Source organism: Corythoichthys intestinalis, chromosome 13 (genome assembly GCF_030265065.1).
Source record: "Corythoichthys intestinalis isolate RoL2023-P3 chromosome 13, ASM3026506v1, whole genome shotgun sequence".
In the NCBI taxonomy this organism is placed as follows: Eukaryota; Metazoa; Chordata; class Actinopteri; order Syngnathiformes; family Syngnathidae; genus Corythoichthys; species Corythoichthys intestinalis.
In genome coordinates this window covers 17,863,415-18,065,662 of record NC_080407.1, presented here as the reverse complement: position 1 = coordinate 18,065,662, position 202,248 = coordinate 17,863,415, and the positions used below count along the sequence as shown (strand labels likewise).

General features: G+C 39.3%; 7 protein-coding genes across 14 annotated transcripts; 4 read left to right on the top strand and 3 right to left on the bottom strand.

Annotated features, from left to right (window-relative positions):
- The first annotated feature begins 1,695 nt into the window (after nt 1–1,695).
- wnt7ba (wingless-type MMTV integration site family, member 7Ba) lies at nt 1,696–58,570 on the top strand. Of its 3 annotated transcripts, XM_057855490.1 has the most exons (5): nt 1,696–2,140; nt 17,745–17,828; nt 34,080–34,306; nt 51,713–51,984; nt 52,098–58,570. In XM_057855490.1, exons 1-5 carry the CDS (start codon nt 1,827–1,829, stop codon nt 52,575–52,577), a joined length of 1,377 nt encoding a protein of 458 aa, XP_057711473.1. In that variant the 5' UTR covers nt 1,696–1,826; the 3' UTR covers nt 52,578–58,570. The 3 variants fall into 3 exon arrangements, with proteins under 3 accessions (XP_057711473.1, XP_057711474.1, XP_057711475.1); XM_057855491.1 differs by lacking the exon at nt 17,745–17,828; XM_057855492.1 differs by lacking the exons at nt 1,696–2,140; nt 17,745–17,828 and adding an exon at nt 26,913–27,446.
- A 6,664-nt stretch (nt 58,571–65,234) lies between these two features.
- Nucleotides 65,235–82,010, bottom strand: atxn10 (ataxin 10). Of its 2 annotated transcripts, none has more exons than XM_057853909.1 (11): nt 81,449–82,010; nt 80,920–81,105; nt 80,765–80,862; nt 75,575–75,671; nt 75,337–75,501; nt 72,992–73,072; nt 72,769–72,925; nt 72,582–72,699; nt 72,284–72,462; nt 65,872–65,935; nt 65,235–65,792 (listed from the first exon to the last, which is right to left on the bottom strand). In XM_057853909.1, exons 1-11 carry the CDS (start codon nt 81,574–81,576, stop codon nt 65,608–65,610), a joined length of 1,458 nt encoding a protein of 485 aa, XP_057709892.1. In that variant the 5' UTR covers nt 81,577–82,010; the 3' UTR covers nt 65,235–65,607. The 2 variants fall into 2 exon arrangements, with proteins under 2 accessions (XP_057709892.1, XP_057709893.1); XM_057853910.1 differs by having other exon boundaries at nt 65,236–65,792; nt 80,780–80,862; nt 81,449–82,006.
- A 355-nt stretch (nt 82,011–82,365) lies between these two features.
- Nucleotides 82,366–106,483, bottom strand: LOC130927834 (fibulin-1-like). Its single transcript, XM_057853908.1, has 17 exons — nt 105,285–106,483; nt 105,099–105,210; nt 103,292–103,427; nt 103,061–103,214; nt 100,258–100,356; nt 100,098–100,187; nt 99,887–100,024; nt 99,690–99,827; nt 96,701–96,844; nt 96,505–96,627; nt 94,465–94,590; nt 94,270–94,389; nt 94,077–94,208; nt 93,879–94,002; nt 86,574–86,716; nt 86,326–86,460; nt 82,366–84,304 (listed from the first exon to the last, which is right to left on the bottom strand). The coding sequence occupies exons 1-17, from the start codon at nt 105,328–105,330 to the stop codon at nt 84,165–84,167; spliced, it is 2,100 nt and encodes a 699-aa protein (XP_057709891.1). The 5' UTR covers nt 105,331–106,483; the 3' UTR covers nt 82,366–84,164.
- Nucleotides 106,484–106,670: 187 nt separating this feature from the next.
- On the bottom strand, nt 106,671–132,323 carry trim24 (tripartite motif containing 24). 4 transcript variants are annotated; one of them, XM_057853907.1, is made up of 20 exons: nt 132,112–132,314; nt 131,514–131,844; nt 125,934–126,052; nt 125,716–125,863; nt 125,511–125,643; nt 124,306–124,422; nt 124,131–124,245; nt 123,915–124,061; nt 123,724–123,838; nt 116,971–117,107; nt 116,617–116,865; nt 116,480–116,542; nt 116,287–116,401; nt 116,156–116,213; nt 114,480–114,606; nt 114,135–114,403; nt 111,645–111,756; nt 111,510–111,575; nt 111,277–111,438; nt 106,681–107,903 (listed from the first exon to the last, which is right to left on the bottom strand). In XM_057853907.1, exons 2-20 carry the CDS (start codon nt 131,797–131,799, stop codon nt 107,370–107,372), a joined length of 3,072 nt encoding a protein of 1,023 aa, XP_057709890.1. In that variant the 5' UTR covers nt 131,800–131,844; nt 132,112–132,314; the 3' UTR covers nt 106,681–107,369. The 4 variants fall into 4 exon arrangements, with proteins under 4 accessions (XP_057709888.1, XP_057709887.1, XP_057709889.1 ...); XM_057853905.1 differs by having other exon boundaries at nt 106,671–107,903; nt 116,617–116,847; nt 125,511–125,863; nt 132,112–132,323; XM_057853904.1 differs by having other exon boundaries at nt 106,673–107,903; nt 125,511–125,863; nt 132,112–132,322.
- Nucleotides 131,476–141,694, top strand: LOC130927836 (aldo-keto reductase family 1 member D1-like). Its single transcript, XM_057853911.1, has 9 exons — nt 131,476–132,549; nt 132,633–132,800; nt 132,879–132,995; nt 138,158–138,235; nt 138,337–138,459; nt 140,054–140,163; nt 140,263–140,428; nt 140,492–140,574; nt 140,634–141,694. The coding sequence occupies exons 1-9, from the start codon at nt 132,454–132,456 to the stop codon at nt 140,674–140,676; spliced, it is 984 nt and encodes a 327-aa protein (XP_057709894.1). The 5' UTR covers nt 131,476–132,453; the 3' UTR covers nt 140,677–141,694.
- Nucleotides 141,695–142,820: 1,126 nt separating this feature from the next.
- kdm5a (lysine demethylase 5A) lies at nt 142,821–173,891 on the top strand. 2 transcript variants are annotated; one of them, XM_057853903.1, is made up of 29 exons: nt 142,821–144,238; nt 144,850–144,927; nt 148,233–148,355; nt 148,429–148,599; nt 148,692–148,862; nt 148,938–149,016; nt 149,081–149,172; nt 151,900–152,058; nt 152,129–152,248; nt 152,312–152,470; nt 152,533–152,714; nt 152,785–152,947; nt 153,024–153,143; nt 153,205–153,399; nt 154,596–154,774; nt 154,836–154,960; nt 155,028–155,178; nt 155,244–155,364; nt 158,203–158,379; nt 158,454–158,632; nt 158,702–158,840; nt 158,909–159,088; nt 161,894–162,454; nt 162,518–162,676; nt 162,748–162,876; nt 165,008–165,155; nt 165,220–165,440; nt 167,989–168,462; nt 173,391–173,891. In XM_057853903.1, exons 1-29 carry the CDS (start codon nt 144,092–144,094, stop codon nt 173,652–173,654), a joined length of 5,166 nt encoding a protein of 1,721 aa, XP_057709886.1. In that variant the 5' UTR covers nt 142,821–144,091; the 3' UTR covers nt 173,655–173,891. The 2 variants fall into 2 exon arrangements, with proteins under 2 accessions (XP_057709886.1, XP_057709883.1); XM_057853900.1 differs by having other exon boundaries at nt 142,826–144,238; nt 148,683–148,862.
- A 5,880-nt stretch (nt 173,892–179,771) lies between these two features.
- On the top strand, nt 179,772–196,176 carry LOC130929067 (sodium- and chloride-dependent GABA transporter 2-like). The gene is made up of 15 exons (XM_057855980.1): nt 179,772–179,800; nt 179,876–180,052; nt 180,341–180,475; nt 185,191–185,331; nt 185,400–185,487; nt 185,552–185,684; nt 185,766–185,900; nt 192,156–192,259; nt 192,349–192,473; nt 192,530–192,642; nt 192,732–192,869; nt 195,216–195,318; nt 195,386–195,486; nt 195,547–195,717; nt 195,792–196,176. The coding sequence occupies exons 1-15, from the start codon at nt 179,794–179,796 to the stop codon at nt 195,939–195,941; spliced, it is 1,821 nt and encodes a 606-aa protein (XP_057711963.1). The 5' UTR covers nt 179,772–179,793; the 3' UTR covers nt 195,942–196,176.
- Nucleotides 196,177–202,248: the final 6,072 nt, after the last annotated feature.

Below are 202,248 nucleotides of genomic sequence, written 5' to 3'. Positions count from 1 at the left end.
GGCAGGTGAGCTTGACTGTCTCCCCAAGGGAGCAGTGACGGCCAAATGAAGCTTCTTGAAGCAGTGAAGCTTCGCAGACAATTGGTTCAAAGCTTCATGGTGGTTCATTTGGTCTTATGACAGTCTTATGATGCCGCTGTCAAATAAAGTGTTACCATATACCATAACTAGCAATTAATGAAACAACTGGAACATAAACTGATGAAATAATTAGCAAGGAACATAAATTGATTGGCCATCACTACTCCCTTGGAGAAGACAGTCAACCTCTGCTGCCACTTGCTGTCAACACTGTTGTTGTCCAATATGCTTCCTAGCATGCATTGAAGCAGTACAGATGTAAATAACAATCAAAGTTCATGATCTGTGCTAATTATTTCTTCGGTTACTGTTCCAGTTGTTTCATTCATTGCTAGTTATGGTATTTGGTAACACTTCATCTGACAGCGGCATTATAAGACTGTCATAAGACCAAATGAGCCACCATGAAGCTTCATTGCTTCAAGAAGCTTCATTTGGCCATCATTGCTGCCTTGGGGGAGACGACAACCTCTGATGCCACTTGCTGTCAACACTGTTGATGTCCAACATGCCTCCTAGCATGCATTGCAGCGCTACAGATGTAAACAACAATCAAAATTCATGTTCTGTGCTAATTATTTCTTCAGTTACTGTTCAAGTTGTTTCATTAATTGCTACTTTTGGGATTTGGTAAGACTTTATTTGACAGTGGCGACATTAGACTATCATTAGACAATCATTATTATGACATGACACTGTAATGGGCATGAATGAATGCTTATTAAATGTCATTTAGTGTTATCCGGAAAGTTATCTCACTTTTGAATGGATGTAAAAGATCGGAGCTGGATATAAATGGAGTTAGTGACATAACTTGCCAGATGACACTTAATGACATCTGTCAAAAGCATTCAGTAATGCCCATGATCGTGCTGCTGTCAAATAAAGTGTTACCTACTGATCCAAATAAGCAACAAATAAACCGCACTGGATTACAAGCCACAGGATTTCAAATTAAGAAAAAAGTAGCAGCTTCTAGTCCGAAAATTACGCTATTTTGAAGTAACGCGACTTTTACTTGAGTCAAATTTTTGGCTGCTCTACCCATCTCTGGTGGTGTGTTCCCCACTTCCACAACATTGACGTCTTTTTACAGCCAATTGATCGGCACATTGAGCAAGTAAAAAGAGGTATAATGGTGCGGACAAATATACAACGCAAATAAACTTGCTTAAAAGTTGGTCGGGACAATTTGAGCATCCTGAAAAGTTGCTAGTGTTTTATCCTTACCGTCCCTATGCAAACCTACTCCCTTGTTAATTTTACATGTCTGTTTTAACCTTGAAAATCAGTCCAACTCCGTCTCACTCATCACCAAGTTGAATATGAATATTTTCTTTGGATTTTGTATTATCTTGGGAAGGAATGAAAGCACTATAGCCCACGCAGGCCTTATAACCATTCAAAAAAAAATCCCATCCAGCAACAGCTGTGCAAGCCCCGCTCACGTTTCATTGAATTAATTTTCATCAAAAACGTCTCACAACGGGAAACCACAGTGACACATCGGGGAGAAACCGCACTTTCTCCACCATATGTGAAACACAGGTCAAGTTTTTCCTCGATTTAAGCACTGTTTTTTACATGGGAGTCGCATCTTTTCGCCGAGTCGCCTGACTCGCTGCACCCGCGCGGAGGTGCTTGTGAGCGGCTACCCCAGCCAGCTCGCGTCGGTGCGGATAACAAAGGGTAGAATTCGACGAGGGCGACTCGTAACTCGGGATCAAGGTCGATTTACAATTAAAATGCAGTCATACTACTATTACATTGAACAACAGATGATCTGCTTTGATAATGTCCAGCCACCTGCGGTTATTTACGAGAAAACTACCAAAAATAAACAACCAGGACGAGTAAATATCGCAAAGTACATACCTGAAGGTGTCACGTTCAAGTCCAATGTTGTCGAATTGTCGTCTGGCAGCTCACAAATAGACCGAGACGACGAAAAGGGGGGGGAATGTGACGCGGCTCTCCGCTCCCTCCTCCCCGGGACACAGCTCGGTTCAGCGGGGACACGGAGCGTCCTCTCCCCGCAGATGCGTCAAGTTCAGCTGAGGTGAGAGCAGCCAGTTACACAAGTAGCCCCCGCTCTTACATCGAAGCAAGCTTGTTTTAATGCGTGTTAAAGTAAGGGGGGAGGGGGGGGGGGGTAAAAGAAAAAAAAAAACGGAGAGAGAAAAGACACTTCACGTCCGAAAAGCAGCAAAAAGTAGACTGCGTTGATATGATTATTGAGAGCTGCCTCACCCTCCCCTTCTTGCCCTTTCCACGAATAGGAAAAAACACTATTTGACATTACTTAATGCCATTTATGCGCAAAAAAATGATTTAAAAAAATAATAAAAAATAAAATCTGACTCTGAAAGAAAATTCAACTATTACGTGAGCTACATAAACACAACACGCGTATTATAAACGAAGTCAATTCTCATGTCATTTTGATAAACTGCATGAAAAACAGCTTGTTTAAAGAAGTAAACCCTTCTTATAATTTCACTTATGAAGTCAATCAACACGTAAAAGCGCGTGTTTATAACCAGCTAACGCCTAACAAACGCATTTAATATAAATAGTATTTTTAGCAATTTAGCTAAAGTCTGCTTGTTAGCTTATTAGCTACACGTCCTTATTACTTTCTTTGATAAATATTTAATTATAAATTCTAAGTTTCCATTGAAAATATAGTTCAAAAACTAAAAATATGATAATTAAAGCCGGTCAGAAACTCGTCTTTTATACTAACTTATAACAACTTGTGAATCCTAACCGAAGCAGTGATAATACTGACCTGATAATTTTGTTTCCAAAAGTGCACATGACTTGATTAATTTGATTAATTTTTGAATTCTGTTACTGTTTAAATTTTATTCAATAGACTAAAAATAGTAAAAATAAATAAATAAATCAATAGTAGGTTCATTTTTCTTCAACTAAAACAGCAATAAATAGCAGGCATTTTATCGGACATCAAAATGGAAATAGCAAACATTTCTAAGGACCCCTAACCATCACTTATTTATAAACAAACGAATTTATTTTTTTATAATTACATACAATTCTCATCCAATTTTAAAATAAATATAATTACTTGAGTGTTGTAAAATCCCAAATAAAACATAACTAACCAAAAATTCGACTTTTTAAACTACATTTCTGTATTTAGTTTGCTATTTTTCCCCATCACTAAAACCTTAAGATACGATGTTTAATATTTCACATAGTGGTTTCAAATGATAAATATCTTTAATATGACTAGAAAATTATGATTTGTGAATTTATGGATGAATTATCTTTTTTGAAAACACACTTAAATAAAATAGCAAATTCCTTTAAATCAGTATAATGGTAGCAATTTACTTATGTTGTGTGTACAATAATCCTATACACAGTTGCCCTATAGGATTAAGTGTGTGTGAGAGTGTGTGTGTTGTGGCTATAAAAAGCACTTTAAAGCAATTAAAACTTTATAGAATTAATACAGAAGAAGCCCTCGAGTGCTTAAAGACAAATGAAATGTTCTTTTGTTGTTTTAAAAATAACTCGAAGTGTGTGTGTGTGGACGAACAACAAGTGTGTGTTGTTGGTTCAGTGTAAAAACTAGAGAAAAGATGAAAATCTGGTTCGGTATGACTTATTGTTAGAGTGTGTAATAATGTTTAATCATGTATTTGCATGAAATTGCAGTTCATTTATAATACGAGTTAACTATACATATGTATAATAAATTTATATATTTTATACTATTTGTAGATTTTACACAATACCTTAAACAAGTGTGTGTTGATGTAAAACTTAACAAAAAAGTGTTTTTCATGTTGTTAATGTCATAATTATGGGTTTTGCTCCGTACATGTGTGTAGTGCTGCAACGATTAATTGATTAACTCAAGTAATTCGATTTGAAAAAAGCTTTGAGTTAAAGTGACGTGTTAATGGTTTGTTTTGAAAGTGTTTGCATTTACTTTCATTGATTTGGGTGGATACACAGCCCACTATTGGCAAAAGTGAATATGATATAACTCATTTCACATGGCGAAATCCAGCTGCACCCTGTTAAGACCAACCGAAGGTAAGATTTTTTTTTTTTTTAGCTTATGTTTTCAAAATTTAGTTTCAAGGTATATTTAGCAGTTCTTAGCGGGAATATGTGTTTGAACCATTGTGTAAAAAAATGTTAGCATTTTATAGCATTTAAGCTAGCGGACTTTTGCTATGCAAGTTAGCCAATTGTTCTTTTTTTGTACTAAGATCGATTTTTGGTATGCCGTTTGAAGCTAAACTCAGGTATGACTTGATTATTCAAACTAACTAGTTGATAGCTTAATCGACGACTAAACGACAGCGATATGACACATTTCACATGGCTGCATGGAGCTGCTCCCTGTTAAGACCAACTTCAGCTAAATTTTTGTTTGAGCTAATGGTTTTTTTGTCATGCATTCGTAATTTAGTTTATTGGTATATTTAGCAGTTTTTAGCGGGAATACGTGTTGGAACCGTTGTTAAGAGCATTGTTAAAAAAAAAATGTTAGCATTTTGTAGATTTAAGCTAGCGGACTTTTGCTATGCAAGTTAGCAAATTGTTTTTTTTGTTGTACTTAGATCCTCATTTATTTATTTATTTTGTATGTAATTGCGCAACCATTTGTCAGCAGTGATTGTTGCCAATTCATCAAGGAATTACAATTAAACGCTACAATTATGAAAAAAAATAGCTTGCCTGCAACAAACATACATATCTAAAAATGTCATACATCCACTTTCTCCACATCTGCAACATGTTTATGAATGCTCCCTGTTAAGACCAACATTAAGCAAGATTTTATTTGAGCTAATGTTTTTTAAGCATATGTAATTCAGTTTATAGGTATGTTTAAAGTTTTTTTGTGGGAATATGTTTTTGAACCATTGTTCGAGCATTGTAAAAAATAAAAAAATGTTAGCATTTTATAGCATTTAAGTTAGCGCACTTTTGCTATGTAAGTTAGCCAATTGTTCTTTTGTTGTACTTAGATCTTCATTTATTTTTTTATACAATTTGAGGCTCAGTTCAGGTAATTTTTTTATGCTCCTTATCCGATTACTCGATTATTCGAACTAACTAGTTAATCGATTAATAGACTGCGAAAATAATTGATAGCTGCAGAACGATATGTGTGTGTATTTTTCATGAATTATAATTAAAACTGAGATATTGTAGGATTAAAAGTTGTTGTCTTTTACTAAGATGTTAGCACTCTGATGTATAATTATTTTAACAAAAATTGCATTGAAAAAAATTGGGAAAAGTTACTAGGGTGAAAAATTGCTTATTAGTTGTTGATCAATATTTCATTTTATTGACTTTACACACTTGTACTATCAATTTAAAAAGTACTAGATTTTAGTTTGACTCATAGTATAATTGGCTTATAAGAAAAAAAGCTGTCTAAACATTGAGCGGTCACCAAGGCTGCATACTCCACTGTCGAGGGCCCCATTGAGTTGCACTTCCACGGAGGAGCACGGCGTGAAAACGGCCGTGGAGTGAGGAGGTGTGGAAAAGCGAGAAGTGGGAGGCGGCTTTCGTAAAGGCCCAAATTGCAGCTCCTTACAATATTTTACCCTTGCATGCACCCCTCCAAAAAAGTGCTGCAGTGCGGTGGAGGGCCCCACCTTGCACCACTAAAAGATCGATTTGCGCTCACCACTGAAATCTGATTCTTGAGTTTGTGAAGTCCAATAAAACTTGATGAGTATATCCGCGGGCAATCATACTAAAGTGATGGCCGTGAAGGGCCTTCTCTGCTGGACTGACCTACATTTACAAAGTAATTGATGTTAGCTTTGCATGTATCGTAATTTTCGGACTGTTACCAAATACCATAACTAGAAATTAATGAAACAACTTGAAAAGTAACTGAATAAATAATTAGCAAAGAACATGAATTTTAATTGTCATTTACGTCTGTAGCGCTGCCATGCATGCTAGGAGGAATGTGTATGACAACAACAGTGTTAACGGCAGGTGGCAGCAGAGGTTGACCGTCTCCCCCAACAGAGCAGTGATAGCCAAATTGAAGCTTCTTGAAGCAATGGAGTTTCATTGTGATTCATTTGCTCTTACGACAGTCTTATTATGCCACTGTCAAATAAAGTGTTATCAAATACCATAACTAGCAATTAATGAAACAACTGGAACAGTAACTGATGAAATAATTAGTAAGGAACATGAATTTTGAGTGTTATTTACATCTGTATTGCTGCAATGCATGCTAGGAGGCATGTTGGATAACAATTGTTGACAGCAGGTGGCAGCAGAGGCTGACTGTCTCCCCCAACCGAGCAGTGCTAGCCAAATGAAGCTTCTTGAAGCAATGAAGCTTCATGGTGGTTCATTTGGTCTTATGGCAGTCTTATAATGCCGCTGTCAGATTAAGTGTTACCAAATACCACAACTAGCAATTAATGAAACAACTGGAACAGTAACTGAAGAAATAATTAGCAAGGAACATGAATTTTGAGTGTTATTTATATCTGCAGCGCTGCAATGCATGCTAGGAGGCATGTTGGACAACAAGTGTTGACAGCAGGTGGCAGCAGAGGTTGACTGTCTCCTCCAACGGAGCAGTGATAGCCAAATGAAGCTTCTTGAAGCAATGAAGCTTCATTGTGATTCATTTGGTCTTATGAGTCTTATTACGCCGCTGTCGAATAAAGTGTTATCAAATACCATAACTAGCAATTAATGAAACAACTGGAACAGTAACTGAAGAAAAAATTAGCATAGAACATGAATTTTGGTTGTTGTTTATATATGTAGCGCTGCAATGCATGCTAGGAGGCATGTTGGATGACAACAGTGTTGACAGCAGGTGGCAGCAGTGGTTAACCATCTCCTCCAAGGGAGCAGTGATGGCCAAATGAAGCTTCTTGAAGCAATGAAGCTCTGCAGCCAATTGGTTGAAAGCTTCATGGTGGTTCATTTGATCTTATGACAGTCTTATAATGCCGCTGTCAAATAAAGTGTTACCAAATACCATAACTAGCAATTAATGAAACAACTGAAACATGTCCAAGGGAGCAGTGATGGCCAAATGAAGCTTCTTGAAGCAATGAAGCTTCATCGTGATTCATTTGGTCTTTCGACAGTCTTATAATGCTGCTGTCGAATAAAGTGTTATCAAATACCATAACTAGCAATTAATGAAACAACTAGAACAGTAATTGAAGAAATAATTAAATTGTTAATTAAAGTGTTACCGGTTCATATCTTTTGGTGTAAATATCTCATAATACAGTAAGGAGAGCTGCAGCTTATCTATGAACAAATGTCGTTTTCATGTCAAATTTGGTGGGTGACGGCTTATAGTCAGGCGTGCCTTATCGTCAAAAAATTACGGTATTTGTTGGCAGTGATTGATTATCTGCCAATGTCACTTAAAAAAAAGATTCGTCCCTCGTCTCTGACCTCCGCTTGAGGACAATCCAGGCCTCGTTAGGTAATCATTGACCAGTTACCCGCGGCAACCAAGCCACAACATACTATACAACCACTGGGCCGCTGATAATAAAATGATCATACCTTCACAGGTGAATGCAGTCACTCGCAGTGCTCAACTCTGTTTTTTTTTGGTGCTATGCAAAATTAGCGCAAAACAGGATTATCAAGAGAGTCGCTAAATTGTTAGCGCTTAAAAAAAGTAAAACTATGGAACAAAATAACACCTGTTTTGGCACGTTTTAGGCAACATAAAATAAACTGCTGTATTTTAAGCCAAAAGAAATGTCGTGTTTGATAGAACAATTATGCACCTGGACTATTTTTAATTGTCTGTTTTACCCTGATGACCCCCGTTTACAGTCACTTCGTATTGATTTGGGGTCACTTTCTGTTGATTTTGGGACATTTCCGGGTCACTTCCTGCCTGTAGGGTCACTTCCTGTTGATTTTGGGGTATTTGCAAGTCACTTCCTTTTAGGGCTGCAACTATTGATTATTCTAGTAGTCGATTCATCGATGAACTAGTCCGTTCGAATAATCTAGTAATCGGATAAGGAACAAAAAAAATTAGAATACCTTAGCTGAGCCTCAAACGGTATTAAAAAAATTAATAAATATGGATCTAAGAACGACAAAAGAACAAATGCTAACTTACATAGCAAACGTCCGCTAGCTTAAATGCTATAAAATGCTAACTTTTTTTTTTTTTTACAATGTTCTTAACAAATGGTTCAGGCAATATGCCTATAAACTAAATTACGAATGCATTAAAAAACATTAGCTCAAACAAAAACTTAGCTAACGTTGGTCTTAACAGGAAGCAGCTGGATTCAGCCATGTGAAATGAGGCAGACCAGAGGGCAGTGTATCCACCCTAATCAATAAAACGAAATGCAAACACTTTCAAAATAAACCATTACAATGCCACTTTAATTAAACGAATACTCGAGGCAACAAAATTTAATTCGAATATTTTTTTCTAATCGAATACTCAAGTTAATCGATTAATCGTTGCAGCACTACTTCCTTTTAATTGTGGGTCACTTTATGTTGATTTTGGGGTATTTGCAAGTCACTTCCTGTTGATTTCAGGTCACTTCCGGTTCATTTCGGGGAATTTCCGGGTCATTTCCTGTTCATCAGTCACTTCCTGTTGATTGTGGGGTATTTAAAAGACACTTCCTATCGATTTCGGGTCGCTTTCTGTTGATTTTAGGGCATTTCCGGGTAACTTCCTATTGTTTTCGGGTCACTTCCTATTAATTTCAGGGTATTACCGGGAAATTTCCCGTTCATCGGTCAGTTCCTGTTGATTTTGGGGGTATTTACAAGTCACTTCCTATTGATTTTGGGTCACTTTTTATTGATTTTGGGCATTTGCGGGGTCACTTCAGATTCATCGGTCGCTTCCTGTTGATTTCGGGGCATTTCCGGGTCACTTCCTGTTGATTTTGGGGTATTAAGGAGTCACTTCCTATTGATTTCGGGTCTGTTGATTTTGGGACAAGTCCAGTTAACTTCCTGTTGATTTCCGTAGCATTTCTGGGTCACTTCCTGTTCATCGTTACTTCCTGTTTATTTTGGGGCATATCCGGGTCACTTCCTGTTGATTTTGGGGAATTTAGGAGTCATTTCCTATTGATTACGGTTCACTTCCTGTTGATTTTCGGGAATTTCCGAGTAAGTCCCTATTGATTTTGGGGCATTTCCGGGTCACTTCCTGTTCAGCTGTCATTTCATGTTGATTTTGGGGTATTTAGAAGTCATTTCCTGTTGATTTAGGGTCAGTTCCTGTTGACTCCGGGGCATTTCCGGGTCACTTCCTGTTCATCGGTCACTTCCTGTTGATTTTGGGGTATTTACGGGTAACTTCCTATTGATTTCGGGTTCCTGTTGGTTTTGGGACATTTGCAGGTCACTTCCGGTTTATCGGTCACTTCCTATTGATTTCGGGTCACTTTCTGTTTATTTTAGGGAATTTCCGGGTAACTTCCTATTTATTTCGGGTCACTTTCTGTTGATTTTGGGGCATTTCTGGGCCACTTCCTGTTCATCGGTCACTTCCTGTTAATTTTGGGGCATTTCCGGGTCACTTCCTGTTGATTATGGGTCACTTTCTGTTGGTTTTGGGGCATTTGCGGGTCACTTCAGGTTCATTGGTCACTTCCTGTTGATTTTAGGGCATTTCCGAGTAACTTCCTCTGAATTTCGGGTCACTTCCCGTTGCTTTCTTGGGGCATTTGCGGGTCACTTCTGGTTCATCGGTCGCTTCCTGTCGATTGTGGAAGGTATTTACTGGTCACTTCCTGTTGATTTCAGGCCATTGCTGGATCACATCCTGTTGAATTTGGGTTACTGAAAGAAAAGTGGCTCAAGAATGACTCCAAATGAATAGGTAGTGACTCAAAATCAACAGAAAGTAACCTGTAAATGCCCTAAAAATAACAGGAAGCGACCTGTAAATGCTTCAGTGCCATTGACAGCACTAGACGTCCAATCCTGTGGAAATGACGTAGTCACTATTCTAATGGAAGATATTTTCGTAGCAACCTGTTGGTCCCCCTTTTGTATAAAAGCAGTCCCGAACATAAATTACTTGGACGTCCTTGCTCTCTTTTCTCCCCCCCTGGACACCACAAACAGTCATTGTCACTCCAGACCACGAGAACAATTGGGTTCTTATGCAGCGGCCCATCCCGGCATGGGAGGGTAAACTTCAGCAATGACTGCGCTAAGTAAATTATAGCTCCAACCGCCTGCGCGACAAAAAAACACGCTAAAACCTTATGTTTCGGAATCCATCTTAAGGTACGTCGGAAGCTACCTATCTCATTCTTATCCGTCCGGGCTCCCGTGCGTTACTAGCTCCGCCTTCCAGCGCTATCCTCTTTCAACATGACATCACCGTACATCTGTCATCCCAACAAGGCACAAAATTAGAGAGTCTTGCAAGGGTTTTTCGTCGTCTATCCACTCAAATAACATGACAACGATCATTAAAGTAAATGCATATATGTTAGTTGAATTATGCTGAATTTGAGCCATTTACAACGCTAGAGCCACAGGCTGAACTATTAAGTTATGATATTTAATTGTCATAATATGTGAATATGTCAAATCTATGCCAAAGGAACGAAAATAACGTTACTTTTGCTGTGTGTGAATGAAGCTAAGGTACATTTTTGATTGCTGCACTGCTTGAAACGTGAGGCTGAAGAGCCCCCTTGAGGATTTCTGAGTGACTTACATCCCTGGAGTTATGTTGCATGGTGCAGGAATTCAGATTGGATCGTTTTCTAACGCTGAAATGAGAGGAACATCAATTTTTTTTTCAGCAGGGACGAAAACGATTGCCATGTGGCAAAATTGATTTTTTCATGTGGCATTTTTTTGCAATGTGGCAAAATTTTGCCAAGTGGCAAAACTGATTTTGCCATGTGGCATTTTTTTTTTGCCGTGTGGCAAAATAGATTTTGCAATGTGGCATTTTTTTGCCATGTGGCAAAATAGATTTTGCCATGTGGCATTTTTTTCATGTTGCAAAATTGATTTTGCCATGTCGCATTTTTTTGCCATGTGGCAAAATTGATTTTGCCATGTAGCAAAATTGATTCGGCATGTGGCATTTTTTTGCCATGTAGCAAAATGGATTTTACCATGTGGCATTTTTTTTCATGTAGCAAAATTGATTTTGCCATGTGGCAAAATTGATTTTGCCATGTAGCAAAATTGATTTGGCATGTGACATTTTTTGCCATGTGGCAAAATTGATTTTACCATGTGGTATTTCTTTGCCGTGTGGCAAAATGGATTTTGCGATGTGGTATTTTTTTTTGCCATGTGAAAAAAAATTGATTTTACAATGTGGCATTGCTTTTGCCATGTGGGAAAATAGATTTTGACATGTGGTATTTTTTTCCCATGTAGCATTTTTTTTTTTTTTTTGCCATGTGGCAAAATTGATTTCGCCATGTGTTTTTTTGCCATGTGGCAAAATGTATTTTGACATGTGGCATTTTTTTGGTATGTGGCAAAATTGATTTTGTCGTGTGGCATTTTTTGCCATGTGGCAAAATTTATTTTACCATGTGGCATTTTTTTGCCATGTGGCAAAATGGATTTTGCAATGTAGCAAAATTGATTTTGCCATGTGCCATTTTTTTGCCATGTGGCAAAATTGATTTTACAATGTGGCATTGTTTTTGCCATGTGGCGTAATAGATTTTGACATGTAGTATTTTTTTTTGCCATGTGGTAAAATGGAATTTGTCATGTGGCAATTTTTGCCATGTGGCATTTTTTTTCATGTGGCAAAATTGATTTTGCCATTGGGTATTGTTTTAATTGCCATGTGGCAAAATTGATTTTGCATGTGTTTTTTTGTTTTGTTTTGTTTTTTGCCATGTGGCAAAATTGATTTTGACATGTGGCTTTTTTTGCCATGTAGCAAAATTGATTTTACCATGTGGTATTTTTTTTTTTTTTTTTTTTGCCATGTGGCAAAATGGATTTTGCCTGCCATGTCGCAAAATTGATTTTGCCTGCCATTTAGCAAAATTGATTTTGCCTGCCATGTAGCAAAATTGATTTTGCCTGCCATGTAGCAAAATTGATTTTGCCTGCCATGTAGCAAAATTGATTTTGTCATGTGGCATTTTTTGCCATGTGACAAAATTGATTTTACAATGTGGCATGTTTTTTGCCATGTGGCAAAATTGATTTTGCCATGTGTTTTTTTGGTTTTTTTTTTTTGCCATGTGGCAAAATGGATTTTGACATGTGGCATTTTTTGGGTATTTGGCAAAATGGATTTTGATTGTGGCATTTTCTTTTGTATGTGGCATTTTTTGGGGTATATGCCATTATTGCAGGCCATGCACGTCCATGCCATTGACGACTATGCACCTTCAAATTTTCCATTCATAGCCGTCAATGGCTTAGCCTTACTTGGTTGCCGGTTGAACGTCAATGCGCTGTTATGTAAGTGTATGGTCAAAAATCACAGCCACACATGTTTTTCTGCCATTAAAGAAGAATGGAAAATTTGGACGTGCATAGCCATTAATGGCATGGACATGCCCGGCTTGCAAAAATGCCATCTACCAAAAAAAAAACAAAAAAACAAAAAAAAAAAAGAAGCATTGCAAAAAAAAGCCACATGACAAAATCCATTTTGCCACATGGCAAAAAAAAAAAAGCCACATGACAAAATCAATTTTGCCACATGGCAAATACTACTTTTGGTTCTCGCTGTCTCTCAATTTTTTTGTTTCAATGTTTAAGCAGGATATGAAGTCGAACAATCAACTTGAACTTGACGGATTAATGATAACTCAAGACTGAATGAAGGAATTGTTAGAATATTTGATGGTTGATGTTTGGTGAGGAAATTCGGGGGCAATTAGGTCAAAAGTCACAGACCCCTACTCTCTTGTATAATATAAAATAGAAAATGACACTTATTACAAAACTATTGTAAGCATAAATGTTTAGATACAACTGGCAAAGGTACTACAATTAAACATAAATCATTTTTTAAATCAAATTATTACATAGACAAAGTCAAAACAACATTGGATAATACTTCATCATGGATTTCACTATTCAAATGACTACTGTACATATGAACTCATTCAATGTAAAAACAAAAATACTAAAAAAAATACCGTAATTTTCGCACTATAAGTCAACCTTTGCTGCTACCTGCTGTCAACACTTGTTGTCCAACATGCTTCCTAGCTTGCATTGCAGTGCTACATATGTAAATAACAGTCAAAATTTATAATCTGTGCTAATAATATCTTCAGTTACTGTTCTGGTTGTTTCATTAATTGCTAGTTATGGTATTTGGTAACACTTTATTTGACAGTGGCGCCATAGGACTATCATAAGACAACCATAATTATGACATGACACTGTCATGAGCATTAATGAATGCTAATAACTTTGGCTGCAGCTATCGATTATTTTAGCAGTGGATTAATCGATGAACTAGTTAGTTCGAATAATCGAATAAGGAACATAAATAATTAAAATACCTGAGCTGAGCCTCAAACGGTATAACGAATAAATAAATGAGGATCTAAGTACAACCAAAGAACAATTGGCTAACTTACATAGCAAAGGTCCGCTAGCTTAAATGCTATAAAATGTTTTTTTTTCCCCACACTGCTCTTAACAATGGTTCAAACACCTAGTCCCACAAAAAATGGCTAAATATACCTATTAACTAAATTGCAAATGCATAAAAAACATTAGCTCAAACAAAAACTTGCCTAATGTTGGTCTTAACAGGGAGCATTCATTTTTTATGTTGTCTGTGGATGTGGGGTTGTCAACATGTTGCAGTTTAATCACATATTCCTACAAAAAGCTACTGAATAAACTAAATTACAGATGCATAAACAAACATTTTAGCTAAAAAAAAACCGACTTTTGCCACAAGAGGGCAGTGCACAAGAGCAATAAACACATTTAAAAAGATGAATTAAAATACTTGAGCTTAGCCTCGAATGGTATAAAAAAAAGAAATAAATGAGGATCAAGGCACAACAAAAGCACAATTGGTTAACTTGCATAGCAAAAGCCGCGAGCTTAAAATGCTAACTTTTTTTACAATGCTCTTAATAAATGGTTCAAACACATTTTCCCACATAAAACAGCTAAATATAAATTAAATTACGAATGCATAAAAAAAAAAAAAAAAAAAAAAAAAAACAAGCTCAAACAAAAACTTAGCTTATGTTGGTCTTAACAGGGAGCAGTTGGATTCAGCCATGTGAAATGAGTAATTTCATATTTAATGTTGCCACTAGAGGGCAGTGTATCAACTCACTTCAATAGAACTAAATGCAAACACTTCCAAAACAAACCATTGCAACGCCACTTTATTGAAACAAACACTCAAAGCAACATAATTTAATTCGAAGCTTTTTTCGAATCGAATTACTCGAGTAAATTGATTAATCGTTACAGCTTTAGTTTTTTTTTAATCAAATTACTAACGAAATGAAGTACAAAAAACATTGGATAATACTTCATAAATGGTTCCACTATTCAACTGACTATATATGGACATTTGTCTCAGGACGTTACTCAAGTAAATGTAACGGAGTAAATGTAACGTGTTACATTTAGTTTTATTGATTTTGGGTGGATAAACTGCCCTCTAGTGGCAACAGTGAATATGACATCACTCATTTCACATGGCTGAATCCAGATGCTCCCTGTTTAAGACTCACATAAGCTAAGTTTTTGTTTGAGCTAATGTTTTCGTAATTTAGTTCCTAGGTATATTTAACCATTTTTTTGTAGGAATATCGTTTTGAACGATTTGTTAAGAGCATTGTAAAACAACGCTAGAATTTAATAGCATTTAAGCTAACGGACTTTTGTTATGCTAGTTAGCCAATTGTTCTTTTGTTGGACTTTTGCTATAAGTGAGCCAGTTGTTCTTTTGTTGTACTTACATCATTTGCATTTAGTTTTATTGATTGGGGTGGATACACAGCCCTCTAGTTGCAACAGTGAATATGACATAACTCATTTCACATGGCTGAATCCAGCTGCTCCCTGCTAAGACCCACATAAGATAAGTTTTTGTTTGACCTAATGTTTTCAGAATTTAGTTTCTCGGTATATTTAGACGTTTTTTTGTGGTAATATGTGTTTGAACGATTTGTTTATCGCATTGTAAAGCGACGATAGGATTAGATAGCATTTAAGCGAGCGGACTTTTGTTATGCTAGTTAGCCAATTGTTCTTTTGTTGTACTTACATCATTTGCATTTAGTTTTATTGATTGGGGTGGATACACTGCCCTCTAGTTGCAACAGTGAATATGACATAACTCATTTCACATGGCTGAATCCAGCTGCTCCCTGTTAAGACCAACATAAGCTAAGTTTTTGTTTGAGCTAATGTTTTCTTAATTTAGTTTCTACGTCTAGTTAGCCATTTTTTGTGGAAATATGAGTTTGAACCATTTGTCAAGAGCATAATAAAAACGTTAGCATTTGATCGCATTTAAGCTAGCGAACTTTTGCTATGGTAGTTAGCCAATTGTTATTTTGTTGTACTTACATCATTTGCATTTAGTTTTATTGATTGGGGTGGATACATTGCCCTCTAGTTGCAACAGTGAATATGACATAACTCCTTTCACATGGCTGAATCCAGCTGCTCCCTGTTAAGACCAACATAAGCTAAGTTTTTGTTTGAGCTAATGTTTTCGTAATTTAGTTTCTAGGTATATTTAGCCTTTTTTTTGTGGGAATATGTGTTTGAACGATTTGTTAAGAGCATTGTACAACAACGTGAGCATATGATAGCATTTAAGCTAGCAGACTTTTGCTATTCATGTTAGCCAATTGTTCTTTTGTTGTACTTAGATCCTTTGCATTTCGTTTTATTGATTAGGGTGGATACACTGCCCTCTAGTTGCAACAGTGAATATGACATAACTCATTTTACATGGCTGAATCCAGCTGCTCCCTGTTCAGACCAACATAAGCGCATGTTTTTTTATGCATTTGTAATTTAGTTTATAGGTATATTTAGCCGTTTTTTTGTGGGAATATGTGTTTGAACCATTTGTTATGAGCACTGTAAAAAAAGGAGCATTGTTAAGCATTTAAACTTGTGGACTTTTGCTCTGTAAGTTAGCCAATTGGTTCTTTTGTTGTCCTGAGATCCTTTGCATTTAGTTTAGATTTGGGTGGATACACTGTCCTCAAGTGGCAACAGTGAATATGACATAGCTCATTTAACATAGATGAATCCATCTGCTCCCTGTTCAGACCAACATAAGCTAATGTTTTTTTTTTTAGCTAATGTTTTTATAATTTAGTTTATAGGTATATTTAGCTGTTTTTTGTAGCAATATTTGTTTGAACTATTTGTTAAGAGCCTTGTAATTGAAAAAATAAAATAAAATTAGCATTTTATAGCATTTAAGCTAGCAGACTTTTGCTATGTAAGTCAATTGTTCTTTTGTTGGACTTAGATACTTTAGATTTCATTGTATTGATTAGGGTGGATACACTGCTCTCCACTTGCAACAGTGAATATGACATAACTCATTTTACATGGCTGAATCCAGCTGCTCCCTGTTAAGACTAACATAAGTTTTTGTTTTTTAATGCATTCATAATTTAGTTTATAGGTATATTTAGCCGTTTTTTTTTGTTTTTTTTTTTTTGTGGGAATATGTGTTTGAACCATTTGTTCAGGGCATTATTAAAAAAAAAAAAAGTTAGCATTTTATAGTACTTAAGCTAGTGGACTTTTGCTATGTAAGTTAGCCAATTGTTCTATTGTTGTACTTAGATCCTATGCATTTAGTTTTATTGATTTGGGTGGCTACAGTACCTTGTAGTGGCAACAGTGCATATGACATAACTCATTTAACATGGCTAAATATGTGTTTGAACCATTTGTTAAGAGAATTGTAAAATAAAAACGTTAGCATTTTATAGCATTTAAGGTAGCTATTTTTGCTATGTACGTTAGCCAATTGGTCTTTTGTTGTACTTAGAGCCTCCAAATAAAAATTTCCATGGTCCTTCACACCTTGCCTCTAAATATAGCATGAAATTGCACACGCAAAAAAATTGAATTAGGCCGTAATTATCCGTCAAACGTAAACTACAAAAATCCTGTGGAAACATGAGCATGTCGCAAAGTGAAAATGACACGAGGAGCCGCTTAATACACCTCGCAGCTTATTTAGCAGTCAAACCCAGGTAGTAAAAACGCTTGTTCCCATCGATATTGCCAAGGCTGTCTTTTAACACAGCTGTAACCATGACGTGCACAATTATACTTCCCCAAACGGTGCGCCAGGGATGTGTCAGCGTAAAGCGTTTAACCTTATTTCATAGGAAAACCTGCATTAAGATGTCCCGATTGTTTAGGAAACAGTGAACTGTACACCCTTGCGAAAAGAAGTGTCACTCAAAATAACGTCTTTGTCAAGGCAGTTTTTATAACGTACAGTAGGGTGAATGATGGACGTTTGTTGCATAAAACCTTAAGTAATCTTGAGTGAATTGACTCGCCTCAGAGCTTTTATATGAAAGCTAGCAAGCCCAGAAATTGGTTCCAGAAGAACAACATTTGGATGAAAGCACTCAATGCGTAAATGTCACCAGAAATGATATGTTTTTTTATGTTCTCAGTGGATGTGGAGTTCTAAACATGTTGCAGATGTGGAGGAAGTGGATACACAACATTTTTAGATATGTACAGTATGTTTGTTGTAGGTAAGCTGATTTTTTTTCATAATTTAGCATTTAATTGTCACAATCACTGACGACAAATGGTGGCGCAACACGTAGAGACAACAGGGATGTGACAATTCCATACACAAAATAAATAAATGAGGATTTAAGTACAACAAAAAACAATTGAATGACTTATATAGCAAAAGTCCGCTAGCTTAAATGCTATCAAATGCTAAAGTTGTTTTACAATGCTCTTAACAAATCGTTCAAACACATGTTCCCACAAAAAACGGCTATATATACCTAGAAACTAAATTACGAAAACATGAGCTGAAAAAAAACTTAGCTTATGTTGGTCTTAACAGGGAGCAGCTGGATTCAGCCATGTCAAATGAGTTAGGTCATGTTCACTGTCGTGTAGTAGTCAATTAAGCTCTCAACTAGTTAGTTCGAATAATCAAGTCATACCTGAGTTTAGCCTCAAACGGCATCCAAAAATAAATAAATGAGGATCTAGGTCCAACAAAAGAACAATTGGCTAACTTGTATAGCAAAATTCTGCTAGCTTCAATGATATCAAATGCTAACGTTGTTTTACAATGCTCTTAACAAATCGTTCAAACACATATTCCCACAAAAAAAAAAAGGTTAAATATACCTAGAAACTAAATTACGAAAACATTAGCTCAAACAAAAACTTAGCTTATGTTGGTCTTCACAGGGAGCAGCTGGACTCAGCCATGTGAAATGAGTGAGGTCGTATTCACTGTCATGTAGTAGTCGATTAAGTTATCAACTAGTTAGTTCCAAATATATAAATGTGGATCTAAGTACAACAAAAGAACAATTGGCTAACTTGTATAGCAAAAGTCCGCTAGCTTAAATGCTATCAAATGCTAATGTTGGTTTGCAATGCTCTTAACAAATCGTTCAAACACATATTCCCACAAAAAAAAAAAAAAACGGTTCAATATACCTAGAAACTAAATTACGAAAACATTAGCTCAAACAAAAACTTAGCTTATGTTGGTCTTAACCGGGAGCAGCTGGATTCAGCCATGTAATATGAGTTATGTCGTATTCACTGTTACCACTCGAAGACAATGTATTCACCTAAAATCAATCAAACTAAGTGCAAACACTTTCAAAATAAACCATGAAGTGCAGACGCTAACTGATACATGCTAATCGTTTGTGTGGCTTATTATTGCTCTATCAGCAGCTACTTATAAACGCCAATTTGGATTGCTGTTATTGACGATGAAACCGATTTAATTTCATTTGTATTTTAGTGTCATTCTGTTGATGTCACGAGGAGCTGAGTAAAATCAGCAAACCACAGGGACATCACACATCGTCATTTCGGAGCTTACATTGCTGTCTAGCTAAGACTTACAGTGGTCTAAAAAAGTATCTGAACCTTTTGGAATTTCTCATGTTTCTTCATAAAATGACCATCAAATGTGATCAGTTCTTTGTCAAAATCACACAGATGAAAAAAACAGAACAAGTGGATATTGCCATATGGCTTTTTTTGCCATGTGGCAAAATGGATTTTGACATGTGGCCTTTTTTTTTTTGGGTAAGTGGCTAAATGGATTTGGATTTTGGAAAATTCGGACGTGCATAGCCGTCAATGGCATAGCCTGACTTGGTTGCCAGTTGAATGTCAATGCGCTGTAATGCTAAGTGTTTGGTCAAAAATCACAGCCACATGTTTTTATGCGATTTAAAATGAATGGAAAAATTGGACATGCATAGCCGTCAATGGCATGGACGTGCATGGCCTTCAAAACTGCCATATACCCCCAAATAATACCACATAACCCCCCCCCCAAAAAAAATGCGACAAACCAAAATCCATTTTGCCACATACAATAAAAAATGCCACATGTCAACATCCATTTTGCCACATGGCAAAAAAAAAATGGCACATGGCAAAAAAAATGGCACGTGGCAAAATTTGTTTTGCCACATGGCAAATTAATTGCCACATGTTAAAATCGATTTTCCCACATGGCAAAAAAAATGCCACATGGCAAAAAAAATGCCACATGGCAAAAAAAATGCCACATGTCAAAATCCACTTCTGTAACATGGCATAAAAAATGCCACATGGCAAATCAGTTTCACCACATGGCAAATCTATTTTGCCATATAGCAAAAAATGCCACCTGGCAAAGAAAAAATGCCACATGGCAAAATCTATTTGCCACATGGAAAAAAAAAATGCCACATGGCAAAATCAGTTTTGTCACATGGCAAAAAAATGCCACATTGCAAAATCCATTTGGCCACATGGCAAAATCCATTTTGCCACATGGCAAAAAAATGCCACATGGCAAAATCCATTTTGCTAAATGGCAAAAAAAGCCACATGGCAAAAAAATGCCACATGGCAAAATCCATTTTGCCAGATGGCAAAAAAATGGCATATGGGAAAAAAATGCCACATGCAAAATCCATTTTGCCAAATGGCAAAAAAAAAGCCACATGGCAAAAAAAAATGCCACATGGCAAAATCTGTTTTGTCACATGGCAAAAAAAAAGCTACATTGCAAAATCCATTTGGCCTCATGGCAAAAAAATGCCACATGAGCCACATGGCAAAATCCATTTTGCTAAATGGCAAAAAAAAAAAAAAAGCCACATGGAAAAATCCATTTTGTCACATGCCAAATAAAAAGCCACATTGCAAAATTAATTTGGCCACATGGCAAAAAAAATGCCACATGGCAAAATCCATTTTGCCACATGGCAAAAAAAATGCCACATGGCAAAATCCATTTTGCCACATGGCAAAAAAAATGCCACATGGCAAAATCCATTTTGCCACATGGCAAAAAAAATGCCACATGTCAAAATCCACTTTTGCAACATGGCAGAAAAAATGCCACATGGCAAAATCCATTTTGCCACATGGCAAAAAAAAAAAAAAACACGACGTGGCAAAATCCATTTTGTCACCAAAAAAAAAAAAAATGCCACATGGTAAAATCCATTTGGCCACATGGCAAATACCACTTTGGGTTCTCGCTGTCTCTCAGATTTCATGTTCAAATATTTTTTAATACCACTGTAGCTTCAATGCCTTGGCGAAGACAGTACAATGATGCATAGCACAAGTTTTTGGATAGTTATTTTGAGATTTAGAGGGCATTTAGGGGTACTTAAAGGGTTAAATCCTACTCGGGCCCCCGAAACCTCGCTGGAAACGTGAAAAGAACCAGATACGGCGACGCAACTGCCAAGACTTGAACGCCGACTATTAAATTCTATCCTGGCGTTTGGAACATGCGGTTAAGAGAGTCACTGGGAGTGAAAATCACATCGAATTCAGCACATCTGATTGGAGATTTTTCAAAACAGGCATACGAGCCTTTAACTTTTCAAAAGAATAAACTGTAGTTTTATTCTGTTTACATTCTCAATCAATTGGAATTAAAAGGCTCCCTTCCTCCGGGGACGTCTCACATCATATTTGGAATGGGGATTTATTTCAAAATGCGGTTGTAAAGACATGAAAGTCCGGAATTAAAGAGCAGCCACGGATAAAATATGTAGTTTGTCCTCTTGTGAAGCAAACTAATAAAACAGCTCATCCTTTGAAGCTTCTAAGAAACTGAACTCATTATTTACGTAACAGTCCCACAGCTATAACGACATCTTATTTTGTGTTCATAAACACATTTGCTCTGTAATTATAAACAATATTTAGCCCTGATGAGAACTCGCTGGAAATCCATTTACCTTGCGTGAGATGTTTTTCCTTTTTGCTACCACATGAGGGCGCAAAGACGCTGATGAACGGCACATCCGAGTTTGGGACGTCATAAAAAGTGACTTTGTGCGTTTTTTTGCTGGAGATTAAAAGAGAGAAAAGCACGTTACAATGTAGCATGTAACGTAAAATTAATATTAAGAAAACTTGAATATTTCCATTATAGTATTTACATTGAATGATTCAATGCTAATGTCCAAGCTAAGCTATCACTGCTTACAAATGGTTGTGCAACACATGGAGACTAATAATACAACAACTCCAAGTTCAAATTAGACGTCTACCACCGTCATTAGCGCTGAAAAAATATAACAGTAAACACATGATAGTGCAACAAATGTAAACAGACAATATAACAACTCCAAGTTCTAATGAATTCGACGTTTATTTCTGTCAATGGCACTGAAAAATAATTCACTTCCACCCCTCGGAGTTTTATTTTCATGTTTGATCTTGATTTGACATATAAATTAAAATTAAACAAAAAAATAAGATTGAATTTGAAGCAACACTTGGTAACTTTTCAGTTTTGGTTGATTTTAGCGACTCCGGTGGACAAACGCGGTAGTGTTTTGCCTTAAGGAAGACTGAGTTTCCCCGCATAGTGTCGTAAAATCATCAATCAATCGAAGGCTGCGGCTATCAATTATTTTAGTAGTCGATTAATCGATTAATTAGTTCGAATAATCGAGTAATCGAATAAGGAACATAAGAAATTTTAAATACCTGAAGCCTCAAACGCTATAAAAAAATAATAAATGAGGATCTAAGTACAACAAAAGAACAGTTGGCTAGCTTACACAGCAAATGTTCGCTAGCTTAAATGCTATAAAATGCTTTTTTTTATATATATATATATATATATATATAGACAATAGAGGTGTGACAGTTACCGACCAAAAACAAATAAATGAGGATACATGTACAACATTTGGCTAACTTACATCGCAAAAGTCCGCTAGCTTAAATGCTATCAAATGCTAACGTTGTTTAACAATTCTCTTAACAAATGGTCCCACAAAAAACGGCTAAATATACCAACAAACTAAATTATGCATTTACAAAACATTAGCTCAAAAAAGTTTTTTGCTGATGTTGGTTTTAACAGGGAGCAGCTGGATTCAGCCATGTAAAATGAGTTTTGTCATATACACTGTCGTTCAGTTGTCGATTAAGCTATCAACTAGTTAGTTTGAATAATGAAGTCATACCCGAGTTTAGCCTCAAACGGCATACCACAAAAAAATAAATGATGATGTAAGTACAACAAAAAAACAATTGGCTAACTTGCATAGCAAAAGTCTGCTAGCCTAAATGCTATCAAATGCTAGCGGTTGTTTTACAATGCTCTGAACAAATCGTTCAAACACAAATTCCCGCAAAAAATGGCTAAATACACGTAGACACAAAATTACAAAAACATTAGCTAAAAAAAACTTACCTTACGTTGGTCTTAACAGATGGATTCAGTTGCTATGAGTCAGTCTATGAGCTGTGTCATATTCACTGTTGCCACTAGAGGGCAGTTTGTCCACCTAAAATCAATTAAATGCAAACACTTTCAAAACAAACCATGACAACGCCACTCGAATTAAATCCTAAAAGCAACAAAATTTGATACGAAGCTTTTTTCTAATCGAAATAATTGAATTACTCAAATTAATCAATTAATCGTTGCAGCACGACTGGACTTCATGTACTTTTAAGTGCTCAAGAGCAATAAACGCATTTAAAAATTAAAACACCTGAGTTTAGGTTGCCCTTAAACGCCGATTTTTCGCAATTTTTTTTTCTTCTAAAATGTATCTTGTCCTACAACTTTTGACCAAATCACGTAATTTGGAGATCAAAAATTCTCGGACGGTGAGGGGCATAAAAGTTGTATACAGAATCTCGGACGGTGAGGGGCATAAAAGTTGTATACAGAATTTAGAAAAAAAGGTACGGTTCCCCCAAAATTTGCCAAAAACTGTCCCATTCATTTCTAATGGGATGCCATTGACAGCCTTTTAAGTCGAAATTTCCCATTGATTTCCAATGGCATGTAGATTGCATTGACGCCCATGAGTGTCAATTTGATTGATGCCAATGTACTTGGATTCCATTGAGGCATATTTAAGTCGATATTGACGGCTATGTACGTCCAAATTTCCCCATTCATTTTCAATGGCAAAATACCTCTGTCCCATGTATGTCGATTTTATTGATGCCGATGTACTTGGATTCCATTGAAGCATATGTAAGTCGATGCCATTGGCAGCTATGTACGTCCATGTTTAGCATTCATTGGGAACAATTGGATTTTGCCATGTGGCATTTTCTCTATGCCACGTAGCATTTTTTTTTTTGCCAAGTGGCAAAATTGACTTTGCCATGTGGCATTTTTTTTGGTATGTGGCAAAATGGATTTGGATTTTGAAAAATTTGGACATCCATAGCCGTCATTGGCATAGCCAGACTTGGTTGCCAGTTGAATGTCAATGCGCTGTAATGCGAAGTGTATGGTCAAAAATCACAGCCACACGTTTTTTTGCCATTTAAAATGAATGGAAAAATTGGACATGCATAACCGTCAATGGTATGAACGTGCATGGCATTCAAAACTGCCATATACCCTCAAAAATACCACATAACTCCCTCAAAAATGCAACAAACCAAAATTATTTTGCCACATACCAAAAAAATGCCACACGTCAAAATCAATTTTGCCACATGGCAAAAAAAAAAAATTCAGTTTTGGTTGATTTTAGCGGCACCGGTGGACAAAAGTGGTAGTGTTTTGCCTTAAGGAAGACCGGCTTTCCCCACATAGTGTCGTAAAATCATCAACCAATCTAGGGCTGCGGCTATCGATTATTTTAGTAGTCGATTAATTGATGAACTAGTTAGTTCGAATAATTGAGTAATCGCATAAGGAACACTGAACATTAAAATACCTGAGCTTAGCCCATCTAAGTACAACAACTAACATAGCAAAAGTCCGCTAGCTTAAATGCTATAAAATGCTAACTTTTTTTTTAATGCTCTTAACAAATGTTTCAAACACATATTCCCACAAAAAACGGCTAAATATACCAACGAACGAAATTACCAATGCATTAAAAAAACATTAGCTTCAATAAGAATTTAGCTTGGTCTTAACAGGGAGCAGCTGGATTCAGCCATGTGAAATGAGTTATGTCATATACACTTGTTTCTTAGTCGTTGATTAAGCTATAAACTAGTTGGTTGAAATAATCAAGTCATACCTGAGTTTAGCCTCAAACTGCATACCACAAAAAAAATAAATGATGATCTAAGAACAACAAAAGAACAATTGGCTAACTTGCATAGCAAATGTCCGCTAGCTAAAATGCTATCGAATGCTAGTGTTGTTTTACAATGCTCTTAACAAGTCGTCATAACACATATTCCCACAAAAAAACGGCAAAATATACCTAGAAACTAAATTACGAAAACATTAGCTAAAAAAAAAAAAACTTACCTTATGTTGGTCTTAACAGGGAGCAGCTCGATTCAGCCATGTGAAATGAGTTATGTCATATTCACTGTTGCCACCCGAGGGCAGTGTATCGACCCACATTAAACTAAATGGGGGACACGATCGGGGACGCGTCTCGTTGATATCAGGTCACAAAATGTCAATAGGCTATAATGGTAAATGGTCAAAGATCACAAGAACCTATTTTTTCCTGCAATTGAAAATGAATGGGAAATTTGGACCGACATGGCTGTCAATGGTGTCCCTTTGAAATGAATGGGAGTTTTTTGGCAAATTTTGGGGGAACCGTACATTTTTGTCAAATTCTGTATCTAACTTTTATGCCCTTTACCGTCCCGGAATTTTTGACACGTAAATTATGCGATATGGTCAAAAATTGTAGCATTTAGAATTTTTTTTTTTTTTTTAACAAATCACATTTACAGGCGGAAAGAAAATTTTGGTGGGTAGTCATATTTAAGTCGATGCCATTGATGGCTATGTACGTCCCAATTTCCCATTCATTTTCAATGGCAAAAAAACTGTGTCCCATATGTCTATTTTATTAATGCAATGTACTTGGATTCCATTGAGGCATATGTAAGTCGATGCCATTGACAGCTATGTGCGTCCATGTTTCCCATGCATTGGGAACAAATGGATTTTGCCATGTGGCATTTTTTCTTTTCCATGTGGGATTTTCTTTTGCCATGTGCCAAAACTGATTTTGCCATGTGGCATTTTTTTGCCATGTGGCAAAATGGATTTTGACAAGAGGCATTTTTTGGGGGGGTTTGAGGCAAAATGGATTTGGACTTTGGAAAATTTGAACGTGCATAGCCGTCAATGGCATAACCTGACTAAGTGTATGGTCAAAAATCACAGGCACACACGTTTATCTGCCATTTAAAATTAAGGGAAAATTTTTTAGGTGCATTGTCATCAATGGCATGGCCTTTCAAAACCGCCATATTCACCCAAAAAAATAGCCTACCACATAACCCCCTCAAAAAATGTGACAAACAAAAATTCATTTTGGCATGTACCCCCAAAAAATTGCCACATGTCAAAATCTATTTTGCCACATGGCAAAAAAAAATGCCACATAGCAAAAAAATGCCACGTTAAAAATAATGCCACATGTCAAAATCCATTTTGCCACATGACCAAAAATGCCACATTGCAAAATCAATTTTGCCAAATGGCAAAAAAAAAAATGCCACATGTCAAAATCCATTTTGCCACATGGCAAAATCAATTTTGTCACATGTCAAAAAAAATGCCACATGGCAAAAAAATGCCACATGGCAAAATCAATTTTGCCACATGGCAAAAAAAAGCCACATGGCAAAATCAATTTTGCCACGTGGCAAAATAGGTTTTGTCTCATGTCAAAAAAATGCCGCATCGCAAAAAAATGCCACATGGCAAAATCCATTTTGCCACATGCCAAAATAGATTTTGCTACATGGCAAAAAAATGCCACATGGCAAAATCAGTTTTGCCACATGGCAAAATCAATTTTGCCACATGGCAAAAAAAAAAATCCACATGGTAAAATCAATTTTTCCACATAGCAAAAAAATGCCACATGTCAAAATCCATTTTGCCATATGGCAATAAAAATGCTACATGGTAAAAAAAAATGCCACATGGAAAAATCAGTTTTGCCACATGGCAAAATCAATTTTGCCACATGGCAAAAAAATGTCACATGGCAAAAAAAAAAGCCACATGGCAAAATCAATTTTCCATATGGCAAAATCATTTCGCCACATGGCAAATACCACTTTTGGCTCTCGGCCCTGCTGCCAGAAATTGCAGTTTCTAGTTATATTCGTTCTATTCGGCAAAAACACAACTCAATTATCTTCAAGTGCGTGGCCTTACTTGTATTATAGTGCCCCTTTGTGGGCAAATAATGTATTTTCATTAATTGGATTTTTGTTTAAGGAGAATTTCTGTGATATTCGAATTTTGGACGTGAAGCTGCTGCTTTACAAAGAAGTGGGCCGTGTCGTTATTGTGGGTGGGGGATCCAGTTGGACGTGCGCTCACAAAGCACCACAGCGCCACTTTTTGGATGCGCACGAACCGACCCGCACCACGCCCACCCCCGCATTCTCGCAGCCCAGGTGGGAGCGCGCACTTCGGCCTCGGGATGCAGCGGCTCACCCTCGGCGCACCGCCAGTGGAGCTCGCAGCTGGAGCACCGACGGGCAAGCCTTGAACGCAACACTTACCTGGACGTCTATTCTTTTTTTTTTTAACATAACAAGGAGAGAAGATTAAGTTGCGTTCAATGCGCAACCATGCTCATCATCTCGTCTCGCAGCGCGCTGCTGTCCGTCTACTACCCGCAGATTTTCCTCATCCTCACCAGCGGTAGCTACCTGTACGTTCCTAACTCTAAACTTGGATAACATCACTTTAACGCACCGGGGCGCAGGTGCCGGACACGAGGAAGTAACGTGCCTTTGGTTTATTTCTACACTTGTTTGGCTTCCTCTTTGGTGAGACAGTACATTTTTAGAAATAGGAAAAAAATGTGACGTGGATGTCTAGTGCGTCAAATTTCGTGACTTTTATTGAGAAAATAGCCAAACAACTGAATCACTGGTGGGAGTGATAAAGCGATGAGGGGTCATTTTGAAAAACAAAAATGAATTGTTTTTGGTTTGATCTGTTTTTAAATAATTTTTGGGTGCAGAATCCAGAACTGATATCAGTTTTCAGGTTTTTTCATACTTTATATCATTAAGTACAACATGCATCCAACCTGATTTGCGTTATTTAACGACTTCAGTCAACAGCAGCCATGGTAAGAAATGTAAAAAGACGTCAATGTAGTGGAAGTGGGGAACACACCACCAGAGATGGGTAGAGTAGCCAAAAACTTGACTCAAGTATGAGTAGTGCTACTCCAAAATAATATTACTCAAGTAAAAGAGCCACTGTAAGAAATGTAAAAAGACGTCAATGTTGTGGAAGTGGGGAACACACCACCAGAGACGGGTAGAGTAGCCAAAAACTTGACTCGAGTAGCGTTACTTCAGAGTAATATTACTCAAGTAAAAGTAGTCATCCAAAAATTGCATTCAAGTACAAGTAAAAATAAAAAGTAATTGGTGAAAAGAATACTCACGTAACGAGTAACATTGCGAGTGACTGCTTACGATGTTTTTGTTTTTTAACAATGGTATTTTTTTTCTCAGCACAAAGTTATGAACTGTTGTTATAATGATACTGTACACATACATTAGATATGGATTTTAGTAGGGGTTTTTTTTCAGCCAGTAGCAGCCAAAGTAAGAAATGTAAAAAGACGCCAATGTAGTGGGAAACACACCACCAGCTATGGATGGAGTAGCCAAAAACTTTACTCTAGTAAGAGTAGCGTTACTTCAAAATAATATTACTCACAGGATTCCTCCCAAAAATAATGCTCAAGTGCAAGTCAAAAATTATTTGGTTAAAATAATAGTCAAGTAATGAGTAATATTGTGAGTAACTGCTTACGATGTTTGATTAAAAAAAAAAAAAAAAATTAACGATGGTATTTTTTTCCCAGCACAAAGTAATCGATATGAACTGTTGTTATAATGGTACTGTACACATACATTAGATATAATGGATTTTAGTAGTTTTTTTTTTAGTAAGAAATGTAAAAAGAACACCACCAGATATGGATAGAGTAGCCAAAAATTTTACTCAAGAGTAGCATTACTTCAAAATAATATTACTCAAAGTATTCATCCAAAAAATGTACTCAAGTAAAAAAGTATTTTGTGAAAAGAATACCCAAGTAATGAGTAACATTGTGAGTCACTACGTACGATGTTCGATTTTTTTTTTTTTTTAATAATGTTAACAATTTTTTTTGCAGTTATCTATATGAACTGTTGTTATAATGATAGTGTACAATAACCCATTATATAACCACATTAAGCCAAAAATACCAAAAAAAGACTTACTCCTTTCACTTTTTGAAAGTGCCGGTCCATTGGCTGATGACTTGACACCCCTCCCCCCAACACACACACACACACGGACATTAGATATTAAGGATAATAGAAGTTTTTTTCAGCTAGCAGCAGTCACTGTAAGAAATGTAAAAAGACGTCAATGCTGTGGAAGTAGGGAACACACCACCAGAGACTCAAGTAAGAGTAGCGTTACTTCAAAATAATGACTCAAGTAAAAGTAGTCATCCAAAAAATGTACTCAAGTAAAAAAGTATTTGGTGAAAAGAATACTAAAGTAATGAGTAACATTGTGAGTAACTGCTTACGATGTTTGATTATTCTATTTTTTAACAATGGTATTTTTTTCTCATTAGTTATCTATATGAACTGTTGTTATGATGATACTGTCCACATACATTAGATATTATGGATATTAGTTTTTTTTTCAGCCAGTAGCAGCCACTGTACGAAATGTAAAAATACATCAATGTAGTGGAAGTGGGGAACACACCACCAGAGATGGTTAGAGTTGCCAAAAACTTGACTTGATTAGCGTTACTTCAAAATAATATCACTCAAGTAAAAGTAGTCATCTAAAAAATGTACTCAAGTACAAGTAAAAAAAAGTATTTGCTGGTAAGAATACTCAAGTAACGAGTAACGTTATGAGTAACTGCTAACGATGTTTGATATTTTTTTTCCCTGCACCAAGTTATCAATATGAACTGTTGTTAAAATGATACTTTCCAATAAGCCATTACAAAACCACACATTAAGCCTAAAAAATAATCGCTGAATTCAGACTTACATGTACATCTTTTCAGTTGCTGAATGAGCCAGTCCATTTTTTTCTTTCAAAACGCACATCTGATTGGCTGATCACTTGACAAACTCACCCCCCCCACACACACACACACACAGACATTAGATATTACGGATATGAGAAGTGTTTTTTCAGCCAGCAGCAGCCACTGTAAGAAATGTAAAAAGACGTCAATGTTGTGAAAGTGGGGAACACACCACTCATTCTGCATCAGAGTTAGAATAACATTAAACTGTGTGAATTTGCTTACTCATATACAAATATATATATATACTATACATCAAAAACTTCTTTAATTCCGCATCCAAAAATTCGTAAAATTCGGCTGTCAGACCAAATCCAATAAAAATATTGAAAATGCTTAAAACGTGATAAAGTAGGAATTGATACATTAACAAACAAATTTAAAAATATATATATATTTGTATAAAAAAAATAACATATAGATTATATTCGAGTAAAAAAAACTTTGTTCCAATAAAAACCACCATTAGTCGAAAAATCAACTAAAATATTACATAATAATAATAATAATACAATAATACATTGCAAGTAAATTTGCAGACCCCTCACTAATACGAGACTTCTTAAAGCAGTTTCTATTATTTTGGTTAACTTATTTACAGACATATGATTGTCAATCGAAACATTTTGATGACTACCGTAATTTTCGGACTATAAGGCGCACCTGACTACAAGCCGCCACCCACTAAATTTGACACGAAAACGGCATTTGTTCATAGATAAGCCACAACAGACTAGAAGCTGCAGCTTTCCTACCTGTTTTATGGGATATTTACATTAAAAGATACTAACAGGTAATGCTTTATTCGACAGCTGTATCATAAGACCAAATGAACCAACATGAAGCTTTATTGCTTCAAGAAGCTTCATTTGGCCATCACTGCTCCCTTGATGGAGACAGTCAACGTCAGCTGCCACCTGCTTTAAACACGGTTGTCTTCTAACATGCCTCCTAGCATGCATTGCCGTACTACAGGTGTAAATAACAATCAAAATTCATGTCTGTGCTAATCATTTCTTCAGTTTCTGTTGTAGTTGTTTCATTAATTGCAAATTATGGTATTTGGTAACACTTTATTAGACATTGGCGCCAAAAGACTGTCATTAGACAATCATAAGTATGACATGACAACGTCATGAGCATTAATGAATGCTTATAGCAGATGTTATTTTATCCGGCAAATGAGCTCACTTTTCAATGGATGTAAAAGATCCAAGCTGGACATAAATTTAGTTAATGACATAATTTGCCAGATGACACTCTATCTTAAGCATTTAGTAACGCCCATGATCGTGTCATGTCTTAATTATGACTGTTTTATGACAGTCTTATGGCGCCACTGTCTCATAAAGTGTTACCAAATACCATAACTAGCAATTAATGAAACAACTAGAACAGCAACTGAATATATAATTTGTAAAGAACATGAATTTTCATTGTTATTTACATCTGTAGCGCTGCTATGCATTCTAGGAGGCATGTTGGACAACAACAGTGTTGACACCAAGTGGCAGCAGAGGCAGAATGCCTCCCCCATGAGAATCGTTATTAGGATATGACACTGTTATGAGCATTAATGTATCCTTATAACATGTCATTTAATGTCAACCGGCAAATGATGTCACTTGAATGGATCTGAGCTGGACCTAAATAGAGTTAGTGACATAAATTGCCGGATTACACTTAAAAACATCTGTCTTAACACTCAGTAATGCCCACGATAGTGTCATGTTTTAATTATAACGGTCTTATGACAGTCTTATGACACCACTGTCAAATGTTACCTATTAACCCAAATAACTCAACAAAAAAACTGCAATGGACTATAAGCCGCAGCTGTCCTAACTGTATTATGGGATATTTAGGCCAAAAAATATTAACCGGTAACACTTTCTTTGACAGCAGCTTTATTTGATTGTCATAAGACCAAATGAACCACCATGAAGCTTTGAACCAATTAGCTGCAATGCTTCAAAAAGCTTCATTTGGCCATCACTGCTCCCTTGGGGGTGACAGTGAACCTCTGCTGCCACTTTCTGTCAACAATGTTGTCATCCAACATGCCTCTTAGCATGCACTGCAACGCTACAGGTGTAAATAACAATTTGTTCTGTTCTTCAGTTACTGTACTAGTTGTTTCATTAATTGCTAGTAATGGTATTTGGTTACACTTTATTTGACCGCAGCATCATAAGAATGCCGTAAGAACATCATAATTATGACGTGACGCTATCATGGGAATTAATGAATGCTTATGACAGAGATCATTAAGTGTGAATTTTGCCACTAACTCCATTTATGTCCAGCTCGGATGTTTTACATCCATTCAAAAGTGAGATCATTTGCGAGATTATACAAAATGACAGCTGTCAAAAGCATTCATTAGTGCTCATGGCAGTGTCATGTCATACCGTAATTTTCGGACTATAAGCCGCCACCCACGAAATTTCACACGAAAACGGCATTTGTTCAAAGATAAGCATTCAATAATGCCAATGATAGTGTCATGTCAGAGTTATGACAGTCTAATTCCAGTCTTAAGATGCCACTGTCAAAGAAAGTGTTTTCAAATGCTACAACTAGCAATTAATGAAACAACTGGAACTAACTGAAGAAACAATTAGCACTAGGGTTGTTCCGATCATGTTTTTTTGCTCCCGATCCGATCCCGATCGTTTTACTTTGAGTATCTGCCGATCCCGATATTTCCCGATCCGATTGCTTTTTTTTTGCTCCCGATTCAATTCCAATCATTCCCGATAATTTTTCCCGATCATATACATTTTGGCAATGCATTAAGAAAAAAATGAATAAAACTCGGACGAATATATACATTCAACATACAGTACATAAGTACTGTATTTGTTTATTATGACAATAAATCCTCAAGATGGCATTTACATTATTAACATTCTTTCTGTGAGAGGGATCCACGGATAGAAAGACTTGTGACTTTGTATATTGTGACTAAATATTGCCATCTAGTGTATTTGTTGAGCTTTCAGTAAATGATACTGTAGCCATGCCCAAATGCATGATGGGAAGTGGAATCATGACTGTGCGTAGTGCTACCAATTGATGCGTTGGGAAATAACATAAGGTGTTAAGACAAAGATCAATTGCTACCTTGCTTCCCCACATTGCTTCCCATGATATTTCTAATCGTAGGGAGCAGGATTGTAAGGCTTTAGCCAATTAAAAAAAAAGCTCCAAAGGCTGCCAAAATTCACTCTACTCATTTTCACTGCTTTTTAGCTCTATATATAGGTAAATAGGCGCCATTACAGATTGAGCGGGACAATGCGTGAGTGGGTTGTGCAGCGCATTCATTAATTGCGTTAAATATTTTAACGTGATACATTTTTTAAAAAATGAATTACCGCCGTTATCGGGATAAATTTGATAACCCTACCTTAAGCCTAAACTAAAGACTCTGGATAAGTGTCACATATTATGTCTGTAACGTTAAATACAATTAGAAAACGATTTAATTAAAATATATATATATTTAAAAAAGGCATGTCCGATATTTTTTTGCCGATTCCGATACTTTGAAAATGACAATATCGGACATCTTTTGTCATAAGCATTCAATAATGCCAATGATAGTGTCATGTCATAGTTATGACAGTCTTATTACAGTCTTAAGATGCCACTGTCAAAGAAAGTGTTTTCAAATACTACAACTAGCAATTGATGAAACTGAAACAGTAACTGAAAAAAACGGTTAGCACAGAACATGAATTTTGATTGTTTTTTACATCTGTAGCACTGCACTGCATGCTAGGAGGCATGTTAGACAACAAAAGTGTTGACAGCAGGTGGCAGCTGAGGTCGACTGTCTCCCTCAAGGGAGCAGTGCTGGCTAAATGAAGCTTCCTGAAGCAATGATGGTGGTTCATTTGGTCTTATGACAGTCTTATGGCGCCACTCTCAAGTAAAGTGTTACCAAATACCAAAACTAGCAACTAATGAAACAACTGGAACAGTAACTGAAGAAATAATTAACACAGAACATGAATTTGGATTGTTATCGACATCTGTAGTGCTGCTGTGCATGCTAGGAGGCATGTTGCATGACCAAAGTGTTCAAAATTCATGTTCTGACAATTATTTCTTCAGTTACTGTTCAAGTTGTTTCATTAATTGTTAGCTATGGTATAAAACTGTCATAAGACCATCATAATTATAACATGACACTCTCTGTCTCCACAGGACGCTGTCATCCGTGGTAGCACTAGGGGCCAACATCATCTGCAACAAGATACCTGGTCTAGCGCCACGTCAGCGAGCCCTCTGTCAGAGCCGCCCGGACGCCATCATAGTCATCGGGGAAGGCGCCCAGTTGGGCATCAACGAGTGCCAGTACCAGTTCCGCTACGGACGCTGGAACTGTTCAGCCCTGGGCGAGAGGACAGTCTTCGGACAAGAGCTGAGAGTAGGTCAGTCTGTTAGCATAGAGACGCTAAATCTGCTCATTACCAGGCCCTTATATGAAATTGTATTGCCATGTGAAATGTTTTGTTGCGGTCGCGCTGCGGTTTGGATCCGCGTTTAATCTCGCAGCTCTGGGAGCAATCACTTTGTTCCAGGGAGACAGACATCTGGATCCCTTTCCGTCTTTTTGTCAAAAGGAAATGTCTCCTTTCACTCTGTGGTCCACCATATGTTCTCTAAGGAAGAACCACAATTGTCCATTGCGAGATGTCAAAAAACACCATATTTCTTGGAGTATAAGTCCCACCAATGCGCACTGTTCATCAAATACCACAACTGTAACCTGGGAAATGGATTCTACTCTTTCTAGCTTCTCTAGCACTTTTTGTAGCCACCAACATGGCAACAAGGTGCTCAAGCTAATCTCTTTGCTGACTACGAGGCGTGCTTAATCAGCCTTAATTAGCCTGCTAGCTTTCAACTTTTTCCCAACCCGTGCTAGCCAGCTACAGTTCGCGCTCACTATGGAATGAATGGAAAAAAATCTGCGTAACTTTAGCTTGAAATATTTACGTAAAATGAATGTTATCTGCCTGTTTTTCTTCGTTTTTTAACCAAGAATCTTGACTGTTTTACGTTCATATCTATAGGAATTCCCAGATTTACGGATTTATTTACAAGAGTTTTCAACTTAGAAGGTCTCTGAAATTAATGAAAACAATTAGCGTAACTTTAGATTGAAATATTTTCGTAAAATGAATGATAACTGCCCTTTTTGCCTTTAACCAAGAACTGTTTTACGTTCATATCTATAGAAATTCCCAGATTTACGCATTTATTTCCAAGAGTTTTCACCTAAAAAGTTCTTTGAAATAAATGGGAAAAAAATAGCATAACTTTAGCTTGAAATATTTACGTTAAATAAAAGATAACTGCTTGTTTTTTTTTTGCTTTTAACCAAGAATCTAGACTGTTTTATGTTCATATCTATAGAAATTCAGCAATTTAAGCATTTATTTACAAGCGTTTTCAACTTAAAAAGCTATTTAAAAGGAATGGAAAAAATTAGTGTAACTTTAGCTTGGAATATTTATGGAAAATGAACGATAACTGCCCGTTTTTTTTGCTTTTAACTAAGAATCTAGACTGTTTTACGTTCATATCTATAGAAATTCCAGGATTTACGCAATTATTTACGAGAGTGTTCAATTTCAAAAGGTCTTTGAAATGAATAGAAAAAAATTTGCCTAACTTTAGCTTGGAATATTTACATAAAATCAATAATAACTGCCCGTTTTTTGGCTTTTAACCGAGAATCTAGACTGTTTTACATTCATATCTATGGAAATTCCTGGATTTACCCGTTGATTTACAAGAGTTTTCAACTTAAAAAGTGCTTTGGAATGAATGGAAAAAAAGAGCGTAGTTTCATCTTGAAATATTTCAGTAAAATGAATAATAACTGCCCGTTTTTTTGCTTTTAACCAATAAGCTATAGTGTTTTACGTTCATACCTATAGAAATTCCCGGATTTACGAATTTATTTACAAGAGTTTTTAATTTAAAAGGTCTTTGAAATGAATGGAAAAAATTTGCGTAGCTTTAGCTTGAAATATTTATATAAAATGAACGATAACTGCCCGTTTTTTTGCTTTTAACCAAGAATCTAGACTGTTTTATGTTCAAATCTATAGAAATTCCCAGATTTACGCATTTCTTTACAAGACTTTTTAATTTAAAAGGTCTTTGAAATGAATGGAAAAAAATTTGCGTAACTTTAGCTTGAAATATTTACGTAAAATGAATAATAACTGCCCGTTTCTTTGCTTTTAACCAAGAATCTGGACTGTTTTACGTTCATATCTATAGAAATTCCCATATTTACGCATTTATTTACAAGAGGTTTTACCTTAAAAAGTTCTTTGAGATGAATGGAAAAAATTAGCGTGATCTTAGCTTGAAATATTTATGTAAAATGAATGAAAATGTTCACTTTTTTGCTTTTAACCAAGAATCTAGACTGTTTTACGTTCATATCAATAGAAATTCCCCGATTTACGCATTTATTTACAAGCGTTTTCAATTTAAAAAGTTCTTTGAAGTTTGAACTGAATGGAAAAAATTAGCCTAACTTCATCTTGAAATATTTACGTAAAATGAACGATAACTGCCCGTTTTTTTGCTTTAACCCAAGAATTTAGACTGTTTTACGTTCATATCTACAGAAATTCCCGGATTTACGCATTTATTTACAAGAGTTTTTAATTTAAAAAGGTCTTTGAAATGAATGGGAAAAATTAGCGTAACTTTAGCTTAAAATATTTAAGTAAAATGAATCATAACTGCCCATATTTTTGCTTTTAACCAAGAATCTAGACTGTTTTACGTTCATATCTATAGACATAACAATATTTTTGCATTTATTTAAAAGCGTTTTTAATTGAAAAGTTCTTTAAAATGAATGGAAAAAATTAGCATCATTTTAGCTTGAAATATGTTCGTAAAACAAATGATAACTGCCAGTTTTTGTGCTTTTAACCAAGAATCTAGACTGTTTTACGTTCATATCTATAGAAATTCTCATATTTATGCATTTATTTATATGAGTTTTCAACTTAAAAAGTTATTTGAAATGAGTGGAAAAAATAGCGTGACCTTAGCTTGAAATATTTACGTAAAATGAATGAAAGTGTCCACTTTTTTGCTTTTAACCAAGAATCTAGACTGGTTTACGTTCATATCAATAGAAATTCCCCGATTTACGCATTTATTTACAAGCGTTTTCAATTGAAAAAGTTCTTTGAAGTTTGAACAGAATGGAAAAAATAGCCTAACCTCATCTTGAAATATTTACGTAAAATGAACGATAACTGCCCGTTTTTTTGCATTTAATCAAGAATCTTGACTGTTTTACATTCCTATTTATAGCAATTCCCCGACTTACACATTTATTCATAAGAGTTTTCAACGTAAAAGGTCTTTGGAATGAATGGAAAAATTAGCATTTATTTACCTAAAATGAATGATACCTGCCCGTTTTTTTCTTCTTCTTTTAACCAAGAATCTAGATTGTTTTATGTTCATATTGATAGAAATTCCCGGATTTACACATTTATTTAGAATTAAGAGTTTTCAATTTAAAAAGGTCTTTGAAATGAATGGAAAAACAATTGCATAACTTTAGCTTAAAATATACGTAAGATGAATGATAACTGCCCATTTTTTTGCTTTTAACCAAGAATCTAGACTGTTTTACGTTCATATCTATAGAATTCTGCAATTTAAGCATTTATTTACAAGAGTTTTCAACTTAAAAAGCTCTTTGAAATGAAGATTGCTTAACTTTAGCTTGAAATATTTACGTATTTAGTAGTCAATTAACCGATGAACCAGTTAGTTCGAATAATCGAATAATCGGATAAGGAACATAAAAAAATTAAAATACCTGCGCTGAGCCTCAAACAGTATAAAAAAAAATTAATGAGGATCTAAGTACATCAAAAGAACAATTGGCTACTTACATAGCAAAAGTTTGCTAGCTTGAATGCTATAAAATGCTACTTTTTTTTTTTGACAATGCTCATAACAAATCGTTCAAACACATATTCCTACAAAAAGCTGCTAAATAAATTAATAAGAAAATAAGAAAAATTTTAGCTCAAACAAAAACGGTTTGACTATTGCCACTAGAGGGCAGTGCACAACAGCAATAAATGCATTTAAAAAATAAATTAAAAGACGAGCTTAGCCTCAAATGGTATTAAAAAAAATGAGGATCAAAGTACAGCAAAAGAACAATTTGATTAACTTGAGGAGCAAAAGTCCGCTAGCTTAAAACTTTTTTTTTTTTTAACGACGCCTTGAAGAAATTGCTCAAACACATTTCCACAAAAAAACGCCTAAATATACCTATAAACCGCATTAGGAATACAACAAAAAACATTAGCCGAAACAAAAACTTAGCTTATGTTGGTCTTAACAGGGAGCAGCTGGATTCAGCCATGTGAAATGAGTTATGTCGTATTCACTGATGCCACTAGAGGGCAGTGTATCCACCCACTTGAATAAAACTAAATGTAAACACTTTTAAAACAAACCATTACAACGCAAGGGACATAATTAGCCGGATGACAATTCATGACATCTTTAAGCATTCAATAATGTCCATGACAGTGTCATGTCATAATTATAACAGTCTTATGATGCCACTTTCAAATAAAGTGTGACCAAATACCATAACTAGCTATTAATGAAACAACTAGAACAGTAATTGAAGAAATAATTAGCACAGAACATGAATTTTGATTATTATTTTCATCTTTAGCGCTGCAATACATGCTAGGAGGAATGTTGGAAGAAAGTGAACAGAAATGTTTACCTATTAAACCAAATCAACAAATAAGCCGCACTGGACTATAAGCTGCAGCTGTTCTCACTGTATTATGGGATATTTACAGCAAAATATATTAACAAGTAACACTTTATCTGACAGACGTATAATAAGACTGTCATAAAACCAAATAAACCACCATGAAGCTTTGAACAAATTGGCTGCAAAGCTTCATTGCTTCAAGAAGCTTCATTTGGCCATCACTGCTCCCTTGGGGGAGATAGTCAACCTGTGCTGCCACCTGCTGTCAATACGGTCGTCGTCCAACATGCCTCCTAGCATGCATTGCAGCGCTGGATGTAAATGACAATAAAAATTCATGTTCTGTGCGAATTATTTCTTCAGTTACTCTTCCAGTTGTTTCAATAATTGATAGTTACGGTATTTGGTAACACTTTATTTGACACTGGCGTCATAAGAACGTCATAATTATTACATGACACTATCATGGGCATTAATGACATGGTAAAATATGTCACAAACTCACACAAAATGACATCTGTCATAAGCATTCAATCATGCCAATGATAGTGTCATGTCATAATTATGACGTTCTTATAAGTTTTAAGACGCCACTGTCAAATAACGTGTTACCAAATACCGTAACTAGCAATTAATGAAACAACTAGAACAGTAACTGAAGACACAATTAGTACACAAGGTGAATTTTGACTGTTATTTACATCTGTAGCACTACAATGCATGCTAGGAGGCATGTTGGGCAACAACAGTCCAACATGCCTCCTAGCAGGCATTGCCACGACAACAGTCCAACATGTCTCCTAGCATGCACTGCAGCACTAAATATGGAAATATCAAAATTCATGTTCTGTGCTAATTATTTATTCAGTTACTGTTCTAGTTGTTTCATTAATTGCTAGTTATGGTATTTGGTAACACTTTATTTGACAGTGGCATCATAAGAATGTCATAATTATTACATGACACTATCATGGGCATTAATGACATGAAATATGTCACAAACTTTATGTCCAGCTCGGATCTTTACATCCATATTTGACAGATGACACAAAATGATATCTGTCATGAGCATTCAACAATGCCCATGATAGCATCATGACATAATTATAACATTCTTATGACGCCACTGTCAAATAAAGTGTTACCAAATACCATAACTAGCAATTAATGAAACAACTAGAACAGTAACTGAAGAAATAATTAGCACAGAACATGAATTTTGATTATTTACATCTTTACATCTTATTATTATTATTTACATCTTTAGCGCTGCAATGCATGCATCCAACATGCCTCCGAGCAGGCATTGCCACGACAACAGTCCAACATGCCTCCTAGCATGCATTGCTGCTCTAAAGATTTAAATAACAATCAAAATTCTTGCTCTTTGCTTATTATTTCTTCAGTTACTGTTCTAGTTGTTTCCTTAATAGCTAGTTAAGGTATTTGGTAACATTTTATTTGACAGTGGCGTCATAAGAACGTCATAATTATTACATGACACTATCATTGGCATCAATTACATTATGAAATATGTCACGAACTCCATTTATGTCCAGTTCGGTTCTTTACATCTATTCAAAAGTGAGATAATTGACAGATGACACTTCAAGACATCTATCATAAGCATTCAATAATGCCCATGATACTGTCATATCATAATTATGACGGTTTTATAACAGTCTTAAGACACCACTGTCAAATAAAGTGCTGCCAAACACCATAACTAGCAATTAATGAAACAACTAGAACAGTAATTGAAGAAATAAATAGCACACAACATGAATTTGGATTGTTATTTACATCGTTAGCGCTACAATGCATGCTTGGAGGCACGTTGGACGACACCAGTCCAACACGCCTCCGAGCAGGCATTGCCACGACAAGAGTCCAACATGCCTCCTAGCTTGCATTGCAGCGCTAAAGATGTAAATAACAATCAAAATTCATGTTCTGTGCTAATTATTTCTTCAGTTACTGTTCTAGTTGTTTCATTAATTGCTAGTTATGGTGTTTGGTGGCGTCTTAAAACTGTCATAAGACACTATCATGGGCATTACTGAATGCTTATGACAGATGTCATTTTGTGTCATCTGTCAAATTATCTCACTTTTGAATGGATGTAAAGATCCAACCCGGACATAAATGGAGTTTGTGACATATTTCATAATGTCATTAATGCCCGTGATAGTGTCATGTAATAATTATGACGTTCTTATGACAGTTTTAAGAAGTTTTAATGTGTTCCCAAATACCATAACTACAAATTAATGAAACAACTAGAACAGTAACTGAAGAAATAATTAGCACAGAACCTGAATTTTGATTATTATTTACATCTTTAGTGCTGCAATGCATGCTAGGAGGCATGTTCGACGACAACAGTCCAACAGCAGGTGGCAGCACAGGTTGACCTGTCAAATAAGCGTTACCTATCCACCCAAATGGGAAAATGTAGCGGCTTATAGTCCGATACTTTTTCAAATGGATTGTTCAAGCACAAGCTAGCAAACTCCGACTGCACTAATGTGTCCCACTTCATCTACTTGACCGCCGCGCCTTTGAACTCATTAAGCGTTGAGAAAGAGCCGGGTTGAATCACGCTAACCACTAATTGAAGTCAGGCCCGGCAGCTGGATGGCAACAATGCGCTGCTGTACAATCCAAACAAATCTGATGCTAACCAAATGCTACTCGTACAAAATATATGTGGATTGCACAGCTTTAGCCTGATGAGAAAAGACTTAGGAGTTTATTATTAGTTATGGACGATGTGGCGACCACAAACCCGATGGTTTCACTTTGTCAGGTTGGAGCGCAGCCATTAGAATCGCTCCATGCATTAATACCACGGCCTGTTGAGGAGACGCATTACACTGATTGGCGCGGGCGGATATCCTATTACACCAACCGTGGTGCCAGTGAATTAATTCCCCCCTGCCGTCCTCCCCCAACATGCCATAAAACATAAGGGTGTTTATTCTCCAGTCGACATGGTGACACAAAAAAACGCCTGGAAACGGGCACGTGTCATTCCGAGCGTTTCCACGCCGTAGTATCGCTTGCAAAAACAAAGATATTTAAGCTTTGTGAGAAATTCAATTGATGAAATCACTTATCAGAAAAATCTTCCGGTCAGCCAGTAGATGTCACTTGTGTTTTCCTCAAGTTTGGACGATAAGTGAACCATAACTGCTGATGACTTCAACCTGAAGTTGTGAACAATTGACACAGGGAATGATTGCAAGTAGTTCTTAACAGACGATAGTACCGCAATTGCGTCGAAAGGGGCATCCTTGAAAGGCTCAGTGGTTAAATATGCGGGCAGAGGGTCCAATCGTCTAAGAACAACATTTCTCAAGAAATAATTGTCAGGAATTTACGGGGATTCCATCATTGACAAACCATAATATGCATAAAATATCCAGAGAATGCGTCAAAATCACGCAATTTAAAGTTGAACCTTCCCTCACTGGGTTTAAAAACTGACACGAGTCTTGGAAGGACTTTGGACTGAAAGGGGAAGTTCAGAATTTTTGACACCTTGGAGTTAGCGGGGTTTAATTCGTCAACAAATTCGGTGCAGTGAGTTAGTTATTTGGTAGTTTCAGGGCTGCCTGATGAGCAGACAAATAAAAAACAACATCCCGTTGACTAGATGCATTTTGCAATTGGAAAAGTTTTTGGCAACTTTCCGGGGGACCGTAAATTTTTTCCAAAAAATTCTGACTTTTATGCCACTCGCTGTCCCGGAATATTTGATGCCCAAATTGTTTGTTTTGGTCAAAAACTGAAGGACTAGATACTTTTTTAAACCTTTTTTTAGTTTCCCTTTAAAAATGAATGGCCAAGTTTTTGTCAAATTTCCGGGAAACCGTACATTTTTCCCCAAAAACTCTCTTTGTGACTTTTATGCCACTCACCGTCCTGGAATTTTTGATGTCCAAATTGTGTGTTTTGGTCAAAAATTGAAGGACTAGATACATTTAGAAACTTTTCTTTTTTTACCTTTAAAAATGAATGGGCCAGTTTTTGTCAAATTTCCGGGGAACTGTAAATTTTTCAAAATTCTGTATACAACTTTTATGCCCCTCGCCGTCCCGGAATATTTGATGACCAAATTGTGTGTTTTGGTCAAAAACTGAAGACTAGATACATTTTGAAACTTTTTTTTTAGTTTCCCTTTAAAAATGAATGGGCAAGTTTTTGTCAAATTTCCGGGAAACCGTACATTTTTTTTAAAAAATTCTGACTTTATGCCACTCGCCGTCCCGGAATTTTTGATGCCCAAATTGTGGGATTTGGTCAAAAATTGAAGGACTAGATACTTTTTGATACCTTTCTCTATTTCTCATTAAAAATGAATGGGCAAGTTTTTGTCATATTTCCGGGAAACCGTACATTTTTTCCCAAAAATTCTGTGACCTTTATGCCACTCACTGTCCCGGAATTTTTTATGCCCAAATAGTGTGTTTTGGTCAAAAATTGAAGGACTAGATACATTTTGAAACTTTTCTTTTTTTCCCCTTTAAAAATGAATGGGCACGTTTTTGGCAAATTTCCAGGGAACCGCAAATTTTTTTCCAAATTCTGTGTATACCTTTAAGCCCCTCACTGTCCTGGAATTTTTGATGCCCCAATTGTGTGATTGGGTCAAAAATTGTAGGACTAGATACATTTTGAAACTTTTTTTTTCTCATTAAAATCGAATGGGCAAGTTTTATGTCAAATTTCCGGGGAACCGTAAATTTTTTCCAAATTCTGTATACTGTATACAACTTTTATGCCCCTCACCGTCCCGGAATTTTTGATACCTAAATTACGTAATTTGGTCACAAATTGTAGGACAATATACATTTTGAAAATTGATTTTTTTTTCAGAGCCATTTGAAAAATTCCCTGCGTCGTGCAAAAATTCCGGACGTGTCGAATGAATGGTGCCGATCGGTCAAGTGGTTCCGGCTGCGCGGCGCGCCGAAGAAATCCCATTCAAAAAAAAAAAAAACAATAATAGATAATTCATGTTCTGTGCTAACTATTTCCTCAGTTACTGTTCTAGTTGTTTCATTAATTGTTAGTGATGGTATTTGGGAACACTTTATTTGACAGCGGCATCATAAGACTGCCGTAAGATCAAATGAACAACCACGATTGCTTCAAGAAGCTTCATTCAACCTCTTTAACCACCTGCTGTCAATACTGTTGTCGTTCAACATACCTCATAACATGCATTGCAGCGTTACAGATGTAAATAACAATTAAAATTCATGCTCTGTGCTAAATATTTCCAAAACACAATACAAACAGACGCTTAGGACACTGATTAGCATCATCGCTAACTAGCTTAGCGCTCTGTGATAAGTAGTAACGTCTCATCAACAAAGAATACAAACAATGCAATTGGCTTCATTTACTCACCTCTGACGGAGGCACACAGATTATCAAATTCATTGGCAACTAATTTATGAATCGACTTTAATCGATTACCGAAATCTTCGGACTATAAGCCGCCACCCACCAAATTTGACACGAAAATGGCATTTGTTCATAAGCCACACTGGAATAAAGGCCACAACTGTCTTACTCCTCACTGTATTATGGGATATTTACACCAAAAGATATCAACCGAAAAAACTTTATTTGACAATAGCATCATAAGACTAAGATCAAATGAACCACTGAAGCTTTGAAACAAATGGCTGCAAAGCTTCATTTGGCCATCACTGCTCCTTTGGGGGAGACAGTCAACCTCTGCTATGAACACTGTTGTCGTCCAACATGCCTCCTAAGATGCATTGCAGCGTTACAGATGTAAATAACAATCAAAATTCATGTTCTATGCTAATTATTTCTTCAGTTACTGTTCCAGTTGTTTCATTAATTGCTATTTATGGTATTTGGTAACGCTTTATTTGACAGCGGCATTATAAGACTGGCATAAGACCATTGTAATTATGCCACGACACTGCCATGAGCATCAATGAATGCTTATGACAGATGAAATTTTGTGTCATCTGGCAAATTATCTCCCTTTTGAATGGATGTAAAGATCCGAGCTGGACATAAATGGAGTTAGTGACATATTTCATTATGTTATTAATGCCTATGATAGTATCATGTCATAATTATGACGGTCTTATGACACCGCTGTCAAAGAAAGTGTTACCGATTAACCCAAATAAATCAGCAAATAAGCCGCACTGGACTATAAGCCGCACCATTCAAAATGAAGGAAAAAAGTAGAGGCTTATAGTCCAAAAATTACGGTAATTATGATGGTCTTATGAGTCTTATGGCACCACTCTCAAATAAAATGTTACCAAATACCATAACTAGCAATAAATGAAACAACTGGAAAAGTAACTGAAGAAATAATTCACACAGAACATGAATTTTGATTGCTATTTACATCTTTAGCACTGCAATGCATGCTAGGAGGCATGTTAGAAGACAACCGTATAGACAGCAGGTGGCAGCTGAGGTTGATTGTCTCAAGGGAGCAGTGATAGCCAAATGAAGCTTCTTGAAGCAATGATGGGGGTTCATTTGACCTTATGACAGTTTTATGGCGCCACTGTCAAATAAAGTGTTACCAAATACCATAACTAGCAATTGATGAAACAACTGGAACAGTAACTGACGTAATCATTAGCACAGAACATGAATTTTGATTGTTATTTACATCTGTAGCGCTGCAATGCATGCTAGGAGGCATGTTGGATGACCAAATGTTTGACAGCAGGTGGCAGCCGAGTTTGACTGTCTCCCTCAAGGGACCAGTGATGGCAAAATGAAGCTTCTTGAAGCAATGATAGTGGTTCATTTGGTCTTATGACAGTCTTATGGAGCCACTGTCAAAGAAAGTGTTACCAAATACCATAACTAGCAATTAATGAAACAAATGGAACAGGAACTGAAGTAATCATTAGCACAGAACATGAATTTTGATTGTTATTTACATCTATAGTACTGCGATGCATGCTCGGAAGCATGTTAGAAGACAACAATGTTGACAGCAGGTCGCAGCTGAGCTTGACTGTCTCCCTCAAGGGAGCAGTGATAGCCAAATGAAGCTTCTTGAAGCAATGAAGCATTGCTACCAATTGGTTCAAAGCTTCATGGTGGTTCATTTGGTCTTAAGACAGTCTTTTGACGCCACTGTCAAATAACGTGTTCTCGGTTAATATGTTTTGGTGTAAATATGTCATAATACAATGAGGACAGCTGCGGCTTATATTACAGTGTGGCTTATCTTTGAACAAATGGCGTTTTCGTGTCAAATTTGGTGGGTCCAAAAATTACGGTATCCACGCTTCAGAATCACCGATGTTACATGCAATCAACAGTGTTAGCTATGTTTTCAGAATAAAGGTATTAAAACTTACCATTGCGTGTCAATAATTGGAGTATGAACAGCAACATTTGTAATCCAGCAGCTCTGCAGGGAACATGCTGCCTAGGCAACCAGGGCAGAGTGATATCACATCAGTTTTTTTCAGCGCTGATTTTTTTGTTGTGGGAAAAGGACTCCCCAGCAGACTGAGTGGCTGAAGCACTCCTCTCTATTGTGGTCGCATTAGCCATCTAAAAACCGAGTTCAGCAGAATGAATTAAGATTGAACCATTGACTTGCGCTAGCTTAGCCACTCCAGAAACTAACAAATAACTGACAAACTGCACAGAATTTGATTAAGCCTAATGTCGAAAATTCCGAACTTCCCCTTTAAGAGTAAAATGAAAGACTCAACCTTGCACGTATATCAATATCATCCAGAAGCAAGTTCTGGGCTCTGTCTGAGATGACGCAAAGTGGAAAAGTCCGCTGTGGTCAGACGAGTCCGTGTTTTAAAAATTGCTTTTGGAAATCTTGGCTTTTGGTGTCCTCATTGACTAAAGAGGGAAAAGGACCATCCAGAAAGGCAGTAAAGTCAGCATCCGTGATGGTATGACGGTGTCTTGAAGGCCTACGGCATCATTGGCAGATGAAGCCTACTTAGCCGCCAGTGCTACATGCCGAGTCTGGTATAGCAAAGCAGATGACGTCTTCTAATCGAAGCCATATTCTGCATGTGGGACATGAAAGAAAATCACTGTTTCACACTGACAACGTAACACCAGAGGTGGGCTTTTGGGGCCTACAAAGGGCCTCCTCTGCTGGTCCAAACAGTAGCACAGACTGACTCTGTGAAATTGCATTGATTTATTCCAAACAAGCCAAGCATAGTTTTTTTTTTTTTTTTTTTAAGTTTTCAACAGATAATGAATCACTCAATTTAACATCAGAAATATAATACTTGAGGAAAAAATGCAGAATCAATTATAAATAATATGTAAATAGATTATTAATAAATTCTATATCCAATCACAACTTATTAGAGAATAGAATAGCCCTATATTATCATTATACACTATATACTGTTAGCGAATGAGGCTAGCGGCCACCTGACGTAAACAAAGCTTTTCTGGCAAAAATTCTTGTGAATAAATGCTTAAATCCCTGAATTCTTTATATAGATGTAAAACAGTCTAATTTCATGGTCAAAAGCCAAGAAACCGTGCAGTTAGCGTTTATTTTACATAAATATCTCGAAATACAATACTTTGTTAGCGAATGAAGCTAGCAGCCGCCTGGCGTGAACAAGCTTTTCTGGTGAAAATTCTTGTGAATAAAAGCTTAAATCCCATAATTCTTTATAGATATCGACATAAAACAGTCTTGCTTCTTGGTTGAATGCAAAGAAACCATGCAGTTAGTGTTTATTTTACGTAAATATCTCGAAGTACAATGCTACTTTGTTAGCGAATGAGGCTAGCGGCCGCCCGAGGTAAAGAGCTTTTAAGGCGAAAATTCTTGTGAATTAATGCTTAAAACCCTGAATTCTTTATAGATATCGACGTAAAACAGTCTTGATTCTTGGTTAAACGCAAAAAAAAAAAAAAAAAAAAAAACGAAAAAAAAAAAAAAACGTGTAGGTGGTATTTATTTCACAAAACTATCTCGATGTACAATGCTACTTTGTTAGCAAATGAGGCTGGCGGCCGTCTGACGTAAACAGCTTTTCTGGTGAAAATTCTTGTGAATAAATGCTTAAATCCCTGAATTCTTTATAGATATGGACGTAAAACAGTCTTGATTCTTGGTTAAAAAATAAAGAAACCGCGCAGTTAGCATTTATTTTACGTAAATATGTCGAAGTACAATGCTAGTTTGTTTGCGAATAACGCTAACGTCGGCCTGACGTAAACAGAGCTTTCTGCGAAAAATTGTTGTGAATAAATGCTTAAATCCTCGAATTCTTCATAGATATGGACGTAAAACTGTCTCGATTCTTGGTTAAAAGCAAAGAATCCGTGCAGTTAGCGTTTATTTTACGTATATATGTCGAAGTAGAATGCTACTCTATTGGCGAATGAGGCTAGTGGCCACCTGGTTTAAACAGCTTTTCAGGCGAAAATTCTTGTGAATAAATGCTTAAATCCTCGAATTCTTCATAGATATGGACGTAAAACTGTCTCGATTCTTGGTTAAAAGCAAAGAATCCGTGCAGTTAGCGTTTGTTTTACATATATATGTCAAAGTACAATGCTACTTTGTTAGCGAATGAGGCTAGCGGCCGCCTGATGTAAACAGCTTTTCAGGGGAAAATTCTTGTGAATAAATGCTTAAATCCCTGAATTCTTTATAGATATGGACGTAAAACAATCTCATTTCTCGATTAAAAGCAAAGAAACCGTGCAGTTAGCGTTTGTTTTACATATACAGTATATGTCAAAGTACAATGCTACTTTGTTAGTGAATGAGGCTAGCGGCCGCCTGATGTAAACAGAGCGTTTCAGGGGAAAATTCTTGTGAGTAAATGCTTAAATCCCCGAATTCTTCAGATACAGTGGGGCAAATAAGTATTTAGTCAACCACTAATAGTGCAAGTTCTCCCACTTGAAAATATTAGAGAGGCCTGTAATTGTCAACATGGGTAAACCTCAACCATGAGAGACAGAATGTGAAAAAAAAAAAAAAAAAAAACCTGAAAATCACATTGTTTGATTTTTAAAGAATTTATTTGCAAATCATGGTGGAAAATAAGTATTTGGTCAATACCAAAAGTTCATCTCAATACTTTGTTATGTACCCTTTGTTGGCAATAACGGAGGCCAAACATTTTCTGTAACTCTTCACAAGCTTTTCAAACACCGTAGCTGGAATTTTGGCCCATTCCTCCATGCTGATCTCCTCTAGAGCAGTGATGTTTTGGGCCTGTCGTTGGGCAACACGGACTTTCAACTCCCTCCACAGATTTTCTATGGGGTTGAGATCTGGACACTGGTTAGGCCACTCCAGGACCTTGAAATGCTTCTTACGAACCCACTCCTTTGTTGCCCTGGCTGTGTTTGAGATCATTGTCATGCTGAAAGACCCAGCCACGTCTCCTCTTCAATGCCCTTGCTGATGGAAGGAGATTTTCACTCAAAATCTCTCGATACATGGCCCCATTCATTCTTTCTTTTACACACATCAGTCGTCCTGGTCCCTTTGCAGAAAAACAGCCCCAAAGCATGATGTTTCCACCCCCATGCTTCACAGTGGGTATGGTGTTCTTCAGATGCAATTCAGTATTCTTTCTCCTCCAAACAAAAGAACCTGTTTTTCTACTAAAAAGTTCTATTTTGGTTTCATCTGACCATAACACATTCTCCCAGTCCTCTTCTGGATCATCCAAATGCTCTCTAGCAAACCGCAGACGGGCCTGGACGTGTACTGGCTTCAGCAGGGGGACACGTCTGGCAGTGCAGGATTTCAGTCCCTGGCGGCGCATTGTGTTACTGATAGTAGCCTTGGTTACTGTGGTCCCAGCTCTCTGTAGGTCATTCACTAGGTCCCCCCGTGTGGTTCTGGGATTTTTGCCAGCCGATCTTGTTATCATTTTGACGAAACGGGGTGAGATCTTGCGTGGAGCCCCAGATCGAGGGAGATTATCAGTGGTCTTGTATGTCTTCCATTTTCTAATAATTGCTCCCACAGTTGATTTCTTTACACCAAGTGTTTTACCTATTGCAGCTTCCCAGCCTGGTGCAGGTCTACAATTTTGTCTCTGGTGTCCTTCGACAGCTCTTTGGTCTTGGCCATAGTGGAGTTTGGAGTGTGACTGACTGAGGTTGTGGACAGGTGTATTTTATACCGATAATGAGTTAAAACAGGTGCCATTAATACAGGTAAGAAGTGGAGCCTTGTTAGAAGAAGTTAAACCTCTTTGACAGCCAGAAATCTTGCTTGTTTATAGGTGACCAAATACTTATTTTCTACTCTAATTTGCTAATAAATCTTTTAAAAATCAAACAATGTGATTTTCTGTTTTTTTCCCCACATTCTGTCTCTCATGGTTGAGGTTTACCCATGTTGACAATTACAGGCCTCTCTAATCTTTTCAAGTAGGAGAACTTGCACAATTGGTGGTTGACTAATGCTATCTTGTTAGCGAATGAGGCTAGCGGCTGCCTGACATAAACAGAGCTTTTCAGGTGAAAATTCTTGTGAATAAATGCTTGAATCCCTGAATTCTTTATCATTATGGACGTAAAACAGTCTCGATTCTTGGTTAAAAGCAAAGAAACCGTGCAGTTACACATCCATTTTACGTATAAATGTCAAAGTACAGTGCTACTCTTTTAGCGAATGAGGCTTGCGGCCACCTGACGTAAACAGCTTTTCAGCCGAAAATTCATCTGAATAAATGCTTAAATCCCTAAATTCTTCATAGATATGGACGTAAAACAATCTCGCTTCTTGGTTAAAGCAAAGAAACCGTGCAGTTAGCGTTTGTTTTACGTATATATGTCAAAGTACAATGCTACTTTGTTAGCGAATGAGGCTAGCGACCGCCTGACGTAAACAGCGCTTTCTGGCGATATTTCTTGTGAATAAATGCTTAAATCCCTGAATTCTTCATAAATATGGACGTAAACCAGTTTCGAATCTTGGTTAAAAGCAAAGAAACTGTGCAGTTAAGCATTTACGTATATATCTCGAAGTACAATGCTACTTTGTTAGCGAATGAGGCTCGCGGCCGCCTGACATAAACAGAGCTTTTCCGGTGAAAATTCCTGTGAATAAATGCTTAAATCCCTGAATTCTTTATAGATATGGACGTATAACAGTGTCGATTATTGGTTAAAAGCAAAGAAACCGTGCAGTTAAGCGTTTATGTATATATCTCGAAGTACAATGCTACTTTGTTAGCGAATGAGGCTAGCGGCCGCCTGACGTAAACAGCTTTTCCGATGAAAATTCCTGTGAATAAATGCTGAAATCCCTGAAGTCTTTATAGATATGGACGTAAAACAGTCTCTATTCTTGGTCAAAAGCACAACAACAACAAAAAAGTGCAGTTAGCGTTTATTTTACACAAATATGTCCAAGTTCAATGCTATTTTGTTAGCGAATGAGGCTAGCGGCCGCCTGACATAAACAGCTTTTCAGGCGAAAATTTTGAATAAATGCTTAAATCCCTGAATTTGTTATAGATATGAACGTATAACAGTCTCGCTTCTAGGTTGAAAGCAAAAAAAACGTGCAGGTAGCATTTATTTCGCGTAAATATTGCCAACTATTAGGCTAGTCAGTTACGAAAATTATCCGCCTCCATGTGTAAACGAAGAAAATTCCTGCGAATAAATGCTTCAATCACTGAATTCTTTGTTGATATGGACGTAAAACTGTCTCGCTTATTTGTTATAAGAGCAAAAAAAACGGGCAATTAAGCATCTATTTTACGTAAATATGCCGAAGAATGACGCTAATGCCGTAGCGGTTACCATTCTCCCAATGATTTTTTTCCACAATGTTTCAAAATGCATGCATGGTATGAAAAATATAATATTTACCTTGAATCCTGGAACAAATCACTCCTGAGACAATCCTTCCTGTTTGTATGCGGTACAGCTTTCGTAGTAGGTGCAAAGAATGACGAAGTGTCACGTCATAGGTCATGAAGTCTATGTTAAACCAACGCTGAATTCATTCAGATTCTTTCCCTGACCTCAGGTAGCCGCGAGGCGGCCTTCACGTACGCCATCACAGCTGCCGGTGTGGCCCACGCGGTGACCACGGCATGCAGCCAGGGCAACCTGAGCCAGTGCGGATGCGACCGCGAGAAGCACGGTTACCACGACCGCGAGGAAGGCTGGAAGTGGGGCGGCTGCTCAGCCGACGTCAAGTACGGCGTGGAGTTCTCGCGCCGCTTCGTGGATGCGCGCGAGATTAAGAAGAACGCCAGGCGTCTGATGAACCTGCACAACAACGAGGCAGGGCGCAAGGTAAGGACGTGAAAACGGGGGATCAGGAAAGGTAAGGGTATGACTTTAGGAAACACCCCTTCTCAAGTCAACTGAAATCAAACCACAGAAGTAATTCCGCGCTTTCTGAACAGATTCTCGAAGAGAGGATGAAACTGGAGTGCAAGTGCCACGGCGTTTCCGGTTCCTGCACCACCAAGACCTGCTGGATCACCCTCCCGAAGTTCCGAGAGATCGGTTACCTGCTGAAAGAACGCTACGGCGCGGCGGTTCAAGTCGAGCCAGTCCACGCCTCCCGACTCCGCCAGCCTTCCTTTTTACGTCTCAAGGAAGGGCGGAGCTTCCAGAAACCCACCGACACCGATCTGGTGTACCTGGAGCGCTCGCCTAACTACTGCGAGGAGGATAGGGCTACGGGGAGCACGGGGACGCGGGGTAGACTCTGCAACGGGACGTCGGCGCACACGGACGGGTGCAACGTGATGTGTTGCGGGAGGGGGTACAACACGCACCACTACACGAGGGTCTGGCAGTGCAACTGCAAGTTCCACTGGTGCTGCGTCGTCAACTGTAACACTTGCAGTGAAAAATCTGAGGTTTTTACTTGTAAGTAAGGGGGGGTCAAAGTTCAAGGGATTGATTCCAAGTATTTATTCAAACATTTTGCACATTTTGACATCCTTTAGGACAGGAGATGTTAACTTCCCTTACATGCTGGTGTGAAATCCTACGAGAGAAAGGATATGCTCTTAAAAAAAAAAACATTGAAAGCATCCGTACGGAAAAGAATTAACGCATTCTTCGGACTAAAAGTCGCATTTTTGGACAAATACAGTGAGGAAAATAAGTGATTTTGCAAGTTCTCTCACTTACTTGTGATTTGTGGGCAGGTTTGGAATTTTCGTGGTCATCCTTCCCTTAATACAGTGCAGTCCCATGTGCAGAAAACACCCCTAATGCACCAGGCTTCACAGTAGGGATGGTGTTCTTGGGATGGTACTCATTATTCTTCTTCCTCCAAACACTACGAGTGGAATTAAGACCAAAAAAATGACCACATGACTTTCCACCATGACTCCTCTGGATCATCCAAATGATTGGTTGGTTTAGGCAGGGGAACCTTGCATGCCATGCATGATTTTAAACCATGACGTCTAAGGGTATTACCACCAGTAACCTTGGAAATGGTGGTCCCAGCTCCTTTCAGGTCATTGACCAGCTCCTCCTGTGTAGTTCTTGGCTGATTCCTCACCAATCTTAGGATCATTGAGACCCTACGAGGTAGATCTTGCATGGAGGCCCAGTCCGAGGGAGATTGACAGTCTTGCTTAGCTGTGTGTTTTAGCCAGATTGCTGGAATCACGGCAGCCGAGCCGGCCAAAAGGCCAAACCCCGTTCTTTCACCTTAGTCTTAACCCTTTGTACTGACTCAATTTTGAAAGCTGGAAAAAGGCTTCGAAACACAAGTTGACAAGCAATCGTACAGCACAGAGTGACCAAGGCGAGGATCCAAGGTCACCATATCACAAGTCAACAAAAGGTTCCTGAGAGAAAAATGACAATGATTGGTTAAACATTCAGTCTTTTGAAGGCTCTTGCAGGCAGGAAGAAAGGTGTGTTTGGCCATTGATTCGGATTATTGTCTGTTTGTGGATTGGACAGGACGATTCGGGAGTTACTGTTGTCAGGGCAATGAGGGTTGTGGATTTTGCCCCCTTAGCGTCAAAGTGGCTCTTGGAGTCTTGTCAGTCATGTTATCAGTTGGATATCTGTGTTCCGTGTGTTGAGATGGGACGTCCCCCCATTTGTTCTGGACTATCCTGAAGAGTTGATTGCGGGATTTAGTGTTGCAGACGTAGGCTTGTAGATGTCTTGCCCATCACCTGGTTGTCAGTGTCAATCTTGCTCAGTCAGCTGCATGACACATGCGTTAGGCTTCCCTAATAAGGTGGATCCTAATATTACTTCAATCTTCTAATACTGTTGAAGGAATCTGACCTTTTAGCCAGACTGCTGGAATCACGCCAGCCGAACCGCCGGACCCGCGCTGGCACAGATCCAACGACCCAGGCCGGCGAGACCCGACAACCCCGCCAAAAGGCCAAACTCCGCGCATTCCCCTTAGTCTTAACCCTTTTGTACTGACTCCATTTTGAAAGCTGGAAAAAGGCCTCGAAACACATGTTGACAATTTATTCTTAGTCAACAGCAATCATACAGCACAGAGGGACACAAGCGGGTATCCAGGGTCACCATATCAGAAGTCAACAAAAGGTTCCAGAGAGAAAAATGACAATGCTGAGTTAAACATTGTCTTTTGAAGGCTCTCGCAGGGCGGGCCGTGGGAAGGGAGAAGGGTGTGTTTGGGCGTTGTTTATGATTATTGTCTGTTTGTGGATTGAACAGGAGGACTTGGGACTGATGTCAGGGCAACAAGGGTTGTTGATTTTGCCACATTATCGTCAAAGGGGCTCGTCGAATCTTGTTATCAGTTGGATATCGGGTGTTCTCCAGTGTTCCTTGTGTTGGGACAGGTCGTCCCGCCATTTGTTCTGGACTGTCTGGGAGAACTGATTGTGAGAGTTGGTGGTGCAGACATGAGCTTGTCAGCGTCAATCTTGCTCAGTCAGTTGCGTGATAAGAAAGCGTCATGTATCTGTTATGCCCTATATTCTGCTTGTTTTCCTTAAACGATGGTATAAGTGCTATTTATTTTATATTGGGTGTGTTAGAGTAATACAAACAGTCAAACAGTAAATACGAGAATCGATACTATTCCCTGATTGATAATATTAAGTGTGTTAGAATACTGCAAACATTTTGACTTCTCCAGTCTCCTTCAGGAGTTGTTGGCTGATTCCTGACCAATCTTGTGATCACTGATACCCTACGAAGTAGATCTTGCATGGAGCCCCAGTCCGAGGAAGATACACAGTCATGTTTAGCTTCTTCCATTTTCTAATAATTGCTCCAAAGGCGGATGTTATATCACCAAGCTGCTTGGCAATTGTCCCGTAGCTCTTTCCAGCCTTGTAGAGGTCTACAATTCGGTCTCTGGTGTCTTTGGACAGCTCTTTGGTCTTGAACATGTTAGGAATACGAGTCTTCCTGATTGTATGGGGTGGACAGGTTTTTACATGCAGCTAACCGCCTCAAACAGGTCAAAAAGTCGGACTCAAAAAGTCCACCTCCGCTTCTTCGGTGGACTTTTTAAAGGCGACTCATAGATTTTTCAGGCTTATAATCCTAGCTAATAGACAGGTTTTCAAACACTTTTTTGCAGCAGTATAATGCAAATAAATTGTTAAAAAATTATACACTGTCACTTCTGATTTTTTTTTTAGATCGTCTCTCACAGTGGACAAGCACCTCCCATGAAAATTTCAAACACGCCCATCATTTCTCAGTGGGAGAACTTGCAAAATCACAGGATGTTCAAATACATATACAATAAAATGGAGAACATTTACCTTAGCGATGAAAAACTGTGCGACTTATAGTCCAGAAAACACGCCACTATGATGGAACAGTAAGAGGAACATTGGGAACGTTTTTAACTGGAAGAGCTGCAGTCGAAATCGGGCCATAGACTTCATTATTAGTTGACAGGACACGGGGCCGATCTGGAGGGAGCTTATTTAAAAAAAATTTAAATTCAAATATGTTCAAAACCAAAGCTGCTAGCGAGCTAAAACCAAAACAAGCACCTCCCTTAGGCATATATGAGTCTCCATGATCAGCGGCATCAAAAAGTTGTGCCCAATAAAATTTTGAATTTTTTTTATATGACAAAACTTAAAATGGCTATAAAATTCTCAGATTTTACGCTAGATGCACAAAAATCACCAAATGCAGAGATAATCATGTCTATTTTCAGGATCAATAGTTAAGCTTTTTCCGGAAATAGCAACTTAAAGAGCGATACAAAATCCAACATGGCAGCCATCACACAACAAAGTTTTTAAATTGAAAACTCTTGTAAATAAATGCGCAAACCCGGGAATTTCTATAGATATGAACGTAAAACAGTCTAGATCCTTGGTTAAAAGCAAAAAAAAAAAAAAAAAAAAACAGGCAGTTATCGTTCAATTTACGTAAATATTTAAAGCTAGAGTAATGCAAATTTCTTCCATTCATCACAAAAAAATTTTGAGCTGAAAACTGTTGAAAATAAGTGCGTAAATCGGGGGGTTTCTATAGATATGAACGTAAAACAGTCTAGATTCTTGGTTAAACACAAAAAACAGGCAGTTATCGTTCATTGTACGTCAATATTTCAAGCAAAATTTACGCGATTGTGTAATCCAACATGGCGGCCGTCACAAAACAAAGAGCTTTTTAGGTTGAAAATTCTTGCAAATAAATGCGTAAATCGCGTAATTTCTATGGATACGAACGAAAAACAGTCTAACATCTTGGTTAAAAGCAAAAAACGGGCAGTTGTTGTTCATTTTATGTCAATATTTCAAGCTACAGTTACGCTATTGTGTAATCCAACGTGGCGGCCATCAAGAAACAGGGATTTTTAAATTGAAAACTCTTGTAGATGAATGTGTAAATTTGGGAATTTCTATAGATATGAATGTAAAACAATCTCGATTCTTGGTTAAAAGCAATTAAAACGGGCAGTTATCGTTCATTTAACATAAATATTTCAAGCAAAAGTTTTGCTGGAGTGCAGAGATTCAAAATCCAACATGGCGGCCGCCACAAAACAAAGAGCTTACTAAGTTGAAAATTTGTATAAATAAATGCGTAAATCCGGGAATTTCTATAGATATGAACTTAAAACAGTCTAGATTCTTGGTTCAAAGCAAAACATTGGTGGTTATCGTTCATTTTACGTAAATATTTCAAGCTAAAGTTACGCTACTGTCTAATTCAACTAGGCGGCCGTTCAAAACAGAGCTTTTTAAATTGAAAATTCTGGTAAATAAATGCTTAAATTGTGGAATTTTTTTAGATATGAACTTAAAACAGTCTAGATTCTTGGTTAAAAGCAAAAAACGGGCAGTTATCGTTCAGTTTACGTAAATATTTCAAGCCAAAGTTACACAAATTTTATCCATTGATTCGTTTCACAACGTTTCGAAGTGCATGCATGCTGCTATTTAATATAATTACCTTGAATCCTCGACAAAATCACTCTTGAGACACTCCTGCCTGCGTGTATGTAGTAAAACCTTCGTGCTGTTTCCACCTAAATCCAGCGTTAGAATGGACCGTGTTTATCACAGTGAAAGCCAACTCTACGTTCTGCCTGGATCGGTCCACTACGGGAAGGTGTGGCGCAATGTCTGTAGTTGTCGTCTTGTCAACTGATGATGAAGTCTATGGAAGAACATTGGGAATGTGTTTAACTGGAAGTACTGCAGTCGAAATTGGGCGATAACCAATGATTAAAGGCCAGAATTATGACTGGCCGAACTCACACTGTATTCTGTTTGAACACTGAAAAGTAAATAATTTATGTTAGACTTTATTGTGTAGTTTTGGGTGGAAACAAAAACTCACCATTTTTTTTCTTGTGTTGCTTCTCTGTGATCTACTGTTGCAAACTGGACTTCTGCAGCGTCTTCAAAGTTAATGAAATACGCAAAAAAATCTGTCCTTTGCAGACCTGATTAGCAACCTGTCACATTTTAAGCCAGGCTCTATTTTTCAGCAGGGCCGAGAATGAAAAGTGGTATTTGCCATGTGGCAAAATGGATTTTGTCATGTGGCATTTTTGGGTATGTGGCAAAATGGATTTTGGCTTGTGGCATTTTTTTGTTATGTGGCATTTTTGGGGGGTATATGGCATTTTTGCAGGCCCATTTGGATGTGAAAAATGGGATGGGATTTTCCATTTGGATCGAAAATTTGGACGTGCATAGCCTGATGGCATAGCCTGACTTGGTTGCCAGTTGAATGTCAATGCGTTGTAATGTCAAGTGTATGGTCAAAAATCACAGCCACACATGTTTTTCTGCCATTTAATATGAATGGAAAATTTGGACGTGCATTGCCGTCAATGGCATAGCCTGACTTGGGTGCCAGTTGAATGTCAATGCGCTGTAAAGGTAAGTGGATGGTCAAAAATCACAGCAACACATTTTTTTGTGCCATTTAATATGAATGGAAAATTTGGACGGCATAGCCGTCAATGGCATGGACGTGCATGGCCTGAAAAAAATGCCATAAACCCCCCAAAATGGCACATACCAAAAAAACAATGCCACATGGCAAAATCCATTTTGCCACATTGCAAAAAAAATGCCACATGGCCAAAATAAATTTTGCCACATGGCCAAAATAAATTTTGCCACATGGCCAAAATAAATTTTGCCAAATGGCCCAAAAAAATGCCACAGGCAAAACAAAAAATGCCACGTCAAAAAAAAAATTCCCACATGGCAAAAAAAACGCCACATGACCAAAAAAACGAGGCAAAGAAAAAATGCCACGTGGCAAAACATTTTTTGCAACATGTCATAAAAAAATTTGCCACATGGCAAAAAAAAAAAAAAAAAAAAATACATGGCCAAAAAAATGCCACATGGCATAAAACAATTTTGCCACAAGGCAATTAAAAAAGCCACATGTCAACATAAATTTTGCGACATGGCAAAAAAAAAAAAAAAAAAAAAAAAAAAAAAAAAAGCCACATGGCCAAAAAAAAAAAAAAAATGCCACATGGCAAAATAAATTTTGCGACTCGGCAAAAAAAATGCATCACGGCAAAATACATTTTGCCACTTGGCATAAAAATGCCACATGGGAAAATCCATTTTGCCACTTGGCAAAATCCATTTTGCCACTTGGCAAAAAAATGCCACATGGCAAAATCCATTTTGCCACATTGCAAAAAAAAAAAAAAAAAAAATGCCACAAGACAAATTCAATTTTGCCACATGGCAAAAAAAATTGCCACATGGCACAATCAATTTTGCTGCATGGCAAAAAAATGCCACAAGGCAAAGAAAAAATGCCACATGGCAAAATAAATTTTGCGACTTGGCAAAAAAAATGCATAATGGCAAAATCCATTTTGCCACTTGGCATAAAAATGCCACATGGCAAAATCCATTTTGCCACTTGGCAAAAAAATGCCACATGGCAAAATCCATTTTGCCACATTGCAAAAAAAAAAAAAAAAAAACACAAGACAAATTCAATTTTGCCACATGGCAAAAAAAATTGCCACATGGCACAATCAATTTTGCAACATGGCAAAAAAATGCCACAAGGCAAAGAAAAAATGCCACATGGCAAAATCCATTTTTCCACATGGCAAAAAAATGCCACATGGCAAAATCCATTTTGCCACATGGCGGAAAAAAATACATGTCAAAATAAATTTTGCCACATGGCAAAATCAATTTTGCCACACGGCAAAAAAAAATGCCACATGGCAAAATGCATTTTGCCACATGTCAAAATCAATTTTGCCACATGGCAGAAAAATGCCACATGGCAAAATCCCATTTTGCCGCATGGCCAATACCTCTTTTGGTTCTCGCCGTCTCTTCTATTTTTAGCATCCAACCTCATGAGTGTGAACGGCCTTTTCCATCCCGACTATGTTCATTGTTTTGTTTTCGAAGGGGCTAGAAAAGCACGCGAGGCCCGCTGGAACATGGCGTGGCCAAGTCGGGCTACGGCGGACGTTCCCATGAATGGCGGGAGCCAAAATTCCACGCTTCCAGCGCGGTTTAAACCCGCCTGGGTGGATGGCATGTGCCTTAACCATACAGACCAAAAAGGGGGTTAGCCTCGCAGCTATTTTTGGTCCATCACCCATCATGTGTTGAATCATGTTTATTTAGGCTTTATATAACTGAAATAACAATTTGAAGAGTATATTTTTATATGAGGAACATGGCACTTTATGTCATTTATAAATGGAAAGGACATTGGGGGACGTGTTTTCACTATTGTCTTTTTGTTATTAACTCATTAGCCATTGATGGTCATCGACGAACCTGATGTTGTAACGCCTATAAAGTTATTTAATTGATTAACGTCCAATCCATTTTACACAAACGATACAACGATTCTCAGTTTGTCTTTTGCCGTCAATGGCGTTGAATGAGATTTTTACGGTAGTTCCTAAATTGTAAATAGTAACTCGAATTCTCAGTCTGACTTCTCTGATACATTTTGAGCTTCCTCTTCACGCCTATTGTGTTTTTTTGTCGCATCTGGCTTATCTTGGCTTCAATAAAGTCATTAAAAAAATGTTGTTAGAAGCAAAGAAATGTCTTTATTTCGCCTTGTTTGGCTAGAGGTGAGGAGAAAACGCTGATATGGGAAAGCCGAGAAGTTGTGGCCCTGACTAATACGTTAGGAGGTGACCAGACGGCTGTGGCAGTGCTGAATGACTCGCGCAGCCTCTTTCCTGTGGGGCTCAAAAGCATTGCAGCCAACCGGTGGAGCGTAAGTAACCGCTGTTTTGTTAGCTGTCTGAAATCCTTGGGGACCGGAACCGCGTAAGCTCCCCGAACTATGGCGGCGGATTGAGAGGAGAGTCTGGCCGATTGTTTCAGTGCATCTTGTCATTAACAAAATGGCAGACAGAGAAAACAGGGTGGGGCAGAGCCGGTAAAGCGCCACATTGTTGAAGTGTCAGGACTGTTCAGTTTATCGGCGCGGGATTCTGTAAACTAACGCTCGGCCCGTCCGCTCTTCTCATCCAGAGTTAGCGCTAATCGCCGCGACAAAGAGGAAATTACAGGTTCCATTCACAGGAAGCTGGAGGAACGTTCGCTTCGATACAGTTTTAAGTCAAGGAAAGCTAGACTGGGTGTGAAAGGTTGACAAAGACGTCATTCACTAAATTGAATGTCTTGAGCCTTTCCAATGAAGTTACAGTGGGGTAAATAAGTATTTAGTCAACCACCAATTGTGTAAGTTCTCCTACTTGAAAAGATGAGAGGCCTGTAATTGTCAACATGGGTAAACCTCAACCATGAGAGACAGAATGTGGGGGAAAAAAATTACATTGTTTGATTTTTAAAGAATTTATTTCCAAATTAGAGTGGAAAATACGTATTTGCTCACCGACAAACAAGCAAGATTTCTGGGTGTCAAAGAGGTACTATATAAATTCTTCTCACGAGGCTCCACTATTAATGGCACCTGTTTTAACTCATTCGCGGTATAAAAGACATGTCCACAACCTCAGTCAGTCACACTCCAAACTCCACTATGGCCAAGACCAAAGAGCTGTCGAAGGACACCAGAGACAAAATTGTAGACCTGCACCAGGCTGGGAAAACAATCTGCAATAGGTAAAACGCTTGGTGTAAAGAAATCAACTGTGGGAGCAATTATTAGTACTGGTGCACGATAGTTATTGGTCCGATAATAGGAATTATGATGTCATCCCAATTAATCCAATAACATTATTAATAGGACTGTTAATATGTACTGTGCTGGCTGGCCTGGAAATCAGTTGAGAATTTGCGGGGCATTGCTGCCACCTGCTGGTCAGAATAATTCGCTGCATCTATAATTTGTTCCACGAACTCATTCACTTTACACAGTGCTGTGTCTAGTGGTAGCATTGACAATCGTGAATGCTTTCTTTTACCTACGTTTCTGCCTCAGAATTATATGTCTGTAAGTATTTGTTTACTATAACATATATATGTACGTACAATATATGTTTACTTTGGTGGAGAAGGGTCATATTTACAGAACTTCATAAGTTGTTGTGTTATCGAAGCCAGCCAATGCTTAAGGCTAGTAGCTCAAGCTAGTGTGCTATGCATGCATATAATAGTTGTCGTGTAATGTTAGTCCTGTCAGCATGCTTGGTAGGATTTTATACTATGCAGAGAAACCTCATACTTTATTGAATATGGGTTCACTCACTGCCGTTTATATTGATTATTATAAGGCAAGCCATTGATCCATTTTGTTCTACCATATTTTTGTTATGAGGAATGAGTGATAAACCTTACTATATAATGTTTGCATTTTACAGTTTTAGTTATAAGTTAGTAAGTTATTGAGAGGCCTTTTGGTTATTGATAGGCTTGCTGTCCTAACCTGTCTCCCAGGTTAAGAAAGTTGTTTCATGGACCAAGACCACAACAGTCTCCTGTAGCACTAAATATTTTTATCTGATGACAAAGCACAATACCTCTTCGGTTTTAGTTCAGTGCTCATTGTTCAGGAAACACATCTTCAATTATACTGACAAATGGATTGTGATTGACTCAAGTTATATTTATTTGAAAAAATAAATACTGGCACTTTATTTGAAGTCAAGACTGTTCTTGTCTTTGTTTTGATCATTATAATAATGTTCACGTCATTATGAAAATTCTGGTGAGGTCAAAGGCAAATGTATGTTCAATCCACCATTATTATTATTTTTTTAACCTCCAGGTGTTCAAAAACTCGGGTGAATATACATTTTAAAAATTATATATTTATTACCGGTTATCGATATGGGTATCGGCTTTGAGGAGCAGGAAGTTATTGATATCGGTATCAGTTTCAAAAAATGGATATTGTGCACCCCTAATTTTTAAATAAGGGAAGACATACAAGACCACTGATAATCTCCCTCGATCTGGGGCTCCATGCAAGATCTCACCCCGTGGCGTCAAAATGATAACAAGAACGGTGAGCAAAAATCCCAGAACCACACGGGAAGATCTAGTGAATGACCTACAGAGAGCTGGGACCATAGTAACAAACGTTACTATCAATAACACAATGCGCCGCCAGGGACTCAAATCCTGCACTGCCAGACGTGTCCCCCTGCTGAAGAAAGTACATGTCCAGGCCCGTCTGCGGTTCGCTAGAGAGCATTTGGATGATCCAGAAGAGGACTGGGAGAATGGTGTTATGGAGAAAGAATACTGAATTGCATCCGAAGAACACCATACCCACTGTGAAGCATGGGGGTGGAAACATCATGCTTTGGGGCTGTTTTTCTGCAAAGGGAACAGGACGACTGATCTGTGTAAAGAAAAGAATGAATGGGGCCATGTATCGAGAGATTTTGAGTGAAAATCTCCTTCCATCAGCAAGGGCATTGAACATGAGACGTGGCTGGGTCTTTTAGCATGACAATGATCCCAAACACACAGCCAGTGCAACAAATGAGTGGCTTCATAAGAAGCATTTCAAGGTTCTGGAGTGGCCTCGCCAGTCTCCAGATCTCAACCCCATAGAAAATCTGTGGAGCGAGTTGAAAGCCCGTGTTGCCTAACGACAGCCCCAGAACATCACTGCTCTAGAGGAGATCTGCATGGAGGAATGGGCCAAAATTTAAAGATCAAACAATGTAATTTTCTGGGTTTTTTTCCACGTTCTGTCTCTCATGTTTGAGGTTTACCCATGTTGACAACTACAGGCCTCTCTAATAATTTACAAGTGGGAGAGCTTGCACAATTTTGACTAAATACTTATTTGCCCCACTCTAGGTTTGGATTACGTCAACGTTTAGGAATAAAAATCTAGACGGGATCCTGTATTGTGGGATATAGACACCAAAAGATATTAATCGGTAACACTTTACTTGACGGCAGCATCATACAACTGTCATAAGACCAAATGAACCACCGTGAAGCTTTGAACTAATGCTTCATTGCTTCAAGAAGCTTCATTTGACCATCACTGCTCCCTTGAGGGAGACAGTCAACCTCTGCTGCCACCTGCTGTCAACACTGTTGTCGTCCAACATGCCTCCTAACATGCATTACAGCACTACAGATGTAAAAAAAAAAAAAAAAAAATCAAAATTCATGTTTTATGCTAATTATTTCTTCAGTTACTGTACTAGTTGTTTCATTATTTACTAGTTATGGTATTTGGTAACACATTATTTGACAGTGGCGCCATAAGACTGTCAGAAGACCAAGTGAACCACCATGAAGCTTTGAAGCAATTAGCTGCAAAGCTTCATTGCTTCAAGAAGCTTCATTTGACTATCACAGTTCTCTTGGGGGGAGACAGTCAACCTATGCTGCCACCTGCTGTTAACACTTGTCGTCCAACATGCCTCCGAGCATGCATTGCAGCGCCACAGATGTAAATAACATTCATGTTCTGTGCAAATTATTGCTTCGGTTACTGTTGCAGTTGTTTCATGAACTGCTAGTTATGGTATCTGGTAACACTTTATTTGACAGTCGCGCCATAAGACTGTTATTAGACAATCATAATCATGATATGACACTGTCATGAGCATCAATCAATGCTTATAACAGATTTAGTCAGTATTATCCGCACTGGACTATAAGCCGCAGCTGTCCTCACTGTATTATGGGATATTTACACCTAAATATATTAACCGGTAACATTTTACTTGACGGCGGCATCATACGACTGTCATAAGGCCAAATGAACCACCATGAAGCTTTAAACCAATTGGCTGCAAAGCTTCATTGCTTCAAAACACTTCATTTGGCCGTCACTGCTCCCTTTGTCCAATGACACTGTTATTTAATTTGAATTTATTATAATTGATTGATTTTATTAAGTTATTTTTCAGTATCAAATGATCAAACAATGTACCTTTTTTTTGTTTTGTTATATACAAAACAATGCTAATAAAGTTATATTTTATTTCAAGTTGATTTATATTACTTTTTTCCTTTAATATAAAAAAGGACAATGTTCAGCTGACGTGTACTTATAGTAATAATTTTAGAGACAAATGGTACAATTTATAGTGGCGGCAGAGAGTTGTGGGGGGGCTCGAAACGTTTACGTCTTCATGGGGGGCACTACAGAAAATTGAGAAGCGCCGCATTAGACAATCATAATTATGACATGACATTGTCATAAGCATTAATAAATGCTAATAACAGATGTCATGTAGTGTTTTCTGGCAAATTATCTCACTTTTGAATGGATGTAAAAGTTCCGATCTAGACATCAATGGAATTAGTAACATAATTTGCCGAAAGACACTTAATGACATCTGTCATAGCCATTCAGTAATGACCATGACAGTGTCATGTCATAATTATGACGGTCTTATGACAGTCTTATAAAACCACTGCCAAAGAAAGTGCTACCAAATACCATAACTAGCAATTAATGAAACGACTGGAACAATAACTGAAGAAATATTTAGCACAGAACATGAATTTTGATTGTTATTTACATCTGTAGCGCTGCAATGCATGCTAGGAGGCATGTTAGAAGACAACCGTCTTTACAGCAGGTGGCAGCTGAGGTTGACTGTCTCCATCAAGGGAGCAGGGATGGCCATATAAAGCTATGGAAGCAATGACGCTTTGTAGCCAATTGCTTCAAAGCTTCATGGTGGTTCATTTCGTCTGATGACAGTCTTATGATGGCGCGGCCAAATAAAGTGTTCTCGGTTAATATTGTTCATGTAAATATCCCATAATACAGTGAGGACAGCTGCAAGAAATAATTAGCACTGTAGCACTGCAATGCATGGTAGTAGGCATGTGTTACCTATTACCCCAAATAAATCAACAAATAAGCCGCACTGGACTTTTAGCCGCAGGATACAAAATGAAGAGAAAAAGTAGCAGGCTTACCGTCCGAAAATTACGGTATATTAAAATCTTTGGATATTAGCATTAAGAGGCCCTAAAACCTATGACATGATACATCTTGACATGATTTTTAAACCTGTCTTCCACTCGTGGGCCACGCTCAAGAACCTCACATATCCTTCCCGGTGGTTCTAAGCAACAATGTGCCGTCCCGTTCTTCCACGGTGAAGCCCAAGTCCTTGAGAGCAGAATAGTCAGCTTCGCCGCGGCGCTCAAACGTGGCTAGCACCTCCTGGTTCTTCGTGTTGTTTTCAAAGAGATTCCGAATGGCTAAAATAGACCACTGGCTGATGACTGGGAGTTGTAAATAAGGAGAAAAAATTGGATTTTTTTACTTCCAATCTTATAGAATTAGACTGTGTTGCAAGGATACATGGGTTGTTGCTGTCGATTCTGCAGTTGTCCAAAATGAGGGGGATGCCTTCCAGTTCTCTCACCTGAGGAAACATATTCAGGGAAAATTAACTCATTTTGACTTGTTGTATTGTTGGATACTATGCCATCTAGTGGGAACAGTGAATATGCAATAACTCATTTAACATGGCTGAATCCAGATGCTCCCTGTTAAGACCAACTACTGAGCTAATGTTTTTTTATGCATTCGTACTTTAGTTCATATGTATATTTAGCCATTTTATGTGGGAATATGTGTTTGAACAATTTGTTAAGAGTATTTAAAAAAAAAAAAAGTTAGCATTTTATAGCATTTAAGCTAGCGGACTTTTGCTATGTACGTTAGCCAATTGCTCTTTTGTTGTCGCCTACTTAGATCCACATTTATTAATTTTTTTAATACCGTTTGAGGCATAGCTCAGGTAATTTTTTTTTAAATTTTGTATTCACATTTAATGCTCTTTTGAAAGTGCAAACTTTGCAAGCCTATTTTTTAAATCTCTTAAAATGTATTCTGCAACGCATTAAATGTTCCTAATCAGATGACTTGATTATTTGAACTAACTAGTTGATAGATGAATCAAATAGGAAAATATTCGATAGCTGCAACAATACTTAGAACATATTGCTGTCTATCTAACAACTCATAGTATTGTACATATTGAAATGTTGCACTGCTAATGCCACAACATTGTCACATGCATCTCACCAAGTACCCTAATTTTCCGACAATAAACTGCTACTTTTTTCCCCTCATTTGGGTTAATAGAAAACACTTTTTTTGACGGCGTCATAAGACTGCCATGACACATGGCTCATGGCACTGTCATGTCATAGGTATGATGGTCATATGACAGTCTTATGGCGCCACTGTCAGATAAAGTGTTACCAAATACCATAACTAGCAATTAATGAAACAACTGGCACAGTAACTGAAGAAATAATGAGCACAGAACATGAATTTTGATTATTTACATCTGTTGCGCTGCAATGCATGCTAGGAGGCATGTGGAAAGACAACAGTGTTCACAGCAGGGTGGCAGAATTATGAGATGACACTATCATGGGCATTAATTAATGCGTATGAAGATGTCATTAAGTATCATCTGAGAAATAATGTCACCTACTCCATCCAAGTTACCAAGTCCACCAATTCATTAATGCTCATGGCAGTGTAATGTTATAATTATGATGGTCTTATGACAGTTTTATGGCACTACTGTCAAATAAAGTGTTACCAAATACCATAACTAGCAGTTAATGAAATAACTGGAACAGTAACTAAAGAACAGAACTAGGGCTGCGGCTATCGATTATTTTAGTAGTCGATTAATCGATGAACTAGTTAGTTCGATAATCGAGTAATCGGATAAGGAACATCGAAAATTAAAAACCTGAGCCGAGCCTCAAACAGTATAGAAAAATAAATAAAAATGAGGATTTAAGTCCAACAAAAGAACAATTGGCCAACTTACATAGCAAAAGTCTGCTAGCTTAAAAGCTATAAAATGTTAACTTTTTTTTATCTAAACAATCCTCTCAACAAATTGTTCAAACACATATTCCCACAAAAATGGCTAATTATCGCTATAAACTAAATTACGAAGTCATTATAAAACAACAGCTCAAAAAAAAAAAAAAAAAAAACTTAGCTTATGCTTGTCTTAACAGGGCGCAGCTGGATTCAGCCATGCGAAATAAGTTGTCATATTCACTGTCACCACTAGAGGGCAGTGTATCCACCCAAATCAGGAAAACGAAATGCAAACACTTTCATCACAAACCATTACAGCGCCAATTTATAATTCAACCAATACTCGAAGCAGCAAAATTTAATTCAAATCTTTTTTCTAAGTGAATTACTCGAGTTAATCGATTAATCGTTGCAGCTCTAAACAGAACATGAATTTTGATTGTTATTTACACCTGTAGTGCTGCAATGGATGCTAGGAAGCATGTTGGATGTCAACAGTAATGACAGCAGGTGGCAGCAAAGGTTGACTGTCTCCCCCAAGGGAGCAGAGATGGCAAAATGAAGCTTCTTGAAGCATTGAAGCTTTGCGGCCAATTGGTTCAAAGCTTTATTGTGGTCATTTTGGTCCAAAGTGTTGACAGCAGAGGTTGACTGTCTTCCCCAAAGGAGCAGTGATGGCAAATTGAAGCTTCTTGAAGCATTGAAGCTTTGTAGCCAACTAGTTCAAAGCTTCATGGTGGTTCATTTGGTCAACAGGGTTGACAGCAGAAGTTGACTGTCTCCCCTAAGGGTGCAGTGATGGCAAAATGAAGCTTCTTGAAGCATTGAAGCTTTGCAGCTAATTGGCTCAAAGCTTCATGGTGATTCATTTGGTCAACAGTGTTGACAGCAGAGGTCGACTGGCTCCCCCAAGGGAGCAGTGACGGTAAAATGAAGCTTCTTGAAGCATTGAAGCTTTGCAGCCAATTGGTTCAAAGCTTCATGGTGGTTCATTTGGTCAACAGTGTTGACAGCAGGTGGCAACAGAGGCTGACTGTCTCCCCCAAGGGAGCATTGATAGCAAAATGAAGCTTCTTGAAGCTTTGCAGCCAACTGGTTCAAAGCTTCATGGTGGTTCATTTGCCCTTTGTCTTATAATGCCGCCGTCAAATCCGTTTAATTAGGATAATGTAGATGCAATATTTCCACAGTCACATTGTTCTATTCATGTATTCTATTCCACGCGAGGCACAACCATTTGTTGGCAGTAATTGGTTTTTGCTGAATGAGACAAAAAAATTCCACGTGATTATTTGCAGGCAAACGATACCTACAAGGGAATACTGTTAGAATTAAAAAAACATAGTTGTGGCTTTTCCAGAGCCTGTCACAGCAGCATCATCTGCTTCTTATCATTTATTTGCGTCTATATACTCAATTATTGTATTTGCTTGCCGCTGACCTCCACTTGTCACAGCGGTTAGTCTCCAAATAGAGCGCCAGAACTAATAGTTTAAAAAAAAAAAGGCTATTGGTGTTGTCAAAAACAAGAACAAACGTTTTCCACTGCAGCAACCGGCCTTTCGCTTTACGCGCATCCAGTTCGGCACTTGGCGAGGACATCTTATGCTGCGATCTCTCCAGACGGTGAACAGAGTAAAATGTGGTTTACTGGAACTTACGTGGTGAAAACAGATACGGGGTGATTTCTGACCACTGACAGGCCGCAGATCAGCATCCATAAATATTACGGAGAGGCCAACTGAGGGTGTCCATCCCACAAGCATTCCATCAATCGCTTCCTATTAAATGGAACCGGGCCCTATACTGTGGCACGCACGGAGGCCAGCTCCTCCCTAGACCGCTGTAATATTTATCTTGACGTGACGAGTGAGATGTTGACAGCGAGCGATGGAGGCAAACTGATAAAATCGTGGAGAACACGCTTTGTCAAAACGGGAACACGCAGACTCGATCAACTCATTTCCTTTTCGCGGCCGGTCCGGCCGAGTTGGCGAACTATCGCACTGTAAAACAATAACGCGCCGACGAAAAAAATAAGCTGCAGGGTAAAAATCAATCGAGTTCGGGTCTCATATTTGAGGTAGGACGGATAAAACACGTGATCAATGCAAGTCACATGTTTTGTTTTTGCAGAGGATAAAGAATATATAATGCAGTGTTTTTGATTTTAATAGCGAAAATGTCTTGGTCTGTCTTGGTCTTGATCTAAGTACAACAAAACAACTGGCTGACTTGCATAGCGAAAGTCCGCTAGCTTAAATGCTATAAAATGCTAACATTCTTTTTTTTTTTTTTTTTTTTTTTTTTTTTTGACAATGCTTTTAACAAATCGTTCAAACATATATTCCGACAAACTACGGCTAAATATACAGTGGTATGAAAAATCTGAAGCTTTTGGACTTTCTCACATTTCTGCATAAAATCACCATCAAATGTAATCTTTGTCTAAATCGCACAGATGAAAAAACAGTGTCTGCTTTAACTGAAACCACCAAAACATTTATAGGATTTTTATAATTCAATGAGGATAACATGCAAACAATGTCAGAAGGGGGAAAATAAGTGAACCCTCTGCCTAAGGAGACTTAAAGAGCAATTGAAACAAATTTTTACCAAACACTTTAAGTCAGGGTAAGAACTGTCTTGATGAGAAGCAATGTCTGATGTGCATCATGGCTCGGTCAAAAGAGCTGTCTGAAGACCTGCGATCAAGGATTGTTGATTTGTGTAAAACTGGGAAAGGATACAAAACCATCTCTAAAATTCTGGATGTTCACCAATCAACAGTCAGAGAAGTTGTCTACAAATGGAAAAAGTTTGGCACTTGTCAGGGAAATTCAACTTTGAACTCCAAGACAAGTGTTACCTCGATAGCTCGATTAGAGAAATGAATACGACCCCAACCATGGATTGCTTTTCTTCGAAGGCTTTATGAACAAGAGCTCTCGGGTACAAACCGATGCGACACAGCCAGGAGCAGTGATCACCCAGAAAGTAGGAAGAAGTACAACAGAGGGTGGACATTTTTACTGTTGAAAGGGTGGTGCCGAAGCCCACCGTGATACTTACAAAGAAACGAAACTCATCATCTCACAAACCTGGGTATTTTTCCATACAAAAACATCTTTGAGCTGAGACCTTGAACACCGGTCCCGGCTAGAACGATGATAAGAAACCACAGTCCTCCCTTGTATTCATTCAGGGCATATTGAAAAACATAGGAACATAACAGTCCATATTTGGGCATATGGTGATACAGTCTACAATCGTCAAGGCCATGGGAAGGCACACTCAAACAGATTAACAATGACGCTCTATGCTACAATGTTCCCATGCAAGCAAACTAAACATATATATATATATATATATATATATAAAACAAAGGCATACAAAATATGAGAATATAATGGTTGTGTTTTAAGCATGAATAAAATTCTCTCACGGCACTGTTGCTTCTCTCCCGAGGAGTGGCCGTCCACCAAATATGACGCCAACAGTTCAGCGCAGAATACTCAGAGAGGTAAAAAAGAACCCGAGAGTGTCTGCTAAAGACTTACAGAAATCACTGGCACAGTCCACTTTCTCTGTACACACATCAACTATATGTATAACTATGGCCAAGTATGGTGTTCATAGGAGGACTCCACGGAGGAAGCCACTGTTGTCAAAAAAAAAAAAAAATTCATATTTGCTTGTTTAATTTTCGCAAAAAGGCACTTAGACATTGCACAGAAGTTTTGGCAAAATATTTTGTGGCCTGATGAAACCAAAGTTGAGTTGTTTGGGAGTAATACACAACGTTATGTGTGGAGGAAAAATGGAACAGCTCACCAACATAAACACCTCATCCCTACCGTGAAACATGGTGGAGGGAGCATCATGATTTGGGGCTGTTTTGCTGCCTCAGGGCCTGGACAACTTGCAATCATTAATGGAAGAATGAACTCAAAAGTTTATCAAGATGTTTTGCAGGGAAACCTGAGGCCATCTGTCAAACAGTTGAAGCTAAAAATGGCTGTAACAAGACAATGATCCAAAACACAGTAGGCAATCAACTTCAGAATCATTTCAGAAGTACAAAATACGCGTTCTGGAGAGGCCAGGTCAAAGTCCAGACTTGAACCCCATTGAGATGACCTAAAAACAAAGATTCATGCCAGACATCCCAAGAATCTGACTGAACTACAGCAGTTTTGTAGATAAGAATGGCCCAAGATTATTCCTGATCGATGTGCCAGATTGATCTGCAGCAACAGGAAGCGTCTGGTTGAAGTTATTGCTGCCAAAGGGGGGGGGGGCAGAAAATATTAAATGTGATGGTTCACTTACTTATTTTTCCCCTTCTGTCATTGTTTGCATGCTATCCTGATTAAAACATGAAAACCAAATAAATGTTTGGGTGGTTTTAGTTAAAGCAGACACTGTTTTTTCATCTGTGTGATTTTGACAAAGATCAGATCACATTTGATGGGGATTTTATGCAGAAATGTGAGAAATTGCAAAAGGTTCAGACACTTTTTTATACCACTCTATAAACTAAATTACGAAAGCTCAAACAAAATCTTACCCTATGTTGGTTTTAACAGGGAGCAGCTGCATTCAGCCATATTAAATGAGTTATGTCATACTTACTGTGGGTGTACCAATGTAGTTTTGTAGGAAATCTATAGGCGTGAATGGTTATTTTGTGCCATTGAAATGAATGGTGATTATGGCCATTTGAAATGAATGTTTTTTTGGCAAAAACCATCCAACTTTTGTGCCCCTTAGCTTCTTGAATTTATTTTACGTGTAAATGATGTGATTTTATAGCTTTTGCATGACATGCAAAGATTCCATCAATTAAATTCATTTATTTATTTTTTATTTCTATATTCAGTGTGCAACCTAATAAGACCAAGCAGATAAAAACTACCTTGTTCTGGTTATTTGTGTGGCTGTAGCACAAATTTGCGACGAGCCTGATGAGATGAGCTTTGAAGCTGATAACAGGAGACCCGCTGGACGACTGCTTATCCTCGTCGTCAAAATTTTGAGCGGGGCTGAAGATGTTCTTACTGCTCTTCCCGATGATGTGAACCTGCTTCAGGAGCTCTGATGGGAAACAGGAGAGAGACACTTAAAACTCAAAGGAATGCGAGAATCTGCTTTCCGTCATGACACCTTTACGACAGCCGCTCACGGGAGGTTGTTACCGCCGCGGTTTGATTTACCTACAGTGGTCGTCAAAAGGTCCGGATGGTCCTGCAGGAACATGAACTGTCCTTGGCGTGATGTCATTTCACACAGTAAATCGAGTAAACTGATCACTGTCAGTGCCTCCTGCAGGAGCTGCGGAAGATTGCAGTCCGGTATAATCAATAGCTCATGATTATGATTATATGAGAGTTCAAGATGTACCTCATCGTTAGAGGCAGAGCTGGAAGCAAGGCTCAGGACAGCTCCGCATCCTTTCTGAAAGGAGGAAGCGAGCAAGCCAGCCACGCCAGGAGGGATGCCGCAATCGAGTGATTCGTCGCCACATAGCTGGGCAGAAATCAACTCTAACAGGGTAAGTCTGAAAAAGAGAAAAACTCGTACAACCCGCCCACCAGGCTCAAAAAGAGTTGTTCGAATGACGTACCTTTCAGAGGGAGACATTGCAGAGAAGATGTTTTCAACCAACGATAAAGACTTCAAAAAATGTTGAGTCACAATAAGGACCCTGTTGAGTAAAATAGATTAATAGAGGTGCAACAATTACCGTAGTTTTCACACTATAAGGCGCACTTGTCTATAAGCCTCAGCTGTCCTCACTGTGTTATAGGATATGCGAACCATTTCCTCAGTTACTGTTCCAGTTGTTTCATTAATTGCTAGTTATGGTATTTGGTAACACGTTATTGTGGCTCCAAATGACTGTCATCAGGCTATCATAATTATGACATGACACTATCATGAACATTTACAGTGATGATGAAAAAAGTATCTGAACCTCTCACATTTCTGCATAAAATCACATTCAAATGTGATCTGATCTTTGTCAAAATCACACCGATGAAAAAAACAGTGTCTGCTTTAACTAAAACCACCCAAACATTTATAGGTTTGTATATTTTAATGAGGATAGTATGCAAACAATGACAGAAGGGGGAAAAATTAGTAAGTGAACGATCACATTTAATATTTTGTGGCCCCCACTTTGGCAACAATAACTTCAACCAGACTTTTCCTGTAGCTGCATATCAGTCTGGTATATCGATTAGGACTCAACTTGGCCCATTCTTCTCGACAAAACTGCTGTAGTTCAGTCAGATTCCTGGGATGTCTGGCATTAATCACTGTCTTTAGGTCATGCCACAGCATCTGAAGCCTGGACTTTAACTTGGCCACTCCAGAACGTGTATTTTGTTCTTCTGAAACCATTCTGAAGTCGATTTAGTTCTGTGCTTTGGATCATTGTCTTGTTGCAGCATCCATCTTTTTATTGCTTTAACTGTCTGACAGAAGGCCTCAGGTTTTACTGCAAAACATCCTGATAAACCTTTTAATTCATTCTCCCATTAAGGATTGCAAGTTGTCCAGGCCCTGAAGGAGCAAAACAGCCCCAAATCATGATGCTCCCTCCACCATGCTTCATGGTGGGGATGAGGTGTTGATGTTGGCGAGCTGTTCCATTTTTCCTCCACACATGACGTTGTGTGTTACTCCCAAACAATTTAACTTTGGTTTCATTTTTCCACAAAATATTTTGCCAAAACTTATGTGGGAGTCCAAGTGCCTTTTTTGCGAAAATTAAACGACTAACAAGTGTTTTTTTCAGACAGCAGTGGCTTCCTCCATGGAGTCATCCCATGAACACCATTCTTGGCCATAGTTTTACATATAGTTGATGCGTGCACAGACATATTGGACTGTGCCAGGGATTTCTGAAAGTCTTCAGCAGACACTGTATGGTTCTTTTTTTACCTTTCTGAGTATTCTGCGTTGAACTCTTGGCGTCATCTTTGGTGGACGGCCATTCCATGGGAGAGAAGCAACATTGCCAAACGCTATCCATTTGTGGACAACTTCTCTGATTGTCGATTGATGAACATCCAGACTTTTAGAGATGGTTGTGTATCCTTCCACAGCTTTATACAAATCGACAATCCTTGATCGCCAATCCTTCAGACAGCCTTTTTTGACCAAGCCATGATGCACATCAGACAATTTTTCTCATGAAGACATTTCTTACCAGGTGTGTGTTTCATGTTTTATGGTGGGCAGGGCAACTTTAAACCACTCATCAGTGATTGGGCACACAACTGATTTAAAATGTTTGGTAAAAATTTGTTTCAATTGCTCTTTAAGTTTCCTTAGGCAGAGGGTTCACTTACTTACCCCCCCCCCCCCCCCCCCCATCTTTCATTGTTTGCATTCTACCCTCGTTAAAATGTGAAAACCTATAAATGTTTGGGTGGTTTTAGTTAAAGCAGACACTGTATTTTCATCTGTGTGATTCTGACAAAAATCAGATCACATTTGATGGGGATTTTATGCAGAAATGTGAGAAATTCCAAAAGGTTCAGAAATTTTTCCATACCACAGTAGTTAGCGATTATGCTAATCAGTGTCCTAAGCGTCCGTTTGTATTGTGTTTTGGAGAAACATTTTGGCGTTTATTGTTGGATTGTAAAGTTGAAAGTACATTTCTTTTTATAAAGTAACCACACACACAAACCTATTCATAAACTGCCTAGAGTCTCAACACAAACTCCCATTCAAACTGTCATACAAGAGTGCGTGCTTTGAAATTGGATTTTGTCTTCATTGTAACTTACAACATGCCTAAAACAACTTCAAGTTAAACTGTAAAGGTAATTGAAAAGTGACATTGATACAATTACCGATTAGGCGTTTAATTAACTGGCCGATTAATCCATTATAAAAATAATCGTTAGTTGCAGCCGTATTAAAAACAAACTCCGCAATGAAGACTACTCTTACGTCCAATCCAGCTCGGGTTGAGTCCGGCAAAGTTCCACCACCTTTCGTGCTAGTTGGATGTTCTGCACCTCGGACATTTCTTCCACCTTTGAGTCATCCAGGCAGGTGTGGAGCACCATGGAAGCGTAGCTAACAGTCTTCTCGTCGTCAACGTTGAGAAGTTGCCTGTTCAAAATGTGGGGCAACCGTGCTTGTTATCATTTTTATACTTGTGTGTGACGCGATCCGGTCAACTTACAAGAGAAGCCCTGGAAAGCTTAGCCGCCAAATTTCATCTTTACATATTTGGTTCCCTACGGATAAATTCCCAAGAAACTGGATCCCACAACGCAGCGCTGTAATAGAATATGAAAATAATGCGTCATCTCAAGAGTTACGTTCCACACTGTAATATAATGACATTAAAAAGTTCTCAATGGCACCTAAACCAGGGTTTGTACTAGTGCTGCAATGGTTAATCGATTAACTTGAGTAATTCGATTAGAAAAAAAGATTCGAATTGAATTTTGCCGCTTTGAGTATTCGTTGAATTAAAGTGGCGTTGTAATGGTTTGTTTTGAAAGTGTTTGGATTTAGTTTTATTGACTTGTGTGGATACACTGCCCTCTAGTGGCAACAGTGAATATGAAATAACTCATTTCACATGGCTGAATCCAGCTGTACCATGTTAAGATCAACATAAGTTTTTGTTTAAGCTGATGTTTTTTGAATTCATTTGTAATTTTGTTCACATGTAAATTTAACCATTTTTTGTGGGAATATGTGTTTGAACCATTTGTTAAGAGCATTGAAAGAAAAAAATTGTTAGCATTTGATAGCATTTAAGCTAGCGGACTTTTGCTCTGTAAGTAAGCCAATTGTTCTTTTGTTGTACTTAGATCCTAATTTTTTTTTATTTTTTATGCCATTTGAGGCTCAGCTCAGGTATTTCAAAATTTTAAGTTCCTTATCCGATTATTCGATTATTCGAACTATCTAGTTCATCGATTTAATCAACTACTAAAATAAGTTCGTAATTCGGACATTTTCACAGCTGAATTCAAGCAGTTCGACCAGTTCATTCAGTAGGCGAGAAACAATATATCGAAAAAGTGATATATGGTTTTATTCTGTAGCCCAAAAAGTTACTGATATGCTCCCACCAAGAATCGATAAATCGTTTTAAAAAGGTTAAAAAAAAAATAAATAAATAAAAAAAAAAAAAAAGGACCAACATGACTAGGGCTGCAGCTATCGATTATTTTAGTAGTCGATTAAAAAATACATAACTAAATGAGGATCAAAGTACAATAAAAGAACAATTGGCTAACTTCCATAGCAAAATTCCGCGAGCTTGAATGCTATAATAAAATGCTAACTTTTTTTTATCTTACAATGCTCTTCACAAATGGTTTAAACACATATTCCAACAAAAAAACGGCTAAATGTACCTATAAACTAAATTACGAATGCATTAAAAACCATTAGCTCAACAAAAAACTTACCTGATGTTGGTCTTAACAGGGAGCAGCTGGATTCAGCCAAGTTGAATAAGTTATGTCATATTTGCTGTTGCCACTCGAGGGCAGTGTATCCACACAAATAAATAAAACTAAATGCAAACACTTTCCAAACAAACGATTAAAAATAATTGAGGATCTAAGTAGGCGGCAACAAAAAAGCAATTAGCTGACTTGCATAGCAAAAGTCATTTAGCTTAAATGCTATAAAATGCTAACATTTCTTTTAACAATACTCTTAACAAATCGTTCAAACACACATTCCCACAAAAAAGACTCAATATATATTTATAAATGAAATTACAAATGTATATAATAAACATTAGCTCAAACAAAAACTTGGCTTATGTTGGTCTTAACAGGGAGCATATGGATTCAGCCATGTGAAATGAGTTGTTTTTTTTCCACTGTCACCATTAGAGGGCACTGTATCCACTCAAATCAATCACACTAAATGCAAACACTTTCTTACTCGAGTTAATTGATGAATCATTTCACCACTAATTATAATATTGTCGACGTTAGCAACCTGGCTGCCATTGACGGCGCTAAAAATCCAATTCACTTTGACCAGATTAGACGTCTAGCACAGTCAATGGCACTGAAACCAGACCATTCTTTTGTGGGCATTTACAGGTCACCTCCTGTTCATTTTAAGGCATTTATAAGTTTCGTCCTGTTAATTTTAAATAATTTCCTATTCATTTAGGGACATTCTTGAGTCACTTCCTTTTCAGGAACCTTAAAATCAACAGGAAGTGACTCATAAATGTCCCAAAATTAATAGTACGTGACCAAAAAAATCAGAAGGAAATTGGTATAGTAATTTGTGGGTACAGATTACTAAACTGTGGGTACATATTATACTGGGTACATTTTATATTGGGTGCAGATTACTAAACTGTGGGTACAGATTACTAAATTGTGGGTACATATTATATTGCGAACAGATGATATTGGGTGCAGATAATCATTGAGTACAGATTAGTAATCTGTAGGTACATATCACTGAACTGTGGGTACAGTTTAGTTATCTGTGGGTACAGAATACTAAATTCTGGGTACATACTACTAAACTGTGGGTAGTTTACTATTTTGTGGGTACAGTTTTCGAAATTGTGGGGACAAATTATATTGCGTACAGATCACTAAATTGTGGGTACATATTACTAAATTGTGGATAGAGATTATATTGGGTAAAGGTTACTAAAATATGGGTACAGATTGCTAAATTGTGGGTACCTATTATATTGGGAAAAGATGATATTGGGTACAGATAATCATTGAGTACAGATTAGTAATCGGTGGGTACATATCACTAAACCATGTGTACAGTTAAATTATCTGTGGGTACAGAATACTGATTTCTGGTTACATATTACTAAACTGTAGGTACCGTTTAGTCATCTGTGAGTACAGTTTACTAAATTGTGGGTACATATTGTATTGGGTACAGATCACTAAATTGTGGGTACATATTACTAATTGAGGGTAGAGATTATATTGGGTAAAAATTACTAAACTGTGCGTACATATTACTAAATGGTGGGTACATATTATATTGCGAACAGATGATATTGGGTACAGATACTCAATGAGAACAGATTCATAATCTGTGGGTACATATCACTAAACCGTGTGTACAGTTAAAATATCTGTGCGTACAGAATACTAAATTCTGGGTAAATATTACTACACTGTGGGTAGTCTACTCATCTGTGGGTACAGTTTACTAAATTGTCGGTACATATTATATTGGGTACAGATCACTAAATTGTGGGTACATATTACAATACAGATTACAATGGGTAAAGATGACTAAATTGTGGGTACATATTATAATGGGAACAGATAATATTGGGTACAGATAATCACTAAGTGCAGATTATTAATCTGTTGGTACATATCACTAAACTTGGTAGTTAATCATCTGTGGGTACAGTTTATTAAATTAGGGGAACATATATTGGGTACCGATCACTAAATTGTGGGTACATATTAGGGCTGCAGCTATCGAATATTTTAGTAATCGAGTAATCGACTGAAAATTCTATCGATTAATCGAGTAATCGGATAAAACTTTTAGGTAAAGAGCAATTATAAATATACATGAGAAAAAAAGACATTTAATCCAATATTGAACCATTTTCAGTCAATCAATGTCTTTATTTTCGATGTACATTGTTGAAAACAGCCAACAATTGCATCTCAGATGTGACTAGAAAAAAAAAATCACTGCTTTAACTCAAAAAACTTCTAGATCTTATTAAAAAAAAAAAAAAAACATATTTCTTACCTAAAAATGTAATACGTTTGATAACACACATCACTTCAAAGCTACGTATTTTCCCACGTGTTTCAATTGAATTTCCATTTGTGTCAAGCTATTTTCAAGTTCTAGTAAAGTTTTAAGTTAGTCTAAACTGTAAGTACTGATAGGATTTTGAGTTTTTGCAGTGTTCAAAATAAATGTATGATACCTGCTGTATTGGAGCACATTAGGGATCAGTGCTACTTGATGTTTTATTCAGCAATAACTACTGAGCTAAAACTGACAGTTAGCTTTATTATGTTTTAATTTTACACCCTCATCCCAGTTAGCTTTATTATGTTTTAATTTTACACCCTCATCACTCTACAACGCTGTGTTTTTACAGATTAAACAAAGCCTGTATGTAAGACACATTAGCGGTCATAATCAATAGAAACCTAGCCCTCCGAAGGGCTAACGTTACGTAAGCGAGTGACAGTAACGTTATATTTATTAGCGCTGAGAAGTCAACTGCTTAAAGATGGCGGCTGTTTACTAACGCTGCCCGAGTCTGTCATTTCGCATCTAGTCCTAAATGCATGCAATATCTATGAGACAGATCAGACACTACCTGCTACCACACTAGGATCATGTGGGCGTAGTTTTTAGCAACGTCGGTGTAGTTTGTAGCGGCTGTCGGCTGCAGTAAGGTGTTTTTTTTTTTTATTGCTTCTTCCTCTACGCATCTGACGTCAGCGCGTTGTCCCGCATTAAAAGTAGTCTGGGCAAAACGTGATGCTTAGAGCTGGAAAAATTAAACGATTCCTCGAGGTGAATAAAATTACTCGGATCAGTTTTTAAACTCGAGTCACTTGCTCGAGTACTCATTTCAGCTCTAGTACATATTACTAAATTGTGGGTACATATTATATTGGGAACAGACGATACTGGGTACAGATAATCATTGAGTACAGATTAGTAATCCGTGGGTACATATCACTAAACTGTGGGTACAGTTAACTTATCTGTGGGTACAGAATACTAAATTCTGGGTACATATTACTAAACTGTAAGTAGTTTACTCATCTGTGGGGAGTTTACTAAATTGTGGGTACATATTATTTTGGGTACAGATTATATTGGATACAAATGACTAAACTGTGGGTAGAGTTTAGTAATCAGTGGGTACAGACCAGAGTACTAAATTGCAGGGACAGATTACTAAACTGTGGGTATAGATGAGCTATGAAAAATATTCTACCCTGGCACTTGGTGGGCTACATACAACGGTACTGGAAAAAATGGTCTTTAAAGTCCTCCAAAAGTGCTTGAATTTGGCCAGGAAATGTTGATTTTGAGTCACTTCCTACGCATTCTTGAGTCCCTATCTCTTCAGTTACCCAAAATCAACAGCAAGTGACCCAAAAGCAATAGGAAAAGGATTTGGATTTGCACCAAAATCAATCAGAAGGGACCTAAAATAATCAGGAAATGACCTGAAATTGCCCAAAATCATCAGAAGTTATGCTATATCAATGTAAAGTGATCTGGAATTGTCCTGAAAACAATAATCAACAGGAAATGTTGATTTTTTTTTTTTGTTTATTCGTTGTTTTGTAGTAATGTTGTATCACCATATCACAGTGATCCAGATCTACCCAGAGTTTCCCGCCCCTACCTTTTAATGACTTACGCTCAAAAACGCCTTCCCAACTTTTTGGATTTGCGTGAAGGAATCTCAAGAGCTGAACGGAAACATCAATAAAACCAAGCTCCCTAGAAGAAGAGAAATATGAATGCCACACAAGCACATGAATCATAAATATACGTTACCGGAGAAGGCTCTGGTTGCGAGAACTTTGCACACAGGAGTTTCTCAGAGCCCGGAAGCACTCAGCAGCGAATTGCAGTTGCAAAGCGACGGATTTTACGTCCTGATCGGTGCAAGTTTGGAGGTCACTGCTTAATCCAGAGAAGATCTTCAGAAGAGTAGAAAATGCTTCTACGTCCACAACATCCCTGTAGATTGAACAAAGCAGAATGCATTTCAATTTAACATACTCTTGTACGTTGACACAAGAGTTGAATTTGTCAGATTATCCCAGGCACAAAACATGCTTTTATAAAACATGGATTGTATTATATCACATAGGGACGTTGCATTTGTGACAAATAACTCATTATTGTATTAAAAACAAACTATAATATGATATAAGCTGCTATACAGTTGAATATTTAAGTAGAGTTAATTTGTATATGTGTTGCTTTCAATAAAGTTGAGTGTTACAGTTCAGCTAGCTTAGCAAAAAAAAGCTAATACCCCTCTTTTCGAGCTACGAAACAACAAAAACATTGTTCCCACCTGTAATTCTGGTCCCGTAACGCGGTTGTAAAAGTTTTAAGAATCTCCAAGTGTTCGGGGTGGCGTTTTTCATTCAAAATACGCGAAACCGAAGACGAAATGTCATCACGGTTTGTAGCAGCTGCCATGTTTTTACCACGGGGAAAAATAGGGAAGTAATTCTCAAATCTTATTGGCTTATTTAGACATGTGGGCGGGGTTAAAACATGTGCTTGTGTTTTCAAGCCAATTTCTACGGGGAAAAAAATGGAACGAATGTCTCTTTTAGTCACTTAACTTTGCTTTAATTAGACGTAATAAAGCGAAAATTACATCCACACCACTTTAATATTTCACATAAATCCAAAACTTGTATGTTTGTTAAGTTTTAAGTCGAGTGTGACTGTTTAGCTAGCTTAGCAAAAAGCTAAAAACCCCGTTTTCGAACTACGAAACAAAAAAATTCATTGCTCCTATCTATAATTCTGTCCCTGTACCGCGGTTTTAAACATTTTAAGAATCTCCAAGTGTTCGGTGTGGCTTTTTTATTCAAAATACGCGCTGCCGAAGAGGAAATATCATCACGTTTTGTAGCAGTGCAATCCGGAAGTGATTCTAAAAGCCTATTGGTTGTTTAAGACATGTAGGCGGAATCAAAACATGTGCTGGTGTTTTCAAGCCATTTTTTATGAAAACAAATAGAACGAACGTATCTTTTACTAACTTAACTCGAATTCTGCAACATTTAATTAGCCGTAATAAAGCGAAACTTACACCCGCTCCCCTGTAATAATTCACATAAGTCCAACACATATGAAATCCATTCACTAAATGCAATGTTTAAAATCTGCAGTCCAGATTTTCATTTATTCGAGACAAGTTGTGGGACGATTGTTGCCACAGGACAAGCATCTGGGATTTCCATGCAGTGTGTTGAAGTTTAGATCACAGGATTTTCCCCCTCTATGGTTGCCCCCTGTGTTTTGGTTGGCCATGAGATGCACGCCGGTGGTGGTCAAAGTCAGATCAGTTGATTATATACGTGGCAAAGTATTCGCCCTCAAGCCATTTTTCATCTTTAACATGAGTTATTTACAGAGCAAAACATTTCCAGGATTGTATATCTGATTATTCATCCCTGCGAGCGGTAATAACTGGAAATATCCTCACAAAACTGGAAGTTTGTTGAGGAAACCGGCCGTGTATAGTTACAGGAAAAACAGGACAGACTTGGATGACTTTGGAAGAGCTCTTGTATTTGATTTCTGCAAGCCAGGGAGGATGTGGTGGCTCCCCTCAACACAAAAAAGTGACCACTTTAATGGCAATTAGTCTTTAATAGTCCCTATTCATTACACAGATGGAAGGTTTTATTAGAAAATCCAGTGTAAAACTCATCACTCAAACAGGTTGAACTGACAAAAGTTAATACAGTATGTACATTTCTGTTTGAAAATAACACTGTCTTGAGAGACATCTGAATATTACATTTTTCTTGCCAATTTCCGGGAAATACATTTGCAAATAATTCAATTTTTATAGCCGTTTGAATGTAGCAGAGTGGACACCAACAGAGTGTTTGTGCAAAAGTTAGCCCTTAGCTTAGCTAGCATAATAGCTAACAGGACTTTGGATACTTGATGATCATTTTTTTTTATAGGGTGCCATTTGGAGGTGACAGAGTGGACATTAACAGAGGGGACAGCCTTCTTTGCTAGCATAATAGCTAACATGACTTTGGATAATTGATGATCATTTTTTTTCATAGGGTGCCATTTGGACGTGACAGAGTGGACGTTAACAGAGGGGACATTTTGTGCTAAAGTTAGCCCTTTTTGCGAGCATAACGGCTAACATGACTGGATACTTGATTATTATTTTTTATTGGGTGCCATTTGGATGTAACAGAACATTAACAGAGGGGATATTTTGTGCTAAAGTTAGCCCTCTTTGCATGCGTAATAGCTAACATGACTTTGGATAGTTGATGATCATTTCTTTTAATAGGGTGGCATTTGGATGTAACAGAGTGGACGTTAACAGAGGGGACAGTTTGTGCTAAAGTTAGCCCTCTTTGCTAGCATAACAGCTAACATGACGTTGGATTTAACAGAGGGGATGTTAACAGATGGGACATTTTGTGCTAAAGTTAGCCCTCTTTGCTAGCATAATAGCTAACATTACTTTGGATACTGGATCATTTTTTTAATAGGGTGCCATTTTGACATGACAGCGTGGATATTAACAGAGGGGACATTTTGTGCTAAAGTTAGCCCTCTTTGCTAGCATAATAGCTAAGATGACTGGATACTTGATCGTTTTTTAACAGGGTGCCATTTGGACGTGACAGAGTGGACGTGAACAGAGGGGATATTTTGAGCAAAAGTTAGCCCTCTTTGATAGCATAATAACTAACATGACTTTGGATACTTGATTATCATTTTTTACAGGGTGCCATTAGGATGTAACAGAGTGGACGTTAACAGAGGGGACAGTTTGTGCAAAAGTTAGCCTTCTTTGCTAGCATAACAGCTAACATGACTTTGGATACTTGATCATCATTTTAAAAATAAAACTTTTGATATAATTCAATATATTTGATATTAAGCTATGACAGAGTGGACATGTTATGATCAACTGCACTGAAAATCAGATTTTGCAGTTTTATGAGGTGCATTACCTCATAAAACTCCAAAAGAGCTATGCACACAATTAAATAACAGTTGCAATATGCAACTCAGAACCAGAATTCAGAGAAGACAATGTAGACGACGACGACGTTGCGGTGCGAGACCGCTCCTGATTTGGTGTAGTTCAGCAACACTTGCAGCTCAATTTCCTGTGGGCCGGCCACTGGCTTCACCAGGTTCACCACACCTGGGGGGAAAAAGCATTTAATTCACCTTATTTATAATGTTTCAGGGTCATTTTTTTTAATAGGGTGCCATTTGCGTCCCCAGGGAAAAAAAATTACAAAATAAACTTTGATTTTATTGTCTTGAATAAACTTTAATCATGTGTTGTTTTTAAATTTAAATAAATTTTTAAAAAAATAAATTAAAAAAAAAAAAAAAAAAATTAAAAAAAAAAAAAAAAAAAGGGTTTCTGTTCGTACCCAGTGTCACTGTCCACTCTGGCAAATTTCTTAAAAGGACACTAACACAACAATTTATAATGACATCACTCTTGAGGGATAAAATCACACAAGTGGCGGGAAATTCAACTGTGGTATGCAATTTTATTTTTGACCTTTAAAAATCAAATGTTGCTGTTTTATGAAGTACTTTCAGTTTTGTTGATCATAACGTGTCCACTCTTTCAAAGCTAGATATCTAAGAAATTAATTTATTTCAAAAGCTTTATTTGTAAAATAATAGATTTTACATCAAAATTCTAGTCGTGTTAGCTATTATGCTAGCAAAGAGGGCTAACTTTAGCACAAAATCTCCCCTCTGTTAACGTCCCCCATGTTAAATCCAAAGTCATTTTAGCTATTATGCTAGCATAGAGGGCTAACTTTAGCACAAACTGTCCCCTCTGTTAACGTCCACTCTGTTACATCCAAATGGCACACTATAAAACAAAGTGATCATCAAGTATCCAAACTCATGTTGGCGATGATGCAAGTAAAGAGGGCTAACTTTAGCACAAAATGACCCCTCTGTTAATGTCCCCTCTGTTACATCCAAATGTCTCCCTTTGAAGAAATGATCATCATGTATCCAAATTCATGTTAGTTATAATGCTAACAAAGGGGGCTAACTTTAGCACAAAATGTCCTCTCTGTTCACGTCCACTCTGTCACGTCCAAATGACTCCCTATAAAAAAAATGACTATCCCATATTCAAAGTCATGTAAGCTATTATGGGATGATAAACAGCTAACTTGAGCACAAACAGTCCCCTCTGTTAATGTCTACTCTGTCAGAGCTAGATATCTAAGAAATTGAATCATTTCAAAAGGTTATTTTGTAAAATAAAAGATTTTACATCAAAATTCTAGGAATGTTAGCTATTCTGCTAACAAAGAAGGCTAACTTTAGCACAAAATCTTCTCTGTTAACACCCCCTCTGTTAAATCCAAAGTAATGTTAGCTATTATGCTAGCAAAGAGGGCTAACTTTATCACAAAATTTCCCCTCTGTTAACGTCCACTCTTTCAAATTCAAATGGCACCTATTAAAACATGATAATCAAGTATCCAAAGTCATGTGAGCTATTATATAGCAAAGATGGCTAATTTTCGCACAAACTGTCCCCTGTTAACGTCCACTCTGTTACGTTCAAATGGCTCCCTATAAAAAATGACTCAAGTATCCAAAGTCATGTAAGCTATTATACTATCAAAGAGGGCTAATTTTTGCACAAACAGTCCCCTCTGTTAACGTCCACTCTGTCACGTCCAAATAGCACCCTATTTAAAAAACTGATCATCAAGTATCCAAAGTCATGTGAGCTATTATATAGCAAAGATGGCTAATTTTCGCACAAACTGTCCCCTGTTAACGTCCACTCTGTTACGTTCAAATGGCTCCCTATAAAAAATGACTCAAGTATCCAAAGTCATGTAAGCTATTATACTATCTCTGTTACGTTCAAATGGCTCCCTATAAAAAATGACTCAAGTATCCAAAGTCATGTAAGCTATTATACTATCAAAGAGGGCTAATTTTTGCACAAACAGTCCCCTCTGTTCACGTCCACTCTGTCACGTCCAAATAGCACCCTATTTAAAAAACTGATCATCAAGTATCCAAAGTCATGTTAGCTGTTATCCTAGCAAATAGGGCTAACCTTTGCACAAAATGTCCCCTCTGTTAACGTCCACTCTGTCACGTCCAAATGGCACCCTATTAAAAAAAATGACCCTACAGAGGAAAGAATCCGACAAGTCTTACCAGTGACGTAACCCTGGAAATGGCGCTTTATCACTTCGAAGGACTTTTCATTGTCCGTCCTCAGTAATTCAAAATCGACATCAATTTCACCGTTGAAGCGTTGCGCTGGTATGGACGTTCGCAGTTTAACAATTTCTGTGGGGTGAAAGAAATTAAAACATTAATGTAAAATTCTAGCGAAGAATAAATTGTTTTTACAAAAATACACTGCAAAGCATGCTGGGAATGATGCATTCAATTAAAACAACCTTCGGGCTGATCAAGGTGTCTGTAACTTGGCTGGGAAACGACAGTGTAAGTGACAATTTGGACGGTGTCTTGCAAGCAGGCAACGTTGTTGGGTTGGCAAGCTTTGTGGCATCGTACGCTGACCGAGTTCTTGCCCACAGATCTGAAAATTGAAGAAACAAACCAAGCAGGAGACACGTGAGAACGCCGAATTTGTCAGGTTCTCAAAACTCGGCTTTTAAAAAGAACCTGGCAGCACCTGAATAGCCGGCATAATCTACCTTTCCGAGGGAATTGAGTGCCTCGGATGAATCCAAACCCGACGCTCCGTCTCTACAATAACACTTCCCCGAGTGAATACAGCGGGGCTTTCAAAATAAAACCGCAAAAAAAAAGTGCGCGGGGACCAGATCCAACTAGCAGGTGAGTCCAAGTTACTCGGCCAAGACTGTGGTCGGATGCGAATGCCAAAAAAAATCTATACCGATGCGATCCAGTGACATCACGAGCACAAAGAGGACATTTTGACGACTAATACACATGTAAACAATGCAAAAAATAAGACTCCTAAACTATAATTACTGTGATTAATGGAGTATTCAAAGATTTAGCATCACCACAGTCATTTTGACAATAAACCTTTCAGGAAAGTAGAACACTGGAAAATAAAAAGTGTCCGCTTGCGTTTATCCAGCTGAACGACGCGGCTACTGCCGTTCCGGTATCGTTTACAGCAAATTAAGTGTTAATCACCTGACATCGACACTCAGAGGCACCATCCATCATGAGCGGTTCCACCGCTAATTGGGTCGCTATGCAGTGGTGCCCGAAACATACGCGGCGAGGTTATTTTTCCTTGCCGTCCACTGAGGACGACTGGAAAAATTTGCTCTCGGAAATAGTTGAAGAGAAGAAGCAGGTGAATGGAAAGGTCATTTTCACGTGCAGCTTTTGACAGTTTAATTGCAAATGCTTGAAAAGGTACACAATGAGGGGATGCTGCCACACCAGCGGGGTGGAATGAAGGGCATGGAGCAGTTAAATAGCGCTCTCTAGTGTTTTAAAAGTGTACGACAAGAGATTTATGAAACATTTTCCAAGATTATTGATATACCAACATGGAAGAGATCAGTCATTAAACAATGATTTCGAGACCCTGAGGTCAAAGGTCACAGAGGTCAAACAAGGAATTTTGCGATAACTCAACAATAAATAAAGCCATTCTTATATTGTTCATCATCATACATATAAAACGTGAATGAAACAAGTTTGATTTATTTTGACTTAATTTGATTTGCAAACTTGGAAAAGAGAACTGTACTGTCACTTTAACACCAAGGTGGCGGCACGCCATCAGTCGTTAACTGGTGATTTAGATACCGCAGATGTCATTAGAAAATGAATTTTGAATGAAAAATATTTAGAGTATTAAAACAGAGGTCAAAGGTCAAAGAGGTCAGACAAGGAATTCTGCGATAACAAAAGAACGAATACAGGGGTTATTATCATGTTTATCATCATGTAAATAAAACGTGAATGAAAAACAATTCTATGAATACATTTAGATCATGGGTGTCCAAACCTGTCCTCAAGGGCCGCTGTGGGTCCTGGTTTTTGTTCCAACCAATCGAGCACAGACTGCTTAACTAATGGAGTTTGTGCTAAAACAAGCAGCACCTGACTGCAATCAACTGATTACACTTGTGAGACACCAGATTGGAGAAAAGATGTCGTCTTGTTCTGTAGGAATGAAATCCAGCACACACTGCGGCCCTATGTGGAATAGTTTGGACACCATGATTTAGATGGATGGATAGCTAGAGTGAGAGTGAGAGTGAGAGTGAGAGTGAGAGAGAGAGAGAGAGAGCTCTCGATAGATATATAGCTGGATAGCAAGCTCTTGATAAGATAGATAGCTCTCGGTCGATAGATACCTCTCGGCAGATAGCACTAGATAGAAATATATAGCTCTATACACCTGTAGATATATATAGATAGCTCTACATACATATGTCCAGGTCTAGATAGCTAGCTAGCTAGCTCTAGATAGATAGATAGATAGCTCTAGATAGATAGATAGATAGATAGATAGATAGATAGATAGATAGATAGATAGATAGATAGATAGATAGATAGATAGATAGATAGATAGATAGATAGATAGATAGCTCTAGACAGATAGATAGATAGATAGATAGCTCTAGACAGATAGAAAGCTCTAGCTAGCTAGTTATGGATAGTTATCGCTAACTAGCACTAGATAGATAGACATCTAGCTAGATCTAGCTAGATAGATAGCTCGATAGATATAGAGAGCACTCGATAGATATAGCTAGTTCTAGATAGATAGCCATCTCTAGATAGATAGCCAGCTCTAGCTAGCTAGCTCTAGGTAGATAGCTAGCTAGCTCGATAGATAAGATTTAGATAGCTCTCAAGAGATATAGCTAGCTCTACACAGAATGATAGCCAGCTCTAGATGGATAGCTCTAGATAGATAGCTCTAGATAGACAGATAGATAGCTCTAGATATTAGCACTATTATATATACTATATATAGCACTATATATAGCACTATTTTCTGTTGTTGACAAACTGACAAACCCACAAGCATCAATACCTCAGGAATTGGCATCTGAGGTGTCCTGTAATAATTTCGCAGAATTCTTTACACACAAAGTACTAAAGATTAGACAGACTGTGTGCAACTCCGGATTAACAAATGTTACACGAAACGCCTCCCAAAATGTCCCCCACGTCAATCTTAGACAGTTTAGCCTCCTCGACTATGCCACTTTAACAGAAATTGTGTCGAAATTAAAGCCCACAACATGCTGCCTTGACATCCTTCCTTCAAACTTTTTCAAAACTGTTTTTCATTGCATAGCCCCAGACATACTTCAGATTATAAATACTTCCCTCCAAACAGGAGAGTTTCCTCAGACTTTAAAAACTGCAGTAATAAAACCTCTCCTAAAAAAACCTAATCTGGATGCCTCAACCATTAGTAATTACAGGCCAATATCAAATCTGACATTCCTGGGGAAAATTATCGAAAGGGTTGTGTTTGAACAGATCCAGACTTTTATGATGCAAAACAATCTTTTTAACTCATTTCAGTCTGGATTTCGGCCACAACACAGCACCGAGACCGTGCTTATCAAAGTCCTAAATGATATTCGTCGGAATACCGATGCAGGCAAATCATCTGTTCTGCTCCTATTGGATCTCAGCGCCGCATTTGACACTGTTGATCACAACATACTACTCAGCAGATTGAACAGTGGTTAGGGCTTACTGACACTATTCTTCAGTGGTTCACATCCTATTTACATGATAGAGATTTCTTTGTGTCAATTGGAAACTATCAGTCAGAACGAACCAAATTCACGTGTGGAGTCCCTCAAGGGTCAATTCTTGGACCACTCTTATTTAACATCTATATGCTTCCGTTAGCTCAGATAATGGAACAGTATGACATCTCCTATCACGCCTATGCAGATGACACACAACTGTACATTTCTGTGTCCCCACATGATTATAGTCCCTTAGTCTTCCTGAGTAAATGCATTCGTCAAATCAATGAATGGATGTGCCAGAATTTTCTCCAGTTAAATGTGGAGAAGACAGAGGTGATCATTTTTGGGCCAAAAAAGGAAAGGTCAAAGATAAGCAGCCAACTTAGCACAATGTCACTTACAGCTACAAATCAAGTCAGAAACCTTGGCGTAATTATTGACTCAGGCCTAAAATTTGATAGCCATCTAAAGTCAGTCACTAAATCCGCTTATTACCACCTAAAAAATATAACCAGAATTAAGGGGCTTCTGACTCAACAAGACATGGAAAAACTTATGCATGCATTCATTTTCAGCAGATTGGACTACTGCAACGGTATATTTACAGGTCTTGATAAAAAATCAGTCAGGAAGCTGCAGCTAGTACAGAATGCTGCAGCCAGAGTCCTCATAAATACAAGTAAGCTGGACCACATTAAACCGGTTTTGAAATCGCTACACTGGCTTCCAGTGAGTCAAAGGATAGACTATAAAATACTACTGCTCGTCTACAAAACACTTAATGGCCTTGGACCAAAATACATGCTTGACTTGTTAGATTCCTATGAGACATCTAGACCCCTAAGGTCGTCTGGAACGGGTCTTCTGCATGTTCCAAGAACAAGAACCAAGCAGGGTGAGGCAGCATTTAGTTATCATGCTCCTCACCTCTGGAACAAGTTACCCGAACGTCTGAAGTATGCTCAAACTGTTAGCTCCTTTAAATCAGGGCTAAAAACGCTTTTGTTTGGCACTGCAGATCCATAACTGTCTATATATTTCAACCTACCTGCCTTCTATTCCTCTTGTGCTAATCTCCATTGCTGATTTCAATGATTATTAGTAGTAGTAGTTTTTGCTTTATTTTTATTTTTGTTTTATATTTATTTATTTATTATTATTCTGTGATTAAATGCGATCATTTGTCTTGGTTTTTACGTTGTGTTGATCTAAATGTGATTTTTATGGTCTTCATGTGATGTAAAGCACTTTGAATTGCCTTGTGTTGAATTGTGCTATATAAATAAATTTGCTTTGCCTTGCCTAGATAGACAGATAGTTAGCTCTAGCTAGCTATAGAGATAGACATCTAGCTAGCTCTGGATGGATGGCTGGATGGCTGGATGGCTGGATGGATGGATGGATGGATGGATGGATGGATGGATGGATGGATGGATGGATGGATGGATGGATGGATGGATGGATGGCTCTAGACGGACAGATAGAAGCTCTAGCTAGCTAGCTCTAGATAGTTATCGCTAGCTAGCCCTAGATAGATAGACCTCTAGCTAGCTCTAGAAAGATAGCTCAATAGATATAGATAGCACTCGATAGATCTAGCTAGCTCTAGATAGATAGATAGCCAACTCTAGACAGATAGCTCAAGATAGATAGCTATAGATAGCCAGATAGATAGCTGTAGCTAGCTAGCTCTAAATAGTTATCACTAGCTAGCGCTAGATAGACAGACATCTAGCTAGCTCTAGATAGATAGATAGATAGCTCGATCGATAGATTTAGATAGCTCTCGATAGATATAGCTAGCTCTAGATCAGGGGTCAGGAACCTATGGCTCGGGAACCATATCTGGCTCTTTTTATGAGTGCATCTGGCTCTCCACCAACCCGTAATCTTAAAACGTGGAACTAGCCAGCTTGCTTGACATGAATGAGCTGTGATGAGCTCATGGCGCATTCTCACAGTGATCTTGGACACTTCAAACGTACGTTGCAATTTTATGCTTCAATTCGGTGCCCATTGGTGGTCGCGGATTGCATGGAGATTGGCATTACAGAGCTCACCTTATGCGTTAAGTCTCCGCTCAGCCAGCAGCGTGGCTATAACATATAGTTAATAAAAATGCATAGAGGAAAATTAAACCACAAAAGTGTACTTTGTGGTACCGTAAGTCACGCAGGCGTGTGATCGGTTTCACTTTCATGACTTTGTTGCCACTTCCAGGAGAGTGACACTCACGAAACTGATACCTTGAGAGACTCAACCTGTCTCGGCCACTATGATACATACGTCCCATTGGTTGTGGTTTCCACTTCCAAAAAAATATACGCAAAGCCAATCCATGTTTCTATTTGTTATTTCCCAAGTGGTGAGTACGCGACTGAGCTTTTTATCAATCACAACTAGGCGACTATATAATGTATACACACACACGCACCTCTATATACACACACACTCTGTATGGCTCTTGTGGAGTCACATTTTAAAATATGTGAGGTGTTTTGGCTCTCTCAGTCAAAAAGGTTCCTGACCCCTGCTCTAGATAGATAAATAGCTATCTCTAGACATAGCCAGCTCTAGATAGATAGATAGATAGATAGATAGATAGATAGATAGATAGATAGATAGATAGATAGATAGATAGATAGATAGATAGATAGATAGATAGATAGATAGATAGATAGATAGATAGATAGATAGATAGATAGATAGATAGATAGCTCTAGACAGATAGATAGATAGATAGATAGCTCTAGACAGATAGAAAGCTCTAGCTAGCTAGTTATGGATAGTTATCGCTAACTAGCACTAGATAGATAGACATCTAGCTAGATCTAGCTAGATAGATAGCTCGATAGATATAGAGAGCACTCGATAGATATAGCTAGTTCTAGATAGATAGCCATCTCTAGATAGATAGCCAGCTCTAGCTAGCTAGCTCTAGGTAGATAGCTAGCTAGCTCGATAGATAAGATTTAGATAGCTCTCAAGAGATATAGCTAGCTCTACACAGAATGATAGCCAGCTCTAGATGGATAGCTCTAGATAGATAGCTCTAGATAGACAGATAGATAGCTCTAGATATTAGCACTATTATATATACTATATATAGCACTATATATAGCACTATTTTCTGTTGTTGACAAACTGACAAACCCACAAGCATCAATACCTCAGGAATTGGCATCTGAGGTGTCCTGTAATAATTTCGCAGAATTCTTTACACACAAAGTACTAAAGATTAGACAGACTGTGTGCAACTCCGGATTAACAAATGTTACACGAAACGCCTCCCAAAATGTCCCCCACGTCAATCTTAGACAGTTTAGCCTCCTATCTCTAGACATAGCCAGCTCTAGATAGATAGATAGATAGATAGATAGATAGATAGATAGATAGATAGATAGATAGATAGATAGATAGATAGATAGATAGATAGATAGATAGATAGATAGATAGATAGATAGATAGATAGATAGATAGATAGATAGATAGATAGATAGCTAGCTCTAGACAGATAGATAGATAGATAGATAGATAGATAGATAGCGACAGACAGACAGAAAGATAGAAAGTTGTAGTGAGTTCATTTTGTCGACACTTATAGATTAGTTGAATATTTCATTTATCCCAGACAATTGTTTTAGGTTGTTTAAAAGGGAAAACCACATTTTGGACTGGGAAAAGGCCAGAGACATCCGCACCAAAGAAAACAAACATCAGCGCTGGATCAGGGAGGCCATTGAAATCCGCAAGCGGGGCTCGAGGACCATCAACAGGGACGAGGGGGGTTACATGCTTTCATGGACCAGCATACTGGAAGAGTGAAGGGTCAGCATAGGTCATCCATCAGCAGATAAAGACGCGTCACACCAATACCAGTGACACTCTGATGAAGGCGCAAGTAGTCGCCGAAACATGTCAGGAAATTAAAACAATTGTCTGGGATAAAAGAAAAATTCAACTAAGATAGCTAGCTGGCGAGATAGAAAGCTAGATAGATAGCTCGTGGACAAAGCGTACACTCACCTATGTGCCGACTGCCGATAGTAAGGCGGACACTGAAGGAGCAAACAACGATACCCTCCGAGGATGTTGAAGCATAACTCAGAGTCCTCGCAAGAGAAGCTCCCGCTGGCGCACTCATCAATATCTATCAGAATAATATTAGTAGACTCTTTATCAATCAAATGACTTCATATTTCCACTTCATGCTCGAGGAATTACCTTGGCAAGTGCGGCCATCAGATGCCAACGTGTACCCCTCAGATGGACATGTGCACTCGTAGCTCCCGAGTGCGTTGGAGCAGCGGTAGGTGCACATCTGGCTACCGGTGGGCAACGCACATTCGTCAATATCTGACATTGAACACACGTTAGTGACATGAAAGGCACACAAAACGCTTTAGCATTGCCGTACCTTCACACGTTACTCCGTCAGCATCCCTCAACTGGTAGCCACCGTAACAGAAACACTCATAGGAGCCGTAGACATTCCTGCAATCTTGGCTGCACGGTTTATCCTTACACTCATCGACGTCTGGCATGAAATCGTTTCAAACCATGAGTGGAAAAACATGAATCTGTCTCGACAAAATTTTTATGAATTCATCACCTTCGCAATTCTTGCCATCGATGGATAGGCGGAAACCAGTGGAGCAGCTGCACAGGTATGTCCCCTCTGTGTTGACACACTTGTGGGCACATAACGTCTGGGGATAATGCTTGCACTCGTTGATATCTGGCAATTCGTCGATACGAAAAAAAAACCACACCAAAAGGTTTAACTAATACAGTATTTTTTTGTTTCTGTTCTATTATCCAAAAACACTCTGAGTTAGCTAGCTTTAGCCTTGCTTCCTAGTGATAACATTCCCGCTAGGATACTACTAGCTTAGATGTATCTCTGAAGAAGGCTTCGTCCGATGTTTTGTGCTAGGGCCGGCAAACCATAGACTTCAAAACTCTATTGACTGGACACCTTGAGTGATTTGTTCGAAGATTCAGGGTAATTATTATATTTTTCGTACCATGCATGCATTTTTAAACATTGTGAAAAAAATCAATGGGAAAAATCTGCAGCAACTGCACTGGCATCATACTTCGCCATATTTACGTAAAATAAACGCTAAATGCACTTTTTTTGTTGTTTTTGTTTTTTTTTTGCTTTTAATCAAGAATCGAGACTGTTTTATATCCATATCTAAGAAGAATTCGGGGATTTAAGCATCTATTAACAAGAATTTTCGCAGAAAAGCTCTGTTTACGTCAGGCGGCTGCTAGCCTCTTTCACTAACAGAGTAGCATTGTACTTCGAAATATTTACGTAAAATAAACGCGAACTGCAATTTCTTTGCTTTTAACCAAGAATCGAGACTGTTTTACGTCCATATCTATGAAGAATTCGGGGGTTTAAGCATTTATTCACAAGGATTTTCACCAGAAAAGCTCTGTTTACGTTAGGCGGCCGTTAGCCTTATTCGCTAACAGAGTAGCACTGTACTTTGACATAATTACGTAAAATAAGCACCAACTGCACGGTTTCTTTGTTTTTAACCAAGACTCGAGACTGTTGTACGTCCATATCTATGAAGAATTCAGGGATTTAAGCATTTATTCACAAGAATTTTCACCAGAAAAGCTCTGGCGGCCGCTAGCCTCATTCGCTAACAGAGTAGTATTGTACTTGGACATATTTACATAAAATTAAAGCAAACTGCACATTTTTTTGCTTTTCACCAAGAATCGAGACTGTTGTACGTCAATATCTATGAAAAATTCGGGGATTTAAGCATTTATTCACAAGAATTTTCACCAGAAAAGCTCTGTTTACATCAGGCGGCTGCTAGCCTCATTCACTACAACTATATACAGTATACTAACTAAACAACTGTATAATGACAATTAAAGGGCTATTCTATTCTATAATAACTTGTGATTGCATATAGAATTTATTAATAATCTATTTATAAATTATTTATAATTGATTCTGCATGTTTTCCTCAAGTATTAAGTTTCTGATGTGAAAATTGAGTGATTTATTAGCTATTGAAAACAAATTCAGTCGCTATATTGGGCAAAAACTTATATGATAAGCTAAATATTGCAATTGATCCTGAAAATATAGGTGATTATCAATGCATTTGGAGATTTTTGTGTTTCTAGTGTAAAATCTGAGAATCTGATAGCCATTTAAAGTTTTGTTATACCTATATAAAAAATAATCAGGATTTTAGAAGGGAACGATTTTGAATTTTTTTATGCTGCTGATAACGGAGACTCATATATGGCTAAGGGGGGTGCCTGTTTTGGTTTTAGGTGGGTAGCAGCTTTGATTTTGAAAATAGGCCCCCTATGGATCAGCCATGCGCTCCGTGTCATGTCTATATATTACCAAGTCTATGGGCTAACCAACGAGTTTGCAATGATGAAGCTACTATGCTAGCAAGTTGCCAGCTTAGTTCTTCAAGTACTAATAAGATTTAATAACCGAAGAAGGCTTCGTGAGTGAGTGGTTTGACAAATTTGACATCCATAGCATGCTATGTCAAAGCTGCTATGCTAGCAGCTACCCTGACTAGCGCTATAAGGCATCAGAATTTAGCCAAGTACTTATGAAGACAGTCCAGATGTACACATTCCAATCTACTCTTACCTTCACAGAACCTGCCGATGTTGTTGAACAGAAAGCCAGTATTGCATTTACAGCGGTACGTGCCCAACATGTTGACACAGCTGTGGCCCCTGCACATGTTCCCCGTCTGGCACTCATCGACATCTACAGTAGAAACGTCACGGAAAGACCGTCTTGCCATTTTCAAGTTTCCAATCGAGAAAACAACACGACAAACCTTCACAGCCTGTGCCCTCCACGTTCAGGTGGTAGCCTCGTCCGCAGGTGATGTTGTTTCTGCGACAAATAAACGAGCCGACAGTGTTGCCGCACGTGTGGCCGGGTTGACACATTCCTGAGCCGCCGACACACTCGTCGATGTCTAAATGAGAAAACATTGGTAATGGATTAAGTTGAGTAATTCGATTTCACATGGCTGAATCCAGCTGCTCCCTGTTAAGACCAACATAAGCTAAGTTTATGTTTGAGCTAATGTTTTTTTAAACAAATTTGTAATATCATTTATTAGTTTATTTAGCCGTTTTTTTTGTGGGAATATATGTTTGAACGATTTGTTAAGAGTATTGTTTAAAAAAAAATTTCATAGCATTTAAGCTAGCTGACTTTTGCTATGCAAGTTAGCCAATTGCTCTTTTGTTGTCGCCTGCTTACACCTAGTTTTACTTGCATTTAGTTATATTGATTTGTGTAGATACATCTACACAAACACTAATAAGTTGCCACTAGATGGCAACAGTGAATATGACATAACATTTAATATGGCTGAATCCAGCTGCACCCTGTTAAGACAAACCTAAGGTAAGTTTTTGTTTGAGCTCATTTTTTATGATGCATTCGTAATTTAGTATATAGATATATCAAGCCATTTTTGTGGCAATATGTGTTTGAACGATTTGTTAAATGTTAGCATTCTGTATCATTTAAGCTAGCAGACTTTTGCTATGCAAGTTCGCCAATTGCTCTTTTGTTGTCGCCTACTTAGATCCTTATTTATTTGTAATGGTTTGTTTGGAAAGTATTTGCATTTAGGTTTATTAATTTGTGTGGATACACTGCCCCTCTAGTGGAAACCTGGAATGTGACATCTCATTTAACATGGCTGAATCCAGCAGCACCCGGTTAAGACCAACATCAGTTAAGTTTTTGTCTGAGCTAAAAAAAAAAATTCTGCATTCATAATTTAGTTTACAGGTATATTTAGTTATTTTTTTGTGGGAATATGTGTTTGAACGATTTGTTAAGAATATTGTTTTAAAAAATGTTAGAATTTTATAGTATTTAAGATAGCAGACTTTTGCTATGCAAGTTAGCAAATTGCTCTTTTCTTGTCGCCTACTTAGATCCTCATTTATTTGGAATGGTTTGTTTGCCAAGTTTTTGCATTTAGTTTTATTGATTTGTGTGGATACACTGCCCTCTAGTGGCAACAGTGAATATTACATAACTTATTTCACATGGCTGAATCCAGCTGCTCCCTGGAAAGACCAACATTAGGTAAGTTTTTATTTGAGCTAATGTTTTTTTTATGCATTCGTAATTTAGTTTATAGGTATATTTAGCCGTTTTTTTGTGGGAATATGTATTTGAACGATTTGTTAAGAGTATTGTTAAAACAAATTTTAGCATTTTCGACCTATGCAAGTTAGCCAATTGCTCTTTTGTTGTCACTTACTCATTTATGTGTAATGGTTTGTTTGGAACTTGTTGGCATTTAGTTTTATTGATTTGTGTGGATACACTGCCCTCTAGTGGCAACAGTGAATATGTCATAACTTATTTAACATGGCTGAATCCAGCTGCACCCTGTCAAGACCAACAAAGGGTAAGTTTTTTAGTTTTATTGATTTGGGTAATATACTGCCCTCTAGTGGCAACAGTGAATATGACATTGTGGATTTCGCATGGCTGAATCCAGCTGCTCCCTGTTAAGACCAACATGAGGTAAGCTTTTGTTGGCGCTAATGTTTTTTTTATGCATTCCTATTTAGTTTACAGGTATATTTAGCCATTTTTTTGTGGGAATAGGTGTTTGAACGATTTGTTAAGAATATTGCTTAAAAAATGTTAGCATTTTATAGCATTTAAGCTAGCAGACTTTTGCAATGCAAGTTAGCCAATTGCTCTTTTGTTGTCGCCTAATTAGATCCTCATTCATTTGCAATGGTTTGTTTGGAACTTGTTTGCATTTAGTTTTATTGATTTGTGTGGATACACTGCCCTCTAGTGGCAACAGTGAATATGACATAACTTATTTAACACGGCTGAATCCAGCTGCACCCTGTTAAGACCAACATAAGGTCAAGTGTTTTAGTTTTATTGATTTGGGTGATACACTGACCTCTAGTGGCAACAGTGAATATGACATAGCTTATTTAACATGGCGGAATCCAGTTGCTTCCTGTTAAGACCGACATTAGGTAAGTTTTTGTTTGAGGTAATACTTTTTTTTAATGAATTCGTAATTTAATTCCTTGGTATATCTAGTCGTTTTTTTGTGGGAGTGTGTGTTTCAATGATTTGTTAAGAATATTGTTAAAAAAAATTAAAATTTTATAGCATTTAAGCTCGCGGACATTTGCTATGCAAGTTAGCCAATTGCTCTTTTGTTGTCGCCTACTTACATTCTCATGTATTTGTAACAGTTTGTTTGCAAAGTGTTTGCATTTAGTTTTATTGATCTGTGTGAATACATTGCCCTCTAGTGGCAACAGTGAATATGACATAGCTTATTTCACATGGCTGAATCCAGCTGCTCCCTGTTAAGACCAACATAAGGTGAGTTTTTGTTTGAGCTAATTTTTTTTATGCATTCATAATTTAGTATATAGGTATATTCAGCCATTTTTTGTGGGAATAATATTGTTTAAAAATGTGAGCATTTTATAGCATTTAAGCTAGCGGAGTTTTGCTACGCAAGTTAGCCAATTGCTCTTTCTTTGTCGCCTACTTAGATCCTCATTTATTTATTTATTTATTTTTAATACCGTTTGAAGCTCAGCTCAGGTATTTGAATTTTTTATGTTCCTTATCCAATTACTCGATTAGTCTAACTAACTAGTTCATCGATTAATCGACTACGAAAAGAATCGATAGCCGCAGCCCATAATTTCTGTGTCGAGTTAAACACTTGAATACTGTTTCAAGTGCTTTGACGCCATCTTGTGGCATCGATACGTCATTACAAACCGATTAAAGTGAAAACTTACCGATACAGTTGCCGACAGCGTCGTGAACGAATCCTTCAGAACACGTTTCCTTCGGGTAACAGCGGAATGAACCTTCAGTGTTGGCGCACTCGAAGGTCGGTCCGCAGTTATGACGATTCAAAGCGCATTCGTCAATGTCTAAAACAACAAAGACGATCAAATTCAACGTATCGCTTCACCGTGAACGCCAGTGTTACCTCGGCATCGGTTCCTGTCCACGAGTTCGTAGCCGGCGTCGCAGCTGATTTCCCGTTGACAGCGAAACGAGCCTTCTGTGTTGATGCAAGTTTGGCCGACGACGCAGTTGTGAGCACCGAGCAGACACTCGTTAATATCTAGCAATCAAGTAGAAAACATTTTAAGAGCCAAGGGATTGGTAAAATAACAAATATGAACATCACGACTCACCCTCACAGGTAATTCCGTCACTTCCTTGTCGATAACCGACAAAACAGGCACAGATTCCGTCGTCAATACAAAGCTGAGAGCAATTCCTGACTGGAAAGCGTGTAAATTCAGGTTCAGTTTTATTTTGGTAGGTTTAAAGAGGTGGTAACAACGGCCAAACCTGAACAGTTGTCTGCTGCCACAATAGGCATGATAGTAAAATTAAAATCCACTGCTGGTACAATGGTTCCAGTCACTGTCAATATGCTGGTCACATTCACTGGAAAGTAAAAAAAATAATTAAACACAACTCAATATCTCATTGACAGGTTAAGTTAACTCTGAGTTAACTCAATAAGTCTTAACACAGTCGATGACTTTAATGATCGCACGCTAACATAACAGCCACTGAATGTACTGATCTTTGGCTTGTTAGCAACTTAGTTCAAAAGAGTTAAAACGTATGCAATAAACTATTGAGTTTTGGTCACTTACTGTTGATTTTGGGTAGGGTAAATTAAGACTTATTGTGTTAACTCGGAGTTAACACATTTGATGATTTTAATTGCACGCTAACATAACAGACACTAAATGTACTGATCTTTGGCGTGTTAGCAACTTAGTTCAAAAGAGTTAAAATGTATGCAATAAACTATTGAGTTTGGGTCACTTCCTGCCGATTTTGGGTTTGTTTTCAGGGCAATTCCTGGTCAATTCATTTTGATTTTTGGGACATTTCTGTTGATTTTGGAAGATTTCAGGCAATTTCCAGATTATTTTGGGTCACTTTCAATTGATTTTGGTGCAATTCTGCATCCTTTTCCTATTGACTTTTGGGTCACTTGCTGTTGATTTTGGGCAGGATAAGTTAACTCCGAGTTAAGTCAATAAGTCTTAACACAGTCGATTATTTTAATCGGACGCTGACAAAACAGCCACCAAATATACTAATCTTTGGCATTATGGCAATTTAGTTCAAAAGAGTTCAAACGTATGCAATAAACTATTGAGTTTTGTCACTTCCTGTTGATTTTGGGTCACTTCCTGTAGTTTTCAGGGTAATTCCAGGTCACTTCATTTGTATTTGTGCGTCATTTCTGTTAATTTTGAGGCAATTCTAGGTTTCTGTTAATTTGGGGGTCACTTTTTTTTAGGGCTGTCAAACGATTAAAATTTTTAATCGAGCTTAAAAATTAATTAATCGTAATTAATCGCAATTAATCGCAATTCAAACCATCTATAAAATATGCAATATTTTTCTGTAAATTATTGTTGAAATGGAAAGATAAGACACAAGATGGATATATACATTCAACATACGGTACATAAGGACTATTTGTTTATTATAACAATAAATCAACAAGATGGCATTAACATTATTAACATTCTGTTAAAGCGATCCATGGACAGAAAGACTTGTAGTTCTTAATAGAAAAATGTTAGTACAAGTTAGAGAAATTTTATATTAAAACCCCTCTTAATGTTTTCGTTTTCATAAAATTTGTAAAATTTTCAATCAAAAAATAAACTAGCAGCCCGCCATTGTTGATGTCAATAATTACTTACTCAATGCTCATGGATGCCTATAAAATCAGTCGCACCCAAGCGCCAGCAGAGGGCGGCAAAACTCCATAAAACACAACAAGTGAGCGTTTCAATGTGTACTGTCATTTAAAACTCTCTGAGCGGGGCATCCGCGTTAATTGCGTCAAATATTTTAACGTGATTAATTTAAAAAATTAACGCCCGTTAACGCGATAATTTTGACAGCCCTACTTTTTTTTGATTTGGGGGCAATTCCACGTCATTACCTGTAATGTTTGGGTCACTTCCTGTTGATTTTGCGTTACTTCCTTTTGTTTTTCAGGTCACTTCATATTGATTTTTGCCACATTTCTGTTGACTTTGGAAGAGTTCAGTGTCCCAGATTATTTTGGGTAACTCCCGATTGACTTTGGTGCAATTCCGCAACCTTTCCCTGAGTATTTTTGGGTCACTTGCTGTTGACTTTGGGCAGGGTATGTTAACTCAAGTTAACTGATTAGGTCTTAACACAGTCGATTATTTGAATCGTAAGCTAACACAACAGCCACCAAATATACCTATCTTTGGCGTGTTAGCAACTTAGTTCAAAAGAGTTCAAATGTACACAATAAACGATTGAGTTTTGGTGACTTCCTATTGATTTTGGGTCACTTCCTTTCGCTTTCAGGCTAATTCCAGGTCACTTCATATTGATTTTTGCGTAATTTTTGTGGATTTTGGGCAATTTCAGTTCACGTCTGGATTATTTGGAGTCACTTCCTATGGATTTTGGTGCAATTCCACATCTTTTTCCTGTTTATTTTGGGTTATTTGCTGTTGATTTAGGGCAGGGTAAGTTAACTCTGAGTTAACGCAATAAGTCTTAACACAGTCAATTTTAAACACGCTAACATAACAGAAATCTTTGGTGTGATCGGAATTTAGTTCAAAATAGTCAAACATATGCAATGAGGTATTGGGTTTGGGTCACTTCCTGTAGATTTTGTGAACCCTCCTTTTGTTTTCAAGGCAATTCCAGGTCACTTCATATTGATTTTTGCGTCACTTCTGTTGATTTTGAGCTAATTCTAGGTCACTGCCCATTAATTTGGGGTCACTTTTATTCCAGGTCATTTCCTGTTATGTTTGGGTTACTTCCTCATGATTTTAGTGCAACTCCAAATCATTTCGTATTGATTTTGGGCAGTTTTAGGTCACTTCTTGTTGATTTTTTAATGTGTTTAAGTGTAAAAACAATTGAGTGAATGAGTAATTTTTGTGGGTCCTAGTTTTAAGTAAATGAGTCCTAATAGAGAACTGTTGAATGGATGACTACAGTGATTTTTTTTGTGGGTCCAAGAACGTTGACCATGGAGTCAATGAACTCCAAAGGGTTCATTGTCAGCTTTTAAGGTCAAACATTGCATTTTTTTGATATACTAAACGTCAAAAAGTATCACCTTCTTCAGTAGAATTGTCTGTTGCCATGGAGTTTTTGTCACAGCACATTTTAGCGACGTGCTCGCAATCTCTCCCCAACTCCATGTAAGTCATCTCACAAGTCGAGTCGTGTTCTGCTGACGCCATCCCCAACATGCAGCAGTCACAGCACCTCTAACGGCAGCCGATAGCAGAATTGGGATCAAAAACAACACGAGCTTGATAGCGAGAATGTGATAGCGAGGCGTCACCTTGGCGATCCGATTTTCCCAAGGCTTCCCGATGAAGAAGTGCCTTTCGCAAGCCCCCTGCCAGTTGGCCATGTAGGTACCGTAGTTGCATATCAAATCCTCCATGACTGCCGTGCAGCATTGTTCTTGAGCTAGCCTACACCATAAACATCACTAAGAATTAGTAGCAATGGCGTAGGTTTGCATAGGACGGTCAGTTACTGTACAAGTTGTTTAATTAATTGCTAGTCATGGTATTTGGTAACACTTTATTTGACAGTGGCACCATAAGACTGTCATAAGACCGTCATAATTATGACATGACACTGCCGTGAGCATGAATGAATGCTTATGACAGATGTCATTTTGTGTCATCCCGCAAATTATCTCACTTTTGAATGCATATAAAAGGTCCGAGCTGGAAATAAATGGAGTTTGTGACAAAACTGACATTCAATGACATTTGTCATAACTTCATTAATACCCATGATTGTGTCATACGGCAGTCATATGATGCCGCTGTCAAATAAAGTGTAACCAAATACCACCACTAGCAAGAAATGAAACAACTGGAACAGTAACTGAAGAAATAAATAGCACAGAACATGAATTAACTTAAATTAATCAATGAATAAGCCGGACTCATCCATAAGCCGCAGGATTCTAAATGAGGGGAAAAAAGTAGCGTCTTATAGTCCGAAACTTTGAGTACATTTATCCCTTTTCCCTTGCTGAATATGCCGGTCCATTTTTTCCCTTCCAAAAAGGAAGTATCTGCAAAGTTTTTTTCCAGCCAGCAGCAGCCACTGTACGTAATGTAAAAAGACGTCAATGTTGTTGAGGTGGGGAAAACACCAGAAAGTCTGACCTGCCTTACAGTGAGCATAAAATTAAACCGTGTGAACTTGCTAACCTGCAAAACTAATTTGGTCAGGCCAGCCTCCACAAGGCACCTCATTTGGATCATTGTTTGCATTAAGGTAATGCAACGGGGTGGCTTAAGAATGCAAGTCCCTTTACTAAAAAAAAAAAAAAAAAAAAAAAAAAAAACATAAAAAAAAACGTAGAGCTATCCAAGAATGGGTCCAATGACATGAACAGGAAAATGACCTGACATGAAAAAAAATCTACCGTAATTTTCGGACTATAAGGCATACCTGATTATAAACCGCCACCCACCACATTTGACACAAAAATGGCATTTGTCCATAGATAAGCTGCACCAGAGTATAAGCTGCAGCTGTTCTCACTGTATAATGGGATATTTTCAATAAAAGATATTAACCGCTAAAACTTTATTTGAACTAAAACTTTTTTATTTATATATTTCATTGCTCCCTCGGGGGAGACAGTCAACCTCTGCTGCCAACACTGTTGTAATCCATCATGCCTCCTAGCATGCATTGCGGCACTACAGATGTAAATAACAATCAAAATTCATGTTCTCTGCGAATTATTTCTTCAGTTACTGTTCCAGTTGTTTCATTAATTGCTAGTTATGGTATTTGGTAACATTTTATTTGACAGTGGCACCATAAGACTGCCATAAGACCATCATATTTATGACATGACACTGCCACTTCTTATTGCAGTAATATGACGCCGCTGTCAATGTGTTACCTATTAACCCAAATAAATCAACAAATAAGCCGCACTCGTAGTGATTCGGATGGAGATCAAGTTATGTTAATATCGCATTAAGACACCTATTTAGCTCCCTCTTCATTGTGTATTTTTTGACCTGTGCGTCTTATACACAAAAATACGATCATTGAACAATTGAAGAAAAAAAGCCAATTTAAATGAATAAAACAGATGTTTCCTTTACCTGCACATGTGAGAGTTTGAGATGTACGGGAGGTCAGTGCAGTTGAATATATTCTGAGCCCTCGATTTCCCGTCCAGGCAGCAGCCGTGGAGTGTGTGCGGATGCGCGGACCCTAAATAACATCAATGAAGATTGATTTGTTTTGGCTGGAATACATAAACACACATAAAAATAAAGTGTTCTTACCGTAGCCACGCGAAAACACGGAAAAAAGGAGGAATAAAGCCCACATGGCCAGGACAAAGTGTAGACTCTAGGGAGATGCGCGAGGAAGGATCGGGTTTGCCTTGGAATAGTGTGAGTGAGTATGCGATAACGCGACGGGGAGCGGTTTGGAATGCATTAACATGGTGTCAACACAGTTAAGACTTTAGAAAACAAAGTAAATTGCCGCTTAGGAGGGAAATAAAAACATGTGAATAGAAGCATCCACTGTTAACTTTAGCTAGCTTGTTGATGAACATCACTAAAAGTTATATTATACATTTACATAAAATAAATGCTAACTTTCCGTTTTTTTTTTTTTGCTTTTAACCAAGAATCGAGACTGTTTTATGTCCATATCTATAAAGAATTCAGGGGTTTAAGCATTTATTCACAAGAATTTTCAACGGAAAAAGCTTTATTTTCATAAGGCGGCCGCTACATTTGCTTACTGACTAGCATCATAGTTTGCAATATTTATGTGAAATAAATGCTAACAGCACTTTTTTTTTTGTTGCTTTTAACCAAGAATCGAGACTGTTTTTCGTCCATATCTATAACGAATTTAGGGATTTAAGCATTTGTTCACAAGAATTTAATGAAAAAAAGCTGTTTTCATAAGGCGGCCGCTACATTTACTTACTGACTAGCATCATTCTTCTAGATATTTACGTAAAATAAATGCTAACTGCCCTATTTTTTTTTTGTCTTTTAACCAAGAATTGAGACTGTTTTTCATCCATATCTATAAGGAATTTAGGGATTCAAGCATTTATTCACAAGAATTTAACGGAAAAAGCTGTTTTCAGAAGGCCACCGCTACATTTGCTAACTGACTAGCATCATTCTTCGACATTTACATCAAATAAATGCTAACTGCACGTTTTCTGTTTTTGCTTTTAACCGAGAATCGAGACTGTTTTTCGTCCATATTTATAAAGAATTCAGGGATTTAAGCATTTATTCACAAGAATTTAAAGGAAAAAGCTGTTTTCAGAAGGCCGCCGCTACATTTGCTAACTGAGTAGCATCATTCTTCGACATATTTACCTGAAATAAATGCAAACTGCACTTTTTTTTTGCTTTTAACCAAGAATCGAGACCGTTTCACGTCCATACCTATCACGAATTCAGGGATTTAAGCATTTATTCACAAGAATTTAACGGAAAAAGCTTTGTTTTCAGAAGGCGGCCGGCCAACACATTTGGTTACCGACTAGCATTGTACTTTGACATATTTACGTAAAATAAATGCTAATTGCACGTTTTTTTTTTTTTTTGCTTTTAGCCAGGAATCGAGACTCTTTCACGTTCATATCAATAAATAATTCAGGTATTTAAGCATTTATTCACAAGAATTTTCAACGGAAAAAGCTCTTTGTCTGTAATTGCACTCGGTCAGCTTTGACTGCCACGATCAACAATGCAGGCCCCCTATTAATCGGTCCCTGTGCCCCGTCAGTATATTATGAAGTCTATGCTTACACAATACAAAAAAAGACTTCAGAGTTAAATTGTTAAACACTAACTGCATTAATGGCAATTTTGAGTTTCCATGTACGTTAAGATCATCTTGTTCAGCGGAACAAGTACAAGGCCACGAAACCAGTTAGTTACGTTCAAGTCTAAGAATTATGTACCGCTGATAAACGACGTTAGCGGCGCCTGCGAAGATTAAGGATAAAAAAAACCAAGGTTGTTGCTTGATTTCTTTTTGTGGGATGAGCTAATGTTAAAGATAAAGCAAGATAAGACATCATGGTTTTTTTTTTTTTTTTCCAAAAGGGTTGTTTAACTTGACAAACGTTCATTTAACAGGACATACAGTCATGAATACGTTAACGATAGCAGTAATCCTATTGGACAAGAACAAGAAAAGATGACTCATCATGTGTGCACGGAGAAGTATATGCTTGCTTTTCACCTTCAGAATGAAGGAAATCAGTCACAATGACCTTAAAAGTTAAATGTCCACCCTGTCGTCAATGCCGTTGACTATGCTTGTTCAGTCAAGCGATGCTATAGGTTTCTATTGCAAAAAATGGAAGACTTGGACCGTCTAATATTCTATGCTTCCGTATGAAGACGAACCGTCTCGCCTTCTGCTTGTTCTTCAGCAGGGACATTTTCTTGTGTGCGTTCCTGGTTTTCTGTTACATCAGATGTCTGGTTGGAAGTCTGTTCGCTAGCAAGGGCGTTGCTTAATTCTTTCGGAGAGCTGATTGGTTCCTCGACCGCGGGAACGAAGGGTTTCACTTCCGCTTTATCATCTTGCTTGACATTTTCCTTGGAAAGTTGCTCTTTTTCATCCCCGGCAGCGACTTTTGTCTGCGTTCCTATTCCGCTTATGCCGGTAGTCTGCTCTTTAGTTTTTAAATTGTCGTCTGCAGCTTCCTCCGCAGGTGGGATGGCGTTCTCGGGCGGACTAGCCTCTTTGTCCTGACACTTCTGCTCCTCTTCATCGTCGATCTCGTCCTCCAGTGGTGGGATCATCCCTTCTTCCCTTCCTCCAGGGAAAGTCTTGTCAGGGTACAGCATCTTCAGCTGCTCCTCAAAGTAGTCCTCCAAGTACAAGCCGGCACTGCCCACTCCTGTGTTCGCCTGAAATTAACAAAAGATAAGATGTATGTAGGCTTAAAACGAACAATTATTTTTATAATTGATTAATCCGCCAATTAATTACACAATTAATCGGATAAATGTCACTTATTCAACGCCCTTTACAGTTTAACTTGACGTTGTTTTAGGCATGCTGTAAGTAACAATGAAGACAAAATCCCATTACAAAACACATTCTCTTGTATGTCAATTTATAGTTTGAATGGGAGTTTGTGTTGAGACTCTAAGCTGTTATATGAATAGGTTTATGTGTGCGGTTTCTTTATCTAAAAAAATTGACTTTCAACTTTACTGTTTAACAATAACTCAAGTGCTAATTTAAATATCTGACAACACAAAAGACAATCTAATGCTCAACATTTTGTAATAATGTTGATTCAGCAACTCAACCTGAGTGTAGCAGTGAACTCTCTCTCTTGCTCTAACACTGGCATGTACGCACACAGCCTCACATTACACACAGACAAGGACCCAAACGGGACTGCTTAAAAATCGATTGTCAAATTCGTTGGCAACTAATTTATGAATCGATTTTAATCGATTACCGTAATTTTCGGACTATAAGACAAACCTGACTATAAGCCGCCACCCACCAAATTTGACACGACAATGGCATTTGTTCATAGATAAGCAACACTGGACTATAAGCTGCGGCTTTCCTCACTGTATTATGGGATATTTACACCCAAATATATTAATCGGTAACAATTTATTTGACGGCGGCATCATACGACTGTCATTAAGACCAAATGAACCACCGTGAAGCTATGAACCAATAGGCTGCAAAGCTTCATTGCTTCAAGAAGCTTCATTTGGCCATCACTGCTTCCTTGGGGGCGACAGTCAACCACTACTGCCACCTGCTGTCAACACTGTTGTCATCCAACATGCCTCCTAGCATGCATTTCAGCACTACAGATGTAAATAACAATCGTAATTCATGTACTGTGCTAAGTATTTCTTCAGTTACTGTTCCAGTTGTTTCGTTCATTGCTAGTTATGGTATTTGGTAACACTATTTGACAGTGGCGCCATAAAACTGTCATGAGACCATCATAATTATGACATGACACTGCCATGAGCATTAATGAATGCTTATGACAGATGTCATTTTGTGTCATCCAGGAAATTATCTCACTTTTGAATGGGTGTAAAAGATCCGAGCTGGACATAAATTGAGTTAGTGACATCATTTGCCGGATGAAACTTAATGACATCTGTCATAAGCATTCATTAATGCCCATGATAGTGTCATGTCATAATTATGACGGTCTTATGGTTGTCTTATGATGCCGCCGTCAAATAAAGTGTTACCTATTAACCCAGATAAATAATTTTAAAAATGCCGCACTGGACTATAAGCCGCAGATTTCAAAATGAGTTAAAATAGTGGCGGTTTTTAGTCTAAAAATTACGGTATATTTGGTATATATTTTAGTTTATATTGTATTGGTGAGTGTATGTTAAAAGTGTTTAATACATGACATTTATGTCGCACGATTGTTGTAAACCGAGAATTGGTGGTTAATGGAACGTAGGACGTTGCAAAATGTCCCCTTGTGAGGCATTGCACTGGTGTTGACTTCACTTGACGGTAACTTGAAATTTGTATTTTTATTCATTTTTATGTTAATTGTATGTCTATTGTGTGTGTTTTGTTTGTACATAAAACAGGCCAGCAGTTCAAAACCATTACTCGTCTGTGTCATTTTTTTTTGTTTTATGCAGTTACTGCTTCAGTAGTTGAACCTAGCAGTAGTCTATATTTAAATTGACTGTAATTACTTCATAGGTGTTAAACGCGCAGCCTCACATTACACAAAAACAAGGACCCAAACGGGACTGCTCATAGCTTGCCGGCAAAAAAACGATGATCACATTCGTTGGCATTCGTTGCATAGCAAAGGTCCGCTAGCTTAAATGCTATAAAATGCTAAAAAAAAAAAAAAATTCTACAATGCTCTAAACAAATCGTTCAAACACATATTATAAATATACCTGTAAACTAAATTATGAATGCACTAGAGCTGTCCCGACTAGTCGACATAGTCGACGTCATCGATGACGTAAATCTGTCGACGAGCACCACATCCCGTCGACAGTTAATGAAGGGTTAAAAAAAATATATGCGTGGAAAGTTAGAATGTCGGATGCTCTGTTTGCAAGCGGGGAAAGCGGCACAAAGCCAAAAAAAAAGCGCACCAGAGTGTCCAAAACATTGACTTATTTCAAAGAAACAAAGGAGAGTACACTCTTCTGTCCTGTCTGTTCAGTGCCAAGCTTGGCTGCGTGTCGGCCGTGAATAAACAACTCAAGCGCCTTCACGCAGTTTGTAATTTTTTTTTCCTTCATTTTTTGTACACCAGAGGGTGCTGTCGCCTTACTAAATAATAATGTTTCATTGACAATGGGCCTATAAGTGCTATTAGTATTGTTCTTAATGCTAATTGAAAGGTTTATTTCATGTTATGGTTTATTTTAATGTATAGAAAATTATATAAGGTTAAAAGATCATAAATATATACAGTATATACAGTCATTGCACTCAAGGGAGAGATTGTCAATGATAAGGTAATAAGGTAAAGGCAATTCATATAGGCAATTCATTGATATATAAATAAGGTTTAAAAGGAAAAAGGTGAAAAGTTTTTGTTAATTTCTAATTGTGTTGCTTTATTTGTGTGCACCGTAGCTCTTACAGTGTGTTTACATCAAGGATGGAATAAAAGTTGTAAACCATCAGTTTAAGAGACCATCTTTTCAATCGGGATGCTACACTAGTTAATTCTATCAGCATTTGAACTCATTGTTTATTTGTGATTTATTATTGTTATTTACGTGTTTATTTGTACTTTAATAAATAATTTGAGTGTTCCAATATGTTTTTTGTGAATTGATAAGCGTCAACAAAAATTTCATTGCTAAATTAGTTAAAAAAAAAAAAAAAAAAAAAAAAAAATTATTATTAGATTAGTCGACCAATCGTAAAAATAGTCGGCTGACTAATCGGGAGAAAATTAGTCGTTTGGGACAGCCCTAGAATGCACTAAAAAAAACATTAGCTCAAACAAAAACTTACCTTATGTTTGTCTTACCTGGGAGCAGCTGGATTCAACCATGTTAAATGAGTTATGTCATATTCACTGTTGCCACTTGAGGGCAGTGTATTCACCCAAATCAATAAAACTAAATGCAAACACTTTCAAAACAAGCTATTACAACGCCACTCGAATTAAACAAATACTCAAAGCAGCAACATTTGATTCGAAGCTTTTTTCTAATCGAATTAATCATTGCGGCACTAATCCAAACCCATACATTTCTTGCACTTTCCTACAATACTGCATCCACTTACCTTATAGTACTTGGCACAATTCATGAATATAAGCCTCACATCTGCGACAAACTCTTCGGGAGTGCTGTAACGTTCCTCGTCGCGTGCCTTCCACTCCAGCTTCTTCTTGACTAGAGATAAATCCACTGGATTCACAATCACCTCTTTATATCTCTTGGACTCCTGCAGAAGAGAAAAATAATAAGACACGTTACCAGAATTGTCATTTTCATTCACTCTTTGTGGAGTCCTACCGATGCATGCTGGAAGTGAGCGCTGAAGTCACTACAGAAGAGAAGTAGAAGCAACCGCTCACATGTCTGCAAATTAGTAAAAATAATGAGGGGTGGAAGCTTTGGAAAAAACGTGAGTGAGAAGTCAAAGCGCACCCGTTGGTCAACAGGTGGTAGTCTTTCAGGACCCTGCATGTCATTGTTGTCGCACTCGTACAGCATTTCCGGTGAGACCAGGTCTCGGCAGAAGGAGCAAAACCACTCGCCACTGTGAGAGACATAACGACACAAGTCGATTACTGTTTTAAAAGTTTTAAAAACTCACCAAGAAACTCGCCGTATCAGTAATGAGCTGTTTTTTAAATTCGCGCTACACCCTTCAATACTGTTAGCTACTTGAAAACTAGACAGGACAAAAAAAGCAACGGCTAAAGTTAGCTCAACAGTCAGCACGCTCGACCAGGTTTTTTTGGGGGTTTTTTTTCTCTCAGTTGCCCTTACCCAATTGCAGAAAGTTTCACACACACAAACTGTAAGTAGATTTGTCCGATAATTACTTTTCAACCGATATCCTGATATTGTCCTGATATTGTTTGATATCAGATATAAAACATTATATGCGGTCATGGTTGTGGAGCACCTCTGGACACTTTAATAATGATAAATGTAACAACTTCCGAGGTTTTCCAATAAGCATTCTGTGAAAAATCTGTACAATTTCAACTGAAGTTATGGAAAAATTGCCTGTATTGCACCGCTATTTTTGTATTGGAATCAAAATAGTGCAAAATAGTTTTTCAAGACCAGTGCATTTTCAAAAGAGCATGAAAAGCGAATACAAACTAAACTTACCGAGTGTCTTTTTTAAACAATGCAGAGTTGCACTTTCAATTCACAAGAGCAATAATTAAAATACCTGATCTTGGCCTCAAACGGTATTAAAAAAAAAATCATGAATGAAGATCAAACTACTACAAAAGAACAATTGGCTAACTTGCATAGCAAAAATTTGCTAGCCTAAATGCTATGTTTTTTTTGTTTTTTTGTTCAACAAATCCTTCAAACTCATACTGCCACACAAAACAAAAAAAATGGCTAAATATACCTAGATATTAAATTACTAATGCATTAAAATAAACATTAGCGCAAACAAAAACTGACTGTTGCCACTAGATGGCAGCGCACAAGAGCAATAAACGCATTTAAAAATAAATTACAATGCCTGAACTTAGACTCAAACGGTCCACCCAAATCAATAAAACTAAATGCAAACACTTTCAAAACAAACCATTACAACACTAGCTAGCCCTGCTAGCTTAAATGTTATAAAATACTAAGTTTTTTTTTTTTTTTAACAATGCTCTGAACAAATCGTTCAAACACATATTCCCACAGAAAAATGGCTAAATATACCTAGAAACTAAATTACGAAAACATAAATAAAAAACATTAGCGCAAACATAAACTTCCCTAATGTTGGTCTTAACAGGCAGCAGCTGGATTAAGCCATGTTAAATTAGTTGTCATATTCACTGTTGCCAATTGAGGGCAGTGTATCCACCCAAATCAAAACTAAATGCAAACACTTTCAAAACAAACTTATAGCTTAAATGCTATAAAATGCCAACTTTTTCTTTTTTTTTTACAATGCTCCTAACAAATTGTTCAAACACATATTCCTACAAAAAGCTACTTTATAAACCAAGTTATAGATTTATGAACCAAAAATTTAGCTCAAACAAAAACTGTTTGACTGTTGCCACTAGAGGGCAGTGCACAAGAGCAATAAAGGCATATAAAAATAAATTAAAATACCTGAACTCAGCCTCAAACCGTATAACAAAAAAAAAGAGGATCAAAGCACAACAAAAGAACAAATGGCTAGCTTGCATAGCAAAAGTCCGCTAGCTTAAAAAAAAATTATTATTTTTTTTTAAACAATACTTAATCGCAAATCGCTTAAACTCATATTCCCACAGAGAAACGGCTAACTATACCTATAAACTAAATTACGAATGCATTACAAAAACATTAGCTCAAAAAAAAACTTTCGTAATGTTGGTTTTAACCGGGAGCAGCTGGATTCAGCCATGTTAAATGAGTTAAATCATATTCACTGTTGCCACATGAGGGCAGTATATCCACCCAAATCAATAAAACTAAATGCAACACTTTCAAAACAAACTATTACAACGCAACTCTAAACGAATCCTTGAAGCAGCAAAATCTAATTCGAAGCGTTCTTCCTAATTGGATTACTCGAGTTCAATACTGCAATGATTAATCGATTAACTCGAGTAATTCGATTAGAAAAAAGCTTTAAATCAAATTTTGCTGCTTCGAGGACTTGTTTAATTAGAGCAGTGTGGTAATGGTTTGTTATGAAAGTGTTTTACTTGATTTGGTGCATACACTACCCTCAAATGGCATCAGTAAATATGACATAACTCATTCAACATGACTGAATCCAGCTGCTCCCTGTTTCGGCTAACATAAAGTAAGTTTTTGTTTGAGCCTGAATTTTGACAAAATCCATTTAATGACTTATTATGCTTTTTAATGACCCGCGAAAACCCTGTCGACTGTCGGAGTGACATTTTTATTTTACGGTACAATTCCGGCAATCACAAGTTAATGTTTTTATACCTCGGGGACTCATTGAGTACAGGAATGTGGCAGGACAGATGGAAAACTTTGGGACACTTGTCGCAGCACAGTAGTTCTCCGCCATTCTGGCAAACAGCGCACCAGTCTTCGTTGGGGTCATCCTCCGCCGGAACTTTGCCTCCGGAGCCGGGCTGCATTCCCGGCTGAGGGCGGGGATCCGTCGCCTGCTGGGTGGAGTAAGGGGCGCCGATTTTGAGCTGGAGCGTGGGACATGCCCCCGTGCTGCTATCTGGAAGACTGGACTGCACCTATGAGATAAAGACAAGAGTCGTCATATTTGTGTAAAGGAAACAACGAAATCCTTAAAGACAGGTTCGTCCTTACAAAACGAACTTCGTCTTCATCCTCCGGTTCGTCCTTGATGACGATAACGGGCCCGGGGGACGATCGTTTTCGTCGCTTGGCCACGGGAGCGGACGACATTTCGGTATTCGGCTTCCAGGTCGCTGGCCTTTGTGGACAACAGAAAAACTGGAATTTTGGAATCTGACATTCATCCACCGTTTTCGTCAAATGATATTTTTAACTAGAAACTGCAATTTATGGAAAAATCTCGATGGGGCTTTGCTGTGATTGATACAGATCTATCTGGTCACTTCCTTTTGATTTCAGGGACACCTCTTGTTGCATGCTGTCAATGGCATGGACTTACATGGGTGCCAGTTGAAAGTCAATGGGATGTAACGGTAAGTTTTTGGTCAAAAATCACAACCACACAGGTTTTTCTGCCATTGGAAATGAATGGGAAATTTGGACATACATGGCCGTCAATGGCATCGACTTACATATGAGTCAATGGAATCCAAGTACATTGGCATCAATTGAATTGACATACATGGCTGTCAATGGCATCTGTACATGGGCATCAATGCAATGTAAATGCCATTGGAAATGAATGGGAAATTTGGACGTACATGGCTGTCGACTTACATATGCGTCAATGGAATCCGAGTACATTGGCATCAATAGAATCGACATACATAGCCGACAATGGCATCTGTGTACATGTGTGTCAATGCAATGTAAATGCCATTGGAAATGAATGGGGAATTTGGACATACATGGCTGTCAATGGCATTTACTTACATATGCGTCAATGGAATCCGAGTACATTGGCATCAATAGAATTGACATAGATGGCCGTCAATGGTATCTGTGTACATGCGTGTCAATGCAATGTAAATGCAATTGGAAATGACTGGGAAATTTCGACATACATGGCCGTCAATGGCATCGACTTACAAAAGCGTCAATGGAATCCATGTACATTGGCATCAATATAGTTGACATAAATGGGGTACATGGGCGTCAATTCAATGTAAATGCCATTGGAAATGAATGGGAAATTTGGACATACATGGCCGTCAATTGCATTGACTTACATATGCCTCAATGGTATCTAAGTACATTGGCATCAATAGAATCAACATACATGGTTGTCAATGGCACCAGTACATGCAACGTAAATGCCATTGGAAATGAATAGGAAATTTCGATTTACATGTCTGTCATTGGCATCCCATTAGAAATGAATGGGACAGTTTTTGGCAAATTTTGGGCGAACCGTAATTATTTTTCCAAATTCTGTATCCAACTTTTATGCCCCTCACCGTCCCAGAATTTTTGATGTCCAAATTACGTGATTTGGTCAAAAATTGTAGGACTAGATACATTCGGAAAAATGTTATTTTTTTGTTTTTTTTTTCAAAAACGTCCCGTTTACAGGCGAACGGAAAGCCCCATAGAATGACAATACAAACTTTAGCTTGTTCCATTAGCAGTCTCTGCTTTAGTACTTTGTTATTGTAAAAAAAAAAACTGAACATTTTTCCTTTAAATGGAACAGGGCGTCACCCACTTTCAACAGGAAGTGACCGGAACATGCCCTAAAATTAACAGGAAGCGACCTCAAATTAACAGGAAGTGAAAGCATCCCCATGCAGCTAACTAAGTCAAACAGGAAAACAGGACTATATTCAGCATGATTGTTCAATTCTTACCCTCCGCATCGTTCAGAAGATGATGGCTTAACCATGGGCGAGTTGTTCCTTCCTTGAACTTGACGAGAAAAAGACGGAAAATTCTCTCACGTCGATGTTAAATATTGTATAGCGCACTGGATTTGTGTTACCTAGCTTGTCTGGTGTCGTTGCGGGGAAGTTAGCTCTGGTGAGGGCAATGTTAAGAGTTTGTGGGGGAACGCCAGCTTCACTCCTCTTCAGATAGGAAAGTTCTGCCAGGTTTCGCTGGGGACAAAAAATAAATAAATAAATAAACACAACTAATGTGTAACACTCAAAATACATTGGGGTGATTCAACCGACCTGGTTAGGTGGTACTTGTGCACCCCCTGCAGGCGGCATAGGATGTGGGTAGCGGAAAGTGCCCTGTTATGTAAATGAGAAGCAAAATTTAACAGTGGTTAAAGCAGGCCTGGCGGGCCGTCACTCTTCAATCTCACCTGAGGAGATGGGAACCCAGCGTTCTGCAGCAACGACGACGAATTGGGACTCCTGGTGGCAGCGTGGGCGCTCCCGTATCGTCGTCCCATCTGCGTCAAGCCGCTGATGCTCTGCGAAGGGGAGGAGCCTCCCTGAATGGGTCTGGTCGGCGGCGGAGGGCCGTGCGGTCCTGGATGTCGCGGATTCTGGTACCACGGCCAGTGGTTGGACGCGGCTTGCCTGTGGGGCTGCTGGGAAATTTTTTCAACCTGAGATGGAGGAATTATCGAAGCAAAGAACGGACGTTTCACGGGGTGCGCTGTCCAAACGGCACCGGTGAGTGCGTGGAGCTGGTGTGAAAACTTCCGTCCTACCTGCATTTGCAGCTGGGCTAGCGTGCTTTGGCGCTGCTGAGAGGATAACAGCGCCCCGGTTGCCGCCTCCCCTCGCGGACCTGCCTGTTGGATGGGCACGGGCGGCTGGACCGAGCTTCTTTCAACCACGAGAGAACCTATAATTCGCAAGTCAGCCGTCATGTAAACCGACGAAATGGTACAACGATAGACTCCACCATCAGTTGACAAGATTAAGCCACGCCTTCCCATAGGGGGCGGACCCAGGCAGAACGTTGAGTTGGCTTTCACTGTGATAAAATCAAACACTCTGATTTGTAACACCAGATTTAGGTGGAAATAGGATGAAGGTTTTATTACATACAAGCAGTGTCTCAAAAGTGATGTTGTCCAGGATTCAAGGTAATTATTGTAGTAAATAGCACCATGCATGCACTTAGAAACGTTGTGCGAAAAAAAATAAAAAAATCAATGGATAAAATTAGCATAACTTACTGGAAATATTCACGTAAAATGAACAATAACTGCCAGTTTTTTTGCTTTAAACCAACACTCTACACTGTTTTACATTCATATCTAAAGAAATTCCTGGATTTACGCATTTATTTACAAGAATTTTCAACTTAAAAAGCTCTTTGTTTTGTGACGGCCGCCATGTTGGATTACACAATACCGCAACTTTAGCTTGAAATACTGACATTAAATGAATGATAACTGCCCGTTTTTTGCTTTTAACCAACAATCCAGATTTTTTTACGTTCATATCTACAGAAATTCCACGATTTACACATTTATTTACAAGAATTTTCAACATAAAAAGCTCTTTGTTTTGCTATGGCCGCCATGTTGGATTTTGTATCTCTACACAATAGCGTAACTTTTGCTTGAAATATTTACATAAAATGAACAATCACTGCCAGTTTTTTGCTTTTAACCAATAACCTAGACTGTTTTACGTTCATATCTATAGAAATTCCCGGATTTACACATTTATTTGCAAGAATGTACAACTTAAAAAGCTCTTTGTTTCGTGACAGCCACTATGTTGCATTTTGTACCTCTACACAATAGCGTAACTTTAGCTTGAAAGATTTACATAAAATGAACGATAACTGCACTTTTTTTCCCCTTTAACCAGGAATCTAGACTGTTTTACGTTAATATCTATAGAAATTCCCAGATTTACGTATTTATTTACAAGAGTGTTCAACTTAAAAAGCTTTCTTTTGTGACGGCCGCCATGTTGGATTACACAGACAAATAGCTTCAAATGTTGAACGATAACTGCCAGTTTTTTTGCTTTTAACTAAGAATCTAGACTGTTTTACGTTAATATCTATAAAAATTCTGCGATTTAAGCATTTATTTACAAGAATCTTCAACTTAAAAATCTCTCTTTTGTGACAGCTGCCATGTTGGATTACACAATAGCGTAACTTTAGCTTGAAATATTTACGTAAAATGAATGATAATTGCCCGTTTTTTTGTTGTTGTTTTTTTTTGCTTTTTACCAAGAATCTAGACGGCTTTACGTTCATATCGATATAAATTCTGGGATTTGCGCATTTATTTAGAAGAATTTTCAACTTAAAAAGCCCTTTGTTTTGTGACAGCCACCATGTTGTATTTTGTATCCATACACAATAGCGTAACTTTAGCTTGAAATATTTCGTAAAATGAATGATAATTGCCCATTTTTTTTGCTTTTAACCAAGAATCTAGACTGTTTTACGTTCATATCTATAGAAATTCCAGAATTCACTGATTTTTTTTTTTTTTTACAAGAATTTTCAACTTAAAAAACGCTTTGTTTTGTGATGGCCGCCACGTTGGATTACACAATAGCGTAACTTTAGCTTGAAATATTTACATAAAAATTTTGCTTTGAACCAAGAATGTAGACTATTTTACGTTCATATCTATAGAAATTCCAGTATTTACGTATTTATTTACAAGAATTTTCAATTTAAAAGCGCTTTGTGACGGCCTCCATGTTGGATTTTGCATCCATAAACAATAGCCTATGTTTAGCTTGAAATATTAATGTAAAATGATGGATATCTTCCAGGTTTTTTGCTTTTAACCAAGAGTCTAGACTGTTTTATGTTCATATCTATAGAAATTCCTGGATTTACGCATTTATTTACAAGAATTTTCAACTTAAAAGCTCTTTGTTTCGTGACGGCCGCCATGTTGGATTACACAACAGCATAACTCTAGCTTGAAATATTGCTTAAAATGAATGATAACTGCCTGTTTTTTTGTTGTTGCTTTTAACCCAGAATCTAGACGCTTTTACCATTCTTGCCCCTACTAGCAGTAGAGGGCTTGTAGGGGTGATTGCGTTGAGGTCTGGGAAAGCGGTCGGCTCTCGGGGGTCTTCCTCCCGGCTCCCGAAAAACAGGCCGTTGAGAAGATTGTCCTTCCGCAGAGAACGAACGTGCAGTTCTCGGCGCAGGTGGACCTCTGGTTGCAGAGTGATAGGTAGGAGCACGTCTGTGGGGGGGCCTGGAAGCTCGCTGCAGGACAGCAAACACTTGCCTGGACCTGTTGGCTTCCACAGCTCTCTCAAGGGTTTGTTGGGCCGCTGGGCCAAACACCTGACCCGGCACAACAGGTAGAGTGCGAAGCGCGCCCCTACACGACTCAGTCAGAGGAGACTGTGCCAACCATACTTGACGTCTGGCCACAGTAAGTGTTGACATGAGCCTGCCAAGCTCCCTGGACATATATGCGAACGTCTGGAGGGAAGCATCGCTCAGGTTCTGAACACTCTCATTGACACCAGCGTCCCTCAATGACTGTGAAAGGGCCAGGGCAAGGTGGGAAAACGTATTACCCAAGCGGCCAATCCGAGCCGCAACAACATAGGCCTTGGTAAGGAGCTCATCAGTCACCCGGCACTGAGAGCGCGGGCACCGAGCCTCCGCGCGGGCAGCATCCGCCGGGTCCACTATCAGGCTCGCGACAATGCTGTCCACCGACGGCATCTTGCTTAACCCGTATTGAGCCGCCCTACAGTCCTGGGACAAGTGGGTGGATGACTTAGGATCTGCCCAGCAAAGCTGAAGCTCTTTGATATAGGGTAGCGAAGCAGGCACACAGAATTGCGGTTTTTGAGCGGTCTTAAAGAAGGTACTAGAAACCGAATTCTCAGCTGGTAGAGTCTCAATGTCCAGTTGTGAAAGGGCTAACTGAACCGTTTGCTTTATGAAAGACAAACCAGGACCTGGATTTTGGGGGTAGGGACTCAGATGCGTCAAAGTCCGCCACTGAGGGGCCGACGTCACTGCGGTGCACCTGCTCAGGCACGCTTTCAATGACACCCGCGGTTGCACTCACATCCCCCCCAGGCTGTAAACTCAGAAGCAATGATTTAATCTGAGCAAACTCAGAAGCTAAAGTGTCAACTTTAGCAGATAGCATGTGGCCGCTATCACAAGCTTTCTTTGATGAGGTGGCCTCAATATGCTGCGTCTTATGGCGCTTGGTCGTCTTTTTCGGGCTCGACGCCAACGTTTCGTGAGGAATACCATTTTCCAACATAGCCAGTCTAGCGGACCTTTCTGACAACGAGATGCAGACACAGTGAAGACACGCTTCGTCGGTGAGTGCCTTCCTTAAATGCTCAGCGCCCAGACACAACGGGCATAAAGCGTGTCCGTCTTCCGGGCTCAGGTGGGCTAAACAGCGATTACACGCGTTCACTAGCGGCCCCGACATATGTACACACAGCGCGAGCCGCACTCACGAACTCCGGAGCGAGTCGTACCCAGAGCGAATAACACTCAAGGACCAGTCCACAGTAATGAGGCTCAAACCAAAGAAATCAAAGCATAGAAGACACTCAGTTACAGATGGAGGAGGCGCGGAGCGAAAACACACTCACGCATTCCCGTTGTATAAATGCAAGGAGCGAATAACACTCACAGCACAAAATAACGGCGCGGAGCGAGAACACTCTCAGCCTAAACAGTCGACAACCCGGGTCGGGTTCGGAAGAAACAACCGCGGTGACACATTAGCCGGTGTGGGCCCGAGGCGAAATATACGCACAATAATACAATAATATGTAACCGAAGAAGTTTAGGAAAGCGATAGTCCAGCCGCCTGCAGCCTCAGGAGGACGTAACCCACGTAGCTCCAACCAAGTTGGTTTCAAGGCTTCCGGCAAGCGTGGGAAAACATGGAAATACCACCTTCGCTGATGCGAGTACATTCCGAAAAGGAACTAGTGCTGGGTGAGTGGGTGCCTTATTGGCCTGTGACGTCACCCAGGTCACGCCCACTGGCGTGACTTTGTTGGCATTTTATTCTCGACCTTTGTGCTGCGCACACGTAGCTATCCAGGTGCTAAGCACCGCCCTCTGGCGGTCAGGAGGAATGAAATAGAACTGCCCATTTTTTTGCTTTTAACCAAGAATTTAGACTGTTTCACGTTCATATCTATAGAAATTTCGGGATTAAAGCATTTATTTACATGAATTTTCAACTTAAAAACTCTTTGGTTTGTGACGGCTGCCATGTTGGATTTTGTATCTTCACAAGAGCTAACTTTAGCTTAAAATATTTCCATAAAATGAATGACAATTGCCAATTTTTTTGTTTGCTTTTAAGTTTTAACCAAGAATCTATACTGTTTTACGTTCATATCTATAGAAATTTCGCAATTTAAGCATTTATGTACAAGAATTTTCAACTTAAAAAGCTCTGCGATGTGATGGCCGCCATGTTTGATTACACAATACCGTAACTTTAGCTTGAAATATTTACGTAAAATGAATGATAACTGCCCATTTTTTGCTTTTACCCAAGAATTTAGACTGTTTTACCTTCCTACCTATAGAAATTCCTGGATTTACGCGTTTATTTCCAAGAATTTTCAACTTAAAAAGCTCTTTTTTGTGATGGCCGACATGTTGGATTACACAATAACGCAACTTTAGCTTGAAATACAAACAGAAAATGAACGATAACTGCCCTTTTTTTTGCTTTTAACCAAGAATGTAGACTGTTTTATGTTCATATCTATAGAAATTCTGCAATTTACGCATTTATCTGCCTGTTGGATTTCACAAAAGCCTAATAGCTTGAAATATCAACGTAAAATGAACAATAACTGCCCGGTTTTTTGCTTTTAACCAAGAATCTAGACTGTTTTACGTTCATATCAATAGGAATTCTGCGATTTAAGTATTTATTTACAAGAATTTTCAACTTAAAAAGCTCTTTGTTTTGTGAACGCCGCCATGTTTGTGTTTGTGTTGTTTGCCATGATTGTGTTCCTCTACACAATAGCAGAATTCAACCTAAATAACTTGTGATTGTATATGGAAAAATTCAAATTTTGCTTTTGTTGAGTAAAATTGAGATGATTCTGCATGCTCTCTTCAAGTATTAAGTGTCTGATGTGAAAATTGAGTGAATTATTAGCTGCATAAAAATATTAAGTTGCTATTTTGGGCAAAAACCTATACACGATATGTTAAATATTGCTATTGATCTTCAAAATATAGGTGATTATTAGAGGTGTGCAAAATTTCCGATTCTTAGATTATCCGCGATTCGGCCGTGGAAGATTCGAGAACGATTCACAAACATCCAAATTCCGATTACTGAAATATGCGAAGTAAAGCGGAAGTACACAACACTCAGCGCGCCGCGCGGTCTTCGGGACGGAACGGAGCGAGAGTAGCTAAACATCATGCTTCCCATTACCCGGCCCCTCGGGTAATGCCAATGCTCAACTCACGGCTCTAGCTCAACTCATGCAACGAGATAAAAAAAACACAACAACATACCTGACTGCTGCCGAAAAGCTGCTACAAGTACATCCATATAATGTTACGGTAAATATCATTTATATAGGACTAGATACAATATAGATTTGGTAGTGTTAGCAGCACATCTACAAAAAGCTAGATGCGGGCGTTATAAACGGCCGCCATCTTAAAGCAGTACACTTCCCTGCAAGGCTGTTGTAGCGAACCTTCCAAGCAAACCTAATTAACTTTTTTATCTAAAATACTCCTAAATCGGTAAAATATTGACTTGAATCTATCTTTAAAATAGTTTTAAAACTTTCACATGTCGAAAGTAGACAAAAGGCAAATTATGGAATAACGGGAGCAATTTTAACAAATTTAACGGTTGATTCACAACATTAAATTAATTGAATGTAGTTTAAAGCTGCTGATACAGAATGGGGACAGGAGTTTTTTATTTAATGTTATTTTTGTATATTTGTTTACTGCTATATGTTAACTTGATACTGAAATAGTAGTGTGGTTTAGCCTGAGAGTATTTTTGAACAATTTTGTGTACTAATGTACAAAACATAAAAAAAAAAAAAAAAATTAAAAAGGGAGGGGGGTGCATCAATAATCGTTTTATAATCGAATCGGAGCCTCTGAATCGTAATCGCAATCGAATCGTTAGGTGCCCAGAGATTCCCAGCTCTAGTGATTATCTCTGCATTTGGTGATTTTTGTGCAGCTAGCGTAAAATTTGAGAATTTTATAGCCATTTTAAGTTTCATTATAATTGTATAAAAAAATAATTAATCAGGATTTTATTCGGGAACGACTTAGAATTTTTTTTATGTCGCTACTCATGGAGACTCTTATATGCCTAAGGGAGGTTCCTGTTTTGTTTAGGTTGCTACCGGCTTTGGTTTTGAAAATATTTGAAGTTTTTGAAAATCGGCCCCCTACGGATCGGGCCCGACCCCCATCAACTGAAAGTGAAATCTATTCCACAGCGACCGCAACTCACCGAGATCGACGTTTGTAGCCCAGAAACCGGAGCGACACTGGAAGCGGACAGAACTCTGAGGAATGATTGAGGAATTGCATCTGGCGCCCATTAGATAGTGGATCTGAAATAGAATCTGAAAGGACAACACCTCGTGTAAACAACCACGTGAAAAAGCGAAGAATTGCTTTCGACGTGGACTCTCCACTCACAAGTCTCTTGCAGTAAAGCAACGCCGTTCCACTGTGGTTGGCCGTGGCCCACGTCGTGAAATTAATCACGTGGTCCAGTTGCCGACGGAGTACATTGATTTCATCCTGCTGCTTTTTCAGAACTAGCTCGTGGTCTTTAGTAAGTGACTTGGGGAAAATATAGCTTTAATAAGCAAATTGTCAAAAAATTAGAGCGATTTGAAGTTTCAAACCAACCTCGAGCTGGTTGGCTAGAACTTTTCCCTTCCTGTTGATCTCCATAATCAGGTTGCAGATGGCCTTCTTGATTTCATTTGTGACAGACTTTCGGTTTTCTTCAACTTGCTGCAGTCTGAAAAATTTCCGAGAGTTCACAACCGAGTCGACAGCGTCGATCCGCTACGATAATTACCCGTTGCTTATCGAGGACGAGATCTCCTCGATGGCCTTTCTTTTGTCTTGCAACTTCAGCGTCATGTTCTCCAGATATTGCCTGTGATGCCTGTACGCGTCCTCTAAAAACTGGTAACTGGATACAATGAATATTGTTAGGAGTTCCCAAAAAAAATCGATCATTACATGCATCGCGATTCGACACGTGACGATTCGATTACAATTCATAAAGGTTCAAAAACGATGATTTTCACTCAGAGAGGGGAAGAGAGATAGTTTGTTGCTCCTTGTCTTTCAGATGTCCAGCAGTAGTTTTAAGGCATTTCAATTGAAAAATATCCTGAGTGTGTTGCTAAGACCTGTGTGCGTCTATAAGAGGTGAGTACACGAACCCTCTTACCTGTTTATCCTTTATTGTTGTGGTTTTCGAGATGTTAATCGTTAGCGCCCAGCGCTAAGCTAATTAGCTAACATGTATTTCATATGCAGAACGTGTAAAACCATGACTAAGTACAGCGGTAACACTACAAACATGCGAAATAGTACAGAAATCTTTTGTTGCAAGTGCTGCCTGGGAGCCGACAGGCGTGTGTGCGGGCAGGGAGAGAAGAAAGTGCGCGCGCTGTAATGAGTGTGTGTGTGACGGTGTTGTTTTTTTTGATATTTTCGGCAAAAAATGCCACAAGTTAAAAGTGATTAAGAGCAGATGTGATTTCCACCTGTGACTCAAAGAGTTACACAAGGGAGGTAACACTGTGAAAACAAAGTATATTGCTTAAAATAAGTCTTACTTCTAAAGACACTTTGTGTCCAGAAAATGTGGAATACATTCCACCAGTGTAAATTTTATTGTATTGCTGAGATAAATAAGTACTCCTTTTAAAATGGTTGTTTTTGCACTTTTTGTAATAAATAAATAAATAAATAAGCAGCGTAAAGCAGCTTTTTTTGTTGTATGGGCATGTCTCCATCGTTCCTGTTGAATCATAAGGATATTTTAAACAAACAATGGACATAATTTTGTCTGGCTACTTTTTTAATCAGTAATGTACAAATCATCGATAATCGTGAAAATCGCAATAACCGTGATAATCGTTATCACATGTGTCAAAAATAGCACCCTGAATCGTAATCGAATCGAATCGTGGGGTGCCTAAGATGGAACACCCCTAATTGTTAGCATAGCGGAAACTTTGCGATCCGAATTTCGATACTTCTGCATACTTGTGATCCTTGTGTTTGAGCAACTGACAGTCACGGCACGTGAGGCGATCGCACGTCTCGCAAAAAAGCTTCAGCGGCTCCTGCTTGTGGATGTCGCAAAACACGGGCTTCTGCGAGGAAACAGCTACTGCTTCTACACATGAGAAGAGAATATCAATATTTTTTTCAACTGTAAATGATTGCCAAACCGGTTTATTCGTGCTACCTGGTGACATTTCCTTCTTCTGCCGTATGGTGTGATCTCGGGTGAACTTCACCCTCTGGTGCGCCTCGATGCAGGTCACGCATAAGAATTCCACGCATTCCAAACAGTAGCCTGTTGCTTCCGTGTTGTCGTCACAGCTCATACATACCTGTCAAACCATAAAGTGTGAATATAAAGTCGACTTTTGGACAAAAAAATTGACATTTTATCCGGCGAACCTGGCTGTTTTTTTCCATGGTGCTGCTCGGCACCTCTGCAGAGTCCTTGACAAAAAAATTATCCAACATGTCCATTTCCCAACATTCGTTTTGGCATACTGGACAGCGGATGGTACCCACTGGAAGGAGGGATCAAATGATATATTATCACACCTCTAATACTATCGAAATGGTGATGTAACGTGATATTTGTTTCGCGCAAAAGGTTATCGATGTGCTCCCACCAAGAACCAGAGACCATTGCACAAGTCACTATAATCAGAGTCACAAGTAAGTCTCGAGTCTTACCTGTTGTGGGGAAGTCGAGTCGTGTCACAAGATTGTGTCGAGTCACGAGGTTATGTCAAGTTGTCGAGTCATGAGGTAATGTCGAGTCAAGTTGAGTTGAGTCAATGTTATGTTGTGTCTAGAGGCCATGTCGAGCCGAGTCACAATGTTGTTGGATAGATGAGTCGTGTCAAATCAAAAGGTTGACGAGTAACAGGTTAGTGAAGGCCTCTTGTCAAGGAGTCTTGAGTCTGTTGTGGGCAAGTCCAGTCACGAGGTTATGTCCAGTCAAGTCGAGTCGTGTCAAGCCAAAGTCTTGTAGAATCAAACTGAGTCAAGCTCTATGGTCATGGAGTCTGGAGTCATTGTCTCACAAGTCGAGTCTCAAGTCATACCTGTTGTGGGCAAGTCGAGTCACGAGGTTATGTCGAGTCAAGTCATAAAGGTTGTAAAGACGAGTTGTGTCAAGTCAAAGGTTGCAAAGACAAGTCGTGTCAAGTCAAAAGGTTGGCAAGTCAAATTGAGTCACAGGTTCATCAAGACGTCTCGTCAAGGAGTCTCGAGTCATTGTCTCACGAGTAGAGTTGAGTCTTGAGTCTGACCTGTTGTGGGCAAGTCGAGTCACGAGGTTATGTTGAGTGGAGTCGAGTCACGAGGTTATGTCGAGTCTTGAGATCATGTCGAGTCGAGTCACAAGGTTATTGTATTGATGAGTTGTGTCAAGTCAAAAGGTTGTCGACTCAAGTCGAGTCATAGGTTAGTCAAGGCCTCTTGTCAAGGAGTCTCGAGACATTGTCTCACCAGTCGAGTCTCGAGTCTTACCTGTTGTGGGTCCCGTCATAAGGTTAGGTCCAGTCAACTCGAGTCATATGGTAATGTCGAGTTGTGTCAGGTCAAAGGTTGTAAAGACGAGTCGTGTAAAGTCAAAAGGTTGTTGAGCCAAATTGAGTCACAAGTTAGTCAAGGCCTCTGGTTAAGGAGTCTCGAGTCATTGTCTCATGAGTCGAGTCAAGTCTTGAGTCATACCTGTTGTGGGCAAGTCAAGTCGAGCAGAGTCATTGGGTTATGGTGAGTCACGAGGTTATGTTGAGCCAAGTCAAAGGTTGTAAAGACGAGTCGTGTCAAGTCAAAGGTTGTAAAGATGACTCGTGTCAAGTCAAAATGTCGAGTCAAAATGAGTCATAGAGTAGTCAAGGGCACTGGTCGAGGAGCCTCAAGTCATTGTCTCACGAGTCGAGTCGAGTCTTGAGTCATACCTGCTGTAGGCAAGTCAGGCAGAGTCATGAGGTTATGTAGAGTCGAGTCAAATGTTGTAAAGAAATGTCGTGTCAAGTCAAAGGTTGCAAAGACGAGTCGTGTCAAGTCAAAAGGTTGTTGAGTAGTCAACACGTCTGGTCAAGGAATCTCGAGTCATTGTCTTACAAGTCGAGTCGAGTCTTGAGTCTGACCTGTTGTGGTCAAGTCAAGTCGAGTCATGAGGTTGTTGTATAGATGAGTTGTGTCAAGTCAAAAGGTTGTCAACTCAAGTGGAGTCACAGGTTAGTAAAGACCTCTTGTCAAGTGTCGAGTCATTGTCTCACCAGTCGAGTCTCGAATCTTACCTGTTGTGGGCAAGTCCAGTCACGAGGTTATGTCAGTCAGGGTGAGTCATATGGTAATGTCGAGTCGTATCAAGTCAGAGGTTGTAAAGACAAGTCGTGTCAATTCAAAAATGTTGAGTCAAATTGAGTTACAAGGCCTCTTGTCGAGGAGCCTCGAGTCATTGTCACACAAGTCAAGTCGAGTCTCAAGTTATACCTGTTGTGGGAAAGTCGAGTCGAGTCACGAGGTTATGTTGAGTCGAGTCATAAGGGTGGTAAAGACGAGTCGTGTCAAGTCAAAGGTTGTGAAGACAAGTCGTGTCAAGCCAAAAGGTTTTCAAGTCAAATTGAGTCACAGGTTAGTCAAAACGTCTGGTCAAGGAGTCTCGAGTCATTGTCTCACGAGTCGAGTTGAGTCTTGCCCTATTGTGGGCAAGTCAGGTCAAGTCGAGTCATGAGGTTATGTTGAGTGGATTCGAGACAAGTCACGAGGTTATGTTGAGTCTTGAGATCATGTTGAGTCGAGCCGAGTCACAAGGTTATTATATTGATGAGTCGTGTCAAGTCAAAAGGTTGTTGACTCAAGTCAAGTCACAGGTTAGTCAAGGCCTCTGGTTAAGGAGTGTCGAGTCATTGTCTCACCAGTCGAGTCTCGAGTCTTACCTGTTGTGGGCAAGTCCAGTCACGAGGTTATGTGCAGTCAAGTCGAGCCATATAGTAATGTCGCATCGTGTCAAGTCAAAGGTTGTAAAGTCTTGTCAAGTCAAAAGGTTGTCGAGTCACAGGTTAGTCAAGGCATCTCGTCAAGGAGTCTCGAGTCATTGTCTCACGAGTCGAGTCTCTCCTGTTGTAGGCCAGCCAAGTCGAGACATGATTATGAACATGGTTATGTTGAGTGAAGTTGAGTCGAGTCACAAGGTTATGTCGAGTCGAGTAATAAGGTTATGTCAAGTCGAGAGGCCATGTCGAGTCAAGCCGAGTCACAATGTTGTTGTATAAATGAGTCGTGTCAAGTCAAAAGGTTCATACAGGTTAGTAAAGGCTTCTTGTCAAGGAGTCTCGAGTCATTGTCTCAGTAGTTGAGTCTCACCTGCTGTGGGCAAGTCGAGTCACGAGGTTTGGTCTAGTCAAGTCGAGTCATAAGGTTATGTCGAGTCGTGTCAAGTTAAAGGTTGTCAAGTCATGTCAAAAGGTGGTCGAGTCAAATTGAGTCACAGGTTAGTCAACGCCACCGGTGGAGGAGTCTCGAGTCATTGTCTCACGATTCGAGTCGAGTCTTACCTGTTGTGGGCAAGTGTCGTCGAGTCACGAGGTTATGTTGAGTCGAGTCACAGGTTAGTCAAGGCCTCATGTGAAAGAGTCTCGAGTCATTGTCTCACGAGGCCAGTCTCGAGTCTTCCCTGTTGTGGAAAATTCGAGTCACGAGGTTATGTGGAGTCGAGTCATTAGGTTACGTCGAGTTGAGTCATAAGGTTGTATAGACGAGTCGTGTCAAGTAAAAGGATGTAAAGGCGAGTCGTGTCAGGTCAAAAGGTTAACTCAAATCGAGTCACAGGTTAGTCAAGCCCTCTGGTCAAGCTGCCTCGAGTTGTCTCATGAGCTGAGTCGAGTCTTACCTGTTGTGGGCAAGTCGAGTCGAGTCACGAAAGTATATTGAGTCGAGTCACGAGGTTATGTTGAGTCACGAGGTTATGTCGAGTCGAGTCATGAGGTTATGTCGAGTCGAGTCACGAGGTTACGTCGAGTCTCAAGATCATGTCGAGTCACAAGATTGTACGGATGAGTCGTGTCAAGTCGATGGTTGTAAAGACGCGTGTCAAGTCAAAAGGTTGGCAGGTCACAGTGAAGGCCTCTAGTCAAGGAGTCTCGAGTCATTGTCTCACGAGTCATCGAGTCGTGTCAAGTCAAAACGTTGTCGAGTCAATTATCAGTCAAGGGCACTGGTCGAGGAGCCTCAAGTCATTGTCTCACGAGTCAATGACTTGAGTCACAGGTTAGTCAAGGAATTGCATCACGTGACTCGTGACCCCCATACTTCACAGTGGGTATGAGGTGCTGTCTACATGCCAACAAGCTGTTTGGGAGGTATGCACGGAGAAAACCTTTCCTCACCCACAATCATAAAGGCAAACGTCTGGAGTTCGCCAAGCGGTATTGGGGCTTCAACTGGGACCATGTACTTTGGTCAGATGAGACCAAGACTGAGCTTTTTGGCAACAAACACTCTAAGTGGGTCTGGCGTGCCACGAAAGATGCGCATGCTGAAAAGCACCTCATACCCACTGTGAAGTATGGGGGTGGGTCAGTGATGCTGTGGGGCTGTTTCGCTTCCAAAGGCCCTGGGAACCTTGTTAGGGTGCATAGCATCATGAATGCTTTGAAATACCAGGACATTTTAAATCAAAATCTGTTGCCCTCTGCCCAAAAGCTGAAGATGGGTCGTCACTGGGTCTTTCAGCAAGACAATGACCGTAAACATATGGCCAAATCTACACAGAAATGGTTCACCAGACACAAAATCAAGCTTGTGAAACATTATAGGAGAAGATTAGGTGCTGTTTGTTGGCAAAAGGGGGTTGTACAAAGTATTAACACCAGGGGTGCTAATAATTGTGACACACATTATTTGATGTCAAATAATTATTTCTTTATGTGGGATTTTTTCCCCACTGAATAAATGCACTTGGATTGAAGGTTGGATTTTTCTCTTTTTTTCCATTAAGGTCCCATATTATTTGAATTAAAAAATATATTAGAAGCTAAAAAACACATCTTAACCAGGGGTGCCAATAATTATGGAGGGCACTGTAAGTCGTGTCAAGTCGAAGGTTATAAACACGAGCTGTGTCAACTGTCAAGTCAAAAGGTTGTCGATTCAAGTCAAGTCAGAGGTTAGTCAAGGCCTCATGTCAAGGAGTCTCGGGTCATTGTCTCACGAGGCGAGTCTCGAGGTTGAGTCGAGTCATAAGGTTGTAAAGACAAGTCGTGTCAAGTATAACAGGTTGTCGATTCGAACGGAGTCGCAGGTTCGTCAAGGCCACTGGTCAAGGAGTCTCAAGTAATTGTCTCATGAGTCGTGTCGAGTAGAGTGTCTTACCTGTTCATTTTGGGGCATTTCACATCATTTCCTGTTGATTTTCGGTCACGTACTTTTCCTTTTTGGACATTTAAAGGTCACTTCCTGTTGATTTGGGGTTACTGAAAATTAAGTGACTCAAGAATTCCTCAGAAGTGACTCAAAATCAACAAGAAGTATGATATAAATGCACTACAATGAACAAGAAGTGACCTGCAAAAGCCCACAAAACACTGGCTGAGAATTCTCTGGTTTCACTGCCATTGATGGCGCTAGACGTCCAATCCAGTAAAAATTAATCGGATGTCTAGCAACGTCAAGTAAGCTAACGTAGAATGAAGATTTTCGGAGCAACCTGTTTTCTATCTATTCTTGACGGGAGCATATAGATAACCTTTCAGGCTACAAGGTATCGCGATCTATCACCTTTTTAACATATTGTCACACCACAAGTATTTTGTGTTAATGCTCAAATTGTACTGAACAGTAAAACGGGTTCTGGCTTCAACAGAAACTAGATTTTAGCTTGATGATAAGGGGAAAAATGTGATTTAACGATAAATTCATGTCCAACTTTTCTTGAGACAATTGAATGCATCTTGTATTGACTAGAATTTTTGGTTTAGTGATGTTAGTTGGAAGTGATGCTTCACTCACGTTGCTTGTTGTTGTCCACTTGTCCGAGAGGGTTTAGAGACTGATCCCTTCTTGGTTCGACGCCCCTGAACGGTGCAGGCAGACATCTCTTGCAAAACGAGTGGAGACAAGGCAGCAATTTGGGCTCTCGGTTGTGAAAGCTCAATTTACAAACGGGACATGTGTCCATCAACCCCATGGCGCTTTGGGGCTTGGGCTTCTCTTCCCCGAGTGGTAAACTCTCCGCCTCGTTCTCAACGATGATGACAATATCGTCGTTCTTAACAGATTTGCAACTCGGATCCATTTCACTGACGCGTATTGATTATATTGGGGAAAGTCAATGACGACCCTGTTACGTTAAAAGACAAAATTTTGATTTAGTTTTTAATTACGTTAAACTCGGGGGCATCTCATAGTTATTCCGTTACAAATACATTCGAATTAACAAGCATATTGTTGTTATGTTTGTAATAAATGCGTCGGAAGTAGTTAGCTAGCATGTTAGCAACTTAGCGTTCAAGTCGTTTAATACATTAAAACGCGAGATATTAAGTGTATTTACGATTAAATTACGTTTAAATAACATCTTATGTGCTTAGTAAAGAATAAAACTCACACTGGATACATTAAATTGAAGAAAATTTGTCTTTAGGAAACGCGTCCATCGGTTCTTTCTGCTCAAAAGAGGCACACATTGCCCAGAATGCTTTGCGCCGTCTTAAAGCGACAATGTCCCACTCGTAAGACAAAAATAACGTAGGATTTCACTCAAAACGAGTGGAATAATGAGCTGGGTGACGCAGTTATTACTTGACATTGTCGCTCTTTGGACCTGGGTGGGGTTTCGCCGCGACTAAAGGGCGCGCAGTAAGATTTAAATGACACATATTTCAGCGTTACTTCATCGGTGCACACGTTACGGAGCTGAGGAAATTGATGAATTATTGACAATTTGCTAATGATGAACTGGACGGCTGAAAGTCACGCTGTCCCTCTTTGCGACGGGACGAGCATACCTGTCATAGGACTGGGTACTTACGCAGATCCGCGCACGGTAAGAAACATTCCACCACATCTGGAAATTGTGCAAAAAATAACTTCAACCTAAACCTCTGTTAACTTATTCCCCGACCTCAGACTCCTAAAGACACTGCGTATAACGCTGTAAAAGTGGCTATTGAGACAGGATACAGACACATTGATGGAGCTTTGGTTTATTTCAACGAACATGAGGTGGGACAAGCCATCAGAGACAAAATAGCAGATGGAACTGTCAAACGAGAAGACATCTTCTACTGTGGAAAGGTTTGCAAAAGGGTTTCAGTTGAACGAACATTTTTGCATGAATTAATATCGACTGTTAACAATGGATTTGTTATGCAGCTCTGGAACACATTCCACCCACCAGAACTGGTCCGGCCTGCTCTGGAGAGAACTTTGAAGACTTTACAGTTGGAATATGTCGATTTATACATCGTTGAGTTACCCTTGGCGTTTAAGGTACAGTCGTGGTGAAGGAAACATACGGCTCAAGAGCTGCATGTGGCTCATTTGGTCATTCTTAAGCACAGTTTTGAACAATGCAATGGCAGCTTTGTTGACATAACAACCATAAGGTTAAAAAACATAAGTTTTTTTTGGTGTGTGACAATCAGGGCTGCAGTTATCAATTATTTTAGCCGTCGATTAATCTATTAAATAGTTCGAATAATCGAGAATTCGGCTAAGGAACATAAAATTTAACATACTTGAACTCAAGGGCGTAGGTTTGCATAAGGACGGTAGGGACATAACACTACCAACTTTTCAGGATGATCAAATTATCCCCACCAACTTTTAAGCAACCTTATTTGCATTATTTCATGACTTCATATATATAGGTTATTCAGATTGTCTTCCTATATGTTGTAAGGATAGACTTGATCCTACCATTATTAAGTGAATTACAGTACTTTAATTATGTTCAAGCCATAAGCGGATGTTAAGGGGTGGCCGAAAAGTATCATTGCATGAAATTTACGTTTCTATATATTAAGGTTGTTCCGATCATGTTTTTTTGCTCCCGATCCGATTCCGATTGTTTTAGTTTGAGTATCTGCCGATCCCGATATTTCCCGATCCAATTGCTTTTTTTCTGCTCCCGATTCAATCCCAATCATTCCCGATCATATACATTTTGGCAATGCATTAAGAAAAAGATGAATAAAACTCGGACGAATATACACATTTAACATACAGTACATAAATACTGTATTTGTTTATTATGACAATAAATCCTCAAGATGGCATTTATGACATGACACTGTAGCCAATTGATTCAAAGCTTCATTGCTTCAAGAGGCTTTGTTTGGCCGTCGCTGCTCCCTTGAGGGAGATAGTCAACCTCTGCTGCCACCTGCTGTCAACACCGTTGTTGTCCAACGTGCCTCCTAGCATGCATTGCAGCGCTACAGATGGAAATAACAATCAAAATTCATGTTCTGTTCTTCAGTTACTGTTCCAGTTGTTTCATTAATTGCTTGTTATTGTATTTGGTAACACCTTGACAATGGTGCCTTAAGACTGTCATTAGACAATCATAATTTTGACATGACACTGTCGAGAGCATTAATGAACGCTTATAACAGATGTCATTTAGTGTCTTCTGGCAAATGATCTCGTTTGAATGCATGTTAAAGATCAGACCTGGAAAAAAATGGAGTTAGTAACATAATTTGCCGGATGACCCTTAACTACATCTGTCATAAGCATTCAGTAATGCCCATGATAGTGTCATGTCATAATTATGACTGCTAATCATGACTGTCTTGTCCGCTACAGATAACAATCAAAATTCATGTTCTGTGCTAATTATTTCTTCAGTTACTGTTCTAGTTGTTTCATTAATTGCTATTGTAGTTGGTAAAACTTTACTTGACAACGGCTTCATAAGACAGTCATAAGACCATCATAATGATGACATGACACTATCATGGGCATTACTGAATGCTTATGACAGATGTCATTAAGTTTCATCCGGCGAATTATGTTACTAACTTCATTAATGTCAGCTTGGATATTTTACATCAATACAAAAGTGAGATGATTTGGCGGAAGACACTTGATGACATCTGTTATAAGCATTCATTAATGCTCATGTCATAATTATGATTGTCTAATGGCAGTCTTAAGGCGCCTCTGTCAAAGAAAGTGTTACCAAATACCATAACTAGCAATTAATGAAACTAGAACATCAACTGAAGAAATAATTTGCGCAGTACATGAATTTTGATTATTTACATCCATAGCGCTGCAATGATGCTACTAGGCATGTTGGACAACAACCGTGTTGACAGCAGGTGGCAGCAGAGGTCGACTGTCTCCCCCAAGAAAGCAGTCATGGCCAAATGAAGCTTCTTGAAGCAATGAAGCTTCGTCGTAGTTCATTTGGTCTTATGACAGTCTTATAATGCCGCTGTAAAATAAAGGCAAGGCAAGGCAAATTTATTTATATAGCACAATTCAGCACAAGACAATTCAAAGTGCTTTACATCACATGAAGATCATAAAAATCACAAATAGATGACACCTGTTATAAGCATTCATTAATGCTCATGTCATAATTATGATTGTCTAATGGCAGTCTTAAGGCGCCTCTGTCAAAGAAAGTGTTACCAAATACCATAACTAGCAATTAATGAAACAACTAGAACAGCAACTGAAGAAATAATTAGCACAGTACATGAATTTTGATTGTTATTTACATCCATAGCGCTGCAATGCATGCTAGGAGGCATGTTGGACGAAAACAGTGTTGACAGCAGGTGGCAGCAGAGGTTGACTGTCTCCCCCAAGGGAGCATTGATGGACAAATGAAGCCTCTTGAAGTAATGAAGCTTCATGGCGGTTCATTTTGTCTTATGTCAGTTCTATAATGCCGCTGTCAAATAAAGTGTTACCAATAAAGATGTCCCGATCGATCGGGTCCGATCACATCATTTTCAAAGTATTGGAATCGGCAAAAAAGTATCGGACATGCCTTTTAAAACATTTTTTAAAATTTATATCATTTTCTAATTGTATTTAAAGAGCATATGACACGAGAAAAAAAAGTCTTAAATGGCATTATTATGTGAATTAGAATCATATTTTGAGACGATTCGACTATATACAACAATTTAGCAAAGCACAGATGACGAGAAATTAGTCTTTTAATCTGCCAGTTAGCCACGCCTACCATTATAGGGCTTTAGCGTCCCCAACAGGTGGATGACGTCAGCGGTAGACTGGGCTCATCGGTTTTACTATTCAGCCCATTGAGGGGGAATTATTCACAACGAGGAAAACGTGACAAAGAGAGCCGCAAAATGTCATTGTTTCAGTCTCTCTACTCCAATATTTTTACAGGATATTCTTTTTATCCAAGTATTTTCCCCAATAGCTATATAAATGGCTTGAGAAGGACCAGTCAGCCCGTCGAGGGGGAACTATTCACAACGAGGAAAACGCGACGAAGAGAGCGGCAAAATGTCATTGTTTCTCTCTCTTTACTTCAATATTTTTACAGGATATTCTTTTTATCCAAGTATTTTCCCCAATTGCTAAATAAATGGCATGGTCATGACAAATAACAGTCTTGTGCTGAATGGAATATGAAATAATAAAAATGCATTTATTCAGGACGACATGGCAAAATTACTCCATAATGGTCAAAACTGTCGACTTCACCTTTACTGTCGCACCTCCCGAACGATATTTTATGACACCTAAATCGGACATATGTCATTTCCTTCCCCGGCTTCGGAGAATGTAAACAAACCAGAAGGCGTGACAGCTAGCCGACATGCTAACCCGAACCGAGTGATGTTTCAAAGTCTTCGAAGAGGAAAATCACACATAACTATCCTGGATTATTTGACATGACGACCCGGTTGTCGATTGTCTTCGCGGATCAGCAAACCGCCCGGCGGAGAGCAATTTACAGTTCGTTCCCCGGAGGAGGGTGGCTGGAGTTGTTGTGCAGCTAACGTGCTGCTGCTAATGAGCATTAGGAGAGCTTTTTACATGCCTATCAATGATCAAACGTAAGTAGTCCTTCATTTAAAGGAAGTTTGTACTGTTTACTTTGTAATCGCTGTATTCGTATTTGACATAATACAAAACAAGATGTTTACTCACTTCCTCGTAAGTCCAATGGTCCCACAGTAGTAGGGCTTGTTTTGGCCAATATCCACGGTGAATGGGAACCTTTTGAAACTCCAAAAAGGCGCATACGCCTCTCCCGCACACAGAATGATTTTTCTGCAGCCGTTTGGCTGGCGTGATGCAAAAAATAAACGTATTAATCCGCAAAATCAGCTGAATCCTTCGTCCTCATACAAAACAGTACACTGTAGAGTGAAGAGGACGTCTTCTACCGTACACGTCACAGCGCCCTCCTCCTCAATGCAAGACCGAAGCCGAAAGTCACTCATTTTCATGGCGCGGGATTCAAAAAACTAAATAAAAATAGCGATCGCTTCCACACACATCCAAGCGGCCCATATCATTCACGGGCATAAAATACCGTGTGTATTATGAAATAAACATGGTTTTTCGTGTCACAGGCACTTAAACTTTACAGACAAAATGTCTTACACTCATCCAGAGTAGTTTTGGCTTAAAGTAGGGCTACAAAATTTATTGCGTTAACGGCGGTAATTAATTTTTTTTAATTAATCACGTTAAATAACGCATGCGCTGCACGACCCACTCACGCATTGTCGCGTTCAATCTATAAAAATGCTGTTTTACCTATAGATAACACTAAAAGGCAGCGTATAATGAGTAGAGAGAATTTTAACAGCCTTTGGAGCCATTTTTTATGTGGCTAAAGCCTTACAATACCTCTCTCAGCAATTAAAAACAACGTGGGAGGCAATGTGGGGAAGAAAGATAGTAGTTGATCATATTCTTAACTCCCTATTTCCTTCCCAACGCAGAGAAGATATATCAATTGGTGCCCCTACACATAGTCATGGTTGCACTTCCCATCATGCATTTGGGCAGAAGTTAAATGGCTGCAGTAACATTTACTGAAAGCTCAACAAATACACTCGATGGCAATATTTAGTCACAATATACAAAGTCACATTTATCCTTTAAGAATTACAAGTCTTTCTATCCTTGGATTCCTCTCACAGAAAGAATGTTAATAGTGTAAATGCCATCTTGAGGATTTATTGTCATAATAAACAAATACAGTACTTATGTACTGTATGTTGAATGTATATATTCGTCCGAGTTTTATTCATTTTTTTCTTAATGCACTGCCAAAATATATATGATCGGGAAAAATTATCGGGAATGATTGGAATTGAATCGGGAGCAAAAAAAAAAAGCAATTGGATCGGGAAATATTGGGATCGGCAGATACTCAAACTAAAACGATCGGGATCGGATCGGGAGCAAAAAAACATGATCGGAACAACCCTAGTTACCAAATACCATAACTAGCAATTAATGAAACAACTAGAACAGTAACTGAAGAAATAATAAGCACAGAACATGAATTTTGAGTGTTATTTACAAATGTAGCTCTGCAATGCATGCTAGGAAGCATGTTGGATGACATCAGTGTTGACAGCAGGTGGCAGGAACTACGGTAGTTCAATTTATGATATTATCATGATTATTTTTTACAGCCAGGCGACAACTTCTACCCGAGAGATGAAAATGGGAAATTCATCTATCATGACACAGACCTCTGTGCAACTTGGGAGGTGAAGTGAATTATTAACTTGAGTATTGATTGTCAACACACTACTAAAAAAGCCTCGACCTTTTTTTTTTTGCATTTCGTTTGCTTGAATCCCTTGCAAAGGCTTTGGAAGCTTGCAAAGACGCCGGACTGGTGAAATCGCTCGGGGTGTCCAACTTCAACAAGCGCCAGCTGGAGCTGATCCTCAACAAACCTGGATTGAAACACAAACCAGTTTCAAATCAGGTGCAAAAAAAGTGGATTTAAGCAAGGGCGTAGATTTGCATACGGACGGTAGGGTCATGACACTACCAATTTTTTAGGATGCTCAAATTGACCCCACCAACTTTTAAGCAACCTTATTGGCATTATTACATGAGTTCAGTTCGCGATTATCACGATTATCAATGCATCGTGCATTACTGATTAATAAAGTAGCCAAACAAATTTATGTCCATTATTTATTTAAAATATCCTTATGATTCAACAGGAACGATGGAAACATGCATATACAACAAAAAGCTGCCCTTAATCTGGTTTTTTATTTATTTATTTTTTACAAGAAAGTGCAAAAACATGAACCATTTTAAAGGGAGTACTTATTTCTCTCAACAATACAATAAAGTTTACACTGGTGGAATGAATTCCACATTTTCTGGACACAAACAAATAAGACTTAACCAATATACTTTGTTTTCACAGTGTTACCTCCCTTGTGTAACTGTTGGAGTGACAGGTGGAAGCACAACTGCTCTTGATCACTTTTAACTTGTGGCGTTTATTGCCGAGCACATAAAAAAAACAACATAGCCACACACACTCATTACAGCACGCACACTTTCTTCGCTCCCTGCCCGCCCACGCGCACACACGCCTGTCGGCTCCCAGGCAGCACTTGCAAAAACAGATTTCTGTACTATTTCTCATGTTTGTAGTGTTACCGCTGTACTTATTCATGGTTTTACCCGTTCTGCATATGAAATGCACGTTAGCGAATTAGCTTAGCGCTAACTATTAACATCTCAAAATCAAAAACAAAAGGCTAAACAGTACAAGAGGGTTCGTGTACTCACCTCTTATAGACGCACACAGGTCTTAGCAACAGACTCAGGACATTTTTCAATTAAAATGCCTTAAAACTACTGCTGGACATCGAAAAGACAAGGAGCAACTAACTATCTCATTATGTTGAGCCTGCCATTTGTCCCCTTTTTACTTGCTGAATGTGCCAGTTCATTTTTTCCCTTAAACACACGTTTGATTGGCTGATGACATGACCCCTCCCCCACACAAACACACACACACACTCACAGCCCAGACAGAAATCCAACATGACGACGAGGGATATTAGAATTTTATTTCGGCAAGCAGCAGCACCAACCACTGAAAGTAGTGTAAGAAGACGCCAATGTTGTGGAAGTGGGGAACACACCACTAATTTTGCTACTGAAAGTCCGACCTGCATCAGAGTTAGCATAACATTAAACATTTACAGTATACTGTTAACATTAATTGTGAGAAATGTAGTGAACCGAGGTTTCACCCCTTCTCCCCAATTTTCATTTTTATTTTATTTATGTGGTCTTAAAGCAGCCAAAAGGACCTTTCATTTTTTTGTTGAGTTTGGTTGTGTTTTTGGACAAAAGCAGTAGTGTTTTACCTGAAGGAACGTTCCATTTTTATTTATTTTTGGTCTTGGTCCCTATCAATGTTGAGACCAAACCTACGCCCTTGGATTTAAGCATTCATTTTTGTCACTGCTGCGACTTATACACTGAAAAAATGGGTCGTTTTATGATAGTTTATGCATTAAAAATGCAAATCTACCATGTCTTCTCAGGTTGAATGCCACCCTTACTACACTAACCCAAAGTTGTTGGAGTATTGCAGGCAGAAAGATATCGTCATAGTGGGATACAGCCCTTTAGGGACATCTAGAGATGCATCCTGGTATTGCAAACGTCACTCAACTGATTAATACCCGGAAAAAAGTCATTTTTGTTCAAGAAATGGCTATCTTGTAGATGTAGAAATGTCATTTCCCGACAGGGTGAACTTAACCTGCCCGCCACTGCTGGAGGATGAGCTTCTTGTGTCACTGGCTAAAAAGTACAAGAAGACCACAGCTCAGATTGCGCTCAGGTTTAACGTCCAAAGAGGAGTCGTGGTTATTCCAAAGAGCTTCAGCCCACATCGTATCAGGGAGAACTTCCAGGTTGGCCATTTTAGAACCTTGGATGCACGACAATAAAAATTTTAAACTATTCTATCCGTGCAGATCTTTGACTTCTGCATTTCCGACGAGGACATGAAAGCCATTGAAGGTCTCGACAAAAATATTCGCTTCGTGGAGCTTCTCATGTGAGTCATACAACATCGTTTTTTAAAAAAATGAAATTTACAAGCTTGTTATTACACAGGTGGGCCGACCATCCCGAGTATCCTTTTCACGATGACTACTAAAAACCGAGGAAGTACATTTTCTGCTAATCCTTAATGTGATTTGGAGTAGGATACGAATCAAATACAATCAGCTATGCTACATTTTTAAAATATTTTAGTTGAAAATGAGTTTTTCCCATCTTGTTTTTGGATTAACCATTCATCAGTGTGTTATGTGACAATATTTTTAACAGGTGATGCTTTAAATGTCGATCAAAAAATTGTTTTAATGATCATTTATGGGCTTTTAAACAATACTGCATGAATTTAAGTGGAATTATAAGTATGTTCAATAAAATAACCCAAGACAAAAAAAAAAAGTTTTCTATTATTCGCCTCAACGACTCCGAGTTGATAGCGTAACTACCGTAGCAAACAACAGCGACAAGCGGTGTTAATTATTAAAAAGGGACTTCAGAAAAATTAGTTCTTTTTTTTACATAGTCACAGTGAACTGTGAATATGACATTTAACGTGGCTGAATCCAGATGGTCCCTGTTAAGACAAACATAAAGTAAGTTTATGAGTAGGGCTGTCAAAATTATCGCGTTAACGGGCGGTAATTAATTTTTTAAATTAATCACGTTAAAATATTTGACGCAATTAACGCACATGCCCCGCTCAAACAGATTAAAATGACAGCACAGTGCAATGCCAACTTTTTACTTGTGTTTTTTGGAGTTTTGTCGCCCTCTGCTGGCGCTCGGGTGCGACTGATTTTATGGGCTTAAGCACCCATGAGCATTGTGTAATTATTGACATCAACAATGGGGGGCTACTAGTTTATTTTTTGATTGAAAATTTTACAAAATTTTTTCTAACGAAAAAATTAAGAGGGGTTTTAATATAAAATTTCTATAACTTGTACAAACATTTATCTTTTAAGAACTACAAGTCTTTCTATCCATGGATCGCTTTAACAGAATGTTAATAATGTTAATGCCATCTTGTTGATTAATTGTTATAATAAACAAATACAGTACTTATGTACCGTATGTTGAATGCATATATCCATCTTGTGTCTTATCTTTCCATTCCAACAATAATTTACAGAAAAATATGGCATATTTTATAGATGGTTTGAATTGTGATTAATTACAATTAATTTTAAAGCTGTAATTAACTCGATTAAAAATGTTCATCCTTTGACAGCCCTTTTTATTAGTTTTATTGATTTGGCAGATACATTGTCCTGAAGTGGCAACAGTGAATATGACATAAGTAATTTAACATGGTTGAATCCAGCTGCTTCCTGTTAAGACCAACATAAGGTAAGTTTATTAGTTTTATTAATTTGGCAGATACACTGTCCTTAAGTGGCAACAGTGAATATGACATAACTCATTTAATGTGGCTGAATCCAGCTGCTCCCTGTTCAGACCAACATAAGCTCATGTTTTTTTATGCATTCCTAATTTAGTTTATATGTATATTTAGCTGTTTTTGTGGCAATATTTGTTTGAACCATTTCTTAAGAGCCTTGTAATTAAATAAATAAATAAATAAAATTAGGATTTTATAGCATTTAAGACAGCGGACTTTTGCTATGTAAGTTAGCCAATTGTTTTTTTTATTGTACTTAGATCCTTTGCATTTAGTTTTATTGATTGGGGTGGATACACCGTCCTTAAGTGGCAACAGTGAATATGACATTACTCATTTAACATGGCTGAATCCAAATGCTCCCTGTTAAGACCAACATAAGGTAAGTTTTTGTTTGAGCTAATTTTTTTATTAACGCATTAATAATTTAGTTTGTAGGTATATTTAGCTGTTTTTCTATGGGAATATGTGTTTGTTAAGATCATTGTTTAAAAAAAAAAGTTAGCATTTTAAGCTAGTGGACCACCAGTGTTAGTCAATTGTTCTTTTGTTGTACTTTGATCCTCATTTATTTTTTTAAAACCGTTTGAGGCTAAAAGGTAATTTATTTTTAAATGTGTTTATTGCTCTTGTGGTCCACTAGCTTAAAATGCTAATTTTTTTAAACAATGATCTTAAACACATATTCCCACAGAAAAACAGCTAAATATACCTATAAACTAAGTTAGTAATACGTTAATTAAAAAAATGTGCATTTTAAGATAGTGAACTTTTGCTATGCAAGTTAGTCAATTGTTCTTTTGTTGTACTTTGGTACTTATTTATCTTTTCATACCGTTTGAGGCTAAACTCAAGTGTTTTAATTTATTTTTAAAATGCGTTGATTGCTCTTGTGCACTGACCTCTAGTGGCAACAGTCAAAACCGTTTTTGTATGAGTTAAAATGCTTGTTTCTGTAATTTTCTGATATTCCTCAATTTGGAGTGATAGGATCAAATACAACCAGCTATGTTACATTTTTAAAAGATTTTAATTGAATATCACTTTTTACTGTCTTGTTTTTGCATTAACCGTTCATCAGTGTGTTATGTGACACATCTTTCATGTTATTTTGACCAGTTGATGCTTTCAATATCTATCAAAAAATGTGTTAATTATCAACTATGGGCTTTTATACAATACTGCACGAATATGTATCTTGGCTGACATTATAATACAAGTATGTTCAATAAAATAACCCAATACAAAAAAATGTTGTTACACTCCGAGTCGCTAGAGGCGCTATTGTAATTACCGTAGCAACAAAAGCGACAAGCAACGTTAAATTATTAAAAAGTGACTTCAGAAAAATTACAGTTCGTTATTTACATATTCACAACAACGAATAACGCTTTATTTATCGTAATATTTCATTTGAAACCTATGAAAGCGACGTTTTTCCACCTACGTTGACTGCGCAACGCTCGCTAGCCAAGCTAACCACAATTAGCCTCCTCATGCTAGCTTCCCGTACGCGTCAATGAATGGCGGAAGGCGAGTGAAGGGATCGAACAACAATGCTCTCTAGTTACCTAACCGGAGTCAAATTGATGGATTTTATCTGTAGCATCGGAATACCTTAAATGGACGTTTATTCCTCGAAGTGAGTACGCTTAATTGGAAGCGCAGCATCGCGGGAATCTCACGAGTTCCACAGCTTAGCAACCGCAGCTAACATCGCTACACTGGATTGTGTTGTTTTTATTGACAAAAACTTGAGCGATTTGTGATTAAATCCTTGAAAAAAAGTGGACATACCTCTTTTATGAATCTGCGCCGAGAGAAAAGAGGCGTGATGGCGTTTTTGGACTGACACTACCGTCTGTCCTCTGTAGGAGAGGCGACAAAGCTCAACAAATCCGAGCGTTTTGCACGAATCCCAAACTGGAGTAAGGTTCAAATTACATCCATAACATCCCCTTTTTTAAACGTCATTGACGTTATTTCCACTAAATAAGATGATGGAAGATGTTCCTCGCGATGAGGAACATTTGGATCCGATCATGGCCTGTTGAAAGCAACTTGGGAATATTTACAATCACACATTTTAAGGACTTCTCGCAGAAATCCAAACATGTCTGCTGTCGGTGAGTTTGTTCCACCTCCGGAATGTCCTGTTTTTGAGCCAAGTTGGGAGGATTTCTCGGACCCTCTTGGGTTTATCAACAAAATCCGACCCATCGCCGAGAAAACTGGCATCTGCAAGATCAGACCCCCGGAGGTAAACTGAAAAAAAATCCACAAAACAACACAAAAACACTAATAATCCGAGGTATTTCCTGTATTTTTCCCCTCTTTTTTGTGTCCTGTGTTTTAGCAAAACATGAGCACTTCCCATCACTTCAATTAGAGGTCACACAAGGCTTTAATTGTGTATAAACAGTATAATACGACTAAAACGCCGTCATTTTACATTACTTTGCGTTCTATTTCCTTGGTTTAACTTAAAGAAGCTCATTCCAATGGAAGTAATTATTGTAAATTACATATATTCAACTAGCTAATTCACGTTAGCTACGTCAACACGATGATGGGCCCAGTCACGCCTTAACACTACATTTTTTAAGAATGTGTAGGCCTAAAAATATCCATTATCAAGTTTTTTGACATTTTTGAACGAAAAAAGGTTTTTAATAACCTAAAAAATTGAAGTTTTGAAAAAGTGGGAAAGTCCTGGAAGGACCACAGCCTACTTTAAAATCATTATTACGATTTATTTTGAACGTCTTGTGTCACTGACTCAGAAAAGTACGTAATACAACACATTTAGCATCGTAGTTAAGCTTCTAAGTGACTTTTATAACGCAAGTATTTTTCTCCCTGTGCTTAAAGGACTGGCAACCTCCGTTTGCTTGCGACGTGCGTCACTTCCGGTTTACGCCGAGAGTACAAAGATTAAATGAACTTGAGGTGAGTTAATTATTATTACATTTACAGTTTTTTTATTGGAGAATTTTAATATTTGGTGGAAAACGCTCAGGTGACGAAGTATTCGTGCGATAAGTCATTGGAAAGCTTAAAATTTCTATTTTCTTGGGGAAGAAAAATTTTGAGCTGGGCATTTTTTGACACCTATGAATTAGGTAGAATCAGGTGAGTGAAAAATAAACATTTTTGAACCTTTGATTTCTGCATAAAATCACCATCAAATGTGATCTGATCTCAAAATCACACAGATGAAAAAACAGTGTCTGCTTCAACGAAAAGCACCGAAGCATCTATAGGGTTTCATATTTTCATGAGGATAGCATGCAAACAATGACAGAAGGGGGGAAAATAAGGAAGTGAACCATCACATTTAATATTTTGTGCCCAACCAGACGCTTTCTGTGGCTGTCAGTCTGGCACAACAATCGGCTAACTTAGAGAGCAAAAGTCCGCTAGCTTAAATGCTATAAAATGCGAAGGTTTTTTGTTTTTAACAATTCTCTTAACAAATGGCTCAAACACATTTCCACAAAAAATGGCTAAATATACCTATAAACCACATTCCGAATGCAATAAAAAAAACATACCCAAGAGGTTCCTAACCCCTAGTTAGAACCCTTAGAATCACAACTCGACGTCAACAAAGTCTTATTCACGTCAATGAGGATCGAAATACAACAAAAGAACAATTGGCTAACTTGCATAGCAAAAGTCTGCTAGCTTAAATGCCATAAAATGCTAACATTTTTTTTTCACAATGCTATGAACTAATGGTTAAAACACAGACAGTGGTATGAAAAAGTATCTGAACCTTTTGGAATTTCTCACATTTCTGCATAAACTCACTATTAAATGTGATCTGATCTTTGTCAAAATCACACAGTTGTAAAAACAGTGTCTGCTTTAACTAAAACCACCCAAACATTTATAGGTTTTCATCTTTTCATGAGGATAGCATGCAAACATTAACAGATGGGGGAAAAAATAAGTAAGTTAACCCTCTGCACAAGGAGACTTAAAGAGCAATTGAAAGCTGTTTTTACCAAACAATTTAAGTCAGGTGTGTGCCCAATCCCTGGTGAGTGGTTTAAAACTGCCCCTGCCCACTATAAAACACACACCTGGTAAGAATTTTCTTGTTCAAAAGCATTGTCTGATGTGCATCATGGCTCGGGTCAAAATAGCTGTCTGAAGACCTGTGATCAAGAATTGTTGATTTGTATAAAGCTAGGAAAGGATACAAAACAATCTCTTAACGTCGGGATGTTCATCAATTGACAGTCAGAGAAGTTGTCTACAAATGGAGAGAGTTTGGCACTGTTGTTTCACTCGCCAAGAGTTCAGCGCGGAATACTCAGAGAGAAAGGAACCCTAGAATGTCTGCTAAAGACCTACAGAAATTACTGGCACAGTCCCATATCTCTGTGCACACATCAGCTATATGTAAAACTATTGCCAAGAATGGTGTTCATGGGAGGACTTAACAGAGGAAGCCATTGCTGTCGAAGAAAAAGATTGTTACTCGTTTAATGTTCGCAAAAAAGCACTTGGACACTCCACAGAAGTTTTGGCAAAATATTTTGTGGACCAAACCAAAGTTGAATTGTTTGGGAGTAACACACATCATGTGCAGAGGAAAAATGGAACAGCTCACCAACATCAACACCTCATCCCCACCGTGAAGCATGGTGGCGGGAGCATCGTGATTTGAGGCTGTTTTCATGCCTCATGGCCTGGACAATTTGCAATCATTAATGGAAGAATGAATTCCAAAGTTTATCAATATGTTTTGCAGGAAAACCTGAGGCCGTCTGTCAGATAGTTGAAGCTAAAAAGAGGATGGATGCTGCAAAAAGACAATGATTCTAAACACAGAAGTAAATCAACTTCAGAATGGTGTCAGAAGAAAAAAAAATACCCGTTCTGGATTGGCCAAGTCAAAGTCAAGACTTAAACCCTATTGAGATGCTGTGGCATGAACTAAAGACAGCGATTCATGCCAGATATCCCCGGAATCTGACTGAACGATAGCAGTTTTGTAGAGAAAATGGGCCAAGATTAGTCCCGATCGATGTGCCAGACTGATCTGCAGCTACAGGAAGTGTCTGGTTGAAGTTATTGCTGCCAATGGGGGGGGGCACAAAATATTAATTGTGATGGTTCACTTACTTATTTTCTCCCTTCTGTCATTGTTTGCATGCTATCCTCATTAAAATATGAAAACCTATAAATGTTTGGGTGGTTTTAGTTAAAGCAGACACTTTTTTTTCATCTGTGTGATTTTGACAAAGATTAGATGACATTTGATGGAGATCTTAGGCAGAAATATGAGAAATTCCAAAAAGTTCAGATATTTTTTCATACCACTGTATGTCTTTTTGTGGCTTTTCGGTAAGTCGAAGTCCGAGCATGAGAGAGCATAATTAAAAACACCATGATTTGAACGAGATATTAATGCGTAATTACATTGTTTCGATCCAAAAACGCCATGTAGCATGTATCACCGAGTGCCAAGACACAGCTGTGTGGACTTTGTGGGGATTTTATGGGTTAAACACGGTGATATAACAAGAGTCGCGATGCAGAAGTCACAGACAAAAAAGGGGTGGTCGAGATTTTCTTTTTCAAATATTGATCCTTTTTTAAAAAAAAAATTTTTTTTTTTCAAGTTTTCTTTGTTTGGATCGATTTTTGATCATCTAAAATATCGGAGAAAATGCGACAGTAACAAAAAAAATACAATTAAGCGATAGTTATGAGGTAGATATCCGTAACCTATTTACAGACACTGTTTTCATTGTGACATAATTTGTTTAAAAGTTTAAAATATGCTAGTGAATCGTTTTTTTAAAGTCGCTTTTTTTAAAAACTAAATATTAGACATCAATTCATGATTCTAAGCTAAAAATGATAGACATTTCGAATAATAAATATAACTATCGCCTTTTTATGGCTGGGTTGAAACAAAAGTTGCGCAGTGTCTGAAAACGGGGGTCTCCAGGGTAAAACAGACAAACTAGAAATAGTCCGGGGGCATAATGCGCCATGAAACTGCAATGGCAGCATATATACATATTGTTCTATCTAATACAGCAGTTCTTTTGGCTTAAAATCCTCCAGTTTATATTAAAGAGGGGTGCAAGAGCAGAAACTGCTTTTTCAGCTTTGTGTGTGTTTTATGTTTACCGTAACGATGTGTTAGTTTGTCTAAATTGCATTCAGTTGACCACAAGAGAGCGCTGTTGCTCAAGTGTTACGAACTTATGACATTTTCCTTTTGGTTCCAGGCGCTTACTCGTGTGAAGCTGAACTTTCTGGATCAAATTGCAAAGTTTTGGGAGCTACAAGGGTCGAAGATTCGTTTCCCACATGTGGAGCGAAAGGTCCTGGATCTCTATCAACTCAGCAAGGTGATTTAGTGTTTTTCTGGTCGGATTTTAATGGGCAATGATGAAATTCTTCATTACGTTTTCACGTTTTCAGGTCGTGTCTTCCGAAGGTGGCTTTGAGACGGTGTGTAAAGAGAAGCGGTGGTCCAAAGTGAGCAGCCGAATGGGTTTCCCACAAGGGAAAGGCACCGGCTCGCTTCTACGGTCTCACTATGAGAGGATCCTTTACCCCTATGAGCTCTTCCAATCTGGAGCCTCGCTCACTGTACGGATGGTCCAAAAATAGTCTTTTTCAATGTTTTTTTCCGATCTATTTAGATATAAATCCTCATGAATTGCTTCGGTTAGGGCCTCCAGCAACTATACGAGGAGGGAGATGACTGCGAGGAAGTGGACGAGGGAGTTGGCGAGGAGGCAGCAGAGGACGATGACCAAGAGGAGGATGAAAGGAAAGATGCCGAGGTTGACACCGCGCAGACAAAAGAACGTCCTCTGGCGGAAAGACGCTCAAGGCGCCTTAAATCGGAGGTGGGGATCTATAAGAAGACACCATATTTGTTGGACTATTAAGTCGCACTAACTTCATGTTCGAACTCATTCTAGAGGGAAAACAAAGAACCAAAAGGCCTCAAACTCTTTGGCGCCGCTCCCAAGATGGTCGACCTTGAAATTGTGCCGGCAGGTAAGACATTAAAATGTGAACGAATTCAATCGACATGCTTAAAAACTGTTCCCTGTCACATTAGATGACGGCTACCACAAGAAGCACCGTCACCTGAAAGCTCAAGCCTTCGCTATCAAAATGCGACCGCGCAAGGAGACGCTCGAAGTGAACTTCGTGAGTCGTTTTGTAACATCTTTTTGATTTTACGTCATCATAACTTAACGTAACACTCCACACCACACTATGCTTCCTGAGAATGCTCAGTAAGGAGAAACTCGACACCAAACTGCTGCTGACCTTCTACCGGTTAGCCATTAAGGGCCTGCTGACCTGTGTCAGTGATGCACTCAAGCTGCACAGAAGCAGTTAAGAGAAAACTGCAGGGGGTGATCAAAAACGCACACATTAGTCCACCATTTACAAATCTCGGTGCCTAGGAAGGGCAAGGAGCAGCTAATGCCACAACAATGTCATATGCCTCTAATGACTCTAAGTAATATGTATGTTCTCAGACATCTGTTTCAATCTGGCTACTGCATTTGCAATATTTGCACAGTTACATGATAGCCTTTTTTTTTGCACTGTTACATCAATATTTATCCACAGACTGTCATTTGCACAGCTAATGCCACAACATTGTCTCATGCATCTCACTAACTAATAGGTTCTCAGACATCTATCTTGATCTGGGTACTGCATATTCAATATTTGCACAGTTTCATTATAGCCTTTTTGCACTGTTACATTAATGTCTATGCACAAACGGTCATTTGCACTGCTAATGCCACAACAATGTCACATGCCTCTCACTAATACGTTCTTAGGGGCAGTTTACATGGTGACTCTCCAAGACGACGAAAATTTTCGGATTTGCATCTATATGGTTCCGTCTCCATTGGAACAATGTCGCAATTCCGCATGAAAAAGATGTAGTATTCATGCCAGGCCCTAGGGGGCAGTGCAGATTTACAAGGCGACAGCAAATGATGCACTTTGACCTCCTCAGCCCGGAAGACAACATGCCCGCCCTCTCCAAGCAATGGCATTTTGTTTTGTTCAAAAAGGCACAAAAATTGAAACATGCAACATATTTAAATTTAGAAATATAATTAAAACAGTAAATTAAAGTCGACCTTTTGCCATTACCTGTTTTTAATCTTTAATGGCACCGCTGCGCACGCCCAATGTGACATGTATGAGCGCTGACGTTATCGGCGCGGGTCCTGCGCAGCAGGAGCTTTTGATATGCATGTGGAGCCAGCCCCCCTCAAGTCCCCGCAATCGAATTCTTCCACTTTGGAGGCAGGAATCAGAATTTTTTGTCTTCGCCGACACCATATGCATGCGAGGCAATTCCGCTACTCAGTCATTGCGTGTTCGTGTCGCATAGTCGCCATGTAAACTGCCCCTCAGACATCTGTTTGAATCTGGGTACTGCATATTCAATATTTGCACAGTTACGTGATCACATTTTTGCACTGTTACATCAATATTTATGCACAAACTGTCATTTGCACTGCTAATGCCACAACATTGTCACGTGCATCTCACGAAATAATATATTGCTCGACATCTGTCTCAATCTGGGAACTCCATATGCAATATTTGGACTGTTACATCATAGCCTTTCTGCACTGTTACGTCAATATTTATCTACAAACTGTCATTTGCACTGCTCATGCCACTACATTGTCACATGCCTCTCAATAAGTAACACATTCTCAGAAATCTGTCTCAGTCTGGGAACTGCATATGCAATCTTTGGGCAGTTACATGATAGCATTTTTCCCTGTTATATTAATGTCCATGCACAAACTATTATTTGCACTGCTAATGCCACAGCATTGTCACATGCATCTCACTAACTAATACGTTCTCAGACATTTGTCTCAGTCTGGGAACTGCATATGCAATCTTTGGGCAGTTACATGATAGCATTTTTCCCTGTTACATTAATGTCCATACACAAACTATTATTTGCACTGCTAATGCCACAACATTGTCACATGCATCTCACTAAGTAATATGTTGTCAAACATCTGTTTGATCTGGTCCCACATATTCGATATTTGGACAGTTACATGACAGCATTTTTGCACTGTTACATTAATATCTATGTAACAACTGGCATTATCTTGTCTAATGCTACAACAATGTCACATGCCTCTCACTAAGTGATACGTTCTCAGACATCTGTCTCAATCTGGGTACTGCATATTCAATATTTGTACAGTTACATCGATAGCAATGCGCAAACTGACATTTGCACTGCCAATGCCACAACAATGTCACATGCCGCTCACTAATATATTCTCATATATCTGTGTTGATCTGGGTTCTGCATATGCGATATTTGGATAGCTACATGATAGCCTTTTTGCACTGTTATATCAATATGGATGCACACACTGTCATTTGCATGGCTAATGCCACAACATTGACACATTCATCTCACTAACCAATACGTTGTCAGGCATCTGTTTCAATCTGGGAACCACATATTCAATATTTGGACCGTTACATGATAGCATTTTTGCATTGTTACATCAATATCTATGCACAAACTGACATTTGCACTGCTAATGCCACAACATTGTCACATGCCTCCCACAAATACGTTCTCAGACATCTGTTTCAATTTGGGTACTGCAAATACAATATCTGGACTGTCACATATAGCATTTTTGCACTGTTACATCAATATCTATGCACAAACTGTCATTTGCACTGCTAATGCTACAACATTGTCACATGCATTTCACTAAGTAATATGTTCTCTGACATCATTTTTGCACTGTTAGCCTTATTGTACTTTTGGTGCACACTATGGCAAAGTTTTAGATCTCTTAGTACTCTATACAATGACACTAAATGCTTATTATACTATTATTTCTATTCTAGATCGACCTCTACTTCTGCCTGATGTGCGGACGGGGCGACGAGGAAGACCGCTTGCTGCTGTGCGACGGCTGCGACGACAGCTACCACACCTTCTGCCTGATCCCGCCCTTGCACGACGTGCCGAAAGGCGACTGGCGCTGCCCCAAGTGTGTCGCGGAGGTAAACCCAACTTGTGTGTCGAAGAAGTAAACCCAACTTGACGTGAGTTATAGTTGTTTTCCATTTGCAGGAGTGCAGTAAACCCAGAGAGGCGTTTGGTTTTGAGCAGGCTGTTAGGGAATACTCGCTACAGAGCTTCGGGGAAATGGCCGACCAGTTCAAGTCGGACTATTTCAACATGCCTGTCCATGTATGTCAAATAAATGAAGCAAGAGCAAAAGACGCAAGGACTAAAAGACTTTTCATCTTACAGATGGTACCCACTGAGTTAGTGGAGAAAGAGTTTTGGCGCCTGGTTAGCAGCATCGAAGAGGACGTCATCGTGGAGTACGGGGCCGATATTAGCTCCAAGGACGTGGGTAGCGGTTTCCCAGTTAGGGATGGCAAGAGGAGACTCCTAGGAGATGAAGAGGTGAGAAGACTGAGCTCTCACCTGAAGATAAAACCACTACAATCTTGTTCTATTCCTTTTAGGAGTACGCCAACTCCGGCTGGAATCTGAACAACATGCCAGTTCTGGAGCAGTCGGTACTCACTCACATCAACGTGGACATATCTGGCATGAAAGTGCCTTGGCTCTACGTGGGCATGTGTTTCTCCTCCTTCTGCTGGCACATTGAAGACCACTGGAGTTACTCCATTAATTTCCTGCATTGGTGAGATTTTAGGAAAGACGGAATTCAGTTTGGGCAAAAAGTTGCTCATTTTTTTGTCTTCAAACTTCAGGGGAGAGCCCAAAACCTGGTATGGCGTTCCGGCGTCAGCGGCAGAGCAGTTGGAGGCGGTCATGAAAAAGTTGGCTCCGGAGCTGTTTCAATCACAGCCGGACCTTCTCCATCAACTGGTCACCATCATGAACCCTAACATCCTTATGGAGCATGGTGTACCTGTATGTGAACTATTTCACGCTAGCTAATCTAGCTAGTTGCTAAGTTTCGCAACTTGGTGCTTCATTCCCTTCATAGGTGTACAGGACCAATCAGTGTGCAGGAGAGTTTGTGGTTACCTTTCCACGAGCTTACCACAGCGGCTTTAACCAAGGCTACAATTTCGCAGAAGCTGTTAACTTCTGCACTGCCGACTGGGTAAGGCTGCTTGTTAAAACGATTCGCAGTCAGTGAATTTCAACGTTTTTACTGTTGTTAGCTACCCATGGGCCGTCAGTGCGTGGCTCACTACCGACGCCTGCGCCGCTACTGCGTCTTCTCGCACGACGAGCTGCTGTGCAAAATGGCCGCCGATCCGGAGAGCCTGGACGTGGAGCTAGCGGCAGCCGTCGTCAAGGAGATGGGGGAAATGATGGACGAGGAGACTCGGCTGAGGAAGGCAATCCAAGAAATGGTGAGGGATTTATTCGACATCCAATTGATAGCGAAAGCAGTCAAATGATCTCAGTGGTTCTGTCATTGGAGATGATACAGGAAGCTCAGATGGTTGTGTGGCACTTTGTTTATCACCTCCAGCATCCTTACAAATTACTCTCCTATTTCTTCTCAATCTGTATCCATCTCCTGTATCAGCAATGAAAGATCTTGGACTGATGTCACTGAGCACGGTAGCTTTTCTGTCCCAACAATCCTGTCCTTCGATCCTGACATTGTCGTTCAGGAACAGAGGTTTCAAGCGTCAGACTCCTCCTATTTCTTCTCAATCTTTGTCCATCCTCTGTTTCAACAATGAAAGATCTTGGACTGATTTCAATGAGCACGGGAGCTTTTCTGTCCCAACAATCCGGTCCTTCGATCCTGACATTGTCATTCAGGAACAGAGGTTTCAAGCGTCAGACTCCTCCCATTTCTTCTCAATTTGTGTCCATCCTCTGTCTCAACAATTAAAGATCTAGGACTGATTTCACTGAGCACGGTAGCTTTTCTGTCCCAACAATCCTGTCCTTCGATCCTGACATTGTCATTCAGGAACAGAGGTTTCAAGCGTCAGACTTCTCCTATTTCTTCTCAATCTGTGTCCTTCCCCTCTCTCAACAATGAAAGATCTTGGACCGATTTTACCGAGCACAGTAGCTTTTCTGTCCCAACCATCCGGTCCTTCGATCCTGACATTGTCATTCAGGAAGAGAGGTTTCAAGCGTCTAGTTGTTTTATCAGACGCTATACACCTCTTCTGCACTACACATTGTTGGGAACCCTTGATAAAACTTTTTACAAAATAAAACAAAAATGAAACCGCTGAAAAAGACCAAGTCTCCGGTCTTTGTCGCATCTCCATTTCTATGGTGTTTAGCTTGCTCTCAAGGTTGAGTAGGCAAGGTTGAGAAAGCAGTCAAATGACCATTCATTAGCTTAATGCTAATGTACAATGGAGAACGTAGTTGACACGCTGATGAAAGTTAGCATCTTGCCACACAATGTAATGCTCAAAACAATGTTAAATCAGGACTTCTACTCATACTCTGTTACTGTCATTGCTTCTCTGCAATACAAAAATCATCAAGATCAGACAATCTTGAAGAACAAATTTTTATTGTTATTATTGTTTTGCTTGATCTTGCTAGATAAATTGTTCTCCATTACCCATAGGGGGTGCTGTCATCCGAGCAGGAAGTGTTCGAGCTGGTCCAAGATGACGAACGTCAGTGCCACAAGTGCAAGACTACCTGCTTCCTCTCCGCCCTCACTTGCTCCTGTTCCGATCGTCTGGTTTGTCTTCATCACGCGGAAGATTTATGCGACTGCCCTCTCAGCAACAAGTGCCTCAGGTGAATTTCCGTATTTTTCCCTGTTTACTTTCAGTGCTTCATCACAACTCTTTGCCTTCAGGTATCGCTATGATCTGGAAGAGTTTCCAGCTATGCTCTACGGTGTGAAGAATCGCGCACAGTCGTATGACACGTGGGCGAAAAGGATTAACGAGGCCTTGTCTGCAGAACAGAAGAACAAGAAAGGTTTTTAGCTAACTTGGACAAAACGGCTAAATGATGGTCGTTTTATCACCTGGTCTTTCTCTTGTAGATCTAATCGAGCTCAAGGTTTTGTTGGAGGATGCGGAGGACAGGAAGTACCCCGAAAATTTACTTTTCCGTCGCCTCAGAGAGATGGTCAAAGAGGCGGAGACTTGCTCCTCTGTAGCTCAGATGTTGCTAAGCCGCAAGCAGAGACACAGGTAAGAGTCAAGTTGGACTATTGTGCGTTCAAGTAGCGCTAAGTGTTTGGGCTTTTTTTCCACAGCACCCGGCTACGTTCTGAAAGCAGTCGGAGCCGCAGCAAGCTCACTGTGGATGAGCTAAAGGGTTTCGTGGAGCAACTTTACAGGCTGCCTTGCATTATCAGCCAGGCCAGACAAGTCAAGGTTGGTTTTTGTGTTGTAAGGCGAGTTAGGGCCCGAGCACGATGCATGCAACATGCACGAAAACTCACTAAAATGTGCACATACATGCGGCTTGGCGTAACTTTTGATAATTTTGCAACCTAGCGAAAAGACGTAAAAAAATGGCTCAGTGCCACCAACTTGAATTTTTCAAAAAGGCCTCTCCTATTAGGTTTTTTTAATGTAGAGCAATGAAACTTGGGGCGTCTATACCAAACCCAACAGGAAATCGGGTATTTTGGATTAATGTGAAATTTATATCGTGTTACAGGGTGTATATCTTAGACAGTGGCACCTCGGGAGTTAGATGGATCCTCCTCAAAATTAGTAAGACTGTTCATGAGACATATGAGATCTTAAGTTATGAAAATGGTGAGTTTTCAATCACTGGCCTGACCTGAGTGGGGTGCCAAAGTTTGCCATTTTTTTTTGGGTAACACGCCAAATTCAGTAAATGACTAATAACGCCCTCATACATATTTGAGAGGTGTCCTAGCCTGAACACAACAGCATTGCAATATTACCTGGCGCCCCCTGTGGGAACAGGAAACGCCCCTTTTCTGCATCGTCATCACGGCTCTTGCGTTGGGGCTGGTTTCCCGTCCCATTGCAAATGCTGACCAGGTGAGCAAAGCCCCTGCAGTACTGACGGTCCGGCAAGACCCCGGCCAAAAGGCCAACTTCTTGTCGCTCAACTTCGTCTTAGCCCCTTGTCCTGACTCCATTTTGAAAGCTGGAAAAAGGCATCGAAACGCAAGTTGACAATATATGCTCCAGGCGAGGATCCAAGGTCACAATATCACAAGTCAACAAAACGTTCCTGAGAAAAAAATGACAATGTTTGGTTAAACATTCAGTCTTTTGAAGGGTCTCGTGGGTCGTGGGGAGGAAGAAGGGTGTGTTTGGGCATTTTTTAGGATTATTGTCTGTTTGTAGATTGGACAGGAGGATACGGGAGTTGCTGTTGTCAGGGCAACGAGGGTTGTGGATTTTGCCACCTCAGCGTCAAAGGGGCTTTTGGAGTCTAGTCAGTCGTGTTATCTGTTGGATATTGGGCGTTCTCCGGGTTTCATTGCGTTGGCACAGGATATCCCGCCATTTGTTCTGGACTGTCCAGGAGAACTGATTGTGAGAGTTGGTAGTGCAGACGTGGGCTTTTAGAGGTCAGCATCAATCTTGCTCAGTCAGATGCATGACGCACACGTTGGGCTTGCGTGATAAGAAGGCGTCATGTATCTCTTATGCCCTATATTCTGCTTGTTTTTACTTAAACTATTGTATAAGTGCTTTTTATTTAATGTTGGGTGTGTTAGAGTAATACAAACAGCAGATCGGTAGATACGAGGAAAGATAGGATCCTCTGATTGATTATGTAAAGTGTGTTAGAAAAATGAAAACTGTTAGTGACTACGAGAAAAGATACTATCTCCTTCAGCTTGGTGCTGTCAGAGTGGTTTCCAGAGAGACTGCAGGGCAGTGGCTGCCAGGGCTCTCTGGCGGAGAACCTCTGATTTAAGACCCCCGTTACTGGTCACTGTGGACCCCAGATAAACAAAGCTTTTCACAGACTCTACGGTGTCATCACCAAGCAGGATGGGGGGTGGATCAGGTCCCTCACCGACATGCATGAATTTGGTCTTGGTCCAGCTCATGTGGAGACCAAGCTTTTCTGCCTCTTCGCTGTATATACTCATAGCGCCCCTCAGCTGGTTGTAGGAGGTGCTGAGCAAGATGGTGTCATCAGTGTACTCCAGGTCGGTCAGTTGGTAGTTGCCAAGGGACACTCCGGGTACTGGCTCACAGACCATGCACATCAGGTGGTCGAATACACAATTAAACAGGTCTGGAGCAGCTAGTGGAGATGGGAAACCAGTCAGAGTCACGACCGTTGACACGACAACTCTGTGCGTTGATGTAAAGCAGCCTGAAGAGGGTGGTGATTTTCGGGGGTGCGCCAAGGTCTTGTAGGATACTCCACAGTGATGAGTGGTGAACTGTATCAAATGTGGCCTTGAGGTCTAGGAATTCAATGTAATGATCCTGTTTTTTCTGGAATTCATAGACTTTCTCATTGAGCAGACGGACGGCGGGGATATGATCTGATGTGGAGCGGTGTGGCATGAAGCCAGCCTGCTGGGGGGCGGCAGCTGGGGGCGCCGGCCACTCCTCCTCCAAGGGAAAAAAAAAATGACATCAAACCTGCATCAGGGGAACCTTAAGACATGTGTTCAGGTGCCTGATGAAAAATATTGAGGTGTTGTTGAAGCTATGGGGTCCAAACAGGAAAGTGAAAAAGACCATTGCCATTTTGTCTCGCCACAAATTTTGAACAGTCATAACTTCTCGTGCTAGGTGAGAGTTGTACCCTGAAGGGTCATGTAGGGGTCATTTGCATCAACCATACAGCACAAACTGGTGGCAACAGAATGTCACTCATTTTACTTCTACATGCCCATTTTCTTCAGGGACTTAGCTTATAGAGCCAAGGAATTTGGCACACTTGATCTAATTGGCCGAATTAGAAGATTCATTTTGGTTTTGGATAACACACAGTTCAGTAGTGCCTCCTTTTTTTGTAGGACCCTTTTCAATAGTGTTTTTTCTCCAATGTGTGTGAATGTATTTCTAATCCCAAAAAAAAGAGGCGAGTTTCGAGCATGTTAGGTTTTCGTGAGATGATGAGAGGGGGACGATCTGCCACCACCCTGACCTGCGTGCCGTCCGAGTTGCACCAAACCTGTTCAGTCCTGCTTGCAAGCCTAGTTAGTTTTGGGATTCTAGCTAAAAACGATGTGCTGAGATGATTTGATTCGTTTGTAGGAGTTACTGGAGAATGTAGAAGACTTCCACGAACGGGCCCAGATGGCGCTTGCTGACGAACTGCCCGATTCGTCCAAGTTGCAGGCCCTTTTGGACCTTGGTAGCGGCCTGGATGTGGAGTTACCTGAGCTACCTCGTCTTAAACAAGAGCTCCAGCAGGCGCGCTGGCTCGATGAGGTTGGCCTTTAAATAAAAACAATTCCCAATGTTGTAAGTGCGAAGTCTTCAAGTGATAGGCTGTGTTTTTAAAGGTGCGCATCACCCTGACGGAGCCTCACCGCGTCACCCTGGAACTGATGAAGAGGCTAATCGATTCCGGGGTTGGTCTGGCGCCCCACCATGCTGTTGAGAAGGCCATGGCTGAACTGCAGGAGATCCTTACGGTCTCGGAGAAATGGGAAGACAAGGCCCGCGCTTGCTTGCAGGCTAGGTATTGTTACGTGACTTGCTTAAAAATAGAAGTCCTTATTCACTCCTGTCCATTTGTCTTTGAACGAAGGCCCCGACACAGCATGGTGACCTTGGAAAGTATCGTCTTGGAGGCCAGGAATATTCCGGCATACCTACCTAATATTTTGGCTCTACGAGAAGCTTTGCAAAAAGCGAAAGACTGGACTGCAAAAGTGGATGCTATTCAGGTACAGATTCATTCTTTTGGTCAATGTTTTTTTATTTGGCACTCAAAAGCTTTTGTATCCGCCCACAGACTGGTACTAGCTTCGCTTACCTGGAGCAACTGGAGACCCTTCTGGCTCGAGGTCGTTCCATCCCGGTACGTCTCGATCCACTGGCCCAGGTGGAGTCTCAGGTGGCTTCGGCAAGAGCCTGGAGGGAGAGGACCGGTCGCACATTCCTGAAGAAAAACTCCACTTACACGCTACTACAGGTGAGATGTTTCATCCAAATACATGGTACCCGCGGGTTATTAAAAGTATTAAAAAAGCATTGAATTTAGTTTTCCATTGTTAAAGGTATTAAAAGTATTAAATTAGCTGTTGTAAGTCCGGAATTATTTCACTGTGGTCTAAAATTTCAAGAAAATCTCAGTGCAACCTAAATTATATCTGTGACAAAGTTTGTTTGTTTTTTTAAAATCCATAACGAAGATGACGCATAGAATTTTTACAATGCACTGCACTACGAATCGAAATGCAACTCGTGCGGGCCAAGCCACCACAACCGGCAAAACGGAGAATCCATCCACCTCTGCATCGGGAATGCGTCCGTTTGTCGGTGGAACGAGAACCCTGCAGGCAGAAGTATTGTGGATTCTGAACACCAAAACAGACCACCATTCATATACTTCAAATGAGTCCATTGGTGATCTGTTTAAGATATTACGTCATTTTTGGTCGGCATCGTGTGTCACAATGTTGGTCATATTGCGTTTTGTTCCAGAGGGAGCGCTCCTGATGTCGTAACTGTTTTGTAACAAATTTTTAGTTGGCAGGAAAAAAAACGCACATTTTCTTAATGTTTAAATAGTCTACATATTTTTATGATCATTATAAATGCATTTACACGATGAAATAACTCTGGAAAAGTTTGTTAAACATAATGTTGCTCAAATCGTGGTTTTTTTCCGCAGGGAGCATTCCCGACTTCGTAACTGCAGCCAATTTAAGCTCATCAAAACTTTAATGTGACGGAGTCGCCCCGTCAGATCCCGGGGGAGACTCGGCGTCCGCAATATGATTCATTTTGACACACAAACGTGCGCACGTACACTCACACCGTACCTGTTAACTTTTTAGGCATCGCGGGGGTCTGGGGTGCACACTAGACTGCCGCCACAACATCGTTATACCATACTCACTCTTTATAAACATTTCCACATGTAGTCATCCTCCATTCCCGTGCTGAACTGTCAAAACAGAGCGCGCATTCACTTCCTGGTTTTATGACGTCGCGAGCGGGCCGTCAGCGAGTGACGTCACCGTGCGGCTTGAGTTTTTGGCTCGCGTAAATTTATTTTTCTTTCCAAATGTTATTTCGGTATAGTAGTACCAGTATTTTGTTTATTGTATTTTTCTTTAATTTATAGTGAAGCTAATATTGCATAACCTGAAGTTATTAAGCAGATAACTGAACTTTTGGAGTTAATTGGCTGGAGGGGTGGGGCCAGGAGAAATATAAAGAGCGACCTACCTTTCCTACCTGAGTCATTTGGAGTCACGCAGTGGTGCAGAGCAGGTAATAGACCTTTTTATTTTATTTGTTATACTATAAATGTTTTTGTAAATATGGTGAATGTATCTCTTGTAAATAATCACTTTGTCACAGAACACTGCTGTTTATTTGTTGGGAACGTCGTTAATAAAAACACTTAAAAACCATCATTTTGCTTCGGTTGCCATTTTTGGGAGCAAGAGCCCCGCCACATTTAAGATAGAGGTAAAAGTGGGCCTAAAAAAATCCAGCCCGACCCGAACTGGTCCGCGGGTCTTAAAGCCCGACCCGCGTTTTGTGTGATAACATTTGTGACGATGTCTGCATAAAAGCCTGTCTTTTATAACGAATTCTCAGTTGGCAGAAAAAAACCCCGCACATTTTCTTAATGTTTAAATAGACTACATATTTTTATGATCATTATAAATTTATTTACACAACGAAATAACGCTAGAAAAGTTTGTTACATATAAATAAACAGATGCGGTTTTGGGGACTCGCAGAGGGGAAGATTAAAAAGTGCGTATAGGCACGCTCTGGCTCTGCAATGACCATACAGCGCCTTCTTTTTTTATCCAAATTATTTATTTTATAACAAGTATTCCTTAGTTTATCATTCATACATCGTTAATATATAGTTATTTCAAAAAGTTAGCTAGAAAGAACCCTGGCCCGGCCCGACGTAATAATTGACATTTTAATTTTGGTCATGTTTTCAGTTTAATTTATGTTTCCAGCTTGCTATGTTCATAATTGCGATGTTTGTTTATCGCTTTTCCTCTTACTGCGAAGAGGGAGGGAGTTACATCGGCCGCCGCCATGATATTTAAGTCATCAGCCATCTGCTGCGACCCAGGAATTCTCATGTCAACTGACAAGGGAAATTGTTTTCACACACAACTGCTGCACGGATAAGTCCTGTGATATTCCTGTTGTTTTGGAGTATGTGATAGGTGCTCAAGTTACATCCGGATATTTTAGATTGCAGTTTATGGGTCACGCGAAGGCAGCGGACCTGCTGAAACATTTCGATTTGCCTTCCGAATGAATGTGACTTTCGCCGTTTTAACTCAAGAGTTAGCCATGTTCACTAGGGTCTTGGCAGGTTCACTAGTGGCTAGCCTGTTACAGAAGATGGCTGGCCTGAGTCCTGTCCTCCTCCTCTTTTTGTCCATAATTATTGTGTGCGTGTGTTTAAAAAAATTCTGACAGACTTGATAATGTTACTTTAAATGTGTTTTAATTGTACCTTCAATATATGTGCATTCATTTGTCAAACACACTTAGTAATTGAGGTTAAATTTGATCTTCAGTACTTTATTTATTTAATATGATTCAATATGATCTAAACAATGAGTGCGAGAAAAGTATTAATTTTCAGTTGAAATGGCATTAAAAAAGGTCTTAAAAGTCTTGAATTTAGATTTATCAATCCTGGGGGTACCCTGAAATATGAACACGAACATCTGAACACGCAGCCCACCAGGCTTATAAAATACATCAATTCAAATTGTCTTTCCAGGTACTCAGTCCTCGCGTGGACATCGGCGTGTACGGTAACAGCAAGAGCAAGCGCAAGCGAGTGCGTGAGCTCATGGAGAAGGAGCGAGGAGGCTTCGACCCCGACGCCTTGAGCGACCTGGACGAAAACCTGGAGGAGGCGCGAGAACCCTCCGCCGTCGTTGCCGCTTTTAAAGCCAAAGAGCAAAAAGAGGTGGAGGCCATCCACTCCTTACGCGCAGCCAACCTAGCCAAGATGGCCATGGCCGACCGCATCGAGGAAGTTAAATTCTGCCTCTGTCGGAAGACTGCCAGCGGCTTCATGTTGCAGTGCGAGCTGTGCAAGGATTGGTTCCACGGGGTGTGCGTACCCCTGCCCAAAACGGGAACGCAGAAAAAACTTGGCACTGGTTGGCAGAGCAATAGCAAGGACTCCAAATTTCTATGCCCGCTGTGTCAACGGTCTAGGCGGCCGAGGTTAGAGACTATCTTGTCTCTGCTGGTGTCGCTACAGAAGCTTCCAGTGCGGCTACCAGAAGGAGAAGCCCTCCAGTGTTTAACTGAGAGGGCAATGAGCTGGCAGGTAGTGCAAATCAAGTCTCCACATCAACCACTGAGTAGTAATAGTAATCGTAATTACTTCCAGGATCGGGCCCGTCGAGCTCTTGCCACGGAGGAACTGTCATCCGCCCTCGCGAAGCTCTCCGTGTTGAGCCAGCGCATGGTGGAGCAAGCTGCCCGAGAGAAGACTGAGAAGATCATAAACGCCGAGTTGCAGAAGGCTGCAGCCAACCCTGACTTGCAGGTAAAGCTGAAATAACCTACTCTCCAAAAGTTCCCAAACTTTTGGTTAAACCTCTAAAATGTGACTTCAAGGGTCACATCCAGACCTTCCAGCAATCAGGTTTCAGCAGAGCCACGTCACCTCGGCAGTCCGTGGACTATGACGATGAGGAGACAGACTCTGATGAGGACATCAGGGAGACGTACGGTTACGACATGAAGGTGAACGTGGAAAAGAATATGTCATAGAAAAACATGATTGAATTTAGCATATGCTAACTAATTTTCGAACTATAAGGTGCACCTGACGATAAGCCGCCACTCAGAAAATTTGCACGAAAACGACATTTGTTCATAAGCCGTACTGGAGTATAAGCCGAAGTTGTTTTGACTGTATTATCGGACATTAACCGGTAAAAATTTATTTGACAGCATCAACACAAGACTGTCATAAGACCAAATGAACCACCATGAAGCTTTGAAGCAATAGGCTGCAAAGCTTCATGGCTTCAAGAAGCTTCATTTGGTCATCAGTGCTCCCTCAGGGGAGACAGTCAACCTCTGCTGCCACCTGCTGTCAACGCTGTTGTCGTACAACATGGCTCTTAGCATACATTGAAACGCCACAAATGTACATAACAATCAAAATTCATGTTCTGTGCTAAATATGTCTTCAGTTACTATTCTAGTTGTTTCATTAATTGCTAGTTATGGTATTTGGTAACGCTTTGACAGCGGCATCATAAGACAGTCATAGGACTAAATGAACCACCATGACATTTTGAACCAATAGGCTGCAAAGCTTCATTTGGTCATCACTGCTCACTCAGGGGAGACAATCAACCTTTGCTGCCACCTGCTGTCGACACTGTTGTCTTCTAACATGCCTCCTAGCATGCATTGCATCGCTAAAATGTAAATAACAATCAAAATTCATGTTCTGTGCTAATTATTTAGTCAGTTAGCATTTTAAACATTAGCATTTTATAGCATATACAGTATGCTAGCAGACTTTTGCTTTATACCGTAATTTTTGCACCATAAGGCACACCTGACTATAAGCCGCCACCCACCATATGTGACACGAAAACGGCATTTGTTCATAGATGAACCACACTGGACTATAAGCCGCAGCCGTCCTTACTGTATTATGGGATATTTACACCAAAGATATTAGCCGTGAACACTTGACAGTGGCATCATACGACTGTCATAAGCTTCATTGCTTCAAGAAGCTTCATTTGGCCATCACTGCTCCCTCAGGGGAGACAGTTAACCTCTGCTGCGACCTGCTGTCAACGCTGTTGTCATCCAACATGCCTCTTAGCATGCATTGCAGCGCTACAAATGTACAGAACAATCAAAATTCATGCTCTGTGCTAATTATTTCTTCAGTTGCTGTTCTTGTTGTTTCATTAATTGGTAGTTATGGTGTTTGGTAACACTATATTTGACAGTGGCGCCATAAGACTGTCATCAGACAATCATAATGATGACATGACACTGTCATGGGCATTAATAAATGGTTATGACAGATGTCCTTTAGTGTCATTCGGCAAATTATCTCACTTTTGAAAGGATGTAAAAGACCTGAGCTGGACAAAAATGGAGTTAGTAACATAATTTGCCGAAGACAGTTAATGACGTCTGTCATAAGCGTTCCGTAATGCCCATGATAGTGTCATGTCATAATCGTGATTGTCTTATAACAGTCTTATGATGCCACTGTTAAATAAAGTGTTGCTAAATACCATAACTCGCAATTAATGAAACAACTGGAACAGTAACTGAAGAAATAATTAGCAAAGAACATGAATTTTATTTGTTATTTACAACTGGAGCGCTGCAATGCATGCTAGGAGGCATGTTAGACGACAACAGGGTTGACAGCGGGGGGCAGCCAAGGTTCATTGTCTCCTCCAAGGGAGCAGTTATGGCCAAATGAAGCTTCTTGAAGCAATGAAACTTTGCAGCCAATTAGTTCAAAGCTTCATGGTGGTTCATTTGGCATTCGTATGATGCCGCTGTCAAATAATATGTTACCCGTTAATATTTTTTTGTGTAAATATCCCATAATGCAGTGAGGACAGCTGCGGGTTGTAGTCCTGTGCAACATATATATGAACAAATGCTGTTTTCGTGTCGAATTTGGTGGGTGGCGGCTTAGTCAGGTGCGCCTTATCATGCGAAAGTTACGGTAATTTATTTGCTGACTGATATAAGTAGACTGCTTTTACCTAGGGGGTATGAAACCAAATAGGATAGGAAAAGGGGCGGTAGGTCACATAAGGGTGTGCAAGCAGTGCTAGTGACTTGAATCATAATCTTATAATTCAAAATGTTATGGTTCCAGGATCCAGGGGAAGTGAAGCCTTACCTCTTCTGTGACGACGAGATACCTGTAAAGTCCGAGGAAGTTGTTAGTCACATGTGGCCGACTGCCACGCCTTCGTTCTGCGCTGAACACGCGTACTCCTCAGCTTCCAAGTCCGTTGTACAAAGTAAGGCTTTGCTGTTTTCTACTAGAACATCTCAGAAAATACCACAAAAATGTTGATATTCCAGATGTGGGAACGCCACGAAAGCAGCCCAGGAAGACACCACTGGTTCCTCGCAGTCTGGAACCACCAGTTTTGGAGCTGTCGCCGCAAGCTAAGGCTCAGCTGGAAGACCTGATGATGCTAGGTGACCTGCTGGAGGTGTCTCTGGATGAGACTCAGCATATCTGGAGGATCCTGCAGGCCACGCATCCTCCTTTGGAGGAGAGGTTCCTGCAGGTTATGGAGGTAAGCACAGCTAGACCTAGTTGTGGGTAGGGCTGCACAACTCAGTTCACATGGCTGAATCCAGCTGCTGCCTGTTAAGACCAACATGTGCTAAGTTTTTGTTTGAGCTAAAGTTTTTTTTTTATTGCATTCGTAATGTGGCTTATAGGTATATTTAGCTGTTTTTTGTGTGAATGTGTTTGAGGCATTTGTTAAGGGCATTGTGTAATTTTATTTTAACATATAATAGCATTTAGGCTAGTAAGGGGTTAAGTGGCGTTGTAATGGTTTGTTTTGAAAGTGTTTGCTTTTAGTTTTTTTTTGGGTGGCTACACTGCCCTCTCGTGGCAACAGTGAATTTCACATGGCTGAATCGAGCTACTCCCTGTTAAGACCACCATAAGCCAAGTTTTGGTTTCAGAACAACCCCCAAAAATTTCCCGCTTTTTTTTTTTTTTTTTTTTTTTTTTTTATGTATGTAGTCCTCCAATTTTTGATCAAATCAAATAATTTGAGCATCAAAATTGCCGGGACGGTAAGGGCGATAACAGTATACAGAATTTGGAAAGAAATTCCCTAAAAACTGTCCATTCATTTTTTAATGGGATGCGATTGACTGCCATGAACGTCCAAATTTCCCATTCATTTCCAATACATGTCGCCAAATGACCTGATATGACCAGTACATGTTGCCCAAATGACCTGATATGACCAGGACATATCCCACGAATGGCCTGATATGACCAGTACATATCCCTCAAATTTCCCCAAATGACCTGATATGACCAAGACATGTCCCCCAAATGACCTGATATGACCAGGACATGTCCCTGAAATGTCCCCAAATGACCTGATATGACTACGACATGTCCCCAAATGACCTGACATAACCTGACATGTCCCCCAAATGACCTGATATGGACAGGACATGTCCCCGAAATGTCACCAAATGACCTGATATGACCAGGACATGTCCTCCAAATGACCTGATATGACCAGGACATCTCCCCCAAATGTCCCCAAATGACCTGATATGACCAGGACATCTCCCCCAAATGTCCCCAAATGACCTGATATGACCAAATGACCTGGCATGACCTGACATTTACCCCAAATGACCTGATATGGACAGGACATGTCCCCGTAATGTCACCAAATGACCTGATATGACCAGGAAATGTCCCCAAATGACCTGATATGACTAGGACATGTCCCCCAAAATGTCCCCAAATGACCTGATATGACCAGGACATGTCGCCTAAATGATCTGGCATGACCTGACATGTCCCCCAAATGACCTGATATGGACAGGACATGTCCCCGTTATGTCACCAAATGACCTGATATGACCAGGACATGTCCCCCAAATGACCTGATATGACAAGGACATGTCCCTCAAATGTCCCCAAATGACCTGATATGACCAGGACATGTCCCCCAAATGACCTGGCATTACCTGACATGTCCCCCCAAATGACCTGATCATATGGACAGGATATGTCCCCGTAATGTCACCAAATGACCTGATATGACCAGGACATGTCCCCCAAATGACCTGATATGACCAGGACATGTCCCCAAATGACCTGATATGACCAGGACATGTCCCTCAAATGTCCCCAAATGACCTGATATGGCCAGGACATGTCCCCCAAATGATCTGATATGACCAGGACATGTCCTCCAAATCTCCCCAAATGACCTAATATGGTCAGGACATCTCCCCATAATATGAACATGACATGTCCCTCAAATATCCCCAAATTACCTGATATGACTAGGACATGTCCCTCAAATATCCCCAAATAACCTGATATGACCAGGACATGTCCCTCAAATGACCTGATATGACCAGGACATGTGCCCCAAAGGACCTGATATGACCAGGACATGTCCTTGAAATGTCCCCAAATGACCTGATATGACCAGGACATGTCCCTGAAATGTCCCCAAATGACCTGATATGACCAGGACATGTCCCTCAAATGACCTGATGTGACCAGGACATGTCCCCCAAATGACCTGATATGACCAGGACATGTCCCTGAAATGTCCCCAAATGACCTGATATGACCAGGACATGTCCCTCAAATGACCTGATGTGACCAGGACATGTCCCCCAAATGACCTGACATGACCCCCAAATGACCTGATATGGACAGGACATGTCCCCGAAATGTCCCCAAATGACCCGAGATGACCAGGGCATGTTCCCAAATGATTTGATATGACCAGAACATGTCCCCCAAATGTCCCCGAATCAACAGGAAGTGACCTGATATCCTCCCCGAAATGTCCCCAAACCAACCTGTGCGGGGCTAAGATTTGTATTTCCACACAGCAAAGCCCCATAGTAATTTCCCAGAAATGGCAGTTTCTTGTTTCTTTACAGTATTTTTATACTGTTTGAGGCTCAGCGCAGGTATTTCAATTTTTTTAATGTTCCTTATCCGATTACTCGATGATTTGAACTAACTAGTTTATCGATTAATCGACTACTAAAATAATCGATAGCTGCAGCCTTAGTTGTGTGACATCATGAATTAATTCGGTACGAAATCTTCCACAGCCTGATGACGGTCCAATCGGAAAGTCTCTGAAAATCAAGATCAAAGATTCCGAGAGGAAAAGGAAACGGAAGTTGGAGCGAGCCGAGCACCACCACCACCACATGCTCATGTCCTCCGCCGGTGGAGCCGGGACGCTAGGCGGCGTGCGGTCGTCCAAGTCCAAGGAACTGAAAAGGACCGGCCTAGAACTGGGACTCGGGGGCAAACCCAAGAAAAAGAAACTGAAACTCGGCCTGGACAAGAACCGAGAGATGAAGCAGCTAGCTAAAAGGTTAGCCAAGGAGGAGAAAGAGCGGAAGAGGAAGGAGAAAGCAGCCGCCAAGGCCGAGGCTATCAGGGAGGGGTTGGAGAAGCGAAAGGAGAAAAAAATTCTGGACATTCCCTCCAAGTACGAATGGTCCGGAGCCGAAGACTCCAATGACGAGAACGCCGTATGCGCGGCTAAAAACTGCCAAAGACCGTGTAAAGACAAGGTGAGTCTGTACATGATGTTTGTTGTCGGGAAGTCACATTGCACACAAAGAATGATACATAAGTACCACATTATAGATGATTGATAGATACAACCATGGTTTACATGTTAACAGAAGTCATAAGTGTATGTGAGGTTAGCAATGTATTACACAACGATTACACATAATTGTCAGTTTGACATATTACAAACAAGAGTTTGAGTAGTGATACGATACGACTCAATTTGTATGCTCTGTACTTTATATTTACCCATTGCTAACATTATTCAATAGCTAGCTAGCTAGTTTAGCTTGTTTGTAGCGCTAGCTAGGAGTTAATCGCAAACACTCTTTAAATGAGCATCATGGACGTCTATGGAATATCAACAGTTGATAACAACACTGGAACACCTTAAGGAGAGTTACACATCACGTATTAACTGGCCGAGTCGACGCGGAGCTTTCCGGAGATGCTACACGTGGCTGGTTATTCAGTTAACAAGTGGCTAGTTAGCGGCAGCCAATCAGAGTGGTGGAATTTGGTAGGCTTGCCGTCAATAGGATTTTGTGGGAATACAGTGGGATGAAAAAGTATCTGAACCTTTGGAATTTCACAAATTTCTACATAAAATCACCATCATATGTGATTTTTGTCAAAATCACACAGATGAAAAGTATTTTTTAACTCAAACCACCCAAACATTTATAACTTTTATGTTTTAATGAGGATAGTATGCAAACAATGACAGAAGGGGGAAAAATAGAGAGACAGCGAGAACCGAAAGTGGTTATTTGTCATGTGGCAAAATGGATTTTGCCATGTGGAATTTTTTTTTTTGCCATTTGGCAAAATGGGTTTTGCAATGTGCTGTTTTTTTGCCATGTGGCAATTGTTTTTGGCATTTGGCTTTTTTTTTTTTTTTGCCATATGGCAAATTGTTTTTTGCCATGCGGTATTTTTTTCCCATGTGGCAAAAATTTTTTGCCATGTGGCTTCAGACAGCTCTTTTCACCAAGCTATGAGGCACATCAGACAATGCTTCTCATCAAGACAATTCTTACCATGTGTGTGTTTTATAGTGGTTAGGGCAGCAACTCATGAGTGATTGGGCATACACCTGACTTAAATTGTTTGGTGAAATTGGTTTCAATTGCTCTTTAAGTCACATTTGGCAGAGGGTTCATTTACTTATTTTTCCCCTTTTGTCGTTGTTAGCAGGCTATCCTCATTGAAATATGAAAACGTATAAATGGGTTTGAGTGGTTTTAGTTAAAGCAGACACTGTTTTAACATCTGTGTGATTTTGACAAAGATTCCATCACATTTAATGTTGATTTTATGCAGAAATGTGAGAAATTCCAAAAGGTTCAGATAATTTTTCATACCACTCAATGTGTTTGAGCCATTTGTTAAGAGCATTTTTTTTAAAAACGAGAGAGAAAAAAACCATTCGCATTTAATAGCATTTAAGCTATCGGACTTTTGCTATGTAAGTTAGCCAATTGTTCTTTTGTTGTACTTAGATCCTCATTGACGTGAATGGGATTTTGTTGACGCCGAGCTGTGATTCTAATAAGGGGTCTCACTAGGGGTTTCGAACCTTTAATGTATGTTTTTTTATTGTATTTGTAACGTGGTTTATAGGTATATTTAGCCGTTTTTTGTGGGAATATGTGTTTGCGCCATTTGTTAAGAGTATTGTTAAAAAATAATAATAATAATAATTTAAGCAAGCGGACCTTTGCTATGTAAGTTAGCCAATTGTTCTTTTTTTGTACTTAGAACCTCATTGCCGTGAATAGGATTTTGTTGACACTGAGTTGTGATTCTAATGGTAGCATTTTATAGCATTTAACCTAGCGGTCTTTTGCTTACATTTGAGGCCATAGTATATGATAGACCTGATATGACCAGGACATGTCCCTCAAATGTCTCCAAATGACCTGATATGACAAGGACATGTTTCTCAATTGTCCCAAAATGACCTGATATGACCAGGGCATGCCCCCCAAATGACCCAATTTGACCAGGACATGTCCCCCCAAATGTCCCCAAATGACCTGATATGACCAGGACATGTCCCCCAAATGTCCCCAAATGACCTGATAAAACCAGGACATGTCCCCCAAATGGCCTGATAGGACCACGACATGTCCCCCAAATGACCTGATATGACCAGGACATGGCCCCCAAATGTCCCCAAATGACCTGATATGACCAGGACATGTCCCCCCAAATGACCTGATATGACCAGGACATGTTCCCCAAATGACCTGATATGACCTGGACATGTTCCCCAAATGACCTGATATGACCTGGACATGTTCCCCAAATGACCTGATATGACCAGGACATGTTCCCCAAATGGCCTGATATGACCAGGACATGTTCCCCAAATGACCTGATATGACCAGCACATGTCCCTGAGATGGCCTGATATGACTTGGTCATGTCCCCGAAATGTCCCCGAATTACCTGATATGACCAGGACATGTCCCCTAAATGTCCCCAAATTACCTTAAATGACCATAACATGTCCCCAAATGACCAGGACATGTCCCTCTAATGTCCCCAAATGACCTGATATGACCAGGACATGTCCCCGAAATGTTCCCAAATGACCTGATATGACCAGGACGTGTCCCCCAAATGACCTGATATGACCAAGAAATGTTTCCTGTCCCCAAATGACCTTAAATGACCATGACATGTCCCCGAAATGTCCCCAAATGACCTGATATGACCAGCACATGTGCCCGAGATGGCCTGATATGACTTGGTCATGTCCCCGAAATGTCCCCAAATGACCTGATATGACCAGGACATGTTCCCGAAATGTTTCCAAATAACCTGATATGACCAGGACATGTCCCCTAAATGTCCCCAAATGACCTTAAATGACCATAACATGTCCCCAAATGACCAGGACATGTCCCTCAAATGTCCCCAAATGACCTGATATTAGCAGGACATGTCCCCGAAATGTTCCCAAATGACCTGATATGACCAGGACGTGTCCCCCAAATGACCTGATATGACCAGGACATGTCTCCTAACTGTCCCCAAATTACCTTAAATGACCATGACATGTCCCCGAAATGTCCCTAAATGACCTGATATGACCAGGACATGTCCCCAAATGACCTGATATGATTAGGACATGTCCCTCAAATGACCTGATATGACCATGAAATGTCCCCAAATTACCTTAAATGACCATAACATGTCCCCAAATGACCAGGACATGTCCCTCAAATGTCCCCAAATGACCTGATATGACCAGGACATGTCCCCGAAATGTTCCCAAATGACCTGATATGACCAGGACGTGTCCCCCAAATGACCTGATATGACCAGGAAATGTCCCCAAATGACCTTAAATGACCATGACATGTCCCCAAATGACCTGATATGATCAGGACATGTTCCCCAAATGACCTGATATGACCAGCACATGTCCCCGAGATGGCCTGATATGACTTGGTCATGTCCCCGAAATGTCCCCAAATTACCTGATATGACCAGGACATGTTCCCGAAATGTTCCCAAATAACCTGATATGACCAGGACATGTCCCCTAAATGTCCCCAAATGACCTTAAATGACCATAACATGTCCCCAAATGACCAGGAGATGTCCCTCAAATGTCCCCAAATGACCTGATATGACCAGGACATGTCCCCGAAATGTTCCCAAATGACCTGATATGACCAGGACGTGTCCCCCAAAAGACCTGATATGACCAGGAAATGTCTCCTGTCCCCAAATGACCTTAAATGACCATGACATGTCCCCGAAATGTCCCCAAATGACCTGATATGACCAGGACATGTTCCCCAAATGACCTGATATGACCAGCACATGTCCCCGAAATGTCCCCAAATTACCTGATATGACAAGGACATGTTCCCGAAATGTTCCCAAATTACGATATGACCAGGACATGTCCCCTAAATGTCCCCAAATGACCTTAAATGACCATAACATGTCCCCAAATGACCAGGATGTCCCTCAAATGTCCCCAAATGACCTGATATGACCAGGACATGTTCCCAAATGACCTGATATGACCAGGACATGTCCCCCAAATGACCTGATATGACCAGGACATGTCTCCTAACTGTCCCCAAATGACCTTAAATGACCATGACATGTCCCTGAAATGTCCCCAAATGACCTGATATGACCAGGACATGTCCCCAAATGACCTGATATGATTAGGACATGTCCCTCAAATGACCTGATATGACCATGACATGTCCCCGAAATGTTCCTAAATGACCTGATATGACCAGGACACGTTCATGAAATGTCCCCAAATGACCTGATATGTCATTTGGGGACATTTGGGGGACATGTCCTGGTCATATCAGGACAGTAAAGAAAAAAAAAAGTTAGCATGCTAAGATAGCGGACTTTTGCTATGTAAGTTAGCCAATTGTTCTTTTGTTGTACTTAGAACCTCATTGCCGTGAATAGGATTTTGTTGAGGTCGAGTTGTGATTCTAAAGGGTCTAACGTAGGGTATCTAAGGTATCTCACGACACATTAACGATCATCTGATGATATGGCGAGACAACAAATATCAGGAAATCATTCTAAATTATTAGACAGAATGACTAATAAACAGAAAAACAAGCTATTTTTATCCGTCTGCTGTGAACTGGAATGAGTTTGTCACCGGTCGACGTCCTGTTTATGAGTTGTTTTCTATCGTGAGTCTTGTATCGTAAATCGTACCGTTAGCTATCTCAAAAATAAATGAACAGCAAAACAAAAATATATACTCTATTACTCTAAAAATAGACTCTAATAATACTCTATATACTCAAAGACTGGTTGTGAATGTGCTTTCCTTGCCATTGACAGTGTTAGCCGCTAGCCATTAAGCTAACATACTCTATTCTAGTTGAAGATTTTGGTAGCAACCTGTCGGTTCCTTTCCAAGGTGGACTGGGTGCAGTGCGACGGAGGCTGCGACGAGTGGTTCCACCAGGTGTGCGTGGGCGTCTCGTGCGAAATGGCCGAAAATGAAGACTACATCTGCGTGGACTGCTCCCTAAAAGCCGCGGGATCCCGCTCGGCCGAGGCGGAACCGGCCCAGGAAACCGTGGTGATGCTAGCCACGCCGAACCTGCTAGCGACAACCGGCACGTCGTGGTCCCGCACCGCCGTGCATCTAAACCCAGCAGAGGAACCTCACAACAGTTAGCGCTACGCTAGCCCTCAAAGACTAGCTCTAGAAACATCCACCAGCTGCTTCCCGGACACTCCCTCGACAATAACCGATCACCAGTCCAACACAAAAAAACAAATCTTCCTCCTGTTTAAGTACAAAAACCAGTTGTAACGTAGTGGAATTATTTATAATGTATATAGCTTGAAAGCAATTAAAATAATGGTTCGTGGCTTTGTTTTGTTTTGTCACCTTTTAATAAACTATTCCTAGTCAAACAGTTCATGTGTGCTAATATGCTTGTCTTTTAATCACCGTTTGAGTCAAGTTTATTTGTCTTGCAGAAAGGAATGTGCTAGGGAAGGGGGCGGAGTCTACTCATAAGTTACCCTCAGGTAAAATCTGGTGGAAACTCGCCTTAGCCGCTTTGCTGTCTTCATTTGGCTACCATTGACGGCGCTAGACGTTCAATTTTTTGAAGAATGTTGTGCGACCTGTTGTTAGCAGTGATTGCTAATATTTCAACACCATTGACAGTGCTAGGCATCCAATTTGAACTGGGCATTGTCTGTCTAGATGTGTTGCATAACCATTTGTATGCAGTTGTGATGTTTCATGCCGTTCAAGGGTTGTCAAAAGTATCGAAACTGAAATGTTGCTGGTCTAATGATCTAGATTATATCAGTTCTAAAATTAGGTAATAATTTATACTTCAGCACTTGCAAAGATTGGTTGCTGAATGTTGCGTCAGTAAATCAGCACAGGAGTCAAGCTCACTTTTCTCCACCAATGGGAGCGTCATGTTGCTGTATTGACCGCACCAGTAGAGGCGTTGCCTTGCTGTATCAAACGCACCAATAGGAGTGATGGTTGCAGCATCGAACACACCAAAAGGAGTGTCGCGTTGCCGTATGAAACGCACCAATAGGAGCGTCGCGTTGCCGTATTGCCGTATCCAACGCAACAATAGGAGCATCGGGTTGCTGAATCGACCGCACCTATAGGAGCATCGCGTTACCATATCGAACGCACCAATAGGAGTGTCGCTTTGCTGTATTAAACGCACCAATAGGATTGTCCCGTTGCCGTATCGAACGCACCAATAGGAGCGTTTCGTTGCAGTATCGAACGCACCAATAGGAAAGTCGTGTTGCAGAATCGAAAGTACCAATAGGAGGGCTGCGTTGTTGTATCAAACGCACCAATAGGAGTGTCGAGTTGCCGTATCGAACGCACCAATAGGAGTGTCGCACTGACACATCACAGTGGCACTGACAATTGTCCTTGTCGCCTTGCTGTATCGAACGCACCAATAGGAGTTTCGCATTGCCATGTTGAACGCCCCAATAGGTGCGTCGCGTTGCTGTATCGAACGCACCAATAGGAACGTCACGTTTCCGTATTGAACACACCAATAGGAGCGTCTCGCTGTATCAAACGCACCAATAGGAGGGCTGCGTTGTTGTATCAAACGCACCAATAGCAGTGTCGAGTTGCCGTATCGAACGCACCAATAGGAGTGTCGCACTAACACATCACAGCATCGCCGACAATTATCCTAGTCGTGTGTCGTGTCAAACTCACCAATAGGAACGTCGCGTTGTCATATCGAACGCACCAACAGGAGCGTTGCTTTGCTGTATCAAAAGCACCAATAGGAGTGTCGCGTTGCCGTATCGAACGCACCAATAGGAACGTCGTGTTGCTGTATCAAACACACCAATTGGAACGTCGGGTTGCTGTCTCGAATGCACCAATAGTAGCGTCGCTTTGCTGTATCCGTACGCAACAATAGTAGCGTCGCTTTGCCGTATCCGTACGCACCAATAGGAGCGTCAGGCTGCTGTCTCGAACGCACCAATGGGAGCGTCTGGTTGCCGTCTCGAACGCACCAATAAGAACGTCGTGTTGCTGTATCAAGCGTACCAATAGGAGTGTCGCGTTGCCGTCTCGAACGCACCAATAAGAACGTCGTGTTGCTGTATCAAGCGTACCAATAGGAGTGTCGCCTTACTGTATTGAACGCACCAATAGGAGCGTCGTATTACCACATCAAGCGCACCAATAGGAGCGTCGGGTAGCCGTATCGAACGCACCAATAGGAACACTGCATCGCTGTATCAAACGCACCAATAGGAGCTTTTCGTTGCTGTATCAAACGCACCAATAGGAGCGTCATGTTGCTGTATCGAACGCACCAATAGGAGCGTTTCGTTGCAGTATCAAACGCACCAATAGGAGTGTCACGTTTCTGTATCGAACGCACCAATAGGAACGTCGCGTTTCCGTCTCGAACGCACCAATGGGACCGTCACGTTGCTGTATCAAACGCACCAATAGGAGCGTCGCGTTGCTGTATCAAACGCACCAATAGGAGCGTCATGTTGCTGTATCGAACGCACCAATAGGAGCGTTTCGTTGCTGTATCGAACGCACCAATAGGAGCGTCTCGTTGCTGTATCAAACGCACCAATAGGAGCGTCACGTTGCTGTATCGAACGCACCAATAGGAACGTCGCGTTTCCGTCTCGAACGCACCAATGGGACCGTCATGTTGCTGTATCAAACGCACCAACAGGAGCGTCGCGTTGCTGTATCAAACTCATAGAAACGTCGCCTTGCTGTATCGAATGCACCAATAGGAGTGTCGCATTGCCATGTCGAACGCACCAATAGGAACACTGCATCGCTGTATGAAACGCACCAATAGGAGCGTCATGTTGCTGTATCGAACACACCAATAGGAACGTCGCGTTTCCATATCGAACGCACCAATAGGAGCGTTCCTTGCTGTATCAAACGCACCAATCGGAGCGTGTCGTTGCTGTATCAAACGCACCAATAGGAGCGTCACGTTGCTGTATCGAACGCACCAATAGGAGCGTCACGTTGCTGTATCGAACGCACCAATAGGAGCGTCACGTTGCTGTATCGAACGCACCAATAGGAGCGTTTCGTTGCTGTATCAAACGCACCAATAAGTGTATCGAACGCACCAATAGGAGCGTCACGTTGCTGTATCGAACACACCAATAGGAACGTCGCGTTTCCGTATCGAACGCACCAGTAGGAGCGTCTCGTTGCTGTATCAAACACACCAATAGGAGCGTTTCGTTGCTGTATCAAACGCACCAATAGGAACGTCGCGTTTCCGTATCGAACGCACCAATAGGAGCATCTCGTTGCTGTATCAAACGCACCAATAGGAGCGTTTCGTTGCTGTATCAAACGCACCAATAGGATTGTCGTGCTGACACATCACAGCAGCGCCAAAATTGTCCTAGTCGCGTGCTGTATCAAACGCACAAAAAGCGTCACATTGCCGTATCAAACGCACCAATCGGAGTGTTGCATTGCTGTATTGATTGCGCCAACAAGAGTGTCGTGTTGCCCTATGGAACTCACCAATCGGAGTGTCGTGTTGACACATCACAGTGGCGGCGAAAATTGTCCCAGTCATGTAGCGTTGCTGAATCAAACGCACCAATAGGAGCGTCGCGTTGCCATATCGAACGCACCAATAGGCGCGTAGCGTTGCCGTATCTAACGCATCTATAGGAGCATCGGGTTGCTGTCTCGAACCCACCAATAGGAGTGTCGCGTTGCAAAAACAACAAGAAATACTTTGAACGCCTACACTAACGATGCATATTTTGGTGCTATTGTTAGCAAGTGATTCGATTTTTCACCAAAAACCAAACCATCACAGCCCACTGACATTCAACAAAGTTGATGCCGTTGACAGCCATGCAACGAGATGTGTCCCGAAATGTCCCCAAATTAACTGGGTGGGTGTTAAAGCTGTATCTACCACAGCAAAGCTGTGACCAAATGAACCACTATTCATTGCTTCAAGACGCTTCATTTGGCCATCATTGCTCTCATGGGGGAGACAGTCAACCTCTGCTGCCACCTGTTGTCAACACTGATGTCATCCAACATGCCTCCTAGCATGCATTGCAGCACTATATATATAAATAACAATCAAAATTCATATTTTGTGTTAATCATTTCTTCAGTTACTGTTCCAGTTGTTTCATTAATTGCTAGTTATGGTATTTTGGTAACGCTTTATTTGACAGTGGCATCACATGACTGTCATAAGACCAAATGAACCACCATTCATTGCTTCGAAAAGCTTCATTTGGTCATCACTGCTCCCTTGGGGAAGACAGTCAACCTCTGCTGCCACTTGCTGTCAACATTGTTGTCATCCAACATGCCTCCTAACATGCATTGCAGTAGTACAGATGAAAATAACAATCAAAATTCATATTCTGTGCTAATTATTTCGTCAGTTACTGTTCCAGTTGTTTCATTACTTGCTAGTTATGGTATTTTGGTAACGCTTTATTTGACATCGGTATCATACGACTGTCATAAGACCAAATGAACCACCATTAAGCTTCGAATCAATTGGCTGCAAAGCTTCATTGCTTCATGAAGCTTCATTTGGCCATCACTGCTCCCTTGGGAGAAACAACCTCTGCTCCCACCTGCTATCAACCCTGTTGTCGTCTAACATGCCTCCTAGCATGCATTGCAGCAAAACATATGTAAATAACAAAATTCGTATTCTGTGCAAATCATTTCCTCAGTTACTGTTGCAGTTGTTTCATTAATTGCTAGTTATGGTATTTGGTCACACTTTATTTGACAGCGGCATCATACTACTGTCATAAGACCAAATGAACCACTATGAAGATTTGCACCAATTGACTGCAGTTCCGTTGCTTCAGGAAGCTTCATTTGGCCATCACTGCTCCCTTGGAGGAGACAGTCAACTTCTGCTGTCAAGACTGTTGCCGTCCAACATGCCTCCTAGCATGCATTGCCGCACTACAGATGTAAATAACAATTTAAATTCATGTTCCGTGCTAATTATTTCTTCAGTTACTGTCCTAGTTGTTTCATTAAATGCTAGTGATGATATTTGGTAACAATTTATTGACAATTGATTGAATTTGACAGCGGCATCATATGACTATCATAAGACCAAATGAACCACCATGAAGCTTTGAACCAATTACCAAATGGCTGCGAAGCTTCATTGCTTCAAGAAGCTTCATTTGGCCATCACTGCTCCCTTGGAGTACACTGCTAACCTGTGTTGTCAACATTGTTGTCGTCCAACATGCCCCCTACCATGCATTGCAGTGCTAGAGATGTAAATAACAATCAAAATTCATATTCTGTGCAAATTATTTCTTAAGTTACTGTTCCAGTTCTTTCATTAATTGCTAGTTCTGGTATTTTGGTAACGCTTTATTTGACAACGGCATCATACGACTGTGATAAGACCAAATGAACCACCCTGAAGCTTTGAACCAATTGGCTGCAAAGCTTCATTGCTTCAAAAAGCTTCATTTGGCCATCACTGCTCTCTCAGGGGAGACAGTTAACCTCTGCTGCCACCTGTTGTCAACTGCTGTCAACCCTGTTGTCGTCCAACATGCCTCCTAGCATGCATTGCAGCGCTACAGATGCGAAAAACAATCAAAATTCATATTCTGTGCTAATTATTTCTTCAGTTACTGTTCCAGTTGTTTCTATATTGCATGTTATGGCATTTTGGTCACGTTTAATTTGACAGCGGCATCATACGAATGCCATAAGACCAAATGAACCACCATGAAGTTTCGAATCAATTGGCTGAAAAGCTTCATTGCTTCAAGAAGCTTCATTTGGCCATCACTGCTCCCTGCTGTCAACACATTTGTCGTCCAACATGCCTCCTAGCATGCATTGCAGCGCGGCAGATGTAAATAACAATCAAAATTCTTTCTTCAGTGGCTGTTCTAGTTGTTTCATTAATTGCTAGTTATGGTATTTTGGTAACACATTTGACAGATTATCTCACTTCTGAATGGATGTAAAAGATCTGAGCTTGACATAAATGGAGTCAGTGACATCTGTCACAAGCATTCATTAATGCCCACTTCATGTACAACTGTCTGGATTTTGCGACTTAGGTGGCCCTCCATCAAGTTGACTGTCAAGTTTAAACGATGCACTTTGCTCTTAGCTGATCACATGACCAAGACAGTGGAGGCTGGCCTAAGTTTAGCATTTCAAGCCCCCGCCTCTTCCTCCCTAGTCTACTTAAATGCTAAAACTTGAGCATTTACTGATAAACCAACTCAACGCGGCAACGCGAGTGGGTATCACAAGCGCGATGATAGGTAAGATAATCGACGCGTTATGCTTATGAGTGTCAATCATGCAAATATTTTGATTTTTTTTCCATGTTTTTTTAGGTGATAACGTCAAACTGGGCCTCCAGAATGGCAGCGCGCCGCCCCCCTCGGAGGTGAAAATGGAGGAGAGGGGCCAGTGGAGCAACAAGGTGGAGTTCATTCTGTCCGTGGCGGGCTCCATCATCGGGCTGGGCAACATGTGGCGCTTTCCGTACCTCTGCTACAAGAACGGAGGAGGTAAGTGCTGTAATGCGAGCATCCCCCGCTCAAAAAAAATGTAAAACAAAGGTTGTTTATCACCCCTGCGGTTTTATTCCAATGTAAATAAGCCCCTTTTTGTAAGGAATGTCCCCTTTCGGAGGGGTTCGGAGACAGCGTGCTCTACCTCTGCGGGGTGGCGGGGTCAAAGGTCACGGGTCACGCAGCTGTTCGCGGCAGCTGTCGACGAAGATCCGACAGAAGACGCGTCCGGTTTCAGTCGAGAGTTCTAAAATTATAGAAATGCCTGCTTTCGTCACTTCTCAGGTGCCTTCCTCATCCCGTACCTCATCTTTCTTTTCGCCTGCGGGGTGCCCGTCTTCTTTCTGGAGACGGCGCTGGGTCAGTACACGAGCGAGGGAGGCGTGACTTGCTGGAGGAAAATCAGCCCGCTGTTTGAAGGTAGGATAATCACAATCTTGAGATTCCGTAGTATGCTTTATAAACCAGAGTCTAGCAAATTATGACACTTACTCGATTCATGTCCTCCTTGGATCTTTTACATCCATTCAAAAGTGAGATAATTTGCCGGATGACACAAAATGGCATCTGTTTTTAGCACTTATTAATGCACATGGCAGTGTCACGTCATAATTATGATGGTCTTATGACAGTTTTATAGCGCCACTGTCAAATACAGTGTTACCAAATAACTAGCAATTAATGAAACAACTAGAACAGTAACTGAAGAAATAATTTGCATAGAACAAGATTGTTATATTATTTACATCTGTAGTGCTGCAATGCATGCTAGGAGGCATGTTGGATGATAACAGTGTAGACAGCAGAGGTTGACTGTCTCCCCAAATGGAGAAGTGATGGCTAAATGAAGCCCCTTGAAGCAATGAAGCTTCGCAGCCAATTGGTTCAAAGCTTCATGGTGGTTCATTTGGTCTTATGACAGTCTTATGATGCCGCAGTCAAATAAAGCGTTGCCAAAATACCATAACTAGCAATTAATGAAACAACTAAAACAGTAACTGAAAAAATAATTAACACAAAATATGAATTTTTATTTTTATTTACATCTATAGTGCTGCAATGCATGCGAGGAGGCATGTTGGATGACATTAGTGTTGACAGCAGGTGGCAGCAGAGGTTGACTGTCTCCCCCAAGGGAGTAGTGATGGGCAAATGAAACTTCTTGAAACAATGAATCTTTGCAGCCAATTGGTTCAAAGCTTCATGGTGGTTCATTTGGTCAAATGTGTTAGGTTTTGTGTTGGTTTTCTCCTAGTGTGACTTGTCCCTGTGATTGCCCATTGATTTCATCTGTTGTGCCTGCTCCTAACAACCTGCATCCTCATGTGTTGCCCAGCTGTTCCTCGTTGTCTCATTACCCTTTGTCTGCATGTGTGTATATAAGCTCCCATTTTCTTTTCACTCCTTGTTGCGTCATTGTCTATGTCAGTACTTCTCAAATAGTGGGGCGCATCCCCCCAGGGGGGAACAGAGTTATGCAAGGGGTGGCGCATGTGACCTCAGGGAACATGCTTTTTTTTTTTTTTTTTTTTTTGCCGTACCAGAATAAAGTGTACTTGCACATCCACTCAGTGGGTGGCAGTGGCGCTGTCATTTTCAAAGTGCGCGCAGTATTTTTGAAGTAAGCGAGAGCATACAGAAGAGAGATATGAAGAGCTGTGCGCCGTTTTCGAAAGCCGCTTTCCGGCCGGACTCTCGCAGCGACCCACTGTCTTCTCCGGATCTCACGTTTCCGCCCGAGAAGTGCCATTTTCGGTGTAGGATTGTCACGACGACCGCCCTCACCTACGGTTCTCCCTCGGCCGCCCAGCATGCGCTTTTTTTCGGGTCGTTTGCCTTTTGGCTTTGACATTTAATACAGTGGTAGATGAGGAAAGACCACTGTTTACTGTGTCTAAAAATGATCATAGCGGACAGCCGGAAGCCAAATCAATTAAGACGCCACTTAAAAACATTAGAGCCCAATCTCATTGATAAGCTGCTTGGTTGTTTTTCAGCGAAAACGTGCTGAATATTGCCAACAATCGTCCCGCTTTGTCAGTGTTATATTGTGGCATATTGTCCTCATGAGTTAATGTTTCTAATCAATTTGAATGTTATTATTTTCTGATTTTATTGTTCAGTATCAAATGGTCAAAAATGTACCTTGAGTGTATTTTTAGTTTGGATGTGATTTGTTTTTTGGATTGAGGCAAATTGATGCGCGTTAAGTCTTTTCTGTTACAAACAAAACAATGTTAATAAAGTGATACTTTATAAGTTGATCTCTAAGAGAAAAAAAGGACACACCGTGAGGCAGAGGCGTACTGATAATAGTAATATTATAGACAAATGATACTATTTACAGTGGCGGCAGAGTTTGGGGGGGCGCGAAACATTTACGTTTTCCTTGGGGGGGTGCGTAACAGAAAATAATTGAGAAGCACTGGTCTATGTCAATGTCGAAGTCGATGTCTATCCAAGCCCTCGTGTTCCAATTTTGCTAGCAACAATTTTGTTTGCCTCTGTGCTTTCTTGAGATAACCACAGCCTTTGTTTTGCACTTTGTTTTTTTGTTGGCTTTAATTAAATCATTTTTGCACCATTCATCTGCCCCGCCTCCCTTTCCCTGCATTTGTTTCCTGACAGAATGACAGTCTTATTGTGTAACTGTCAAATAAAGTGTTGCCAAATACCATAACTCGCAATCAATGAAACAACCGGAACAGACACTGAAGAAATAATTAGTAGAGAACATGAATTTTGATTGTTATTTACATCTGTAGCGCTGCAATGCATGCTAGGGGGCATGTTGAATGAAAACAGTGTTGACAGGAGATGGCAGCAGAGTTTGACTGTATCCCCCAAGGGAGCAGTGATGGCCAAATGAAGCTTCTTGAAGCAACGAAGCTTCACAGCCAATTAGTTCAAAGCTTCATGGTGGTTCATTTGGTTTTATGATATTTACACCAAAGATGTTAACTGGTAACACTTTGCTTGACAGCGACACCATACGACTGTAATAAGACCAAATGAACCACCATGAAGCTTTGAACCAATTGGCTGCAAAGCTTCATTGCTTCAAGAAGCTTCAATTGGCTGTCACTGCTCCTTTGGGAGAGACAGTCAACCTCTGCTGTCAACACGGTTGTTGTCCAACATGCCTCCTAGCATGCATTGCGGCGCTACAGATCTAAATAACAATCAAAATTCATGTTTTGAGGTAATTATTTCTTCAGTTACTGTTCCAGTTGTTTCACTAATTGCTAGTTATGGTATTTGGTAACACTTTATTGGACAGTAGTGCCATATGACTGCCATTAGACAATCATAATTATGACATGACACTTGTCATTAGCAATAATTATCCAACAAATGATCTCAGTTTTGAATGGATGTAAAAGATCCGAGCTGGACTTAAATTGAGTTAGTTACATAATTTGCCGGACCACACTGAATGACATCTGTCATAAGCCTTCAGTAATGCCCATGATATTGTCATGTCATAGTTACAGTTGTGGTCAAAAGTTTACATACACTTGTGAAGAACATAATGTCATGGCTCTCTTGAGTTTCCAGTTATTTCTACAACTCTGATTTTTCTCCGATAGTGATTGGAACAGATACTTCTTTGTCACAAAAAACATTCATAAAGTTTGGTTCTTTCATGACTTTATTATGGGTTAACAGAAAAAGTGATCAAATCTGCTGGGTCAAAAATATACATACATGGATCTGAAAAAGCGAATCATTGACTTGAACAAGTCAGGAAAGTCATTTCAAAGCAGCTGCAGGTCCCAAGAGCAACAGTGCAAACAATTGTTTGTAAGTATAAAGTGCATGGCACTGTTTTGTCACTGCCACGATCAGGAAGAAAACGCAAGCTATCACCTGCTGCTGAGAGAAAATTGGTCAGGAGGGTAAAGATTCAACCGAGAATCACCAAAAAGCAGATCTGCCAAGAATTAGAAGCTGCTGGAACACAGGTGTCAGTGTCCACAGTCAAGCGTGTTTTGCATCTCCATGGACTGAGAGGCTGCCGTGCAAGAAGGAAGCCCTTGCTCCAAAAGCGGCACCTTAAGGCTCGACTGAAGTTTGCTGCTGATCACATGGACAAAGATAAGACCTTCTGGAGGAAAGTTCTGTGGTCAGACGTAACAAAAATCGAGCTGTTTGGCCACAATGCCCAGCAATATGTTTGGAGGAGAAAAGGTGAGGCCTTTAACCCCAAGTACACCATGCCTACCGTCAAGCACGGTGGTGGTAGTATTATGCTGTGGGGCTGTTTTGCTGCCAATGGAACTGGTGCTTTACAGAGAGTAAATGGGATAATGAAGAAGGAGGATTACCTTCAAATTCTTCAAGATAGCCTAACGTCATCAGCCCGAAGATTGGGACTTGGGGGCAGTTGGGTGTTCCAACAGGACAATGACCCCAAACACACATCAAAAGTGGTAATGGAATGGCTAAATCAGGCTAGAATTAAGGTTTTCGAATGGCCTGACTTAAACCCCATTGAGAACTTGTGGACAATGCTGAAGAAACAAGTCCATGTCAGAAAGCCATCAAATTTAACTGAACTGCACCAATTCTGTCAAGAGGAGTGGTCAAAGATTCAACCAGAAGCTTGTGGATGGCTACCAAAAGCGCCTAATTGAAGTGAAAATGGCCAAGGGACATGTTACCAAATATTAGCGCTGCTGTATGTATATTTTTGACCCAGCAGATTTGATCACTTTTTTCTGTTCACCCATAATAAAGTCATAAAAGAACCAAACTTCATGAATGTGTTTTGTGACAAAGAATGATCTGTTCCAATCACTCTATCAGAGAAAAATCAGAGTTGTAGAAATAATTGGAAACTCAAGAGAGTCATGACATTATGTTCTTCACAAGTGTATGTAAACTTTTGACCACAACTGTATGACAGTCTTATGGCAGTCTTATGATTCCACTGTCAAATCAAGCGTTACCAAAATACCATAACTAGCAATGAATGAAACAAACAGTAATTGAAGAAATAATGATTATAGAACATAAATTTTGATTGTTATTTACATCTGTAGCGCTGCAATTCATGCTAGGAGGCATGTTGGATTATAAAATGTGTAATGATTCCCCATGTCATTTCATGTTTAATGGCTGACATTCTTCAGGTCTCGGCTATGGCACCCAGGTGATAGTGACCCTTCTGAACTTCTACTACATCATAGTCCTAGCATGGGGGATGTTCTATCTGTCTTTCTCCTTCTCCTGGGATCTACCTTGGTCCTCCTGCAACAACACATGGAACACAGGTAATAAACCGTCTCTGTTTTCGATGCAACCCTGGAAAATAACCAGATTTCTGTTTTATTTTCTCCAGAAAACTGCGTGGAATTCCAGAGGAGAAACACCTCCATCAATCAAACTATCTCCCCTAATGCTACTTCGCCCGTCATGGAGTTCTGGGAGTGAGTTTTGGAAGTTTTTAAACTCGAGGGAATGATTTTATACGTCTATTTTTGCTCTCAACAGGAGGCGAGCGCTGAGAATCTCACCAGGCATCGACCACATGGGCTCGCTCAACTGGGACCTGGTCTTGTGTCTGTTCATCGCGTGGGTCATGTGCTACTTCTGCATCTGGAAGGGGGTTAAATCCACAGGAAAAGTGGGTGGGGAGCGAAATTTTATTTGTTTAGGGTTGAAAAAGACGGAGAAACAGCTGTTTATTTTCTTCTTCATCCCGTAGGTGGTCTACTTCACTGCGACCTTTCCGTATTTGATGCTAATTGTGCTGCTGGTGAGGGGGCTAACCTTGCCCGGTGCTGGGATTGGGATTCAGTTTTACCTCTATCCTGATTTGGGACGTCTGGCGGACCCGCAGGTATTAAAATGTCAGGGTCAATTATACCTATAAAACACAACAGATCTTACATGGCATGTAATGAGATATACACGAGAAACTGATTTTCATTCCCAATGATATTTTTTCAATAATATGCAAAATAACAGTTAACATAAATAACACCTAAATGCAAAATCTCAATTTTAACCACTTTAGAACTTAAGAACATATGACAAACACTTAAACATAAATAATAAAGATATCAGTTAACGTAAATGAACAATAACAAGTACAAATGACTCATAGTGCACATTGAAGTGGAAGATATTTTAAAGATTATGCAAACATTGACTTTTTTAAACGATTAGAAAATTAATAAAAAAGTAGCCTAACATAACGAACAAAAATAAGTCCAAATGTCCACATTAACATTAACGTAACGTAGCATGACATAACATAACATCACATAACATCGCATAGCGTAGCGTAACGTACGTAGCATAACATACGTAACTTACGCAATGTAACGTAACATAGCATAAAATCGCATAGAATAGCATAGCATAACATAACACAGCATAACGTAACACACAACACAGCATAACACAACACACAAGAAAGCATAACATAACAACACAGCAGAACGCAACATGACATAACACAACACAGCATCTTACAACGTAACAACACAGCGTAACGTAACACACAACACAGCATAACATAACACAACACACAAGACAGCATAACATAACACAGCAGAACGCAACATGACATAACACAGCATCTTACAACGTAACAACACAGCATAACACAACATAACAGAGCATAACACAACATAACATAACCCAACACAACACAGCATAACACAACATAACACAACACAGCTCATCATAACACAACACAGCAACACACAACATAAGATACCATAACCCGTCACAACACACCATAACACAACATAACATAAAACAACACAGCACAACTTATCATAACACAACACAACATAAAACACAACACAGCATAACACAATACAATTCAGCATTACACAACACAACACAGCATAACACAACATAACACAACACAACAGCTTTACACAACACAGCACAACACAACTCATCATAACACAACACAACTCAGCATTACACAACACAGCATAACACAACACAACATAATACAACATACGAAACACAACAGCATAACACAACACAACGTAATCCAACATACTAAACACAACAGCATAACACAACACAACTCAGCATTACACAACACAGCACAAAACAACTCAACATTACACAACACAGCACAGCATAACACAACACAACATAATACAACATAAAACACAACACAGCATCACACAACAAAACACAACACAGCATAACTCAACACAATACAGCATAACACAGCATGGCTCAGCATTACACAACACAACATAACACAACAGAACTCAGCATTACACAACACAGCATGACACAACACAACACAGCATAACATAACACAACACAGAATAACACAACATAACCTAACACAACACAACTCATCATAATACAACACAGCATAACACAACATAACCCAGCACAACACAGCATAAAACAACACAACTTATCATAACATAACACAACACAGCATAACACAACATAACAAAGTACAATACAACACAGCATAACACAACACAACATCACACAACACAATATAATACAACATAAAACACAACATAACACAGCAAAACAACATAACTCAACACAGCTAAGCACAACATAACACAGCATAACACAACATCACATAACACAACTCAGCATTACACAACACAGCATACCACAACACAACATCACACAACACAATATAATACAACATAAAACACAACATAACACAACACAACCCAACACAGCATACCACAACATAACATCACACAACACAACACAACTCAGCATTACACAACACAGCATTACACAACACACCATAACACAACATAAAGTACAATACAACACAGCATAACACAACACATCACAACACAACATCACACAACACAATATAATACAACATAAAACACAACATAACACAGCAAAACAACATAACTCAACACAGCTAAGCACAACATAACACAGCATAACACAACATCACATAACACAACTCAGCATTACACAACACAGCATACCACAACACAACATCACACAACACAATATAATACAACATAAAACACAACATAACACAACACAATCCAACAGAGCATACCACAACATAACATCACACAACACAACTCAGCATTACACAACACAGCATTACACAACACAGCATAACACAACATAAAGTACAATACAACACAGCATAACACAACACATCACAACACAACATCACACAACACAATATAATACAACATAAAACACAACATAACACAACACAGCAAAACACAACATAACTCAACACAGCAAAGCACAACATAACACAGCATAACACAACATAACATAACACAACTCAGCATTACACAACACAGCATACCACAACATAACATCACACAACACAACTCAGCATTACACAACACAGCATAAAACAACACAACATAACACAACACAACATCACACAACACAATATAATACAACATAAAACACAACATAACACAACACAGCAAAACACAACATAACGACACAGCAAAACACAACATAACACAACACAACCCAACACAGTATACCACATCACAACATCACACAACACAACTCAGCATTACACAACACAGCATTACACAACACAACAAAACACAACATAATACAGATTAACATAACATAACACACAACAACACAGCATAACACAGATTAACATAACATAACATAACATAACACACAACAACACAACATAACACAGCATAACACAACATAACACAAGACAACACAACACAACTCAGCATTAAATAACACAACACAACATAATACAACATAATACACAACATAACACTACACATCATAACACAGCAAAACACAACATAACACAACACAGCATAACACAACAAAGCATAACAACATAACACAACAGAACACAGCATAACGCAAAATAACATAATACAACACAACACAGTATATAACACAACACAGCACGACATAGCATAACACAACAGACCACAGCATAACACAACATAACATACGAAACACAACATCACGCAACATCGCATAACACACAATTTTAAAAAAAGTGTCAATTTTCCGTTGCTTTTTTTCATTGCATTAATTCAACAAGTGGTCCTTTGCCTATCTGGTTTGTTCTTTTTTTTTTTTTGTTGTTCCAGAAAACATTTGAACCAATCAGAGCTAACTATCCATGCTGATCACATGTCAGTCTAACAGCCAAATAAACGGACGACTGAGTCCAAGGTGCTTTGCATCGACGCGACTTGTCAGATACACTGAGGCTGAGCCGCTGGGCAGAACTTCGTTGAATAAATAAATAATAGATCTTGGCAGAAACAGATGGCGCTAAACAAGCACTTTATTAGGCTTGTTGTGTATATAAATCTGACATTAGTAGATTGTTTACTTCTTGGAGATACTTGTATGGTGGACTTTTGACAGTTGCCGTCATATAGTCACGATCAAAGCACCGTTCCGGCCGCGAATCTCTTTCCAGAACGGGCATTACGGCCCACTTTCACCCTTGACAGTAAGTGACCTGGAATTTCCCTAACTCTTAACAACCAGCAAATAAGCATCACCGTGCGATTTCCCTTGATATTCTATTTTCTAGTCGTAAAACATATCTAGTGTCAGTATTAGAGATACACTATATAACAGTCACAGTATTAGTGAAAAATCCTTAAATGAGAGCCTGAACAGGCACCAGATGCAGATTCCCCGTGGTTCTTTGCTAGAGGAACCTGCTGTGTCCATCTGCGCTCTGCAAAAGACGCAGGAACCACAATGATTAGATAGATTGGACTCCACTGAGACCGTAAACAGGAGACAGAGTTACAAACAAGTCTAATTTTACGCCATATCTGGAGTCGGTTTAATAATTGTCAAAGTAAATGAGAACAATACATCGTGGAAATGAAAGCAAATGGTCCATGATAGGCTCTAATATAAAAAGCTGATGTTTACGCTTGTAATGTAGTGCAGCTCACCGCATTCCATCGAATCGCATCACATCACATCACATATCGCATAGCATAGTATGACATGACATGACACACAACATTGCATAGCATAGCATGACATGACATGACATGACATGACACACATCGCATAACATGGCATAGCATGACATGGCACACAACAACGCATAGCATAGCGTAGCATAGCATAACATGACACAAAACAATCGTACAGCACAGGATAGCATAGCATATCATAGCATATCATAACATAACATAACAACATAACATAACTCACAACATCGCATCGCATAGCATAACATAATAACATAACACGCAACAGAGCATAGCACAGCATAGCGTAGCATGACATGACACACGACAACATCGCACAGCATAGCATCGCATAACATGACACACAACAATCGAATCGCATAGCATAGCATAACATGACACACAACATTGCATAGCATGGCATGGCATGGGATGGCATAGCATGACATGACACACAACATCGCATAGCATAGCATAATATGACACACAATAATCTCAAAGCATAGCATCGCATAACAATACACACAGCATCGCATAGCATAGCATATAATAACATAACATAAAAACATAACTTACAACATCGCATAGCATAGCATAACATAATAACAACACACAATATAGTACAGCACAGCATACCATAGCATGACATGACACACGACATCGCATAGCATAGCATAGCATAGCATAGCATAACATGACACACAATAATTGTATAGCATAGCATAACATGACACACAACAGCGCATAGTAGGGGTGCACGATATCCATTTTTTGAAACCGATGTTGATAACTTCCTGCTCCTTAAGGCCGATACCGATACGATAACCGATAATATATATATATATATATATATATATATATATATATATGTTTTTGAACACTTGTAGGTAAAAAATACTAGGGGTGGATTCAGCATAGATTTTGCCTTTGACCTAACCAGAATTTTCATGAACATAAACAAGACTTTCGTGATTATTATCATCTAAAAATGTGACAAATATTATGTAAAAACAGGATAACTATCATGTAATAACGGGACATCTATGATGTAAAAACATGATTGCCATCATGTAAAAACGTGATATCTATGATGTACAAATTATTATGACGTCATCCCAATAAATCCAATAACATTATATAGGTATGTAAACAGGCGTGGAAAAAAACGCACACATCCCAACCCACCGACACAGTCCCAAAATTAATATTAATAGGCCCGAATTGGGCCTGATAATATACAATGTTATTGGATTTATTGGGATGACGTCATAATTCCTATTATCGGACCGATAATTATCGGACCGATAATCATCGTGCACCTCTATCGCATAGCATAGAATAACATAACATCACAACATAACATAACTCACAACATCGCATAGCATAACATAGCATAGCATAGCATAACATAATAACATAAAACACAGCATAGCATAGCATAGCATGGCATGGCATGACATTAACATAATGGTAATGTTTCGCATAGCATAGCATAGTATAGCATAATATGACACACAGCAATCGCATAGCATACCATAACATAACTCACAACATCGCATAGCATAGCATAACATAACATAACTCACAACATCGCACAGCATAGCATATCATAACATAGCATAGCATAACATAATAACATGACATACAACATCACATAGCATAGCATAACATGACACACAACAATCGTATAACATAGCATAGCATAATATGACACACAAGAATCGCATAGCATAGCATAACATAACTCACAACATCGCATAGCATAACATAACACACAATATAGAATAGCACAGCATAGCATTGTATGACATGACACACAACATCGTATAGTAAAGCATAGCATAAAATGACACACAACAATCGTATAGCATAGCATAGCATAACATAACATGAGATACAACATCGCAGAGCATAGCATTGCACAGCATAGCACACCATAACAGAACAAAACTCACAGCATCGCATAGCATAACATAGCATAGCATAACATAATAGCATAACACACAGCATAGCATAGCACAGCATAGCATGACATTCACATAATGTTAATGTTTGATATGACATTAACATGAGTATAACATCGCCTAGCATAGCATCGCGTAACGTAACGCAACGCCATGTTTACATCTTTTTGTTACGTTGACATAACTTGATTATTGTCATTCATTTAGGTTTGGATGGATGCCGGGACCCAAATCTTCTTCTCTTATGCTATCTGCTTAGGCTCTTTAACAGCGCTAGGCAGCTATAACAAATACAACAACAACTGTTACAGGTCAGATCAGCTGTTTTTACCCATTTTTATTCATTCTAGTTTTGTTTGTTTGGGAATCAAACGAATCAAGTCTATCATTTTTGTTGCAGAGATTGTCTAGCGTTGTGCTTTCTAAACAGCGGCACCAGTTTCGTGGCCGGGTTTGCGATCTTCTCCATTCTTGGTTTCATGTCTTACGAGCAAAACGTTCCTATATCAGAAGTGGCGGAATCAGGTAAAGATGCATGATTTAAAAATTTGTGATGTAATTTGATCAGTTTTGCATTTCAGGCCCAGGTTTAGCCTTCATTGCGTACCCACGTGCCGTGACCATGATGCCTTTCTCCCCCCTGTGGGCTGCCCTATTCTTCATCATGATTGTTTTTCTCGGGCTGGACAGTCAGGCGAGTATATTCGACTCCGCTTTGTCAATGAATGAACGAGTGAACGTTCTCGTCTAATGATTACTTTGACGCTGTTTTTAATTTTTTAGTTCGTGTGCGTGGAAAGCCTCGTGACCGCCATCGTCGACATGTACCCTGCCACGTTCCGACGGAAAAATCGGCGGGAGCTTTTTCTCCTGCTCGTGGTGCTACTTTCCTTCCTTGTCGGCCTCATCATGCTCATGGAGGTAAGGTATTGCAGCTGAAACATTGATTTTTGGGACAAAAAAAAAAGCTACGGGTGCCAGGGTAGAAAATGTTCAATTTTCAATTTCCCCCACAGTTTACTAAACTTTACCCACCATTGTTTAGTAATCTGTACCCACAGTTTAGCAATCTGTACCCACAGTTTACTAAACTGGATTTACAGATGACTGAATTGTGCCCACAGGGTATTCATCTCGACCCATAGATTAGTAATATGTACCCACAGATTACTTAACTTTACCCACAGTTTCGAAATCTGGACCCACAGTATACTAAACTGTACCCTCAGATTATTAATCTGTACCCATTGTTTAGTAATATGTACCCAATGATTACTAAACTGTCCCAGTTTATCCATAATACACAGTTTAGTAATCGGTACCCACAATTTTGTAATCTTTACCCACAGTTAAGTAATCTGTACCCACAGTTTTGTAATATGTATCCACAGATGACAAAAATTTACCCACATACTACTAAACTGTCCCCACAGGTTAATGAACTGTACCCACAGATTGCTTAACTTTATCCACAGTTTAGTAATCTGTACCCACAGTTTAGTAATCTGTACACACAGTTTACTAAACTGTACCCACTGTTTAGTGATCTGTACCCACTGTTTCGTGATCTCTACCAAGCGGTTACTAATCTGTCCCACAGTTTGGTAATTTGTACCCACAGTTTACTAAACTGTACCGACAGTTTAGTAATCTGTACCCACTGTTTAGTGATCTGCAGTCTGTAATTAAATTTGCTAAACTGTGCCCAAATTTAGTCATCTGCACCCACAGATGACAAAACTACCCACATTTAACTAAACTGTCCCCACAGTTTAGTAATCTGTACAAACAGTTTATGAAACTGTACCCACAGTCTGTACCCATTGTTTAGTAATCTGTACTCAATGATTACTAAACTATCCCCGCAGCTTTGTCATCTCTACCCACTGATGACTAAACTGTCCCCACAGGCTACGAAACTGGACCCACAGATTAGTAATATGTACCCACAGATTACTTAACTTTACCCACAGTTTAGTAATCTTTACCTTCAGTTGACTAAACTGTGTGACTAAACTGTACCCACAGTTTAGTCATCTGTACCCATTGTTTAGTGATCTGTACCCAATGATTACTAAACTGTGTCACAGTTAAAAAGCCAAAGTTTAGTAATCGGTACGCACAATTTTGTAATCTTTACCTGCAGTTAAATAATCTGTTCCCACAGTTTAGTAATATGTACCATTGTACCCACAGATGACTAAACTGTAACCACATATTAGTAATCTGTACCCACATATCACTAAACTGTCCCCACATATCACTAAACTGTACCCAAATATTAGTAATCTGTACCCACAGATTAGTCATCTGTACGCACAATTTCGTAATCTGTACCCACATCTTACTAAACTGTCCCCACAGGTCACTAAACTGTACCCACGGATGTAACCACAAATTACTTAACTTTTATCCTGTTTATTAATCTGTACCCACAGTTTACTAAACTGTATTTACAGTCTGTACCCATTGTTGAGTAATCTGTACCCAATGATTACTAAACTGTCCCCACAGTTTAGTCATCTCTACCCATTGATGGCTAAACTGTCCCCACAGGCTCCTAAACTGTACCCAAAGATTAGGAATATCAACCCACAGATTACCAATTTTACCCACGGTTTAGTAATCGGTACCCATTGTTTCATCATCTGAACTAATGATGACTCAACTGTGCCACAGTTTAGTAATATGTACCCACAATTTCGTAATCTGTACCCACACATTACTAAACTGTACCCACAGATTAGTAATTTGTACCTACAGTTTAGTAATCTGTTCCAGTTGTTTAGTAATCTGAACCCAATGATGACGACACTTTGCCACAGTTTAGTAATCTGTACCCACAATTTCGTACTCTGTACCCACATATTACTAAACTGTCCCCACATATTACTAAACTGTACCCCCATATTACTAATCTGTACCCAGAGTTTAGTAGTATGTACCAACAATTTCGTAATCTGTACCACATATTACCAAACTGTCCCCACTAAACTGTACCCGCAGATTACATAGATCACCTATGAAAAAAAATTCTACCCTGGTGCCCTGGGGGCTCCGTCCCATTCATCTCCAAACGCAAGAACATAATATTTGTCATTTTCAAAATGCTACTCATCCTACAATAATACACTCATTAAAAATAGAATAGAATTACAAAAATGATCAGCCAATTCTACCCAAAACGTTTCCATACATTTTCAATGGGGCCATTCATTTTCAATGGCACTTTCTCAATAAAACCTTCCATTCCTATTGTTTGTTCAGGGAGGCATGTACGTCTTCCAGCTCTTTGATTACTATGCCGCTAGTGGCATGTGTCTTCTCTTCATGGGTCTTTTTGAGACCGTCTGCATTGCCTGGGTTTACGGTAAGCACTGCATTATCATTATTCACATTCACCCTCTCAAAATAACGTCTTGAACGGGACTCCCCAGGTGCCGATCGCTTTTACGACAACATCGAAGACATGATTGGCTACCGTCCTGGGCCTTACATCAAATACTGCTGGATGTTCTTCACCCCAGCTACGTGTATTGTGAGTTTCAACGCCCATAATTAAAAACAGGGCGAGATTTAATCCAAATTGTCTCCTTAGGGTACTTTTGCCTTCTCTCTCATTAAATACACACCCTTGAAATACAACAACGAGTATGTGTATCCATGGTGGGGCTACGTGATTGGCTGGTTGCTGGCTCTTTCCTCCATGGTCTGCATCCCCTTGTGGATGGCGTATAAGATCAGCACAACACAAGGGACGTTCAGGGAGGTAATGTCTTGATAATTTAGCGAAATATAAACGAATTAGCCACTCTTGACGCTCATTTTTTGGTCTTCTGACAGCGCATCAAGCTGCTAATAACGCCGTCTGAGGACTTGCCCAAAACCAAGAGAGAGCAAGAGAGGTTGTTAGCCATTTTTGCACCAGAAGAAGACTCTACCTGGAATAAAAATGGCTACCATTCCGTGTCGGAACAAGACTCCAATTTATGAGGTGCTAGCAAAGCTACACAAGTAACTCTAAAACGGCTAAATCATGAATAGCTTGCTGTAGCTGACACCTCTTTGTATTATATTATTGTGTTCTCAATTGATCTGGCTTTTTTTTTTTGTTCTTTGTATTGTATGCGATTTATTTTGGGAAATTTGATGGAAATATGTAATGTTAACAAGATTACTGCTGTAGAATGCTTTAGTAGTCTGTTATTTTATACTGGAATGAATTTAACTGTACAAAGAAAATGGTAAATCTGTTGTTAAATAAATACTGTCTGTTTTTCTGAGTATTTTATTTTATTTTGCAATTCAAATTTGATTGGACGTCTATCGCACTGAAATACAATCATTTAAAAAGGCACCACCTAAGAACAAATGTGACTGATGGTGGTGCAACACGTGTAGACATACAATAATATTCTTATGATTTGAAAACAAATATCTACAGTTAAAAAACTTGGGATCATTTTTGTAATACGCACCCCAAGAATGGTTAAAATCTGTTTGCAAGGGTACATACAGATCAATTAGGTCACTTCCTGTTGAATTGGGGACATTTCAGGGTCACGTTCGGTTGAGAACAGGTCACTTATTGTTGATATTTTGATGTACATGGCCATCAATGGCATTGACATACTTGGGCATACATGACTGTCAATGGCATGGACGTGCATAGCCCTAATTGGCATCTGTGAACATGGGCGTCAGTGCAATGTAAATGCCATTGGAAATGAATGGGAAATTTGGACGTACAGTGGGGCAAATAAGTATTTAGTCAACCACTAATTGTGCAAGTTCTCCCACTTGAAAATATGAGAGAGGCCTGAAATTGTCAACATGGGTAAACCTCAACCATGAGAGACAGAATGTGGGGAAAAAACCCCCAGAAAATCACATTGTTTGATTTTTAAAGAATTTATTTCCAAATTAGAGTGGAAAATTAGTATTTTCCACTCTACTGAATTCATTCTTTCCTTTACACAGATCAGTCATCCTGGTCCCTTTGCAGAAAAACAGCCCCAAAGCATGATGTTTCCACCCCCATGCTTCACAGTGGGTATGGTGTTCTTCGGATGCAATTCAGTATTCTTTTGTCCTCCAAACACAAGAACCTGTGTTTCTACCAAAAAGTTCTATTTTGGTTTCATCTGACCATAACACATTCTCCCAGTCCTCTTTTGGATCATCCAAATGCTCTCTAGCGAACCGCAGACGGGCCTGGACGTGTACTGGCTTCAGCAGGGGGACACACTTGACAGTGCAGGATTTACGTCCCTGGCGGTGCATTGTGTTACTGATAGTAGCCTTTGTTACTGTGGTCCCAGCTCTCTGTAGGTCATTCGCTAGTCCCCCCGTGTGTTTCTGGGATTTTGGCTCACCGTTCTTGTTATCATTTTGACGCCACGGGGTGAGATCTTACATGGAGCCCCAGATTGAGGGAGATTATCAGTGGTCTTGTATGTCTTCCATTTTCTAATAATTGCTCCTACAGTTGATTTCTTTACACCAAGCGTTTTACCTATTGCAGATTCAGTCTTCCCCACCTGGTGCAGGGCTACAATTTTGTCTCTGGTGTCCTTCGACAGCTCTTTGGTCTTGGCCGTAGTGGAGTTTGGAGTGTGACTGACTGAAGTTGTGGACAGGTGTCATTTATACTGATAATGAGTTAAAACAGGTGCCATTAATACAGGTAACGAGTGGAGCCTCGTTAGAAAAAGTTAGACCTCTTTGACAGCCAGAAATCTTGCTTGTTTGTAGGTGAGCAAATACTTATTTTCCACTATAATTTGGAAATAAATTCTTTTAAAAATCAAACAATGTGATTTTCTGTTTTTTTTTTTTCCACATTCTGTCTATCATGGTTGAGGTTTACCCATGTTGACAATTACAGGCCTCTTTAATCTAGCAGGAGAATTTGCACAATTGATGGTTGACTAAATACTTATTTGTCCCACTGTACATGTCTGTCACTGGCATCCCATTAGAAACGAAAGGGAAGGTTTTTGGCAAATTTGGGCGGAACCGTAAGTTTTTTTTTTTTCCAAATTCTGTATAGGACTTTAATGCCCCTTATTATCCTGAAATTTTTTATGTGTAAATTATGTGATTTGGTCAAAACTTGTCGGACTAAATACATTTTCAAACTTTTCTTTTTTTTTTTTTTAAACCGCGTTTACGAGTGAATGGAAAATTTTGGTGTGTTCATACGAAAATTCTGGTTATTCCAATGTTCGAACGGCGCTGATCGATCTAACGGTTTAGGCTGTGTGGCGTGCCGAAGAAGCTCCATTCCAAAAAAAAAAAAAAAAAATAAGGGAATTTTACAAGATGGAAACTAGTGAATGTTTACTATTAAGACCCTCAAAGTGTATGTTGGACAATTTTAGATTGTCTGTAAACAATGAATTGACTGTCAAAGTAGTTTATTAGTCAGCGTTATGAAATAGGATCATAAAAACTGGCCAATTTTACTGTATTTTGTTTTGTTTCATGTAATTTGGAACACTGGGAACTCTCGAATGGAATGGAATGGAACACTAGGTAACCTTTCAATTTTGGTCGATTTTAGCGATGTCGGTGGACAATCGCGGTAGTTTTTTGCCTCAAGGTAGACTGGGTTTCCGATGAGGACCAGCGCGCACTCGTACAGTGTGGTAAAATCATGAGCCCCCGGTTGCCTGCAGATGGATTAAACGACATTTCTTTTTCCAGCGGCTGCATGAAGGATAGTAATAATTAGTAATAAGGTCATGAATCCAGTTGTGGCTAAACAATAGCATATGACGGGTAGCAACCGTATTGCTGAGCGTTCCTCCCACCCTCCTCAAAGTTAATTAGTGCAGGTGAAAGTGATAAAGATCCCCTCAAGATATAAAAAATGGTGTCATTCAACTGCCCTAATTTTCGGACAAAAGCCGCCACCCACCAAATTTGACATGAAAACAACGTTCATCGATAAGCCGCAGCTGTCCTCACTGTATTATTTATACCAAAAGATATTAACCGGGAACACTTTATTTGACAGCGTCGTCATATGACTGTCATAAGACCAAATGAACCACCGTGAAGCTTTGAACCAATTGGCTGCAAAGCTTCATTGCTTCAAGAAGCTTCATTCGGCCATCACTGTTCCCTTGGGGGAGACAGTCAACCTCTGCTGCCACTTGCTGTCAATATTATTGTTGTCCAACATGCCTCCTAGCATGCATTGCAGCGTACAAATGTAAATAACAATCAAAATTCATGTTCTGTGCTAATCATTTGTTCAGTTACTGTTCCAGTTGTTTCATTAACTAACATTAATTAGTCAACTTCCTGCTGTCAACACTGTTTTTGTCCAACATGCCTCCTAGCATGCCTTGCAGCACTACAGATGTAAATAACAATCAAAATTCATTCTGTACAAATTATTTATTCAGTTACTGTTTTAGTTGTTTCATTAATTGCCAGTTATGTTATTTTGGTCACGCTTTATTTGACAGCGGCATCATACGACTGTCATATGACCAACTGAACCACCATGAAGCTTTGAACTAATTGGCTGCAGAGCTTCATTGCTTCAAGAAGCTTCATTTGGCCATCACTGTTCCCTTAGGGGAGACAGTCAACCTCCTGCTGTCCACACCGTTGTCGTCCAACATGCCTCCGACTATGCATTGCAGCGCTACAGATGTAAATAACAATCGAAACTCATTCTGTACAAATTATTTCACTTTCATTATTCACTGCTCCTTTGGGGGAGACAGTCAACTTCAGCTGCCACCTGCTATCAACACCGTTGTCGTCCATCATGCCTCTTAGCATGCATTGCAGTGCTACAGATTTAAATAACTATTGAAATTCATGTTCTGTGCGAATTTTTTCTTCAGTTACTGTTCCAGTTGTTTCATTAATTGCTAGTTGTAGTATTTGGAAACACTTTATCTGACAGTGGTGCCATAGGATTGTCAAAAGACAATCATAATCATGACATGACACTGTCATGAGCTTCAATAAATGCTTATAACAGATGTCATTTAGTGTCATCAATCATAAGTTTTCAGTAATGCCCATGATAGTGTCATGTCATAATTATGACATCTTATGACAATTTTATGGCACCACTGTCAAATAAATTGTTCCCTATTAACCCAAATAAATCAACAAATAAGCCACACTGAAGTATCAGCTGCAGAATTCAAAATGAGGGAAAAAAGTAACGGCATATAGTATGGATGGGTGGATCGATACCAAAATATCGATAGTTCGATCCAGCGCGTTAAGTTTTCGGTATCGATCCCCAAGCAAAAGTATCGATATTTAGAATTAATATATTATATTTTCTTTGTCTATTTTTTGGGTATATTTTTGTGCACACTTTTTGTACTACTTTTCCCTTTCGCGTTCTACACGCATATAAGCAGTGCACCGGCATCTGCTCCCGCCCCCATTGACGTCCCTAACCTGTGTCGATCAACATGCTTTCCCTCCGCCCCTCTCACAAGGCACCAACACAGTCAGTCACAACGAACAAACATTTGGAAGCTGGTACTACCAGCCTGGTAGCATGGCTGCTGCATCGACGACGGATCGTAAAAGAAATCTGGTTTGGAAGTATTTCATTTTAATAAATAGCAACGAGGCTAAATGCACAGTTTGTGCCTAATACCACAAACCTCACGAAACACTTAAGAAACGTGCATCCTGAAGCACACGACGAAATAAATGAAAAACGTGCCGCTCAAGCCGAGGAGGACACGAGAAAAGACAAGACCACGCCGCTGAACCAAAAGCAAAGTACTTTAGAAGTGGTGTTTGCGAAAGGGAGGACTTATCCAGGTAATGGAGGTGCTAATAGATAATCAGAGACGATATAAGCATTAGTGGCTGATGGAACGATAAATAAGGTGTTTTTGTCATCTTACATAAAAAGAACTTGGCAGCACTATTGAATATGCTTTGTAACGGAAAGTTATAGCTACATCTTATTTGTGAAAAGCAAAGTTCATAATGCATTATATGAAAAAGGTAAAATGACCATAATGACATATTTAACAGTGAAGTATTACTGTAACCTAAATGTGACTCTCCATTTTATTAATTTTTGATGCAATGAGGATAAATCAGCCCACATCATCTTCCATAGGATAGTCAAGTGAACTACGAGCAAGCAAGTTGGGTATTAAAAGAAATATATAAATTATTACTTAACATTTTAAAATTTCCATATTGTTTTATGTTACAAACAATTAAATGCTTGATTTCTTATGTTTTGTTCCTATTTACTTTTATTTTGTTAAAGGTCTGTTTTAATTATTTCAAAATATTTGAAAACTGTGTTAGTAAAATAAAATTTGTAGTTTGTAGGGACACTGCTTTGCTAGTTATTAAAAGCAGCAGTTTTTCCATTGCAATGCATATTTGACACGGAGACTTTTAATATTTTTTGAGTGCTTCCTGTAGTTGTACATTAGATATCATCAGAAATGGCTGAGAACTGCAGGGTTGTATATATAATATATATATATGTATATATATATATATATTAGAGCTGTCAAAATTATCGCGTTAATGGGGAGTAATTAATTTTTTAAATTAATCATGTTAAAATATTTGACATAATTACGCTTTGCGACATGGTTTATTGTTTTCTTGCCAGTTCAATATGGCTGCATGACGTCTCGGGCTGACGCCTACGTTGTAATGGTGTGCTTATATGATCCTTGTACAAGATTTGTCCTTAAGTATGGTTGTTGTAAAGAAAGTACATATTATGTTAGGAGGCGAAATGTTATATTTTTTGTATGAGACGCTTTTTGTTTATGTTTAGTGAACCTGTATAGCGTGCTAAGCTAACGTTGTTGCTAATGCAATGCTTGTGTACTTTTTGTAATTTTACGATGGTCTAAAGAGGACAATGGTTTGAGGCCATTTTATTAATAAATCAGATGAAAAAGGAAGAAGTCTAATTATTAAGGCGTCATTCACTAGCTGTCTAACTTTGGAAAAAGTAGACGCTTCGGAATGAGGACAGCATAGACAGATTTAAATGACAGTAGAGTGAAATGCCCACTACAGTCCTTATGTGCTGTATGTTGAATGTATATATCCATCTTGTGTCTTATCTTTCCATTCCAACACTTTATTTTACAGAATATATATATACAATTTACAGAAAAATATGGCATATTTTATAGATGGTTTGAATTGCGATTAATTGCGATTAATTACGATTAATTAATTTTTAAGCTGTAATTAACTCGATTAAAAAATTTAATCGTTTGACAGCCCTAATATATATATATATATAAATATGAACTTCCGG

Bases quoted from the DNA above. Each gene is read 5' to 3' on its own strand.
- wnt7ba (XM_057855490.1), top strand. From the start codon at position 1,827: ATGCAGTCATACTACTATTACATTGAACAACAGATGATCTGCTTTGAT. The intron at 17,829-34,079 runs GTAAGCTGATTT...CTGTCTCCACAG, and splicing joins GTACAGTATGTTTGTTGTAG to GACGCTGTCATCCGTGGTAG. The intron at 34,307-51,712 runs GTCAGTCTGTTA...CCCTGACCTCAG, and splicing joins CGGACAAGAGCTGAGAGTAG to GTAGCCGCGAGGCGGCCTTC.
- atxn10 (XM_057853909.1), bottom strand. From the start codon at position 81,576: ATGGCAGCTGCTACAAACCGTGATGACATTTCGTCTTCGGTTTCGCGT. The intron at 75,502-75,574 runs GTAAGTTGACCG...CATTTTGAACAG, and splicing joins AGCTTTCCAGGGCTTCTCTT to GCAACTTCTCAACGTTGACG. The intron at 73,073-75,336 runs GTAAGAGTAGTC...TTTACTCAACAG, and splicing joins CAACCCGAGCTGGATTGGAC to GGTCCTTATTGTGACTCAAC.
- LOC130927834 (XM_057853908.1), bottom strand. From the start codon at position 105,330: ATGTGGGCTTTATTCCTCCTTTTTTCCGTGTTTTCGCGTGGCTACG. The intron at 94,390-94,464 runs GTGATGAATTCA...ATTTCATGCCAG, and splicing joins CGATGGCAAGAATTGCGAAG to ACGTCGATGAGTGTAAGGAT. The intron at 94,209-94,269 runs GTACGGCAATGC...GTTCAATGTCAG, and splicing joins TGACGGAGTAACGTGTGAAG to ATATTGACGAATGTGCGTTG.
- trim24 (XM_057853904.1), bottom strand. From the start codon at position 131,799: ATGGATCCGAGTTGCAAATCTGTTAAGAACGACGATATTGTCATCATC. The intron at 123,839-123,914 runs GTGAGTGGAGAG...TTGTCCTTTCAG, and splicing joins TGCTTTACTGCAAGAGACTT to ATTCTATTTCAGATCCACTA. The intron at 111,757-114,134 runs GTATAAAAACAT...TGTCTCTCACAG, and splicing joins GTACTCAATGAGTCCCCGAG to TGGCGAGTGGTTTTGCTCCT.
- LOC130927836 (XM_057853911.1), top strand. From the start codon at position 132,454: ATGATGAACTGGACGGCTGAAAGTCACGCTGTCCCTCTTTGCGACGGG. The intron at 140,164-140,262 runs GTATTGCAAACG...ATTTCCCGACAG, and splicing joins ACATCTAGAGATGCATCCTG to GGTGAACTTAACCTGCCCGC. The intron at 140,429-140,491 runs GTTGGCCATTTT...CTATCCGTGCAG, and splicing joins GTATCAGGGAGAACTTCCAG to ATCTTTGACTTCTGCATTTC.
- kdm5a (XM_057853900.1), top strand. From the start codon at position 144,092: ATGTCTGCTGTCGGTGAGTTTGTTCCACCTCCGGAATGTCCTGTTTTT. The intron at 152,471-152,532 runs GTGAGAAGACTG...TATTCCTTTTAG, and splicing joins GACTCCTAGGAGATGAAGAG to GAGTACGCCAACTCCGGCTG. The intron at 165,156-165,219 runs GTAAGGCTTTGC...TTGATATTCCAG, and splicing joins TTCCAAGTCCGTTGTACAAA to ATGTGGGAACGCCACGAAAG.
- LOC130929067 (XM_057855980.1), top strand. The intron at 185,332-185,399 runs GTAATAAACCGT...TATTTTCTCCAG, and splicing joins CAACAACACATGGAACACAG to AAAACTGCGTGGAATTCCAG. The intron at 192,474-192,529 runs GTAAAGATGCAT...TTTGCATTTCAG, and splicing joins ATCAGAAGTGGCGGAATCAG to GCCCAGGTTTAGCCTTCATT.